The sequence below is a fragment of the Anoplolepis gracilipes genome, unplaced genomic scaffold (genome assembly GCF_047496725.1).
Source record: "Anoplolepis gracilipes unplaced genomic scaffold, ASM4749672v1 Contig19, whole genome shotgun sequence".
Lineage (NCBI taxonomy): Eukaryota > Metazoa > Arthropoda > Insecta > Hymenoptera > Formicidae > Anoplolepis > Anoplolepis gracilipes.
In genome coordinates, this window is record NW_027328667.1 from 998,383 (window position 1) to 1,257,529 (window position 259,147).

The window sequence follows — 259,147 nt, forward strand, 5'->3', positions numbered from 1 at the left end:
CACAATCTCGACAAGTAGAATGAGACATTGCTTGAAATCAGTTAAAGTTCGTGGAATGTTATTAGATGATTGAAAAAAGTATGTTATTTAGTCAAAAATACTATATAGTGACCTGATTTGAAGTACGCATGAATCCAAAATATGTAATTCCTTCTGGACATAACGGAAGACTTTCAGTAGATCACTACACATGAATGCTGAAGAATATATAGGTGAAAATTTTAAAGGAAATAAAACTTAATACCAGATTAATATATTTCGAAAAATATTATGATCATACAAAATAACAATGCACACTTCAAGATTGGTTGAAGTTTGAAGCAAACCCCGATTTGAACTAGTATAACAATAACTTCGTAAAATCATCTGATCTAATTGTCAGTTCAATCGAGAACATTATTTAAAGAAGGAAAAAAAGGATCTAAAAAAAGATTTTTCTGAAAAAAAAAAGATTTGTGATTATTTCTTTTGATTATCGTGATCTTTTTCAAGTTGTTAAATTTATACTTACCAATATGGAATCCAGAAGTCATCATTTTCAATTATTAATTGCAATCGTCTTGATATTGAAATAACTAAATTATGGTTATAATCTGGTCTCAATGCCAATTCGTTCCATATTTGATGAATGTAATTTCTTAGTGCTTCTTTAGTTCTTAATTCATCAGATATCCATGATTTTTTCATTTGGGCCCAAACGTTCTCAATTGGATTAAGATCAGGTCATTTTGCAGGCCACGGTAATAGTTTAAAATCGGGATTTGTTTCAAACCATGCTTGAACCATTCTTAAAGTGTGTACGGCATTGTTATCTTGTGCGATTATAATAGTCGGGTATTGGTCTTCGGGGAATATTTGCATGGCATTAGGTTTCAAGACTTCCTCTAAAATTCCTACATATTCTTCAGCATTCATGTGTAGCGTGATTTCTATTATATCCATTAATCCTAAGGCTGACATGCTCCCCCAAAATCCTAATGAAATTCTTCCACTATGTCCAGAGGGAATGACATATTTTGGATTCAAACGTTCTCCATCTGGTCGCCACAATTTGAATCTTCCATCTTCAGCTGAAGAAAATACTTTTTCGTCCAACCATATAATAGCATTCCATTCTTCTGTGGTATATTTAAATGCTATAATGCAAATTGCACTCTTTGATTTCGATGATTTTCTGTGAGTGCAATTTTTTTTACAGGTGGATGCGATCGAACTTTAGCTGATTTCAAGCGGCGTCTCACCGTACTTGCTGAGATTGGATAATTATTCTGTAGAACTAATTCTGCAGAATTAAAAGGATTGGCGTCAACTAATTGAACAATTTCTTCATCTTTTTGCACTATAGTTTTTTGGGGTTTTTTGTTGGTTTTTCTATGATCCTTTAAAAAAGCGAGACCTCCTTTTTTATATTTTCTAATCCATAATGATACTGTTCTCACACTGTGCATCCTATTATTTGTGTGATAATTGTTCTATTTATACCCGATTCATATAATCCAATAATACGCCCTCTGTCTCGTTCTAAAAGATTTGCAAAAATAATGCGTTGCATGGCCATGTTTATTAGCTATAAGTGCGACTAAACAAATGAATAACAATGTCCCCAAAGACCAATACCCGACTATTATAATCGCACAAGATAACAATGCCGTACACACTTTAAGAATGGTTCAAGCATGGTTTGAAACAAATCTCGATTTTAAACTATTACCGTGGCCTGCAAAATCACCTGATCTTAATCCAATTGAGAACATTTGGGCCCAAATGAAAAAATCATGGATATCTGATGAATTAAGAACTAAAGAAGCACTAAGAAATTACGTTCATCAAATATGGAACGAATTGGCATTGAGACCAGATTATAACCATAATTTAGTTATTTCAATATCAAGACGATTGCAATTAATAATTGAAAATGATGACTTCTGGATTCCATATTGGTAAGTATAAATTTAACAACTTGAAAAAGATCACGATAATCAAAAGAAATAATCACAAATCTTTTTTTTTTCAGAAAAATCTTTTTTTAGATCCTTTTTTTCCTTCTTTAAATAATGTTCTCGATTGAACTGACAATTAGATCAGATGATTTTACGAAGTTATTGTTATACTAGTTCAAATCGGGGTTTGCTTCAAACTTCAACCAATCTTGAAGTGTGCATTGTTATTTTGTATGATCATAATATTTTTCGAAATATATTAATCTGGTATTAAGTTTTATTTCCTTTAAAATTTTCACCTATATATTCTTCAGCATTCATGTGTAGTGATCTACTGAAAGTCTTCCGTTATGTCCAGAAGGAATTACATATTTTGGATTCATGCGTACTTCAAATCAGGTCACTATATAGTATTTTTGACTAAATAACATACTTTTTTCAATCATCTAATAACATTCCACGAACTTTAACTGATTTCAAGCAATGTCTCATTCTACTTGTCGAGATTGTGTAATCATTTTCTGTTGAAGAACAATTGCAACAGAATTAAAAAAATCCACTTCAATTAATTGAAAAATTTTCTCACCTTGCACTATAGTTTTTGATCTTGCGTTCGTTTTTCTAATTCACAATGATATTGTCTTCATACTACATCCGATTTTTCACGATATTTGTTTCTTATTCATATATCCAATATTTTCGCTAAATGATCTTTATTTTATATATTAATTGGTAATAAATATAAGTATTATATAAAAAATACATGTTTCTTTGTTATCAATAATAAATGTATATTATATCAATAAATGTAATTCTTCTAAATGCTTTATATATAAAATTTATTATTCTCTTTTTATTATTAATATTAATGGAAATGTAAATTAATCAAAATAAAAAATGTATAAAAATGATTAAATATCAAAATAATATATAAAAATATGTAAAATAATATATATAAAGTAATATATAATAAAAATATAAATTATAATTTAAATAATATGATTCTAAGACTCTCGATAATGTTATAAAACTATTTATTAATATATCACTTATACATTTTAATGTATTATATATTATTGTATCCTCACCATAATTAACTATATATTTATATTAATCAAAAAATAATACCCTCTGTAAAAAGTGTATTTGAATTGTTTTCACTCTGTAATAACTGTTGTAATTTGTTTCCTTCTGTATGTCCTCCAAGTTTTCTTTTTATATGTGTTGAAAATAGTTCCTGCATCGATAACTGTAATAAATATACTCTTTAACAATAATGTAGAAAACTATCAATGAGTATAACATATATAAATATATACTGATCTTTTGAATGGTAGGTGGAATAATTCGTTCTTGAAACTTGAAAAATTCTTCCGGGGCGTAGATTCACCTGAAATTATATATCTAATAAATTTATCTCGTAATAACTATTTATCACTCTCATAATTATTATTATAATATATTCTTCTATTTGTTACCTTTTATTTCCAGATGACTTTTCGTAATTTAACCTCTCTCCGGAGTTTATTGACACGACTCTGAACTCTGAATACAACGTTGCCGGTTTTTCCATGAATCAACAGTCACAGATCACAAATAATTAGATGCGATGCGCATAGCTGTTATTGGCACCGGAAACGGTCAACTTCAGACGTGAAGGACGCCTAATGTATATAAGCCTAAAAGAACTAGACGAAGATTAGATACTACTAAAGGCTGATTTATGCAGGCCGTAACCGTATGCCGGTAATTTATATTCCGTTAACTTATGCCGTAAATTTTGATGTCTGATTTATGTTTGATGTATATCGAGAACTATAATATATATATATATATATATATATATATATATATATATATATATATAGAATGGATGAGTTATCTGAGTGATTAGACTGATTTGAGTAATATTTTTTTTTAATAAAATGGATAAAGCAATTGTGTGTGCGACATTTATAACAATTCTTGGCTTGACTTATACTATGAAATCAACATAAAGCATACAGAAGAAAACGTCGTTAGGCTGTACGCCCAGTAAATAGAAAAAAAAATAACTAAAGGACATTTTCATAATTTATTTTATGATATGAAAAGAGTTGATAAAGCGTATTTTGTAAAATATACGAGGATGTCACCCGAATGTTTTTACGCATTGTTAAATCTTAAACGCAAATTAGTATATATATTAGTATATTGACGTTACACACAACCATAGATTATATAAAGATTGAGATTGTAACCAATCTCCACATTTTCTTTCAAGATAGCTTGCCATATTCTCCAAAATTTAAAATTGAGTTAACTTTACAATTACGGCATAAATCACCGGCATTCGAAAATTCATCATAAACGAAAGCATTGAAATCCCAGTGTTGAACTTTACCAGTTCCAGCATAAGTTACGGTTACGGCCTGCATAAATCAGCCTTAAAGGTATAATTTAAAAAATCTTTTTTGTCAGTTTAACTTCTGATATAATCCCAATAAGGGATACCAATAAAAATACAAAACATGAAATATAATATATAAGAATAACCTATAATTAAGAAAAAGACATTAGAAATGACTAAAAAGATATCCTTAGAAAATTTTTTAGAAACTAAAAAAATGTCTTAAAGACTACCGAAAATGTCTAGTAGTAGTAGTAGACGTTTATTTGGGTCCCCTTGGGGTTTCCAACTCATACAACTTTACATGTGTTTTCTGGGGAATACCAACCTCTTACAACCTCCTTCTTATTCTTCCTTCTATACATTTCTTCGTCCTATTTACATCTCTCGTAACTTAACCTATGTATTTTCACTTTCTCATAAATCCCCCTCACACCTCATCCCCTCTTACTATATATCCTCCCTCTCCTTACCTTCTCTCTCATACCTTCTTATGTCTAGCCGCCACTCTCTCTCATAACCCTCTCCGTTCCGCTCTCTCTCTCTCTCTCACTCCTATACTCTTCTTTCTCTCATTCCACACTCGTTCTCCTCCATCCCCCTGCCCTCGATACCACGTCCCTCTCTGATCCCTTGCTCTCCCCTCAGTTCACTTTTCCTCTCACCAACCCCTTACAAAAAACTCCTTACAAACTCCCTCTTTCTTTCTCATTCCCATACCTATTTACCAATATTTACAATTGCACATCCAAAAAATAATCCTTGTCCCTCTCTCCGTAACCCCTTTACTTTCTCATTTCCTCTTATTACCTATCCTCCTCCCCTTCTCCGCGAACCTGGCCATATACCTGGCCTTACAAAATTTTTCCCCTTCCCTCCCTTACGATCCATCCTTCTCGAACTGTCACTCCTGTATATATACATACGTTTAAAATCTCCCCACGCGGTCCTGGTCTTGAGCGACCTCACATTTTGAAAACTCCTCTCCCTACCCCACGCTCCGTCCTGTTCCTCTCGCTCTTCCGGCCCTCTCTCCTCTCCCTCCCCCTGCATTACCCGCTTCTCTACCAGAAAACCTCTCTCTCATATCCCATCTTCCTCCTCTCTCTCCCTCTCTCTCTCTCTTTCTCACCCTCTCTCACTCCTTTTCCTCTCTCTCCTTCTCTTCCACATTCTCTCACTTTCTTTCCCTCTTACCCTAGCTCATCCTCACGTTCACCTATCTTGCCCATTATAAACCATAATTACGCCCCTTTCCTCTCCGTACCTGGCCCTTTTTCGACCTTACATACTGATCCCCTCTCCCTCCCTTCGGCCCACCCTTTATCTCTCGTTTTCTCTATCCCTTCCTTCTCCCCTCCCTTCTCTCCTCTTTCCCTCTCACCCTTTTTCTCACACTACCGCTCCTCATAACCTTTTATCACATGCATCTCCTGCTTGCGCCTGTCAGGTCGCATCGATACGATATCTCGACGATCTCTCTTATCAAAAACCATCTGTCCCCTTCTTTGCTCGCTTTGAAACACTCTTCTCTCTTCTTTATCCTGTTCTTCCGCTTATCCCTCTCTTCACTCTGTCTTATCCCCTTTCCTTCTCCTAACCTTTCACTACATGCATCTCCTACATTGCACCTGTCAGCTCTTTGTAACATTCTTCTTCCCCTTCCTTCCATTCCGTTCACTCCTTACTCTCCTCACTCTTCTTGTTATTTCTCTCCATCTTTCACCTCTCCTCGTTTTTCTGTTCCTTTTCATGAATCCCTCTTCTATCCTCGCCTCTCTGCCATACATCTCTCTTTTCGCTTGCATTCTTCCACTCTCACTCTCTCTCCCTCACACACACACTGTCTCTCTCTCTTTCTTTTCCCCTTTCTCTCCTCTCTCTTTCTCTCTCTCTCCTCCCTTTCTCTCTCCCCTCTCTTTCTTCTTCTCCTGCTCCTCTTCTTCATTCTCCATTTCTCCATCTCTTCCCCTTCCTCTCCTTCTTTCCTCTTCTTCCTCCGTCACTCTCTTCTCTCTTCTTTCTTCTCTCCACGTTCCTCCTTCCTTGTCTTCCTTTTCTCTGCCCTCTCATCACCCGCCCTTAACCTCCACCTGTTATCGCCCACTCTTCTCTCCGTCCTAACCTCTCTCACCTCCTATCTTTCTATCTTCCATCTTTCTCCCCCTGCTCTTCTTCCTACTCTCCCGCTCACCGTGGATCTTCCTTATTATCCTCAGTTATTCCGTCATGCAATCTTTCACTGCGGGTCTTCTTCACTGCCCTCTGCACTTTCATCCTGTAATCCCTCTCTCTCCCATCTCCTTCCTTCTCCCCCTTTGCCACTTCACCATCCTTCTTTCTTCTTCTTCCTTCATTACCCCTCTTCCATTCCATCTTTCCTCTGCGCTCCTCTTCACTTGATTTCCCTTCTCTCTTCCTATCCGCTACCCGCCTCTAACCTCCAACTGTCACCGCGTACCTCCCTCTCCACCTGCACTCCGACATCCCCTTCACTTCGCTCCTCATCTGCCCTGATTCCTTCACCACTGTCCGCACGTCCACCATGCCCTCCTTCCGCTCCTTAATTTCGCTGCCTCTACGCCTCAGCTCCTCCAACTCTCCCTGCCTTTTCCTCTTCAACCCCATTTCTCTTCACCCTCCTTCACCCAGTTCACTCTCTTCCTGTCTTTCCAGCCAGTCCTCCACCTTCACTCTTCTCGCTTACTTTCCCTTCTCCTTCCTTCGCTCTGTCCACTCGCTCCACTGTCTCCTTTACTTTTTCCCCAACTCTCCTTTAACCTCTCAACACTCAACACACGTGCCTTAGTCCGTTCATTCGCCCTTATCTTAATCGATATTCCTGCTCGCCGCCTTCCTCGATATATCGGGATCATTTTCACTACACCTTCTAACCGTCTCCTGCCGCCATCTGCCGTCTGCCGTCGGTACTCCGCCTCCTCTCTCTCTACCGCACCGTTCCTTCCTTCTGCTCTCTCCTTACCGACCCATGCCCGCCATCCTCTCCCCGTTCCTCTCCGCTCCCTACTTCCACTCGTTATCCCCGTACTTCTTTTCTTCCCTTTCTTTTTTCCTTCTCTTCTGTTCCTTCACTCCTCTCCGTACAGGCTCCTCACTATCTTCCCTCTTCCTTTGTTACTCCCTCGCTCTTTTCCACGTTCCACTCGTTTTCTTGACTTTCTCCTGCTGTCCATGACACTTCACGTCATCCTTCTCATCTCGTTCCAACTTTCTCATGCTCATATTTCCTTATTCCATTTGCCCTTCACCTCCACTCCATTTCCTCCCACGGCAAGGTCCCTCCTCTTATCTCTCTATTCCTTCTTTTCACTCAATACTGTCCCTATTGTTACGTCAAGCGGGGTCGCGGCTCCTAAGAGTGGTCGGACCCTTCGCCTGACCGGTCGCATATTTCAGAAGCTAAGCTTCTGGGTATTCCCCGCGACTAGGCTTATCCGGACGATGGATGTTTTCCCTTACCAAAGGCGAAGTAATAGGGATATGGCGGTGGTGTTACCGTGTATATAATGTTGCGGCAGTATCAAACGAAAAGGGAAATGGCGATTACCGACTAAGGGAAGTCGCGTGATGTGAACTTCTCGGGAATGGTTCCGCTAACGAAGACTTTAATAGGGTCCGCTAACGAATAGTAATAGATGTTTCTATTTCTCAAACCTCTGAGGAAGTCGGCGTAAGTGTTAACGCACCGGTCGCAGTCGAACGAAAAAACTCTGCTAGATTACGAGAGCAGGCCGTGCAATACACGCCGGAATAGCGCGTGCTGTCGATCGCGAGGTGTACATTGAAGTACGCGTAATAATCTCTGTCGATGTCGTCGGAATTTACAAGGCAAGATGCGCAATACGGGGTAAGTTCTTTTTTGTGAGCGAATCCCGAGATGTAGATGCAACGGACGTTTTCTAATCGGTGACGCGCTTCGACGAGAGGAGCGGAGGGGTGCCCCTTCTGTGTGGGGCGCAGTTGTCCGTAACACATGTAGGTGTGTTGTCAATAAGTTATGGTTAAATACTATTATTATTGCTCGTATAAAGTGTTGTTATTAGTCGTGGTCAGAATAAAGAGGGAGTACAAATAATTGAATAACGAGAGATAGGTTTCTTATATTTATTCAGTTTAAATTTAAAGTTGTAAACAATTAATAATTGTTTACAACTTAATGTATAAAATAAAACGCGCGTTATACAATATTTGAAACAAGTATTAATTTGGAAGCAAGTATTATTTTCGGGAAAATCTCGACAAGAGAGAGAGTGGTCAACGCGAAACGCAGGAAATGAAAAAAAAAGGGTCGGTCGTAAACCGGCCTCGGCAGCGCGGAGCGAAAATACTATTTTGGAAGGGTTTAGCTGAAGGCGAGCTGGCCTAAGCAAAACGCAGGAAGCAAAAAAAAAGGGGGTCGGTCGTAAAAGTGTAGACACGAGAAAACTCTGGGTTTTCCAAGCTTCGTATTTTAAGTAACGCTGCTACGAGATATTGTTAAATTTCGTTCCGCGTAATATTAATCTATTATTATCGATTGTTCCGCGGAACCCCAGTGCTCGGGGGTGGAACACCCGTAATTTAGGTATAATATTTCGTCGCGTATCTGGAGGTAGCAGGTCTTCCTCGGATCTCCCGGTACGTAATTCGCGGGCGGCAGAGGGGGGAATAGTAGCTGCGTGTCCAACGGTATCAGTTTGCGCGGCCACGGAAAATATCCCACAGACTTTATGCGGATGTCCGTCCTCAGAGGTTCGACCTGCTTTGTTCGTAGCGCCGGGTTAAAGTATTCTAAGTCAAAATATAGACGATCCGTCCCGAGGAATTCACTATCCACTTCACTGACGGGGGCGTATTTGTATTCGTAATATAAGCGTCGCGCGTGGAATTTGTGTCCGCCTCTTCTTATTTTTGGCATCTTCAAAAAGATCAAATTAGTTTCGCGTGTTCGCTGGGTTCGACCATTGGTTTTGAGGTAGGGAGGTGGCATGTGCAGAATATTAGCACGATGCTATCAGGAGAAGGTATAAGTTTGGTCTTAGGGTTGGAGTGCCGTATGTGCAGAGTACTAGCACGATATCGGCTGGGTAGGGGTAGTAACGAGCGTGCAATTGTTTGCACCGCTACATCGCTGATTTGGTTAATGGTCGAAACCAGGTCTGTTGAGGGTCGGATTGAAATTTAATATGACGCCGAAAACGTAGAAAATGCGGACTGGGTTCAGGTACGTTTTGGTGTTAATGCACAATGAGATTTCGTAAATATATGTATATTTTGACTAAACTTACATTGGATGGTTACAGTGGTGACGCGTGAATATGAATCGGAGAGCTATCGGCGCGGAGAACTGACGCAGGGTACGGACGTAGTATAATGAAGTAACGATATAACAGGCGCTCGCGTGAGATAGAATGACGTTGAAATGGAACTGTATGGAATAGGATCGCGTACTGAGATGGAAACGAATGTGGATATGGAAAGCGAGAAAGTGTTGACTTGGAAATGAAATCGCGTATAGAAATAGAATTTCAAGGATGAGGAGCACTTCTAGAGAGAGAAGTACATCGCTCAGAGTCTCGAATTGATGTGTCGATTTTTGGGACTGTTCGAGGTCCCTCGGTTTGTGCGGGTCAGGGTTGAAAAGATGGGTGGACGCGTAGGAAGGGTTATCTAAGGGTTCGGAGTAGCGGGAGAGTCTTATGGTGGTGGGAGAGCAGCTATTTTATGATTAACGTTTCGTACTGTCGGCTAGAGTCGGTAACGGTTATAATGGGTAACTTGTCTTAGTGAATAACTTATCGGCTAAAATGTAGTCGGTAACTTGTCGTTTGGCTTTATATTATAAGTTTAGTGTTTCTTAAAAGTAAATGAGAAAAATTTTGATGCCAGGACGTAACACTATCTATTCAATATTCCGATCTTTCTCCGGACTCTCATTTCACACGTACACTATGTCCGCCATCTTACCCCCTCCGAAAATGTCTAGATTTAGTCATTTTTAGTCATCATATGGCTAGGCTTATTAGTGACACAAACGGGGTCATGAGCTAACTTTTAGTCATCTTTTCGTCGTCTATATCCTCTTACTAAAAAATGTCTTTGACAAAAATATGTCACGTTTTAGCCATCTTTTAGACGACTTTTGCCTTCGGGGATGTAAGCAAAACTTTTAATAATCATTTACCAGCTGTATCAACTATTAGATCATGGTATCGAGTTGTTAATGGCTCTCCCGGTTTTACGGAAGAATCATTCAAGGTACTTGAATTAAATTGTAAAAATAATGTTGGTATAGTTAATATTGTAATGGTCGAAATGTCTATAAAAGAACAGATTATTTATGATAAGAAACAATTCCATGGCTCTGTAGATTATGGTACTATACAAAACATAGAAGATGATAATCCTACTATAGCAAAAAATGCTTTGGTATTGATGGCAGTTTCATTCAGTGTTGTTCTCAGGGCCGCTTTTTTCGCGCATGCGCGAGATATCCAGTAACGTATAGATTACAGTTACAAATGGGCGCGAAAGTCTTGGCGGGATCTGGAGTGATCAGGGTAGGTCGGTGATGAAATGAGACGCGGACCGCGGACGTGTAAAGTGAAAATAAAGTTGTGATAAGTGAAAAGTTTTTTGTACAAAGCGTGGTATATAAATATTACCGTAAAAAAAAATTATTTAACTAAATGGTCTAAGAGCTACCCCTATTCTACAAGTTATGTACATTACTGAAACCATATTCGCCGTGCATGCGCGAAAAAAAACGGCCCTGAGAACAACACTGGTTTCATTGAATGAACATTAGAAAATTCCAATCGGATATTTTTTAAATCGTTCATTAAACGGAATAGAACGAACAAATTTGCTAACACTAGCACTGGAATTCTTAAACAAAGTTAATTGCAAAGTATACTCAATAACTTTCGATGGAGCTAATTCTAATATTAGTATGTGCACTACTTTAGGTACAAATTATTTAAATTATAATTCAAATTTTAAGCTATATTTCACAAATCCAACAACATCAGAAATTTATTATATTTTCTATGACATTTGTCATATGATCAAACTTATTCGAAATATGTTAGAAGATAAAAAAATAATTAAAACTACAAATGGGAAATCTATGGTCTTATTAATTTTATGGTCTTATATCGAGAAATGATACGAACTGTGTAAAGAAGGTTTAAAAGTAGCCAATAAATTAACTAAAAACATATATATTATCAAAATAATAGAATGAATAAATTAGCAATACAAACGCTTACAAGGAAACCTCGCGAACTCAGAAATTCTGATTTTAATGAAACTTTGCACACATAGAGAGGGTAAATACATGAATTTAGAAATTTTCAGTTGCTGCCCAAAAACGATTCTAAGGGATGAAACCACCCTTTATATAGGGTGTCCAATAGTTCGCGCAACACCCTTTACTTAGAACGTATAACAATGTTAATGGACTATTTTGAATTAAATAAATGAGATGTTGATGCACACCAATATGTGTATACCTTTATATTACGCATTCAAAAAAGTAAGTCTTGATGGAAAATAAATTAGTCGTTGGGAAAAACGTCAGTGTAAACTTAATTGCATCGGACGCATGTACTCAGTTAATTCAACTGAAATCGAATTATTCCATTTACTTATCCTTTTATTGAATGTTAAAGGAGCAACAAGTTATAATGATTTAAAAACAGTCAATGATCTATTGCATCGAACATTTACTTCTGCATGTTTGGCTTTGGGTTTAATTGAAAATGATGACGAATGGAAACGTGCAATAAACGAAGCTTCTATATGGATGATGCCAAGACAACTTGGTCACTTTTTGTTCAAATACTAATGCCAACCATTCCATCGAAAAGAATTATGGGATGAATTTCCAGTTGCAATGTCCGAAGATTACATACGACGATTTGAACGAGTCACAGAAATAAAAAAAGCTTATTCTCAAATCGATCAAATTACTTCGCAAAGAAAGTTGGGAACTTTCACAATTTTCAGAAATGGAACAAATAAAGATAAAATATGAAGAAGAAGATGCGGAACAATTACAAAGAGAAGCTTTATGCGGTCAGCAACAGTACAGTCAGTTAAATTATGGTCAAAAAATGTTGTTGATTATGTTTTAACTCTTTTGGAGAAAATTTATAGTCAACAAAAAAAATGGTTATACATTAACGGTCCAGGAGGTTCAGATAAAACTTTCGTTTACACAACATTATACTATTTACTCAAATCTCAAGGCAAAGTTGTTAATGCAATGGCTTTCACTGGTATCGCTGCAACATTACTTCCAAATGGAAGAACAGTACATAAAACTTTAGGTTTGCCCGTGCCTCTGTTTAATGACAACATCGAATATAAAAGTTCAATCCAAAGAAGCTGATTATTTAAAAAAAAAACAGTTTTTATTTGGGATGAAACACCAATGGCACCACGATATGCCCTTGAAGTAATGAATCATCTCTTACAGGATTTAATGCATAATGATATAACATTTGGAGGAAAAATTGTCATTCTTGGTGGAGATTTCAGACAATTATTGCCAGTAAAACAAAGAGCTACATGTTCTGAAATTGTAAATTTATCAATTAAATTCAGTTCATTATGGCAACATTTCGAAATCTTTTCATTAACGGAAAATATGCATATTTTACCACATGAACAGGAATTTACTCAATTTTTATTAGATTTGGGTAATGGTACTCTAAACGATCAATTTAATAATGTTGAAATTCCACTAAGATGAATAGCAGATTTAAATACAAATATAATAAAAGATACATATGAAGAAATAAGCAAACACAATTCCACTCGAAATGTATGGCTGCGCGAGGAGAGCCGGCCTACGCACGAGCTACGAGCGAGCAGATTTTGTTGCTACGCGACCCGCGCGACACTCGCCGCCGCCATGCCTAGAGCGTACGGCCTATAGTCTAGCCGCGCGAAACACGTGCTCATTCGCCTATCTTTTTTAATTAATATTTTGATAATTATTGCGAGAATCGCAAAAAGACCTAATACTTTTTTGTTTAGTTTACTGTACTCTACCCGCTCACGAGCGTTGGTTTGTTAGTATATACAGGATGTTTCAAAACGACCGTATCACCTCTTGGGTGCAGGTAGAGCGGGTTAAATAGAAAAGTCCTGTACTATTTTGCGACTTCCGCAATAATTATTGAGAAATTAATTTATAAAGATCGACAAATTCAGCGCGAGTATCAGTGCGCCGCGAGAAGGACGGCCCACCGCTAAATCGGTCGCCAAATAATAATCGCTCATCTATTGTTCTTATCAGCGTTTCTCGTCTATGCCCCTAGTAATCGTGAGACAATGGTACCTATTTACGCCGCGCGCGTTTAGCGACCGGCTTTGACGGTGGGCCGTTTTTTTTTTTTTTTTTTTTTTTTTGCGGCGGGCTAATACTCATGCCGGATTTGTCGATCATTGTAAATTAATTTCTCAATAATTATTCCGAAAATCGCAAAATGGTACAGGACTTTTCTATTCCATTTAACCCGCTCTACCTACACCTGAGAGGTGACACGGTCATTTTGAGACATCCTGCATATATATACATGTGTGTGTGTGTGTGTGTGTGTGCGTGCGCGTGCGTGCGTGCGCGTGCGTGCGTGCGTGCGTGCGTGGGTGTGTGTGTGTGTGTGTGGGTGCGTGTGTGTGTGTGTGTGTGTGTGTGTGTGTGTGTGTGTGTGTGTGTGTGTGTGTGTGTGTGTGTGTGTGTGTACAGGGTATCCGGTAATTACCGCCTCACCTCTCTAGAGCAGATAGAGCAGGTCAAACTGAACATAAAAGTCCTGCACTATTTTGCAATTTGCGCAATAATTATTAATTAAATAATTATTAATTAAAAACGCTCAGCAAATGATATTATATATACAGGATGTCCCATAACTCGCGAACCACCCGTCAGGTGCAGGTAGAGTAGGTTAAATTGAGTAAAAAAGTTATCTATCATTTTGCAATTTTCGCAATAGTTAATGAGATATTAATTATAAGAGATTAGCCAATCGGCGCCCGGCAACAGCGCGCGGCACGAAGAAGCCTACCATTGTTACTTGATACTAGGCGCGCCGAAGTGGTGGGAGGAACGCTCTGTATTGACAACCTGAAGAGTCATTCCTCAAGAGTCGTTCCTCCCACCGCTTCGTCGGCACGTCTAGTATCAAGTAACAGTAGAAGGCTTCTTTGTGCCGCGCGTTCGTGCCGGACGCCGATTGGTTGATCTCTTATAATTAATATCTCATTAACTATTGCGAAAATTGCAAAATAGTAGATAACTTTTTTACTCAATTTAATCTACTCTACCTGCACCTGACGGGTGGTTTGCGAGTATGGGACACCCTGTATATATATACATATATATGTATATATATATATATATATATATATATATATATATATATATAGAAATGACATTTTATATAGGTATACTTACAGTATTATATGACTATACAGTCATTCTTAAAACGAAAGTGCTAATAATAAATAAAAATATCGCGATAGTTTTAAAATGAGAAAATTATATTTTATGAATGACAGGGCTGAGGTTGAACGTGCTCAGGCACGACGAAATGACAAGTAGGTAGTAGCATATATAATAATAACCATTTTCATGATAATATTGATTTAATTACAGCTGAAATCAACATATCGCAAATTGCTTGTAGAATCATTTTTTATGTGTTTATACATACATTATTTGTAAAAAAATGTACTATTTCATACAATTCGAAACGTGGAAAAACATATAATGACAATGCTATTATAAAAGAAACATATTATAAAATGAGCACTATTCATAAATTTTATTACTTGTCATTTCGTTATATCTAAACACACGAAATTTCAATCTTGTCATTTGTGAAATATGATCATTTCTATTTAAAAACTATGTAGCTTTATTTTTGTATTAGAATTTTTGTTTAAAAATATTCTAAAGAATTTGCCGTAAAAAAAAAATGACAGCACTTTAAGATATATCCTGTAAATGAGATGAAGAAAAAAATTAGTCCTTTTAATGTATCAATGTAATTATAAATAAATTATTTAATTATTTTAATTAATAAATAATGAACAATTCAACGAATCGATTTAATTAGAAATTATGATCGATATATGATCGAGATGGATATTGTAAATAAATTTGAATAGATGTAAAATAAATGTTCCTAATAGATTTGAATATATAGATTTGAAAAGAACAGTTGAAAGCGGGAATTAACTTCCAAACAGAAGAAACACGCATTTGCGTGTTGTTTCATTTATCGCTTGCTTTCGCTCAACCGCTCGACGCTCATACACGTTCTCGAGTGATCATATCGAGTGTCTTATTGTTAGAAGTGTATTGTGCTACTGAGCTTTAATTTAGTGATTTTCAGTATCTTACAATTTTTTTATTGTAGTTACTGAAAAGTTACTGAAAATTATTCTTGTGATTTTTCTAAGTGTGGTGAAAAAATCACGAGATTAATTCGCCTAAATTTCTTTTTTGGTGTTTTCCTGTTCGCGGCCGGAGAGGTGTTTTTTTTTCAGATTATTTCCGGTATTTTTCGTGAATCAAAATGGATAGTGATAGTGTGAAAAAGATTACGGTATTTGACAGATATGCATATAAAAACTGTAATAATGTCAAATCAGAGAATTGTAAACTATTTCGTTTTCCACAAAGGACTGATATCAGATTTGACATTTGGATAAAAAACTGCGGTAAGTAAAAAATCAATACCAAAAATATTTAACAATAAATAAATAAGACTGAATTTTATTTTTAAAAAATAAAGAAATGACTGATAAGTCTAAAAAATTTCAAGCAATTTTATGTAATAATTTAAACTTTTTAAATACATTTTAATAAAATAACAAACAATATAATTTTGTTAAAAATGTTCTTATTTCGGATTTCTGTGGTAGTATCGTGTAGGATTTAAATATAATTGCGTTATACTAATCTTTAATTGTACTAAATTTGTTCATGTTGTACATACTGAGGAGATGTCGCGAAATATGAAATTGAATAAGCTGTAGTACATTCGATAGGGGTAGTCGAGGGTATAAAAAGTTGGAAAGGATTTAGGTGCATAGGCCTTAGCTTCTAAGAAATTTGCACATAAAGTTAAGCATTCGCCAAGCTCTGTTTCAATACTTTTGACAGCGTCGTTAAAACGTAAAGCGCGTGACCGACTAGTCTAAGCCGCGCGATCATAATTTTATTCTTTGCAGCGAGTGAATTCAAGACTACGCGGTATCAACTTTTTTTTTAACAACTATTTTTCTATATTCCTTATTTTTCTATTTTCCTATGTGACTTGATAGCACTCAACGTAAAGGTGATGTGGTTCGGATATTTGGGTCCGTATCTATCACGCTGCGAACTGGATTTCCGTCGCTGCAATTTTTTTTCTCGTTTTTTTATTTTTTGTATGTAATTTTACTACAAATATTTATTTATCTAAAAACAAATTAATTTGTTTTTAGATAAATAAACATTTGTGGTAAGATGTTGTAAGATTATGGGAAATACTACAATTTTCGTATAATATGTCATCTTATTGTAAAAAATAAAATTTTTTTATTGCGCATTTTATCGGTTTGGAAATAATTTTAATGAAATTTTTGTGATTAAAATGATACCAAATATAAATCGGATATTTAATTAGAAAGATATTCATAATTATGACTATTGATTAATTAAAAATTATCCGATGTATGTCGTGTTTGGTGTCATTTTAATCGCAAAAATCTCATTAATCCATTAAAATTATTTTCAAATCGATAAAAGGCGAAATAAAAAAAGTTTTATTTTCTGTAGTGAGATATATGATACGGAAAACAATGGATAAAGGAAAGCGAACAAGACTTCGAAACCCTTCGATGTCGTTCATCTCGCTTACTCCTTATTTGTTCTCTCTCTCGCTTTCGACGACTCACCAGTCTCGTGGAGATCTTATCTTATCTATAATATAAATATCTTATAAAATAAAAATTCAAACTTTTGTTTCGTATTTTATCGGTTTGAAAATAAACTTAATGGATTAATGAAATTTTTGTGATTAAAATGACACCAAATACGATATAAATCGAATAATATTTAATTAGAAAGATAATCGTAATTATGACACTTGATTAATTAAAAACCATCCATCATATTTCTTTTAAATAAATTTTCTTGAAAATGGCTGAAGGTTACGCCTTTACTCAAATACTGTCCTAATAGAGTACTATACTAGAAAAAATCCCCGATCAAAATCAGTGACTTTAATTTCGCGCCTTCTCCTTATCAGCCACGGCAATCCATGCTTTAACGACGCTGTCAAAAGTACTTGAGCAGAGCTCGGCGAATGCTTAACTTTATATACAAATTTCTCATAAATTAAGACCAACCATATATGGTTGGATGCAATAAATTGCACCCAAACCATCTTAGACTTTTTATATACCCTAGACCCCCGCTCTCTTCCTATCAAATGCACTGTAATTCATTCAATTTTGTATTTTGAAGTTCGCGGCATTTTCTTGAAATTCTATTTAAATCTAAATCTCTTTATGGAAAATACAAAAATAATAATTTGTTTCAGACATTACATATTTATTTATATATTACAATACAATAACAGAGTGTATGCACATATTAAAAAACAATAAAATTTTTAATTAATTAAGTTTCAATGACATTTTTTAATAAAAATTATTTTATTAATAAAATTAAAGTCATTTACGCAATGTGATTGGAAATGTGTAATGTTGTTTCCCAGTGTATACATCGTACATAAATAATATTTAAATAAATCTGATGTATTTAAACAGGTGGAAAGTTGCTTAAGTGGTTCCCGGCATCAATTCAGAAAGCAGGATTATGTGCGGATCACTTTAATAAAGAAGATTTTATTAGCCGTACAAGATTGCATATTGGAAAAAATCCCATACCATGGGTTTTAAAGGAGACTGCAAATTTTTCTGTCATTTCTGTTGAAGACAATGATAAAAGCATTGCAGAAGAAGCTGGAATTATTTAAAAAATTATGCAGGACAATGTCGTTGACCGAATCTCATCACAATCAGATAATCGAGATTGCACTCCGATGGAAGTCGATTACACCGACTTTCAAATAGACACAGCAGAAAGTACTAGAGACAACACAAATGAAGAAGTCGCAATAACAATGACAACTAAAAAGTGTTACCCTTCTGGAAAGGAACTTTTATGCAATTTTGGTAGTAACTTCACAGACGACGAGGAATGGCTCAATAAGGAAAATCTATTTCTATTATTTATTGACAATTACTCTCAAGGAGAAGTGGAAATAAAAACAAATGTGCAAAAAAAGCGAAAAAAACTGCAAAAGAAGTCTGCCCATCAAAAAATGTATAATGAAGATGAAATCACTGAAATCGAAAAATTAAAGAAAGAAAATTTGAGATTAAAAAAACTTCTTGAGAAAAAAAAGAAAACAAGAAAATATCATTGCTATGTTGCAACGTCGCAATTCTGAAGTTCGAAAAAAAAGAGTGTTTGCAAACATAGTGTTAATGAATTTTTGGATGGAAAGAAGTGTCAAAAGCCACTTGCGAGAACAATGATTAAACTTCAATTACATAAAGGAACGTCAGAATATACAAAAGAAGAAAAAGATCTTGCGAAACAAATGTTTTATTATTCAGCAAGTGGATATTCACGAATAAGAAAGGCTGGATTAAATCTGCCATCAGTATCTTCTGTCAGAAATTGGATTTCTAAAACAGAAATTCGACCAGGATTCTGCGAGGAAATATTTTCCAAAATTCAAGAAAGTTTATCTAAACTACCATCTTCTCAGACAGTTTGTTGTTTGAAATTTGATGAGATGTCGATAAAAAAATTTGAAGAATATAGTCGGAAATATAATCTCATTAAAGAATTAATAGATCTCGGACCTTTGGGACGAAGCAATGAATCAGCGGGACATATTCTACTGTTTTGTCTTGATAGCATTAATACAGAAAATCTTTGGCAGCAAATAGTAGCATACTTTTTGACTAAAAGTTCAACACATAAGGAGATTATTGAACTCACCGAGATATGTTTACAAAAATTAAAAAAAGTAGGGGCAAATGTACAGATAATCACATGTGACCAAGGTGGAGCAAATAGAAAAGCTTTTAAAAATTGGAAAATTTTTCCACATGAACCGTCTTTTTCAATGAAATTTATTTTGCTTCTTTTGATTGGCCTCATCTTATCAAACGGTTAATTAGCCAGTTGAGATCTCATAAGTATATTTATATAAATAGCGAAATCATTATGTCTTTTTACGATTTATTTGCAACATAGCAATTTGACAGAAAATTAAATACTTCAAATTTATTGAATCACATTACCTACGCACACTTTTACCCAAACAATTTTGAAGTCATGAATGTGAAAAGAGCATTTCAAATGTTAAGTGCAAGATTTGCTGCAGCAATATCAACAGCAGGTCAAAGCAATACGTTAAAAAGTTCTTCATGGAAAGCATCTGCGGAATTTGTTTGCAAAATGAATAAAGTAATAGATGCTATGAATGTATATCACATAAATAATTGGAAAGGAAAAAAGGGTCCGTTATCAGATAATAATGCAATGGTTGAAGAATTATTAACGTCTTTCATTGAATGGTGTTCGAAGTGGAGTACTTCCCCCAACAAGATATCGAGACCTCCGTGTTTTGATGGAATGATTACTACTATGGAAGCAATTTTATCAACGTATCGTTTCATCAAACAGCATTATCCGGATTTCAAGCTTGCTATTGCATTATGCAACCAAGATTCTGTCGAACATACATTTGGAAAAATTAGAGGACGTGGAGGATTCAACCGTAATCCAACTGCCAGAATGATACGATTAACGTTGCGGCATATTTTATCAAGTGCATATATTTATGGAAGCGACAGAGGAAATGTAACTTGTCAAGAAACGTTTTCATTGACGGATGGTATACCGGTAGTTCATGATGAAATAGAAAACAACAATATTCCATTACAAGAAGAATTTATTTGTTTAACTGAAATGGATGACGACTCTGATAATATCATTGCGACAGCCTTTGAAGAAATTATTAAATATTCAGAACAGAATTCCGACTCTTCAGATGAAATAACAAATAAAATTAATTCGTGTAAAAGACTTAAAGAGCTAAACAATTTAGTGTAATAAAAATATTTAATTTAATATTCGAAAATCACAAAAGTAATAGATAAAAAACGGCATAGTGTGGTAATAAATAAACAAATTTTAATTAAGGTTGGGATGTGGCGGACGTTTCGACCCTTCTTTGGGTCACCTTCAGCGCTATAATAATACTAAAACATAATTGATAAAGCCGGAAAAGAATTTAACAAATATTGACCAAGATTGAATAAGTAATTAACATATACATAATCGCTCAATACGGAAAGTCACAACTTAAAAACGCAGTCAATTTGATGTGTGTAGTAAGCACAAGTTGTAAAATCAAGTTAAAGAAAGTCATCGAGAGCAAAGATGCACAACTCCAAAGCACGCATAGTGAAAGCAAGTTCTGTAAGAATGTAACAAAAAATTGTGCATAGTCAAAAATATAGATATCGCGTTATTAATTGAATAACTATGATGTCTAACGAATTTAATCAAATTATGTCAGTCGGTGACATTGGAAAAAAGTCAAGTTAAAAAGCAAATTTAAGAAAAATAAAAAACAGTTAATAAACAAGTATATGTTAAATTTAGTTTGAGCACAATTATAAATTTACGAGGTGGCGGTACAAAAGAACTTAAATAAGGAATAATATATAAAGTTAACTCACTATGTAGCAAGATGAGATAAAAAGGTCAAGCAAAAATCGGCAACACTTTTCATTAAAGCTATTATAAAAATTGACTGATCGTCTTGACGGTGTCAAAAGGAATGACAATGTTGTTATAAAAATCTTTCCACGTATGACCCCTAAACCTTAGGAAGCTTGTTTATTACTTCGTTATAAATTTCAGGTAAACAATATGTATCATTTTGAGCGTTTAAACCGTTATGTTGTCTCTTTATATATAACATCTCTGAAATCAATCTTTTGTTAAGACATGTTTCCCTATCCAACACTCTAACGTCGTCCCACTTGAAACCATGATTATAGTGTAATCTATGTTCAGTAATGACGGATTTATTAGTTGTACTGCTTGTTATATTTTTCTTGTGTTCGTTTATCCTGGTACTAAGCTTTCTACTTGTTTGTCCTACGTAGGATGCATCACAATTGGCACAGTCTATTTTGTAGACAACATGTGTATTAGAACCTGTCTGTAACGAATCTTTATGAACTTTAATGATAGAGTTCAGTTTATTGATATTACGATAAGCCAACTTAGTATCAACGTCCCTCAATACGTTTTTTAATTTGTATGTAAAGGAAAGTATGAAGGGAACAGTGAAAAATGACGAAGTAGATTTCTCTTTAATAGTTGAACAAATTTCCCCATTGCAAGGACGGTGCAACAAATATTTAAGTCTAGAGTTAATGTTCTTAAAAATGAAATCAAGAGGGTATCCATTCGAAAGCAAAATTTCTATAATTGTCATAATGTTTTTTTGGTGAAAAGAAGGATGGTACAGTAAGAAGGCCCTGTCAATAAGATTAAAAATTGTTCCTCTTTTTTGGCATTCAGGATGCCAAAAAGTGTGAATAATAATTCAAATATCTACCCGAAAAAGTAGGTTTATGGTAACAGTCAAAATATGTATTGAGTTGAAAACATCTAAAACGTCATTAATTAAATTGCAAGGAGACGCAGTGATAATGTCATCGACATATCTACAGTAAAATGGTGGAGTAAAGGTCAACGTATCTAAGGCTCTCTTTTCAATGTCTTGCATGACCACGTCAGCTATGATCGGGGAGAGTGGCGAACCCATCGGTGTGCCAAAAACTTGTTTATAAAAAACGTTGTTAAAAGTAAAATATGTACTGTCAAGAATAAACTTGATACAGGTCATAAATTCAAGTTGTGGGATGTCAGTATATTCTTTAATAAAATTCCACCTATTGCAGACATTGAAATAACAAAGACCAACAAGGAGAACAACTTAAATTCAGAAGCATATGAAAGAAATGCAATTTCATATTTCACAGGATATATTGCTCGTTACAGTTACAAGAATACAAAGTGCGACAGCTGCCGTGAAAAAAATTTGAAAACACCGATGGAAGAATTAAACGACAATGAAATCTATATTCAGCTACGTGAATATGAACATCAAGACGAAGATGATCCTGAAATAGAATGGCTATCAAGGCTAACAGATTCATTTTTGAAGATTATTACTCTACAACTTGAAGCAATACATTTAAGTTACAAGACGTATTTTAAAGATGTAAAGAAAAAGCTCTTTGAGATTTGTGTAAAGCACGTCCAGCATGCTGATGAAGATTAGTTTAACCAGAATAACGAGTGTTATCCACATAGAATTCAAATGTTAGACTTTATATTAAGAGTCAAGATATATGCAATTACAAAAAAGAATAACAATGGAGAAAGAGAAGAAATAAATATAACATCTAAAAGATCAAAAGGAATAAAGACAAAATGTCAAAAACTGAAGAACATAAAACATTTGTAAAATCATTATTACATATATAAATAGATCGCGGCTCTTCGAGCGGTACGATTCGACTTATTTTACATTTACTCGCGGCATTTAATGCGGAACGAGTAAAACGATCGCGGCTCTTCGAGTGGTACGATCCGACTTATTTTACATTTACTCGCGACATTTAATGCAGAACGAGTAAAAAATATGTAAAAATTCGCGGCCTTATGGCAGATCGAATAAAATGGGAGACAGTTAACTCGGAATTTTTTAAAATTAAAACATAATTTTTTACTTCTTTTATATATTAATTGTAGGTGCAAAATATTTACATTTTTACATTTTTTTATCTTAGTAACTATTATGTTCATATTTTAAAGAATTCCGAGTTATGTGTCAATTGGCCTCCATGTGGCATCTCCTGGAAATGCTCTATGAGCATCAGCTAACAATTGACACTTTAAGATTATTGTGTGTGTAATATTAGACATATATATATATATTATTATATTTTAGTTACTTTTTTTTATTATTTCTTTGTACTTAATATTATTATTTTATTTTAATATATAAAATGTTATTTTTATAAATAAATAAAAATGTGATTTTAGAAAATAAGGATTTGTTTTATATATTTATAAAATAAATTGTTTAATTTAAAAAATCACATTTTTATATATTTGTAAAAATAACGTTTTACAATACATATTAAAATTAAATAATAATATTAAGTGCAATAAAATAATAAAAAAAAGTAACTAAAATATAATAATATATATATATATGTCTAATATTACACACACAATAATCTTAAATTTCACGCACGTGCGTGCGTGCGTGCGTGCGTGCGTGCGTGCGTGCGTGTGTGTGTGTGTTTTTAAAAAATGAAAATATAAAATCTAACATATAAAGTAAAAAATATAAAAAAATCTAAAATATAATATAAAATATAAAAAGATACGAAATATAATATATATATATATATATATATATATATAATATAAAATATAAAGAAGAAAAAACTAAAAATTAGTCGGAGAGAGGCGGAGGGGGAACTCGCGACGGCTGCTTCTGTAACAGAAAAAATGAACATTTATATTAGTACCTTAAAAAATACACAAACTTTTGAGCGTATTATATAGATACTTACAGTACGAGAGGCTCCTGTCCGAACAACCTGCGGAGACAGAAAATGTCCACGTATAGGTAAGGGAAGAACCCGTCTAAGAGGCGAGCACGGGGGCCATTGCCCCACAAATCCTCATATTCCGCATATTCGCGGTTGAAGATCCGACGCACCTCTTTCATGTGCGTGATGTTGATATACCTCGGGATAAGGTGGTAACATAGATATTCCTGTAAAAGAAAAAACATAAATATATTATAAATAAAAAAAAGCACATAAAATAATAATGAAAATTACTTACATCACCAAGTGGGATGTGGTAGCACTGATATTGGTAACATTGTAAAAGATAAAAGTGTATAAATATAAATATAAATATAAATATAAATATATTATAAATAAAAAAGCGTATAAAAATAATAAAAACTACTTACATCCTCGAACAGTACATCCAACAACGCTCGGAATAGGTTGCGAGCCAAATTCTTAACTCAGCGAAGTGCACGGCGATGGCTTCGTCTGCCAATCCCTTCGGAAAGCCGAAGGCGACGATACCCCGTCTCGAACATCGCGTCAAGAAATGCCATAATTTGTGACATTTTAAAAATCTTTACTAAAATGAACTGCACTTCACAAATCAAATGTACTCACTGGATCACAGTCAGATACTTTATGCTAGCTCCAGCGAGAGCTAGGTAACGTCTCGGTGAAAAAATAGGTAGGGGATGTGCATGACATAAGAGTTAGCAACAAATGCTTACTCTTCACAGCTGACAAAAAAATTAAAAGCTGACGCGGACTGTCGCCCCACACAGCATTCATACAGATAATTATAATTAAATAGCGACACAATCAGATAAGCATCAGACATCTATTGAAACATTGATCAACATGGATCTAAACATTGATCAACATCGATCTAAACATGTTTAAACTTTATTATACATCAAATAAATATCTTAATATCATGACTTGAAATATAATACCAGATGCAGCTGCACCATGAAATGTAATATTCACCACAGATGTATACATGGCTAAGAGATATAATACTTGCTATAGATTGATCCAACCACTATCATACATCAAACAAACATCTATCAAATCACTATTAAACCACTATCGTACATCAAACGAACATCTATCGAACATCAAACGAACATCTATCGAACATCAAACGAACATCTATCGAACCACTATCGTACATCAAACGAACATCTATCGAACCACTATCGTACATCAAACGAACGTCGATCAACATCAAACGAACGTCGATCAACATCAAGCGAACCATGAACGACATGAATTTTACTATTTTTTCGCGTTTAAAGATGTCAAGTATTCCACGCCCATTGTCTGCTAAAATGCAGACTAATAGAAAAATGCATCACGTACTGTAATATAATACATGCTACAAGGAGAGGATAAAAAAGATAATAACAGACATGTATTGTAACAATAGTTTATTATAAATATGGATTGATCGAACCTTTATGATGATGATTCGACCACCAATTGAATAATTTAAATACATTTGTAAAGCACAATTTCATACATGTCTATCGCAACGCAGAGTAGCATCTAATTTATCTAAAGCAGGAACGTCATCATAGTCGTTATCCAATGTCTCGATAATAAGACCGATTCTCTCATCGTCTTCCAGTAAATTTGCCAACCATTCTCGTTTTTCATGTCCTTTGACATACACTCGAGAAGATGCATCTTTCAACGTCACGGCGTCAGTGATTAAACGTTTGGCTCTGTAGTACGGAATGTTTCCATCTTCCCATTGCAGATTGTGATGTTTTCCAATCAACCATGCAACTTGAGACCTCTCAGATCTCGTGAGTAAACGGAATGGTGTAAGACTCGTAAAAATATAATGAGAGAGTACAGAGTCCTTTATCAGAATCGCAATTTCTTTCACGATAAACTTTCCTCCAACGATAAATCCTTGGAGATTCACAAACGTTAGCACAACCATAATGAAATGATATTGGCGAGAACTACGACGGACAACTAATGTCAATCATCGAGTATCGCCAGTTTTATAATGTTATAATGTTATAACATTGAAGGGGATTATTCCTGATTCATGTAATTTTGCGGACATTTGTCAACGGGTTATATTCGACAATGCGATCGTGCAAGATGAGGCAATATGCGGTAGTATTTGCGGGTACATCTAGCTTACATTCAAATTCTATTCTTACGTCCACGGTAGCATTTTTGACAGACTCGTTTTGTCGCGAGCAGTCAATGATTGTGAGAGGACCGCACTCTAGAAATTTTGCCATGGTAAATAATACATTATCATTATTGCATCCGTAATAAGATTTACGAAAACGCGCATACATGTCGAATAGGATAGCGTATCTCTTTTTATCAAAATCCAAATTTAAATCATCATACGGATAAAAATCAGAGTTTAGATAGAGTTTAACGTTTGTCAATTTGCAGTCGTCAAATTTGGTAATATCTTTCGACGCGACATTTTTTCTATCAGTCTGTAGTGCAAAGATTACGTATCGCGGTTTCTCCAGCTGAGAGGCAGTTTTCACAGTCCACGAATGCTTAGTCGTACTGTGTAGCAAAGGAAATTCGTATAGATCCCACGAGCGAAAACTCATGTTCAAATATCTACCGCTCTCCAACGCTCGTAGCAAGGACAGTTTACTAATTTCGTTCAATATTACGTGAGACATACGCCATTGTATTTTGTGTAATTCAATCTCAGCTTCAGCAACCTGAGCTCCAAATAGACAATTGTTATTGTTGCGTGAACGTATTAGAATCAATGACGAGCGTTAATCACAACGCGCTTATAATCCTCGCAAAATCTAAGCAACATGTTGAGCGGCACGCAAAAATTGAAGTAACCTTCACCACCATTATTTTCAATTATATTCCACGCAGCATTGTGCAAGATTTTACTTCTCTCGTGTGTAAGAGAAATGTAGTTTTTAATCGTGCAAGTTATTCCAACGTTTCTGTTGCGATCAATTTCCACACGTTGAGTTCATATCGAAATTCATCAAACATGAATGCAACGCAATTATTTCCCAATATCATTAGTTCATCCTTTTTTCTTATCGTCAATTTTCCTTCGACGTAAAGGAAGCTTTTGCACGGTAACGTGTACAAATCCTGATGCTGTATAGGTATCCGTATCTCATCGCTATATCCAAGTGTTGTATTTGCGTATGGATTGTACGTATGAGTTTCAATCTTTACTATACGGTCGTCAAAGATCGATTCGCTTCCAATGTTCAAAATGTCAATCATTCTTTCAATTATTTCGTACGACAAATCCCAAAGACTTTAAAAATTCACGATTCAACGCGCTGAGTTTCTTTTTAGCGTAACCAGACACCTGATTATTGTCACCAGACACCGCTCGCCTCCTCGCAAAAGTATTGTCCCTCGTAAAGATATTGTCTCTCGCGTGCTTCGTTTCATTCAACACGAGCTACAACACTATTTTTGACGTCGTCGTACGTGCAATCGTACGGTAATTTCCTCTCCTCGAAAACCGAGCAATCGACCCTCCTGATCCACAACACGTATCGTTAAATCAGTAATGCTTCGCACGACGATCGGTAGATAAATGATTTGCGCGGACGTTTCCGATATCTTATATCCCGGTGGTACGCTCGGAGAAAATTCATGTATCGTGTGTACACGCACTGGCATAAGTAGTGTTATAGTGGGGATTCTAAGCCATGGGGCGCTGAGGGGGGTGCGGGGGCGGGGGTATCTGGGAGGCGCGAGGGGTCTGATGTTAGGGAAAGGGGGGTGGGGGGTGGGGGGAAGGGTCCTACACACGTTCGAAAGTAGATGTTTATCTTTGCGGTTGATTTTATAGCCGGGGGCATTTTAGAAGTCATAAAATTGTTTTTTTTCTAGTTTTATGATCATTTTATGGTCATTATATCATTAGGATTTTAAGCGCCAACGTTCGGCAGCTTTGCACCCTCGCGGAAAATCTTCCATAAAACTGGAGCAAAACATCTTCCATAATTTTTAGGGAAAGAACTGCAACTGCAAGGTGTTTATCTTTGTGGTTGATTTATAGCCGGGGGACATTTTAGAAACCATAAAAGTGTTTTTTTCTTTTTTTCTAATTTTTATGATCATTTTATGACCATTAGAATATTATGGAAAAAGAGATTTTAAGCGCCGGCGTTCGGCAGCTTTGCACCCTCGCGGAAAATCTCCCATAAAACTGGAGCGAAACATCTTCCGAATTTTTAGGAAAAGAACTGCAACTGCAAGGTGTTTATCTTTGTGGTTGATTTATAGCCGGGGGACATTTTAGAAGGGATAAAAGTCGTGGGAAAACAATAGAAATTTTGGCCGACGCTGCGACGAACATGTCGGAACGTTTTTATAGATGCAAAAGCGTTGACGTTCGGTAGGATGTGTTAAGACAGCATTAGGCGAAATATAAGAAGAATGAGAGCCCCGTCAAACCATAGTACGATTTGAAAAGGCATACAGGAAACTGTGGAAAAACAAAAAAAAATTTGAGTGGTTACTATCAGGCATTAGAATTGTTAGTGACAGTGAATAGTGAATAAATGGAAAATATTAATTTTGAAGCGATAATAGACGAGTCGTCAGACGAAGAGCATGCGTTGTCGGACGATAGTAATTATATTAGTGATTGCAGTAATACCGATTTTGACGACAACGTAGTAGAAAATGAACAACTCCGTGCGCAAAATCAACGTAAGATTTGCGCCATACACTTTTATTATTCAACGGGTGGTGCTCTAGCTCTCTGTGCTTCGTGTATGGACACCTTTCGAGATGACATCGGATTAATATACGAAATACGGAGACATAAAGTTACATCGCCCGATGAGGTGGATATGCGATGGTGCAGTAGCTGTCAAATTTTATTACATATAATAATGTCGCGTAATATGTGTTATGTTTGCACACAAAAATAGAGAGAGAAAAAATGGAAAACGTGCAGCAGAAAGAACGCGACTTGTTGGAGCGTTCCCACCAAGTCACCACATTGGGTGAATATTTTGGATGGCTGCAGCATTGCGAGGAGTTTATCGAAGAGCTTGAAGAACGCAGCCGTGTCAAGCGTCCGCGACTCTCAATCGGAAATAGACAATTTTTGGTGACAAGAATTGCGCGACTCGAGGGTGCAAAAACTCGATTGCAGAGACAGTTTATACCCAGTGGTGGTGATTATAGTAGTGAAAATAACTCGGAGAGACTCATATGGCGAGAGATTGATACGGCGTTTGAGAGCCGCATCTTGACTGGTGCGGTTATAAATTATAATCACATCGAACCTCGTCAATTTTTGGAAGATGCGAGTGACATTGTGCTCGAGCACGTGCGAGACGTTATGCAAAAACATAACAGTGTGAAAGTGAATACAGTGTTTAACGGCGAGTTTGTGGCGGGCGATAAGCATGCCAATAAATCAATCAATACGAGAAACTGTGAACTCTTACATACATCCGATTTACGCGAGTGGTATGAGCGGCGAGTCGTCGAGCCAATCCTTGCATCGCTCGAAGAATTTCAGGAACGCGATAGCGGATGGGCATTATCGCGTATACTAAATTTGACTGTAAATATAAATAAATATAATCCTATGCGCGCCGGATGTTACGTGCAATTATCGCGAAAGATAATAATGAAACGAGCAGTGGTTAACGTGCAATCTAAAGACAATGCATGTTTTGCGTGGGCGGTAGTGGCTGCTCTGTATCCAGCTGAAAGATGCACACACCGACAATCATCGTACCCGCATTATACAACAGTACTAAATCTCCAAGATATTGAGTTTCCAGTCACTCTTAATCAAATTAAAAAATTTGAAATTTATAATGACATTTCAATCAACGTGTACAGTTTTGAAAACGAAAACATTGTCCCTATTCACCTTACGGAGCAAAAAAGAGACAAGCACATCAACTTGCTGCATGTGCAAGATGCGCAAGATATCGGACATTTTGCATGAATCAAGAATCTATCTAGACTTGTTAGTATGTAACTCAGCAAACACAAGACTAAAAAATATATCTGCGATCGGTATGTATATTTAATAAAACTGTCTAAAAATATTTAAAACAAGGATATAAAAATTTTAACTTTTATTTTACAGATGCATGCACTATTTTCACTCGGTCGAGAAATTGCAATCACATACAGTAGACTGTGGAAAGATGAACGACTGCGCTATCCGATTACCGAGCGATAAGGATAAGTGGCTCGCATTAACCAACTACAACAGGAAGGAGCGACTACCTTTCGTCGTGTACGCCGACCTGGAGTGCGTTTTGGTGAAAAAAGAAGAAGAAAATTTTTATCAACATCACCAAGTATTTAGTATGGCTTATTATGTACATTGCTCGTACGATAATTCGTTATCCGCGTATCATTCTCGTCGCGAAGCCAATTGCGTTGCATGGTTCACCGACGAACTTAAAAATTTGGCGCAACATGTAGAAAATATTTTAACAACCAATGTCCCCATGGTAAATTTAACGCAAAATGAATGGAAAGAATTTCGAAGTGCGACTCAGTGTCATATATGTGAGAAACCATTCGTAGAAGATGATACGCGCGTACGCGATCATTGTCATTTGACCAGGCGGTACAGAGGTCCCGCGCATTCAAATTGCAATCTAAATTACAAAGAATCTTTTTGCATTCCAATAGTATTTCACAATTTATCTGGTTATGATTCTCACTTTATAATCGAGGAAATAGCCACAGCGTTCGAAGGGGGAATCGATTTACTTCCGATAACAAAAGAAAAATATATTTCATTTACAAAACATATTAAAGATACGAAAGACAAACCGGGAAATCACATTAAATTACGTTTCATAGATTCATATAAATTTCTCACAACAAGTCTCGACAAATTGGCGTCTTTTCTGAGCAAGGATAAACTCAAAATTTTACAATCGGAATATAAAAATTTATCCGCCGAAGATTTCAATTTATTAACAAGAAAAGGTGTCTTCCCGTACGAGTACATTGACTGCGTAGATAAATTGCAAGATGCGTGTTTACCATCACGAGAATCATTTTACAGTTCCTTGACAGGAAACACAGTATCTGAGAGCGATTACGCGCACGCTGAGATTGTGTGGAAGCGATTCTCCATTCGAACGCTAGGCGAATATAGCGATCTGTATTTAAAAATCGATGTTTTGTTATTAGCAGACATTTTTGAAAATTTCCGAGAGTTGTATCAAGAGTTATGGGCTCGACCCCGCGTATTACTATACTCTTCCCGGTTACACGTGGGACGCCATGTTAAAGTATACGAAAATTATATTTGAATTACTCACAGACATTGACATGGTTATGTTTATCGAACGAGGTATACGCGGTGGTCTGAGTCAATGTTCCAACAGGTACGCGCGTGCTAATAACAAGTACATGCAGTCGTATGACTTATCAAAACCATCAACGTACTTGATGTATTTCGATGTTAATAATTTATACGGATGCGCAATGTGTCAACCATTGCCCTACGCCGATTTTCAGTGGGTCGATAATATTTCCAATTTTGATGTATCATCGATCGCGCTCGATTCGTCTACAGGCTACATCCTCGAAGTCGATCTCGAGTATCCGCAGCATCTTCACGATTCGCACACTGACCTACCGTTTTGTCCGACACACGACAAACCACCCGGCAAGCGCGAGGGCAAGCTTCTCGCAACCGTATACGATAAGAAGCGTTACGTGATACACTATCGCAACCTGCAGCAATGTTCACGTCACGGTCTTCGTGTTACAAAAATTCATCGTATATTACAATTTACTCAATCTCCGTGGCTCCGTACTTATATAGAACTCAACACAAAATTTAGAACACTAGCAAAAAATGATTTTGAAAAAAATTTGTACAAACTAATGAATAATGCAGTGTTTGGCAAAACGATGGAAAATGTGCGCAATCGCGTAGATGTTAAACTTTTAACAAAATGGGACGGAAGATACGGCGTAGAGACATTGATTGCAAAACCAAATTTTCATAGCAGAAGCATTTCTTCGGAAAATCTAATCGCTGTAGAATTACGTAAACTCGAGGTGAAATTCTACAAACCAATTTACGTAGGTATGTGTATTCTCGATATATCTAAGACATGTTTGTACGAATTTCACCACGATTATATGGTACCAATGTATCGGGAGAGATGCAAAGTCATGTACACTGATACGGATAGTCTTATATATCACATTGAGTGCGACGATGTGTACGAGAATATGAAACGCGACATCAGCAGATTTGATACGAGCGACTATGCGATAGACAATGCGTACGGTATACCGCTCGTGAATAAAAAGGTACCGGGTCTAATGAAGGATGAAAACAACGGTACCATAATGATTGAATTTGTCGGGCTTAGAGCAAAAATGTATGCGTTGCGCGTGGATGGTAAAAAGGATACGAAAAAGGTAAAAGGCGTCAAGAGTAACGTTGTTGCGAGAACGATAACGTTTGACGATTACACGCGGTGTTTGAACGAAGAGATTGAATTAACGCGTAGTCAATCGTGTATAAGATCAAAATTACACAAGGTATACACCATTCGCGAAACAAAAATTGCTCTAAGTCCATACGACGACAAGCGGTATATCGTACCTACAACTATTGATACGTTACCGTGGGGACATTATAAGATATCTTTATAAAATATAATGTGTGTGTGTGTGTGTGTGTGTGTGTGTGTGTGTGTGTGATTTTTTTTTTCTTGTATGTATATTTCATATTTTATATATTGTAATGACTATTGGAAAGGATCTATTAATAAAGATTTTGTATATTTCAAATATTTCATATATTTTTTATATTGAATACATTGTATTTCTTATAAAATTAAATTACATGATCCTTATGTACCCAAGAATTGTGCGAGCTATCAAATCCCAACCATTTCATGTAAACCTCGTCACCCCTCCTGCGCAGTATTTTCTCCACGAGATACACATCTGGATAATTCGCGCGATGCAACTCGTGCTCGTAAAATGCTCCAGCGATAGATTTTTTGCGATAATCCTCGAGTAGATATGTTACGGGATTAGTATGTTGCACTTTAACAATCTTAAACACCTCGGTTGTCCAATTTGGTGTGTAACCCTTTTCGAAAAGTTTTTTGTATTTGCTAACGCGTACCAGGTCACCTACTTTAAACTTTGCAAGAGCAGCAATTTTTATACTGTTGTATACAGTATTTAAAAGTCTATCAGCGATCGTGGGAGTAACATCGATAGGTCTCATATTGATAGTGCGATGTTTTCGCGCGTTATATTCTGCAACGAGTCGGGATAGCGCGTCGATCCACTTGTAAGTTCCGTTCAGCGTAAACATCTTCCACATGTCGTTCTTCAGCGTGCGATTGAATTGCTCGACGACAGACGCCTTCAATACCGAATATGTGGAATAGTGATTAATGTTATGTTTCCGTATAAGCCGTTGCACATCGGTATTGTAAAATTCCTTCCCGTTATCAGTTTGTATGTTTTTCGGGCATCTCTTGCTATCTCGAATTATTTTGGCGATTGCATCAGCCGTCTCCCTTCCACCTTTACTCTTGAGTGGTGCAGCCCATGCATACTTGCTCAACACATCGATGACGGTGAGTATGTAGTGGTAACCTTTGTTGAAACGAGAATACGGACGCATCTCGACGATGTCGGCTTGCCACAGATCATCGTATCCCCGCACTATGACGTGTCTTCGGGGAAAATTTTTTCTCGCTGGCGCATGCAGTTCGTTCACCAACTGTCGTCTCTCCAAACTATGTTGATTCTTTGCTTTGTCAGTTTTTCTCGATGTCCGTTTGTTGTTCACATTTTTTTCACTCATTTTCGTTTATCGCCTTTAATAGCCTTCTTGACCTGTTCTTGACCTGTTCTTGACCTGTTCTGACCTGTTTTTAACCTGTTCTTGACCTGTTCTTGGCCTGTTCTTGGCCTGTTCTGACCTGTTCTGACCTGTTCTTGACCTGTTCTTGACCTGTTCTTGACCTGTTCTGACCTGTTCTTGACCTGTTCTGACCTGTTCATCGCCGTCCTTCACCCATTCGAAAATCGTTCTTGACCCGTTCGCAGCCTTTTTCACAGTCGTTTTTGACTCGTTCGTAGCCGCTTCTGACCCGTTCGTAGCCTCGTTCACAGACGTCTTTTGACCGATCGTAGGAGTTCTTGAGTTGTTTGTAACCTTGAGTGTAGCCGTTAAGAACGTGTTCGTAGCCTCGTTCGCAGCCCTGCTTGAGATGCTGATAGCCTCGTTCGAAGCTGTTGCAGCTGCTGCTAGGTCGTTCACTGCCACTGCCACTCATTGTAGTTTAGATAGCAGTTCGATAATTCTTCGTAGCTGTTCGATAATTGTTCGCAGCCGTTCTATAATCCTTCGTAGCTGTTCGATAACCGTTTGATAGCCGCTCCTAACCCGTTCACTGATGCTCATTTAGGTTTGATAGCTGTTTCTGAGTTAGCGTTAGCCGGGCGTTGAAGTTCGTTTAGCACAATCTGTATTGCTCGCACGTCCTTCTCAAGCGAAATCAGCTTCTCGTCTGATTCTTTCTGTTGATTCATTAATCTTTTAACGCAGGACTCCACGTACAGTTTGTTGACGGCATCGGTGTCAGCCTCTGGTTGCGCTACACGGCAAATCTTACGTGACCTTGCATCGAAGTCTGTAACGACGCGACACAAAGCGTTTTCGTGCACATAACTTTTTACCAATCTATCCCAAGAACCGTTGTTGTGCCGGTTGCATCATTTCTTGGATCGAATAATCCAAATTTGTTGATAGGCATTTTTTCTGATGCTTTGTAAAGTGTCACGCAACGCTGATCGACTGATTAGTTTTGTCGAGACACCATTTAATTTATAATAATTCCTGCTTCACGAAGTTCCTCGATGATCGACTGGATCTCGTTGTCGTGAGCGTTGTGACCAGCTTGGCGCGAAGCGTTGAGCAATCGTAGCCGATCCACTAGTTCGTTGGGATCGTCCCAGTGCACGTAATCAATCATATTGTTGGTTAGCGTCATAGCGCGAGGCATAGATATCTCCCCTCCAAATTTTGTATTTTTCGATTCGAGCGACATCAACGGTGCAATTATATGTTTGTACTTGTACCCCCTGTTACCCTTCAAATGGCCCTGCGCATCATAATCGCGTCTATGCGCGTTCGTCACCAATAATATGCTCTTGTATTTTTCCAAATCGTCCCCCCTCGTGTAAAGTTCGTCATCGGGAATTCTCTTGAAGATCAACTCGTACAATCCTGGCGTTCCAATGTACCGCACGTCGTCTATGATAATAGAGTCATCTTTGTTGATGTTGAATTGTTTGTTGCCGAGTCGCAGTTCATTCTTTCTGTCAAAATAGACTCCATACACATGATCAATCTCGTGATTTTTGTCGCCACTAAACAAAGCGCCTATGTACTTTTGCCCAAGTGGCCCAAAGTACTCCCGCAACGTTTCTTGAACTTCCGGCGTTTGTAACTTGTTTCAAACAAACGATGATTCGAGCATGTTGCCCGAGGTTTCGAAAACATCTTCGTTTACGCTTGTTGGTGCGGTTAACGGCGTAGAGGCTATCGACGGTTCATACAGTAAAACGTCCGATCGTTTCCTTTTTTTCGGTGTCGCATCTTCCTCTTCCTCTTTCTCTACCTCCTCATCTTTAGCCTCTTCCTTCTCATCCTCCTTGTATCGCTTGATTTTAATCTTTGCGCTACTCTCCGACTTATTTTTCACCGCGAACGAGTTGTCGACAATCTTTTGCAGCGGCTCGATAATAGGTTTAAAATGGGTCTTGACCGCGATATCGTCATCGATGTTACCGGTCTTCAAAGCGCGATGTTTATTGCGGATCGATTCGCTCGTTTTCGCAATCTCCTTCGCCATCTTTTCACGCTCGCGAATATTATCGCTCCCAGCCATATCGATAGAGAGTGTTGAACGCTCGCGTTTCACCCCTCACGACAGAATGTAGGCAACGACTAATCATTTTGTGGTATCGCAAACACGTTAAATCCGTTTCTGTATCGCCCGTTTGTAAGCAAGCTATCCTTGTCTATCACGAGAAATCCATACTTTTGCTGCCAACAAGTACGACATAACTTACTGAAATCCTCGTATGACATGTCGGTATTCACGTGATCGTTGTACACGTGTTTCAAGTTGGTGCCATCCTGTTTAAACAAGAGTAGCAGGTTCGCATTGTCGCGTAAAAGATGTTTCGGTATTCTCGCGTATGTCTGGCAGAGATAGAAGCAGTCGACGTTCGAATGGCGTCCCATTGAGAAATATTCTCTTATCGTATTTTGTTTGTCGCACGCCACGTCATCGAAAACGAAAATCAAGTTTGGACGTGCTTCGCTCGGTGGAATGACGTCACTGTTATTGGAGAATGTAAAATAGCCGATTTCATCGATCGACGTTAACAAATTCTCCAAATATTGATATTTTGGCTGTTGCAGTGACTTTGAATACACGTACACATTTTCAAAGCGGATGCCGTGCGGGCTTTCTATCAAACTAATCAACACGTTAGTTTTACCGCAATTCGAGGGGCCGCAAACGATTGCGCGTATAGTATTCGGCAGCATCGTACCGTGTCTACGCATCTCCGCATTGTCACCTATCGAGCGTAATCTGACGTCGTAATTTGTCACGCGTATCGCGAAAGGTTGTCGCACGAATTTCATTTTCCCACTTCCGATTCGGATCGCACGCCTGTCTATTTATAGCTGCGCGGAACTACAAAGTGTTCAGTAACGAAAAAATGTTTGTCCTGCTATCAAGTCCTTACGATATTCTCGATTTGAGTGCCGAACAGCTACAGTTTGTATCTAAAGCAGTTTTATTGCGAATGTGTGGCAATCACGTCCACTACGTGTGGAATAAACTTCCGGAATACATAAAGGCGGATTCGGAGGTTCAGACCTATCGTCGCTGTTTCGAACATTACAATCAACCGTGGCAACAAACGCACATTGACGGTCCAGCGCCAATGATAAAAGATTGTCGTGAATGTCAACGCAAATAAGCAGAGGTCTATTAAATCGTGCAATAAACGCGCTTCCTATCGAATTACATATTCCTGGATACCAGTTTTGCGGTCCGGGCACGCGGCTAGAAGAACGATTGGCTAGAGGTGATCGAGGTATCAACCCATTGGACGCAGCGTGTCGTGAACACGATATAGCGTACTTTCGGAGTAACGATCTTGCCGAAAGACACGCGGCGGATAGGATACTCGCCAAAAAGGCGCAAACTCGCATCACTGCGAAAGATTCGTCTCTCGGTGAGAGAGCCGCAGCCACAGCTGTCTGGATAGCGATGAAAACCAAAACGAAGTTCGGTATGGGTCTAAAGACGAAAACGATGAAAAAGATGGTGAAAAAACGAATACTTCCGGTAGCGAAACGCGGGGGTGTATTACCGATTCTACCAGTGTTGGGCGCTCTCGGATCTCTGATTGGTGGAGCGGCTGGTGTAGCAAAGATGGTGAACGATGGAAAAGCTACACAACGTCAGTTTCAAGAGATGCTACGTCACAATCGTGCCATGGAAGGTCGCGGATTGTATCTCGCACCATACAAATACGGACGAGGAGTCTCAATGAAAAAGAAGAAAAAAAAACGTCAAAGAGACGCTAAAAATGCCAGAGGGCGTAACTACCAATGTACAATTGCTGCAACTAGCAAAACGTATGCACATTCCATATTTTAGAGGTGTTTTTATGCGTAACTCATTACCGATCGGTGGTATATATCGAAACGAGAGCGGGATCATAAATTTGGATAACGCTAAAGGCTCGGGTACTCACTGGGTAGCGTATGCAAAGAGGGGGAATTGTGCTATATATTTTGACAGTTTTGGCAATCTTCGACCGCCGAATGAATTGGTGCGATATTTAAATGTGACAAAAATAGAATATAATCACACATCCTATCAAACTTATAATCAAAGCATCTGTGGACAATTGTACTTGCAGTTTCTCCGAACGGTCGATGCACGCGAATTTAAAGGCATACATTGCGCTATTTAACTTAGTATTCATTAAACAGTTTGGCCAACATGTCTATGACATTCACGCTGACTGGAAAGAGCAGCGTTCTCGCGGCAAACTACTTTCCCAACGTAGATTTAAGCGACGGTGAATACGAGCTTGGTCTAGCGGATTTTGAAAGTTATCACACAATATCGAACGTGAATTCCTCGAATAATAAATTTTACTTTGGCAAAGATGATGCGGAAATTACGATTCCCGAGGGATCATACGAGCTGCAAGCGATACATGAATTTTTGAAACATACAATTTTACGAAAACGTTCGCAACACACAGTTCGTGATGGTGATAAAAAACACACTGACGACGACGATAACTTTGAGCCTGGAGAATGGCCTATAGTGCTCCGCCTATAGTGCGCTAATTACAATACGATGAAGAGCGAGATCAAATGCGCCTACAGATTAAATTTTAGCAAGCCTAACAATATTGGATCGCTGCTAGGATTCTCGAACCGTATACTGCAGCCGCGAAAATGGTACGAGTCGGACGTGCCGATTAACATTATCAACGTGAACATTATCCGCGTCGAATGTAATGTGACCGCGGGTGCGTACAACAACGGCAAACTCGTTCATACGATACACGAATTTTCACCGAGGGTACCACCAGGATATAAGATATCGGAAACACCGGCGCACATCATTTACCTACCGATCATCGTGCGGTGCATTACGGATTTAACGTTACGCGTTGTCGACCAGGAAGGACAATTACTCGATTTTCGAGGAGAAGAGATCACCATTAGATTGCATGTACGGCGGCGGCGGTAAAATTAGCGTGTGATGCTCGGTGTGTTGAACGGATCGAAAGACGTGAGAGACAATATAATCTTTACGACGTCAGCGACAACAACATCGACATTTGCTAATATCCAATCATCCGGCACTAAGAAAAAGAAATTGAACGCATCAAACGTTGCGTTTTTACAATCTTTGGGATTCGTGGTGCGAAACATTTAAACGATGACTGACATTCTCGACATCGCGGATGAGCCAATCTTCGACGATCGCATCGTCAAGATTGAGACTCACTCCTATAACCCATTCGCCAACACAACGTTCGGATACAGTGATGAGATAAGAATACCCATACAACAACAGGATCTGTATACATTGCCGTACGAGAGTTTCTTATACATCGAGGGAGAATTAAAGATAAAGAAGCCAGCTGGAGAATTCAATGTAGTACTGCAAAATAATTGCGTTACATTCATGTTTGACGAGATTCGATATGAACTCGATGGTGTGGAGATTGATCGAAATAGAAACGTGGGAATAACAAGTATGCTCAAAAACTATGTAACAATATCATCCGTTAGAAGCGTGATTATGAGAAATGCTGGCTGGAGTGAGCCAACTATTGTGGATGGACACTTTAATTTTTGCGTACCGCTCTACATGTTATTGGGATTTTGCGAGGATTACAGACGCATAGTAATTAACGCTCGTCACGAATTGATCTTAATACGATCGCGCAATGACAACAATTGTCTGCTTGGAACTTCGACGCTGGAGCCTGTGATCAACATATTCAAGATACAATGGCAAATGCCACATGTGTTGTTGAGTGAAATTAAAAAGCTGTCTATGCTGCGCGCTCTGGAAAGCGGACGCTACCTCAGCATGGGTTTTCGCTCGTGGGATCTGTACGAGTTTCCGCTGTTGCAGCGTACAACCAAACATTCGTGGGCCATTAAGACCGCGACTCAGCTGGAGAAACCACGATATGTTATCTTTGCTCTGCAGACAGGCCGGAAGAATGTTATGTCCGAAGATGCGAGTAAATTCGACGACTGTAAATTAACAACGTGAAACTCTATCTGAACTCGGAATGTTATCCGTACGATGACATGAATCTGGATTTCGATAAAAACAGATGGTCGATTCTGTACGACACGTACGCGCGTTTCTGCAAAAACTATTACGGATACGAGTACCTCGAACCGAGTCTCACTGTCTCACTGTTTCTACAGTACGGTCCGTTTGTGATCATCGATTGTTCTCGACAAAACGAATCGGTCAAGAGTGCAACCGTGGATGTGCGATTGGAATTTGAGTGTAAGGAGAATGTGGCTAATAATACGACTGCGTACTGTCTCATCATACACGATCGCGTAATCCACTACAAGCCGTTGACCAACGTTGTGCGCAAAATTACCTAAGTGTTTGCGACAATAATTTAGAGAGAGGGAAAGCTGGATATAAATCCGAGTGTTACGAGATGATTGTCATTCTTCTTAACTGACGAAAAGAGATCTCATCATGTCTGTACCAACGTTTGTCGATCTGCAAGGATTTGTCGTTTCGAATAAATTCATCGCAAAGGAGGTGGCGGTGCTGAGAAGAGGAACTGTTCTCGCACACTACATTTTTCGGAGTCCTATACCATGGCATCTCCTTACAAAATCCGAAAAGTGTCAAGCTTCATGGTTGATTGCGAATCATCATGGACTACAATGGGAGGATGGAATCGTTGCGTACAGCATGGCGAAACGATTGATTACAACAGCTGTAGTTGAAGAAGAAGAAGATGATAAAATGCAGTGTATCGTATACGTTAAAGAATGCCAGAAACGAGAATGGCTTGCTAATATGCTCGGCGACGATGCGAGAGAAAATTTAATCATTGAGACCTTGGATGCTGATTACGACGATATCGAATCTCTAAATAATCTAGATGTTAAAAATACTATACGATGTGAAAAACATGTTAAGAATTGCGCATTACAAAATGTATTCGAAATATTTAACTGGTGGTCACAACGCCAGAAAGAATTGCAAGATTTGGAAAAATAAAATATTTAAACACTAATATGTTTTATTTCTTATTCCCCCTCCTCATTCCCTCCCTCCCTCCCTCCCTCACGAGTCATTTAAGAATTCTTTTTATCCGAGTATCGTCTCTCTCTCCCTTCTAAAAATTTCAGAGCACTAAAGTATTCTAGAATCTCCCACCACATTTACCACTAATCTCCCACTACTTTGAAAAACGGGATGTCACGTATATTTGATTCTTCATACGGTCAGTGTTGCGTTAACCGTTCGTGAAAGTGGTCCACTTTTGAAATCTGGAAATATGTACTACGTCGAAAGAAGCAGTGGCGGCCCCAGCAGAAGCGTGAATAATTACGTACCGAATCGTTATGAAACTCCATTGTTTGAGAACAAATGTGACAAGTAAGTTTTTGTTTAACTTCTTTCTATTTTTTCACAAATTGTTTTTAAACTAATTTTTTTTTATTTTATTTTTTCTACAGCATTTCGTTGAAGCGTCGTGCGATTCGTATACTAAGTAGACGATACGCATTGACAACCACGGAATTCAAATTCCTTGAAATTGGTATCAACGTGGGTACACCGAGTTACGTGGAAATTGTCATAGGAGATCATCAAGGAAAGGAACTGGTATTATCTCTCGAAACGTGGAAGGGACTCTACGAGCAACGTCGCAAAATTCACGATTTACTGCGAAAGGACTCTAAAGATACCTATAATTTTATAAGCGTTGGACCGCTAACAGTGCGAGTTCATACGATTAACGATACTAAACTTATAAGTCTCGAATCTTTAAACGTACGCATGATGATGATTGAACCGACGTTACACCGTATGTTTAATCTCAATCAATGCATCGATGTAACCTTTGATCGATTGGTTAGAATCACCGAGACAGTCGATACTAAGTTTACACAATTCTCCAATATCGCGTCCACTATAACGGATAATAAAAAAGTGTTAAATGTAATATGCGCCAGCGACGCCTTCAATAAACATCAACTCGTCGATTGCGAACTGGTAGCTTTAGTTTTTAGTCACAATATGTAATAAAAAAAAAATATATATAAAAGAGAAGAATAAAGTTTTTTTAAATTTAAATCATGATATAATTTACTCGCACGCATTTCCCATCCGTGCTTCCTCCCACCCGTAAACAGTCCCAGTTCTCATATGTAGCTCGTTGCGGGGAATGACGTCATGCTGGGAAGGGAGATGCGAAGCTAGGGACCGCGAGAGAGTAAGCGCTAGGAAAGAAAGAAATAGCGCGAGGCAAAGGAGAGCGAGAGAGTAAACGCTAGGAAAGAAAGAGATAGCGCGAGGCGAAGGAGAGCGAGAGAGTAAACGCTAGGAAAGAAAGAGATAGCGCGAGGTGAAGGAAAGCGAGAGAGTAAACGCTAGGAAAGAAAGAGATAGCGCGAGGCGAAGGAGAGCGAGAGAGTAAACGCTAGGAAAGAAAGAGATAGCGCGAGGTGAAGGAAAGCGAGAACGCAAACAGTAATTATTTTTCTTTTTTCTTTTTATAATTTTTTTTTTCTTTTTATTATTTTTTTTTCCTTTTTATTATTTTTTTCTTCCTTTTTATTATTTTTTTCTTTTTTTTCTTTTTATATTAAAATATTAAGTTATTATATCTAATTATATCTAGTATATGAAGGAAGAAGGATGGGATAGATGAAGGAAGTGCAAGCAAGCAATTATATGTGTTTTAACATAATTTTTTTTATTTAAAAAGTGTGTGTGTTTATTTACAGAAATCTGTGTGTGTGTGTGTGTGTGTGTGTGTGTGTGTGTGAATTTAAAAATAAAAATAAAAAGAAAAAGATATAAAAAAAAAAAAAATATATAAGAGATTGCACGCCGATGGTCGAGCGGTACGGCACGACGGCGACTGCTGCTGCGAGGCGCTGGAGGGGATGACCGGGCGGTCGTGGTGGCGTCCAGGTAGGGCTCCTGCATAACAGAAAAAAAAAATTTATTAATATTTTCATAATTTGAAAAAGAATACTTACACATCAAGGATTACTTACAATTACTGATCAGAATCAGTATCAGAATCTGGATCATTGTCGATAACATGTTATAGATACAACATGTTATCGATATGTTGACGGATTTCCCGATGGATTTCTTGTAACTGCTCAGGACATGCTTGCCGATTTCCGCCTGGTAAACAACAATTCTCGCAAGGCTTTCCCCTTAGTCTGTTGTTTTCATTCGTCCATATATAACTTTGTAGTTTAAAGATCACTGTTGAGGAATTTTTTATGTCAAGTTCGCGATTTCGTTGAAACTCCACCACCGCATTCAATAGTTTTTTGGTCACCATTTTTTTCAGCACTTAATCCTAGTAAATGTCTACAAAAGTTTATTGCTGCGCACAAAAACGGCACACACTACATGCTATTACTTGGCACAGTGAGTGTCCACAATTATTACACGAGTTCCAACCGTGATAAATATATTGTCCTGTTTCATGTTTATACACAATTTTACCTTGTGTATATGAATCTTGAACTTCGATGAAACATCCCGAACAAAATTTTTCACTATTTTCCTCGTCGTTGTCATACTTTTTTACTTCGTAATAAAATATGATGTTACACATTTCCTGCCGTTCAGTTATAATTCGTAAATCTTCACGCACTAACGGCACTACTTGTTCATTCAAATAGTCTTCCGGATCACTCTCATAATCAGAGTCATTTACTATTTCCACTTCTTCATCGCTGTCGTCGATAATAACCACATCTTCATTGTCTTCATTGTCTTCGATGACAATCACATCTTCTATATCCATTTTAGCACTAAATCGAAAGACACTCGACGACTGTTGAATACGTTTTAACGCGGAGACAGATTCTCAAATTCGAGCAGCCGAATGTTGGCGCTGGTGCGTTGCATTCTTTCCTTAAAAATTATGGAAGATGTTTCGCTCCAGTTTTATGGGAGATTTTCCGCGAGGGTGCAAAGCTGCCGAACGCCGGCGATTAAAATCTTTTTTTCCATAATGGCGCTGATGCGTTGCATTCTTTCCTTAAAATTATGGAAGATGTTTCGCTCCAGTTTTATGAGAGATTTTCCGCGAGGGTGCAAAGCTGCCGAACGCCGGCGCTTAAAATCTCTTTTTCCATAATATTCTAATGGTCATAAAATGATCATAAAAATTAGAAAAAAAGAAAAAAACACTTTTATGGTTTCTAAAATGTCCCCCGGCTATAAATCAACCACAAAGATAAACACCTTGCAGTTGCAGTTCTTTCCCTAAAAATTCGGAAGATGTTTCGCTCCAGTTTTATGGGAGATTTTCCGCGAGGGTGCAAAGCTGCCGAACGCCGGCGCTTAAAATCTCTTTTTCCATAATATTCTAATGGTCATAAAATGATCATAAAAATTAGAAAAAAAGAAAAAAACACTTTTATGGTTTCTAAAATGTCCCCCGGCTATAAATCAACCACAAAGATAAACACCTTGTAGTTGCAGTTCTTTCCCTAAAAATTATGGAAGATGTTTTGCTCCAGTTTTATGGAAGATTTTCCGCGAGGGTGCAAAGCTGCCGAACGTCGGCGCTTAAAATCCTAATGATATAATGACCATAAAATGATCATAAAACTAGAAAAAAAACAATTTTATGACTTCTAAAATGCCCCCGGCTATAAAATCAACCGCAAAGATAAACATCTACTTTCGAACGTGTGTAGGACCCTTCCCCCCCACCCCCCCGACCCCCCTTTCCCTAACATCAGACCCCTCGCGCCTCCCAGATACCCCCGCCCCCGCACCCCCCTCAGCGCCCCATGGCTTAGAATCCCCACTATAACACTACTGGCATAAATGGTATCCGTCGGTAAATGTGTATGTACGTACGTGTATGACAACCGAAAGCGTCACATACACATGCAGCGCGTACATACGTGTCACTTGAAGCGCGGCGGAATTCATGCAACGGAGAAGAAAAAAGTGGGAGGCAATCCGATGTTGCATCCTTAGCGCAAGACGCACGATCGAGAGAGAAAGCATGACAAGACGTGATGCCGATTAGTGGTGTCCTATAACTCTGTCTCACTCACTCTACGCATGAATGAGCGAGAGAGCTATAGGACACCGCGTTGTCTTTATATTCGTCTCGTTCGCTCTCGCGCTTATGTCATGTTTTTTTTTTTATTCCTTCAAGAAACGTGGCTGAGTCTTGCGGATCGAATACCGGCATTCATAAAATTTTAATTATATCATATATTAGAAATTGATCGGTTTCATATATATAGCAAAGAAACATATTCCATAAAAAATGGGTGCAAATTTACAATTACTGTTCTAGTGAATCGGTTGTCATACACGTACGTACATACACATTTACCGACGGACACCATTTATGCCGGTGCGTGTACGCGCTTACTATTGCTATATGCATCAGCGGTCACACTGCATTCTATACGAATAATGTTTACGTTAATAATATTTATCGGCACATCTGATTCGTACCATTTCCGCGGCTGCAATACACGATTCGAGAATCCCAACAACGATCTTATGTTGTTGGGCTTATTAAAATTTATTCCGTATATGCATTTAATTTCATTTTTCAACGTATTATGATTAGCGCGAATCACTATTGGATATTTCTCATCATTGTTATTAACAATGTTGTGGGAATCGTATTGTAAAATTGCATGCGTTAGATATTCATTTATACCATGCAGTTCATACGATCCTTCGGAAATCATAATTTCCTTGTCGTCGTTGTCAAAGTAAAATTTATTATTCGAGGAATTCACGTTCGGTATCGTATGATAAGTTTCAAAATCCATTAAACTAAGTTCGTAATCATCATCGTTCAAATCTATGGCTGGAAAGTAGCTTACGGCAAGAACGCTACTCTTACCAGTCAATGTAAGTGTCAGTGACATGTCGAATACTGAGTCACGACAGTAGAGTGTTAGGCTTTAAATTTAATCGTTTGAAGAAATTGTAGACACAATTCTCCGCAAATACTCTGATTATAATTTTGATAAGACGCATGATTGTATTCAATTTTTGTTACATTCTGTCCAAAATATTGCACCAATTCCTCGGGCGGTCGAAGATTTCCAAAACTGTCAAAATACGCAACATTATTTCCCCTCTTTGCGTATGCTACCCAATGAGTACGAGGACCCTCAACGTCGTCCAAATTGACAATGCAACTCTCGTTTCGTCGCACGCCGCTTATCGCAAAATTATTGCACATGAAAACGCCTCTAAAGAAAGGTATGCGCATACGTCTTGCAAGTTGTTCCAATTGTACGTTAGTTGTTACACCTGCAGGCATTTTTAACGTTTTTTTAACGTTTTTTTTTCTTAGCAGTCGTTGAGAACCCTCGTCCACGCTTGTATGGAGCGAGATAAAGTCCACGACCTCCATAGCGCGATTGTGACGTTGCATTTCTTCGAATTGGCGTTGCGCGGCCTTGCTATCGTTTAGTCTTTGCGATTCCCGCTGCTCCACCAGCCAAAGAACCGACTACTCCCAACAATGGTAAAATCGGTAAAATACCATCACGCTTCGCTACTGGAAGTATTCGTTTTTTCAACATCTTTTTCTTTTTCGGTGATTTTTTCATCTTCATTCCCATACCAAATTTCGTTTTTGCCTTCATGGCCGTCCAAACAGCCGTAGCAGCCGTTCTTTCACTAAGAGTCGAATCCCTCGCGGTAATACGTTCTCGCGCCTTCACAGCTAGTATACGATCCGCAACGTGTCGTTCGCCGAGGTCGTTGCTTCACGAGTAAGCTATATCGTGGTCGCGACACGCAGCGTCCAATGGATATCAATCCATTCGAGGTATCAACCTCGCCTCTAGCCAATCGTTCTTTTAAACGAGTTCCCGGTCCGCAAAACTGATATCCAGGAATATGTAATTCGATAGGAAGCGCGTTTATCGCACGATTCAATAGACCGCTACCTCTTATAATTCTCGCTGACATTCGTAGCAATCTTTAATAAATGGTGCTGGACCGTCGATATGTGTTTGCTGCCACGGTAAATTATAATGTCGCAAACATCTACGATACCGTTGTACTTCAGAATCAGCCTTTATATGTTCGGGAAGTTTGTCCCATAGTCGTTCCACGTAACGGCTAAATTGTCTCAATAAAATAATCTTTGGTATATATTGCAACTGTTCAGAGGTAAGCTCGAGAATATGACAGTCGTCCGACAGATGAAAAAACATTTTCAATACTGAGCGGTTTCGCTTCGATGCGCATCTATAAATAGGTCCTCCCATGACTCATTCTCAAAATGCGGTTTGTGCGGCAAGCGACGATAATCAAAGTTACAAACTTTGATAATAGACTAATGCTTGAAAAAGAAATACGCAAGCATGGAAACATGTTACCAATTACTATACGCGGTATTATTTGCGGTCCTTCGAATTGTGGTAAGACTAATGTATTGATAAGTCTAATTGAAAGTCCGTACGGTGTTCGCTTTGAGAACCTGTACGTATACTCAAAATTGCTTCAACAACCGAAATATCAATATTTGGAAAATTTATTGACACCGATAGACGAAATTGGTTATTTCACATTTTCTAATAATAGTGAAGTCATTGCTCCAAGTGAGGCGCTTCCGAATTCCATTTTTATCTTTGATGACGTGGCGTGCGATAAACAAGATACGATAAGAGAATACTTTGCAATGGGTCGACACTCGAGCGTCGACTGTTTCTATCTTTGTCAAACGTATGCCAAGATACCTAAGCATCTTATACGCGACAATGCGAATCTGTTGATTTTATTTCAACAGGATAGTACAAACCTGAAACATGTGTACAACGATCATGTAAATACTGACATGTCATACAACGATTTTCACGCATTATGCCAGAAATGCTGGCAGCACAAGTATGGATTCGTAGTTATTGATAAAGACAACTAGCTGACCAATGGACGATATAGAAAAGGATTTAATTAATTAAAGGATGAATTTGCGATACCGTAAAGATGTTAGTCGCTGTCAACACATCAGTCTAACAACGTCTACAAAATATCCATCATGATAAACAACAATGATGCTGATGATGAACGTGAAAAGATTGTGAGAGAGATTGCAAAAACGAGCGAATCAATTCGCAAAAAATATCACGCTTTAAAAACTGGTAAAATTGAGGAAGACGTCGCTTTGAAGAGACATTTTAAGCCAATCACTGAATCTCTAAAACAAATTGTTGAGAATACCATCGATGTAGAATCTGATGCATCGAAAGTGGAGTCGTTTGGTATACCTAGAGAAGAACAAGAGAGCATAAAGTAGAAACGATCAAACATTTCACTGACTTATGAAAAAATATCAAATGGGGGACGGAAACGATCAAACGATTCATTGATAACTTCTACACCAAGTCAATCAAAGCGAATGCACACAAACAATCGACTCCGATAAAAGCTGTACAACAACCTCAAATAATCTCGTCTTCTTTCGTCGAAAAAATTTTTGAGACACCCGAAGCGGTTGTGACGTCGGTTCAACGTCAATTACAAACATCCGAGGGTCAGAATATGTTGTGAGAACAACTTAGTCCGCTCGGACAAAGATATATCGGAGCAATTTTGGGCCAAGATGTAAATAACGAGATGGATTACGTATACGGTGTTAAATTTTCCGACGAAGGAATGATGCTCGGCGATAAACATTTTGAAGTGGATAAGAATGATAATATAATCATCGATGGAGTAAAATATGCGGAGATGCCGGGCCTCTACGAATTAATTTTCAAGAGAATTCCCGACGATGCTGTATATACAGAGAACAATATGCATAAATATAAAAGTATATTACTGGCGATAAACGCGCATAGACGTGATAATAATGTGCGTAATCCAGTATTAGGCAACAAAGAATACAAATATAAATATATAATCGCTTCATTATTTCCTATCAAAAGAAAAATTGGAAAAGATATAAACCTACCACGCACTATGACACTGAGTGAGAATAAAATTGAATACGTGCATTGGAACGATCCCAACGAATTGGTAGATCGTTTGCGGCTGCTGGAAACTTGGCGTCGAGCAGGTAACAATGCTCACGGCAATGAAATCATGTCAATTATCGAAGAGCTTCGCGAGGCGGGTCTTATTATAAATTAAACAACATGTTGACGATACTAATCATTCTGTCAAAACATTTCGTATTGAAATGTCAATTAATAAATTTGGAGTATCGCTCGGTATGTCGAATAATGCATACTATGAATGGAACGGATTACTAAGAACATATGTGCGAGATAACGCTCTGTGTCTGACTAGCGCCGGCTTTGACGCAAGATTGCGCAAGATACGACGTGTAGCGCAACCGGAAGATGATAACGATGCTGCTAACAAACGGTACGTTGAAACGAGTGTTGAACTTTTGAGGAATAGGCAGAAAGAAATTGAGAAAACAATTATTGCGCTCGAAACGCGCGTGCAAACGCTTCAGATAATGATGCATGAAATGCAGAAAATGCTTCAGACACGTGTGCAAACTACATCCGACTCAGGAAAAGATACATAAAGAATTATACATGAACTTTTACATTATTATGAAATATGCCACGATCAAACATGCAAGAAAAGAAAAACAACTCTGAAAAGCGACTGCTCGTGGAAGAATTGCACGCTCCGGCGAGAAGAAATTTTCCGCGTAGACGCGTCATAGTACGCGGATACGATGATCTGTGGCAGGCAGACGTGGTTGAGATGCGTCCTTATGCACGAGTCAACAAAGGTTTCAATTACATACTCACTGTTATCGATGTGCTGAGCAAGTATGCGTGGGCCGTACCGTTCAAAAGTAAGAGCGGAAACGAAATGTCTGAAACGATTGCGAAACTAATTCGAGATGGTGGAAGATGTCCGAAAAATTTTTAAACAGACAGAGGAAAGGAATTTTATAATGCAAATGTGCAAAAACTCATGAAGAAACATAACATTAATCATTATTCAACGTATTCCATCATGAAAGCCTCGATCGTGGAACGATTAAACCGCACTTTAAAGAACAATATGTGGAAATTGTTTACACTAAATGGTAATTACAAGTGGATCGACGCTTTATCCTAACTCATTGCAGAATATAACGCGCGAAAACATCGCACTATTAATATGAGACCTATCGATGTCACTCCTACAATCGCTGATAGGCTTTTAAATACAGTATACAACAATGTAAAAATTGCTGCTCCAGCGAGATTCAAAGTGAGTGATTCGATACGTGTGAGTAAATTCAAGACCATTTTTGATAAAGGTTACACACCAAATTGGTGGGCCGAAGTGTTTAAAATTGTCAAAATACAGAATACTAATCCCGCGACATATCTACTCGAAGATTCGTGCGGAAATCCAGTAGCCGGAGGATTCTACGAATACGAACTACAACGCGTTGCTAACCCCGACGTGTATCTCGTGGAAAAGATGATACGTAAAAAAAGGAGATGAAGTTTTTGTGAAATGGCTGGGACTTGATAAATCGCACTCTTGGATACATAAAAATAATTTATTATAAACATATAACATAATAAAAATATACATAAATTTACATGAATGAATATATATATATACATATATATAATTTATATTTACAATAAATAAATACAATTATTTACAATAAATACATACAATTATTTACAATGATATTTTATAATGTCCCCACGGTAACGTATCAGTAGTTGTAGGTACGATATACCGCTTGTCGTCGTACGGACTTAGAGCAATTTTTGTTTCGCGAATGGTGTATACCTTGTGCAATTTTGATCTTATACACGATTGACTACGCGTCATTTCAATCTCTTCGTTCAAACACCGCGTGTAATCGTCAAACGTTATCGTTCTCGCGACAACGTTACTCTTGACACCTTTTACCTTTTTCGTATCCTTCTTATCATCCACACGCAACGCATACATTTTTGTTCTAAGCCCGACAAATTCAGTCATTAAGGTACCATTGTTTTCATCCTTCATTAGATCCGGTACCTTTTTATTCACGAGCGGTATACCGTACGCATTGTCTATCGCATAGTCGCTCGTATCAAATCTGCTGATATCGCGTTTCATATTCTCGTACACATCGTCGCACTCAATGTGATATATAAGGTTATCTGTGTCAGTGTACATGACTTTGTATCTCTCCTGATACATTGGTACCATATAATCGTGGTGAAATTCGTACAAACATGTCTTGGATATATCGAGAATACACTACGTAAATTGGTTTGTAGAATTTCACCTCGAGTTTACGTAATTCCACAGCGATTAGATTTTCCGAAAAAACGCTCCTACTATGAAAATTTGGTTTTGCAATTAATGCCTCTGCGCCGTACCTTCCGTCCCATTTTGTTGAAAGTTTAACATCTACGCGATTGCGCACATTTTCCATCGTTTTGCCAAACACGGCATTATTTATTAGTTTGTACGAATTTTTTTCAAATTCATTTTTCGCCAGTGTTCTAAATTTTGTGTTGAGTTCTATATAAGTACGGAGCCACGGAGATTGAGTGAATTGTAATATACGATGAATTTTTGTAACACGAAGACCGTGACGTGAACATTGCTGCAGATTGCGGTAGTGTATCACGTAACGCTTCTTATCGTATAAGGTTGCGAGAAGCTTGTCCTCGCGCTTGCCAGGTGGTTTGTCGCGTGTCGGACAAAACGGTAGGTCAGTGTACAAATCCTGAAGATGTTGCGGATACTCGAGGTCGACTTCGAGGATGTAGCCTGACGAATCGAGCGCGATCGATGATACATCAAAATTGAAAACATTATCGACCCACTGAAAATCGGCATAGGGTAATGGTTGACACATTACTCATCCGTATAAATTATTAACATCGAAATACATCAAGTACGTTGATGGTTTCGATGAGTCATACGACTGCATGTACTTGTTATTAGCACGCGCGTACCTGTTGGAACATTGACTCAGACCACCGCGTATACCTCGTTCGATAAACATAACCATGTCAATGTCTGTGAGTAATTCAAATATAATTTTCGTATGCTTTAACATGGCGCCCCACGTGTAGCCGGGAAGAGTATAGTAATACGCGGGGTCGAGCCCATAACTCTTGATACAACTCTCGTGGAAATTTTCAAAAATGCCGGCTAGTAACAAGACATCAGTTTTGAGGTATAACTCACTATATTCGCCTAGCGTTCGAATTGAGAATCGCTTCCACACAATCTCAGCGTGCGCGTAATCGCTCTCGGATACTGTGTTACCTGTCAAGGAGCTGTAAAATGATTCTCGCGATGGTAAACACACATCTTGCAATTTATCTACGCAGTCAATGTACTCGTACGGGAAGACACCTTTTCTTGTCAGTAAATTGAAATCCTCGGCGGATAAATTTTTAAATTCCATTTGTAAAATTTTGAGTTTATCCTTGCTCAGAAAAGATGCCAATTTGTCGAGACTTGTTGTGAGAAATTTATATGAATCTATGAAACGTAATATAATGTGATTTCCCGGTTTGTCTTTCGTACCCTTAACATGTTTTGTAAATGAAATATATTTTTCTTTTGTTATCGGAAGTAAATCGATTCCCTCTTTGAACGCTGTGGCTATTTCCTCGATTATAAAATGAGAATCATAACCGGATAAATTGTGAAATACTATTGATATGCAAAAAGATTCTTTGTAATTTAGATTGCAATTTGAATGCGCGGGACCTCTGTACCGTCCGGTCAAATGACAATGATCGCGTACGCGCGTATCATCATCTTCCACAAATGGTTTCTCACATATATGACACTGAGTCGCGCTTCGAAATTCTTTCCATTCATCTTGCGTTAAATTTACCATGGGGACATTGGTTGTTAAAAGATTTTCTACATGTTGCGCCAAATTTTTAAGTTCGTCGGCGAACCACGCAACGCAATTGGCTTCGCGACGAGAATGATACGCGGATAACGTATTATCGTACGAGCAATGTACAATACATAATAAGCGATACTAAATACTTGGTGATGTTGATAAAAATTTTCTTCTTTTTTCACCAAAACGCATTCCAGATCGGCATACACTACGAAAGGTAGTCGCTCCTTCCTGTTATAATTGGCGAATGCGAGCCACTTATCTTTATCGCTCGGTAACCGGATAGTGCAGTCGTTCATCTTTCCACAGTCTACTGTATGCGACTGTAGTTTCTCGTCCGAGTGAAAATAGTGCATGCATCTGTAAAATAAAAGTTAAAATTTTTTTATAGCCTTGTTTTAAATATTTTTAGACAGTTTTATTAAGTATACATACCGATCGCAAATATATTTTTGACTATTGTGTTTGCTGAGTTGTGAATTCACGAGCTTGGATAAATTCTTGATCCACGTGAAATGTCCGATATCTCGCGCATCTTGCACGTAGAGCAAGTTGACGTGCTTGTCCCTCTTTTGCTCCGTAAGGCGTAACGGGATAATGTTTTCATTCTCGATGGTGTACACATTGATTGAAATGTCATTATAAATTTCAAATTTTTTAATTTGATTAAGAGTCACTGAAAACTCAATATCTTGGAGATTCAGTACTGTTGTATAATGCGGGTACGATGATTGTCGGTCTGTGTGTCTTTCAATTGGATACAGAGCAGCCACCACCGCCCACGCAAAGCATGCATTGTCTTGAGATTGCACGTTAACCACTGCTCGTTTCATTATTATCTTTCGCGGTAATTACACGCAACATCCGGCGTGCATAGGATTATATTTATTTATATTTACAGTCAAATTTAGTATACGCGATAATGCCCATCCGCTATCGCGTTCCTGAAATTCTTCGAGCGATACAAGGGTGGGCTCGACGACTCGCCGCTCATACTACTCGCGTAAATCGGATGTACAAAAGAGTTCAAAGTTTCTCGTATTGATTGATTTATTGGCGCGCTTATCGCCCGCCACAAACTCGCCGTTAAACGCTGTATTCACTTTCACACTTCTGTGTTTTTGCATAATGTCTCGCACATGCTCGAGCACAATGTCGCTCGCGTTCCACAAATTGATGAGATTCGATATGATTTACTTTATAACCGCACCAGTCATGATACGACCTTCGAACGCCGTATCGATCTCTCGCCATATCAATCCATTTTCTCGCGAACTGCATCCTGCACCCGCGTGTACGAAACGCCTGCGCAACACATTTTTCAGTCCTTCGAGTCGCGCGATTCGAGCAATCAGCGATTGTCGATTTCCGATCGATAATCGTGGTCGTTTAATTCGACTTTGTTCTTCCAACGACTCAATACATTCGTTACATTGCGCCTCCCACACAATGTACTCCTCCACTGAATTTACCCGGGTGGATTGCTCCCACACAATTTGCTCCGCCATGTTTTTCAGACCGAACAAGATGCACGAGTCGAAAATAATGGAGGTGCACCTCTTTGCAGCGATTTTATATCGCGATTCATAGACGTTTCTATCACGCATGTCGCGATTTGTCATCTAACGATGACGTTATGTCGAAAAAATTTTTTTGCTGTATTTCGAAAATTAGCAGCTGCACATCGGCGCTCGAAAGTTTTGCAGTTTCAAATTACATGCAGCTGCAGATTTGTCATATCTCGTTGGATTGTCATCTATGGGTCACGTCATCTAAAAAATTTGTCATATTTCGAATATTAGCAGCCGTATATCGACGCTCGGAAGATCCGCGGCTTCAAATTACATATAGTTGTCATTTCGCGATTTGTCACGCACACTTTAAACATTTTAGTAAGATTCATTAGCGCATGGATAATTTGTAGTTTCAAATTACATGCAGCTGCGGATTTATCATCTAACGATGACGTTATGTCGAAAAAATTTTTCTTGCTGTATTTCGAAAATTAGCAGCTGCACATCGGCGCTCGAAAGTTTTGCAGTTTCAAATTACATGCAGCTGCGGATTTGTCACACTTTAAACATTTTAGTAAGATTCGTTAGCGCATGGATAATTTGTAGTTTCAAATTACATACAGCTGCGAGTTACTTTTTGATAATTTGTCACGTACATTTAGAATATTCAGGTGTGATTTCATCAGAAAATGTTGTCGCACCTCGACGCATGGAAAATTTTAAGCGCATTCAGCTAAAATCTTTGGAATGTAATTATTAATTAGCAGCTGTATATAGGCGCTTGGAAAAAAAAAACTTGCTGTATCAACAATCACTCCCTCCACATTGCAATTTGTAGTGCTAAATTGTGAACAATAACCCCCTCCACATTGCAGTGTGTAGTGCTAAATTGTGTTTTAATACTTAAAATAATTTAGTATCGTGTCAATCGTTTGTGGTCTCCGCTAAAGGAAGCAACATGAATTATTACGTCCTGATTATGAACACTCTGCCAAAGAAAGAGTAAGTTTTATTTTTTAAATATTTTTATTATTTATATTAGTTTTAAATAATATTTTTAATATTTATATTAATATTATATTTTTAATAACATTTTTCTAAAATTTTGTAGCATTTCATCCGAGTCTCGTCGCGCGGGTCGTATCTTGGGAAAAAGATATGCTCTAACCCCGACATCATACAAATACTTGGAGATTGGAATAAGCGTCAGAGCTATGTCATATGTGGAATTACTTGTTGGTGATAACCGAGGCAATCAAATAGTATTGCCTATCGTTACCTGGCACTCATTGATGCAGAAACGTGCCGATATTGAACGACATGTACAATCGACTGAAAGTGAGCTATTATGGATCTGCGATCTATCTATCCAAATGATTACATTAACTGATTCCAAGATTGTTAAATTAACATTGTCTAATAATTCTTTGTATATGCATCCGCAAACATTGGTGCATTTATTCGATTTTGAAGACTGGTATCGATCATATGCATTTCTGGTTGTGTCAGAATAAAATATATTGTTAATGAAAAGTTTAAACAATTTGTTAGCGTTTTGCAACGCAACAATATCATTAATGTTTACGATGCGGTAAAAGTGATATGTGAGAGTGACACGTTTGACGGCAAATCACTCGTAGATTGTGAATTGTTAACATGTGCTGTAAATGATTTACTCTATGATGTTTGCAATAAATAAATTACCGTTTTTATTACTAATTTTTATTATTTTTTTCTTCGCCTATTCTTTATAAAACGTATGATGTATATAGTTGGATCTACATTCATTCTGTTAAAGATGTTGAAAATGCTGATGTAAATGAGACGTGATACTCGAGTTAGAGGGAGATGAGACGTGATACTCGAGTTAGACGGAGATGAGAGATGTGACATTAAAATATATATATATATATTTGGGAGAAGCGTGTGCTATAAAAAAGTTTGCGACCATCCTTGTGACAATCTTGTCGCATCTGATAAAGCGAGTTTGGAAGAAAATGCGAGTTTGCGGTCATCCTTGTGACATTTTTTTTATATCTGAAAAAAAAAACTTTGTGTTTATAAATGACTTGATGAACATTTCATCCGATTCGTTCGAGACGTCCGATTCTTCCGAGTCGCCTGATTCACTCTTGGTGAACATTTCATCCGATTCGTCCAATTCGTTCGAGTTTACCGAATCGTCCGATTCAATGGACTTTTCGTCCGAGCATTCTGATTCAGATCTAGAATCCTTACACGATAGTGTTCTTGACGGTAATTCTAGTGATTTTAGTGATGTTGTGGAACCTATTATTCATACGTTAGATGATGTACAAGTTCGTACATATAATGAAATGAAACGGCTGTGCATATCTTTTTATTATAAACCTGGGATTTCTGTTAAACATTGTATGTCGTGTTTCATGCTATTACCGAAGAGGTCACAGATTGGGAGTGATGTGGTGCGCACACATCAAAGTGAAATTTATCAGCAAATCCATGATTTATATGAATGCGCTAGATGTCTGAGACCGCTGTATCAATTAATACCGTGCAATTTTTGTCCGTTTTGTACAAAAAAGACTAATGCGTGAAAAATAAAAACTATTATTGTGTAAGTGTCGCGATAAGATGCAGTGGAGAGAACACTCCGACGTCCTCGGTGGCTCTGTGACTTCTGTGGTGCAGTTTTTGCGAAATCGTGAAATTGGTTTACCAAAGACTCATACGAGATCGTTAACACTGTTTTTCAAGATCTGTGACAAAATAGATTTTTTATGTGATGTGGTCAAGGAAAATACCGATATAGAACTTATGCAATTTGAAGATGTTCCGGAAATAAGGTATCTTCGAAAAGTAAGGCTGCTATTGATAAAAAGAATAAGAAGGATAGACTTTTTAGAAGAAAGAAGAAAGCGACTTGTCTCTCATGCAATTAATACACACATGTAGTAAACAAAAAAGTTCTGCATGATTTGTGTATGTATTTATCATTTTTATAAAATTTTAAAGATATTAATAATGATGTTTTTTTTTAGAAGACGCTGTGGTGTGCTCTCCCTCCCTACCCTTATTTTAATTTTTTATCTTTTATATTACCTATCTTATATTGTATATTTTATATTTGTTATGCTATTCAATTATAATTATCTATATGAATGCTGTGTGGAGCGACAGTCCGCGTCAGCTTTTATTTTTTTATCAGCTGTGAAGAGTAAACATTCGTACTAACTCTTATGTCATGCTCATCCCCTACCCATTTTTTCACCGAGACGTTACCTAGCTTCCGCTGGAGCTAGCATAAAGTATTTGACTGTGGTGCAGTAAGTTTTATTGTGTGAAGTGCAGTTCATTTTGTTTTAAAGATTTTAAAAATATCGCAAATTGTGGCTTTCATGCATGCCATGTTTGAGACAGGGTACCGCCACCTACGGGTACCCGAATGGGTGCCATATCACCGGTACTATCGCCGCGCACTCCGAAGAGCGCGAAATATGGCCCGCGCCCTATTCCAGGCGCTACTGGAGGTCCTATTTGGAAATGTAAGTAGTTTTTATTATTTTTATACGCTTTTTTATTTATAATATATTTATATGTTTTTTTTTATAGATTTTCAAAATAGGTGTTGATCCGATCCCTGGGTACATCAGCATAGCGCACATGCAGGAGGTGCGCTGGGTGCGGGCCTATCGCAAGGAGTGCGCGGAGTGGGAAAATTTGTGGGCCGATGGTCCCCACTCCCAAGAATTAGACGCGGAGTATCCGCACATGTACGCGGATATTTTCTGTCTCCGCAGATTGTTCGGAGAGGAGCCCTATCGTAAGTATACTCAAATTTTAAATATTTATTTTTTAAGGTACTAATAAAAATGTTCATTTTTCTTTTCTGTTACAGCCCCTGCTCCCGCTTTTTTAGACACGGAGACAGAAAATGTCAACGTATTTCGGATACTCCACAGATTGTTCGGAGAGGAGTCCTATTGTAAGTATCTATATATAATACGCTCAAAAGTTTGTGTATTTTTTAAGGTACCAATATAAATGTTCATTTTTTCTGTTACAGAAGCAGCCGTCGCGCGTTCCCCATCACCCTGCCGCCCGTTATTTTTAGTTTTTTATATTTTTATAATTTTATATTTTAAATTTTATATATATTATATTTCATATCTTTTTATATTTTATATTTTATATTATATTTTAGATTTTTTTATATTTTTTACTTCATATGTTAGATTTTATATTTTCATTTTTTAAAAACACACATACACATACACACACTATATGTATAAAAATACACATTTTTATAATTAAAAATTTTGTTTACGATAAATATGTGTATTGTGTTTTGCGCCTTCATTATCTATCCCATCCTTCTTCCTCCTCCATTTAGTATTGATTAGATTATATTTAATATATATAATTAGTAATAATAATAATAATATAATATATAATAATAATATAATAATATAAAAAAAAATTTAATCTGCGTTCTCGCGTATGCCTTAGCCTCCGTCTTATCGCGTTCCCGCTATTCTTTCTCCTCATCCTCATTCTTTCTCTCTCACACTATCTTCCTATTGTAATCTTCTCCTTTTCCCACCACATCATGCTCTCATTGTCCTACGCTATGTACAATGCACATAGCGCTCTCCTTATCCTATCCTATACCACGCGTCTCCGTCTACCGTGTTGCGAACGTCTATCGCGCTGTCTCTCTCTATCCATCTCCCTACTCGCGGACCTCTCTTCCCTCCCCGCAAACCCCTCGTCTACAAACCGCGTCGCGGACCTGCGTGACGTCATCCCCCGCGCCTGCGGTTCCCCCCCGCGCCCACGGTTCCCCCCTCGAGCACCTGGGTTAGAACTCTCCTTATATCACTACTCAGAAAGATGCATTTTTGTAATAATAATACATATTTGTAATAATAATTGACAGATTACATTTTGTAATAACAATAAAAAATGTTTAAATTCATAATATGTATTTATTTTGTGTGACAGATTACATTTTATTACAAAAAAAATATACTTTGAAAAAAAAAGTTTACTCATCGGGACTCGAACCAGCAACATTGTTAGTACGAGTCTGACGCGCTGCCGCTACGCCACGCGCTCTTCGAAAATACCCCCTATTCCATAGATAGATAAAACGCTCGGAATTTTTTAATTTCAATTTTCTGGCGACCGCTTGAGAACTGCATCTTATTCCTTTACCCAAAACCCCTTCACATGATGACCTATCGATACAATAAGTTTCATTGAAATCGATAAGTATCACGTCGTAAGGTCCCCATAGTAAGTGATGACAGAAGAGCGATCATCGCGGGGAGATAAGATAATATATAAGAGAATTAAGCTGAGATAGAATAAGAAAGATTTTGATTCTAATGTGTATTTTTTTATGAATTACTATATTAATTATTTGCATAAGGTTAGTTGGCTTTTTCAGAAAGTATCAATTATAATTGCTTGTGCACGAGTTGAGTGTAGAAGTTTGAAAGTGAAAACGAGATATAAAAATGGATCCGCGGATGCAATACAATTATTTATTTATAATACTATTATTTATTTATAATAAATCACAAATAAACTTAAAAATAAGTCACTTCTACAAGTAATCTATAATAAAAAATAAAAAATAAAAGATAATAAAGGTACATTTAAAAAATAATAAGGGAGAATTTTAGTTTAAAATTATTTATTATATATATATATATTAACATAATATATATATATATATATATATATATATATATATATATATACATGTATACTTTATTATATGTAAAAAAAATATTGTGTAGTGTATATGTATACAATATAAACTTAAAAATTATAAAAAATAAAATTGTTTCTTCCTCCGCCTCTTTCTCTCATTTCTTCTTCACTTCCTCTTCCCCTTCCTTTCATTCCACCATTTCCTCTTCCCTTTCCTCTCATTCCTTCATTTCCTCTTCCCCTTCCTCCTCTACCTCTTTCTCTTCCTTCTCTTCTCATCATTCGTCCTCCTCTTCTTATTATTTGTCCTCTTTCTCTTCGTTCTTCTCTTTTTCTATTCGATTCATACGCTTTTCTGCGTGCTGACCACTTATATCTATAAAAAATAACAAATATAAAAAGAGGAATATTAGTATGTGTATAAATCTAAAGCTCGTTCATATAATTATTTAAAAAATCTTGAAAGATATGTATTCAGATATATATGTATATATACATATATATACATATATATATATATATATATATATTATATATATACAATATAATTCGAAATTTAATAAACATACCTCGCATCACGTTCGGTGCGCCTTACGCCAGCCCGATGTTGGCTGTTGTTTTGCTGCTGCTGATGCTGTTTCGGTTCTTCCGATTCCTGTTCTTGTGATTGATTGTTGTAATAAATTTTAAAAAATTTAATAATAAACATAAATAATATATAAATAAATATAAATATACATATATATATATATTTATTTATTTATTTATTTATTTAAAAATAAGATAACCATTTTTGCAAAAGATATGCCCAGTTTTATAAAGCATATACCCAATTTTTTGGGAATCTCTGATCAACAGCGTTAGACATAGCTATGATTGTAGGGCATCAAAAGAAAATTAAAAAGTTCTATGAGCATAATCTTGTAAAATGAATCTCCTGAGTTCTAAAACTATCTAAAGTTCGTTATTATGACTATTTACCACTGATCTCGCTCAATTTTTCTGCATTAATTAAACAATTAAAATCTATTGTTTTGTACTTTGTAACTACGTTTCTTAATCGATTAATATATGTATAATTCATAACTATTCACTCGGGGCGAAAACAGGGCATAGTTTTATATAAATTATATTATTAATATTTTTATTTTCAAGTAAAAAATATATTCATATATATATTTTATATATATGAATATATTTTTTATAATATATGAATATAGATAAAAAATAAATAATATTTAAAATATAATTATTTTAATATTATAGCATAAATACCTTTCTTCGATATCGTCTGCCTCGTCATCGGCGCTTTATTCGTTTAATAAGGTTTCTAATTCCTTTTTTCTCTTTTTTATTTTTTCTTCTCTTTCCATCAGATCTTCTAATTTTTTTTTAATATCTTTCTTATCCATTCTGTAATTAAAAACACTTATTATATTTCTACTAGTATTTGTATAACTTATTTGTATACGTACATGTATAGTATTATGAAACGCTGATAATAGAGCAACTATTATATAAGTTTGTATAAGAATTCTTTTATGAAAAGAAGGTTTGATTGATTGGAATACGTTCTCGAGATAGAGTTAATAATCTGGTTAATGATCTGGTGTTATTAATCAATATGTAAAAATGTAGAAAAGTTGAAAAAACTAAATGTAATTCATGTAACATTATTCTACATTAAAATGTAAAATTATACACATATTTTAACTTGAGAAAACTATAATATTAGATAATATATAAAATATTAAACATCTCTGGAATATACGAAACTGAAAATGTGTTTTTCATTTTTAACCTTTGTGACGTTAAACTTCGTACATTAGATTAAAATAAAATTATAAAACTACTATATTCTGAGAAAGATGAAAAACGTTATCAAAATTTTGTTCAACTGCATATATATATTGTTTTCTTTTTACGAAAATTATTCGAGAATCATTCATGTCGTCAGACTGATATTTTATTTATAATGATCTAATCATATACAAAAATAATGTAAGACTAAAAAGATTTCATAGAACTTTTAATTAATATATTCTATGAATATATGAACAAATATGTGAGAAACAATATATGATTTGAGAATGTTAAGTGTTAATATTATCTGTTAATTGATATCTTATCAGTTTCTTAATATTCAATGTGTATTATATTTTAATTAATTTTTTCTTCTTTATAAAGAAAGAATAATTTAATTGCTTTTGAAAATGAAAAACTTGATAATTAAAAAAGTATTTGATTTGAAGACCGTTGCAACGTTATCGCTCAAAAAATATCAAAAATAAAAATGTCAACAGATATAGAGATTATTTGCATAAGTGTATGCGTGTGTGTGTGCGTGTATATATAAATATTAATAAATATATAACAAACATTATATAAGTATATAATGATGTATTACTAAATTAATAATGAATATTACTTACTCAACTTCTGTCAATTTTCTTTCTAAATTCTCGCCGTCGATACTGCTTCATGGTCTCGGACAGACTGATATAACTCGTCTCACAGGCAGAGTATTGAAAGGCAATGTATTAAAATTGTTTTGATTGTCTAAGTCGCTAGACACAAAAGAGCGACAAGTACACAGCGCAATGATCTTTCATCAAAGAGTTCCGAAATTTTGTCCGAAAGCCGATAATTCTTAGGACTGATGCTTATATCTTTCCGAGCTGCGACTCGCCGAGTATGAAAGCGAAACAGAGTAAAAAGCGGCGACAGAAAGAGAGATCATATCATATCAAAGGGTTTCGAACTTTCTTACAATAGAGTTTTCCCATCCATAACAATCCGAACATATAGAAATTTTACATAAATAAATTATACATATATAAATAAAAATAAAAGCTTTTTATTCTTTATTTTAGCTTTTTAAAAGTAATTTTAATGAATTGTTGAGATTTATGCGATTGAAATAACATATGAAACACATGACACAATTAGATAATTTTAATTAAATTTATTATGTAAAAGAATTAATTATGTGTAATCCCACATTTTACTAAACATTCTTATAAACTTCAAGAATACACACACAAACACACACACACACACGCACACGCACACGCACACGCACACACACACACACACACAATAATTAATAGAAGACAAACACGGGAAAGAATTTAAAGGAAGACAAAAAAGGAAAAGAATGAAACTTTAAAATGACTATAAATATGTTTGTTATTTAACTTATATTGATTATATTTACATACGAAGAAAAATTTATATTCAGACGTTTAATACAAAAGTGCAATATGCTACACGTAGAATCATCTTTATCATTATAAATCATTGATTTATTACAGTGGTATATATATATATATATATACATATATATACCAATGACAGTCAAGCATTTTCGAAAATTGGTCATTGGTCAATTTGCTTGCGACCTTACGTTCTACGGCCATTGTAGATGACCCATTATGCGTTATGAAAGAGTGTGTGCATGACATATAAGCCGTAGTCGAAAAATTGCTACAGATGGTTTAAAAAGTACTGTATTAACCAATCAGGCTAAAGAAACCTTTACTTAATTTATTTTGATTGATCAATCAAATGTTTTAAAACATCTGACGTTTCTCCTGGATCGCAATCATATTATCATATAAAAACATTAGAAATTCTTTACTCAACAGCCAATTGCCAACGCGAGTTTTGATTGGCTTTTGCTTTCTGTTTTTCTGCCAAAGTGTGAATCAGCCTTAAAAGAATTTGGAATTTTACCGCACATGATTTTTTTCATTTTTTTCGGATAAACTATGGACCTCTAAACGTTGTAAAGAATTTATTCGTGACCACCTAACGATTCTGCATTGAATAAACTCTTGTTTAACTAGATTAGACGAAAAATAAAAATGTTCGGCAAACTTTACATCGAAATTTTAATTATTTAATTAAAAAAAAACGATGAACCTCCAAACGTTTTAATTAGACTTCCGGTCATCTCCACACGATTTCCAAACAAATAGTTAATTTTAATTATAAAAAAATTAAAGTGGTTCGGCTAACTTTACGGAGCTCCTCAAGAGTCACGAAATAACTTAAAGATTAGGTCGGTGCCCAAGTAGCACATATTCGTTTCAAAAACGTTTCACAAATGTTTCTGCGAAACGTTTTAAACCGGCTTTTAAAAACGTTTCTGATTGGTTAAAATGTCCACTTAAAAAACGTTAAGGGAAACGTCATTTTCTAACAAAAAAAAACGTTTAAGAAACTGTCAAAATACGATTTTTTTCCTTTATTTGTAAAAAATTTGTTTATCCACAGATTCAATAAAATAATGCAAATATGGATATAATCCATCTATTTTCATGTTCTGAATCTCTTCTCGAGATTACATCAGAAGTCAAACTGACAAAAAAGACATAATTTAAATTATACTTTTAGTACCTGTTTTTTTAGGTTTTATATACATGTTATGAAAACTTGAATACGAGTTAAGTCTGAACACGCCACGTAGCGGCAAACAAAAGAATACTATATTATAAAATATTATAAAATATTATAAAATTATATTATATTAGTATATTATAAAATAGATCTTTTTTGTCTTGTCGAAAAGATGATCAAAAAGTCATCTTTTCGTCGACTTAACGTAATTATGACTTTTAGAAGACATCTTTTAGACATCTTTTAGTTTTCTGTGCTATCTGGGGATCGTTTTAATAAGTACAGTCTTAATAATGTGTATATATATAATTTTGAATTAAAACATTAATTTTTGTTCTATTTATAGAAACGTAAAATATACGTTTCTTAAACCATGATTTTAAAAATGTTTCTGTTGAAACGTTTCTTATTGGTGTTTGACGGTTAAAAAATATTGGATACGTTTAGAAAACGTTTATAAAACGAACATGTGCTACATGGGTGACGCCATGTTTCAACTAAAATATCTATAGTATGAATGTATATAGTAGTGTGTGAACGCTCACTGTGTCTCGCATAACTTTTATATGTAAAATAATAATATAATAATAATAATAATAATATAGAAATAAACATATAATAATATAGAAATAATATAAAAATAAATAATAATAATAATAATAATAATAATATATAATAATAATTTCTTAATAATCCATAGCTTGTTAAAAACCTCTCTGTTATGTAAAAACTGTATTCGTTCCGTTTGTAAAAAAAAAAAAAAAAAAAAATGAAATACTAAATTATTCGAAACTAGTACCAATATGTTGTTTTAAAGAAAACGCATTGTTTTTTGTCAATCAAGCAACATTTAATGCATTTTTACAAGTGAAACGTATATTCCGACAATGTGACAAAAAATGTACGATTCTAAACCACATCTTAACATAAGAAATAAATTACAAAAACTATTTTTAACTTATATACAGTGCAATTTCATACCCAATTGTCATAAATTAAAATTAAAAATTTTTCGAAGATTTGTTTTATTTAGATGTAAGATCGCATGTAAAAAACATAAAAAAAAAAAAATATTTTGATAGCAAAATAATGGCGATGAATTATGATATAAGAAATAAAATTTATTATTTATATAACTCGTATTTTTTAATTTAAAGCCTTACAAAGGTTAATTTCGCGGCATTAGCTGAAACATGGCGGCACCAATCAACATCGAGGACCTTATTTCGCGACTCTTATTTGAGAGTCTCTAATTTGGTTCTATCTTCATATGTAGTATTTTCGAACACAACCTTGATGTGAAAAAACCACGTGACCTTGCTGACGACCTCTGGTTTAGTATTTAATATCGTCCGTCATTTGGTCATTTGCTCTTATAATTTCACGATAAACTTAGATTATTGTCGAACAAATTATCGTCATATTTAAGATAAACTCGAAATTGGATTTGTGCGCGCACATCAAGAGTTTTAGATTGATTCGTAACATCGTTAAGAATTTTGACAGATATGATACGAATCATATCGAGCATACGGTTGGCCCGTTCTGTCTGTGGTTCTGTACGAACCAACGCTGTGAGATCTATAGTTATCCGCTATCTTCACAGAAAACATCAACAAAGGTATTTCGTTTGAGATCTATAAGTATTTTCGTATACAAAACTTAATTATAATTATTTACATTTTGCAATTCGAAACAATTTTTTTAAGGTTATTTTATTAATTCCAATATAATCTTGCACAGAAAATCGAAGCTTTTATAATGTAGTTATTTGCATATTAATTTTTTGTCAAGAGATAATAATGTCAAATACAAAAAAAAAAAAAAAAATTCATATATAACCACTATTCATTATACACAAAGAAAATTCTGCAAAAAATGTTTTTCTTTTTTAGGGTTCTTATTCAGCATCATACTGTTTTACGTTGTACATTAACACCATGGCAACAACAACTCAGGTTTTACGTGGATTATCCTGATCATATCAAAGTCCCACTTCCAGCATTGTCTCCCACTATGGAGACAGGAACAATAATCAGTTGGCAAAAAAAAGAAGGTAAAAGGAATTGTCTCTATTCATATTATAATATAACAAGTATAAGATCATGATTATAATAAAAGAGTATAGATTTATTTCTTAAGTTTAAATCTTTTATATTTAATCTCTTAGGTGATAAATTAAATGAAGGTGACTTACTAGCAGAAATTGAAACAGATAAAGCCACAATGGGATTTGAAACTCCCGAAGAAGGTTATTTGGCTAAAATTTTGATACCTGCAGGAACAAAAAATGTGCCCATAGGCAAACTAGTTTGTATTATTGTACAAGATGAATCAAGTATAATTGCATTTAAGGACTTTAAAGATGATACTCCTGTGGGTGCTCCTCCTCCTGTACCTCCTTCACCGGCAGTCTCAACACCACTGGTACCATCGACACATATACCATCACCTGCACCAGCTGTGGCAAAAGCTCCTTCTATTTCACCACCTTCTGGAGAAAAGATATATGTTAGCCCATTAGCAAGAAGATTAGCAACTGAGAAAGGACTTAGTTTACAAGTACTATAAAAATGTTAATTTATATTTGAAACTAATGAGCAAGTGTATAAGCTAATTTGTCCATTTGTCTTTCAATTTGAGTTTTAGCCTTTAATAATACTTTTTTAATTAATAATTTCAAAATTAGTTATGTAGTGCTTAAATTAATATATTATATATTTAATTTAGGCACAATAGTATTTTTACGGTTAATTTGTAAATATATGTATAAAAGATATAATATATTCTTTCTTCTTTCGTTTATAGGGTTTGAAAGGAACAGGGTTATATGGTTCTGTAACATCCAAAGATCTGGAAGGTGCTGTTGTACAACCAGGAATAACAACAGTTGGGGCACCAACTGGAATAGATATCCCTATATCAAACATACGTCTTATTATTGCTAAGCGTTTGTTAGAGAGCAAGCAGACAATTCCACATTATTATCTTTCAATGGATATAAAAATGGATGCTGCATTGGCAATGCGAGAACAATTTAATAAATTATTAGAAAAAGACAAAGTAAAATTAAGTGTGAACGACATTATCATTAAAGGAATGGCTATGGCTTGTAAAAAAGTCCCAGAAGGCAATAGTTCCTGGTTAGGAAATGTAATCAGACAGTAAGTATATTATTACATTTATTATTATAAATATAATCATATATAATTTATAAGATATTTGAATATTTTATAATAAACACAAATTTTGAATTTTTTTTTAGATACAATAATGTAGATGTTAGTGTAGCAGTTAGCACAGATAGTGGTCTTATTACTCCCATAGTGTTTGGTGCCGATACAAAAGGTATAGTTCAAATTAGTAAAGAAGTGAAGGCATTAGCTGCGAAAGCAAGAGAAGGAAAATTGCAACCACAGGAGTTTCAAGGAGGAACAATTACTGTGTCTAACTTAGGCATGTTTGGAATTAAGAACTTTGCTGCCATAATAAACCCTCCACAATCTATTATTCTTGCTGTAGGTGTTACAGAGACTAGACTGATACCTGCCAAAAATGAGAAAGGGTAAATCTTTGTAATATTTCCATCAAAAATTTATTTATTATATATAACATGCAATTATAATGTAAATATTATAAATATGTTTACAGATTCACAACTGCCCAATATATGTCTGTAACTGCTAGTTGTGATCACCGTGCCATTGATGGTGCGGTAGGTGCACAATGGTTAGTTGCCTTTAAGGATTTCATAGAGAATCCATCGACGATGCTCCTATAAAAGTTGCAATTGCTATTAATTTATCAATTGAGTAATTCGAGCGGCACAAATAACAGGTAAATATTATTTTTCAAAAATTTAATACTATTAATTTTTATATTTAACAAATAATACTTGAGTGCCCACAAAACTTCCTTTATTTATTATTTAATTTATTGATTAATTAATCAGGAAGTAAGAATTTAAGTAGTTGGTAGTTGTAAGCAATCATACTATGAGCAAACAGGATGTTTTTTATTTAACAATACAATATTTCTCATATTTTTATATAAATTTTATGTATGTATATGTGTGTGTATATATAATTGTATTTATATATAATTCTTAACCTTTTAATTCATAAGTTAAAGTACAATTTTTTTGGATATATCTTGTTTTTTGTTTCAGAAATGTTAACTTCAAAGAAGTACAATGTATTTCAAGAGATATTTAAAAGATATTTATGGATTATTGTTTCACCAAGATTATTTCAGTATCAATTAAAATTAAAATGTTATGTCAATATTATTCAAAACTGTTAAAAGAGTTATATAAAATGTTTTATGTTATAAATTACTATAAATACAAATAAGAAGACTTGTTTTAATTCAGCAAAATTAAAATTGACAAATAATTTAAGTTTGCTGCTTTTTTTTTAATAAGATTGGATAATTTTTTCAAATTAATTCTAATCTAAATTATAACATCTGCCTCTTAGTGGCCATGTGTACATATGTATATTTATAATAAATAATACAACTGCAGTATGTTGCAGAAAATATGATGACGATATTTAAGGAAACTATAAAAGTTAAGAAGAATATAGTATGTATACACATGTATATTATATTTAATAAATTATCTCACGAATTTTGCAGATCTTTTATTTACTTTGAACAAAGTTTTATTTTAGAATCCTCATTTTTTCGCGTAAAAACAAAGATTTAAAAAATAAGAATTATCGAAGATGACATTTCCAAAGGTTAGAAAATTTGTTATATCCATAGATGTATAATAAATAGATTGCGCAAGGCCTATGTTTTCAGCTTTAAGGATGTACAAACTTTAGAAAGAGAAAGATGCTGTGAGCTCCTTTTTATCATAGTATAACTAGTAGGGGCACTTCGAGCTTTTTCGGGGTTTGCGTCGATCCGTTCTGCGCATCCGCCATGTTTTTGGGAGGAACCAATCAGACAATTATTATTATTATTGTATATGTGGTAGTGTGAAATCTGTGAGAGTGCATCACAGAGGTAACAATATTATATATTTGTGAATATAAAACTATAAATTATTTTTATTTCTTTTATTTTTTACATAATTTTGTAACTTTTTCTTAATTTTTTAAAATTTATAAAATTTTTATACATTCCTTTCACGGCATAAATGTAACGCAGATTCTTTGAACGATTGATACACCACTGAATATTAGTCCAAAAACATGGCGAAATACCACGTGATCAAAGACAAAAAGATCAAAGTACCGACCAACTCTGCGTTCGAATTTCACTGCCAGTAAACTGCCAGTACTAAAAATCTATAATTTACGTTACATACACTATACATTTCTTAGTACTGGCAGTTACTGGCAGTGAAATTCGAACGCAGAGAAAGAATGCCCCTACTAGTTATACTATGTTTTTATCCTCGTTTAACAACGCGTTGATTGGTGATCATAAGTAATAGAAGGGATAAAAGGGAGACAATAGATTATAAGGAGTGGTAAATGTCAAACGAGTTGACAATTGAGATTATATTAAAAAATGTTCTCTCGGAGGAAAATTTTACTCGAAATATATAATAGCGTATACTATATACTATATTATATCAAATAAAATTTACTTTGAAGAGGACGTTTTAAGGGTCTACCGGAGCGACGAGAAAATTCCAGCGTCACTGCTACCAACATTGAAAAATGAACTCTCATTCAATGTGTTGGTGTACGTCTGTATACGTACCAACACTATTGTATTGCTCGCGTGGACGCTTGTAAGATAGAAAAAGATCGCGCAATCGCGCTGTTCTTGTTCCTCTTCAAGCATATCGGATTACCGAGATACGGCCTGAAAATGCTTTCTGCTCTCTTGTGGCAGAACGCAGTAATGTAACAAGGCTAATGGGTGCCCACTTTTTATAAAATTTATATTTACATATGTATATATATGTATATATGTATCCAAATTGTAACTAAAATTATATATACGGCAAAATATTGTACAATGATGAATAATAACAGTAAGATAATAGCTAACAAAGTGAAGTAATATACAGTATGTAGAACATGGGCGCCTATTAAGGCCAGTCTACAATGGCAGTAAGCGCTACAGAGTAAGGAGTAAGAAGTAACAACTGACGAATTAAAAGCTGGGAGTAACGAAATGGACAAATCCCATTTTATACTCCTTACTTCTTACTCCTTACTCTGTACCGCTTACTGCCATTATAGACCGGCCTTTAGACTTGGTGATGTGTTGCTTTCTTACTATCGACACTTCGTGTATCATATCAACGGAATAGAAAAATAATATGATTGTCAATTCTTACTTGATATTGCACACTGTAGACAAATGTTCGAGTATAGATATAAAAAAAATTTTTATTATTTATTTATAATATAAAAATTTCTTTTTTAGTGAATAAATTTAAGAATAACTTTAAAAATATTAAAAATATTTCTACCATTTTATTATTACACATTTATTGTACATGTATATAAATAAAACATTTATTTTATGTATGCTTTTATATGTATTTTGTAATAAATCGATGATAGCTATATGAAAAGATATATTTTCTAAGAAATATTTTTTTTTAAATTAATAGCTTTTACAACAAATATATATTTTAATATTTTTATATAAAAAAATATTTTAATATTTTATATAAATATTTATTAAATGTATTATTATTAAAAATAATATATTGATTGTGAACTATAAATTATAATTAATACATTACTTCAGCATACTTTCTAAGCACAATAATACTTTCTAATTACAAAAAATGACAAAAATATTTTAATTATTTTTTAATTAATTTACAAAAAATGAAATAATATTAATTAAATATATAATTAAATGCATTTTTAACACATATGTGTGACATATACATTATGACATACATTACTTGTTTTTTTTTTTTTTCCCGAGGGAAGTGGAAAATGCCTACCGCATCCCCGCCGGTCCCGCAGGGTATGTGGGGCTCGCACCCACTAAAAACCACTTCCCTTTCAGGTCTAAAAGAATGAGGCTTACACTACATGTCATCCAAAGTCCATTCGTGTACCTCAGTTCCCGGTCAGCATGAACGTCTATTGTTACTTGCTGCGATATAAAATGGCAGTAATTCTGCAGTATTTACCTATACGCCTCTCCATTCAATAAAAGTATAGAGTGCTTAAAATGATCCGCTCTTCAGACATCTGTTCCATTCTCAATCTGTAATAAGTAACTATATGCTGTGCACAGATTAATATCAAAGTAATTATAGAAATTGTGCTAAAATTATCGATTTTAAAATCTGAAAAACCATCAATTATATTTGTATTATATTAAATTATTAATTTGTTATAATAAAAACATGATTTTTTGCGCTTGTCGGAAACATAACAACAAAAGCGCTAAAAGATTTTATATTCTTATCCCAAAAAATGCAGTGTACAAAAAATATATATAGAATATACAAATAAAAATATAAATGTAAATAAAATTTAATAATATAATAGATATATTAATATAAATAAGAATAATAATTTAAATTTAAAAATGATACAAATAAAAATATTATTATGTACAATTTTTTCAGTGTAATTTTATTTTGACATTTAACGAGATAAGAATATGTATACACTTAACAATGGCAAGCAATGCATATATGAAAACATGTATGTGTGTGTGTGGTGCATGTGTCAAATGGTATTGTTAATTTAATAATTATTTTAAAGTTAATAACAATTCAGAGATAATAAGATTGCCATTGTTTCCGTGCATAATGTTATATACAGTACAACAAATTAATAAATTCGACTGGATCGCAATTTAAACTGAGTTAAATGATTGCATCGCAAAGTGACTTCAACCACATAGTGGGAAGTACTATAATTAATATACAGTATATTTAAAGTACTTTTAATTAATATACATGTCTCTCAACGTAATTTCTTATATATTTATAAATATTTAATATGCTTCATTTTTATCTGCTTATTACTATATATTTTCAAAAACAATGCACTTTGCGACGCAATCACACTTGTCAGTTTAAATTGCGATCTCGATTCTGCAATGCATTATTTTCATTATTTAAAAATTAAAAACAATAACATAAAATAAATTGCAACAATAAAATATATTTTAATTATTATAATATTTTAATTATTATACTAATATTTATATATTTTTTAAAATAATTTCTTTACATAATAGTAATAAGCAGAATTTTCTCATCACCTATTCCCAAGCGACTCAGGATGTCATTGATCATTATATTCAGAAAAAATTGATCATTTTTATTATATTATATATATGTATATATAAATATTTAATATAATTACATATTTTTAATAGTTCAATGACACTCTTTCTTTTTCTGAGTCGCTTTCTGTGCTTCGATGACATACTGCGGTTCCCGAATTGGCATATTTCTTTACTATCAATTATTTCAGGAACCAGGCAGTCCTCGTAAAATCGTTTAAGCAGTGGTAACATTTTTGATTCCCAAAATCTGTCATCACGCTCGACAAACGTGTACTTTAATCCAAAGGGTGTCGACACAGCAAAAATGCAATATTTTCTTTGCGTTATGTGGAGCTGCCCCTGTATTTGGAAATAGTACGTCTTTGATTCATACGAATGTCATCCGTTTTATCGAAAATTCGATGAACATCTGCAATCTTATTAAGCATTGTATCGGTAGAAGACACTTGCCGCGCCGCATAAGGACATTTAATCTCAACGACAGTATCGTTTCCGATAATGCCGTCAGGCGTTGCAGCAAGATATGGAATTTCTTCATCAATAAATATTCCACAATCATTGATTTCTATTCCCAACTCTACCTGCAATTGCTTTCGTGTCACCATCTCTTTTTCTTTACCCCACTCAACAGCCGCATTCGTCAGTCGAGGAGGATAAAGAATTACTTTTAAAAGATTTTGGCACGAAGTTGTTTCTCTTCTGCTGTAAACTTTTCCAAAGTTTGAAGCAGTGAGAAGATTTCGCCGTATGTTGTGCCACTCCGGGTTTTCATGCTGACCCCGTGTAGCACATTCCAATACAGCATGATTGCATTGTTGATCTTTTAACATTTGATAATGATTAGATCTCAGCTGTTCGTACATATGATCTTCTATATCTGGTCGTTTCGCATTTGGTCCGTAATCTTTATCGGCCGTAAAAGTTTTAGCAAAATATTTTGATGTACGAATAGAGAAACCTAATTCTTTTGCCGCACGCGCGCGTTGCTGATAGTTTTTATTTTTTTAAATATTCCGTTTTTCTATTATTTTTGTACACGCAAATGGTTCTTTACCTATTGCGTGACAAGTAGAACTTAATGCTTGCGCAGTATTAAATTGTATTACAGATGCTTTCACGCAGACTTGATAAGAACCTTTTTTTGCAAAATTAATACGTTTGCCACCAATAAATTTACTAATAATTCCATTGCAACTTTCCACGGAATTACTTGTAAATTGATACAGTAAACTATCAGCATTCTCTATTACACGTTTCATTACAATTTCAATTTTTAATAATAGCCCAGCCTTTTGTAATTGGGGCACAAGATTTTCTTCACCTTCTTTTTGTTCTCCGGTACAAAAATATTTAAGGGAAGAACAACCTTTATGCTCACCGAATACATGGCTGGGTATATTTAATAAATCTTTTATTAATCCTGCGACATTTTAACCTCGAGATCTTTTGCAATTTCGACAAAACTTTACAGCTTTTACTACAGCGTTCCGAATTTTCATTATGCTGTTCGTAACGACTTTTTTTAATTTGGAGATATTTCTACCACCACTACTACCCGCTTCGCGTATTTTATTACACATATTGCGGAGAAGATGATTCGTGCATTCAATCTTCTCCACAACAATATTTGAATACGGCGGGAAATCTCTTAATTTTTTTAATACATTGCTATCACCGTCACCAATATATTTAGCATAAATCAATCCATGCATTTCTAAACTAAGTCGGAAGTCTTCGAGGATTATATCACTTTCCATACTTGTAGAGCTTTGATCATTTCTCCAATTCTTAAAACATTTATATTTTTTCGGTTGTAAAGACAATTTTGCTACTCTTGCACAAACAATACAATATTTGTTTCTAACCCCGACAAATAAAACTTTTTGAGAATAATATCTCGTAATAATAGCTGCTCCAGACGGAGAATCATAACTACCACTATGGTAGGATCTTTTCATCCATGAGCCATCTGTTATTACGGGTATATGCGGAATTCCATCTATGACATCCCCTCTTTCAATTGCTAAACGTCTTTCCTCTTCGCCAGCTACGCACATTTCTTCTTCCGCAGCGGCGGCGAAGGCTTCCGACATTTCATTATGATAATTAATATACGTTTTGCTACTCATACATGGAACATCCACAGCAGCAAGAAATTTTTCAAGTTGCTTATGACCAGTCCCTGTCAATATAGTACCGCATACGGCATCTCTATTAACATCCAATATTTTATCGTCTATCGGTTCACTCCAGAAGTTATCTCTGAAGTGACACATTCGACATTCGACAAAAAATTGGGTTTTCAGACCCGTGACGCGTCGTTTTAGTTATTATAAGATCAGTGAAACAACATTCGCCGATCCAATGAGTAGACAGTCTCTGCAATTCAGTAAAAACATGCCCGAAATCGATGATACACATCGTCCATTAATCTCTACAAAATATAAATGATCTGCGTCGATGTTCTGATCAACATACAAAGCAATATTTTCGATATCTTCGATATTATCCATATTATTTTGCAAAGCAATATTTTTGATATCTTCAGTATTATCCATATTATTTTGCAAAGTAATATTCTCGATATCTTCAGTATCATCCATATTATTTTGCAAAGTAATATTGTCGATATCTTCGATATCATCCATATTATTTTGCAAAGCAATATTTTCGGTATCTTCGATATCATCCATATTATTGCTTTGTATTGTATTATCTAAATCTATCATCGCGCATAGATTTACAGAATTTTTCGGAAATGCATTCAATAATGACTGCGGTGTCAGCGTATCATTATCTATTATATTTCTCTCATTTGTATATGCGTTAGTCTCATTCGACAAACTTTCAGTTTCGCAAAATTGGCAAACGTCCGACTCAGATCCAACAGAATCTTCATTGAAAATGTCAATGACATTTTCTGCTTGGATTTTATGTGTCGAGTCGCATGCATCAACAGATAATTGAGAAAATGTATTTGTGAAAGATAATGATTGCGATTCCAATGTATTATTGTCTGTATTTCCTATATTATCTCGACATATATTATAAGACGTACCTGGTAATTCTGATACGCATCTCGAGGTTTCTTCTACATCTGGAGAATCCTCGATATTCTTCTCTTTATGAAAAGGATTCTTATTAAATTGTTGTATGTAACGCATTTTCTTAGTGAAAGAAATGCGTTTTAACGACGTGCATATCTTCTTTTTACCCTTTTTTTTGAAACTATTCACTCGCGTAAATTACTCGTGATGTACAAAACAATAACGCTATCAATAATACTTATGATCGACAATTGATAATCGCGTATGATCTATGGCTATTATGCACAGCTGTTATTGGTACAGACACCCAGTGAGAAAGGACCTATCGAATCGACATCGAATTATCGTCGAATTGATGTAAATTGCATCGATTCGATATCAATTTGATGTCGATTTGATGGTCATTTCTCACTGAGTGGAGTACAGTGCAGACGAGACGAAATGCCACTCAACGAACACGGTAAAATAATTATACTTTTGATATATATTACACACATATATATATATATATATATATATATATTTAATATTTTATCAACTATCAAAATATTTATCATGTAATAATATATAAATTACATACATACAGCGATATAAAAAGACTACTTATAAACATAACCTCTATTTATTTAATGTACAAACAATACATGTAACAATATCGATATATATAATATGTTTATATAAATGAATATATATATATATAATTTCATGTTATTTTTTTTCAGCAATCCCGATGCCACCTCCGGGATGGATAATTCCGCAGTCTGAGGTGCCGGGGACATCACGGGGCTCATACATTTTTATCGTGCCACAACCAGTAGTAAGTACTATAATTTTAAATATACACACACACACACATATATATATATATATATGTAATCAATTGTTTCTAAATAAAAATTAACTAAAATTAATTTTTGTTTAGAGTCCCCAGAGCGAGCGACGACGGCGTTATATATAACGTTATTATAACGTCGTCGGCGATAAACAACAACAACAGCAGCAGCTTCAACAATTATCACCGCTGCCGCCACTGCCACTACCGCTGCCGCTGCAAACACCACCACCACCACCACCACCATCGCCGCCGCCGCCGCCGCCGCTCCAGTTACAGCCACCACAGACGGCACCATTATCACCACCATTACCACAACCACAAATTTTAAAGGAATGGGGTCAAGGAGGATGGTCAGGAAGGATGGGGAGGAGGTCTGGGTGCATGGGGAGGAGGTCAGGGTACATGGGGAGGAGGTCAGGGAGGATGGGAAAGAGGTCAGCGAGGATGGGGAAGAGGTCAGGGTAGAGGAAGACGCAGCCGAGGAGGGAAAGTTCAAATATTTTATATAAATTAAAAAAATATAAATAATATAAATAATGTATAATAAAACATTTATACAATTATAATTATAAAATAAAATATATATACATATATATACAAAATATTTTTATTATTTTTCATAATTATTTATTAATTAATAATTTAATCAATTTATTACTATATTGAGTAGAAGTAAAGAGACAATAACAATGTACGATTGTCGTTTTTTAGTATTATATCTACCACAATCGCGTGTATTCAATATATTGGTGGCTGTGTCTATACGAATGCTACTATACAGGGTGTCCCAGAACAACCTTCCGTCCGTAAAATGACGTACTCCTGACACAATTCTAAGACAATTTTTCCTTTACCAAAATTTGATTTAAAGCGTAGTTTTTGAATTATAAGCGAAAATAGTTAGCAAATCGTCGAGAAGACAGGCAGGAGCGGCGCGGCGCACCGCGAGCGCGGGCGCAGCTGACCGTCCGATGAGTCAAAATCGCTAACTATTTTATCTTATAACACAAAATTATGCTTTAAATAAAATTTTGGTAAAGAAGAAAATGTCGTATAATTACGTCAGGAATAAGTGTTCCTTAAAATAACGTCAAACGCTGCGATCAGCTGATTGCTACACGCGATGTGTGTATGGCTGAGTGTGTGCGTAAAAGAAAGGGACAGAGTGAGTGAGTGAGTGAGTGAGTGAGTGAGTGAGTGAGTGAGTGAGTGAGTGAGTGAGTGAGTGAGAGAGAGAGAGAGAGAAAGAGAGAGAGATAACCGTCTCCGCGACGGCGCCGCGACGCTCCTTCGATTGTCATCGACCGCTCCTTCGATTGTCATTCACATTGTTGTCGACGATCTCAGACCGATCGATATATTGATTTTCCGGCTCAGCTGAGAGAGTCAATCAATATTTTTAAAAAACGCGTGCTACATACGTTTTTGAAACTATTGCATTTATGATGCGAGGGAAAAAATTTGGGAAAATTTATTTTTATTTTGCTCACAATAAGATGTTTCAACGTAAAAATATTTGGTCGCTCTGAAAAGAGCGGATTAATTAAAAAAAATTTTTAGAGCAGATGCTCGAAATGCCTGCTGTCTATCCTAACGCAAGCTCTCATGCGTTTTCTCCGCGACGGCGACGCTCCTTCGATTGTCATCGACATTGTCGTCGACGACTTCAGACCGATCGATATATTGATTTTCCAGCTTAGCTGACAGACACATCGCGTGTAGCAATCAGCTGATCGCAGTGTCCGACGTTATTTTAAGGAACACTTATTCCTGACGTAATTATACGACATTTTCTTCTTTACCAAAATTTTATTTAAAGCATAATTTTGTGTTATAAGATAAAATAGTTAACGATTTTGACTCATGCGGCGGTAATCACTCGTCAGACGGTCAGCTGCGCCCGCGCTCGCGGTGCGCCGCGCCGCTCCTGCCTGTCTTCTGTACTCGACGAGTGATTTGCTAACTATTTTCGCTTATAACTCAAAAACTACGCTTTAAGGGTCAACAGGACCCACGGTGGAGACCTCATGCGGAGACTTCAGAACTACAAATTCTTTTCGGCGATATTTCGGCTATAAATTAAGAAAGAATCATATTTAACAATGATATTCTTATTCAGGAGGATTGCTCGCAGCCCGCTAAGGAGCGATTTTTTGGAAAAAAGGCTTAAAATAAAATTTCATAAAATTGACACGAATAAGGTATACTGATCGTGAATGAAGTATATAGACCAGGTGCACCAATTGTAATTATTATAAATTTTTTAAAAGTCAAAATGCAAAATCCGGCTCTTTAGCGGGGTAATAAACTTTACAAGGAATATAGCAAAAAAAGTTTTATAAAGAAATATAACTTCTTTGAGGCAAAATATTACCGAATAGAATATTGTATCTGTACCTAAGGTGCAAGTGCAGCTAATTGTAAGAAATTGAGTTGGCAGCACCGCGTGATGGAGAGACAATATACGTCATCTCTGTCTCTCTTGTATTATTTATATGGCTGCGTTCGTTTGGGCGCTCGCACGCTGTAAACGTCATTTTATCTCTGTTACTCACTATATGTCAAAAAGAGATAGAATGACGCTTACAGTGTGCGAGCGGCCAAAACGATAGCAGCTTATGTAATATATTTGTATATATGCAAACACTAACAAAGTGCATGACATTAATATACTACGCACACACACACATACACGCGCGCGCACACACACATCCGCATTAAAAAAAAATTGGAAATAATTATAATAATTGAAATTTAAAAAAACAAACTAAATAAAAGTAATTAAAATAAATTATTGTAGAAAATTATGAATACAATCGCAATAAATAAAATAAAATAATAGAAAAATAAATAAAATAAATTAAGAAATAATAGGAAAAAATAAATATGTAGACATATATATATATATATATATATAAATATAAAATATTTATTAATATTATATTATATATTAATTATTAAATAATAATAATTTTTGTTTTTATTTAAAATAAAAAAAAGTTCATAATAATTCCTTCGCGAGAAGAAGGATTCATCCTCCCCTTTCTTCCCCTTGGAATCCATTTTGCTGGACCCGGAGCCGGAGCCGGTGCTACTGCCGGTGCTTGTGCCCGTGCCGATGTTCGTGCCGGTGCCGCTGCCGGTGCTCGTGCTGGTGCCGGTGTTGATATCGGTCCTGGTGCTGGTATCGGTCCTGGTGCTGGCATTGGTCCCGGTGCTGCTGCTGCTGCCGCTGCCTGACGCCGTTCGCGGCGTCTTTGGCGATAACGCCGGCGTCTTTCCGCTTGAGAAAACTAAAAATATAATTTTATAATTATTTTAATTTATAAGAAGTAATTATATAACATGAAAAAATTTCTCTCTTTTTCTGTTTTGTGAAGTTTATATTTTATTATAACTATTATAGCTGTTATATTATATTATATTATATTATAACTATTATAAATAAGGAAGCATATTATTATATAAGCTATGTAATATTACATACTCTTTTGTATTATACAGGGTGTCCCCGAATTGGCGGATCAACTCTCGTGGGTAGATAGAGCATGTTAAACTGAAGAAAAAAATCTTATATCATTTTGCTAAATTCACAATAATTAATGAGATATAAATTAATAAAGATCGGCCAATCCGTGCCAGTATAAGCGCGCGGCGCGAAGAAACCTCCCAGTTGTTACTTAATATTAGACGCGCGGCAAGACATAAACGCAGAACGCACTGTACATATCTCTTTCAGTACGCCCTTTGTACGTCCGTTGTACAGCGCTCCGCCTACTGTCTCGCTGCGCGCTTAGTATCAAGTAACAAGTAGAAGGTTTCTTCGCGCCGCGCGCTTATCCTGGCACGTATTGGCCCATCTTTATTAATTTATATCTCATTAATTATTGCAAATTTAGTAAAATGATATTAGATTTTTCTCTTCAGTTTAACACGCTCTATCTACCCACGAGAGTTGATCCGCCAATTCGGGGACACCTTGTATATAATTTCTTATTATTTTTATAAAAGAGTATAATTATATATATATACACACACAATAATTATACTCTTTTATAAAGATAATAATAAGAAATTATTTATAATAATTAAATATATATATTTTACATATATTTATATACATATATAAATATTTTATATTTATTATATATAGAACAAAGAGAGAAATATGTTGTGTAATATGAAATCACATAAAAATATCATATAAAAATCATTAAAATACTCACAGTTTGCGGTCTCTGCATTAAAAAAATGCAGGCAGGAGCCAAGGGACCAGGCATGTAGGTGGGGGGCGGCACGTAGTCGCTCGGCAGGAGGCCGGTCGGCATGTGGTCGACCGGCAGGAAGCCGGGCGGCACGTGGTTCATCGGCAGGTAGCCGGGCGGCACATGGTTGACTGGCAGGTAGCCGGGCGGCACGTGGTTGACCGGTAGGTAGCCGGGCGGCACGTGGTTGACCGGCAGGGGGCCGGCTGGCCCGTGCTCGGCCAATACGTACCCAGGTTGGAGTATTGCTGTAAAAAAATAATTATATTTATTTACATATAATTATTTATTTATATAAAACATATATGTATTTATATACATAAATGAATATACCATGTAAAAACTCATAGATTATAAAAATGTATATTAGAAAAAAATTTCTATATATATTCTTACATTATAACATCTAAAATTCCCAATTACATATTTTAATTACATATACTACATATATATATGTACAAATATAAATAAATAGAACAATAACTTACCGTGGTCACGATTTTCCATTGTTGATTTTCCACTGTATGTCAGTGATATCAGACCAGGTACGCGGCTCACGCTCTGTATGACGCACAAGCGCGAGCCGTGTATATGTGACGCCGAGTATGCGCAGAACTCACATCTACACGGCTCGCGCTTGTGTGTGCGTTATATGAGCCGTGAGCCGCGTACCCGGTCTAGCATCACTGCTATATGTTACCAACTGTATGTTACGAGTAGCGAATGCAATAATGTTTGCACAGTGTAAAGGTTATAGTTGTACCACGCAACCAATGAAAATGTATGTATCATAATTGGTTGATTTTGGAGCGTTTATAACAAATGGCAACATTATTATTTTGTGTGTGCTGCATATCTACTATATACACAGTTTAGTTTTGTTTTCAGTGTATTGTAGAGTGAAGTGTATACATAGAAAGTCCGTAAGATTTTGTTATTATTTAGTGTTATTGTTTGTAGTTTATTGAGACATACGATATATTATATATCAGTATGCCAAAATATAATAAAAGTAAACCCACGTCGATGAGACGTATGTCTACGTCAAAAAAAATGCGTCTCATAAGACATGAGTTAGATAAAAGTTGTTCTTTCTTAGAGAGCGGAAAGATCGCCGAGAAAGAACCTAAATGTGAAGTATCGGAATGCATGAAAATTCCAGGTACGTTACATTTATATGCATGCAAAAATAAGAAAAATGTAGATAAAGTCTCGTTAACATCGTTATCTTTATCAGATGCATTTCCTCAATTATCTGTCGATGCAAAAGCAGTTCAGTCAGAAAAAGTCATTGATATTTGCGATGATGATTCTGTTGGATCTGTGTCGGACATTCGCGAATTTTGTGAAAATGTAAATTTGTCGAACGAAACGCATGCATATACGAATAATAGAAATGCGATAGATAATGATCCGACACAGTTATTAAATACATTTTCTAAAAATTCTGTAGATGCATGCACAATGATGGAATCAGAAAATACAATGCAAAGCAATGATATCGAAGATATCGAAAATATTGCTTTGCATGTTGATGAGAACATCGACGCGGGTCGTTTGTGTCCTGCAGAGATTAGTGGACGACATATCGTCGATTTCGGACATGTTTTTGCTGAATTGAAGAGACTGTCCATTCATTGGATCGGCGAATGTCGTTTTACTGATCTTATAATAACTAAAACGATGCATCACTGAAAACCCAATTTTTTGTCGAATGTCGAATGTGTCACTTTAGAGATAACTTCTGGAGTGAACCGACAGACGATAGAATATTGGATGTCAATAGAGATGCCGTATGCGGTACTATATTGACAGGGACTGGTCATAAGCAGCTTGAAGAACTTCTTGCTGCTGTGGATGTTCCATGCATGAGTAGTAAAACGTATGTTAGATATCATGATGAAATGTCGGAAACCTTCGCCGCCGCCGCAGAAGAAGAAATGCACTTGGCTGGTGAAGAGGAGAGACAATTAGTAATTGAAAGAGGAGATGTCATAGATGGTATTCCACATATACCTGTAATAACAGATGGCTCATGGATGAAGAGATCCTATCACAGTGGTAGGTATGATTCTCCATCCGGAGCAGCTATTATTACAGGGTACTATTCCAAAAAAGTTTTATTTGTCGGTGTCAGAAATAAATATTGTATTATTTGCGCAAGAGCATCAAAACTTTGTTTAAAGCCTAAAGATCATAAATGTTATAAAAACTAGAGAAAGTAATCAGAGTTCTACTAGTATGGAAAGTGACATAATACTTGAAGGCTTCCGACATAGTATAGACATGCATGGGTTAATTTAAAGTAAATATATTGATGATGGAGATAGTAATGTATTGAAAAAATTGAGAGATTTTCCATCGTACCCGAATATTGTTGTGGAGAAGATTGAATGCACGAATCATCTTTTCCGCAATATGTGTAATAAAATACGCGAAGCGGGAAGTAGTGGTGGTAGAAATATCTCTAAATTAAAAAAAGTAGTTACGAACAGCGTGATGAAAATTCGGAATGCTGTAGTAAAGGCTGTAACGTTTCGTCGAAATTGCAAAGGATTCCGGGGTCGCAGAATTAATTGAAGATTTAATAAATATACCCAGCCATGTATTTGGTGAGCATAAAGGTTGTTCTTAAATATTTTTGTATTGGAGAACGAAAAGAAGGTGAGGAAAATCTTGTACCCCAATTACAAAAGCCTGGATTATTATTAAAAATTTAATTTGCGATGAAACGTGTTATAGAGAATGCTGATAGTTTGCTATATCAATTTACTAGTAATTCCGTGGAAAGTTGCAATGGAATTATTAGTAAATTCATTAGCGGCAAACGTATTCATTTTGCAAGAAGAGGTTCTTATGAAACCCGCGTGAAAGCATCCGTAGTACAATTCAATACTTGGCAAGCATTGAGTTCTACTTGTCACGTAATGGGTAAAGAATCACCTGTATGTACACTAATAATAGAAAATAGAAATATTTAAAAAAATAAAAATTATCAGCAACGCGCGCATGCGGCAAAAGAATTAGGTCTCTATATTCGTACATCAAAATATTTTGCTAAAACTTTTATGGCCGATAAAGATTACGGACCAAACGCGGAACGACCAGATATAGAAGATCATATGTACGAACAGCTGAGATCTAATCATTATCAAATGTTAAAAGATCAACAATGCAATCGTGCTGTATTGGAATGTGCTACACGGGGTCAGCATGAAAACCCGGAGTAGCACAACATACGGCGAAATCTGCTCACTGCTTCAAACTTTGGAAAAGTTTGCAGCAGGAGAGAAACAACTTCGTGCCAAAATCTTGTTAAAGCAATTCTTTATCCTCCTCGACTGACGAATGCGGCTGTTGAATGGGGTAAAGAGAAAGAAATAATGGCATGAGAGCAATTGCAGGTGGAGTTGGGAATAGAAATAAATGATTGTGGTTTATTTATTGATGAAGAAATTCCATATCTTGCTGCAACGCCTGACGGCATTATCGGAGACGATACTATCGTTGAGATTAAATGTCCTTATGCAGCGCGGCAAGTGTCCTCCATCGATGCAATGCTCAATAAGATTGAAGATGTTCATCGAATATTTGATAAAATGGATGACACTCGTATGAATCAAAGACACACGTACTACTTCCAAATACAGGGACAGCTCCACATAACGCAAAGAAAATATTGTATTTTTGCTGCGTGGACACCTTTTGGATTGAAGTATACGTTTGTCGAGCGTGATGACAGATTTTGGGAATCAAAAATGTTACCACTGCTGAAACGATTTTACGAGGACTGCCTGGTTCCTGAAATAATTGATAGTAGAGCAGAAAGAAATATGTCAATTCGGGAACCGCAGTATGTCATCGAAGCGCAGAAAGCGGCTCAGAAAAAGAAAGAGTGTCATTGAGCAATAATAAATGAAATTTATTATTGCTAAAAGGGGTTTTTAGTGGGTGCGAGTCCCACATAACCCCTCCGAAGCGGCCGATGGGGTATGCATAAGGCATTTTCCCCTCAAAAAAAAAAGGAAAAAAGGTAATGTATTGTACTCAATAATAGATTTATATATATATATTTTATTCATAAATATTTTAACGCTATTAGTAAAGTAAATATTGGCATACAATATCATTATAATCAAAAGTAAATATGAAATATAGGTATTATTCTTGTCTTTCTATCGTGCAGATAATACATAAAGTATATTGATAGCGAAAAAGTAGTAAATTGCCAAGTCTAATAGGGGCCCGTGTTTTACTTATTGTATATTAATTCATTTTGTTACTTATTATCCTACTCTTACTATTTATCATCATACAATATTTTATCGTATGTAATTTTAACTACAATTTGGACAGATATATACAGGTATTTACATATGTAAATATAAAATTTACAAAAACTGGGCGCTCGTTAGTCTTGTTGCATTACTGCTTTCTGCTACGAAAGGACAGAAAGGATTTTTAGGCCATATCTCGGTAATCCGATATGCTTGAGGAGGAACAAAAACAGCGCGATTGCGCGATCCTTTTCTATCTTATATGTGTCCGCGCGAGTAATACAGTGGTGTTTGTACGTATACGTACACACACCTATACATGAAACTCAGATTTCATTTTTAAGTGTTGGCAATCTTGAAACCAGAGTTTCGCATTGCCACCGCGCGAGGTCTCCAATATCAATTCGGAGTTTGCTCGTCGGTCCTGTCGACCCTTAAATCAAATTTTGGTAGTTTCTAGGCTCTCAAGTTTTGTTATATTTTTTCATGGGGACGGGGCGAAGCCCTGCCCCCTATGCACTCCCATCTAAACATGTACTTTGCAATGCATATACGATTCCACATGGGTTTGCAACTTACATAGCAACATAAAAAGGATTTATAAAAATTAAAAAAGATTTATTTAAAATTTTGTGTAAGTTACTAAAACGCATGCGCGCGTGACCGCAGCGCACGTCCATGTCACTATACGTCGCCCAAATGACAGGTTTCATAGTCTCAAAAGTGATCATCTTAAAAAACTTATATCTCGCTTCGCATGGCAGAGCGACGATTTTTTCTGCCAGATACTTTCGTTTCGAGCCAAAATCTATTACTAAAATAATTTTCAATAAAATCGGTGAGGAGGACCGCTTATCTTCATATTTACCTGCTTTTCTGCCACAGTGTGAATCAGCCTTAAAAGAATTTGGAATTTTATCGCACATGATTTTTTTCATTTTTCGGATAAACTATGGACCTCCAAACGTTGTAAAGAATTTATTCGTGACCACCTAACGATTCTGCATCAAATAAACTCTTTTAGTTTAACTCAATTAGATGAAAAATAAAAATGTTTAGCTAACTTTACATCAAAATTTTAATTATTTAATTTAAAAAAAACGATGAACCTCCAAACGTTTTAATTAGACTCTCAATCATCTCCGAACGATTTCCAAACGATTAGTTAATTTTAATTATAAAAAAATCAAAGTGGTTTGGCTAACTTTATGGAGCACATAAACTGCTTCAAGTTCAGGGTAGAAGCAGTTAATGCAGCAAACGTGATAATTTTAAATCTAGTGACTTTACGGCAGTAGTTAAATTTTCGTTGAAGCGGGTTTCAGTTGAAGCAGTTCTTTTGTTGTGATATTTTTTAAAGGAAAATGGATTTAGTTAATTTCGATGTGTATATAAATGAAGATGCAACTATACAATTGAAACTGATTGAGAATCTGCTGAAAAAGTTTTTACAGGTTAGTTTCTTTTTTTATACGTAATATATTATATATTTGTATATAATAATACAATATATTTTTTTATATATTTTATATATCTTTTTAGATAATGTCTATTTACAAGAATTAATACCAATAAAGAATTAAACAAACTCAATATAGAAACAGCAAATAAAATAGATGTGTCACAAGGTCAATCTAACGAGAAAGAAAATTGTTTTAAACAATATCAAAATGAAGGTACGATAGAACTTGAATATATTTATAAAAAAGCTAACTGTAGGTGCAAATGTAAAATAATAAGAGGGCTCTAGCAAAGAAAAATATAAAAAATAGAAACAGAAATAACCTTAGAAAGAGAGAAAATATTTCTCTCTTTCTTTCCAACGTTATTCTCTGTTCTTATTCCTTATATTTTTGTGTTACGGCTCTCTTATTATTACTTTCTATAACTATAAATTAATACTTTACATTTTATTAAAATTTTTTTGTTTATGTGTTTAGAAAGAAATATTTCATTTTGGGCACCAAATGACACATAACTTCTTATCACATTATATAAAGAAAAAGAAGACGACCTAAAAAAGGGACGATTAAGACAGGGACAATTTTGGGAAACTATTTCTAAGGAAATAAACAAAATTAATTCAAACAGTAAAAAAACTTCTGTTCAATGCAGCAACAAAATATCTTGTTTAAAACGTACCTACAAAAATATAAAAGACCACAACAACAAATCAGGGAACAATAGAAAAACGTGGCAATTCTACGAGGTATGTACGTGGAAAACTTATTTACTTTGTTAAATTTAAACTGAAAAAAATTAAATTATACTTTTATTTTTATAATTTGAAAATATATACGGCTCCAATATTTATAAACGTGATAAGATATACTTGGCAATGAGAGCTCATGCGCGGATGTTGATGCGTAAAGAAACTGCGTAAAGAAACTGCGTAAAGAAACTGCGTAAAGAAATTAATTCTTTTCACGAAAGAATTTTTAATTAGTGCACAGAGCACATATTTAGATTCTCATTTTTGAAAATTCTAAAAACCCCTCTATACCCCCCTAAAGAGATGTGGACGAGAAAAAATATCGGGGCGAAGTCGCTGAATCGGGAATTGAACCCGAGTCTTTCGCTTGCCGGGCGACTGCTCTTACCACTGAGCTATTCAGCCCCACGCCGATACTTCTCTCGTCTATTTGTTTATAAACCTCTTGATAGATAAACTGAAGAACGCGATTTTTCAGCCCCGCGTGAATTTTAATACTTTGAAAATATATACGGCTCCAATATTAAAATTCTATCTATGTTTCTTTATTTAAAAATTATATTTGAAAAAAGTATAGTATATTCAAGTATATTTGAAAAAAAATCCTAGACTGCACAGAAAGGTCAAAAGACATCTTAAAGATATTGAAAAGATAATAAGACGTTTTTAAGTTGTCTTTTAAGCATTTTTTAAAAGATATGTACTGTCTGAAAAGTAACGATAAAAGTAACTCTTAATTTCATTACTCGTTATCGAAAAATGTAACGAAGTTACTTTTTCCGTTACAAACAAAATTTGTTACTTTTTTCGGTAAGTGTAACAGTAACGACGTTACTTCTCAACCCTGGTTTAAAACTACCTGTTTCTGTTTTATCTAATTACCAAAAGCCTTTCTTGTACCATTTCCGATTGCCAGATCGCACAAGGTTCTGTCCTGTGTAACAGGGATTTAATTCCCTTATCAAAAAGAGACCATCGAACGAACAGGCTATTGACGTAGTTAAAAAGACCTTCGAGGTCATTGAGGTCTAAGGCTTTGCATTATTTATTCGAGTCGGAAACCAAGCGCGTTCTGACACGGGTAAGCAGTGTTCTCCTACAGACTCATTTTTCTTGAACCTGGACGTAATAATTTATTTAATGAGAACAAGAAAAAGGTATAAAAAAATTAATAAATGTTTAAGTAGACAGTATTTACTTTTTGTATAATTACATTTTCATAATACTTTTATTTACAAATTTTAGAACATAAATTATAAATTATTATAAATTATTATTGAAGGATTAGAGAAGGATCATAAAATTAATTTCCTTGACTTAACATTCATGACGGAAAATAATAATTTAATATTTGACTGGTATCACAAACCCACCTTTTCAAGGAGACACCTTAACTACTTCTCACATCACTCACTCCACCAAAAACGAGGCACAATCATAGGGCTAGTAGACAGAGTAATTTTTCTCTCAAATTCTAGATATCACAAAAAAAAATTTTGAATTGATCATCAGAATTCTGTTAGACAATAGTTACCCATTAAAACTGATTTTTAATGTCATCCGACTAAGATTAAAATCTATTATTAATAAAAAAAACCCTCACTAGTAACACATCAAATGTAGTGAAACTGGTTTATTTCACGATTCCTTATATACAAGGATTAACAGAAAAATTCAATAGTATAACTAAAAATTCGAGAGTGAAAATCGCACAGTATAGTCTTAACAAAATAAATTAATTAATTAGAGCTCACAAAGACATCATTCCCACTGAATCAAAAACTAACGTCGTTTATAAAATAAACTGTCTTCATTGTGACGCCTCATATGTTGATCAAACGTCCCGCAAGTTAAAAACTAGAATCACTGAACATAAAAGACATATACATCATAATACGAACACAAACTCGGTAATTACTAATCATAGGCGGGAGTTAAATCATGATTTTGCCTGGGATGATGTTAAGATACTTGATGAGACTCCATTTTATATTAAGAGGCTTATCTCTGAGATGCTGTTCATCAAAAGACAAAAGAACGGTCTAAATTTACAAATTGACACGGAAAATTTACCGAGTGTCTATCATGATGTTGTTAATGCTCTTCCTAAAATCTAGTGGTGAGAACACATTATATATATACGTAACTTATTGTTATTTGTCATTATCCGAGCGAACTCCATAGAACACGAGTCAACAATTTTAATACCAACCGTCACTATATATTGTTAATGAGTGAGTGAGCGCCTATCAGTTACTGATTAGTGATTATTAAGTCATAAGTTACTTTAGTTAAAACATCACTTATTTGCAGATTTCAACGACCATTGCTATTCACATACAATATTATAAGGTCAGTGATTTTTTTGTAATGGTGACTCTGTTGTCTGCCACATCTTTAAAAAACACCCATCGGAGATGGTCCTAACAATCAAGTTAATAGCTTTATTACACTTACATTTATAATTTATTATTAATATTTCTCGTTTTACTAAAACTGTACATTTATATTTTAATTATTGCGCTGAAGAAGACTTAAAAATGAGCTCGAAACATCCGCATTTGAAATATATTTAATTGTATTTTAATTTTTCTGTAAACATTTATCATTTTAATATATCTGGTTAGGTAATAATGCGAAAATGCGATACATAATTACGATATCAGTGATTTATTATTAGAGTTTTTGCGACATATGTATGATAAAGTTAAAATTTCTGATATTAATTATAACACATCTTACTTTGTTGAGTAATTATATGATTTGTTACTTATCACCTAACTTGTTTTATCAGTACACAGTTTTTGCTCTCCATTGTCGTTTGTAATTTATTGTTCTTAATTTATATTTAAGAGAGCACTGATTTCATTGATTTCATTTATTTATTTAATAAATTATTATAAAAACAAGAAAAGCAAAGATATTTTTGGCAAATGAAACATTGAATAACAGGTTTATCGCATTCACATTTTCATGTCGACATGATTTCTGCAGAAAGAAAACTTGATTTATATTTAAGAAAAACGTACATTTATTAATAAAACCTAACATAAATCGGTAATTTAGATTGATGGTGAAGCAATGAATGTATTCGAAAATGTATTTGCTGAAAATATCTTTGTTTTCTTTGTTTTTATAATAATTGTTTTTCTTATTTTTTTTGTTTCGATAATTTTTATCCTAAAATTTGTAAATAAAAGTATTATAAAATAAAATATAATTAGATAAAAACTAAATATTGTTGATTTAAAAATTTTTTATTTTTTTATCTTTTTCTTGTTGTTATTCTTTAAACATTTTCCTCTATAGAAATGTTTTATATTCTAACATTTTAAATTCTAACATTAGATACTTTAATTTATACATTACATATGAAAAATAGAAAGTAAAATTATAATTAAATAAAATTATATAGAGAAGTAGTTGAGTGATGAAATGGTTGAGGAATTCTAAATATTCTGGAACAAAATTAAAAATCAAAATTATTAACAATAAACAATAAAGAGAGAAGTGTACATACTATTGTTGTGCCTCCAGGAGGGGGGCACAGGATTTTTCAGGATCCGTTAGGGAAGGCCGGGGATACGACGGGCTGTGGCCACCTTTTGTTTTAATATTAGGTTTAATTGTTTACCTCCTCCATTTTTTTTATAATAAATAACAGTTTAAAAGAAATCAAAAGGTTTGGTATTTTATCACTACTCCCAGCGTACGTATCTACACTCGTGTGTATTGTCGGTTAAAGGGAGAGAGCGGTATCTCTCATATACTCTGTCGTACAGATAGTCTGATACGCGTCGGCTTATCTCAGGCGCGCGTATATCTCTTAGTTATTCATGTATCTCGTTCTATTTAATGACTCTCCGTGACGATTATTCCTCGTTAGGATCTAATCAACGACTGCCCGTCGCTTCATCGCAGCAGGTGCTGAGCTTCCCTCCGAACTGCATGGTTTTTCGGAGGGGGTCCCTTAGCAACATGACCAAATATGGTTATGTTGCTGAATTCGCGTTTTAGTGCAGGCGAGGAAGTTCAAAGTCGAATTTCCTCGCTTGTACTTTTAGCAATTCGGCGACACCTTTCCGGTTTCGTTTTCGCGCTCGGTCTCGGGCGCGCGTGGCTCGCTGCGTCAGCGGCTCGCGCGATTATCGCTTCGCTCGCGATGCATTCCTGCATCAATATAATTATATGTATATATATATGTATATATTCATTAAATCTGTAGCCTTTTCTGGGGCTATAACACCCCTCCCCCGTTGGAAAAGAAAACGGAGGTACAACGTTTTCTGTTTTAGGGAATTTATTTCTTTTTCTTAAGTTTTAAGTTTCCCGATATATATATATATATATATATATATATATATATATATATATACTATATGTTTTCTTTTATATTATTTTCTTATTCTAGTTTACAATTTTGTTTGTTTTCGCGTTTACAATATTTAAATATAATCGTTTTTCTTATCTAAAATCGCGTGCTTAGGCTACGTTTTAATATTGGTTTCGGGAGTCGATCGATCGGTTCGGATCGCTCTTCGTCGTATATCCTAATTAATGGTCGCTTCCTTCTTTTATTTTTGTTTCGTATGACTATGTAAAGTACAATTAATATTATTATTATTGTTATCGTGATTGTTCCGCTTGTCGCCATTGGATATACGAATTGTTTTTTCGCGAAGAAATTTTGTTCGTTACTTTTTAAATTGTTGTCTATTTCTTCTAGTTGTAATTTTAATTTTGTCAGTTCCATTCGGTGTTGACCTATGTCTTGTATCGTGTCATTATCGTGTGTTATCGTGTTGCGTTCTCGTACCAGTGTCAAGTTATATTCAGGCAGGTACGTTTCTATATCCGTTTCATAGATTGTCTGCTTTGTCTGTATAGTCATGTCTGGAGTTATTAATTTGCATTTTCCCTTTAGCGTAATTTTCCTAGTGTTTTTAATCACTGTTTTGTATTCTTGTCGTTTGTCGTATTGTATTGTTAATTGTTGTTCTGTAACGATCGAGTAGAGCCATGTTTGTGGCTGTTGTAATGCGATCCATGTGGTACGCATTGATATAATGTATTTCATCTTACAGTTACGTTGACGCTGCTGTGTATAAATTTGTATTTCGCATGGTGCATTTAAATTTACTCTATATGTCGGTGTCGCTCGCCTTCTCTGACTTCGCGGGGTTCGCGCTAATCCAGCGGGTGATACACCGGTAATATTATAATGTTGGTTTAGTCTCTCAACGACTTTTGTTTGAGGCAGATCATTAAGATGCTGCGATTCTTGCTCCAATGGAGCCTGCCGATTTGTCGCCAGTGCGATGGATATCGGGATGTTATTCATCCCGATATCTGCCGCGATTGTTTTCGGGGTCGCCTACCGGTTGTGGGTCTACCGCCGCCTGTGGACCCCGTAGTGCGGACGCGGAGCGCCGTTCTCCGAAGTTCCCCGGTCGCGGGGGGCACATTGTCCCTCCGCGTTACGTTTACAACACCCGGTGTGAGGTTTGTGCGGGCAGTGGTGCCCGCCCTAGACCCGATGCATCCCGTCCGCGTGGAGTTGATAAAGGTCCACGACCAATTTGACTTCTTCGAGCTGAGATGTCGCCGGGGGGAGGAGAAGGAGGACTAGGACACGGATCCTTGAAGAAGGTGAGTACTAGTTTTCTATATATGGCTTAAGCTTGTTTGCGTGTAAGCGGGTGCTTTTCCTTCCTTTCTTTACCGTGTAGTTGATATTCGAATGCTTTTCGATTATTATGTACGGTCCGATCCATAGAGATTCGAGTTTTTTCGATCTTCCGCGTCGTAGCGTTTCATCGTAAATGAGTACTTTATCGCCGATTTTGAACTTTGTTTCTTTTGCGGTTCGATCGTAGTGTTCCTTCGATTTTAGTTTTTTCTCTGTGAGATTATCTTTTGCAACTTGATTCGTGGCGCGTAGTCTTTCTTTTAGCTCTTGCGCGTAATCGTCATAGTTGTATGTCGGTTGTGGTGGTTTCGTTAATGCTGTCGGTATTTCGGCTTGGTGTCCGTATACTAGCTCGAAGGGCGTGTATCCTGTAGCTGTATGTGGCGTAGTGTTGTAGGTGAACATCGCGAACGGAATCCATTCGTCCCAGTCAGTCTGATCATTATTAATATAATGTCGTAGATATTCTGTTAATGTTCTGTGCGATCGTTCTAACGCGCCGTTACTTTCAGGATGATACGCGGTCGTCTGAATTTTATTTATTTTTAATAATTTACACGTATTTTTAAATATTTCGCTTAAAAAATTTGTGCCTTGATCGGTTAAAATTTTTTCCGGTATTTCGTATTCTAAAATTATTTTCGTGGTAAATTCTTTACTCACGGTGTTCGCTTCTTGATTTGGTATCGGTATTGCTTTACTAAATTTTGTCAAACTATCTTGAAAAGTTAGTAAGTATTTATTTCCAGTATTAGTTATCGTTAATGGATCGACTATATCTAATGCACATTTTTCGAACGGTTTACTCGGTGTATCGGTGATAACGAGGGGTGCTTTAAATCGTCGCGATAATTTATTTTTTTGGCAAGTGTTACATTTTTTAATGTATCGTTTGACGTCTTTCGTTAACCCGGTCCAATTGTGCGTGAGGCGAATTCTGTTTATCGTCCTCTCGATACCTTGGTGTCCTCCTGTGGGTGCATCATGATATTCATATATTTGTTTCTTTTCATCTGCGCTATAGGCACGTGTCGCATCGTTGCTATCTTTCTCGTCCTCTTCTTTATCTCTTTCTTCGCTGCTGATATCATTCATCTCTTCGTCTTCGGCGGTGAGGATCTTTTCTCTCTCTTGCTCGTCGTCGTCTCGCGTTACGTTGCGGCTTAGCGCATCGGCGTTCGCGTTCGCACGTCCGGCCTTATATATTATCTCATAATCGTACTCTTCTAATTTTATTCGCCATCGAATTAATCGTGATCCTGGATCGTTTACGTTAAATAACCATATTAGAGGTTTGTGATCTGTAATGACCTTAAATTGTGTTCCGTACACGTAGGGTCTGAAATGCTTTACAGCCCATACAATAGCTAATAGTTCCTTTTCGGTAATGCTATAGTTCTGTTCCGCGCGGTTCAGTACTCGGCTGGCATAAGTTATCGGTCGCTGCCTATCTTTCCTTGCAATAAGACCGCTCCGATCGCGTAGTCGGATGCGTCTGTAGTTATATTAAATTGTTCAGCGAAATCTGGATATTTTAATACGGTTGCCATTATTAATTTATTTTTAAGTACTTCGAAAGCATTTTGTTGCTCTGCGGTCCACACAAATTTTTCGGTTTTCTTTGTCAATTTCGTTAATGGTTTAGCTATTTTCGAGAAATCTATGAATCTTCGATAATAACCGGCTAGATGATAAAACCTATAATCTATAAATGATTGGATATCTTTCACCTTTTTTGGCGTCGGGAAATCTCTTACCGCTGTTAGTTTAGACGGGTCAGGAGATATTCCATGTTCCGATATTATATGGCCCAGGTACATTACTTCTTTGCGTAGGAATTCGCATTTATCCGGCTGTAATTTTAAATTATTAGTTCGAAGTCGTTGCAGCACTTCCTTGAGTCGCTTGTTATGATCTTCGAGGCTTGCTCCGTAAATGACGATGTCGTCTAGATAGACCAGGCATTTGAGTCCTTGTATTCCTGTCAATACAGAGTTCATTAATCTCTGAAATGTCGTCGGTGCGTTTTTCAATCCAAAGGGCATTCGGTTGAACTCGTAATGTCCATATGGAGTTGAAAAGGCAGTTTTAGGCTTGTCCTCTTCGGCCATTGGTATTTGATGATATCCAGATGCTAGATCTAATGTTGTGAAGTATTTTGCGTTTCCCAGCTGGTCCAGTATATCCGTAATATTAGGCAGAGGGAAGGAATCGCCGATCGTCAAGTCGTTGAGCTTTCGAAAGTCTATAACTATTCGAAGTTTCGGTTTACCTGATACGTCGGTCCTTTTTGGTACTACTAATAGCGGAGCATTCCATTGACTCGCGCTGGTACGAATTATTCCGTCTTCCAACATTTGTTGCACTTGTTTATTTACTTCCGTCTTATGTTTCTCCGGAAGGCGATACGGTCTTACATTTACCATTGAGGCGTCTATGCGCGTATTTATCTCGTGTGCTACCGTCGCAGTGCACGACAGTGGTTCTCCATTCAGGTGAAATATGTCGCTATATTCATCACATATCCTTGAGAGTGCCTGTCGTTCTTCAGAGTTGAGATGCTGTGTTCGCAACAATTGTCAGATGCGCTCGTTACGTGGGGTATTTTTATCGTCCGTCCCCACGGCTATTGTATAGATACCGTGCGGGTTATCTTTATCGATGTCGTCTATAGTTGCAACAGGTGTACGTATCTCAATAGTCTCGTCTGTTGTGTTGATAACGCTGATTGGGCAGAGAAAGTTTTTCGGTTCTACCAGACATCTTCCTATATATATTCCAGGGACTGTTTCTTTCGCGCGTACTATTCCCGTTTCGTTTCGATTAGTCGCGGCTTGCACGATGGTTTCACTGCGTGGTTTCAAGATAATTTTATTATATGGTTGCATCTTGAGTACATCCGTACCGATTTTTAACTCTTTATTTTTGTAATCGCAGGATACCTTTTGCTTCCTTAGGAAATCAATTCCTAGTATCCCGTCGTATTCCATGGGGAAGTCGTCTTTTACTACGTAAATTGCATGTTTAATGTCTTGTCCGGTTAGATTAATTGTTGCATCTTCCCTATTGTATATACTTTGTGTCCGGTTATTCCTATTAACGCTAATTTTTTATTGTATATCAATGTTTCGCCTTTTAAATGCTTTACTTTTATTAGTGATATGGTCGCACCGGAATCGTATAGCATGTTTATGCGCCCTGTCTTCGTTTCGCGTATGGGCATCGTTACGACGTCGAGTCCTTGTTTATCTCGCGTCTGTCGTACGTGTGTCACCTGATATTCCAGCGCGCGCTTTGCCTTGCTATCGCTTCTTTCTTCTTCGTTGTTACTACGCTCGGAGTCGGAACTCTTTCCTCGCGTCTTATAACGCGTTCCTTTTGAATTATTTTGAATATCGCTCGATTTATTCGCGTTATTCGGGTTTTTTCGATTCTGGTTTTCCTTGCGGTCGGCCGTTTAAAGACCAACACTCGTCGCGATTATGTCCGCGCTTTCTACAATACTTGCAAAATTTTTCTACCACATTGACGCGTGGTCTTTCGGGTTTTGGCAGAGCGTATCTGCTCATTCGACAATCTCGTCCATAGTGTCCTATCTTGCCGCATTTAAAACATATTGCATTAGTATCTCGAGGCGGTCGCGAGTAATTCGAGTCGAGTTTATTTTTATTTTGATAACTGTTTGTTCTCGCTCCCATCGGCTTGATAAGTTTTTCTTCCGAGCTCGCGCCGTTTATCGCCTCTTGCAATGTCGAGAAGCGTTGTGACCGTACGAGTACTTTCAAGTCGTCGCGTAGTCCGATTTGATAATTAATTAACGCTTGGTCTCTGATAGTTTGCTGAATCGTGCGTTTTTGTTCTAGAGTATGCTCTTTTCCTTCGGTCATAGAGTCATATAATTTCATAGCTACTAGATCGACTCGCTGTCCAAACGCGTAGGCGGTTTCGCTTGTTTTTTGCTTTAATGAATTAAATTCGACTTGCAAGTGTGTCGTGCTTTGTTTCGTTTGATAACAAGCTTCGAGTTGCGTCCGAAATTCATCGAAAATGCGTATATCGCGCGTTTCAAAATCTTGTCGCGCTCTTCCGCGTAACTTTGTATATAATATCGCCTGCATAAGAGATTCTTCGTCTGCCGGATTTGTATTTTGTATTGCGTATGTGCATGAATTCAAGAAATCTTGCAACTTGTGTCGCGACATTCCGTCAAATTCCGGAATCATTTGTCTCGCTTCCTTTAACGTCAGGAAATTGGGTGCCATACTACGTCGGTTTCTAACGTCGCGATCGGTCCGTTCGTAATATATGCTTTCGGAAAGTTCTTCTTGACGGCTTGTATTTTGATCGCGTTGCTGTAGTTGAGCTACTTGCTCTGTTAAGAATTGTATTGCGTAGCGCATTTCTCTTAACATTGCGGACGTAGAGTCGTTTGTCGATTCTTCTCGCGGTTGTATCGGTTGATTAATTGTTCGTCGCAATCGTGCGATCTCGTCGTCTACCGCGTCATTAGACACGTTTGCGGACGTAGACGCGCGGGGATTTTGAGCTTCTGCCATCTCGCGCGTTCGTGCGTAGATTTCTTCGGGATCAAAAATCTCGCTCTCGTAAGATGTCAATGAAAATTCTCGCCGGAGTGATACCTGGCTTGGAGTTCGACTAAGATACGGTCTCGTTCGTCTGGTTGAGTCGTGTAAATCGTCAGTGGGGTCAGTCGGATTATTTTCAACAAGACTCAAGTCGAAACTCGTAAATGGAAATTCGCGTTCTGTTATAACATTGCTCGGTAGCTCTGTGTCGCTATCACTCGAGTATCGAGTTTCGAGGTTCCGTCGGACACTATCGCGTATGTCTCGGAGCGCTTCTACGGCTACACTCGCGGGACTTAATTCGCAATATTTTATAGCTCGATTTGCTCGTTCGCTAAGCAACCACGACTTATTTGCTATCGGTTTCGGTACGTTTCTTCCTTCCGACATTCACACAAATTTAATTAAAATTAATTTGGTTCGGACTTACAGTAGTAGTATCGCTCGCATATTCGCTCGCTGTCTCGGTTCTCGCTGACGTTGCGTCCTTCGCTCGGCGGCTGATAAGGCTGGCGGTCGCGTTCCGGCGGCGATGCGTCGTCGATGGAGTTGTCGTAGGTCGGGCGGCTTGGCGGCTCGCGTCCTTGCTCCAATCCTGCGATACTCTGTTTATCTCGTAGCCCGTAGTCATCTGCTCTGCATGTAGTTTTTTCTTGGCTTCTTGATGTCCGTCAGTGTTTGCTAACTTTCTGACGTGCCTGCCTGTTTACACACTTTTTATTTTATTGCAGGTCTTGCACGACGGTCGGGGTGCCAACTCCGTGACATCCACCGGGGGTGTTCCCTGAATCCCACCGCTGCCACCAGATTGTTGTGCCTCCAGGAGGGGGGCACAGAATTTTTCGGGATCCGTTAGGGAAGGCCGGGGATACGACGGGCTGTGGCCACCTTTTGTTTTAATATTAGGTTTAATTGTTTACCTCCTCTATTTTTTTTATAATAAATAGCAGTTTAAAAGAAATCAAAAGGTTTGGTATTTTATCACTACTCCTAACGTACGTATCTACACTCGTGTGTATTGTCGGTTAAAGGGAGAGAGCGGTATCTCTCATATACTCTGTCGTACAGGTAGTCTGATACGCGTCGGCTTATCTCAGGCGCGCGTATATCTCTTAGTTATTCGTGTATCTCGTTCTATTTAATAACTCTCCGTGACGATTATTCCTCGTTAGGATCTAATCAATGACTGCCCGTCGCTTCATCGCGGCGGGTGCTGAGCTTCCCTCCGAACTGCATGGTTTTTCGGAGGGGGTCCCTTAGCAACATGATCAAATATGGTTATGTTGCTGAATTCGCGTTTTAGTGCAGGCAAGGAAGTTCAAAGTCGAATTTCCTCGCTTGTACTTTTAGCAATTCGGCGACACCTTTCCGGTTTCGTGTTCGCGCTCGGTCTCAAGCGCGCGTGGCTCGCTGCGTCAGCGGCTCGCGCGATTATCGCTTCGCTCGCGATGCATTCCTGCATCAATATAATTATATGTATATATATATGTATATGTTCATTAAATCTGTAGCCTTTTCTGGGGCTATAACACTATTATACATATAAAATTAATAAAGTAATACGTATACATATCATGTGCATATTTTTGAAAAAATAATAGAAAAAAATAATAAAAAAGTGTACAATAATATAGTTGAAATAAGTATTAGATGTATGAGTAAAAATAACATGTAGTATATATACAGTACCGGCCAAAAATATATCACCTTTAGGATTTTTGAGCATAAATTTAATTTAATTTACTTACTTATAAAATTAATTTTTTATATTATTAAAATTAAGTTTTTATATTATTTTATGAAAAATATTTTATTCGCTAAGTTATATTTACTATCGAAACATATGTTATGATATTATAAATATCCATGCACTTTGAATAAAATTATACTCAAAAATACTAAAAGGTGATATATTTTTGGCCGGTACTGTATTAATAAAAATAATTAATATTTAAATAATAAATATTTTGCTTAAACATATTTTTGTACAAAATAAAATATAATATTATTTTGGTATAATTAAAAATACACTCTATACTACAATAAATATATAAGCCTTACAAGAATACAAATATTAATAAATATAAATAAATATTAATAATTAGTATTCAATTAAAAGTACATTTATAAATAACAAAAATATTCAAATTATTTTAAAATATATTAAAATAATGTATATAATATAATTACAAATATTAATTTATTTAAACAACTAAATTAGAAAGAAGGCAATTAAGAGCTGAACGCGGATGATTGTGTGTCGGTTTTGTAGAAATTAAATTTTTTCCACGAAACTGATTGGTGTACAGAGCACGAATTTTTCTTGGTGTATTCACAAGTATAATTATATCAATTCTCATATTCGAGAATCTTAATATAATTAATTCTCATATTCCAGAATTTCTAATAAATCTCCTTTTACCCCCACCCCAAAGAAATATAGGTGAGAAAAATATTGGGGCGAAGTCGCTGAATCGGGATACAAACCCGAGTCTTCGGCCTAATATTTTTCTTACAACTATCCGCGTTCAGCTCTTAATCGCCTTCTTTCTAATTTAGTTTATATATAAAGAACTTTATTTATCTTAATTTGATTAATTTATTTATTCTTACTTAATTATTTATGTATATAATACTTTTATGTATAAAATAATGAAAGGAATTAATTAGTGTAAAGAAAACATATATTGTCTTAAAGAGAAAATATGAATTTGTAAAAAACGAGCAGTTATATGATACACATATACATATATACATATACAGAGTATCCGGTCGCGACCGCCCCATAGCTCAAGGACAGATAGAGCAGGTCAAACTGAATATAAAAGTCCTCTACTATTTTGCGATTTGCGCAATAATTATTAAACTATTAATTAAAAACGCTCAGCATATGCTGAGTGCTATATACAGCGCGCGCTCACATGCTGAGAGTTTTTAATTAATATTTTAATAATTATTGCAAAAATCGCAAAATGATAGAGGACTTTTATGTTCAGTTTGACCTGCTCTCTCTGCCCTTGAGCTATGGAGCGGTCGCGACCGGACACCCTGTATATATAAATCTAATATACACGTCCCTCATGGAAAAACACTCAAATTTTGAATGTTATATTCAATTTTCAGTGTAAACACTCAATTTTGAGAGCTTACTCTTAAATTTGAGTATATACATTTAAACTTTGAATGTTTACACTGAAAATTGAATGTTTGTACTGAAAATTGAGTGTTTATAATCAAACATTTCAGTAAAAAACCTTGGGTTTTAAGTCCCTAGCTTAACGCCAAAGAGACTTTTGTCCAACCTTTATTTTTTATTTTTCCTAAATACATTTTACCTATTACATTATTATCTTATACCTATATATTTAAAACTTAATTCGTCTGGGTGTGTTCGAGTCTGTGTTTCCGCCCTACTAGTTATCACAGATAAGCTTTGGCGGCGCAGCGTGCACAGCCACCTTACGACTAAAATTCTCTTATTCCTACTGGGTTTGGGTGGACTCGAACCTGCGTTTACGCGTACTCATCGCCTCAGGCGAGTTTCAGCGCCGCAGCGTGCACGACCACCGTCCAACCCCTCAAACATTTGAGTATTTATACTCAAAGATTGAGTGTTTATACTCAAAATTGAGTGTATACATTACAAAATTAAGTGTGTACAGCCATAGACTAAATGTTACACTTTTGAGTGTAAACACAAAAGATTATTCTTTTATTTCAATACTGGAGTATGACACTCAATAGATGAGTGTAAAGCCTAAACCACTGAGTATTAGTCTCAAGATTGAGGTAAATAATTATTTTCATAAGAACATTATTCAATTATATTTTTATTTAATGAACGCTTATAGCAATCATGGCACAGAGAGTTGCGTGTCGGTTCACTGTGCTAGATTCCGGGTTCAAATCCGATTAGAAATTTCGAATTTGTTTGATTTTTATTTGATCGCCACTTTTTGGAAAGGCAGCGGCAACCCATCGAAAATATCTTGCTATGAACTCCCTCAAATCAACCTGTACAGAATTGTCATTAAAAACTGTAGATCCCATATGGCTGCATAAAAAACATACTCTGCAGGTATATGTTGAGGGACATTATTCTCGAACAGCAGGAGGATTAAAACCATTAAAGACAATAGTGGGGATGTCGGTAATCCATAAAGCCTGGCAGTAAATGCTGTGCTCGGATTATGAGCACTCTCAATAAAGAAAGCGGGATCACAGTAGAACTTATATATAGATCTAGGTGACAATTTGCAGGGACTACACTAGTCCCCTCCCGCTCTACCCCAAACTGCTACTACTACTAATGAACGCTTTTATTTAATGTATATATATATATATATATATATATACATGATACATTTTAATATTTCTATTTAATAGTCACAATTAGTTAACAAAAATGTTCATTGATAGTGTATTATTCATTTGTGATCATTAAAGAATAGCTTAAACTAACATTTTCTTTCAGAGTACAGACTTAGTTCTACAGTTCATTCATTGAACTGCGTATTCAATTTATTATTACTCTTTTCTTGAATGTTATTCTCAACTTGAGAGTTAGTGTGAGTGTTACTCTTAACTTAAGAGTATCTTAACGTATTCTTTTGTTTGCACTATGCAGCGCGCTCAGACTTAATTAACTCATATTCAAATTTTTATAAAATGTATATAAGCCTACAAAAAACAGGTACTAAATCTGAAATTTAAAGTATATCTTTTGTATCAGTTTAATTTCTGATATAATCTCAACAAGAGATTCAAAACATGAAATAGATTATTTGCAACTGGTCGGATAAACTAGAAATAATGTCTCCACCTTGACATATTGCGAGCAGTTATTAATCCTCGTCATTATGCGTTCTTCGCGTCTCTGTTACATCAAATTGTACTTAACTTTCGGTCTTTGTATAACGTCAGTTTTTTATATAACCGTGTAGAATTTAAGTTATTTTTTGCGCTGAAAATGACCTGAATGATTGGGTCGAAACGTCCGCCGTTATTTTAATTTTTTATTTTTATTTATATTTATGTTTATTAAAAATTCTCCTATTTTGTTTGGATTATAATCTGTATACCGCCTCTATTCATATTTATTTATATTTTAAACCTTTTTACTTTTTATTATTCGTTATTCGATATTATTATGACAATGTTACTTCTTTATTCGATTATATTATTGTGACAATGTTACTCAATTATTTTGTTCTGATCTAATTATATTTACTTTATGAATAATAACTTGTTTTTAGTTAAGAATCCATTACTTTCAAGCTCCTTTATGCCTTTTATTGTAATGTTTTTTAAAAATTGTATGGAGCTATTACTTAAATTTTAGAAATAATGTGTTGAAAATAACACTCAAGTTAACTCTCAAGTTGGGAGTTACACTTAAGTTCAGAGTTATACTCAAATAACACTCAAATTGAGTTTTATTGTTAGTGTTATTTTTAGGGTGTTTTTGAGTATTTTTTTCGTAAGGGGTATAAATATATATATATATATATATCCCTTTAAATTATTTAATAAAACTGTAATTATTACCTTATTTTTGGTTTATTCGTTTCTAGTTTATTTGCCATTTTTGTAAAAATTGCGTCATCGAAATTTCACTCTCAAGCGTTATGTTATAGCCTCTAGAAAGTCAATAATATTGTATAGACAATGCAATATTAATTCAAAATATAAAATGTTTAATAATAGTGTGCAATATCAATTATTGTACAATAAAATTGATCATCTGGAGGAGCCAGTCCCGTGACGCGTTGCGCCGTCCCTGCCTGTCCGTTGTACCCGACTCGTGAGTAGCTAACTATTTTTAATTATAACTCAGAAATTAAGCTTCAGATAAAATTTTGTAAAAGGAAAAATCGTTTCAGAATTCGCTCAAGAATATGTCATTTTAAAGACATCAGAGTGTTTTGAATCACCTTGTATGTACGTATATGTATGTATATATATGCATATATATATATATATATATATATATATATATATATATATATAATTATAGAAATAAATACAGAAATATTTAGACGTATATGTATGTATCAGATGTGAATTTTAAACCGTTTTTTCTCATTTTTGTAAAATTCTGATTTTTGGCTTACGCCTATGTTATGAAATCTATAATGTATATTGAAATATAAATAAGTTTTGTAATGACAATATAAAGAGATTAAATTTTATAAAATACAAAATGTTTTATTGCTTTACAACTTTAATCTTCTATCATTTTTATATCTCCTCTATTACTTTTCATCACTTTTGTACAAGAAACACGAGAAACATTTAAAAAATAAAATATATATTAGAGTAACATTAAAACTTTTTTTTATAACAAGAAAGAAATCTACAAATTTTTAAGTTATTTTTTGATTCTAAAAATCAGGCGTTTATTTTTTTAAAGATTTTGTATTTCTCTTGTTTTTCATGAGAACGTAGTAATTATTATGCATCGAAGAAATAGGGAGACCAAGTCTTAATCATAATTATATAATTCACAAACGCTAGCGTTATCTAGAACGATAACGATATCTTTTTTTTAATTATTTCGCAAACATGCTAACTTTTGTAAATGAAGTTCTCATATAGTTCTGGACATCAGTAGAGTTATAAAGTACACATAATAATGGAAAGAGTTATATCACAAGTAAGTCAGAATTAAATTAATTATATAATTCTATTATATTATTTTAGATTTGTAATGATTTATAATTATATTTAAAGAAATATAATTATAAATAGTACACACACACACACCACACACGCGCACGCACATACATACACAACACACACACGCGCGCGCGCGCGCGCGTTACGTAACCATATTCTTAACCAGTGTTCAACTGTTTTGTTTCATGTGCGCAATCGGGACGATCCCGTAATATCGGTCTTATTCGTCTATTCAACATAAATGTCTATTTTTTTTTATTTTGATAAATATAGAATACATTATTTTTCTTAAATTTATTAAGAATAAGTGTATTATATTAATTTTTTAACGCATTGAAGTAACATTTCATTCGACTGTACAGTCTGAGCTGATATTACATTTGTCGTACGACAAATTTTTCGAGCATGTTGATTGGCTTTACGGCCCTTAGTCTCGAAACCATGAAAAAAGTATCATATACAAAAATGACTCTACGCGATTTCTGATTAGTGCATTTAAAAGTATACACCAATCAAGGATCGCAAAGAATAATTTTCACATGCGATAATTTTTTTCACGGTTTCGAGAATAAAGGCCCTGAATTTGAACATTTTACATTAAACATTATTCTATTAAAGAGAAAATAATAAAAGATATTGTTAGATAAATAATGTTTTACATTTCACTTCAATATATATTAATCACTTATTTTGCACGTAAAGATTGCATTTGTTTTGTTACCAAAATTTTTTACCGGAATATCACCAAAATCTTTAATGTAAGACATTATATTGATATTGATGTATGATATGCTTTGCGGTAAACCTTCAGAAAAGGGGACCCATCTCCTATAACCTTGACCTTGACGTATGTTATCAAGGTCACTGTCCTGAGTAACCTCCAAAAAGTTTTAACCGTCGGTCATTGTTTATTAAAAAGTTATAAACAAAAAAAGTTTTATGAATTATACGTAGAGATTTATTTATTTAAACATAATATAAACAAAACTTAATTATTGTTTATTGGATACAATTGTTTCGTAATATCAAAAAAAAATCATCAATTCTCTTATCAAAAAAATATAGTCTTTTAAACAAAAATTCAGACAAAGATTGGGTTGACCTATTTCCACTCAAAATCGGAATTTAGTTTGGATTAGGTTATTTTTTTTGGAAGTGGAGACCCCCGCAGGGAGCCGGAACCCACTGTATCCACACGTACTTTTCCACTTGCACAAGGTGGGGTCTCTACTTTTGATAAAAATAACTTAACTCAAACTATAGACATATAGATACCGAGCATATGATTGAGGGGGGGAGCTATTGCGGGACGATGCGAGGAGGTAAATTGTGTTTGAATTTGTTTGGCTAGTATATATATTATATTATATTATATTATATATTATATTATAGTATATATTATATTAATATATTATACAATATTATATTATTGTTGTTAGAAGTCGCGCGAAGGAATTATCGCCCTTCGCCCTGAGCCTTTGATTATATTAATATTAATATAATTATAATATTAATATTAATATAATAATATTAATATTATAATAATAATATTAACATATAATATTATATAATATATTAATATAATATGTAATATTAATAATATTATTATTATGTTATTATTAATATATATATATATATATATATATATGTATATACATATATATATATGTATATAATATAAGTATATAATATAACTTATATATATAAAGTTCTCGAGATAAGCTACAAGAATATGCAATAATATATAAGGTGTCCTATTTAAAAAATTAAACATGACGTTCATGTGACCTTCAAATAACTCTTTAAGGTCAAATCAATGGTACCATAAACCAGTTGTATGGTTTCGAGGGGGCCATAAGATGGTACCATTGGTTTGACCTTGAAAAGTCATTTAAAGGTCACGTGAAGGTCACTTCAAGTTTTTTAAATGGAACACCCTATATATTTTTACATATTCTTGTAGCTCATCTCGAGAGCTTTCCAAAACACTTATGACAAAGTATTTTTCATTAAGTATTTTTTGAGTTATAAGGCTTCAAAGTTGCAGTATTTTGACATAAAATACAAGATATCTCGTAAAATATTCATTTTTTGATTATCTTACTCTAATACTTTTATGCACAGAATAATGAGACGAATCAATTGGTGTAAAGAAAACACATAATTATATTAAAGTAAAAATGTGTAACTGTTAGTTGCAAATTCAAATTTTTCTTAATGATAACTGTGTTTTACACGCTATTTATCAAAAAAAGAAATTAAATCACCGGAGGAGATAATGAACTCTGCGATACAATTTCAAACTTTAATACAGTCCATTTCAAGCAATTATAATTCCGATTTTATTATTAATACGGATCAAACCAGTTGCGAATATCGAACAAATGTCGTCAGAACTTATACACATACAGGTGAAAAATTAGTCGAACTTTTCATAGGTGATTTAAATAAAATCACACACTTAATACACCGCTCAATATTCCTTAACAAAATCAGGAAAGTTATTAGAAAAAGTATTTGTGTGTTTACAAGAACCAGGGGACACATTTGGAGTGCGCGTTCAAAAAGAAGTCGATAAACTTTTAAAATTATGTAAAAACATAAATGTTGTCTGCTCAAAGTCAGGTAAATTGACCTCATATTTATGTAAACATTATTTAAAAACAATAATAAAACCTTATGTAGACAACAATCAACTTTTAATATTTGTTGACCCTTGGGGAGGTCAAAAAAACATTTACACATACAATGAAATATTTAAAGATGATGAAAATAAACCTACATGTAATTTACAAATAATACCTCCAAAGTGCACTCTAATTTGTCAACCTTGCGACGTATATTTTTACAGACAAGTAAAAATTATAATTAAACGTATTCAAAATTGCCTAGATATTCTTATTAGCGGAGAAAAGATAGAATTAAATTCGCGATATGATGCAATAAGAATTCAATCACTAACCATTATATGTTATGTGCCCGAAATTTAAAAATATGTTACAATATGCTTGGTACACATCAAAGTTGGCAAGTGAACGCGAAATTTTTCAAAATGTTAGTTAATTATGTTTTCCTGTAAATATACACAATTTAAAATGTTTGTATAAAACGCATAATAATTTTATAAAATGTTCGTGGTGCGCGTCGATTATGTTTTCAATGTTTCTATGTTAATTTTTATCCAAAAGATTGTACAGCGATGTCCGAATTGTATAATAAATAAAAATAAATACATATAAAAAAATATACCAAAATTATGGTTAATTTATATATAAATATGTAGATATATTATTAAAATAAATATATGAAAATTATGACACACACACACACACATATATATATAAAATTATTGGTATTTAAAAAGAATAACAAAATTAATAAAAAAAAAATTGTTTGCACTGCGTAGTTTTGAACTCCACGACATTCACTCGCCGCGGACGACAAAATTAGGAGCGCGTCTTAGGCTACTCAGACACCGCGCTTCACACTTTGTTGAACCTATTAAAGGTACTTAACACAGAGCTGGTCGAATTCTCAACTTTACGTGTAAATTTCTCAGAAACTAAGCCCCATGCACTCAAACCCTCTTAGGCTTTTTATACCCTCGATCCTTCGCCCCCCCCCCCCCTATCGAATGAACTATAGCTCATTCAATTTTGTATTTCGCAGTTCGAAGCATCTCCTTGTGAGTAAGGTTCTAAAGGTTTTAGTCGACACTCGTCGTTTATTAAAAAGTTATTAACAAAAAAAATTTGAAAAATGAGATGTAATTTTTCATTCTTGTCGAAAGTGAAGTAACATTTAACAATGTACATATAATGACTTTACAGTAAACGCAGGGGAGGGGGGGGAAAGTCCTCTTCCTGCAGCCCCACCCACAAAAAACTAACCCAATCCAACCTGTGTTAGAAGCAAAATCTATTATATACTTCAGACACAGGTTGGGTTGGATTTGTTTTTTTGTGGGGGGGTGCAAGGGGAGGGGCTTTGCCCTTCCCCCGCTCACGCATTCAATGTATCACATTTAAATTAATAGATCCATTGAAAGTACGATTCATTATTGTTCTCAAAAGAATTTGGTAAATATTGACGTTAGCGGACTCAGCCCCGATGACCTTGACCTCGACATATGTTGTCAAAGTCACTTTCCTGACTGACCTTCAATAGGTTTTAGCTGTCGTTATTTATTAAAAAGTTATTAACAAAAAATGTATAATGAACAATATATAATTTTCGGATACCGTATGTTCCATGTTTTCGTATTATATTGTTATATTATATCGTTGCATTTATCGTATTTATACTTTCCTGGAAAACAAAATTGACGTCTTTCGGTATTTTTCGCAAAAATTAATCGATTACAAAATAAAGACAGGGTGGAAATTTTTTAAATAAATACTCTGTATAATAGAAAAGTGGCTACCTATCGAATTGTATGAAAATGCAATATCTTGTAGTTGATGACCTCCTGATCAAAGTATCAACGAAAATAAACAGTTTTCGAGGTAGAGAGCGTTAAAACTCACTCATAGGACATTGCTCCGAAGCTTTATCTTTTAAACAGGAGAATATTTGAAGACCATGTATATATATGTGTGGGTGTGTGTCTGTGTCCGCGTTCGTGATGTGTTTATTCATAGTCATTATTTGTGTGGGAGTAACTGAATACACACACTCACGCATGCCTACAGACTCATATCAGCATACCATGATATATATATATATATATATATATATATATGTACATATACTCACACACGCGCGCACATACAATCACATCTCCATACGTACTAGACCGTACGTACAAACCAGACACATTCACATTCTTATAAACACATATTAACACACATACATACATACATACATAAATACTCACATGCGCACAAATACTAGAGACGCAGGCACACAAATAAATTATGTCCAAGTGAACAGCGCGCATTTTATTTCGTGTCCAAACAGTGTCCAAAATTTTCTGTCCAAGTGCATCGCTTCCTCCCATTATTATGATCCGGTCTTGTGGAAGTGTTGCAAGTTTGAAGTTCTTACAAGTAGAATTCCGCCGCTTCGTCTTCAGGTTTACTATTACAGAGCGTATACTGCTAAAATGTGCAGCGATTTTCCTTATATCTTAAAGATCGCTGTAGCAGTTCTATCGTTGCTGTATTCTATTCTGTTTTTTATGTTAGCTTCGTATTTTCCGTGCATGAGAAAGCTCTGGATATTGTTGCGCTTCTTATCTTTCCTACTGTACATTAGGATGTATTACCTTGTTGTGCCCTCATCCTTCTTCCTTGTTTCAGACAAAGCGCAGATATCTATACTGTAATCGTTCATTTCTTAAAAAATTATCTGCTTCTTGTTGTTGAATGTTCAAATGTTCCAGCAAGCGATGTGTAACTGATTCTTTTTCCTTGCCACAGTCGGTGTACTTATTGTCCGTTCGAGTTCCGAGACTGCGTTTCCAGTGTTGTAAGCATAATACATAGACTTCTCATAGGTTGCTAGCTTCGTCGAAGGATTTTTTATCGATCTTCTTTGGTCTAGATTTGATATGTTCTGCGTAGACAGTGGTACCTCTGATTGGATGTGGCTCTTCACCATGCACGTCAGTCTTGAATAGATGTAAACTCTGGTCCTGGCTGCAATTAGGTTTCACTATTCCTACTCCTGGGGCAATGTGCCACCTTACGATCAAATTACAATTTTTGATATCATTATTTTCGTAAGAAATTTACAAAACTTTTTTTAATATAACAGGTTTTTTAAATTAAAATATGTTTTTCATATCTAGTACGTGTACTTGGAGTTTTTAGGGATTACACGTGTACATATAAATATTAATAAATATAAATCTTACATTAACATAACATAATTTCAAATATTATTATAATTGCTTTTAAAATATAGTTATAACGTCATAAAATAGATTATTACTGTATAAAATAGATTGTAACTTTAATTTTATGTGTTTTGACTTTTTAGAAACTGTGGGGAGGTCGATTTGTGGAAGATATTGATCCTGACTTTCATAATTTTAATGCGTCAATCTATATCGATAAGCGATTGTATGTTGAGGATATAGAGGTAAATATTTTTGAAATATATATATATATATATATATATATACATACATATATGTATATACATATATTTATATATATATATATGTATGTATATATACATATATAAATTTTTATGTGCGTTAAAACATAAGCATATTAACATATTAAGTAGTAGATATTATTAATACTTCTTAATTTGGAATTTAACATTAACATTTTCGAAATAAATTGTATTTAGATACATATTTGTGATCAAAATTATGTGCAAGTTTAATATGTATATGTTAAAGTATTTGATAACTGTAAAAATTGAGGACGAATGTGCCTATGTTTGCTACGAACCGACGAAACGTGAGTTCAAGCCAACTGAGGCTCATGTGCTTCATTTGAAGTTTTTATTAGGTATAAGAATGTATTGTAAATAGGAACATGATAAATAAAGGTATTGAAATCTTTCTTGGCATGAAACTGAAGGAAAAAACGAGTGTTTTTGATAACTGTAAAAATTAAATATGAATTAAAAAAAATAATAAATTGTATAATATTAATACATAATATGAATTAAACGCATAAAGGCAACAAAGAGTCAACGCGGGTGAAGGGCGTGAAAAAAAAACTGTCTTTATGCGTTTAATTCATATTATGTATTAATATTTAGAGTTTTATTTAAGCTTATTAAGATTGTTAATTTTTGTTAGTATAATATTAAATTAAATAATAAAATATAGTTTCTCGTAATGTTTAATTAATAGTTATCATGAGTATCGAGACTCATTAATTTGTATTTTTATTATTTTTTATCTTTACATATTATATTTCAATAAGTGTTCTTTAGATGACAAAATATTTTTTTTATTCTGTGTGATCAGACATTTGTTAAACTTTTATTAAAACTTTTAGAAATCGACCATATTGACTTAGAAAATGTATCTAGAAATAATGTTAAAGATTATTTTTAATTTTCTTATAAGGGAACCTCTCAAATCTAAAAGTTCTGATTTTAATGAAACTTTACGCACATGTAGGCGAAGCAAATAGATGAATTTAAAAATTTTTAGTTGCAACTGCTCTCCCTTTTCGAGGAAACCGGTGCACGCGACGTCAAATTCTAAAACATGTCCGATATTAAACAACAAAATTAAGAACAAAATTGTCAATATAAATTATGAATAATCCTGGATTTGATCCATGCCTACGTATCTGTTACGTTAATTGCCAGTCTTTGACAGCGCACGAATTTTGTGAATTCTTTACAAATTTTAAGTATCATATTTACTTATCAGAAATCTGGCTGAAATCTAAAGTATTGGATTGTATGGTGAAGGTATTTAATTACTTCCTAACAAGATATAACAAAATTAGGCGAATAGAAAGAGGTATCGCGAGTTATTTACAAAACTCCTTCAGAGTGACTGAAAGAGTTCTAAAACTAAATCAACTGCTATCAATTATAGATGTACATTATTATAAGCTGGAATATCTTATAGTAGAAATCATTTCGATAAAGCATGTAAACTCCTTTTCGTTGCAGTCTATCGACCATCAAATTATGGATACTTACAGAAGGTTAAAAACATTTTTCTAGATCTACAAGTCACATATCGGCACTTAATAATGTTCGACGATTTTAATGCAGACACGATAATAAACATAATACGGCAATATGTAATTAAAAAACTTTGTGACGTCCTCTGGTATGTATCTGGCACCATACGGCACCATGACCTAATGTGTTTGAAAAACTTTAACACTTTTTAAATCTATGTATCATTGATGACGCTGAAAAAATCATAAAATATAGAAAAATATCTTTCGTGTTTGCACATGATCTTATTTATGTAATACGATATAAATATTAAATGGCGTTCGGATAGGCTTGTTTTATGCAAGAACTGTAAAAATTTTAGACGCAAGACTTTCTGGGTGAAATTGGAAAATGTGACTAATCTGAGTTACTGTTACTAATGTAAGGATGGTTGAGTCAGCGATCGTGAATTTTCGCGTATAATAGAAGTCGGAAAAGGAATAAAATAATGACTAGCGAGAATTTTAAATTTAATATGGTTTAATGTTAATTAGCGTTACGTTGAGGTTAACAAACAAAAAAAACTGATCTGGTGAGAACGAATCTCTCGTACATAAAAATCAAAGTCACTCGAATATCAGAGCAGTCCCTCGCTCACGACACTGCACAATTTGGGAGCAGTCCCTCGCTTACACTATAATAATTACTAACGAATAACGTTGGGAAAGACGCAGTCCCTCGCGAAATTCCACAATCAATATCGGATCAGTCCCTCGATGGCAACAGCCTTTTTACTTATTGAAATCCGCAACCGAACTCAACTCGCGCTCGCCTTTTCTCTTCTTCGAAAAATATTTACCTTCGCAAAAAGATCTACAGAGGGAGCTAATGAGATCCAGTACTGAGACGGTTCCCTGTAGCGATTGATTCTAGTTCGTTTTCTTTTCTAGGCGCTTACACTACTATACAGTATTGAGTTATGTGCTGACTGCATAGATAACAAGAATGTAAATTTTCAATAACCGACTTTTAGATACTGTTTAGATAAACATGCTCCACTGACGAGGATCTATTATAAGAACTTTCCGACTCTGGCTCACGGTTGACATCAAAAGTGTAATGCGAGAAAGAAACCGATTGAGAAGAGTGTAGTGTAAAACCAGGAACCACAAACTACAACAAATTTAAAGCAATGAGAAATAAAGTATAGAATCTAGTCCGAACATTTAAATACAAGTATTATTTGAATATATTTAGTCAAAATAACAAGCTGGCATTGGTATGAAACAAATTGAGACCTTAAATTTATAAAAACCAAGGATTCAAGCAAGAGTTTTACATATTCAGTGGAGGAATTAAATATGTTTTTTGCTAAAACTTGATCGCAGCAGACTGATATCACCAATAAGATGTTGGATGCTTTTGAACTTTTGGGAGAGGGTTTCAATAATGAAAAATTCTACTTCGTTTATGTGTAGCTATCTTAATTTGTATTGTTGACGTATTGAAATTTTGGAGCTGAATTCAAAGTGCAAAACGGCATGCAAAAAAAAATCTAAAATTTAGTCTTACTACTTGAAAGCTGATACTTTAAGTTTTAAAATGCTTTTTTTCATTCCTATACGATGATTTGTTCACCTAATATGGCCTATTAAAATTTAAAAAGAGTTAAAAATAGTAAAAGTGTAGTACCAAGGTGTAAAAGAGCCGAATATGTGTAATATAAATTAAAAATAAAAAATAAGTTATTGATACGGTTACATGAACTAAATAATATTACGAAGTTTTCCTCTTAACTAACTAATTAGAGAGGTATAACACATTTTAACACATCGTGAGATTCGGTCATTGTTGGATCAGGACGGCAGATTAGGAATTTCACAAACTCATAATAATTTTTATACCTTTGACTATAATTTTTTATATACAATAATTGGTCTGTTGCACCCCTTATTTATTGCGCCGAAGAGGGCTTGAAAAGTTAAGCCGAAATGTCCGCTATATATATAAGTTTTTTTATTGTATTTTATTATTTACTAATTAATTTGAATTTAGATGTAAGTTACTACCGCTACGATTATTTTTATTATTTAATTGCGCTTCGATATTGTAATTTTTGTGTGCGTAATTGACTTTGTAATAAATAACTTATTTTTTATTTTTAATTTATATTATACATATTCGACTCTTTTACGCTTTGGTACCACACTTTTACTATTTTTAATTTTTATGGAGCTTTTTTACTAACTATTTAAGGAGAGTTATTTTGTTTAAAACTTTGAAATAACTTTACGAAAAATAAAGCTAAAAGAATAGCTTTTCACTTGAAATTGGTTTACAGAGTCTTTTAAATAAAAACTCTACAAGATATGCTTCATAGTAATATGTACGCGTGCCGTATCGTGATATATTTGTTCTCCTTTCATGTACAGGGTGCTTCCGCAACATACAGTAAGTTGGGTAGTCTATCTGACGATAGTACTGTCAGCCTTTGTAGTTTCCACACTCTTAAGTTTTGTTATATTTATTTATGTGGGAAAGTATGGGGGAGGAGGCAAAGCCTCGTCCCTCCTTGCACTTCCACCCGCACGTTCTTTTCTAGCATGTACTTTCTATGTATAGGGTGTTTCCGTAACAGACAGATCAGTAAGTTGGGTTACCTATCTGACGATCGGCAAAGGCATGCTTTACCGACCTCGCATAATAAAAAAATAAAATCAAGAGATCGATCATGTAATTTTTTCTTTATGAAAAGTGAAAAAATTATATGATTGATACCTTAAATGCAAATCCGGTAGAAAATGAAGAAATTGAAATCGGCTTTTAATATACAGTATAAATGTAATATTTAATAATATAAATAAAATAACATAGATAACACAATTAAAATATAACACAGATAAAATAAGAAATAAAATATAAATTTAAACAAAAAACCTTTTTTTATGCTTATATAATATGTTCAATGCAGAGCATAATCTACATTGCATAAAAGAAACATTCATGACAAATGGACTGTGAATGTGTAGTTCAAAATTATAGAGGATTATATCATTTGAGTGCACCAAAAGAGACGAGGCTTTGCCCCCTCCTCCATACTTTCCCACATAAATAAATATAACAAAACTTAAAAGTGTAGAAACTGCAAAGGCTGACAGTACTAGTGGAATTTTTAATATAAAAACTTAATTCAATTCAAGTCCGAAAAATATATTGAGAAACTTTTTTTCTTTCTCAATTTTTACTTTATATAGTCACAAATAATCATTTCCCCGTATTCTGTTGGATCATTATACAATTCCACATAGGTTTTCAATGCATATAATATGCGAAAGATACGTATAATAACTGAAACTTTTTTGTCTATAACTTTCTAATAAACAACGAGCAACGGCTAAAACCTTTTGAATGTTACTTAGGGCCATAAGCTTGACAACATATGTCAAGGTCATTGGCGCTAAGTCCGTTAATGTCAATATTTACTGAAAAACGAAAAAAATTTAGTTTTCTTCTAGCAGGCAACCAAGCTATAAAATAATAATAAAATAATAATATATTTTATGTGTGATATATTAAAGTTTAGAAAAAAAATCGATGAAGAATAATCTTTTTTCGATCGCTTTCAAAACATAGTTAGTTATGTAATACATACAATACTGCCGTTTTTATTTGATTACTATATACAGGATGACTTATATGATAATATGAGTTCTCAAGCAAACATCGAAGAAGCAAATAAATTACAAAAATTTGCCTCTATTTTTACCATATAAAAGCACGATTGTGCACAGCATAGTTTATTTTAGCAGTTTGAGCTCAAAAGTCGCTTGTTTTATTTATAACTTTTAAAGTTGTTAGTTTTAGTAAAGTTTGGCTTTGCTGAACTGCAATATTAACAACTTAAAAATTTATTTAATCGGATTTAACAGAATTTAAGCGGACTATTCTGCTACTATTTTTTTATAACAACACAATTAACGCTCGCAACAAAACTCATAACATCTTTTGCAGTAACTGCAATCATTTATTGTTATAAATTTAATTGTTGGCAATTGCCCAGTGATACGATTCAGTTGCTCAGCATCTTTGTAGAAAAAACAGATTTTACTAATAAAATATACATTAAAATATTATCTTTTTATATAACAATTTTTATGTTTGACGCCTTTTTTATCTTTTTGAAAAAGTGATTTAAGAAAAGTTATCATTGTCATCATTATTAGTATAATGTAATTTGTGTAAAGTTCTAATTTATATGAAAATTATCATCCAATACATATTTGCAATTTCCCATATAAGAATACCTTAAGCTTTCTGCTGTTAATAGTATTCTATGATATAAGTGAGCTGTCATGTTGTAAACGACATTAATAATCCATCTAATTTTAGGGAAGCATAGCTTACGCACGTGTTCTTTGTAAGGCAAAACTTATTTCACAGGAAGAGATGCAAGCTATAAATACAGCTTTGAAACAGGTATGATTATTTATATTATTTACATTTTTACTCTAAAAAAAATCTAATATTGTTAATGTGTTGCGCGTGTGCGTGTGCGTGTGTGTGCGTGCATGCGTGCGTGCGTGTGTGTGTGTGTTAAGATAGTTTATGTAAGTTTTAAACATCCAAATACTGAAAAAGTACGCAAAATTAAAAAAAATGTTTTAGACAAGATTGTATACTTCAAAGCGAGTAATAATTTATTTTGACTTTGAATGGTTACACCAAGATCAAATCAAAATTACTTTAAGATTTTTAATAGAACATGTTATGTTCTGGATTTCTGTAGCTATCATCAAGATGGTTTTAAAACAACATGATTAAGCCTTTTCATTTTTAACTGAGATTTCTCTGAATTATTTTAGAGTTTTAAAAGCTTATATATCGCTGACCTTAGCGTAAACTAAAGTACACTAGTGGAATTTGTACGGTCGACTCTATCCTGCGTACGTGCGTGTGTAAAGTAGATGTGGATGTTTGTATGAGTATAGATATACATATATGTGATGGTTAAACTCTTAAGATTGCATATTTTGCAGTCTAAATCACCACATATATATACTACATGCATATGCGGACGAACTGTAGCGCGTTATTATCCAATAAAAGAATCTGTTTTATATAAAACTTGTGTGGTGATCGGTAGACCACTTCTATAATTTTGCTGATAATTTTCGAATTTTTACAAATTTTTTTAAATTTCGGTGGAGAAAAAAATATTTCTTTTCCTCTTGCAGATACTTACAAATAGTAAAAGTCAATGTGGTATCTGCAAACATTAATTGACTTTATTTTCCACTTTTTTTTCACTAAAATTAAGCAATTTCACAATTTCTTGTGCATTTTGCTCTATAAAAATATAGTAGTCACCATGAAAAAAATCTTATAGCAGTTTTTTGTCAAATTTAGTGTATTTCAAAATATAAAAAACCGTGAAGAACAAATTTTTATTGTTGTTCCATACAATTGTTTTCTGAGTTAAAATAAAAAAAAGAAAAATTGATAACTTTTACGTTATTTTTTTTTATCCATTTGTAGTATATAGTTTATGTTTATATGTTTGTTTAAAAAATTTCACAATTATTGATGGAGGAAAGTTTCTCCTTTAAGAATCTTGTTTGCTCATTGCAGTATGATGATTTTTAACGGAGTTATGAGCGATCAAAATCAAAATGTCCATTTTTCATTTAATCGATGGCAACTCAGGAACAAAAAATTGTAGATAAATTTTTAAAAAACGATTTTATAGGGAAAACTTTAAACTTTCACTTTAGACGGTTTAAATTTTCACAGATTTTTTTAGATACGTGACAGGCCCACAAAGTGAGAAAAAAATTTTGCATTTTATCCAGCTCATAGTTTTCTATATGTAAAAATTACCAAACTCACAGAAATATAAAAATAGTAGTAAGCTTTCGAAAGTAGAGATTTTAGCTTTAACATTCTTTTTTTTTAATTTAAATTTTATTCATTTTTAACGAAGTTATAGCTGATTGAATTTTGTCTATTTCTTAAGAAAATTTAGATATTCCTCTAATTGTCATGCGAAATGTATATGAAAAAAATTTTTAAGATGTTCGAGAAAGTACGTTAATTTAATATATTCTGTTATAGTATAAGATTCTCGAACGTTCTAGAGAACAAACAAACGAGATGACGAAGTTTGTTTTCTCTTCAAACGGTTGTTCGATCTCTACGTCACATTGTCAATAGCTAAAATCGAGACAAATAACTTGGTGTCAAACTATAATTCGTTGTTGAAATTAAACAGTCGAAATGTGTTTGTTATAGGTCATACTTTTCAAATGTAACGAATATTATCAGCTGATAGAGATATCACTCGGACTTTATCGAGAATTCACACGTTCGAAATCTATCTTCGTCTCTCTAATCGATTGTCGTTCGAAGTTAGTTGCCGCGTAATTTCGGTCCATACGTATACGAAATGTATTTTTAATAAATCAATTTAAATTGAACAATATTTACGAGTTTTTGTCCTCTCACGGCGAATCAAATAAATAAACTTTAATATAGCCGTATTAATCGAAGATGTGGTTGCAATGTAAGAAGTTTGATAGTTAGAGTAAATTATATTTTATTTTTGTTACATATGATAGTTAGTAACAATATTTTAAAATAAATTTTATATTATTTTGTGGTAAAGAAAGAAAATAGTAATATAAGTGATCATATTAAAAACAAAAGTGTTATATGTTTTCTATATAATCTGAAAATCTTAACGCATATCTATGTATTGTTTGTTACTGTAATGTATAACTATAATGTAATGTATATATTGTTTATTATTTTTTATTATATTATTTATTATTTTTATTTTTATTTATTATTTTTGATATTATTCATTGAAAGTTGAAATTAACTTTTTTCTTATTCTAATAAGAAAAGCGGCCCCCTTCGATTTTACTGCACTTTGAATATGTTGTAGTCTAGGTTAAAAACACAAAAAATGAAGGGGAGGAAAAGGGATTTAAAAAAATATGACATTTTAGAAAAATCTGATTATGCAGTTTTAAAGTACATTAAAAATCATAAAAATTTTATTGGAAACTTTTTTTATGTCTTTTATCGTTTCGATGGTATTTGCTCAGAAATATAAAAACCGATATTTCTCAAGAGGATATTTCACCCCCTTAATGGCTGTATAGGCATGTATAAAAAAATACGTGTCTCCTATTTTGACCTAGATTACAACATATTTAAAGCACATTAAAATCTGATACTTCCATACCTTTCCTTGTTAAGCGGATTTAAAATAACTTTTTCTGTTGATTTCAATATGTAATTTTTTTATTTAATAACGCTATTAAAATATATCTGATACTAACTGCTATCTACGTATATAACTGCAATAATTTTGCAAAAAGTAATTTTCTCATGCTTTCTCATTTAATAATTTTATACATGTAAAGTTATAAAATTAATATTATTTTCATATATATTTATGTTCATTAAAGATTTAAATTAAATTTTTTAATTTAGATCTTTATTTTGATTAAACTCTGATTAACTCAATCGTTGATTAATTTAGAGAATGATCAATAATAGTATTTTAAAATTTATATTATATTACATAAGAGATTTACATGTATAGAACATTATATATATATATATATATATATATATATATATATATTGTCTTATAAGTTAATCAACGATTGAGTTAATCGAAGCTTGATCGAAGTAATCCTATGCCTACTTATTAATTATCGTACAGTTTGACACTTAACAAACAAAAAGATACTAACACTGCCGTTCCCTGCTACCGCCGATAAATAATCGATTCCGCCACCGCGAAAAGTAACATTTTGGCAATACCGCTTGCGCTGGTATTAAATACAACGGCGCAAACGTCTATATGTATGCATGTACGAATACATGCATACTTGACACATAGACAATACGCGAAAGAGAGAGAACATAACAGCATTTTAAAGTGTATTATCTTTACCCTTCAGAATGTACCTTTTTCTACGTTCACTTACCCTCACTCTTCGAACGCTCGGTCTATACTTACTATGTCTATGGTTACACATAAACGAGGCGCGTACATTTGTGTACACATGCACGCACGCACGCACGCACACACACGCTAAATTTTTAAAAATCAAAATTTTTTAAAAATTATCGATAGCGTGTTAAAACTGAAACTTTAAGCTTCAAAATGCTTTTTTTTTCTTTCATTTTTATCAAGTATTGACAATATTTCTGAAAAACGCAGGTTTAGTTTCAAAGTCATGTAATTCAGTCAAAAAAAAATCATAAGAAAATTTAAAAAAAAAACATTTTGTAGGTAAAACATTATACTTTATAAAACTTGACTTAAATTCTAGAGAATTTTTCTTATCAAGCTACAGAGTTTCAAAACTACACAATTTTAAGGAATAAAACAATGTGTCCTTTTTAAACTATAGAATAAGGAAAACACAAAAATTTTTAAAAACTATTGATAATGCGTTAAAGTTGAAACTTCAAGCTTCAAAATGCTTTTTTGAAAACTTTTTTACGATGATTTTTCATCGAGTTGCAACAGTTTAAAAATAGTTTTTCGAGTTATAAAAACTGTTTTTTATATTTTTGTGCGTAGTATGTGTGTATATATATATATATATGTATATATATTTACACATAAAATTTATTTTATTAACAATAAGAGCTCAAAATGACAACCATCAACTTCGATACACTTCACTAAACGTTTACCAATCTTTCACTTAACATGTTCATAAGTTGACCTTATATCTTTTTATGCAGAATATTGCGAGAAATTGATTTATACAAAAATAGGATGGTTTCATTTAAAAAGAAAAACAAAGTTGACCTTGAAATCTCCGAAGCGTCTCCACCCAAAGTGAAACCAATAATACCATCTTATGACTCTTTTAGAGACAAACAACTTTTGTCTGAAATATTTTTTTTCATTTTGGTTTAATTTTTATATATTTAGGCGTCTCAATGTGAACGTTTAGTGTTCTCTCTTCACTCACCCTGTATATATATTAAAGCGAAAATAAGAAACTCAAATCTTTAGGTGCAAAGCGAATGGGAAAATAACAAGTTCATTATAAATCATGAAGATGAAGATGTACATAGCGCGAATGAACGAAGACTTTCGGTAAATTTATAATATTATATAATAGCATAATCTTCTAAATAGCAAAGTGCCAGCAATATGTCAGCAATATAACAGCAAATATAATCATGACTTTACAGTAGATTTCTATCCATTGCATCTGCAACTGTTTATTTTCTCAGCTACCGTATAAAAGTAAAATCAATAAAAATTGAGCGTTATCTGCTATTACGATATGACAACAAATATATCAGCAAATATCGAGCAATGTCTGCCATATCCAAAATCGACAAAAAAACGACATGATATGCTTGATATCATGTAGTAACGGTAAAAAAATAACAAAAATGCAGTATGATTTATTATAAAAACTAAATATTACAAGCATTATGGCAGAAATGTTACTGATAAATTGCCAGTTACTTAAAAGTTTCCATCAGTCATAAATATAATATATAATGTAATGTTATATTCTATAATTATATTCTATATAATATAAGTAATTGGCATAGTTAAATAATTTTTAAAATAATAAAATTTTAATAATTAGTTCAATATTTTGAATCTTCTGTTAAAATCTTATCAAAAATTAGAAACCTAATAGAAATATCCTACACATTTTTTCAGCCGTGCTTGCGGCATCATAATCTTTATATTTTCCCGTGAAAAAACTGAAATATGAGATAGATAGAAAAACAAAATGCATTGATATATACTGCTAAATTATGTTTTACTGTCATCCTGTTAATATATGTTATATATATATATATATATATATATATTGCTAACATTTTGTTATATGAATCAATATGTATTGCATTGCAATCTTTTACATTATTATATACTGCACACTATAAGTTTTTTATTGTAATGTTGTTATAAATATAGAAATATTGCAATAATTTTGCGCGGTATACATTTGCAATATTACAATATTGTAGCATAACAACATTAAAACACAGTACCGTAACATGTACTGTAAAATTAAATATCTTTGTTGTCTTTAAAAATACGGACTTTTTTCAATGAAATAATATGATATAATATTTACTTCAATTTAACAAACTTAAAAAATTTAAAAATTTTAAAAACAATGATTTTGAATATTTTTCTCTATTAGTTCACTATAGTTATTTCTTTAAATCACACATACACGTAGTGTTATTTTTAATATTAATTTATACAAAACAATAAAACTATAAACAACAAAGATATTTATGTAATTTCCTGAGAAAAAAGTGGTTATAATGTAGTTATATATAAATATACATAAGATATGAAAAGATTTGATAACATATGTAATTTATGATCATATATGTATAATAATATCCGAAATTTGGCACAATATGATTTTATATGAACGTATCTTTATATAATCATATTTGGTTAGATCTAATATAGGAAAATAGATCTAGTCGAATATGATCATATAAAGATCATATCACGCCAAATTTCAGATATTAGGGTAAAGTAGCCTATTATGAAAGGGATTCCTAATATGAGACCTCCAATTATTTTACAAACGCAATTATTTTTCTTTATAAATGTTACTATTTCATGTTGATAATAGATAATCATGAAATCGTATGTAAATAACAGCAGCGTAGCGCACATGTACAGAGGAGTGTATGACGATTTTATAAATGACGCTAAGGGGAGTTCTTGGATGTGCTATTTAAAAGGGATGTAAACAACATAATTTAATAGCAATAACTTGATATTCACTTTTATTATGTTATTAACGTCAAATGCAACAATTATATCTTGGTGTTTGATCATTACTTTGAATTCTTATACGTGCAACTTTATTAATGTTTTTTAGTGGTAAAACTTGAATGTACTAACTATAATACCACTTAAAGTTTTTTAGTTAAAAATTACATTTAAAGAAAATATAAGTGTTTAGAAAAAAGTATCTCATAATTGGCACTTTTATCCTATTATATATATATGGTCAGATCATATCATGTCAAATTTCAGATTTAATTATACATGGACAAATCATATTACATGTGGCTAGATTGCATTAAATTTCGAATTTAATTATATATGATCATGTATAATCACATAACTCTATTTTTCTTTGGGTACTCTTAAGGGGATTCTACAATGCGTTGTCAATGTCCAGTTGCTAGTTGCTAAGGATGGCAACTCTTGCTACAAAATGCTATTTTCGGTTGCCTAACTTTTAACTTTTTTTTAGCAACCGGAAATAGCATTTTGTAAAGAGTTGCATCCTTAGCAACTGGCAACTGGACATTGACAACGCATTATAAAACCCCTTTTAAAAATACTCCATACATTAATAAAAAAATAATTAATATTATTACAAATGTTTTAAATGTTTTAATATAGGAATTAATTGGCGATATAGCAAAGAAACTACATATTGGAAGGAGTCGCAATGATCAGACTGTGACTGATACCAAATTATGGCTTCGAAAGTCGATTGATAAGCTTTTGTTTAGACTTAAGAAATTCATCGAGGTAAATAAAATATTACTATTTATACAATTTAAGTTCTGACAAAACAAATAAATATAAACAATTATAAGCACATATTACTGAACAAACTTGAGTCGTCCATTATAAAGGACCACACACACATATAATGGGAAAGTGGCTACCCGGTGAATTGTTTGAAAATGCAATATGTTATAGTTGATGACCTCTTGATCAAAAGTCCCAATAGGCTCGAGACCCAGATAGACCAAAATAAAGTTTCCGAGATAAAAGGCATCGAAGGTCACTCACAGGGCATTGCTCCGAAGCTCCGAAGACCGTTCGTGTGTATGTATATGTACGTGTGTATGTGCGTGCGTGCGTGCGTGGGTGTATGTATGTGTGTGTGTGCATGCCTGTGTGTGCATGCGCGTGTGCGCTTGTATATGTGTGTATGTGCGTGCGTGCGTGCGTGGGTGTATGTATGTGTGTGTGTGCATGCCTGTGTGTGCATGCGCGTGTGCGCTTGTATATGTGTGTGTGTGCGTGCGTGCGTGCGTGCGTGCGTGCGTGCGTGCGTGCGTGCGTGCGTGCGTGCGTGCGTGCGTGCGTGCGTGTGTGTCCGTGTCCGTGTGCAGGTTTGTGAATACACACACTCATGCATGTCCACACATCCACACCAGCATAATACATGCACATACATATACTCACACACGCGCGCACACACAATCACATACCCATACATACGAGCCACCAGACACATCTATACTCCCACAAACACATATTAACACACATACATACATACATAAGTAAATACTCACACGCTCACAAAATACCATTTACCCATGTGCACACACATACATATTCACACACCCACACACGCACGAGCGCACACATACACATACATATAGATACACACGAGCGATCTTCAGATATTCTCCTGTTTAAAAGATAAAACTTCAGGAAAATGCCCTATGAGTGACCTGCGACGCCCTCTATCTCGAAAACTGTTTATTTTTGGGTCTCGAGCCCATTAGGACTTTTGATCAAGAGGTCATCATCTACAACATATTACATTTTCAAACAATTCGACAGGTGGCCACTTTCCCATTACATGTGTCCTTTTAGTTCTTTTATAAAATTTTTTTATAAAATATTTTTAAAAAATTAATTAAATAATACTTACTCTTCTGATATGAGTTAATATTTGTTCATGATTATTTATATTCATTTGGTTAGATTTACGGATATAATATGATCTTATCTCGGCTAAAAATATGATCATATCGCGACAAATTTCAGATATTATTATATATGATTTGTCATATCTTGTATTTTATGTCAAAATACTGCAACTTTGCACCCGAAGTGCAAAGTTGAAGCCTTATAACTCAAAAAGTATTTAATTGAAAAACATTTTATTATAGTGGTTTGGAAAGCTCTCGAGATAAGCTACAAGAATGTGTAATAAAAAATAGAAGTTTTTATTTAAAAAAACATTAATGACCTTGACCTGATTTTGACAAGGTCATTCAAGATTAAGTCCACATTTCCATCATGTGTTCCCTTCAAACCATGCAACTTCTATCTGAAACATTTTTCAATAAAATCATCCATTCGCAAGATAATCGACGATATCACTTAAAATGAAACACCTTATACACATACACATATATATATATATTTTTTTTCTTTTGTAAAAAGTGTGAAAGTTGTTAAACAAAAATTGCTCAGATGAAATACGTTCACAAAATTGCTATAGTTGTTGAGTTTATTGTTTAGAAAACTTTTATTTTAACGTTTTTGTCCAAAAGAAAATATTACTGCCTTAAAAATAAAATTAAAATTAAAAACTTAATTTATTATTACATATTTTAAAATAACATATAAATTATAATATAAGAAAGAGGATGCTAAATATTAATTTAATATTAATTTTGAAAATAGGTTCTCATTGCTCGAGCGGAAGAAGATATAGATATAGTTATGCCTGGATATACACATATGCAACGGGCACAACCTATTAGATGGAGTCAGTGGTTACTGAGGTAGAACAATTCATTTATAAATTTTCAATAGAATTAAATAATAAAAAATTAAAATAACTCTTTCAAAATATTCTATAAAACCAAACATTCTATAAAATCAAATATTTTATAAAATCAGAAGACACAGCAGTGTCTAGCGCCAAAGTTCACGCACAGCGAAGCACCCCGTGTATTTATATGCGAGTCGACTAGTTAAGAATTTTTTATTATCAATCCTTAATAATAGTTGAACTGATCGAATTCTTAATAGACTTAATTGATAGCTTGAATTTGAAATGTATAGGATGAGTCAAACCTGACTATTTTCAAAATGTTTAGACATAATTGAAGTGCACGAGAGAATGTTTTCTATGGCACTGAACTTTTACTTTATCATAATTTTTACTTTTACGACAAAAAGAGCTCTCAATCTTATGGAAATTGGTCCGCGGTTAAATTGGCTCAAATTTTGATAAAAGATAGTTTTTAACCTCTTGAACAATAGTCTAAATGGCTACAACTCACAAAAGTTTATAGATGTTTGTATACGTGCCTTTAAAGTGAAGTCTTTTGAGCACTCTGTAACTTACCAACTCGTTTATTTATATGCTATGTGTGCCTGTATATTTGTAGGCGTGTCCGTACTGTTCGTTATGTGTGTGCATATATATGTTTCTGTGCGTGTATGCGCGAGTATGTACATCTGTGTATGTTTACATACACATAGTATATCGTGTAGTAGAGTTGATGGTTTTTGCATCTCAAATTCAACCTTATGATGGAAAAGAGGTCGAAAAAATTGAGATGCAAAAACCATTAACTTTGCTACACGATATACGTGTATGTGAACACACACAAATATACATATTGGTGCATGCACGCACAGAAACATATATATGCACACACATAACGAACAGACACGGATATATATACTTATACCCACAAACATAAACAAACAGACACAAGCACGCCTACAAACATACAGGCATACACAGCATATAAATAAACGAGTTGATAAGTTACAGAGTGCTCAAAAGATTTCACTTTAAAGACATGTACACAAAAATCTATAAATTTTTGTGAGTTGTAGCCATTGAGACTTTTGTTCAAGAGGTTAAGAACTATTTTTATTATAATTTGAGCCAATTTATCCGGGGGCCAATTCCCATAAGATCTATGCGGCGTCCTTTATTTAATATCGCAATTACAAGTATACAGTAATTACTTACTAGAAAATTGCAGAATCACAATTAAATATGTCTGCGCGCTACAATCGCAAAGGACCACGCATACATATAATGGGAAAGTGGTTACCCGTTGAATTGTTTGAAAATGCAATATATGTATGTTATAGATGACCTCTTAACCAAAGTCCCATTGGGCCCAAAACCTAAAAATGAATAGTTTTCGAAATAGAGGACGTTGATCACTCATAGGGCATTGCTACGAATTTTTATTTTTAAACTTTTCAAAAAATAAAGCGGGGGAGATGGATTTTAAAAAAATATGACATTTTTGACAAATCTGATTATTTTAAAGTACATTAAAAACCATAAAACTTTTATTCGAAACTTTTTTTTATAGAAATATAAAAACCGACTTTTTTCAAGAGGGTGTTTCATCCCCTTAACGGCCGTATAGGCACGTATAAAAAATTACGTCTCCTATTTTTATCTAGACGACAACATATTCAAAGCGCATTAAAATTGGAGGGGGACACTTCCATACCTTACCTTGTCAGTTTTGTAGTAATCTCTAAACATGTTCAATTAAGAGAGTTGACAGCTCCAGTTCCTTGGACCCTTTTTTATGGCTCTTAGTTGTGAGTGAGTCATGAAGATTCTATTCGAAAGAATTGATGTTTTCTTTTTCATACGAGACTAAAAACTGATAGAACCTAGTAATAAGTCTTATAAAGAAGCTTGACGAACCGTAACTGTTCGACTAGTTTATTCTTGTCAGAGTGACAACAGCAGTGATTTCAAGGAGTTATGGAATACACATGGTAGAAGTTTTACATTAGAACAAGGTCGCCACTCGTTAAATTCTTGTTAGATTCTTTCTATTTTAATTGTTGTTAGAGATTATTCAGATAACCGTAACTCCATCGTCTCCAGAAAAGTTCCTCCTTTTGTTAAATTACTATTATCGATTTAGTATCAATCTTATTTTTGGTTTCAATTTTATTAGTTGAAATAGGACTTTCTGGAGAGTTCAAAGTCGTAAATACTGCACATAGTAGCATTACTACGTTTTTTGGATTAAACAGCATTATTCTCTAAAAAAAAGAATTTTTAAATTAAAATTTACTTTATAAATATTGTATTACAGTTATTAGCAACAAAAGTAATATTTTATTACTTATTGTTAATACAACGTATTAATACATATTTGTTACAAATATTCTCCAAGCTCCATAAAAAATAATATATTGTTTTATCACATAATTTATAATAATTTAATAAAAAAGATGAACACCTAAATTTTGAAAAAAGTTTAAGTATGTAAAGGCAAAAACAATAATAAAAATGTTTATTAATTGATACATACATAATATATGCACACGCAAGATATTAACAGAACGAAATCATATACTGCTGATTAGTTTCGAGATACTTTTATATAGAATGCGTAATAGTATGTGTTCCACTACACGCCGTTATAAATATAAATATCCTAATGCATCAATTACGGTATGCATTTATTTATGTATACTATCGAATGATCTATGATAATTGACTTTAGACCTCTCGTCAAAGAGATTTTCCTTGCTCGATCAGTTTTATTTTTAATTTATAAAAATATATTATTTTTATCCTATGAGTAAAATATTTATTGCTATAATATATAATAACATAATTGAGAGTACGGTAGCGCGCACAAGGCGAGAAAAAGATCGAGGGATCGATGTGTCAGAGATATCACGGAGAGTTCGACTGGAGACGGAATGGCGGACAAGATCGAGAGATACGGTGAAAGGAGTGAGGTTGAGGGCTAGGAACGAAGAAAAATGAAGGGAGGATTGGACCGGAAGGACAGGAGGAACGGAGCGGGGTTAAGGAAGAAGAAGGAAGTGGAAACGAAGAGGAAGGTGCAAGGAGAGATAGAGGATTTAAGATAAAAGAAGACAGATAGGAAGGAGAGGAGGAGTGTATAATGAGGAGAAATGAAGGCGGTGGCAGGTGGAGGTTAGATGCGAGATGTGAATAGATCGAGAAAGGGGAAACCAAATGAGTGGAGTGCGGAGGAAGGAGAGGGGGAGGAGGAAGAGGATTGTCAGGGAAAAGGAAACAGCGAAGGAAAGTGAGGAGGAGAAGAAGAGGGCCAAGAGAGAAAAGGGGAGACAGAGGAGAGAGAAGATTGAGGAGATGAAAGGTTGCAGGGGGTGAGAGAAAGGTACAGAAAATCGGAGAGAGACGAAGGAGAGATGTAACAAGAAGAGTGAGGGGAGTAAGAAGTGGATGGAATGGAAGGAAGGGGAAGAAGAAATGTTATAAAGAGCTGGCAGGTGCAGTTGGAGACGCATATGGCGAAAGGTTAGAAGAAGGGGAGGCGATAAGACAGGGTGAAGAGAGGAGTAAGTATGAGAACAGGCTAAAGAAGATAAGGAAGAAAGCGGAAAGAGGAGGAAGAGGACAGGCAGAGATGGATGAGCTGAGGCGGGAAAGGGGAAGAAGGATAGGCAGCAAGAGGAAGTGAGGTGTAAACGAGGAAGCATGAGAAAATGAAGAGAGAGGTAGAGAGAGAGAAAGGAAAGAACTGGATATGAGAGAGAGAGAACGGGATATGAGAGAGAGAGACTTGGCGGTAGAAGTGGAAAATGAAGGGAGAGGGGGAGGATAGAGGGATGAAGGGCGAAAAGAAAGGAAAGAGGCGTGGGGCAGGGAGCGGGGTTAAGATGTGAGGTCGCTCAAGGCCAGGATCATGTGGGGAGATTTTGAGAATAGAACTGTGTATATAGTGGAATGAGGTGCGGAGAGAGAGAGAGAAAGAGGAGAAAGGAGAAAGAGAGAGAGAGAGAGAGAGAGAAAGAGTGAGAGAGAGGATGAGAGAGAGTGAGAGAAGAGAGTGAAGGAATGTTTTTATTTTTATAGTTAGACTATGCATAGTGTGAGAATGCGAGGAGAAAGGAGAGCGAAGGAAGGTGTTATAACATAGATGAGGCTACATATAGTGTAAGAGTGCGGAGGAAGCGAAAGGGGAAGAAGAGGAAGGAAGGGAAAAGAGGAAGAGGAGAGAAAGTAGAGAAGGATAAGAGGGTCAGAGATGAGATGGAGATAAGTGGAAGAGGAAAGGAGAAGGGAGAAGGAGAAGAGTAAGGGAGGAAGAAGAAGGTTGGAAGGAGAGAGGCAAAGAGGAAGGCAAAAAGGGGGAAAGAGGAAGAAGGAGAGAGGGGAAGAGGAGAGAGGGGAAGAGAGAGGAAGAGGAGGAGAAATGGAGAGGAGGAGACGGAGAAATGGAGAGGAGAAGCAGGAGAAGAAGAGAGTGAGAGAAGAGAGAGAGAGAGAGAGAGGGGGGGAGAGAAAGGGAAGTAGAGAGAGTGAAGGTGAGAGAATGTGAGCGGAGAAGGTAAAAGAAGAAGAGCGAGGTGCATAAGAAGAGAAGATTGGATGGACTGGGGACGTAGAAAGGGGTGTGGGTTGTCAATAGAAACGAGGTTAGATTGTAAGGGCGATGGAAGCACTTAGGTAATTAGTGAGGTAAGGGAGAAAGAAAGAAAGAGAGAGAGAGAGAGAGAGAGAGAGAGAGAGAGAGAGAGAGAGAGAGAGAGAGAGAGAGAGAGAGAGAGACGAAATTCCGCCACGAACGATAGAGCGAGATACCGAGCGAACGCCGAGGGACCACGGACTCCGAAGCCGCATCCCCTGGAGGATCCTGTTGTCAGTGAGGTCGCTCTCGTCCACGAACGACCGCACGCGAACGACTCGGGCTTTTCGTCTCTGGCGACGTCGCCATTTCTTTGTATTAGATTCCGGTTTTGCCACGTGCCACCCATTCGCCCGGGAATTAGTGAATTATTAGCGGTACTGGCGACGTTCATCAAGTGGATAGAGCCATTAACGCCTTCGTAGCGACGGCCTCGCATCTGTGATTCTCGCGATCTATTGTGTTCCGACTCGATATTGCGTCTCGTCTTTCGGGAGGACTCGCGCCCCGCGTATCGCGCTCGCCCGTCGTGTACGTGTAAGACGTAGGTGCTAGTGTGTTGTCGCGCTGAAAGGGTTTGGTGCTCGACGTGTGAGTACGTGTTCGCGTGTGCGTGTGCCTTACGGGTCGCGCCTTCGTAAGTCTTGTATATTTCGCGTGTATTGTTTGTCCGCTATCATATCGCGCCCGTTGTTGTAAATTCCGCGCGTTTTTGTACGTTGTGTGTCCGAACTATCGTAGTGCGTGTGGTGCGTATGTCGGGAATCTGAAGCGACGGTAGCGTTAACGTAAAGGGAAGTGAGAGGACGTACGACCGTCCGCGTGCGAATCATGGTACCTTGCGCATATCGGTATGTCTTCGAGCAACTCGTGTCCGCTACGAGCTTAACAACTTGTCACCTCCGGGAGAAAGTTCAGTACCGTATCGCATGCTAGCTACTCATAATTTTGCGCCCTTTTCGGCGGCTTTCGTTTCGCGTTTCCTTGAATCATCGACTATTCTTTCGGGTACGTTTTCTCGACTGTATGATTTTGGATTCATTTTGTTTTCTGATCACTTTTCATGTCTCAATATTCACGGCGGCTATTAGCGCATTTTCTGTTCTAATAAACCATATTATTATACTTTCCTTTTATATTGCACGTTCTTATTTGGTGTCTGTTCATACGTGTCGAATTGTGTGTCGAATACCTCTTGTATATCGCGTCTCCAACACCGCCCTGCCCTTCTACCGTTAGGCGAGCTAGCCCGCCTGTGAAGGACGGAGAAACTTTCGGCGGTTTGCGACTTTTTCGCGTTTCGTGAACTGGCGCGTGAAAGATCCGCGTCTGACGCCCAATTTCTCGGGTTCGCATTATTTCGCCCGTCCGTCACGGTGCGCACGGACCGTTTCCTGATCTGCACGCATCATCCCATTTTGACCCCTTTTTTTGACGATAATTTAACAAGTATCTTCACGCTCCATTTTCCTGTCCCATCGTCAACCTCGGGAAAATCGTCGCAGTACTCTTACGGCCGTTAAGGGGATGAAATGCTCTCTTGAAAAAAATCGGTTTTTATATATTTCTGAACGTCAAAACGATGAGAGATATAAAAAAAAGTTTCCACTAAAAGTTTTATGGTTTTTAATGTACTTTAAAACTTCATGATCAGATTTTTCGAAAATGTCATATTTTTCGAAATCCCCTCTTTCCCCTTCTTCTTTCAATTTTTGAAAATTATTAAATTTTTTTTATAGCATATTTAACGACAAAATCACTCATATATGATAAAGTTGTATTCCGAGATTACATTTTTCAGAAATAGGTTAGCAATACCTCTATATTGCTATACGCGTGCCCCATTCGTATGCTTATGGTACTCACTATTCACTGACGCAAAATCTTTCTTTGCAATATCAGAGACAACTATGAATTGCAATAAATAATTTATATTGAAACTTTCATACAATATATTGAATAATTATGTTATTATAGATAGATAGTCAGTTTATTGCATACCAAACAGGTTAGGTTAGGATTACAAACAGGATTACAATCTATTTTCACAAAAAAAAAAAACTTAATACATTTGTACACACTAACAATACCTCCATTACATCCCCGATCCTGGCCATTTAGCGACTTCACAAACTATATCCCTCTCCCTACCCCACGTATTTTCCCTTTCCTCTCTATCCTTCATGCCCCTTTCTCTATTTTCTCTCTCTCTCCCCTCTCTCTCTCTTCCCCCCTCCCTCCCTCCCTCCCTCCCACCCTCTCTCTTCCCCCCTCCCTCCCTCCCTCCCTCCCACCCTCTCTCTTTATAGTTCCGCTAAGATCGGCCGTGTAAGTCTCCCTCAGCCGAGATTTTTCCGGCGCCGATCGATAAGCCGCTCGATGTCGCTCACGAGGGATGGTCCTTCGCACAGCCAATCACATCGCGGCACGCTATCGCGCCGCCGGGTCGCACACGCACAGGTATATCGAGGATTTTCACGCCCTTCGTTGCGATATCGCCCTCGGACCCGGGATTTCGAGACGGTCTATTTTCGTCTCCCCTGATCCAGGGTGGGAGGCTCCCTTTGGGATGTCTCGGGAGTATCCTCTGCTGCCGTGATCACACCGTGATGGGCTGATCAGTCAAAATACCAATCTCATCTTTCAAGGTCGTGAGGCGTCCTTCGATAGCCAGGTGTTCGGCGATGTTTTGCTCCTTGCCGCCGTCGATCTTCGGTGAGGTCCCTGACTTAACGCGTATCGCTCGAAAAAAAAAAATACAAAATTAATATGATAATTCTATCGCGCGCGATAATTGCCCCTCTGGAGGTCGCGGTACGTTCCTCGTCCTCAGCGGACTTATCGCAGCCGATCCGTTCTCGATCCGCGATCGTGGAAGGCGGGCGGACGCGCGAGACGGCCACGTCACAGTACATATAAAAAAATACGTGTCTCCTATTTTGACCTAGACTACAACATATTCAAAGCGCATTAAAATCCGAGGGGGACACTTCCATATCTTTCCTTGTGAGTCGTCCAGCACGTATGGAAGGAATAATATGCGTTATTTCGAAGTGCGTGGTTTCATTGTATATAATTTAATCTACTTTTAATCTCCCAATCAGTTCAATTATATTTGGATTCAAATAATTGGAAAAGTAATAAGACTTTTTCAGATTTTGATTTGTACTAACTCTAATACGATTCACATCGTTTAAATATATCTAATTTTATTATTAATTTCAAATTTCATAGCTATGCCTGGTACGCGAAGCAAGATTTGGAAAGACTACTACAAGTACGTAAGCACGTTAACATCTTACCGCTTGGTAGTGGTGCGATAGCAGGAAATCCTTTCGCCATTGATCGTCAATTTTTGGCTATGGAACTTGGTTTCGAAGAAATTACCGAAAATAGCATGCATACTGTCGGAGATCGAGATTTTGTTGGTATGGTTTATAAATGTATTTCTATGGCATATGTGCGTGTATATATATATATATATATATATATATATATATATATATATACATGTATATATATGTATACACATATATATCACTTACAGTTATATGTATATTATTTGGATATATGTGTTATCTTAATGTCTCCAATGTTGAATCGTTTTTGTATCATTGAATAAATATTTTATCGGAAGACAAAGAAAGGCAATGTAACTATGAAAGACATAGAATATTTAGGCGCGCTTTCCTTTATATTTATTTAAATTAAAGATTCTTTAATTAATAATAAGTAATTGGATTATTGAGAAGCAGACGTGATTAAACGCAATTTTTTCTTTTTCAATTTGTTTTTAATAGTTCAGTTTTGTATGTTTTAGTCTCTAATAATAAGTTAGATCATCATCACAACTATTATATAATATTAGATAAAACTTAATAATTGGATCATTCGAATATTCAATTGTAAACGCTTACATAATATGTAAGTTAAGTATCGCACACTGTGTTAAACTTACAATTAATAACGTGTGAAATTATACTGTTAGAAATTATAATATTAACGAAAACGCCTGAATGTCACACGTGTATTTCTTTATTTTCATTGTAACGAACTATGCGTTATATCACCGATGAGATAGGGTAAAATCACACGGTACGGGAATCATTGTGCGGGACAGAGGATGCGTGATTCGAGCAGCCAATCAGCGCTCTTCCGTATTTTTTATCCCGCATGTCTTTCATGCCCTGTGCACACAGTGCGTGAAAGACCTGAAAATGACACGTTTCGGGAAATAAATACATAATTAAATAAACAAAACATAACAAATATTATTGTTCTGGTGAAATAATTTTAAAAAATAATTATTTCATCAAAACAGTAATATTTGTTAATTTTATTCAAGTATACTATTTAAAATGTTGAAATAAACATTACTGCGGCAGTATTGAACAAATTTTATTTAAAATTATATTATTAAAAAAATTATTTTTGAATTTCTGACGCATTTTTGGTCATTTTTTCGTATTGTGTGCACAGGGCATGTTAAAATTATGCGTCATCATTGATCTGTCTCTAGAATTTTGAAACAAAGATTAAAAATGGATAATAAATTGTTGATGTTACAAAAAGCTATTAAAATTTTAATGAAATTGTATGTGAAAACTATATCTACAATAATTTTTTATTTAGTTTCAACCGACACTCTTTTAATTCTAACTTTTATAGGTTAGACTAACAATAAGTAAGGTCGGAAACACACAAAAAAACTTAAGCCATAAAACTGAAAGTATAAGCGAATGGACCAATCATGGTCGAGACAGCCATTTTAAAACGTCAGCAGCGCTGAAAATTCCGTATGGTTTAAATTATTACGTCTTAAGTCTTACGGCTTAAGTTTTCTTATGTGTTTCCGGCCTAACGCAAACGCATACAAGAAAGGTACAGAAAAATGCGAAAGAGCGCTGATTAACTGCTCGAATCACGCATCCTCTGTCTCGCACGATGATTCCCGTACTATGTGATTTCACCCATATTATTGAAGACCGTCGGCCTTACGGGGTTTAGTATGACAAGAAAAAACCGACAAGGCAAATATTTTCTTGCTGAAGGGGACCTTAAAACGGTTTTTTTTTACTAAACATAATTTATTTTGCCTTGAAAAATATTTTTGTTGAATACACAAATTAATAATTGAAGCATTTTCATAATTGTAGCATTCATAATAACAAAGAGCGCCTGCTATATTTCATATAAAAAACAAAAGAAAAGTTAAACACGTTATCTTCTTACATCATAACGTAACAAATATTTATAATATAAAATTTCAGCAGTTTGTCTATGCACAAAATATAGCTGGCACAATCGAGAAAACATCTAAGAATAATACTAAACTAATAAAAATAACCTCAGAAGTCCAAGAAAAAACATTTTTCCATTAAACTTTCGTACATATGTGCATATGTAAGATCGAGGTACGAGACTAAAGCAGAGCATAGATTTTAGTTGCCTCATATCACAAAAAAATAGAGCTGTAATTTGTTTGTGTGATAAGGAGAATTGCCGAACGAACAGAGAGCGAGAACGTCTTAGAAGCAAGCGAGATAACTAATATAAAAGAGTCAATTTTTATTTTATAAGATGTTTATATTATAGATAAGATAAGATCTCCGCGAGACTGGTGAGTCGTCGAAAGTGAGGGAGAGAACGAGTAAGGAGTAAGCGAAATGAACGACATCAAGGTGTTCCGAAGTCTTGCTCACGGGGATTCCTTTATTCATTGTTTTTTATATCACATATCATCTTACTATAGAAAATAAAACTTTTATTTTGCATTTTATTGGATTGAAAATAATTTTAATGAATTAATGAGATTTTTGTGATTAAAATGACACCACACACGACATAAATCGAATAATATTAATTAGAAAGATAATCATAATTATGATTATTGATTAATACGAAAAGTAATGGATAAAAGAATTCTCGCGAACGAGACTTCCGAACACCTTGATGTCGTTCATTTCGCTTACTCCTTACTCGTTCTCTCCCTCACTTTCGACGACTCACCAGTCTCGCGGAGATCTTATCTTATCTATAATATAAACATCTTATAAAATAAAAATTGAAACTTTTATTTCGCATTTTATCAGTTTGAAAATAATTTTAATGGATTAATAAGATTTTTCTAATTAAAATGACATATCAAACACGACATAAATCGGATGATTTTTAATTAACCAATAGTCATAGTTACAATTATCATTTTAACTAAATGTTATCCAATTTATATCGTGTTTGGTATCATTTTAATCACAAAAATTTCAGTAATCCATTAAAATTATTTTCAAACTTCAATAAAATCCACAATAAAAAAATTTATTTTTTATAGTAAGATGACATTATATAATACCAGCGACGAGATACTATTAAAGACCGTCAGTCTTACGGGGTTTAGGGTGACAGAAAAAAATTACCAACAATACAAAGATTTTCTTGTTGTAGAAAGAAAATCTTTGTATTGTTGGTAATAAAATAATGGGGGTCAATATTTACGTGGTCAATCGAGACCGTTGTCAATATTTACGTGGTAAATTGGGACCGTGGTCCATATTTACGTGGTCAATCGGGACCGTGGTCAATCGGATCTGTGGTCAATCGGGACATACATATATATACAGGGTGATTCAGATGACTTGTGCCAGCCGTTTTTCTCAGCAATGGAACGTCACAGGAAGTTAAGGAAAAAATTTTCATTACTAAAGGGCACCCAAAGTATTCATTGATGATAGTTCCAACTTCTGGTATAAACCGGAAGTAGGTGTTACTTGGGTTAACTTTAAAATTTCAAATGGGAACATAGGTCGAATGGGGTATCATTGGATAGAGCTTCGAAAAAAAAACAACTTTTATTAGAACTTAATTTAATTATCTCTTACAAGTTTCTCAAAAGAAACGTTTAATGTGTGAATGTCTGCAATAACTTATAAATGTTCAAAATGCCTGCCATTTTGATGTACACATTTCCGCAAACGTGATTTAACACTATCCGTAGCTCGTAAAACTTCTTTGGAGCTTAGCGACTGACAGGTGTTTCGAATTCGCTCCATCATGTCTTCTCTTGTTGTTGGACGATGTTGATAAACAATATCTTTAATCTGTCCCCAAAAAAAGGTCCAAAGGAGTCAAGTCTGGAAATCGAGGTGGCCACGCCACAGGTCCTCCTCTCCCGATCCACCGTCCAGGAAACAAGTTATTTATTGCGCGTCGTGCTAGCCTAGAGAAATGCGCTGAACAACCATCTTGTTGCATCCACATCACTACTCACTTTGCTAGTGGGACATCTTCCAAAAGCTGGCACAGGAAGTTTTCTAGGAAATTTGCATATTGGGTGCCGTTCAGAGCCTCATCGAAAAAATAGGGTCCGATGATTTGGTCTCCGATTAGCCCACACCAAGTGTTGACGGTCCACACATGCTGATTATCTACTTCTCGCAACCAATACGGGTTTACTGGTGACCAATAATGGGCATTATGGAGGTTGACCTCGCCGTTGCTTTTAAATGTGGCTTCATTTGTCCAAAGAGTTGATTGATAGAAGTGATGATTTTTTTGTCAACAACCATTGACAGAAATTCGATTTTGAAAATCGTATCCTCCAAGTTCCTGGTGCAAGTTCAAGTGATAAGAATGGTAGCGATTAGTATTCAAAATCCTCCAAACTATCATTTGACTCAGTCCAGAAACAATTGATATCCTCCTAGTTGAATCATGAGGATTCACAGCAACGGCAGCAAGGACATCGGCTTCTCTTTTATCTCTCACAGGTCGCCTAATTTCCTGGTTTCGATTGTGTTGCGGATAAAGTTTACCAGTTGTTCGAATCCGAAAGGCTAAACGCCTAAAAACTTCCCGAGACTGAGGAATACGACTGGGGGTACTTTTCTGCATACAAACGCTCGACTGCTCTGTAATTTTGGCGACATTCACCCAACACTATAAGTATATCAAAACCTTCCTGATTGGAAAATATGTTTGCTTTGTTGATGATAAACCAAAACTGAAGAATCATCATGAATTTGACTTAAATTTCTGTTTGTATCAAAGGAATGTCTCTCTTTGAACGGTGTTTTCAATAACACGTGTTTTCGTTAATTTTTCTAATTGTTGACATTGACGTCGTACAATTATGTGTAATGTAAATAATACGTGTATGTGTAATGTGTGAGCGATGTCGATTGCCCATTTTGAACATTTTGCAGACATTCACACATTAAACGTTTCTTTTGCGAAACTTGTAAGATATAATTAAATTAAGTTCTAATAAAAGTTGTTTCTTTTTCGAAGCTCTATTCAATGATACCTCATTCGACCTATGTTCCCATTTGAAATTTCAAAGTTGACCCAAGTAACACCTACTTCCGGTTTATACCGGAAGTTGGAACTATCATCAATGAATACTTTGGGTGCTCTTTAATAATGAAAATTTTTTCCCTAACTTCCTATGACGTTCCATTGCTGAGAAAAACGGCTGGCACGGGTGGTCTGAATCACACTGTGTATATATATATATATATATATATATATATATATAGACATTTTCTTCTTTACCAAAATTTTATTTAAAGCATAATTTTATGTTATAAGATAAAATAGTTAGCGACTTATGCGGCGGTAATAACTCGTCGAACGGTCAGCTGCGCCCGCGCTCGCGGTGTGCCGCGCCGTTCCTATCTGCCTTCTGTACGCGACGTGTGATTTGCTAACTATTTTTGCTTATAACTCAAAAACTAAGCTTCAATTAAATTTTGGTAAAGGAAAAATTGTCTTAAAATTGTGTCAGGAATACGTCATTTTACGGAAGGTTGTTCTGGGACACCCTGTATATATGATATTGTATTGTTTTTCTATTACAATTAATAAATTCTGTCTTTGTCTAATGCTTTGCTTATAATATATATAATATATATATATATATATATATATATATATTATTTCTCTCTCTCTCTCTTTCTTTCACTCACTCTGTTCCTTCCTTTTACGCACACACTCAGACATACACACATCGCGTGTAGCAATCAGCTGATCGCAGCGTCCGACGGCCGGCGATTCGGAACAACTTTTGGTCATTAAAGTAATGTTATTTTAAGGAACACGTATTCTTGACGTAATTATAAGACATTTTCTTCTTTACCAAAATTTTATTTAAAGCATAATTTTATGCTATAAGATAAAATAATTAGCGACTCATGTGGCGGTAATCACCCGTCGGACGGTCAGCTGCGCCCGCGCTCGCGGTGCGCCGCGCCGCTCCTGCCTGCTTTCTATACTCGACGCGTGATTTGCTAACTATTTTTGCTTATAACACAAAAACTACGCTTCAAATCAAATTTTGGTAAAGGAAAACTTGTCTTAGAATTGTGTCAGAAATACGTCATTTTACGGACGGAAGGTTGTTCTGGGACACCCTGTATATATATACAGGGTGTCCCAGACTTATCAAATCACCTGTTAATGGTGGATTCCTGAGGTCATTTAGAGACGAAAATCCTAATACCAAAATGTCGAGGCTACAATAGTTTTCAAATGGTAACAGTTTAAAGTTGACCAATTAGCATGACAAAACTTCGCGCGCTCAGGCACGTCGCATATTAAAAGTGTCACCGCACTAAATTTAATTATCAACATTGAAATATTGATAAATTATGTATTTAATTTATTGTTAAGTTATTGTTATGTAGTAATTTTTCTTGTTATTAAAATAATTTTATAAATTTATCTCCTTCATGTGCGGGTAATAAATTTCGATATTAGAATATCTCTGCAATGACAGAAAATCCTCGTAACCACCTAATTAAATTCAATGTCGATATTGCGCGTGGAATTACGAGGATTTTCTGTCATTGCGGAGATATTCTAATACCAAAATTTATTAACCGCACATGAAGGAGATAAATTTATAAAATTATTTTAATAACAATAAAAATTACTACATAACAATAACTTAACAATAAATTAAATACATAATTTATCAATATTTCAATGTTGATAATTAAATTTAGTGCGGTGACACTTTTAATATGCGACGTGCCTGAGCGCGCGAAGTTTTGTCATGCTAATTGGTCAACTTTAAACTGTTACCATTTGAAAACTATTGTAGCCTCAACATTTTGGTATTAGGATTTTCGTCTCTAAATGACCTCAGGAATCCACCATTAACAGGTGATTCGGTAAGTCTGGGACACCCTGTATATATATATATATATATATATATATATATATATATATATATATAATATTGTATTGTCTTTCTATTACAATTAATAAATTCTGTCTTTGTCTAATGCTTTGCTTATAATATGTCACTCCGTTGCTGTTTCACAAGTTCATATTTGCAATATTTTTATTCATTTCCTTGAGCAAAAATGATTGAAAAACTAATAGTAAGTTTGTGAGAAAGCAACTGGGCGATATAACGACTAGAAAAAGACCGAAGGAGCGTATTGTAAAAGAAAAAAGATACGAGAAAATGTTATAATATTAGAATGTGCATTTACTCTCCAGGCATGAAACAAACAAGGATAGTCAATAGATAATAATCTGTCCTTGTCAAATAAGCAGATTGTAGTTATACCATCTATCACGACGTTAAGTAATCAATTTTCGATACTATTTTACCCTTATGCCTCGATCTCGAACACTCGCATAGGTACGAAAATGTTTTAGTCAGAAATGTTTTTTGTTAGATTTCAAACTCATTTTTAAAAGTTGATTTATTATTCCTTCATGCATTTGTAAGGAGAGACTACATCATATTTGTACATACAAACTGCTAAACTTTTATATTTAACAAATATAGATGCAAGGAGTCGATAACATTTTTTGTTTTTTTTTTTCGTTTTTAACTGAAAATTGAGTAGTCTCTCCTTTGTTACTATATTTACTTTAATCATAGAAAAGCACATTTTTCATTCTGTGCAAAAGAACAAAATAATTTATAAAACTAAATTATTGATTTCGTCGGTAATACAGACAACTTTAGGATCCGCCTAATAGTATCTCATCGGTGTCTAAAATATTAGGTAAATATTGACAATAGCGGACCCAGCCCCGATCACCTTGACCTTGACATATGTTCTCAAGGTCACCCTCCTGAGTGACCTTCAGAAGGTTTTAGCCGTCGCTCGTTTTTTTATTAAAAAGTTATTAACAAAAAAAGTTTCAAAAATTATACTTTTTTTAAAACATAAAAGCTGCTGCTTGTTATATGTATGTAAGATCTAAAAATTCATGTAACAACATCTTGTACTTTTTAACGCTAGCAAATTTTATGACTTGACACAGTGACGAGTGAGAAATAACTGGGAAATATATCTCGTGATATCTACGTGTTTATGGTTTCATACGAATCCTCTCTGTGTTTACATTAGCAAGGATACATTGTGTCCGCATACTATATGATCGACAAGTACACTTAACTCACACTTTTTCGCTGTGAACTTAACCGTACATACACACACGTGGGCCTCCGGCCCTTCCGCTCCCGCACCCATCCTGTCCACTTCGCTTTGCGTAGAAAGTTGCAAATCCATGTGAACTTTGCTTTGTTTTGTGACGTACGTGCAATGTAAGTTTGTGTGCGTGCGTGCGTGCGTGCGTGCGTGCGTGCGTGCGTGCGTGCGTGCGTGCGTGCGTGCGTGCGTGCGTGCGTGCGTGCGTGCGTGCGTGCGTGCGTGCGTGCGTGCGTGCGTGCGTGCGTGCGTGCGTGCGTGCGTGCGTGCGTGCGTGCGTGCGTGCGTGCGTGCGTGCGTGCGTGCGTCGTGCGTCGTGCGTGCGTGCGTGCGTGCGTGCGTGCGTGCGTGCGTGCGTGCGTGCGTGCGTGCGTGCGTGCGTGCGTGCGTGCGTGCGTGCGTGCGTGCGTGCGTGCGTGCGTGCGTGCGTGCGTGCGTGCGTGCGTGCGTGCGTGCGTGCGTGCGTGCGTGCGTGCGTGCGTGCGTGCGTGCGTGCGTGCGTGCGTGCGTGCGTGCGTGCGTGCGTGCGTGCGTGCGTGCGTGCGTGCGTGCGTGCGTGCGTGCGTGCGTATAGTGTGTGTGTGTGTGTGTGTTATAAAACTAATTGTATTTAATTCTTTGTGTTTATGATTAAAGTAAAGAAAATTTTGTATTTATAATAAAAAACTTCTATATAGCAATGATTCACTGCTCTAAATTTATTTTTGTTCATATATATGTATCAGTTTTATATCAATATTACTCGTTTATGCCTCTTAATATTCAAAATAGCTGCTATATTTTCTATATTTTTTTTGTTAACAACTTTTTAATAAATAACGAGCGACGGCTAAAACCTTCTGAAGGTCACTCAGGAGGGAGACCTTGACAACATATGTCAAGGTCAAAGTCATCGGGGCTGGGTCCGCTATTGTCAATATTTATCAAATATTGGTACTGTCGATAATGAAATAATGATTAAATACAATAAAACTCTTATTTTATTATTTTGAAGACAGCGCACAGAAGATTTATACATTTATACATTTTTAATAATAAAACAATAACTATGAGTTAAAATATTCATGATTTAAATAACTCATATAATTAAGGTAAAACGGTCATAATTCTTTAATTATGTCCAGGCCCATCAGGCCTACTTGGCAGTCACAAAAATTTACGCAGGACCAGCGATCTTTAATAATATCTCGTCGGTGGTTATGTACAAGTCGATGTGCAAGAATAGCTCGAATGGTATCACATTAAACAATCGAATGACATTGAAATGTGTACACGCAACGGCAGAAATGGTGTCCGTCGGCAATTTCAGGATCACACGCATACACATGAAGTTAGTACATATGTATACGTATGATTTCTGTTGTATGTGTGTAACGCTGAAGTTGTCGACGGACACCATTTCTGCCGGTACCCGTGCATACTTACGTATATGACAACCGAAGGCGTCTCATACACTTGAAGCGCGTACGTACGTAGGTGGTCTGAAAAGTTCGTGGAGCACCATCTTTAAGTCAATAATAAAATTATATATTGTAGTGCATTTTCAAGTTTCATTTGTTATATTAACATATGAAAAGTTTCAAGTCTATCTGTCGATTCATTCTTTGTTTACAAGCCATTTGAAGTTGACGTGTCAGTATATTTTTTAAAATGAAAAAAATTAAAATAATTAGTAAATGGCTCAATAATTAAATAATAAATAATGAAATAGTAACAGAGGCGTAAAAGAGCCGAATATAACAATATAATATGAATTAACTAAATAATTAAATAATTAAATAATTTATTGTTACAACAATGAGCTACAATATATAAATTTGGTATAATAAATAAACGGGCGCAACGGAATTTTTAAAAAATCTAATATTAAACAGTATTAATGAACAATAATTGATTAAATTAATGCGAACGTTTCGGCCTAATTTTTCAGGCCCTCTTCAACGCAAAAAATAAGCGGAAAGTAGACGCAAACTTAAATAGAATACATAGTCAAAAAATTTCTTTAACGCAGTGTAGTCAGAGATATAAAAGGTTTTTAACTAATCATAAAAACTGAGAATCAAAATTCTTTGTCTTATTCTAACGATATACGCGGTGTTTAATATTGTGAAAACGTGTAGTAAGCATCTCGAGATAGTTGGTAAAGAATAAACGCCCAAATTAAATTAATTGATGTAAAAGTCTGAAAAAGTTGGATATAGGTAAAAATACGTGCTAATCTAAATCCGTGATATAAAATTTAAACAGAACAGCAACAGTCATTTACGAGTTTAACATCGAAATTCAAAAATTAGAACATTAAAATTAAAAATTAAAAAATTAATAAAATTGAAAATAATTAAAAACAAATTAATTTAAAGGCATTTGAATATAATAGTGTGATAAATTTATGAAGGGAAATATAATTAAAAATAAATTAATTTAAATAAAAATCAACTTACATGCAGAATAACTTATATAAGGCATGGGTGACAGTAGTCCTAATAGTACACCAATAATAAGAACCGGCAAACAATTAAGCATCGTGCTGTAATTGAATTCTTTGTAAAAAAAGGATTGAAAGCAATAGAAATTCATACTAAAATGATAAATGTGTTAGGGGAATGCTCCTTCTAAAACAACGGTTTGTAAGTGAGCACTTGAATTTAAACATGGTCATACAAGCATCGAAGATGATTCCCGTAGCGGACGCCCAAAAAGTGCAACAAAACCAGAAACCATCCAAAAAATTCATGATATGGTAATGGATGACCGGCGAGTGAAATTGCGTGAAATTTCTGAGGCCCTAGGCATCTCAAAAGAACGAGTAGGTCATATTTTGCATGAAGAATTAAAAATGAAAAAACTATGCGCAAGATGGATGCTGCATCTGTTAACAATTGATTACAAACGCATTCGAATGCGAGTTTCTCAAGAGTGTTCAGATTGTTTCAGCAAGAATAAAACCGATTTTATACGTCGATTTATAACTATGGACGACACTTGGCTCCACCACTAAACACCAGAGACTAAACAACAGTCAAAACAGTGGACAGAAGCCGGTTGTTCTGCACCAAAGAAGGCAAAGACGATTCCATCAGCAGGAAAGATTATGGCATCGGTTTTTTGGGATACAAAAGGAATTTTATTGGCTGATTATCTTGAGAAAGATAAAATGATAACCGTAGAATACTACGTAAACCTTTTTGATCGTTTGAATGAAGAAATTCGTAAGAGAAGACCCGGATTAGCAAAGAAAAAAATCAGTTTTCAAGACAACGCACCTACTCACAAAAGCGTTTTGGCAATAGAAAAATTAAGGAATTTGAAGTATGAAGTGCTAAAACATCCACCTTATTCACCAGATTTGGCTCTTTCTGATTTCTATCTGTTTCAAAATTTGAAAAAATTCATATCTGGAAAGCATTTTTCGTCTAATGAAGAGGCAGCCGTGGAGGAATATTTTGCTGACCTTCCAGAATCGCACTTTAGAAATGGAATAGAATTATTAGAAAAGAGATGGACCAAGTGTATTGAAGTTTTGGGAGATTATATTGAAAAATAAAGTCAATTTTAGAATTATATATTGTTTCTTTCATTTTCGTTCCGCGAACTTTTCAGACTCGTACGTGTCACTTAAAGCACAGCGAAGATCAAGCAGCGAAGGAGAAAAAAGTGGGAGACACTCCGATGTTGTATCCTTAGCGCAAGCCGCACAATCGAGAGAGAAAGCATAGCAAGACTTGATGCCGATTAGTGGTGTCCTATAGCTCTACTTACTCTACGCTTGAATGCAGGAATATAAGCAAGATAGCTGTAGGACACTACGTCTCTAATAGGTGTCTCGTTCGCTCCCACGCTTTGTATGGTTACTTTCTTATTCCTTTAAGAAACGTGGCTCAGCGTTGCGCATCGAATGCCGACATTCATAAAATGTTTAATTATATCACATTAATATAGAAATTGATAGCTTTCATATATAATAAAAGACATATACTCATTCTAATTAATTATTAATTTACTTATAATTGCGTAAATGATTTCTTTTCTATTATGTAAAAAAATTTTGTAAAAAATTACATCCTATTATTGTGAGTAATTTTAAGATTCACTATAACAGTAATATAGAGACAATGCGGTGTCCTATAGCTATCTCGCTCATATTCCTGCATTCAAGAGTAGAATAAATGAGGCAGAGCTATAGGACACTAATCAGCATCACGTTTTGCTATGTTTTCTCTCTCGATCGTACGGCTTGCGCTAAGGATGCCTCCCACTTTTTCGTTGCTTGATCTCCGCCGCGCTTCAAGTGACATTGTACGCGCTTTATGTGTATGTGACTCTTTCGATTGTCATATACGTACGTACATACACATCTAACCGACGGACATCATTTCCTGCCGGTCCGTGTATACAATCATATATTTTCAGCTGTATTATTTGTTTGAACGGCAACAATAAACATTAGAATTAAACCTTTGCTAAATTATTCACTATTACGAGATAAACTTAATGCAAATCCTTTGTATTGCTTTAAAGTTTATATTATTTACTTGTCTCTTGATGAATATCATCTCTGACATCACTGTTTCTACGAATGAACTCTTCGTCCAATTTCCGTTTTGTTTCAATATAAACTCATGATCGTTCAATCTGTGTTCGTGATAATATGCTAAGGTGTTTCTATTGATATAATAACGGTATACAGATACTCAGCTAATCTTGTTTTTAATAACTACTCGTTTGTCCGACATTTAACGTGTCGCAATCTTTGCATGGTATCTTATATGTACACAACATTGCTGCATATTCCATCAATTAAAGTGTCTTTCTGTACACATATAAACCGGTATAATTTATTAATAATCAATAGCACAATACCTTTTTGTTTAAATGATGAACCACCGGTTTCTTGAAGATTCTCAACACATATGGAATGTTATGATGAATATGACATGTGTTTTATTTCGTCATTATTAAAGTTCATGTGTTTGAGTTATGCGCTTTGTTATGTAATTTAAATAGAAACGTTTTGAGACATTTGTGTAATATTCAGAATACGAACGTCAGCAGATATTGTGTAACAATGTATTTATCACCAATGTGTTTATTATATTAAGATTTTTTGTGGATTTTCAAAGAAAACCGAAAGTTCTATCGATAACTATGCTTTTCTTTAACAAATGGGATTGAACGTAGATATTTTCTTGAATTTATGAACTTGTGAAACCAGTCAAAAGTAAACCTTAAGAAAAAAGGACCCACCTCCTATGACTAGGTTCTTCGTCCAATATTTCCATTTTATCTCGTGCGATCTCATGGTCAATTTGTATTCCGTGATAACAGAATGTTGTGTTTCTATTAATGTGGTTACGGTATTAAGCTACCTTTTTTTAGTAATCTACTCGTTTGTTCGATATATTTTACAAATATATAGATGATGTAGATCATGACCCTAAGTAACATCCAAAACGTTTTACCCGTCAGTCGTTGTTTATAAAAAAGAGCCATGACCTTGACAACATATGTCAAGATCATAGGAGGTGAGTTTCCTTTTCTTAAAGTTCACCCCGTTAACGCTATCATCTATATATTTGTAAAATATATCGAACAAACGAGTAGATTACTAAAAAAAGGTAACTTAATACTGTAACCACATTAATAGAAACACAATACAACATTCTGTTATCACGGAATACAAATTGACCATGAGATAGCACGAGATAAAATGGAAATATTGGACCAAGAACCCAGTTTAGAATTAATGAAAAAAGGTGATATTCATCAAGATACAAGTAAATAATATAATCTACAGGTATAGAGTGTAAAAGATTTGCATTAAGCTTATCTCATGATAGTGAATAATTTAGCGAAGGTTTAATCTTAACGCTCATTTCCGTCTTGCAAACAAATAATAAAGTTAAAAATTTGTAATTGTTTATATATCTTAATTTCGATTTTGTTTAATGTAATACCATTCGAGTGATTATCAGTTGCATATCGAATTGTATAACGTACAGTTGTATAACATTCATTGCAATGAAAGTATGTGTGCACTCAAGCGATTTCTCTAACACCATACAATTGCGCACACTTTAACTGTAAATACATACTACATTAAACTAAATTCGAGACGGACCACGTGCGATTCATAACTTAACTTACGTATTACATGATTGTTTACAACTGTACATTCAAATTATACATTTGATTATTAAGTTTTAAATAATATAAATAGTTTAAATTGCCAAGTAATTGAACCTATCCAGTAGTTTAAACTATCCTTGTCCGAACTTCTTACATCTAGAACGTTAGCATTTGTGGAAATGTAAAAATCGAATAACATTAAAATTAATTTATAGTATTTCCAAATTACAAAATAACTTACAAATTCATATAGTATATTACTTTTTTTACTGTACATTTTACCATACAATAAATATAAAAATATATATTAAATATTTTATAGCTAAATTTATTATGCTAATCCATTGATACAAAATATGTTTTCCCTCCTAGACGAATGTATGAATGTTTTAACGTTCTCGCTTTAAAGCAAGCAATATAGTTGACCATGAGGGTTTAGGAGTTTATAGATAATATATAGACAGATATTTTATTTTATATATATTTAAGTTAAATTGTAATTGTATTTGTTAATAATACTCCAAATTAGAGACTGAAACTGAACTATAAAAACAAAAAAAAATACGCTTTATTTATTATGTCTACTCTTAATAGCTCGATTCCCTATTACAGAGCTGCGTTTAGGAACTACGCTCGCGCGTCCACACTGTAATTCTATCTTTGTCACTTACTAAAAATTAAATAAGGATAGATATGTGTTAGTGTACACGCGAGTGATATTTTTATGAGTGACGATATATCAGAGCCTTTAATTTGAATATTTATTTAACATAAAAAAATCTGTATTTTTTTCTTATATAATCAAATTATCTTATCAAAGAAGATTAACATTTATTATAGCTCAAATTTCTAATTTTCGATATTATTTATCTTTGTAATCCAGTTTTAAAGTTTTTTTCTATTAAAGTAAAATATATTGGAATTAATTTAACTAAGAAATATAATTTTAATATTTAATTGTTTTTCTTAAAATTAATATACAAAAAAATTAACTTTTTAATCAATTAACATTTTTAAGTGATTTAATTAAATTAAATAACTTAATTAACTTAAAAGCAAGTTTTCAACATTCTTATAAAAGAAAAATAGATTTAAAGTGACTAAAAATGCAAATTTCAAGTAAAATTAATAAGATAATGATCTTTTAAGCTGAATTTCTATTTTGGTCGTCATTATCGTCGATACATCTGAGCCGCTTCTGCGAGGATTTGATCATTTATAGCACCCAAGAATTTAATTTTGTCCAATTTGCTGATAAATATTCCACTGGTAGCAGTCTGATGCCCCAGAAGCGTAATCCGGATTGCATGGAATTAATACGTGGGAAAACTGGCACTATATTCGGAAAGGTTTGTTATTTTTTAATTAAATCGCTGACCATCTCATGATAGCTATGTTGATTATGAATACAATAAACAGACAAAAAAGGTAAGTACGAGTCACGGATAACATTAATAAGGATAAATAAATTACTCTATATAGAATTAAAATACTTAATGATGTAGTAAACGGTCCTCTTCGGGCTACCTTCTGTATAAGTATAAAGTTATATGAAAAAATAATACATACAATATTAAACAGAGTAAAGAGTTATCTTAATTTTCTACATATGTCTAGAATTAAAATGTGTTCATATTCACATCTATTCTGATAAAATGATGTTTATTATTAATATCTTAATAGAAAAATAGATATTTGATTTTGTTTATATTCAATTCCATCTAACAAGGGAACATCCCCAAGTATCACTCTGACTTTGGAATGAGGTTTTGAGTTCATCTGTAGTAGTAAAATATTCATGCTTCAAGAAAAATCCTCGGTCTCAACCGTTCCTGAGATTTTCTTGTACATACACGCACCGGCAGGAATGGTGTCCGTCGGCAACTTCAGAATCACACGCATACACATGAAGTTAGTACATACGTATACGTATGATTTCTGTGTTGTGTAACGCTGAAGTTCTCGACGGAAACCATTTCTGCCGGTACCCCTACACATAACAATAAATACAACTTATATCATTTATTCTTCAAGTGAAATATTCTACTTCATATGCTATTCAGTGGCTAAAAATTTATTAAAAAATGGCTATCTGTACTCATTTAAAAAATAATCATGTCCAATAAGGATGTTGATGCTATGTGCACATGCGACTAATGTTTTTTGTTCAGCTGTACCTCCGAAATGAAAAATCATACAAAAATAAAACAAATGTATATTATATTATGCATACATAAAATGTATACATACAAAAGAGGTGTAAATCCGTATAATTTCCATGTGATCACCTTGGGTAATACTGATGTCGGCGGTACTGTAACTTTTAAACCTCATAACCCGAAAAGTACTTTATGGAAAAATACTTTATAGTGTTTTAAAAAGCTCTCGGGATATACTGTAATAATATACAATGAAAAATGGAAATTCCCATTTAAGAAGTTGAAGATGACCTCTACATGACCTTGACAACGTTATTCACAAACTAATATTATTATGTAACATGTCACTTAAAACCCTACAACTTTTGTATAAAACATTTTTTCCAAAAATATATATTTTTAAAAAATTTTACCGGTTTCGAACTTCCTCATCTTATATGTATACAAGAAAATCTCAGGAACGGTTGAGATCGAGGATTTTTCTCGAAGCATGGATATTTTACTACTACAGACGAACTCAAAACCAAAGTTTTATTTCAAAATCAGAATGACACTTGGGGATGTTCCCTTGTAAGAATAAAAATGTTAATAGTAAGATCTAAAGAGAATAAGATAAGATCTAACGTAACTTTGGAGATTAATTTGACAAATGCTATGTAAAGAAGAATGAGATATTGTTTTTTTTAATATAACTATTTATAAAAAAAATCTCTAATGTGTTAAAATGACTAAGGACGTAAATATCAACATTTCTCTCTCACAGAAATGAATTAAATCAATTTATACAAGTACACAAACTGCCGAAAAAACTACAATACAATGTAGTATATAAATTTCCTGTAATAATTGTGATGCGTCGATGCCCCTTTGGGACAAATCTGAAAATTCCTACAAACTCGCATTAAAGAACATAAAAATCACATAAATCGCACAACACCTTCCAATTATCAATCATAATGGAACATTAGACTGATCATACAGACTAACAAATTACGAATTTAATTGGAACAAAATTAAAATTCCGGATAAAACTATTTATAGTATGAAGGCACGTTGTACAAACGAGTATTGTACAGGGTGTTTCCGCAACATACAGATTAGTATGTCGGGTTGTCTATCAGACGATCGGCAGGGGCATAACTTACAGACCTCGCATATTCGAAAAATAATAAAATTAAAATATAAATTCGGTAGGAAATGAGGAAAAAGAAATCGGCTTTTATCACATAGGTACAGTGTAAATTGTAATATTTAACAATATAAATAAAATAATACAGATAACACAGATAAAATATAACAAACTTAAACAAAAAAATCTTTTTTTCTTTTAATAATTACATTCGATATAACAGCCATTTTCTTCTAAGTATAAAGAAATCCTGCTCATGAAATTTTTTCTCACTTGTGTAATTATGAGAAGAGTGATTCCGCAAACACGTTATGAATTTTATTTTATTTTTTAAAATTTTACTTATTATTATGAGAGTGACGAAAAATTGTATGCGGAGGATTGCTTTATCTTTAGAAGAAAATCGTAGTTTATTGAACATACAAGGTGGCTCAAAATGACCGTATCACCTCTCGGGTGCAGGTAGAGCGGGTTAAAATAGAATAAAAAAGTTTTCTACCATTTTGGCGATTTTCACAATAATTATTGAGAAATTAATTTATAAAGATCGGCAAATCCGGTGCGAGTATCAGCGAGAAGGACAACACACCGCTAGGCCAGTCGCTAAATTATAATCGCTAACCTATTGTTCTTATCAACGCTTCTCGTATATGCTCCTGGTAACCGCGAGGTAATGGCGCCTATTTACGCCGCGCGCGCTTAACGACCGGCCTAGCGGTGGATCATCTTTTTTGCGGCGGGCTGTAATAGACTTCACAATTCTTTCTTTTCGAAAGGAATACATAAACATTTAAAGATAGTGATTCTAAGAACGCTCTACGGCGAAATATCAAACCGTGAGAGCTGTCACTTTAGTCGCACTCCATGAATATTACGTTACGTGGATAATAAAATTTTTAACAAACCTCCGTAAGACGAGACCAACTCTAAATAAGACAACCAAAGAAGTCTTAGATATCCAATAAAGTATAAACATTTGAACTGCTCTAAAAGAATTTTAAATAAAACAGAGTCACCGTAATTCGAAGCAGTTGTTTAGAACTGCAATCATAAATTTGAAACGGCGACGAAAACTTAAGAAGTATTCGATAAGAGAGCTCGTCTGACGGACCACCTAAAGTGACAGCTGTTTATAATAAATTTCTAAATAGCGATAAGCGACTCTGACGGTACCAAACTCCTCATTGGCCAAACAAAAAAATCTCTTGAACCAATAGAGAAGAAATTTCTGAGACTCGAAGTCGAAAGAAACACCCCCTAGGCATATGAGGGCGTTAAATAAAATTCTAATTGGTCCAATTGTCCAATGGAGAGGAGGTACGAATTCTAGTATTTAATGTGAAGAAATGCGTGGTGATCACCACTAAGGTTCTATCCCTCGTCCACGGTATTACCCCTTTGACTGCTAACTGCTCTAAGTTGAAGCGCTTCGCGTGAGCGGCGTGCGGCCGGCAGTAGCGATCGCTGGGGACTGAATACTTTTTCGCGCAATATGGATCTTGTCGGCGGTGTATTAACACATTATAATATAGTACACAATCCAATTACTATTACTTTGTCCACTCCAAAACGGATCCAAACATTTTTTATTTTCAATATATATTGTTTATTCACCAATGGTAAAGTTTTAAAACGCCATAATTTGATAATTATAATGTATATATTTGGATATTGAAAATTGAAAAATTGAACGAATAACAAGTAAGTAACATAAATACTCTATATATAAACAAAAACTTTCTTTTAAGAAAGAAGAACAATAAGAAAATTAATAGTTCAATTGCATATGGTAAATCTCAAAACAAGTATCAACACATAATTCGACGTCGCATTTTGTACACTCGTATGGAGTATCCCTCCTTCTTTTATGTTTCCTGCAGACAACACATTTTCTTCTTCTCAAGTTGCTTGCTGCATTTAAAATTTTCGAAGGGAAATGTCTATCAGACGAAATGGTAGGTTTTTTTTCCCACTACCCGCTTGTTTCCTATTTTGCGGATATTTTTGCAGAATTTGTTTTATTATTGACAGGTGGAAATCGTTATATTTTAGTTTTTTACCAGTAACACTTTGATATAGAACATAGGAGTTATATAATGAGATGTCTAATAAATGGAAAAAAAACTTTTTGTACCATTTTACACATTTTCTGAATCAATTCAGTGTGCTTAAAACCATATCAACACGGTCCACAGAACCTATCTTGATGTTGTAATTTGCAACACATTCTGGTTTTAACTTCGGCAATCTTGTAAGATAATTTCTTCGACCAGTTTCTATCATTTTAAGTTCGTGAACACTCGATAACATCCACACATCTTTTTTATCTCGCCACCTCAATGCCAATAAATTATCTGTACATCGGTAGTCAAATTTTCCTTTTCTTAGATTTCTCTCAATATGGGGCATCTCTTCTATTTTTGCCTACTGTTGCAAACGCATTTGTTTTATGTTTATGTAGCAAATTATATAAATGTGGACTTGTGTACCAATTGTCTGTTATCACTGTATGACCTTTCCCAAGATATGGACGTAAAAGTGTCATGATAACATTTGCCGATTGTCCAATGGTTGTAAAATTACGCACAATATCTGTATCTTTTCAGGTATATATTATGAAATCTAGTACATAGTTAGTTGTGCAATCGCAGAGTATAAATGATTTAATACCAAATCTGCTTCTTTTGGAAGGAATAAATTGTTTGAAATAGCATCGGCCTTTGAACAACATAAGACTTTCGTCAATGCACACATCTTGGTACGGATAAAACGATTGTGCAAGAGTTCTTGAGTGCATCAATTATGGGTATTTTTATTAATGGGTCATCACTTCTTACGTTATTATTATTAAAATGTAACATTTGCAATAATACCATGTATCTGTCTCGTCTCATAATTTTTCGAAAAATGTTAGTTTTTATCATTTGATCAATCGACCAATACTCATTTAGAGTTAATTTCTTCATCCGCGGCATTAACATCACGATGGCCAAAAATCCATACTTCTCACATATTGATGTGTCTTTCCAGGAATTAATACGAGAATGCATTTTAGGTGAAGTATTTTCGTTCACAAATGTAAAATAATTGTTCGTCTCCTCTGTAATATGAGAAACTAATTCTTCTGAAAAGAAAAGTTGGAAAGCATCTAAAGGTGTGGATTCCGGAGTTAAATTTCCTTTCACTCCAGAATTTTGATCGTTAAATGCATGTATTATGGGTTTGAAATTGTTCTTCGACCATGACAACGTTGAAAGCATTTCATTCGAATCGAAATTCTCTAAATTAGAATTCGAATTTGAATTTAAATTCTCTTCGTCTGTAGAAGTATTCTTCGCCGTTTATTTTCCCTTCTACACCTAACTATCCCATTATTAATTTCTATATCTTCCGAATAAGAAGACGGTAGAATATCTTGGTGCGTTTCGTGTATTTCACCATTATAATCTTCATTCAAATCTGAGGTTTCATCCAAGTCACTGTCGTCTCTCGTAACAAATTCTTTAAAACTGCTACACATTTTTAGGGTATTAACAGCAGCAAATAATAATATAAAAATCACATGCACCACAAATGTAATATTACAATATGCTAATGCAACAATCACACCTGTCTGGCAACAGATGAAACGAATTTAAGATACAGAGAATGACTGACCAAATAAACAAGATTACATTTTTTCTCGTTGCTAAGCAACGAGGTATGTGGTTTCTGCGAGTGTTGGACATATACGATAGAAATAATTTCCGAACATACACATGAGACAGCAGTAAACAACCAAAGTCTTCGCCGAGCGCGCATTTGCGTCTATAATCTACACCGATGGCTTGCGCCGAACGTACATATGCGCCCACAGGCCACACCGATGGTTTTTGCTGGACGCATATATGCGTCCACAGCAGTCAAAGGGTTAATTATTTTCTTCGATCTCGGCTTCGAGACGCGGAATTAATTACTCTATCTTCGTTGTCAATTATTCGAGTGTTAACACTTTCGAGTATTAATATTTTCGATTCCGCGACGTGTGCTTCGGCTGATATATAACGCAGACTCTCTGTGAAGTGGCTGAAGGTGAATTAAAAATTCAAGACAGTCTTGAGTGTTAGACGTTTCAAGTGATTGTGTCATCCAACGCAAAGGGATAGACATAAGATTGCTGTCAAATTCAAACCGACGCCACGAGATCCGCTGCCGAGGTCCTCTTCAAAACAAAATCACCGACGTACGCAATAAGTAGTGAGTCTGTAGCAGACAATTTTATTTGATTATTACCTCTCTCAGACTAAAAATCATTGAAGCAGTTCTTGGCCTATCAGTAAATAATTTAAGTATCAATATTGCAATTTTTGTTCGTCTGTCCTCTCCTTTTCTCCTTATCTCACCCTCATTTTATTTCTCTCTTTACCACTGTATTTACGTGTACCGATATTCACACGTTCGGTTACTGAGTACAGTTAAAGGTAAACTTTTTATTTCTCTCTTTATCACTGTATTTACATGTATCAATATTCACACATCCGGTTACTGAGTACAATTAAAGGTAATCTTTTATTTCTCTCTTTACCACTGTATTTACGTGTACCGATATTCACACGTCCGGTTCTGAGTTAAAAGTAACCTCTTATTTCTCTCTTTATCCTTGGTTTTACCGGCATCCACATGCCAAATTTCCGACCCATTTTTTTGTGGTTCTGTGTAATTTTTGACTGGTTCCATAAACCTATCTTCTCTGGTAGATATCTTAACTACTATTCACAACATCCGCTTCACCAGAAACGAGGCATGATTATTGGATTTGTGAACAGAGCTTTCTTTCTTTCTCATTCTAAATCATCATCAAATCTCATTCTAATATCCATAACAAAAATTTTAACCTTATCGTCAGAATTCTTCTGGACAATAGTTATCCAATTAGTTTAATTTTTAATGTCGTAAATCAACGCATAAAGACTTTGACTTACAAACAACATCCGACTAACAACAGATCAGAGAGAATAATCCGGTCTATTTTACGATCCCTTATTTACCGTCTGTAACCGAAAAATTCAATAATATAATTAAAAACACGAATGTGAAACTATCTCACGTTAGTCTTAATAAAATGAATAAATTCATTAAAGTCCATAAAGATATTATTCCGAACGATTCAAAAACCAACGTAGTATATAAAATTAATTGTAATAATTGCGACGCATCATATATTGGTCAAACATCTCGAATGTTAAAAACTAGAGTTTCTGAACATAAACGACATATTAATAGAAATACCATTAATAACTCTGTAATTACGAATCATAGACTAGAATATAATCATGATTTCAATTGGACGAATGTTAAAATTCTTGATAAAGTCCCGTTTTATAACAAAAGGCTTATCTCGGAAATGTTTTTTATTAAAAGACAAAAGAACAGTTTGAATTTGCAGACGGACATGGAAAATTTACCGAACACGTATCATGACGTCATTAACACGCTCCCTAAAATATCTTAAGTAGAGACACGGTATATAAACACGTCTCTCATTATTTAGTTTGACAATAGCCGATCAACCTCTAAATTACACACTTGCTCTAGTCAAGATTTTTCGAACGCTTGTGTAAAATACTTCGACATCGTAAGTAACGATTTTGTAATTTCTACTGTAAGGATTAGTGACTTTGATTACTCTGAATTAATCTATACGAACATCTATAACGTTTCCAGGATTCAACTGGCACTGAAATCGAGTCACTATTCTCAAACCTATAACTATATCTATAAATATCATCTTGGCTTAACACCTTTTAAATATTTTTATGAAGACTGATAAACGCCGTTATTGTTTTATTTATTTATTTATTTTTCAATCATAATTATAACGACTTTATATTGCGACCGATACTGTACTCACTAGTTATATTTATTAATGTGCGCTGAAGAAGACTCAAAATGAGCTCGAAACGTTCGATTTTATGCTTTTCGAATTTACACTAATTCACAATATATGCGTAGTTTTCGTTAATTGTTAATAAACTAATTTTGTCACTACATAAAATATTTTTATTATATACACACAAGATAATAATATACTCGACAATGAGAGCCCAAACGCAAGATGTTGTCGCGAAAATTTTTTCTTTATTTAGTGCACACGGCACATATTAGATTTTCATTTTTGAAAACTCTAAACCCCTCTTTACCTCCCTTGAAAGATGGAGACGAGAAAAAATATCGGGGTGAAGTCGCTGAATTGAACCCGAGTCTTTCGCTTGCCGGGCGACTGCTCTTGCCACTGAGCTATTCAGCCCCACACCGATACTTCTCTCGTCTATTTGCTTATAAACATTTTTCGGTTATCAACCAATATGCACTAAATAAAGAAAAAATTTTTGCGACAACATCTTGCGTTTGGGCTCTCATTGCCGAATATATTATTATCTTTTCACACATGTGATCAATATACTTTTGAACAATAATTACCTTCTAGAATTCATTTTTAACACCATCAATAATCGACTCAAAACATTAATAAAAAACAAAGGACTAACTAATAGAAAAACAAAAGAGAAAGTCGATCATAAGAGCACTTTCTACTTTTTGACTCCATACATCCCTAAGATCGCAGAACAATTTACAGAGGTCATTAAAAATGTTGACGTCACTCTTGCTTATTTCAGCTTGAATAAATTAAATAGGTTTATAAAGGCTCATAAAGATCCGATACCAACACCTCTACAATCCAACATTGTTTACAAAATCAACTGTAATAATTGTACAGCCTCTTATGTGGGACAGACAGGGAGAAAACTAAAAACTAGAATAGGGGAACACAAATCGAACATAAAAAATAATAAAAATAATTCTGTTATTTCCAACCACATTTTAGAATGCAATCATAGCTTTAATTGGGAAGAGGTCAAAATTATTGACAAAGAGAGATTTTACTATAAACGCTTGATTTCTGAAATGGTTTTTATAAAAAGACAGGTAAATGGTTTAAATTTGTAAACGGATACAGAATCCTTAAATACTGCGTACATAAACATGATTGACACTCTACCCAAAATATAAACATGTCAATGTTAAAAATAGTGCTTGCCTCATCGAGCTATTAGACAGATCAAAAAATGTATTTGAACAAGAAGCATCGCAATAACTCTTCGTCCATTATTCTACAACTCTAAGGAACTAATTTGTGAGTCATTGTCACATATTTTAATCTTTACCAATATCCAACGATTAATCCATAATGAGTTGTTTCATTAATAATTAGTCGGTGTTTTTTGTTAATTTTTCATGTAGATGTCAATCGTTGTTAATAATTGACCTCGCATTCTTGTTCTCCCCTTTGGCTTAGCAACCAACGGTGAAACTCTGCAACGTCATGACAACGCGAATTGAATCCGTTTTTTCTTGTTAATGTGAAAAATCTGACACCATATTGTAATGACCTTGGTAATAATTGAGAATTGACTAACTTTGCGAAATATGAATCCGACACTCAATGTTAATAAATTGTAAACAAATATTTTCGACTACCACAGACACGGTTTAACATGAATGTAATTAACGCTGAAGAAGGTCTTAAAGTAGACCAACGTTCGTTTCCTTATATATGTAATTTAATTTTATGAATAATAAAAAATATATTTGCGCTCCAAGAACAGCGATTTGCTCCTATTAGCCATTAATTTATATCAATGTTATACCTTTTAACTTAGGAGCTTCCTTCATATCATATATTATTATCTTGTTTGTAAATACGAAAGAGTCGTTTATATACTTTCAAACTAATTTAAATTTACGCGGGCTGAAAAATCGCGTTTTTCGGTTATCAACCAATATGTTTATAAGCAAATAGACGAGAGAAGTATCGGTGTGAAGCTGAATAGCTGTGGTAAGAGCAGTCGCCCGGCAAGCGAAAGACTTGAGTTCGATTCCTGATTCAGCGACTTCACCCCGATATTTTTTCTCGTCTCCATCTTTCAAGGGGAGTAAAGAGGGATTTAGAGTTCTCAAAAATGAGAATCTAATATGTGCCGTGTGCACTACGAAAGAGCCGTTTATATACTTTCAAACTAATTTCTATTATATCTTACTGTGCTCTCTACTGTTTTTACTGTTATTAATTTATTTCCACAGAGAGCCTTGATATTAGTTATTCTGTTATTATATTTTAGTTGTGTCATCTATGTTATTTTATTTATATTATTAAATATTACATGTATACTGTATGTTAAAAGCCGATTTCATTTTCCTCATTTCCTACCGGATTTACATTTAAGGTATCAATCATGTAATTTTTTCACTTTTCACAAAGAAAAAATTACATGATCGATCCTCTGATTTTATTATTTTTCGATTATCGAGGTCGGTAAAGGATACCTCTGCCGATCGTCAGATAGGCAACCCGACTTATTGATCTATGTATGTTGCAACTATGAAGCACTCTGTACGTGTACAAAGATTTCACATTCTTTATGAGAACGTATTACGAAGGTTTTATCAAACGTAACAAATACGCCAGAAAAATTATATAAAACAAACCGGACGTGGAATTACTTTTATAATAATATTGGACTATGCCGGTATATCTTCGTTCATCTAACCAGGACGCTCCCACTACACATGGGAAGACGAGTGGGAGACCGGCCAGCCGGATATCGGGTATAAGCTGGCTTGGCCGAAGATCCAGCATCAGTCTTGTCCTGCTTCCGTCTCAAGAGAGTACTCTGAGACTCCTAGCTCCTGTTATCCCAGGCAACAAGCGTTCTCGATCGCCGAGTCCATCTCTTCGCATATCAGACAACGAGAGTTCTCGTCGACTAGGTTGAGCGTACTCGATCGCTGGTTTCTATCTCGCAAATACGTCGGGCGACGATCGTTCTTGTCGACTAGGCCGAACGTATTCAGTCACCGGTTTCCTCATGCTTCAGTACAATTCGTCCATCTCCGGACGCCACCAAATAACCGCCCGTCTTCAGGCCACCACCAAACATATCCGTCTATTTCCGGACGTTACCAAATAACCACCATTTTCCGGAAGACCACCGGATTAAATGTCCACGTATACTAAGCTGGCACAGCTACTTTAGCACAATCGAATAAAACCTACACAAAAATTTAGTGCTCTTTTGTTGCTAATTTGTTGCTCTATTGTAAATTTTGTTGCTCCAGCCATTTCGGAAAAACCGATGGCTGTGCTAGCTAAAGTATAAAGGTAGCACAGCCACTCGAAAAAATAAAAAAAAAATAATAAAAGCAGATTCTTTTCATGCTAATTTGTTGCTAATTTATTGCTCTATTCCGAATATTTTTGTTCCACCCATTTCTGAAAAACTGATAGTTGCGCAAACTTCGGTGGTTGTACTAGATACGGCGCAAGAGTAAAATACCCTAAATAAATTTGTTGCTCAACGCGTTTCTTTCCTAAAGTGTTTCTAGATTTTGTTGCTCGCAAAATACGTCGGTTAAAAATTTGTTGCTCGTTGTTTACAGTAAAATTCGGTGGTTGTGCTAGATACGGCCCAAGAGTAAAATACCCTAAATAATTTTGTTGCTCAATGCGTTTCTTTCCTAAAGTGTTTCTAGATTTTGTTGCTCGCGAAATACGTGGGTTAAAAATTTGTGGCTCGTTATTTACGGTAAAATTCGATGGTTGTGCTAGATACCGTAAACCAATAGTGCGCACGGATTAACTCGCTGCCAAGATTTGGAATAAGGGTAGGCTCCGATTTGAAAATAACTGACTGCGTTTTGAGAGAGAACAAAACTTTATTAGTGGATTAGCTACACGCAAAATGTCTTGATGTCTCGTCGTTGTAGTGCGGTAGGTAATGCCACGGGGTGCCGTTTTTTATTGCAGTGGAGACTGCCTTGACGAAGGATCGAACGTACTGTCGGCGGTGACGTTGACACATGTGCGTAATCGGATCATTCCGGTTGCGCACATGTTCGATCGCACACTACATATATCGACCGATGCCTAGGGTAATTAGTACAGTTGTCCAATCAAAGGTCCTCATTTTCAACTGGCCAATAAACATTGTGTCTGATCAATACTCACTCGTCAAACCTGGCGAACGAGGTGGCCACATTACAAAATCCTCACGTCAATCAGTGATCAGAAGAGTCAGTATTGCATTGATAGTGATGGCCATCACTTATAAAATCTTCTAGGAAATTAAATAGTAAGTTTTTATTTATTTAGTTATTGTGAATTATTTATTATGAAAAACATTTTTTATCGTTTTTTTCTCTTGGTTCTAATTTTATAAAATGATATTGTGATATGAGTTTTGAACTTGTTTTGAGTTCCTTTATCATATTATGAAAAAGAAAACATATTTGAATCCATTTAAAAAAATATAGATGACCTTGATACCTCTAAAGTGCCTCCACCTGGACAAAAATTATTACCGTCATATAATAGTCCTCTTTTTGTTGAACAATTTTGATTATACAAATTTTCCTGTAGACCTTATAGATTCGAAAATATTTTAGGTGCTAATAGTTATTGCCTCACCCTGTATATATGTGTATGTATTGCGACTATTTTCCCGAGGTTGACGGAGGGACAAGAAAAGGGAGCGTGAAAATACTTGCGAAATCGTCGTCAAAAAAGGGATCGAAAGAGGGTGATGCGCACAGACCAGAAAACGGGGATGAAGGGAGTTCCGTGCGCGCCATGACGGACGGGAGAAGTAACGCGACACCGAGAAATTGGGCGCTAGGCGCGGTCTTTCACGCGCCAGTTCGCAAAACACGAAAAAGTCACAAGTCGCCGAAAATTCTCCGTCCTTCAAAGGCGGGCTAGCTCGCCCAACGATAGAGGGGCAGGGCGGTGTTGTAGGCGCAATATACGAGAGGCGTTCGACACACAATTAGACACGTAAAGACAGACACCAAATAAGAACGCGCAATATAAAAGAAAAGTATAATAATAAGGTTTATTAGAACAGAGAACGGGCTGATAACACCCAATATTGAGACATGAACAGTGATCAGAGAACAAAATGAATCCAAAATCATACAGTCGAAAAAACGTACCCGAAAGAATAGTCGATGGTTCAAGGAAACGCGAAACGATAGCCGCCGAAAAGAACGCAAAATTGTAAGTAGCTAGCATGCGATACGGTACCGAACTTCCTCCCAGAGGTGACAGGTTGTTAAGCTTGTAGCGGACACGAGTCGCTCGAAGACATCGATATGCGCGAGGTACCATGATTCGCACGCGAACGGTCGTACGTCCTTTCACTCCCCCTTACATTAACGCTACCGTCGCTTCAGATTCCCGACATACGCACCACACGCACTACGATAGTTCGGACACACAACGTACAGAAACGCGCGGAATTTACAACAACGGGCGTTGAGACGCCTTCCGCGAGACACTCGTACTCTCTCTCTCATATTCCTTACGGGAGCGATATGATAGCGGACAAACAATACACGCGAAATATACGAGACTTACAAAGGCGCAACCCGTGAGACACACGCACACGTGAACACGTACTCACACGCGGGGTGCTAAACGTTGTCGCGACCTCTCACCGAGGTCGCGACAACGCACTTATACCTATGCCTTACACGTACACGACGAGTGAGCGCGATACGCGGAGCGCGAGTCCTCCAGAAAGACGAGACGCAATATCGAGTCGGAACACAATATATCGCGAGAATCACACACGCGAGGCCGTCGCTGCGAAGGCGTCGGTGGCCCGATCCGCTTGACGAACGTCGCCAGTATCGCGAGTAATTCACTAATCTCCGGGCGAGCCGGTGCGACGTAGCACGTGACAAAGCCGGGACACTAACACAAAGAAATAGCGACGTCGTCAGAGACGGGAAGTCTCAGTCGTTCGCGCGCGGTCGTTCGCGGACGAGGGTGATCTCATCGACAGCAGAATCCTCCGGGGAAAGCGGCTACGGAGCTCGTCCTCTGCATCGTCCGCTCGGCCTCTCGTTCTCACTCGCTTCTCTCGTTCTGGTGCTCTCTCTGTCTCTCCCACAAAGCGCTCTATCGGGATCGGCCGTGCAAGTCTCCCTTAGCCGGGATATTTCCGGCGCCGATCGATAAGCCGCTCGATGTCGCTCACGAGGGATGGCTCTTCGCGCGGCCAATTACGTTGCGGCACACTATCGCGCCGCTGCGTCGAGTCGCACGGCTGTATCGAGGGTTTTCGCGACCTTCGTGGCGATATCGCCCTCGGACCTGGGATTTCAGGACGGTCCATTTTCGTCGTCGTCTCCCCCCTCATCCGGGGTGGAAAGCCCCCTGGGGGTGCCTAAGGAGTATCCTCTGCTGTTGACGATCCGCGGATCCGGCTTCCGCCAGGACCCTCGGGGCCCCTTACCGGAGTGCGTTTTCGGTTGTCCTTGCTCTCGCGTGCGTGACTTTTCTAGCATGCGGGTTGGTGGTTCCGCGCATCCGGCATGCCGTGATCACGCCGTGATGGGCTGATCATCGACAGTCAAAATACCAATTTCATCCTTCAGGGTCATGAGGCGTCCCTCAATAGCAGGCTAGTTCTCGATGTTTGGTCCCTCGCCGTTGTTAATCTTCGGTGAGGTCCCTGTTTCAACGCGTATCGCTCGAAAAGAACAAAAAAAAAATTCAGAATTAATAAATAATTCTATCGTGCGCGATAATCGCCCCTCTAGAGGTCGCGGTACATTCTTCGCCCTCAGCGGACTTAGCACGGCCAATCCGTTCTCAATCCGCGATCATGGAAGCCGGGCGGACGCGCGGGACGGCCACGTCACAGTATATATATGTATATATCGTATTAAACATATATGAACCATACCATGAGATACAGAAGCACAATCCAAATTGAAAAGTTCTATATCATTTTTTGATCTGAGCTTTTTGTTCGTTTTTATAAAGTGTTAAAGTTAACTAATCAGCATCTGACTATTAAGTCCGACCGAAATTACGGTTTCGGTTTCGGTTACAGCCAATTTCGGCCAAAAATCTAAGTTTCGGTTTGATTTCGGTCGAAGGAAGAATGAGTAGGGGATGAAGAATATCTGAAGAGAAAGGTGAGGTAATGAAAGAATGAATGTAAGGAAAGATGAATATGTGTGAATGTGTGTAAGAAGGAAAGAAAAGAACGTGGGGAAAAATAAAAAGGAATACAGAAAGCGGGGGTTCCGAGTTAACTAGGACAAGAAGCGTATGTATGTTAGGTAAGTTAGTTTATTATAAATTATTAGTGTAAGTAAGAATTGTTAATGTAAGAGCGCTAATATGTAAATGTAGTTATAAGTTTAATTGTAAGTAGATATGTATGGATATTGTAAGATAATTGGATATAATAATTTGAAAATATATACGGCTCCAATATTTACAAACATGATAAGATATACTCGGCAATGAAAGCCCATGCGCGGATGTTGATGCGTAAAGAAACTGCGTAAAGAAACTGCGTAAAGAAATTAATTCTTTTCACGAAAGAATTTTTAATTAGTGCACAGAGCACATATTTAGATTCTCATTTTTGAGAACTCTAAAAACCCCTCTATACCCCTCTAAAGAGATGTAGACGAGAAAAAATATCGGGGCGAAGTCACTGAATCGGGAATTGAACCCGAGTCTTTCGCTTGCCGGGTGACTGCTCTTACCACTGAGCTATTCAGCCCCACACCGATACTCCTCTCGACTATTTGTTTATAAACCTCTTGATAGATAAACCGAAGAACGCGATTTTTCAGCCCCGCGTGAATTTAATAATTTGAAAATATATACGGCTCCAATATTTATAAACATGATAAGATATACTCGGCAATGAGAGCCCATGCGCGGATGTTGATGCGTAAAGAAACTGCGTAAAAAAATTATTTCTTTTCACGAAAGAATTTTTAATTAGTGCACAGAGCACATATTTAGATTCTCATTTTTGAGAACTCTAAAAACCCCTCTATACCCCCCTAAAGAGATGTAGACGAGAAAAAATATCGGGGCGAAGTCACTGAATCGGGAATTGAACCCGAGTCTTTCGCTTGCCGGGCGACTGTTCTTACCACTGAGCTATTCAGCCCTACACCGATACTCCTCTGGTCTATTTGTTTATAAACCTCTTGATAGATAAACCGAAGAACGCGATTTTTCAGCCCCGCGTGAATTTAATAATTTGAAAATATATACGGCTCCAATATTTACAAACATGATAAGATATACTCGGCAATGAGAGCCCATGCGCGGATGTTGATGCGTAAAGAAACTACGTAAAGAAACTGCGTAAAGAAATTAATTCTTTTCACGAAAGAATTTTTAATTAGTGCACAGAGCACATATTTAGATTCTCATTTTTGAGAACTCTAAAAACCCCTCTATACCCCCCTAAAGAGATGTAGACGAGAAAAAATATCGGGGCGCAGTCACTGAATCGGGAATTGAACCTGAGTCTTTCGCTTGCCGGGCGACTGCTCTTACCACTGAGCTATTCAGCCCCACACCGATACTCCTCTCGTCTATTTGTTTATAAACCTCTTGATAGATAAACCGAAGAACGCGATTTTTCAGCCCCGCGTGAATTTAATAATTTGAAAATATATACGGCTCTAATATTTACAAACATGACAAGATATACTCGGCAATGAGAGCCCATGCGCGGATGTTGATGCGTAAAGAAACTGCGCTCTCATTGCCGAGTATATCTTGTCATGTTTGTAAATATTAGAGCCGTATATATTTTCAAATTATTAAATTCACGCGGGGCTGAAAAATCGCGTTCTTCGGTTTATCTATCAAGAGGTTTATAAACAAATAGACGAGAGGAGTATCGGTGTGGGGCTGAATAGCTCAGTGGTAAGAGCAGTCGCCCGGCAAGCGAAAGACTCGGGTTCAATTCCCGATTCAGTGACTGCGCCCCGATATTTTTTCTCGTCTACATCTCTTTAGGGGGGTATAGAGGAGTTTTTAGAGTTCTCAAAAATGAGAATCTAAATATGTGCTCTGTGCACTAATTAAAAATTCTTTCGTGAAAAGAATTAATTTCTTTACGCAGTTTCTTTACGTAGTTTCTTTACGCATCAACATCCGCGCATGGGCTCTCATTGCCGAGTATATCTTATCATAATTGGATATATTGTGTTATTGTATAGTGTATTATATTGTTATTTTGGTTATTGTATTTGTAGATTTTATTTTATGTTATATTTATATAATTGTAATCTTGAGGGGACACAATAAAGATTTGTATCTATATATTTTATCCTATAAAGTAGTTACTTTAATCTGAACAAAATAGTGTTATTTTAAACGGTAAAAAACTGTTCTACAAACTATTTTGTGTAAAATGTATCCTCCAATATATATCTTACAAAAAAATTATGCTGAGTGAAAATAAAAACTTATTTAAATATTTTAACCAAAAATGTTATACAAAATAATTGTATTAATTTCATATATTATATTCCAAAATCGATAATATTAAAAAATTGTACTAATTGAAAATCTATATCTTAAAAAGTTTAATCAAAAAAAGTAAAATATAATACAAAATTTAAAAAATAAAATTAAAAATTATTTAAAAAATTAAAAATTAGAAATTAATAAAAGAAATAAAAAATATAAAATTTAAAAAATATAAATAAAAAATTTTAGTTACATTAATAAAACTTGGCGCTACCAATTTCATTAGCATATTATTTAGTTTAGTAGTGCTTAAGTTTTTAAACTAAAATTTTTTATATTTATATAAATTTTTATTTTTTTATTAATTTCTAAATTTTAATTTTTTTAATCATTTTTAATTTTATTTTTTATATTTTATATTGTATTTTTCTTTTTTTAATTTAATTAAACTTTTCAATATGCATATTTTTATGCATTTTGTATATGCATATTTTCAATTAGCACAATTTTTTAATGTCTTTATTTTTGTGGGATATAATGTAGAAAATTGAAACAACTATTTTGTATAACTTTTTTTCGTTAAAATATTTAAATAAGTTTTCATTTTCAATTAGCACAATTTTTTTGATATCATTTTTTGTAAGGTAATTTGTAAAATATATTTTACACAAAATTAAAATAATTTGTAAAAAGTTTTTTTACGGTCACATATTACTAATTATTTCGTGAGTTTATTAGTGGAAACCATCTCAGCAAAACGATTAAAATCATGATCAAAACATATCAAAAATCGGAGCAATCGACAAATTTAAAAATTCTTGATTGAGAGATGGATCTTTACCTTAAAATTGACAAACAGGATTAATTTAAATTAAAATATTTACTTTAAAGTTGCTTTAAAAATTCTTCACACAATATACAGAATTGCTTTACCTCCTTTCTCTCCTTTATTTTCCTGCTAGTTACTCTCCAGTATTCTTTTCTAATCGCTTTTCCTTGGTTTCTTCTGAATCTTTGAAGATTCCTATTCTCTCTCCTTTTTTTCTGAGTATTCAATTCTCCTCCGAGATTATCCTCTGCTTGGTCCATGATCTTTGACAATTCACTTTCCTCTGCCTTCCCAATCGGAAGCACTACGATGGTCTTAAGAATTCCTACGCTAAAATTCGTTCGTGTACTCTAATGTGAAGCTGCAAAAGTTAAATAAAAAATACTTTTAAAAATTTCTGCTTTAGTGTTACCAGAACTGCGAAGACGTACCAGAATAATGGTTCCGTTTCTTTTTTTTATTTTTTATTTTTTATATTTTTATATTTTTATATTTTATATTTTTTATATTTTAAATTTATATATATATATATATATATATATATATATATATATGTGAGATTATATTACTTCTTATATGCGTATCTGTAAATGTATGTTTGCCTGTGTGTAATTGCTTGCTAGAACTTGTCGGCGAGCTTGCAACAACGGCGATTTCATCGCGGTATGAGCGATGTTGTGCTATCGATAAGCGAAAAAAAACCCTCGAGTTCCGGCTAGCGCTTTTTATCTAATCCTTTGGTAATTTGAAGACGCCGCGCGATAAGCTCGAAAGACACAAAGGCCGAAGCCTGTACGGATAAGACAGCATTCGATTATTCAGCACCGAGGCACGAGCTGAGTCGCATTTAAGATTCTCTCTTCATATATTTTGCGTGTACTGTGCGTTTATCTTACACACACACACGCACACGCACACACACACATATTGTGACCGTAAGACTTTTATATGACGTGACCTCAAAAGTCGGAGAGATCGATGGAATGATTCTCGGCACACCTTCGGCGCGATTGTTGTTCAAACATCGAAATACCGCATGAATTATGTTGGGCGCCAGGCGCGAGGAATCGCGCCGCACGAACACACAAAAACCAGATATCGAACTCTCTAATTAATCCGAAAAAAGCAATCGCGACGGCAACAGTTCGACTAGCCAGCCTTTAATTGGTAGAGGGAGTGATTCGGCGATAAAACCGGGAGCGAGGAATCGATTAATTACGGGCACTGAAAAGACAATTGAGTGCAATTCAGTATAAATGAAGAAAAATATATTATAATAAGAAAATAAAGAATAAATGATATAAATAAACAGAGAAAATAGAGGTAACGGTGAATACAATTGTACAATAGATGAGCTGTTCAAAATATAAAGAAAAGAAAAAAGACACACACAAAATATTAATTCGGCAGCGGTACACGCGCCGGGCGCGTGAGTGCACGTGATCGCGTCCAGGCGCAAGGGTATCCGATTACCGACGCGTTTATCGATATCGTGATATTTCAATTTATTAGACGAGAAGCTCGTGACGTCATACGGTTACAGCAGCACGTAATTAGGCGGCTAATTAACTCTGTAAAAGCCGCGGGTAGAACGTATGATGCGCGAATATTCCTTGCTGCTCGCGACAACCAGATCGTTCGCAAATTTGATAACCGATCTCAACCGCTTGCAATACTCTTACGTAGACATATTTTGCTACTTCCGACTCGCGACACATAAGCGACTCGAACAACAAATTTTCCACTTGTACGGACACGGCAGCAACACGTGTTCGCAATTACGTTCTTCGCGATACGAACTCGCTCACTAAATACGGAATACGCGACATGCGAATCTTACAAACGACAATTAATGCGAAGTTACAAGTGACTGTCAGTGGCGATCATCGAGGAGAGAGCGTATGACTAATTGATTCGGACGGTTCAAAGGACTCACTAAAACGCGTGATTTCGAAGAGCGCGTATTTTACAACCGACGCCCACACGAATTTCGCACAAACACAAAACTCGAATCTACGGCAACATTAAGCAATTCAATTACTCGCCCGTCCGTCCGAATCGTACGTTACCCGATCGGCAGCCTTACACGGGTCGACACGTCATCTCGAGTCGTCTATTACGTCGCAGGTCCTCGATTGATCACTCGTTCGATATTTTCGGGTTTTTCGCTCTCACAGGTCCGCCGAACAGTGATGACCCGGAAGGCCAGCGGGAGATACGCCGGCGCGATAACGCACATTGCGGCCACCTGTGGCGCTTACACGCACAGGGTGGTTCACGGCTTTCGCGGCCTTTATACCCCGTAGGGCCGTAACTGTCGTCTTGTTCGCCCCTCCAATTTTTCCTCGGCGGTGTTCGCACAGTATCCGGTCAGCTGGACATCAGCCCTCGTCCGACATCTCGAACTTGCAGGATTCCGCGGGGTCATGAATGTCTGCTCCTCTTCGGGGCTCCCTCGCTTTTGGCGAGCGGAGTGGCCGTCCCCTATGACCTCTTCCGGTCCTTCGCGTGTGCCATAGTACTGCGGGGTATATACTTTTAGATTTCGGCAGCCTCCGCGATCCGTGCGTTATTAATGGGGTGTTAAATTTTTGGCGATACATCACCTAGAGCACTTCCCTCCAGCGGTGGGCCTCTGGTGTCGTCTCGTCACCTTCTTCTTCGTCCGTCGGCTAGGCTTCGCGGCACGTCCACAAGGCCACCAATCGTTCACACCTCTTACAGACTAATTCCGCATTGCTCTCCCCCAAAATGAGGAGAACGAAGGACCACAAAAACCGGCCGGGTCATTCAACCCTTGTGACGGTCACACGAAAGTGTCACGTCACAATATACATATATATATATATTTAAATTTTTATATATATTTTTATTTTTTATGTGTTTTATGTAATATCTAATTATAATATATTTTATGTCTTATTTTCTAATAAAATAACATATATTTTAAAGAGAAATAGAAAAAGCAATTTAAAATTTTTTTCTGCTCTTAGCATTTACGAATATTTTTATAACATCTTCGTAATCGAGATTATTAGCCAATTCACTTTCGATTGATAAGATTGCTAGATAATCGTATTTGAGTCATTGCATTTCTAAGATAAGTTTTAATTAATTTTAATTTTGAAAAAGATCCTTCACCAGTTGCCATAGATATTAACATAGTTAATATCCGAAACGCTATTATTAAATTAGGAAATATTTCGAAAAAACCATTTTCAGCTAATTTATTTATCAATTGAGGATTGCAAAGTGTTTTGTTGTTTATCTGAAAATGTTGTTTTATAAATTTAGTTTGTCAAACAGTTCAATAGCATTATATTTAATAGCATTTATGTAACGAGGCACCCCGTTACTAAAGCCCTCGTTATTCCCGACCGTCCATTCGTCGAAAATCCGCAGTCTGGCGAATACTGGCCGGGCAAGAGCGGAGGTGCGATGCGCCCATTTTTAATCTTGAAAAATATTTGCGGCCGTTACGACCGATGAATCTCGGCGAGTGAGAGAAACTTAGGTCCCGCTCGGGTACCGTCTCCATAAACACCCGAGCGCGCGACATGGTCTCGATACTCGCCGAGGCCCCGAACTCCGCCGACCGAACGCGGAAAATCCCGAGGTCGTAACGCCGTTCGAAATTTTTAACCAAACCTTTCAGAATAATTATTGTTCGACAACGATAATTGTTCTGTAAGGGGAGAGTGCGCCGCCTCCGACAAGAGTTCTTGTCGTCCGTCGGATCCATCCTAATATGTAATCAATTTCCTCGTCCAACCGACACAAACAGAATCCGACCACCGACCGCGCAACAACTACATGCTCGCCGACACATTTCGCGTTCGATATATATATATAGAAGACAGCGTCTTGGACGGCCCTTTAAATCCGCGTGACGCGTCAAAACACCGGCTGGCAAACAACACCTCGCCGCAATATTTACCTCGACGGCTCACTGATAGTCACGAGCGCGAGTCAAAACATCAACACTATACGGCGATTTAAAACCCTGCAGAATCGAACGATACGCGCCAGGAAATAATCGAAATATACGCACCGATCACTTGTACACTCTCGCATACACTTTATACACACATACACACTGCGCTGTCACACACTCTCGCATATATTTTATACAACTTATACTCACACTGCGCTTTCACACATTACATATGATTCTACACGCACACATTGTACACTACATACCCAATAAACTATTATTATTTTCTTTCAAACAAAAACTCGATTACGTTCGTTCACACACTTTCCTCGAGCCCTGATTGATGGAGTTATCCGCCCGCCGCTCAGGAAAGCAGATCCGTTACAATTAGAACAATTTGTGTTTTTGTTATAAAGTTTTGATTCTAAAGTTTTGCATTGATTTAAAGTAACATTGGTAGCATTTATATCATGCAGAAATTTGAAAGCGTGACTATGATAATCAAATTGATCAAATCGTTTTTTCAAAGAATTTAAGCGGAGTTCTATAAGTAGGCGATGTCGAACCAAAAGGGACTACCGAGAACGCTAAAAAAGACTACGTAATAACGACCTAAATGGTTATTTACTCTATTTTTTTAAATCTTACAGTTTATTCGACGCCTCTAAACGTCCGACTTCAAAATTAATTGTTACGTTCTTTCTTCAATTTATACTTTTTCGGATATCGACGAACACTTTAATAATTGCCTAAATTAAATTTTGTGTTATTATATATTAAAGTTCTGAAACACTTCTTTTCAAATTAAATAATAACTAATGTTTTACATTATTTCTTTATGTCTATGTAATTCTAATTATGTCTATGTTATTCTAACTATGTTTATATAAATGCAGATTAGTAGATCAAAATCGCTAGTATTCCAAATAGTAGATATTATAATTAAACGACCAAACTAGCCAGTAACTTCTTTATTAGTACGACATTTCAGCCATTTGGTTGTGGTCCTTTTCAAGTGTCACTATATAATCATTAACAAAATAATCACAATGTCAACAACACAATAAACCTACAAAGAGACACGGAAAACCTTAATAATATTTACAACAAAATAATAAAGATCGTTTAAATTTGTTTTTAAAAACCGACAGTTCAGTTCATAGATTTGTTTTGACAAGACGTGTTTCTTCACTAGTTGGTTTGTCTTATTAGTTTTTTAACCATATAATATATAAAAATACATTCCATGTGTAAAACACATTGTTATTCATCTTTGCCTTATTTTTATGTACGTATTAATTTATTTGTCTTCGATCGATTTTGTCGCGTTTATCTTCTGTGCGTAATTGATATTGTGATTATTTTGTTAATGATTATATAGTGACACTTGAAAAGGACCACAACCAAATGATCGAAACGTCGTACTAATAAAGAAGTTACTGGCTAGTTTGGTCATTTAATATAATATCTATTATGTCTATATAACTTAAGATATTTAAGTTAAAAAAAATTTTAATTTTCCATAATTTAAAGCAAAAATATTAATATAATTAATCTTCAAATTTTATGAGGAATATATGTATAATAACAGCATACATTATACATCATTTCTACCTATATCTTCTCATAAAATCTTTTATAAAAAAATTTCAAGAAAATATTTTGAAAGATGTATCATGTAAAATTATTTTAATTTTAGTGCATTGGCTTTATGGTAACACTAAAAGGAATTCCATCAACGTACAACAAAGATCTTCAGGAAGATAAAGAGTCGCTATTTTATACATATGATACGTTATATCAGATGTTCCATATCGCTGAGAAAGCATTGGCCACACTGAAAGTAAACAAGAAGAGTTGTAAAAGGGCTTTAACATCCGACATGCTTGCAACCGACATGGCATATTATCTTGTTAAAAAAGGCGTAAGCATTGTTTTCGTTTCTTTTATATATCTAAAAAGTTTGATTTTATTTGATAATTTTAAGTTGCTTTGCTAATTTAATTTAAAAAGCTTCGATTATTATTTCAGTAAAATTAGATGAATCTTTTCAAATAGATAAAAGTTTACATGATGCTAATCGAGAGGCACAATTGGACGAGATTTCCAATAATTAATTTAATAATTTAACTGTTACAAGCTTTTAAAACTCAAAATAAGACATTATTTCTCTAGGAATATTGAAAGAAAGTGGAAAAGAAATTACAATATATTATTAAGTATAAACAAACAATCGATCATTTTTATTTACAGATATATCTGGAAAATTATATATATATATATATGTATATGCATATTTATACAAGATATCCCATTTTAATTAACGTACTTAAATTTCTCAAAAACCAAGGCTTCCATTGAAAAATGTTTCCTACAAAAGTTTTGTGTTTAAGAACATAAAATCGTACTATTAATTTAACTTGAGATATAAGTACCAAGGTTATGATAAGGTGAAGATAAAGCTATTTTCTTTAATAAAACTATTGTGATTTAAATAAAACTATTTTATTTATTATATATATCCAGATCTCGTGGAGAAATAGGTCGTCGGAAAAGCAAATATTTTCTGAAATATATAGCCTTTAATATGTACGTTTGAATCGAAAGAACTAGCAGGTCTGAAAAACAGGTCAATGACCAGAAAAATCGCTCTTACACTATAAGTTTCAAATATTCGTTCGGCAATCCCTTTTAATAAAAAAGAATTTAATCTTTGTTACACGGGATAGGACCAAATGCGATTTCGGATTAGGGAAACAAAAGCGATACATAATATAATATTATGATGTGCGATAACACCAAAAGAAATACAAATATATTGTATTGTATTATACAATATATATATATATATATATATATATATATATGTTAAAATAAAAATGTGTAACTGTTAGTTGCAAATTCAGATTTTTATTTTAACATAATTATGTGTTTTAATTATGCCAATTGATTCGTCTCGTTATTCTGTGTATTCTCATAAAAGTATTAGAGTAAGATAATCAAAAAATGAATATTTTATGAGATATCTTGTATTTTATGTCAAAATACTGCAACTTTGAAGCCTTATAACTCAAAAAATACTTAATGAAAATCACTTTGTCATAAGTGTTTTGGAAAGCTCTCGAGATGAGCTACAAGAATATGTAAAAATATATAGGGTGTTCCATTTAAAAAACTTGAAGTGACCTTCACGTGACCTTTAAATGACTTTTCAAGGTCAAACCAATGGTACCATCTTATGGCCCCCTCGAAACCATACAACTTTTGTCTGAAACATTTTCTCTCCCGGGCTTGGTTTTCGAGATATTCGACTGTATGGATTAAAATGGTCCACCCTGTATATATATATATATATATATATATATATATACACAACTTTCAATTAATATTTTAGGGGGTGAAAGAAGATGGAATTTTGAGTAAAAAGTTTTCTTGCAATTTTGATTCAGACCATTATTTACCGAGTTATTAACAATTAAAGTTCACTAATCAGACGACGCGCGGCCGGAATACTTAAGAGCGTAGTATACCATGGAACTCTTCATGCTTACTATACATTTTCTCCATTAAAATTTTATTTTAATTTTTCTTGTTAAATAATGAATAAATAAATAAATCAGTAAATTGATAGAAAAATAAATAAATAAATAAAGGAATAAATAAATAAAGAAGAATAAATACAGTTAGAAATGTGTACGAAGGATCCCGCAAAACATAGGTAAAATGGCTTTCGGTGCATTTAGCTCTAACTTTGTTATTTTGTAGTTCAAGTGGAGCTGATCAAAAGTTATCACTATCGTGCCGATTCTATGAACCAATTTTTTTGTAGGAGAGATCAAACTTCGATAATAGTGTTCTGCGCTAGATGCAACTGTAGGATTCGCTCTTCGAATTAATTCGGGAATAAGACTATTATAATTATTCAGAATCTAAGATAACTATTTTACGTGTGTGCATGTGTATGTGTGTGCCGGAATTGTTGAAGCAATGCGCTTAAGTGAGGCCAATCCAACCAACGAAGGTAAGATTGTGACAATAAAGTAATGTAACCAAGGATGATGAGGTTAGATAAAATTAAGTTAACAAACATAAGATTTTGAGAATATTTATGAATACATGAGTTTTTATTTTATTATAATTCTACAATATACAAAGGATTTTTTTGCTGCAGCCTATTTCCAGCATCATTGATAGTATTAATGAGTTTTGTTAAGAAATATCGAATATTTTGTTCGTACCGTGCATACCCAAGAAACCATAATATACTGGCTACATGTGTATGTACATTATTTATCACATTCTTTTAGAAAATGTTGATCTTCAGACATGTATTCAAATGTGATTTATACAAAATGGGGCGCTCGCTCACAGAGCACGCGACGTCAGGAACTATTTAAATAATATATTCGGAAGACAATGGATTGGTTTAGATAGTCAAATTCAAGAGTGGCTTCCTAGATCTCCGGATTTGACGCCATTGGATTTTTTCTCTGGGAATATGTTAAAGAAAAAGTGTACGAGATTGAGCTGACAACTATTGAAAATATGCAGCAACGTATTTACAACGTGTTCAGAATCATAACATCAACTGTTCTTATAAGAGTGCGTAACAATTTTCATAAAAGATTACGTTTATGTATCCAACGAGGTAAACGTGTCTTCGACATCTTCAATAAAATATCATTTTTAAATACCCCCTTTACACATACGCACGCGCTTACACACGCACGCACGCACGCACGCACGCACAGAAAGGATTTGGAGTCATGAAATACTGCGGAAGTGACGAACCGCGGGGTCCTCATCTCTACTGCGCGCGCGCGTGCATGTGTGTGTATGTGTGTGCTACTTTTAATAGTGTATTAGTAATGAGTGTGACCTCCGCGAGTCTGGATTACCTCTTCCATACGATGAGGCATACCTCTAATCGGTGCTTTGTTTCTTCTTGACCTGTCATTCCATGTCCTTTCACAAATTTCTTTTAGTTCTCGCAGTGTTTCTGCAGCTGGTACATGATTTTGTACTTTTCTACCAAGATTGTCCCACAAATTTTCGGTTTATTGAATTTAAATCCGGACTCATTGCTGGCCACTTAAGGCGATTTATACTAACTTCATTAAAGAAATTTTTTTTTATTAAAGCAGTAAGGCTAATGAGAATTGAACCAGTCAAGTTAGACCATTTTACAATATAGTTTTCAAAGAGTTTTCACATTTTAAAGCTACCAGACATTACACTTATTGCCCTAGCAGGTTATGGAAATTCCATAAAATTAGATGGAAGAGAGATAATTATCATTCATGCATTAGATTAGTAGGTTTGGTTCTCTTCAATCGTCTCAGTCTACCCTCAGTTTGAAGCAATCGATAGGCTAATCGATTTGGGTGGCTAGCAAGACGTAAATTATATTTTCTAGCAGCTAACGTTCTTTCTTCTGCTACGGAGTTGATTTGTAGGTCGTGATGAATATCCATGTCCCGACAGTACCACAGTGCATTAACTATATCTCTAGCACCTCATTTTGGAAGATTTGGATTATTTTGATATTTAAGTCCGCGCTGCAGCCCCACAACTGAATGCCATAGGTCCAAACCGGTTTGAGAATTTGTTTATACAACAAAAGTTTATTATGAACAGACAGCTCGGAGTTTCTGCCAATCATCCACTCCATTTTTTTGACGCAATTTGTTTAGTTGTCTTCTCTTAATCTTTATGTGCTCTTTTCGCAGTATTCGAATATTAGATCACTTGCTGATTGATGGTGATCTGCAGCGGTGACTCCTTTTTTTGCGTAAAGTTGATATATTGAGTTTTATTTTTATTAACCCTTAACAGTCACACTGAGTAAAATACACCCCAGCGTTTTTTTGACTTCGAAAACGACCCAGTAAACAAATGGAAAAAAGCCTTGTGTCGCCATCTACAGGTAGTTGGGACCTTCAAATATATTGTTATTTTTGCCATAAAAATGTCTTTTTAATTTTTCCGCAAAAAATCGCACCTTCATACCTCAAAATAAATACAAAATAAACTTTTTGGAACATCCGCATAAACTGCAATAATTAGTGAAAAGTTCATCATCTGAGAATAAGAAAACCGTTTGAAAAATTGAAATATCTTAAAAATTGAAAAAGTTACATTTGTTTTTGTGAAAAAAGTCACTTTTCCGACTTTTTTTTCAACAATTTTTTTATATATGTTAAATTAATTTTTTGCAAATCAAACCTATACAGTCTTTTTAAGGAAGGCTTAAACTACAAGAGGATATTTTTTTTTTAAGGTCACCTACAATTTTTTATACACATGCAAACACGCTGGGGTGTATTTCACCCAGTGTGACCGGTACGGGATTCTCAGGAAGTGTGACTGACAAGGGTTAAGCTTAATACACCATCTTTTAGTCAAATCAACTATCCTGGCTAAGGAATGCTGAATCTTGGTTGCGGATGCGACGGAATCTTCGTCAGTGGCCAGTATGGCAGTATCGTCGGCGAATGTAGCAATTTTAACACCCTCGTTAATAGGGATGTCGACAACGTATAAGAGATACAAAATCGGACCCAAGACGCTATCCTGGGGGACCCCTGCAGCGATCTTGCGGAAACTTGAATAGACTTCCTCTAGTCTGACTCTAAAAAAGCGGTCTTGTAGATAGGATTCTAGTAATTTACTATAAGACTTAGGGAGTACGCTCCTTATCTTGTACATCAGTCCTTCATGCCAGACCTTATCAAACGCCTAAGACAAGTAGAACAGCCGAGCATACCTTTTTATTTTCTAGGGCTGACTCAATCATATCAATTATGCGATGTACTTGATCTATCGTAGAATATTTATTTCGAAAGCCAAATTGGTGGTTTGATATAAGCTGATTTTCTTCAATAATTGGTTTAAGTCTTTTAAGAGGTTTAAGCTTTCCTCTTTTCCCTAATCATTTCCTTGACACTATAGAGTAGTTTTTCCCATAGGTTGGTTTATTTACAATTGGTGTATTTATTTTGGCTGCTAATTGAAGTTGTTCTGTAAATAGTAGCTTGACTTCATTGTCAATTTGTTCGTATGTTTTAAGTGAAGTGTTAAGGAGAATTTTTTCATCAAGATAAGTAGAATATTTGTCCCAGTCTGTTTTATTATTGGTTAGTGCTATGGAAGGGTTTTTGAGGATAATTGAGTCACTAAGAGTCAATATGACTGGTGTATGATCTGAACTGAGGTCCGAAGAAGATTCAACTTTGATATAATTGATTGATAGGCCCTTGATGATAAAAAAGTCAATAACATCAGGGAGCTTGTTTGCATCAGTAGGCCAGTAACTAGGTTCACCACTCGATACGAAACTACAGCCGAGCGACCTATCGGCCTGCAATAATTCCTTGCCTTTGGTCGAAGAATATCTGCTGCACTAATAAGTATGCTTAGCATTAAAGTCCCCTCCTGCAATGAAGGAGTTGCCCACGGTATGGAGGAAATCGATATACTCCTCTTGCTTAATGTTGTATCTAAGTGGACTATAAATTGCAGAGATAGGGAAATTATATCTATTGCATTGAATACTAATAGTAGATGCTTGTATACTTTCAGTCGAGTATTTAGGTTCTTCATGATGCCTGATATTAGCACGAACTATAACTCCAGCTCCTCCACGAGCTTTATTTGTGAGGTGAATTGTGTGGTAAATTTTGAAACCTTGAATTTTCAAATATGATTCCCTAGTGAGATGAGTTTCAGATATTAGGCAGACATCTATCTTTTGCTCTTCAAGGAAGATTTCAAGTTCAGCTTTGTGTTGGCGCAAGCCGTTTGCATTCCAAGTTGCTATGCAGATAGAGCTCGCCATTATTTACCTTTAATTTTTGACAACTCACTCTCAATCTTGTTGAGTTTCCTTTGAAAAGACTTCTTGTAAATCAAGACGGCTGATTAGTTTTTCAAGTGTCTCCATTATTCTCCCGGATTCATTAGTGTGACATATTTCGCTTGACTTTGGATGACTATACGCAGTTTTCTCAGCATAGGTGGGAATGTCATTTTTGGCTTCCGAGGTAATTTACATGTCTCCAGCTGGTTCTAACTTCGTTCATTTTGTTTGATTTTGATGGATTGCTTGAATTGCATTCCAGCTTTCCTACCATTTATGGCTTCGTTTCTGCGGTTTTGTAGTTCCTTAGCGACAATACAGCCTCTGTAGTTGGCTGTATATTCTTCATTACATTTTACGCACCTGGGTTTGGTAGTTACAGGTTTGTTGCATGACTCTGTAGAGTGCTCACCAACACATTTGACGCAGCGAGTTCTTCTGTGACAGCTGCTACGTACGTGATTGTACTTTTGGCAATTTTTACATTGGACAATACGAGTTGAATTTTTTCGTAGGGCTTCAATTTTGACTGCTTGATAGGCAATGTTTTTAATTTCATATAATTTGTCTACCGACTCTGAGTTTTCAAATGCAAGCATGAAGAGCCTGAGTTTAACTTGAGACTTTATCATCTTATTAACATCGGTGGAGTCTTTCTTGAACTCAGTGTTGAAAATATTGGTTGCTGACAAGATTGTGAAACCTTTGGATTTTAGGTTTTGGATTATAGATTTAGTATCTGTTGCGGGGTCAAGACCTCTTGCCAATACTCTAAGTATTTTTATCGGCAAAAGAGTGCCATTCAGTTTGTTGACCCGATTCTTTTAGCTCTTTTAGAATTTTTGTAATTTTGCGATATTCCACACCATTTAGGCAATTTATTTTAATATCTGTTGATGGGAGGGATGAAATTTTCCCTTTAAATTCGATTTTACATAATTGATCCATAAATTCATTGATATTGTTTAATCCACTAACGTAAATTGATGGTGGGGAAATTTCCTTGAAGGGTTTTTTAATTAGAGTATGCTGTGGAAACTTAAGAGTAGAATCAGAGCTCGGGGGTGAAATTGCGCTTTCAGGTGAGTTGACAGCCTTCCTTTTTTATTCTTATTGGTATTAAGGACCCAGTCATATTGACTTCTAGTAGTTTTAGTAGTTTCATGCTTCTCTTTTTGTGAGGTAGTGAACTCATTTTCATCAATGTGGTAAGAGTCCTGGTTTTCTAATCCCGCAAAACGGGCTTCTAAAGATTTGATTCTATTCTGAAAGGATTGATTTTTTTCTATAAGTTTTAAGCACATGTTTTTGAGGTCTTCAGTCCCATCAAGCGGATTCATTCTAAGATTATTTTAAGTAAACAATGGTTGGCCTCCCGCAGAATCCTTGAGGCCAGCCTCCGTAGAGGGTGGATTTACCTGGTTAATGCCAGGATTGCCACTTGGGGTAGTCTTTCCTGAATAAGTTTTATCCATTGTTCATCAGTTGCTAATTTTGGTCCACCCCGGGTATTTTATTTCCCCGGTGCCCTCTATTAAGTTAGCGAGTATTCCCCTATCCGCCACCTGGGGAGGTACCCGATGGGGGACTAACAACCCCACACGGGATTAAAGAAATTGAGCACTTTGATCGCAACATGCGGTCGAGCGTTGTTTTGCATAAACAAGAAATTTTTTCGAATGTAGACGTAAGGTACAACATACGGTATCAGTACATCTTCCACATATACATCTGCATTTATGGTATCTTCAAAGAAATGAAGATCTATGTGAGCATTTGCAGAAATCCCAAATCATAACAGATCCTCCGTTGTAGCTGTACTTTCACTGACAGTACAATCTGCAAAGCGTTCTCCAACGCGTCGATAAACACGTTCTTGTCCATCAGGTGAATGAAGGCAAAAACGAGATTCATCGCTAAAAAGAAACACGACTCCAATCTGTGTCCAATTATATTATTTAGTCCTATGTTCATTTGCAAAATTAAGTCAAACTACACGATGGTGATGAGTTTAGTGAAGGTACACTTGCTGGTCTGTATGAAAAAAGATTTTTTTTTTAATCTATTTCTCACAGTTTGAACAGAAACATTTTTTCTACAAGTAGCTCTCAAATTGTTACGAATTTCTACAGCTGTTCGAAATCGATTTCTTAATGAATTTAAAACGATAAATCAATCTTCATTTTCATTCGTGCAACGAGAGCGGTCCGATCCAGGTCTTCTTTTAAAAGAATTGGTCTCCAAGTATCTTACATATGCACGTTGCACAGTAGATACAGATAAATGAAGTATCTCAGCAACATATCTTCGACTTCTTCCATCTTCAATAAATGCTACAATTTGAGCAGCTTTTTCGGGACTTATTGTAGAGATAATTAAACAAAGATGTTATTAGTGAATAGTGGATGACTGTTCAGTTATAGCTACAACAATGGTTAGTATCAATTGTTTTTTCTATTAAAAAAAAGTAACAATCTTTGCTAGAGTACACACATCCACTAAGACGCTTTACAAAGTTCTATACGTGTATGTATATTTAGAACTTGGGGAAAGGTCTTGGCAAATGTATGCACAATTCCGTCTAGTTCCGTAATGACGTAGCCTATTGTCTTTCTTTTATTATTTGAGTTCTTAACAATTAACTGTGAATGTAGATGTTTATGTGGAAGATGTACTAATACCGTATGCTGTACCTTACGCCCAGTAAATTTGATTGTTACTTTGTTACTCTAGTGAAGTTGGTATAAATCGCCTTAAGTGGCCAGCAATGAGTCCGGATTTAAACCCAATTGAAAATCTGTGGGACAATCTTGAAAAGTACGAAATCATGTACCAGTTGCAGAAACACTGCGAGAACTAAAAAAAAATCTTGAAAAGGCATGGAATGAGATAGGTCAAGAAAAAATAAAAACACTGATTAGAAGTATGCCTCATCGTATAGAAGAGGTAATTCAGGCTCGCGAAGGTCACACTCATTACTAATACACTATTAAAAGTAGCACACACATACACATACATGCACGCGCGCGCGCACACACACACACATACCCAGCAGAGAGGGCTTGGAGTCATAAAATACTGCGGGAGTGACGAACCGCGGGGTTTTCATTTCTGCTGTGACACACACGCGCGCACATACGCACACACGCCCACCCACACATACACATGCGCGCATACCAACATAAACACGTACACATACACTTCGATTTATCTTGAACAGAATGCAATAATTCAAATTGATAAAAATAACAGTTTAAAACATAATATATTTTGTTATTTGATAAAGCCCATATTTTCTTCAAAGTGACGTAACTCAGCCAAAAATTATCGTATGAAGTTCTACCTTAGCGCATTTTGAAGGGGAGAATTTACACTTTCATGTGTTTTTTTATCCCATTAAGCTACGTCAATTTGTTTACGCCATGCAACTCATTAAACTAGACTTTATGTTAATCGATTTTGCAGGTTTTTATTTTGTTATGCGCCATTGGAAGAAAAATTATCTAACGCAATCGGCATTAAAAGTTTCTCAAAGTACAGACTTCATGCTTTATTTTCGTTTTTGAACCCTCTCGATACGATAATTATTAACTGTGTTACATATATTTGAAATTTCATAATTTTTTTCTATTTTTCAAGTGTACCGCTTTTTTTTACGGAGTGTATATAATACTAAAAAAATCAATTCTTTCCGTGATTTCTAATCCCTCTATTGATTGAAAGATCGCACTTAATCCTATCCCGTGTAATAGGGATTAATTTCCTTTACCAAAAAGAACCGTTCGAATGAATGTTCGAAATAACAAGTATTATAGCGATATTCATTATCGTTGACTTGTTTTTGAACCTGATAATTCGTTTGACTCAAGACTTACATCCTGATTTGTACGGTTTCGAGAGTTGGCTGTTACGCCCTTTCTTCTAATTCATTCTTTTCCGAGTCTGGATGTAACACTATTAATGGACTAACTCTCACACACAAGGAAATCTGGCGAACCCGGAAATACTAATTTTGATGAAACTTTACTCACATATCAGGGTGCTAAATAGAAACATTTAGAAATTTTCAGTTGTCGCTCAAAAATGATTTTAAAAGCGAGAAGCCATCTCTTATATGTAGAGCGGCTATCTGCTTTTCTTGATATATCTCGAAAATTATTGGAGATATCAAAAATGTTTTATGCAAAAGTTTTTTTATGGTAAAAATACTTCTATTTAATCATATTAATAACAAATAACAAATTTTTTTTTTAAAGTTTCGAAAAAATATTTTTTAAATTTTATTAACATGATTAAATAGAAGTGATTGTACCATAAAACTTTTTGTATAAAACATTTTTTGATATCACCAATAATTTTCAAGATATATCGAGAAAAGCAAAAAACCGCTTTATATATAAAGGATAATTTCACTTCTTAAAAACGTTTTTCCGCCACAACTGAAATTTCTAAAGTCATCTATTTATCTCTCTTACATGTGTGCAAAGCTTCATTAAAATCAGAATTTCTAGGTTTGCGAGATTCCTTTGTAAGTCAGCTAGTAGGCCTGTAAATGTTTGTTAATTCGTCAGTTCGTTCTTACGTTCCACATGGTTTCAGTTTCTAACATCAGCTATTCTCGCGACTTGATTATAGTCTCCGAAAAGTTTGTCTCGCCTGTCAAATATTCGTTAATAATTAACATTTTTACGAAAGAAAAAAATCATGAAATTCACTGGATGTAACACTATCATAATTTTTTTATATAAATTAATTCCTTGCACTATCCTGCTTAAAAAGTTACAAGGGTATAATAACAAAAAGTTGAACAATTTCTAAAAAATTTTATATTTTAATTTGATATAATTTTACATAAACTATAAAATATCTTATAAACTATTCAACTTTTGATCATCAACTATAACTTTTTCCACAAAATATGTGAGGAATAGATTTATATAAAAAAATAAGATAGTTTTATCTTAAAAATAACTAAGTTGACTTTCACATAATCTTGGCACCTTCACGTAAAGTCAAATCAATAGCACTGTTATAGCCCGAGATTATAACTAATTAATATTATAGAGATACAAATAATTAATATTATATATCGATAAAGCATAATCGTTAAGAAAGACAGCGATTGCGAAATGCTAACGAAATAAGCATTGCGATATCCGCATACCGCGAGTAGGCGCATTGACCGCGCGTGTCGCTGACATAGCGAGCCACGCGCGAAACCGGAGACGAAGCCGAAACACCGCGGTGAGCATTTGCGAAAGAGTGCAAGCAAGGAAGTCCGACCCTTCGACCCGCTGCGCTTGCACTCAGCGCAAGTTGAGCAACCCGACAGAATTTTAGGACGGTCGCTCAACGGTATAAAAAACCCACCCGCGCTCAGACGCGCGGGCAGTCATAAAGAATAATCGAAGTGCGCGTAACTGCAGCAGGCAGCCTCGTACGATTACATTACGTATAATCGCAACCGCCGTGCGCGAGTGAGAACAAGTGCAAACCGCCAACCTCCACGACGACCGACGCGAAGGGCCCATCTCCGCCTACGCCGCAACGCCAGGAAAGGAACCGCCCTCGCCATCATAGGCAATAACACCACTCTACACCTCTGTATTTGAGTAAAAATATACTGTATTTCGATAACTACTACAGAAGTCACCTTATTGAAACCAACGAAGCCTCCCTGCGCCCTGAATCCTGCTATCCTCCGCGGATCCCAAACCCAGTGCTGTACCACGGCACAACAACATCATCTTATATTTCTCTCGAAGTCACAAAATTTTTGTAGAAAACATTTTTTGGTGGAATTTTTGATCTTCAAAAAATTCAAGTGAATTGATTAAAACAGAAATATGCATGTATATTTTTTCCATGTTAATACATATCTGTATTAATAAAAAGGATCGAATATGTGGTTATATTCAATAACACATTGTAACTTCTGTTTCACTTTCCATCAATAGTACTAAAATAATGTCTTATTTTTATTTTTGAACGCTTACAATTAGCAGCAAAATGGTTGATTATTGGGAATCGCGCTCATTGTAACATTCGATTAGCATTACATATATTATTTGCAAAATTTCAGCTAATTTTACCAAAATCCTATTTTCAGAGAACTGTGTGGTGTTTTTAATTGAATATTAATTGAAATATTATTTTAATATATCTATATATAATTTAAATTGACCATTTCGAAGCTGACATATTTATAATTACATTATTAATATAAAATTTTTGGTAAAACTCTCGTTTAAGGGAGGATGCTCCAATGACCTTGACCTTGACATATGTCAAGATCATCATCCTGAGTAACCTTCAAAAAGTTGTAGCCATTGCTCGTTATTTGTTAGAAAGTTATAAACACAAAAATTTCATAAATAGGACATACTTTTTTTCATATCATGTATGTTTGATGAAGTGTACTTTTAATGGATCTATTTATTTAAATGTGATACTTTGAATGCGTGGGCTCCGCCCCTCCCCCTGCACCCCGCCCCCCAAAAAACTAACCCAATCCAACCTAAATTACAAAGCAAAATCTATGTTATGCCTACGGACTAAGGAAGAAGGAGACGGAGCACAAGCTCTAGCGGAGCAACACGTCCGCGGCAGGCGGGGAGCGCCATATTGGTACTTCAATTATACGTGTGAGCGCATGTACATATACAGATTTCGCTCGTGTGCGTTATCCCCTCCACTATGATTACATATCGTTCATATAGTAAGAATATCACAAACGTGTCTAAGTGTGAGATAAAAGGCATTTAATATGGCGGAAAAGCAGTTCCCCTGCATGTTTGAAGACAACGACCCCGCTTGCCCAAACTAAGACCTTAAACTAGGTCCCTCTCTTTCTTAGCCCGTAATTATGCCTTAGACACAGATTGGTTTGAGTTAGTTTTTTTTATTTAGGTCGAGGGTGTAGGGGGAGAGGCTCCGACCCTCCTCCGCCCACGCATTCAATATATATTTAAATAAATAGATTCACGAATGATTTTTTTCTCACATAAAAAATTCCATAAGGAATCAAAATTACGTGTCATATTAAGAAATTCGTGTAAACACATGTTAAAAATTCAGAAAATCGATAATCTTCCAACTGTCTGAGATAGAAATGTATGGCACACTGATTCTTCCAGTCACATCATATTTGACACAGAAATCAAAACAAAATAGCGAGCTTTTTTATATATTAGATATATATTATATTTCTATATAGCAGATTATATATTTACTTCTCAAATGTACATAGTGTCAAAAGACTATAATCTTTTGAAATGAAACTTTTTTTTATAACTTTTTAACAAATAACGAGCGACGGCTAAAACTTTTTGAAGGTTTACTTTACAAAGTGATGACCTTAACAACATATGTCAATGTCACGGTTATTAGAGCAACCTCCCCTAAATAGGAATTTTACCAAACTTTTATCAAAAACAATTAATTGTGAATAGGTAGAAGATGACATGCAAGAAATAGTATATATCTATATTTTCAGATACAGAATTGCTCAAAGTTAATATACATACATATCAATAAAATATATCAATAAAAACAACATAATTATAGTAATTAATTAATAGTAATTCAGAATAGAAAAAACTTTAATGCATAAATTTGGCGCTACTAATAATTTACATGTTATTATATTTTTTAATGGTGTTTCGTTATTTTGAAAATCATTACGCTCATATAATTTCGCGATTCGCGCAGAATTATAACGCGAAAACAGGCGATAACGTGAAAACAGATCGATATCAGATTAATGGCGTCATCCGTCTGTGACTCTTCGAATCTTTACCAATTAGTAGACCGCCGCACGTAATAAGGATATGTCGCGCCGTGATAATAGAATCACGCATGCTCTCGCGATCAGCCTATCCTCACGGAGCGCTTATCGCTATCAATCATCGATTGGACGCAATCAATGATTAACGAGCTTCCGCTTTCTTCTTGGTGCGAGTGCTTTTGCCCCGCAGAACCGTGAGCACCGTGAAAACAATAGACACGTATCGCGAAGTCTTGTCGATACCGAATTCTGCCTCAATGTAGAATTCTTGTGAATTATCTGCGTTGTCAAATGATATATTTGATTAACGTGTTAACGTCGGAATAACGTCGCGTACGTTATCAAGGATTCACCGGCCAATCACGTTATCGTTACTTCCGCCACGTAAAAGCTCTCCTAGCGCCCGGCATTCACTCCCGCTAGCGAGATACTATAACGAGTCGAAGAACACTTTTATGAAAAAGACTATGTGCGAGTGTACCTTAAAGATATTATACATTGGTGTATGACAGGTGCTTAAAGTACCAAGTATTTAAAGAATCTTAAGTTTGAGATATATTTTAAATATTATTTGTACCTTCTAAAATAAGTGTAGGCTAGAAAAAGTTTCAAAAAAAAATAATGTAATAAATTTGAAATTTACATTCAACTGTTAATTGTCCAAACAATTTAAATTTAATAAGATTTTGTTTTATGCACGCATTTGCACGCACGCCCGCCCGCCCGCACGCACGCCCGCACGCACGCCCGCACGCACGCCCGCACGCACGCACGCCCACCCGCCCGCACGCACGCATCGCGTATAGCAAACAACTCATTGCAACGTTCCACGTTGACGTGATCAATTTTAACGTGGTCTATCGGGACCGTGGTCAATTGGGACCGTGGTCAATCGGAACAATGGTCAATCGGGACCGTGGTCAATCGTAACGTGGTTAATATCAACGTGATCAATTGAGCAATATAGTTAATATTAATGTGACCATACTCCCATCCCATAATTTGCCAACTTTTTCGTCTTATAATTTAAAAATTAAGCTTCGAACAAAACTTTGATAAAGGAAAAATCTTACAAGGGAACGGTCGGAAATGTCCCTCACCGATTTTAATGAGCTTTGGATATGTTGTAGAACATAAAAAAATATTAAACCCATATTTTTTTTGGTAAATATCCTGTTTATGGGAAGGATGCTCCGATGTCTTTGACCTTGACATATGTTGTCAAGGTCATCACCCTCAGTAACGCTTAAAAGGTTTTAGCCGTCGCTCGTTGTTTACTAAAAAGTTACATACAAAAATTATTAAAAATTGACGTTTTTTGCAATTATTTTATCAAATACTGGAAATTTAAAAAAATGTTTCAAAGAAAAGTTGTAAGTCTCATTAAAATACACGTTTTATATCCTATCCATTTTTATTATACGAGTGATAGAGTTTGAGAAAAACAACGATAAAAACTATAAACCTCATACAATATTAATTATAGTATCATATAATATAGTCTCACTGTATCCACGCATAGACTTTCCTACCCACACAACAAATGGGTGGGGTTAGGTTATTTTTTTTGGAAGTGGAGCCCTGCTTTTCACGCATAGAAAGTCTACGCGCGGGCATAATGGGTTCCGCCCCCCTTCGGGAGGCTTCACTTTCAAAAAAAATAACCTAACCCATTTGTTGTGTGGGTAGGAAAGTATATGTGTAGAAAGTGTATGCGCGGATACAGTGGGTTCCGCTCCCCTACGGGGAACTCCACTTCCAAAAAAAATAACCTAACCCAAACCATTTGTTGTATGGGTAGAAAAGTGTATGCGCAGATACAGTGGGACTATATTATATATTATGTTATAATTAATATTTTATAAGGTTTAGAGTCTTTATCGTTGTTTTTCTCGAAAACTATCACTCGTATAATAAAAATCGATAGGATATAAAATGTGTATTTTGAAGAGACCTACAACTTTTATTTGAAACATTTTTTTAAATTTTCAGTATTTGATAAAATAATTGCAAAAAACGTCAATTTAAAAATTTTTTGTAATTTTTTAGTAAACAACGACCGACGGCTAAAACCTTTTAAGCGTTACTCAGAGATGACAACATATGTCAAGATCAAGGACATCGGAGCATCCTCCCCTAAACATGATATTTACCTTTTTTTTAGGTGCGTATCTCAACGTTTAGGGGTTGAATCAACCCCTCGAAGAATAACAAATTTTTCGTTTTTAGCGAATATCTTTGAAAATATAGGACATATGAAAAAGTGTTTTATACAAAAGTTTTATGGTATTTTGTACTCTTTACAATAGTATAATTTTATTTTTCAAAAATGTCATTTTTTAATTTACCCCACCCCTATATTATTTTGCAAAATTAAAAAAATTTTTTAAGAACAAAAAATTAAAGAATATCGAAAGACGTATCCATCCATGTATAATAATATATGGGTTCCACGAATCAATTTTGAGAAAACAAGATGATAACTTTGTGCTATAGGCGCTGCGCTATAAGTTGTGTTGCGTTATTTCTTTAGTTGTGACACATTCAATAACTGCCTCTTGTGCATATATTGAAACATAAAAATATATTAATCTTAATGACATAATACGCAATGTATTACACGAAATAAAGCATAATGTATATAATGTATATATATTTGCATATTTTGCACATGACACGAACGAATAAAATGTAAAAACCATATATTGATATAATCATATATTCATATAATCAATCTATTTTTCTTAGGTCTAAATAAAGACCGAAACGTTTGTATAAATAAAATTTCTTAATTTGAAATTTTTGTTTTTTTTTTTGCGCACCTATACCCGGCGCTCGGCTTCTAAAGCCCTTTCATTTTATTTTTAATCTTTGATTGAACAGCCTTTAATTTTCATTCCATAAATGTATATGTAACAAAAGTAACATATGTAAGTATGTTTACGTATTGCAAAAATTAAAATAGTACTGTAATGCAAAATAAAAATAGAGATTATTTTGCCTGTGTAGGCAGCGTGTATACAGGGTGTCCGATAATAACCGCCTCACCGCTCATATACAGGTAGAGTAGGTCAAACTGAGTAGAAAAGTCCTCTACCATTTTTTGATTTTCAAAATAATTATCGAGAAATTAATTAACAAAGATTGACAAATCTGGGCGAGTACAAGCGCGCGGCGAGAAGGCCCATCCTACTGCTACGCGGTTACTAGGCGCTGATTGAATGAGGAGGAGCGGTCTACGACTGGAAATGGATGCGTATGAGTAGCGCGCCTAGTAACCGCGTAGCGGTGGGACGGCCTTCTCGCCGCGCGCGCTTTACTCGCGCAAATTCACCGATCTTTTTTAATTAATTTCTCGATAATTATTTCGAAAATCGAAAAATGGTAGAGGACTTTTCTACTCAGTTTAACCTGCTTTACCTGTATATGAGCGGTGAGGCGATTATTACCGGACACCCTGTATACTGTTTTTAAGCAGTAAAACTACAAAGTCATATCATTCGAGATAACATTTGCGAAAATCAACTCCATTAGTGTTAAAGATAGTGCAAAGAAAAATACATTGATTATATGAATATATAATTTCTACATAATAAATTTATTTGTTTGTATCGTGTGCAAAATATGCAAATATATAAACTAGGGCTCACTATTATACGTTTAAACGAAAAAACGTTTAAACGTGTAATTAGCATATCCGTTTATTGGAAACGATTTTTTCCGAATACATGTTTTCAAATACTATACGTTTAAACGAAAACACGTTTACCCGTTTAAATGGAAACGTTTACACGTATTAATAATATCCGTTTATTAAATGAAGTATACGCGACATTAAATATAAGACAAACACAAATTTTATTTTGTTTTTCTCATACTTCACGTCGTAAAGAGTCTGAATCTGGACTTTATGTCACGTAACGCGTAACCGTAATTTCAATTTTGATATATGCAAGGAAAGAAAAATGGCAAAAAGTTGGGTTTGGCAATACGCTAAAAAGATCGATAATAAAGTATATTGTAATATATATAGTGACAATGTGAACAACGAATTAAATTGTGTTGGTGGTTCAACTGGCGCAGTTAGCAATCATTTACAGAAGATCCATGGCTTACATCCTCAATTCAAGAAAACAAAGTAAGTTAATAAATAAATACAAAAAAAAAAATATATATATATATGTATTTATTTTTTATTTATTTATTCTGTAAGTTTTTTTGATTTATTTAGTCTGTAAGAATGAAAAAAATGATGAACTCTATATATATATATATGTATATACAGGGTGTCCCAGAACAACCTTCCGTCCGTAAAATGACGTATTCCTGACACAATTTTAAGACAATTTTTCCTTTACCAAAATTTGATTTGAAGCTTAGTTTTTGAGTTATAAGCAAAAATAGTTAGCAAATCACACGTCGAGTACAGAAGGCAGATAGGAACGGCGCGGCACACCGCGAGCGCGGGCGCAGCTGACCGTTCGACGAATGATTACCGCCGCATGAGTCGCTAACTATTTTATCTTATAGCATAAAATTATGCTTTAAATAAAATTTTGGTAAAGAAGAAAATGTCTTATAATTACGTCAGGAATAAGTGTTCCTTAAAATAACGTTGGACGCTGCGATCAGCTGATTGGTACACGCGATGTGTCTCTCAGCTGAGCCGGAAAATCAATATATCGATAAGTCTGAAGTCGTTGACGACAATGTCGATGACAATCGAAGGAGCATCGCCGTCGCGGAGGCGGTTATTTCTGTCTCTCTCTTTCTTTCACTCACTCTGTTCCTTCCTTTTACGTACACACTCAGACATACACACATCGCGTGGAGCAATCAGCTGATCGCAGCGTCCGACGGCCGGCGATTCGGAACAACTTTTAGTCATTAAAGTAACATTATTTTAAAGAACACTTATTCTTGACGTAATTATAAGACATTTTCTTTTTTACCAAAATTTTATTTAAAGTATAATTTTATGCTATAAGATAAAATAGCTAGCGACTTATGCGGCGGTAATCACCCATCGGACGGTTAGCTGCGCCCGCGCCCGCGCTCGCGGTGCGCCGCGCCGCTCCTGCCTGCCTTCTATACTCGACGCGTGATTTGCTAACTATTTTTGCTTATAACACAAAAACTACGCTTCAAATCAAATTTTGGTAGAGGAAAAATTGTCTTAGAATTGTGTCAGAAATACGTCATTTTACGGACGGAAGGTTGTTCTGGGACACCCTGTATATAAATGATGAGCTCTATATATATATATATATAGAGCTCATCATTTTTCTCATTTTTACAGACTAACTCACGATACAGATGTGAACAAGGAGAATATAGATTCTGATGAAGACCGACACTCAGAAGAGAATCTTATAGTATCCAACTCTTCTATATTTTCAACCACTTCAGGTTCATCCTTGTCAAATGAATTACCAAACAAAGCATCAAATTCAATACAAAATCGTAGGAAACACCATCGACGTTCTATGAGCATCAACAAAAATGGACGTTTATGTATTGCCGAAAGGTCGGAAATCATTGATCAAAGTTTAACCAAGATGATTGCTATGACATAACTTTCTCTATCATTCGTTTCATGTCCTGATTTTGTTCAGTTTATGTCTGTAATTGAACCTAACTATAAAATTTGCAAAGAAATTACTTTAAAGAAAAGATTAAATAATTGGTATACTGAAGTTAAGGACAAAATTTGTGAAGATTTGAGAGCTGTACCTGCTGTAGCGTGTACTTCTGATTGCTGGACATCATTAGCGCAAGACTCCTATCTTACCATGACAGTACATTTAATAGATGGTGAGTGGAAACCCAAATCGTACACCCTTTTGACTCAGCTGATGATAGAACGACACACAGCAGCTAATCTTTCTGATCTTATCAGTAAACTTTTTAAGAAATGGGAAATATCTGAAAAAATAATAGCAATAGTGACTGACAATGCGGCTAATGTTGTGAATGCAGTGCGTGATATGACTGAAATTCGAAAGCAAGACGGTCTTACTTGTATAGCTCATACTTTGCAGCTCGTTGTGAATGAAGTTTTAAGTTATCCAGAAATACAAGAGATTTGTCAGAAAGCTGGAAAATTAGTGGGACATTTTCGCAATTCAAATACAGCTGCCACAGCTTTACAATCAAAGCAAACACAATTAAACATCAAGTCATTAAAATTAATTCAGAGTGTCAAGACAAGATGGAATTCTACATTTGAGATGCTGGACAGACTTATTACAAACCGTTTGCCCATATCAAACGTTTTGGCTGATAGGAATGTAACTACTTCCGCTATGGCTAAAAAACTTGAAATTACGGAGGTGCAATGGGCACAGATGGAAGAATTGGTAATTTTGTTGAGACCATTGCAAATGACCACGACTGTTTTTTTGTGGAAACAACTCTCCTGCTTCCATAGTACGCCCATTAATTTGGAAAATAATTCGTCATCATATGCAGTCAATTCCTGAAGATTCAGATCTAACAAGTACATTTAAAAAATTTGTCTCCACAAAATTGCAAAAATGCTTTAAGCTTATTGAATGGCAAAAATTTTGTAACGTAAGTGCACGCCTTACTGCCTCATTTCTCGATCCTCGGTCTAAAAAATTAGAAGACGAATCGGCTGAAACAAGACAAAAAATAGAAAAACATATCCGTAATCTCTTGACTGCCAGAACCAATAAGCCCAATAACTAATGCAGAAGATAATCCAGAAAAAACTGCATCTCAAACTGCTTTAGAATTTTTATTTTATCAGCCAGTAAATTGTCTTAACGATGCAGAATCTCAACTTTAAGCTTATCTTGCGGAGCCACAACTGAGATTTGATTTGAATCATTTAGAATGGTGGGAAACACGAGCTGATAAATTTTCAACATTGGCCATTTTAGCTAGAAAATATTTATGTATTCTTGCAACATCAGCTAGTTCCGAGCGTACTTTCTCTACAGCGGGAAATATTGTTACTTTAAAACGAAATTGCTTATCTCCTGAAAATGTTAATATGCTTGTATTTCTTTACCAGAACAAATCTGTGTATATATGTCAAAAGTGATAATAAATGATAAATAATTAATTAAATAATTAATAATAAATAAATAGTTTATTTATAGTTTGTTTATGTTTATAGTTTATTGTGATTGTGTATGATGTATACTGATATTATACTTTATTTATTTATAATAATATGCTTTATTATCGATCTTTTTAGCGTATTGCCAAACCCAACTTTTTGCCCTTTTTCTTTCTTAGCACATATCAAAATTGAAATTACGGTTACGCGTTACTTGACATAAAGTCCAGATTCAGATTCTTCGCGACATAAAATATAAGAGAAACAAAATAAAATTTGTGTTTGTCTTATATTATAATGTCGCGTATACTTCATACCGTTTAATAAACGGATAAACGAACATGTTAATTAAACGGATATTATAAATACGTGTAAACGTTTCCATTAAACGCGTAAACTTGTTTTCATTTAAATGATAAACGTATAGTAAACGTATAATAAACGTATAATAGTAAACTTTTTTTTTTTAAGTAAATATAGATGAATAAACGTTTGACGATTACGCGAATATTCGAAAAACGGTACAAAATCTGAGCCCTAATATAAACATATATATATATATATATATATATATATATATATATATACAGGGTCTCCCATTTTAATTCCTCCAGTGAAATATCTCGAAAAGTAAGCGTTGCCGGAAAAAAAGTTTCGAACAAAAGTTGTAGGGTTTCGAGGGGGCCATAAAATGATACCATTGGTTTGACCTTGAATTTTCATTTAAAGGTCATGTGAAGGTCACGTCGATTTTTTTTAATGGAACACCCTATATATTATTGCACATTTTTGTAGCTTATCTCGATAGCTTTCCAAAACAATATAATCAAATGTTTTATCGTAAAGTACTTTCAGAGTTATAAGGCTTCAAAGTTGCAATATTTTGACATAAAATGCAACATATCTCGTAAAATATTCATTTTTCGATTATGCTACCCTAATACTTTTATGCACAGAATAATGAGACAAATCAAGTGATGTAATTAAAACACATAGTTATCTTTAAGAAAAAATCTGAATTTGCAACTAGCAGTTACACATTTTTACTTTAACATAATTATGTGTTTTAATATATATCATTAATAAAGATTAATATCAGGTGGTTTATTCAACAGAGAATCGCATGTTAAATAAATAAATTTGCAGTAATACGTTGAACTTTGATAATATATGTGTCGTATACATTACTAGGACATAAACAAACCTCACTGTTGGTTTTATCAGTTTATAAAACCGAGGGAACAGCATGAAAAATATGAAATTTCATTTTTTATATCTCCTAAACCAATGCCGTCTCCCATTTAATTCTTGCGGGGAATTACTCAGAACAACTCTCCGAACAATATATATAAGTAGCAAGAAAATCGGAGAGGTGTTACCTTTTATGCACTTTTACCCATTGTTATTATTACTAATAATAATAATAATAATAACAATCACTACATGCAAGCCAAATACAAACCCTACGCCAATACTTTCAAAGTAAAGAAAACATGTTACACAAAGCAATAATCCAAGCAGACAGAAACTATATTTTACTAAACTTATCCATGTAAAATCACGAAATGGACACACACAACAAGAACGAACACATGCAGAAGAAAATAGAAACGTGGTCTAGTAGTAGTAGTAGTAGTAGTAGTAGTAGTAGTAGTAGTAGTAGTAGTAGTAGTAAAGTAATAAAGTAATAATAATAATAATAATAGTAATAATAATAATAAATTGAGATCAAATACAGATATCGTTTAGAGAAAGTCATCATCTGGTTGGGAAAGCTGTTGCTCTTGCCGAATCAGAAGGAATACCATTATTAAAGCTATCTGTGCAACAATTGAAAACAATAAGGTATAACCAATATTTATATTTATAATCAAACCTTATATAGGTGAAATAGTTACATTTAAAAAAGATTTATAAAAAAAATTAACTGTTTTAGCGAGGTGTTTGAAGAAAGTGTATCATGCATTTGGGATTTCAATTCTAGCGTAGAACAATACAAAGTTGTCGGTGGAACTAGTTTCGAAGCAGTACAGCAACAAATTAATAACTTACGATGTTGGCTGCATAATTATTCATTTAAAAAATAATTATATCTGAGATTAACTATATGCTATATCTTCAAGCTATACATATATTTCTTAATATTAATTACTGCTAATAAAATGTATTTTTTTTATGTAATCATATTGTAATCATACTATTTTTCTTTAATAACTCCAAATAATAAAATGTTAGAAGCATGTCGGCAGTATGATTGTAGATCCAATCTTGGCTTTACAGCAGATTTATACTGTATTCGCAATTATTTTTTTCAGCATAAGTTACATATAATGTAAAAGCAAAAATGCAACAAAAATCGAGTGTTGTTTGTTTTAATGGCTGTGACAGCAAATATCGAGCAGTCTACGTATCCAAAATCAATGATAGAGAGAGACGACAAAAATCAAGCATAATGTGCTATCACAGAACAGTAAAAAGCGTGACAAAAATACAACTGTAACTCCTTTTCTCTTTTCTTCCTTCTCTCTTTCTCCTTTCCTCTTTTCTACTCTCTCTTTTTTTCTTTCTCTTCCTTTCTTTCTCTTTCTCTCTCTTTCTTTCCTTCCCTCCCCTTTCTCTCTTTTAGTGACTCTAGTAAAACAGTAACATTACCTCCACGTCGAATCGAATTAATTTATTTCCGAGTAATTTATATGGGCTGGATGCAGATTTACCCATGAATAATCTACATGAATACTATGTTCTTTTTTCATCATTATATCGAAGTATATCTATAAAGTATATTTATCTACAAAACGAATGTCGATTTCATGTGGATATTTCTACTGAAATTTATAATTGATAAATGAACACGTTTATCGCAATGTAACTTTTAATGGATAATCAATTATGAATATCAGTTATGAACATTTTAATCTTTGTATATTATGCAGGTAAAATAAATTTATATTAGCAATATATTGCTGTATAAGAAATAAAAATATATTGATAAAGATTAAAACAATTATATAGAATCATTAAAATAATTTTATTCTAATCGATATTATCAGAAATAATTAAAATTTTTTCTCGTATAATGATATGTTACAATGGTATAGTAATATATGGATAAGTATAGCCCGTCAAAACAAATTCCTATCACTGGTGCCGAGGACGTGGTGCTGCTTCCCCCACCGTTCCGTCTAACTGGGAAAAAAGATGGTGTCTGGAAAGAGAAGGGTCAGTAGCGCGATCATGTATAAGAAATTTATTTCTTCCCCCACTATCGTCGGGCTTAATTGGGAAAAAAAGGAGTCTAGAGAGGGAAGGTTCAGACGCGCAGTCAGGTGTGAGAAATTTATTTCATAGAAAAATTTTCTGGTTTTTCGAGGTGAACCTGGATCCTCCGTATTTCCGATCATAGTCTTAGCATGCTGGGCTAAATGGAATCTTACTAGACTACAGATTAGATGAAACATTTATGCAGAGCCAAGTCCATAACATGGGCGGATATGACCGTTAACGATATTGATTTGTTGAAGCTGGGAATAAAAAAGTATTTTGATGTTCTACACGCTGTCTGAAGATAGTCCGCCAAAACGACATATATCTGACCACTGGCGTCTATAAAGGCAATGCTTGATGATGAAGAGAGAGTAATAAAACAGGAGCGTAGTCTCCGGCAAACGTGATGGTATATCGCAACGAAAGAAATAATATTATTGCTAGCATCATCGTAGATTACGATGCATGTCTATTGTTGTAAAAAGTTACGAAATATCCTCTTTCAACAATAAAAGTAATGGGAATATTTATGTATAAAATAGAAAAGAGGAAAGGATAAAAAATTAGATGACTTAAAATAAAAAAGCTCATATTCATTAATACAGGTTTTACAAAAATTAATATTCTTATTACATATGTAACGGTGTCGCTTTCCTGAGCGACGGTCGGATAACTCTGTCGGAATCAGGGATCGAGGAAAGTGTCGAAAAACATAATGTATTTATTTTAGGTGTAGTTTTTATTTAAAGTAGAATGTAAAGTAGAATGTACATATATGAGTGTGTACATGTGCGTGCGTGCATGCGTATATCGTGTTGCTTGTGTATGTGCAATTAAGGCAGTGAATTTTGATAAAGGGTATGAGCGGATAAGGTACGCAAATCTGCCCCGCACGTATTAAGTCCAACCTGGTGTCATAAGTTGACACCAATGTAATATAAAATTATGTCAAACGTTTACTTCAAAATAGCATTTTGTGGGAGTTATGGAGGGGGGAAAAAAATAAAAAAGTAATTTTTCTTGAAAACGACTGAACCAATTGTCATGAAAAAATATATGTTGTGGAGATCAATAAAACAATTATTCAAAAAAATTAAAAAGTTTTTCTGACAAAAGAAAATTGGTAAAAAAAATTTTTGAATCTTTTTTTAGAGGAATTTTTTTTGAATGACACCTACTAAATTTTTGCAAAAACATTTTTGAATTATCTATTTTTATATATTTTTTTGCCAAATAAATCAGAGTGGTGCAACATAGTTAAAAATAAAATTCGTGAACGCAACGCCGCGCTATACCGTGCCGCACACACAGATTTCTATCTATAACTAGACTGCTAATCTTGATTCCCTAGACGTACCAGTACATAATGTATATCTTGTACATAACTGAGTAACCGATTGAAATGTGTCATCTGCTATGTACACGCACCGGCATAAATGGTGTCCGTCGGTAAATGTGTATGTACGTACGTGTATGACAACCGAGAGCGTCACATACACATGCAGCGCGTACGTACGTGTCACTTGAAGCGCGGCGGAGTTCATGCAGCGGAGGAGAAAAAAGTGGGAGGCAATCCGATTGCATCCTTAGCGCAAGCCGCACGATCGAGAGAGAAAGCATGACAAGACGTGATGCCGATTAGTGGTGTCCTTGTAGCACTGCCTCACTCACTCTACGCATGAATGAGCGAGAGAGCTATAGGACACCGCGTTGTCTCTATATGCGTCTCGTTCGCTCTCGCGCTTATGTCATGCTTTCTTTCTTATTCCTTCAAGAAACGTGGCTGAACTCTGCGCATCGAATGCCGGCATTCGTAAAATTATAATTATATTATATTAATATTAGAAGTTCGGTTTCATATATAGCAAAAAAACATGATTATTCTAATTAAATATTAATTTATTTATGATTGCGTAATTTTTTTTCTATTTATGTAAAAAAATTTGGTAAAAAATATATATACATGTATCATTATGAGTAATTTTAAGATTCACTAGAACAGTAATTGTAAACTTGCACCCGTTTGTAATTAAATTTATAATTACATATAAATAAATGTGTAGAAATGATAATTCGTGATATAAAATATTTTTCGTAATTGTATTATTACAAAACTCAAATTTTAAATTCCCGATAAAAAACTTCTTATGTATAGTTATGCAGAATTGAATATTATTATACCAGGATTCAACACAATTGTGTAAAAATATGTATAATTATTATAGATGACACCGTATAAAACGTTACGTATATTTATATATAAATGGATTGATAGCTACAATTAGAATTATGTATATGTAAGCTTATACATACTTATACACAGTGCCTGCAACATTTTATGTATAATTATTAATAATTATATATAATTATATATAAAATGGACAAATTTCGTATATAAATTTGTATAATTAGATACGACTATTTTTGTCTGATTATATATAAAAATTTTTTACCGGGTTTATAACACAATATCGATATCTGATCGAATTCATGGTTTGTCACAAATGAACTAACGAGCATTTAACTGTAAATTTACAATACTTATATAAAAATGTAACTAATTTAGGGAAGATAACGTTATGCTGCGTAATATTACAAAAATTTAGATATCTTCATAAAATTTTTTTAAATATTAATGATTAAATTATACATATATTAATATTAAATATTAAGTTAAAGTAAATTAAAAACTCTTTATTTTCTCTCTTTTTTTATTTATTTTCATAAATACATATATATATTTTTATATATAATTATATATAAAATATAAAATATAAAAAAAAATATATATATATATGTTGGGTGAAGTCCAGCGCCGTATTCGGACGTCCCACGTTGAAAGGAAGGCCCGTGGCAGTCGTGTCCGTTTCATTGGCGGTAGATCGATGGGGATTAATCTCCACGGCAGCAATGAGAACTCCACTCGTGGCCGTTCCTCTGGCTCCTGTTGCTGGATAGCTGGCCCTGATGATCGGGGCGGGTATACCGGCCGAGGGATCCTAGAAGGATTCGGCTTGCGCAGCGTAGACGTTTTGTACTCTCGATCAAAAATGACGGTTCTACTTTCGCGTGACGCTAGTCGCAGAATGGTCGGTCGCTCTTTCACTTGCCGCGCTTATATACCGCGCGGACCGTTTTCTATTCTCCCTGGCTTGCGCCGCGTACTAGACGCGCGAGCTGCACTCGGCGGTTTGCGCGCGCGAAGGTGCTCGTGCGCATGTTGCGAGGTTTGCTTGCGCGAAGGCGCTTGTGGCGTTTGCCATAACCGCCACAAATACTAATAAATATCATTAATATTAGTTTATTTTATATAAAAATGCACTTGAAATGCGGTTATATCATTTATTATTTTTTCCTTAGTTTTATTTTTCATAAAAAAAATTGTTACATGTTTTTAAAAATATTATAAATTAATATTTTCAAGATTTACATTAAAAAATATCACATTGTATGTTTCAGGAATTAATTATAATTAATAAATAAATAAGATCAAAGCTCTCTTTTATAAAATAAACTAAACGGTTGATAATGGCAATAGAGAGCAAAATAATGTAGTGTATAACAATTGATATATCAGGTAATACAGATCCAAATAAAAATTAAAAATTAAAAAATTATATGTATGAAAATAAAATTAATATAATTGTCGATGTAAAAGTCTCATTAATACAAAACTCCAGCACCACGTCCATGAACCTCTGGAAGGTTTGGGCGGCGTTGCGTAGTCCAAAAAGCATTGAATTAAATTCAAAGAGTCCGAATGGTGTAATTAGCGCGGTTTTTTCTGTCTGTCTCCGCTACAGAGATCTGATGATACGCTCATGCCAAATCCAAGGTGCTGAATATGGCGCATCCATATAATCGCTGGGCAAAGTCTTGTATATGCGGTATCGGGTACTTGTCCGGCACGATGGCCCTGTTCAGCTGCCGGTTAGGTTAGGTTAGGTTAGGACTATCGGTGCCGGTAGTCTCCACAGATTCGCCATTCTCCCGATTTCTTCTTAACTAAGTGCATGACACTTACCCATTGGCCTCTTCCTGGGCGATATGTGCCTACTTTGATCCAGTTTTTCTTCATGCGAATTTTAACCTTTCGAGTGAGAGTCTTCTTGCACGTTCTGCCACCGGAGGTTCTCTGGTAAGTATTACGTGCTCCACCTGATGTTGTGCTGCCTTGTTGGTGATTGGGCGCGTAACTTCGACGAATTCTCTTAGTATCTGTTGGCAGTGCATCGTGTGATTGATGGTAAGTATCGACTGCGTTGCGTTGCAACTCAGCTTGCCTTGTGACTTCAAATCCGTGATGCCGTCTACTAGTCTTCTGTTTCGTAGGTCTACCAGTAGGTTGAAGTGCAGGAAGTCGGCTCCTAGGATCGAATAGTCGACGTCGGTAATGACGAACGTCCAGGCGAGGCTGCGCCAAAGTTTTAAATGGAGATCGATTGTGCGAGTTCCGTATGTCCTGATTTTCGAACCGTTTGCGTACAAAGTTACGTTGCTGGTATTGCCTGATCTTGGTGCCCAACCACAGGAGAGAACTGACACGTCGACTAATCCTGTATCGACGAGGAATGTCGCTCTTGCGATCGTTTATCCGGAAACGTAGTGGCTTACCCCCTCCAAGCGCACTGGCCTCCGCACACGCTGGGGTATATACATAGTTATACCATTTATAATTGGGGGATTTGGAAACTTTTTAGTTTTCCGCATCGGTTACGGCTAGTTTCCAAGAACATGGTCAGTACATTTGATCGCACGGTCTATAAATTTGTTATGGTAATAATAAATATTATTGTTGATTTCTCTAATCATCGATCTTCGACGGCGTGAGTGTGGATGTTCTCGGGATCGAGACCTACGTCTCTCGTGAGGTCGTCCTCAGCGACCTCGAACCGTTAGCTTCTCCACCATGGCCTTGAGTTCTTAGACTTGCGTTATCAGCCTCACAACTTGATGCTCCATAGTCGTCGGCTCTACTAGTTGCATGGCGGCGACCTGTGGCTTCACTATCTCCACGACCTTGTCCGCTAATGCCGCTAGACTATCAAGGTCGGCAGTTGGACTTGCGGCAAGAACACCGCATACTGCGTCGGGTAGCTGGTTCAGAAAAAGGGTATCACTGTGTTCTTGCACTGGCCTGCTGATAATGTCCTAAGCCGCTGGAGAAAATGTAACGGCCTCTCATCTGCTATTTCTGGTCGGCGTAGCAGCTTGCGTAATTTTGACTCCTGCGTCTCTTCGAAGGAGTTGATAATTCGTACTTTCAGGGTGTCGTACTTCTGCATCCCCGGCGGAGTTGGTAATCAGGTCCGCTACGAACGGAATGATCGAAGGATCTAAGTTGGTTATTACGTAGCGATACCGGGTCTCATCGCTCGTAATTTTGTGTAAGGCAAACGTGGCCTCGGCTACTTGAAACGAGTGAGCCAGCATGTCTTTCCAAAAGGGCTGCGATAGCTTGATATGCTTCATAGCCGTCACGGGGCCCCTGCGGTGGATCAGCTACACTGGCTGGCTCGTAGAATAGTCCGGGTGGTAATAGAGATTCGCCGAAGTTCTTGGGCACAGCCTGCAGTCTGGGATTTCCGTCGCTGATTCCTTCCTGCTTCCTATCATCCTTGTCAGAGCGTTGAAGAGTTATCAGTCGAATTGGATTCCTCGATTAGTGGTGATATCTGAAGGCGCTCGAAACGTGCTATCCAGGTTTTGAAGAAGGTGTCCACGATGATGTCGGCCGTGATATCACTATCGGAACTGCTTCCGGTCAGCGTGTGTATCGGTCAATCATCGTGAGGCAATATCTGTAGCCCCGCAACATTGGGAGTGGTCCAACGCTGTCAAGGTGTACGTGTGATTTCTGATACGGTAAGCAAGTTCGAGCCCACTGTGTGATATCTTTATTCATGAATGGCCACACGAATTTGGCTCTTATTGTTTTCTGTGTCGTCCTTCCGCTGGTATGAGTCGTGTTGTGGACAACGTCAAAAATCTTCTTCCCCAAAGATCTTGGGATGTATGGTCTGATATTGTTTGTGGATACGTCACAATAGACCGTTATTTCGGTGTCGTCCAGTCGTAGCGGTTTTAGTTTCAGCGCTCTCGGGTCCTGCAACAGTTCTTTTAATTCGTTGTCTACTTGCTGTGTCGCTGCGATGTCGTCAGTTGTGACGACAAGTGGTAGTGTGAAGTCGTCGACCCGCGATAAAACATCCGCTACATTGTTTTTTAGTCTCGTGACGTGTCGGATATCCGTCGTAAATTGACTTATGAAATCCAAATGCCGCTGCTGCCTCGGTGAAGCCCTTGTCGAATATTGGTTGAAAGCGTAAATTAACGGCTTGTGATCCGTATAGATCACCGTGGGCTTGCCCTCAATCATATAATGAAAATAGCGTACGGCTGAATATATTGCCAGCAGTTCCCGATCGTACGTGCTGTATCTGGCTTGCGTTTGCATGAGCTTACTCGAGAGGAATCCTAATGGCTGTCGTTCTCCTTCGTTGACCTGCTCCAATACTGCCCCCATCGCCGTGTCGGAGGCGTCTGTTACGAGTACTAGCCGTACTCCTGCTGCCGGGTGTGCCAGGATCGCAGTCTGCGCGAGCTGCCGTTTGCTTTTGTCAAAGGCTTCTTCCATCTCCTGTGTCCATTGTATCGGCCTTTTGTTCTTTTTCTTTGCGCCGGCACAGAGTGCACGAAGTGGTGCTTGTACCTCTGCAGCCTTTTGAATGGATGACCTGTAAAAATTAATCATTCCCAGAAATCTACGTAGCTCTGTAACGTCTTTTGGTCTTGGGAAATCCAGTATGGCGCCGACTTGATGTTCTAGTGGTTTGATATCCGCCGTCGTGACGAAGTAACCTAGGTACTCCACTTCCTAGGTTTTCCAAAAACACACTTTTCAGTCTTGATCGTGAGGCCGTGCATCTGTAGCTGCATCAAGGCTTGTTCTAAATGCGCCTTGTGTTTCTTCGGGGTCTTTGAAGCGATGAGGATGTCATCTATATAACAGAAACGAAAGTCTAACCCTCCCAAAATGTTGTCCATGAATCGCTGAAATGATTGTGCGACGTTCGTTAGACTGAAAGGCATCACGTTAAATTCGAAAAAGCCGAATGGAGTGATCAATGCAGTCTTTTTCGATCCTCTGCCACCATCGGAATATTGAAATATGCTCGTTCCAAGTCGAGTGTTGTGAACACGGTACATCCATGGAGTTTGTGCGCAAAGTCCCGAAGGTGTGGAACCGGCTATTTATCCGGCAGGGTCATGCGGTTGAATCATCGATAATCTCCGCAGACCCTCCATGATCCAACTTTCTTTCGAGTCATCACCATCGGACTTGAGTATGGGCTATCCGACGGCCTCATAACACCCTCGGTGATCCAGTTCTCTACCTCATATTTGCGTAGGCGTATTTCTCAGATGTGAGGCGTACTCGGTCTGTACATGGTCCTTTCGTGACGATGTGATGTCGTACTGGATATCGAGGCTCCTCGTACCTTGAGGAGTGGCAGCGTTAGCTGCTAGGCCCAGATCAACCGGGCCACAGAGTCGCTGAGGCAATCGGGCCCTGTCTAACGGAATGGGTAGACAGGGCACATGGAGGCACGTTCTTCCACTTGACGCAGATAATCGTCGGGCATGGCTGCTTCGGCGAATATTTGTGTTGGATAGGCCGCGAACCCACTGCCAAGTGTTGGCACTGTGGAGTAGGATCGGATTCCGCTGATGCCAACTTCCTCGGCGTCAGCGGGATAGTGACGGGGGTGGTGGACTCGGTGTAGCACACGCTCGAGCACTGCTCACATAGGTGAGGATCTCTCGCTGCCATCATCGTCAAGGCGATAGCAAGAAAAACTGGAAGACCGTGTTCTCCTTCTGCCAGGAGATTCTCTTGGAGAAGGAGGACGTGGAATTTATCAGAAGAGGAGAGAGACCCCGACGAGTCTTCTCCCTACTCCCATATTTGGGCTCGGCCCAGAGGAGAGAGGCGGGGGGGGAGGGCAGATGACGTTCTCGAGGAGGAGAGGATTAATTCCTTCTCTCCCTTTGACACTCCGTTCTCTCCCCTCCCTTCCCACAAGGGCCGTGAATACGGGGCTGGCGAGCGCAACGTCTCGCCAGCCCCTTGCTCCATAAGCCGCCGGGGAGGAGTCAGGGGAATAAGGGGAGTTTTTCCCTTTCTCATCGACCCTCACCACCCATTATCCCCGGCGGCAAAAGCGAGGAATGAGGAGTCAGAGAGATACGTGGCACCAAACGTCGCGCACATACCTCCTGACTCCTCAAGGAGTGACGAGGGAACACGGGCGGGAATCCCGTGTCTCTCCTCCGATGTCTCTTTGCATCCACAACCAACGCGGAGATGTGCGGCATTGTGCCCCTGCGACGGCGGGTGTCCCCGTTCCGTCGCAGGGGCACAATGTTGCCCCACAATGGGAGCCCGCCAGTTGCTCCACACATAGTGGCAACTGGCGGGCTCCCGCTACAGCCCGCCAGAAACGGGAGTCCCCCCACCCATAAGAGGGGACTCGGGCGGCCTCTACTACGACTCCGACTTCGAAGAGTACGGTCAAGTTTTTGCGTGAACGCCTCAATAGCTTGACGTAATTCGCATATTTTGTTACCTTTGCCCGGGTTAGTCGCGACCGTTTTTGCACTCACTTTCGCGGTAGATTTTTCCGGCAATGCGAGAACACCCGTCGGCTCTTGGCCCACTCCCACGATCTGCGGACGTAATACTTCCGCGATTCGATCGACTTGCGCGGCAAGTTGTACGAGATCATCTAACTGGCTGATCGCTAAAATACCGCTCATGTTCTCGGGCAATTGTTCCATGAACAAGCTCCGTAAGATGCTATCGTTGCACCGTCCTGCTATAAGGTTTTGTAGCCGCTGCAGAAACTCCGATGATTTCTCGTCACCCATCGCTTGCCTCCTGAGAAGGCGTCTCAATTTCGTCTCTTGTGAATCCGACAAGCTATTTATTATGCGCAGGTGGTGAGTCAATAATATCGCCGACGATGCCCAAAAAGTCAGAGTCAAGGTGTATTATGATATACCTGTATTTGGATTCGTCAGACGTGACCTTTTTTTTACATGGGGAAATGCTTTACGCATCCCCCGAGGAGCGGGAACTCCCTGGGGGTATGTGAAACTCCCTCTATTTAGCGAGGTATACTCACTAAAATCCCATGGTGGTCCTGCCCAGCGGTTTAAAGTGGGTGGGCCCTAGGATCGCTTTTAGCATTCAACCAGGACCCACCTCCGCCAATTCCCCCCAGATGTTCAGGGGTGGGGAATTTCCTTCCGTGGTACGCCGCTGAGAAGGAACTCAGACGCACCCTTGACGGCGTTGCGGGACCACCTCGCAACATCGCCACCTTCCCTGGGGTCAAAGTGCAATGGGGAGTGAGTGTTCCCGCACTCACTCCTCCTTGACCCCCGGAGAGATAGAGAATAATATATCCCTGACTCCCCAAGTTGTCCACCGGTGTTGGTGGACATGTTTGGGGCGAGGAAGGTCTGAGATCCCTCGTGTTCACTGCCCCGTAAGGGAGAGGGGAAGACCCGACTGTGTCGTTTCCCGTCCTGCTCCCTCACAACACCGTCATCCCCCACTTATGGGAGATGACTGGGAGGGTGACTTGCGCCACCTCTCCCTGTCCTCCGCTCTGGGGGGAGAGAACAAAATTCCCCCCGTCCCAGGGTATGTCCATCTAGGACGCCCAGGTCTTCGCATAGCGGACACCTGGGCGCCGTTCTACATCCTATTCTGAAGTGGCCGGGGACTTCACATCGGTAACACCGACTTCCTTGGTTCACCCTAGAGCGACATGAGGTGCTAAGGTGGCCCACTACCAGGCACCTGTAACACCTCGGCAGTCGGGGTTTATTAGGGCTCTGAACCCCACCGACTGCTCCTCCGTCTTTTCTATTGTCGGTTGCTGTTATTGGCCGACCCTTCCCTTTCCTCTTTCGTCCAACCACCTCTCTCCATTCAGACTCCTTCTGTTCCCTTTCCTCCTTCCTCTCTCCTGAGACACCACCCCGTCCACCTCGCTTCGCATGTACGTTGCAAGACAAAGCAAAGTTTATAGGGGTTTGCAACTTTTTACGTGAAGCGAGGTGAACAGGGCGAGTGCGGGAGGAGGGGGCGAAGGCCCTCTTTGCACCCCCCCCCCGTGTGTGTGTGTGTGTGTGTATATATATATATATGTTATGAAAATATTCCCTCGTTCATATTTATATAATATGCAAATAAAAATCAAATTTAGTACTTGAAATTCGCATATCTCGAAATTGAATATTAGTATTCTCCATCGTCATAACTTCTTCAGAAAGACTTGCGCCTTCGTAAAAACACTTGTACATACTATCTTTGTAACTAGTTTTGTTGATTACAATAAAAAAGTTTGAGTTTTCTTTGGAGTAGTACTTATGCATATTTACAAATAATTAAATTTTTTTACTTAATCATATTATCAATTAACTTAATAATAATAACTAACAAAAAGTATGGCCATGTTTTTGTTCCAGCTCCAAATTGTTTATTATTATCTTTAATAGATTTAGAAGTTCGCTTTAAACCAGAAAATTTTGATAAATATTGCGGCCCATTAACATTATGGCCATGTTTTGTAACGGAGTACCTTTCTCGACGCCACGGATCGGCTCGCCGGTACTAAGGTTTTGGAGAAGGGAGACTCGAATTCTCTTAAAATAACGTCGGATGCTGTGATCAGCTGATTGCTACACGCGATGTGTCTCTCAGCTGAGCCGGAAAATCAATATATCGATCGGTCTGAAGTCGTTGACGACAATGTCGATGACAATCGAAGAAGCGTCGCCGTCGCGGAGACGGTTATTTCTCTTTCTCTTTCTCTCATTCACTCTGTTCCTTTCTTTTACGCACACACTTAGACATACACACATCGCGTGTAGCAATCAGTTGATCGCAGCGTCCGACGGCCGGTGATCCGGAACAACTTTTAGTCATTAAAGTAACATTATTTTAAAGAACACTTATTCTTGACGTAATTATAAGACATTTTCTTTTTTACCAAAATTTTATTTAAAGCATAATTTTATGCTATAAGATAAAATAGTTAGCGACTCATGCGGCGGTAATCACCTGTCGGACGGTCAGCTGTGTCCGCGCTCGCGGTGCGTCGCGCCGCTCCTGCCTGCCTTCTATACTCGACGCATGATTTGCTAACTATTTTTGCTTATAACACAAAAACTACGCTTCAAATCAAATTTTGGTAAAGGAAAAATTGTCTTAGAATTGTGTCAGAAATACGTCATTTTATGGACGGAAGGTTATTCTGGGACACCTTGTATATATATATAAAATACATATAAAATACATATATATAAAATACATATAAAATAAATATATAAACATTTGTGTAAATTGCATATAGAAATATGTATTATTTTCTATCATACACAGGTGCATTTTTCTGAAGATATGTGGCAACAAAGGCACAATGGGAAACGAAAATTAAAATCAAGAGCGATTCCTACAATATTCAGATTTTTTCTAAAAGGTACAAACGAAAATGAGGTATCACAGACATTAAAGGAACATGACATACATGCTAAAGAAGGGCAAGTGAGTATTAATAAGTATTAATAGATATATGAAAATTATGAAAAGAGGCAAAATATATATTCCTTTTCAACTTCTTACAGGAAATCAATAATATATTAGAGCTAAACATTGAAGAATATAATACATTAAATAACATAGGAGAGTGCGTTATAGTCAATAACATTCCAAAATGTGATAAAGGAAGTGACATAGACACAGTAGATACTAATACTGTAGGAAATAACACAGCGGAATATATAATCGTGTCAACGGAATGTATTTCTAATATATCTGAAGCTAAAAAAAGAAAGAAAAATGAAAAAAATGAAGAAATAATTAAGAAACAAAAATTGCACATGGTAAGAATGCGAAAAAAGCGATAAAAGCGATGAGATTTACAATACAATCACTACGACAAAAAATAAGTAATAATAAATATAAGAAGGCTTTAGAAATATTTAACGAAGATCAAATAGAAGCATTATGTACAAAAAGTCGAAGAGGTAAAAATTGGTTGAATGAAACGGTACAGCGTGTTTTTCAATTAAAGTTTGTTTGTGGAAGTAATGGTTACGAAGAAGTCCTTTGTCAAGGTTTGCCATTCCCTTCCATACGGACTTTACAAAGACGTTTAGAAAATTTGAAATTTGAACCTGGCATTTCAGAAAAAATGTTTGATTTCTTAAAATATAAAAAATCTTACTTCCATAAATGTGGCCTAGTATTTGATGAAATGACGATTACACTACGGAAATGTTATGATCCATCCACTGGAGAAATAATAGGAGATATAACATTTCCGAATAGCACAGGTAATGCTACACATGCGTTAGTTTTTATGCTTGTCGGTACTATTAGTCGTTGGAAGCATATTGTAGGCTATTATTTTACAGGTAATAGTTTTAATAGTAATACAGCAAAAAATATAATATTTCAGATCATAAATAAAGCAGAAGCAATAGGCTTTCATGTTAATTATATTACATCAGATATGGGGTCAGGAAACACAGGGTTATGGAAACTTTTATATATACAGGTATATTTACAGGATGACATAGTGAAATAGTTAATTCCGTCATACATCCTTTCGATGAAAGTAGATTCTTATATGTTATTGCTGATGCATGTCATCTTTTAAAAAATTTAAAACAAGCTTTAATTAATAAAATAATAATCATTCCGGATGACATTGTTCAGAAGTATAAGTTACCAACAAACACAGTACACCTAAGTCACTTTGATGAACTTTTAACTATACAAAAAAATTCGGAACTATTGTTAACGCCTAGATTTAAAGTTACTGACATCAAATGTACAGACAATTTTAGTAAAATGCGAGTAAATAAAGCTAAAAACGTCTTTTCAAATGATGTTAGCAGTTCATTGCAATTATTAGCACATGAAAACAATCATCAAGAATTTTATACCACTGCGTAGTTTGTAAAACTTATACATCAATGGTTTAGCCTCGTTACATCAAGATGTTGTAAATTAGCGCTCGGCAGTAAAGAAGAACATGAATATAATAAAAATATTGCGTTTTTACATGAAGTAATTGATATTTTCACACGTTTAAAAATAGGTATAAATGGTGATTTTAAACCTGTTCAGAGAGGCATTATTATTACCACTACATCCATAATTCAATTAACTGATTATCTTCTTAAACACAGAAACAAACAATTGTTTTAACTTCTAGATTCACACAAAATTGCATAGAAAATCTTTTTTCACAAATAAGGCTGAAACATGTGATACCAAACCCATTACAATTTAAACAAGATTTAAAAATTATTTCTATAGCCATGTATCTGAAAAATATTAAGAATAGTAGTTATGATTCCGATAATAGAAATTATTTAACAGGATTTCTGAATTACTTATCTGATAAAGAACAAAAAGACAAACTTATTTTAGATAATAATAATAATAATAATTATAATAATAATGTATTAAATACAAAAACAATCCCTTTACATCCTTTTTCACTGAAACAACTGTCAAATCTTAAGTTAAATTCGTTATATAATATTGTTAGATATATTAATATTAAATCAATTAGTAAAAACTGCAAAATTTGTACCGAGTGTTTATTTTCTGTGGGATCTAAACGTGCATTTTCTTCTACCTTTTCAAAATTAGTAGAATTGAAATGTTATACTAAAAATTCATTGTATTTTGTTAACAGACCTACATTCAGGATTTTTATAAAATTAGAACCAATGTTTATATGTTACTCTAAATACTTTTTAAATATAGAAAATACAAATATTAAAGCATTTCTAAATTTAACGAAGTTCCTGCGGATCATATCTTAGATTGTCACAATTTATATTCCAAAATTATCAGAAGATTCATAATTTTACGGTTACACATTCATCAAAGAAAATATACGTTTAATAAAGGTAGATACGATAGTAAATCTATGGCTATGCATACTATATTCTCCTAATGTGCCAATTAATTATATTATTAATTTAAAAAGTTTATAATATTATTAAAAGTTATATAGTTATATTATGTTCATTCTATGGATAATTATAAAGCTTTATTATAAAGTTATAAAAATATATATTTTTTTGTTATATGGATAAAGCTAATTATATATATATATACATAAATATAATTATATATATATATAAGTAATATAAAAATGATATATGTGATAAATGTATCTGAATATGTGATATGATATGTGATAATGTATCTGAATATGTGATATGGTATGTGAATGATATATGTGATAATGTATCTGATAATCATACAATATGTTTTAATACAATAATTATTGTGGCAATATTTTTATTATTTCTTTTTCACCTCCTTTTATTTTCTTATACTCATGTACATTTGCAAACAATCATACAAACAATATATACAAACTATTAGTTTTTTTCACATTTTTTATACAAAAGAATATTCTTATGTGTTCTTATGAATTGTCTTTAAAACGAATTTTCAATTTTCATTGCGATAAATTATTCTTACTGTCATTTCCATAATTCGAATATCAGCGAGAATTGCTCAAAACTGACGGACCAATCAAAAGTGGCTGTCGTTTGGCGCAATTCTTATTATAGGAACTCTACTTATAACTATATCAAAGACTTAAAGTTACAGAGTTACAAAGTTTAAAGACTTATAAACAAGTTTATTTTATTATTTAGTTTATTATTTACAATTTATAATTATTTACAATTAACAAATTGAATTTGATAACATGTGATAATATGTATGTATACTGCGCGACAATGATTTGTTTCGCGACCCCTCCTTCGGGGCAAGAGGAATGTAGAGAAATATTAATATTTACTTAAAATACTAAGGGCAATTCTCTTGCTAATTGATGAATACAATCTGCGACAAGTAAATATTAACATTTCTCTACATTTCTCTTGCTCCGCGGGAGGGGTCGCGGAACAAATCGTTGTCGCGCAGTGTACTTGTAATAAAACGTGCGATAAGAGTACAAGAAATAATAATAGAACATAATGTAATATTCTATTATTACTTTTTTTGCATGAATGTGATATTAGCATAGTAATAATGTGATACAATAAATAAATGTAACGTACATACAAAAAGTAATCATAGAATACTACGTTTCTATTTGAGACACTATATTATAACACTAAAAATACATTATAAAAAAAAAACTAATACGTTATGAACATGTGATAATTATTTAAAAGAAAAATGTTTGTATTGTTGTAGTGTTTTTATTCATTTCGCATAAGTAAATTATCACAAATTGCATCACGTTTTGTGTTACCTGTATTTCCTCTCTCTCTTTGTAGGTTTCTTATTAATATGTTATCGTTTTCTATTAAGTCTGTTTCTATAGGAAAATCTTTATGATGCAATAAACAAATATTATGCAATATATAACATGCAATAATAAATTCAGGAATCAAGTCCACACGTTCCATATCGAGTACTATTAATAAGCTTCTAAATCTTCCTTTTAGTAAACCAAAGGCACGTTCAATAACAATTCGAGCAGATGAATGACAAAAATTGTAGTTCTTTTGTTTGTTTGTTAGATGCCTATTATCCCGATATGGTATCATTAAGTGTTCATGAAGAGAGTAAGCTGAATCGCCTACTAAATGGCTTTGTTGGGAAATTTTTCTACATCTTCTAAATAATTATAAACTTCAAATAAACGAAATATACGTTGATCATGGACAGAACCAATGTGTCCAGCAAGACAGTGGATAAACCGTCGTTCATGGTCACAAATGGCCTGTAAATAATTTAAAAAATTATCATATAATGATAGCTCACGAGCTCGATAACTATATTACAATTTAAATTACTTGTAATTGTATACTATAATGCCCTTTTCTATTAATATAAGATTCGGGATAGATATGTGGCGCTCTTATATTAATGTGCGTGCCATCAATTGATCCAATTTTCCCAGGAAAAGCACTAGCTACAGTGAAGCCTCTGATAATTTCTTCTGCTTCATTGCCCTCTGGCCATTTAATATATAGAGGAGATAATTTGGCAATTGCTCTTGGTACTCTCCTCACAGCTCTTAATGTACTAGCTCTTCCGACATTAAATTTCTCACAAATAGATCTATAAATCAATAAACTATCAAATAAGTATAATTAAAAAAAGCAGTATAATTTAGAAATGAAAAATTTGATATCTCATACCGATATGAATCTGATGTAGCCATTTTCCACATGGCAATAAGAAATTATTTTTCTGGTGATAATATTTTGCGTCCACTCTTATTAGATCTTGATAATGAAGGTTTTATAATATTTAAAATATAATTAAATGTGGTCCGCTTCATTCTAACATAATTAAAAATTTAATTAAACAAAATTAGCTTTAAAAAATAATTGTTTTTTCCACTTATATAAATATATTTAATAAATATATTTATTATACATATATATTATATAATTTATTAAATAAAAAATAATATTACCCTTACTTGAAATATGATTTAAACTGTATAAAAAATTATATAATAAATAAAAATAATAAGTAACAAACATATAAAATAATAATTTATAATAATAATATAATAATAATAATAAAATATTATAATTACCTGAAATGTGATTTAAACTGTATATCAGTATATGAAAATATTTTCAGTAAAATATTTTCTACATAACCCTTTAGTCGTAATATACGATTTTTAAGCGATGTTTATTAAGAATTATAAAAATATTCTAATAATTCTGTATTGCTTGGAGAATCTTCATCTTCAAACAATATTTCAAAAAATATTGCAATTAATGAGCATAAAATGACAATTTCTTTTTGTCCATTTTTAAACATTCGTACTACTCACACTGCTCATGCATCCAAAAGAAACGATCTTTTGTTTGCAATTTTAAGCGCTTAAGCAGCAAATGAAACGGTTGAAAATAGCGCTTATAAGCGTGAGCGTTCAAATGGAACGCACCCCAAAGCGTTGATGAACTTGATGGGTTACTTTCTTAGGTTAGGTGTCAAGCTATACCAGAAATTTAACGGAAAATGACGGAGCCAATCATAATGAGGAAGCGGTATTAGCACAACTCTGCTTATAAGAACTTTACGCGGACGTAGAATACCTCTAGTAAGAGTATGGACACCGTTAGTCGATTTTTGATTGGCTTTTCGATCCGCCATATGTCACAGGGAAATAGAAGAAGGAAAATTAAATTTATTGTTATGTATACTGATAAATATGAATACAGTTGGACCTCTTATCCTACGACCCTCTTATGCTACGAAACTTCTTATCCTACGACAAAAAATCCTCATGCTACGACCGCGAAAGGGGAATTATACCCCCACTCTCAAATTTTTGTCGTAGGATCAAAGGTTTAAGGAGAAAATTCCGGACCGAAAATGTAGGATAAGAGGTCCGGACTGTATTTGCGTACTTTTATATATAAAAGTTAATATACAATTTTATATGTTAGTATATTTTCGATTTAAGTTGAATTCTATATTAAGACTAATTATTATATTTTGTTATTTCTTTATATGGCAAACATAGTACAAGTTGTCAAGTTAACAGTCATGTGTTTAATGTGTACGTACATTGCATCTCTGTGATATTTCGTAAGTTCTATTTAATGTTATATTTAATATTATATAATGCTATTTGTTATAGCCCGATAGGCTATAACCAATATGCTAGTAATTAAGAACCACATGATTGCGAAGTAACGTGAAAAGATCCGCATACTACCGCCACTGGAGCGTTGACCGCGTGTACCGCTGACGCAGCGACTTTCGCGCGGAACTCGATTGCGAAAAGCCGGAACACCGCGACAAAAGCGAAAGGGTGCAAGCAAGGAATTCCGACTTTTGGACTCTCTACGCTTGCACTCGAAGCAGATTAAACGACCCGACCGAATTTTGCGCAAGTACGCAGCGTTATAAAAACCCGCCCGCGTTCGGAAAAACATACATAGAGCAAACGAGGCAATCATACACGAAAAAGTGAAGAGTTAATAACCGCACCTACGGGCAGTCGTGAAATCAAATGATTTAAGTACATCGGTATCGCGAGCGACCTATCATCCGAGAACCCGAGCGTGGAGGAAGGAGAGAACATTGTAAGGCAAGAGCAAATAATTGCAGTAAAGAACATATATTTTGATATCCAAGACTACAAGTCATTGACTCCTCTGGCCCGTTCCTCTCGGCGAATCCCGAACCCCGTGCCGTTCTAACCGCGGCACAACTGGTGGCAGCGGTGGGATTCCCGCAGCTACAGGAATTGCCCAGAAAATACGGAAGCCCTGTAACAATTTTAAGAAAATTAAAACAGGCACGTCGGTATAATTGACTAAAGTCGACAGACAAAAACCAAGCGTGACAAGAAGCAATAGCGTGTAAAATACGCAACGTCCAACAATCACATACCAACATATTACAAGGCAACTAGTGGGTGTATCGTGAAATTGGAGCAAAGACGTGAGCCGCCAAGACGCCCCGATCTACGACAACTCCACGGACAACGCATCACCGCCGGACAGCGACCGCCAGCCGTATCAGCCGCCGGGAGCGTCTCATTTGACCACGTTGCATTTGACCACGTGGCTTTTACCACGTTGCATTTGACCACGTTACAATTGACCACGCATTGCATTTGACCACGTTGCGATTGACCACGCGTCGCAATTGACTACGCGTCGCAATTGACCACGTTGCGATTAACCACGTCGCGATTGACCACGTGGGTTTGCAACTTTCTACGCGCAACGAGGTGGACGAAGTGGGTGCGGGAGGGGGAGAGCCGGAGCCCCCCCCGCGCGCGAGCGTGTGCGTGTGCGTGTGCGTGTGCGTGTGCGTGTGCGTGTGCGTGTGCGTGTGTGTGTGTGTGTGTGTGTGTGTGTGTAGTCAATATTTACGTGGTCAATCGTAACGTGGTCAAAAGCTACATGGTCAAATGCAACGTGGTCAATAGTAACATGATCAATCGCAACGTGGTCAATTGCAACGCGTGGTCAATCACAACGTGGTCAAATGCAATGCGTGGTCAATCGTAACGTGGTCAAATGCAACGTGGTCAAAAGTAACGTGGTCAAAAATATCTGTGGTCAATAACAACGTGGTCAAATGACTCCCACTCCAACCGCCGAGCGAAGGACGCAGTGTCAGCAGAACCGAGCGAGAGAGCGAGCAAACATGCGATCGATATTAATACTGTAAGTTGAAAATTTATAGTAAATAAATAATTCGCGTGAATGTCGGAAAGAAGCAACGTACCAAAACCAATCGCGAATAAGTCATGGTTGCTTAGCGAGCGAGTGGAGCGACCGATTAGCTACAGCGTATTAAGTCTCGCGAGAGTAGCCGTAGAAGCACTACAGGACATACGCGACAGTGTACGAAAAATTTAGAAACTCAGTATTCAAGCGATAGCGATACTGAATTACCGGAGAACATCATTGATAAATGCGAATTCACTTTTACACATCTTGACGCGAGCTTAATTTCCGTAAAACTGACTGACCCCACGGACGAAATTCAAAACGCGACTAGACGGACAAGACCGTACATTAGCCGAACGCCTAGTCAAGTGTCATATCGACGGGAGTTCTTGCTAACTTCCTACGAGAGTGAACTATTCGACCTCGAAGAAAGGACTCCGCACGATCCTTACGGAAAAACTACCCCGGTCAAATTAGTTGAATTTTTAGTATGATGTAGTTCTTGACGTCCTGATCAAAAATCCCAATGGGCCCAAGGTCGATAAGTGGACGGTTTCGGAGATACGGGGGAGTCAAAAGTCAATAATAGTGCCTATTCGAAAATACTATCATTTAAGCATATTCGTGTTTAAGGAATGCTGTTGTGCGCTTTCCATCTACGTAACTCCCTAAAATACAATGGTACTCTCCTAAATATCACCCTCTGCCCCCGACCCCCTCCCCCTATCAAGGCAAAACGTAAAATCGTTTAAAAAGTATATTTTTCATCGATATTGACTAGGGAATCACTTTAGGTCACGTGACCCCTCCCCCTTGGGGGTTAAACCGGACCCCCCCCCAGATTTTAAATTAGCATCAATCGACTCTCATCGATTCACATAAATTACTTCGAATTTGCATCGTTTTTTGCCTGTGAATTACTTTTGATTATTGTTATGAATAACTTTTGATCCTTGCTCTCAAGATGAGACCATGAAACTTATTTTAGACATTAAAACATGGTTTGACCTCCAGGAGGTTGGAGAAAATCGTTCATGGTAATGATAAAAAATGTCGCCTCTCACGTCGAAGTGCTTGTTTTACGTGAGTCCCTTCGCCTCTTATGTCGGGGTGCTCACTTACTTTGAGTCCCTTTTATGTGATTCACATTTATTCGATTAAATCATCAGGTATATCATCTTGTTCTTGATCATTTCTTTCAGTGGCATCTATAATTCGATTCAAGACAGCTCTGCTTGGATATTTTACATTAAATTGATGCCGTGCATAGCTTAAATATCATATGATACTTGTTACATGAGCGCAACATCCTAATGTTCTGGCACCAGTCTTACATGCGCAATGATATCCAAGAATCAATTCATCATTATTATCATCCAATTGATAAACAATCCACACTTGATATTTAACTTGATTATGAAATCGTGAATATAGTTTTATCCATATAAAACCGGGTTCTTCTGTTCATCGAATTGGAAGACATCAGTTTCTATATCGAGTTTATCTTGGATATAAGATGGTGCCAGTTTTATTTGATAAATACCAAACGTTAATTACTTTAAATAATTTAAATTATATATTTTTTCTTGTCTACATCTCTTGAGGGGGGTAAAGAGGGGTTTCTCAAAAATGAGAATCTAAATATGTGCTCTGTACACTAAGTAAAAATTTCGCGAAAAGAATTAATTTCTATACGCATTTCTTTACGCATCAACATCTTGCGCATGGCTCTCATTGCCAAGTATATTATTGTGTCTGTAAATACTCGGAACCGTATATATTTCAAATCATTAAATTCATGCGGGCTGAAAAATCGCGTTTTTCGGTTATCAATCAATAGGTTTATAAACAAATAGACGAGAGAAGTATCGCTATAGGGCTGAATAGCTCAGTGGTAAGAGCAGTCGCCCGGCAACCGAAAGACTCGGGTTCGATTCCCGATTCAGCGACTTCGCCCCGATATTTTTTCTCGTCTACATTTCTTGAGGGGGGTAAGGAGGGGTTTAGAATTCTCAAAAATGAGAATCTAAATATGTGCCCTGTGCACTAAATAAAAATTTCGCGAAAATAATTAATTTCTATACGCATTTCTTTACGCCTCAACATCTTGCGCATGGTTCTCATTGCCAAGTATATTATTGAATTTAAATTACATCTTGGAAAATCCTGAGCGTGATTCTCATTTAACTTATTCCATATAGCATTTTTTCTAAACAGATTTTCTTGCTCTACTCTTGCTTGCACAACATTCGGAGTGTTGGCTCTTTCAAGCATTCAATGAGCAAGATCTACAGTAGCTGTTTCCATTAATATTAGGTCTCGATAGCGATTTATTATTGCATCAGCTATGAGATAGAAGTCTCGTTGGTTCAAAATATGTGCCATAGGAATAATATCATCGAGAAACTTAAATATTGTCTTAATATGTCCATTTCGAGACTCAACTACCCATCTAGATTTCGTTATTAACCGAGATTTATTAATTGCCTTTGTAGTATGCTGAGATTAACCTCTTTGAAGAACAAGTGGAATCTTACAATAAATTCCTTCTTCTTCCAAAAAAGGTACAACATCGCGGTATCCTCCAAAGTAAAGTCTATGTATGTCAAGAATAAATCCATTAGGAGCAACTACAAGTACAGGTTTAACTAGATGACGCTCCTTGTGCATAGAGAACGATTGCCTTAAAGTTTTGAAGTTAGATGATTTTTCTATATAACTGTACCATACGTCAACAATTAAAATTGCCTTTGGCTCATTCAAGTTGAGATTGTATAATACATTAGAAAATGGAGTAACGTGATTTCTAGTATAGTCTTCTCGAGTAATAGAATTGAGACCAATATTGTGTGGCACAATTGTAGCATTAAGGATTTTTTTACAAGGCTTATAGTATAATTAACAGCTTGTCTACTGGAATATTTGAAAATTATTCTCAAGAATTAATCAGAAAGATTATGGCACATTTTTGTTAGAAATAATAATAAGTCCTTTTTAGAAATATACCTAAATGTATCATTGACTGAAATAGAAACGCAAAATGTAAATATTTCTTCAAATTGTACTTTTGTTATGAGACTTATTATAGAAAACTCATCATCACTATAAGCATTAATATCATCAAAAGCAGTTCGACTTTTATCATTTATTCGTTCACGAAGTTTCTGAAAAAAATTGTTCATCTCGGTACCACATAGCCTGTAGGGTCGGTTGTTGAATTGTGAACCTTGATATAGAATTGTCAAAACGTTACCCTTATCATCTAAATGATGTTTACAACATTGAGCTGGACAAGGAACATAAATATTTGTATCAATAAATATCTGAATCCTGCTGTTTAAAGATAAATAACGTATTTGTGGCATGATTGCAAATTATACAAGAATTATTTCTATGTTTTCTTAGAATATTAAGTCTTAAACAATTGGAGTCGTGTTCTAGATCTTCTATTTCTCTATTTAAAATGTCATCACAGTTAATGCAAATACGAAAATTGTTGTTTATTTCGTTACAATGAATCCTATTACGATTGTTCACTTTGCTTTCTCTCTCTCCCTCTCCCCCCTCTCTCCCTCTTTCTCCTCCCTCCCTTTTTCTCCCCTCCCCTTCTCTCTCTTTCCCTCTCTCCCCCTCCCACCCTCCCTTCTCCCTCTCCCTCTCTCCCTCCCTCCCTCCCTCTCTCCCTCCCTCTCCCTCCCTCTCTCTCTCTTTCTCTCTCTCTCTCTATATATATATATATATATATATTTATATATATATACATACATATATATATATATTATATATATAATTATATATAATTATATATAAAAATATATATATATATGTATTTATGAAAATAAATAAAAAAAGAGAAAAAATAGAGTTTTTAACTATATTAAATAGAGTTTTACTTTAAATTAATATATAGTAGCGTGTTAACAGGGGTTCTAACTTAGGAGCTCGAGGGGGGTGCGGGGGCAGGGGGGATGACGTCACGCAGGTCCGCGGCGCAGTTGGTAGGCGAGGAGTACGCGGAGAGGGAGAGAGGTCCGCGACACAGCCGTAGGTCCGCGACGCGGTTGGTAGGCGAGGGGTTTGCGGAGAAGGGGAAGAGGTCCGCGACGCAGCCGGTAGACGAGGGAACAGCAGAGAGGAGAGAGAAGTCTGACGCAGCCGGTGGATGAGTCCGATGGGTCCGCGAGTAGGGAGAGGGATAGAGAGAGATGGCGCGATAGGCGTTTGCAACGCGGTAGAAAGAGACGGTGCGATAGACGTGTAGGATAGGATAAGGAGAGCGCTATGTGCATTGTACATAGCGTAGGACAAGGAAAGCGCGCGTGGTGGGAAAAAGACAAGATTACAATAGAATATAATTAGTGTGAGAGAGAAAGAAGTAGGGTGAGCAGAAAGGATAGCGGAAGCGCGATAAGACGAAGGCTAAAGCGTACGCGAGAAAATATATTTATTTTTATGGTAAGTTTTTATATATTAAATATTAATTTATTACACCTAATTATATAATTATATCTTATTGTATAAATCAAATATTAATTTATTATATATAATATATGGAGGAAGAAGGATGGGACTGATGAAAAAGGCGCAAATAAGGAATATATATGTGTTTACCGCGAAAGATAATAATGAAACGAGCAGTGGTTAACGTGCAATCTCAAGACAATGCATGTTTTGCGTGCGCGGTGGTGGCTGCTCTGTATCCAGTTGAAAGACACACAGACCGACAATCATCGTACCCGCTTATACAACAGTACTGAATCTCCAAGATTTTGAGTTTCCAGTCACTCTTAATCAAATTAAAAAATTTGAAATTTATAATGACATTTGAATCAATGTGTATATCATCAAGAATGAAAACATTATCCCGTTACACCTTACGGAGCAAAAGAGGGACAAGCACGTCAACTTGCTCTACGTGCAAGATGCGCGAGATATCGGACATTTCGCGTGGATTAAGAATTTATCCAGGCTCGTGAGTTCGCAACTCAGCAAATACAAGGTTAAAAAATATATCTGCAATCGGTATGTATATTTAATAAAACTGTCTAAAAATATTTAAAACAAGGATATAAAAATTTTAACTTTTATTTTACAGATGCATGCACTATTTCACTCGGACGAGAAACTACAGTCGCATACAGTAGACTGTGGAAAGATGAACGACTGCGCTATCCGGTTACCGAGCGATAAGGACAGGTGGCTTGCATTCGCCAACTACAACAGGAAGGAGCGACTACCTTTCGTCGTGTGCTATCGGGACAGAAACGCATCTTTTCTCGATAGCGCACCATCTCAATGACACACGATGATGTGCGCTATCGAGACAGAAACGCATCTTTTCTCGATAGCGCACCATCCAAGTGACACACGACGATGTGCGCTATCGGGACAGAAACGCATCTTTTCTCGATAGCACACTATCCAAGTGACACTCGACGATGTGCGCTATTGGGACAGAAACGCATCTTTTTTCGATAGCGCACCATCCAAGTGACACACGACGATATACGCTATCGGGAAAATACCCAATTTACTTTGTGTGTTACCGGAATGTGTGCTAAAGAGTTGTAGACTATCGGGAATAACGGTTTTGCCGTGTGCTATCGGGCTGTGCGCTATCGGGACAATATGCATTTTTATTGTGCGCTATCGAGATGATACACTTTTTATTTCGTGCGCTATGGGGAAAATATTCGATTTATTTGGTGTGCTATCGGGATGTGTGCTAAAGAGTTGTGGGCTATCGGGAATAACGTTAAATTTGTCGTGTGCTATCGGGTAGTGCGCTATCGCATCGTGCGCTAACGGGACACTTCCCGTTTTTTTCCCGATTGCGTATGTCGTCGCGTGCAACTAGCATGGTGCGCTATCGGGAAAATACCCGATTTACTTTGTATGCTAACGGGACAATGTGCATTTTTATTGTGCGCTATCGGGAAAATACTCGACTTACTTTGTGTGCTATCGGGACAATGTGCGTTTTTATTGTGCGCTATCGGGAAAATACTCGACTTACTTTGTGTGCTATCGGGACAATATGCATTTTTGTTGTGCGCTATCGGGATGATACACTTTATATTTTGTGCGCTATAGGAAAAATATTCGATTTACTTAGTGTGCTATCAAGATGTGTGCTGAAGAGTTGTGGGCTATCGGGAATAACGTTAAATTTGCCGTGTGCTATCGGGTAGTGCGCTATCGAGACAATGTGCATTTTTATTGTGCGCTATCGAGATGATGCATTTTTTATTTCGTGCGCTATCGGGAAAATACTCGATTTACTTGGTTTGCTATCGGGATGTGTGCTAAAGAGTTGTGGGTTATCGGGAATAACGTTAAATTTGCCGTGTGCTATCGGGTATTGCGCTATCGAGACAATGTGCATTTTATTGTGCGCTATCAGGATGATGCATTTTTTATCTTGTACGCTATCGGGAAAATACTCGATCTACTTGGTGTGCTATCGGGATGTGTGCTAAAGAGTTGTGGGCTATCGGGAATAACGTTAAATTTGTCGTGTGCTATCGGGTAGTGGGCTATCGCACCGTGCGCTAACGGATCCCACTCTAAATTTCTCACAACAAGTCTCGACAAATTGACATCTTTTCTGAGCAAGGATAAACTCAAAATTTTACAAATGGAATTTAAAAATTTATCCGCCGAAGATTTCAATTTACTGACAAGAAAAGGTGTCTTCCCGTACGAGTACATTGACTGCGTAGATAAATTGCAAGATGCGTGTCTACCATCGCGAGAATCATTTTACAGCTCCTTGACAGGTAACACAGTATCCGAGAACGATTACGCGCACGCTGAGATTGTGTGGAAGCGATTCTCAATTCGAACGCTAGGCAAATATAGCGATTTATACCTCAAAACTGATGTCTTGTTACTAGCCGACATTTTTGAAAATTTCCGCGAGAGTTGTATCAAGAGTTATGGACTCGACCCCGCGTATTACTATACTCTTCTCGGCCACACGTGGGACGCCATGTTAAATCATACGAAAATTATATTTGAATTACTCACAGACATTGACATGGTTATGTTTATCGAACGAGGTATACGCGGTGGTCTGAATCAATGTTCCAACAGGTACGCGCGTGCTAATAACAAGTACATGCAGTCATATGACTCATCGAAACCATCAACGTACTTGATGTATTTCGATGTTAATAATTTATACGGATGGGCAATGTGTCAACCATTGCCCTATGCTGATTTTCAATAGGTCGATAATGTTTCCAATTTTGATTTATCATCGATATCGATCGCGCTCGATTTGTTTACAGGCTACAGCCTCGAAGTCGACCTCGAGTATCCGCAGCATCTTCACAATTCGCACACTGACCTACCGTTTTGTCCGACACGCGACAAACCACCTGACAAGCGCGAGGACAAGCTTCTCGCAACCTTATACGATAAGAAGCGTTATGTGATACACTACCGCAATCTGCAGCAATGTTCCCGTCACGGTCTTCGTGTTGCAAAAATTCATCGTATATTACAATTCACTCAATCTCCGTGGCTCCGTACTTATATAGAACTCAACACAAAATTTAGAACACTGACGAAAAATGAATTTGAAAAAAATTTGTACAAACTAATGAATAATGCCGTGTTTGGCAAAACAATGGAAAATGTGCGCAATCGCGTAGATGTTAAACTTTTAACAAAATGAGACGGAAGGTACGACGCAGAGGCATTAATTGCAAAACCAAATTTTCAAAGCAGGAGCGTTTTTTCGGAAAATCTAATAGCTGTGGAATTACGTAAACTCGAGGTGAAATTCTACAAACCAATTTACGTGGGTATGTGTATTCTCGATATATCCAAGACATGTTTGTACGTATTTCACCATGATTATATGATACCAATGTATCGGGAGAGATGCAAAGTCATGTACACTGACACGGATAGTCTTATATATCACATTGAGTGCGACGATGTGTACGAGAATATGAAACGCGACATCAGCAGATTTGATACGAGTGACTATGCAATAGACAATGCCTACGGTATACCGCTCGTAAATAAAAAGGTACCGGATCTAATGAAGGATGAAAACAACGGCACCATAATGACCGAATTTGTCGGGCTTAGAGCAAAAATGTATGCGTTGCGCGTGGATGGTAAGAAGGATACGAAAAAGGTAAAAAGCGTCAAGAGTAACGTTGTCGCGAGAACGATAACGACTCTGACAACGTTTGACGATTACACGCGGTGTTTGAACGAAGAGATTGAAATGACGCGTAGTCAATCATGTATAAGATCAAAATTGCACGAGATATACACCATTCGCGAAACAAAAATTGCTCTAAGTCTGTACGACGACAAGCGGTATCTTATTATATCGTACCTACAACTATTGATACGTTACCGTGGGGACATTATGAAGTACTATTGTAAATAATTGTATTTATTTATTGTAAATAATTATATTTATTTATTGTAAATATAAATTATATATATATATATTCATTCATGTAAATTTATGTATATTTTTATTATGTTATATGTTTATTATAAATTATTTTTATGTATCCAAGAGTTGTGCGATTTATCAAGTCCCAGCCATTTCACAAAATCTTCATCTCTTTTTTTACGTATCACCTTTTCCACGAGATACACGTCGGGGTTAGCAACGTTATGTAGCTCGTATTCGTAGAATCCTCCGGCTACTGGATTTCCGCGCGAATCTTCGAGTAGATATGTCACGGGATTAGTATTCTGTATTTTGACAATTTTAAACACTTCGGCTGACCAATTTGGTGTGTAACCTTTATCAAAAATGGTCTTGAATTTACTCACACGTATCGAATCACCGACTTTGAATTTCGCTGGAGCAGCAATTTTTACATTGTTGTATATTGTATTTAAAAGTCTATCAGCGATTGTAGGAGTGACATCGATAGGTCTCATATTAATAGTGCGATGTTTCCGCGCGTTATATTCTGCAACGAGTCGGGATAAAGCGTCGATCCACTTGTAATTACCATTTAGCGTAAACAATTTCCATATATTGTTCTTTAAAGTGCAGTTGAATCGTTTCACGATCGAGGCTTTCATGATGGAATACGTTGAATAATGATTAATATTATGTTTCTTCATAAGTTTTTGCACATTTGCATTGTAAAATTCCTTTCCTCTGTCTGTTTGAAAATTTTTCGGACATCTTCCACCATCTCGAATTAGTTTCGCAATCGTTTCAGACATTTCGTTTCTACTCTTACTTTTAAGCGGTATGGCCCACGCATACTTGCTCAGCACATCGATAACAGTGAGTATGTAATTGAAACCTTTGTTGACTCGTGCATAAAGACGCATCGTATCCGCGTACTATGACGCGTGTAATACGCGAAAAATTTCTTCTCGCCGGAGCGTGCAATTCTTCCACGCTGTCGCTTTTCAGAGTTGTTTTTCTTTTCTTGCATGTTTGATCGTGGCATATTTCATAATAATGTAAAAGTTCATGTATAATTTTTTATGTATCTTTTCCTGAGTTGGATATAGTTTGCACACGTGTCTGAAGCATTTTCTGCATTTCATGCATCATTATTTGAAGCGTTTGCACGTGCGTTTCGAGCGCAATAATTGTTTCCTCAATTTCTTTCTGTCTATTCCTCAAAAGTTCAACACTCATTTCAACCATTTGTTAGCAGCATCGTTATCATCTTCCGGTTGCGCTACACGTCGTATCTTGCGCAACCTTGCGTCAAAGCCGGCACAAGTCAGACACGTTATCTCGCACATAATTTCTTAGTAATCCGTTCCATTTATAGTATGTATTATTCGACGTACCGAGCGATACTCCAAATTTATTAATTGGCATTTCAATACCAAATGTTTTGACAGAATGACTAGTATCATCAACATGTTGTTTAATTTATAATAAGACCCACCTCGTGAAGCTCTTCGATAATTGACATGATTTCATATGCCATGGGCATTGTTACCTGCTCGACGCGAAGCTTCCAGCAACCGCAAACGATCTACCAATTCGTTGGGATCGTTCCAATGCACGTATTCAATTTTATTCTCACTCAGTGTCATAGTGCTTGGTAGGTTTATACCTTTTCCATTTTTCTTTTGATAGGAAATAATGAAGCGATTATATATTTATATTTGTATCCTTTGTTACCTAATACTGAATTACGCACATTGCTATCACGTCTATGCGCGTTTGTCGCCAGTAATATACTTTTATATTTATGCATATCGTTCTCTGTATATACAGCATCGTCGAGAATTCTCTTGAAAATTAATTCGTAGAGATCCGGCGTCCCCGCATATTTTATTCCATTGATGATTATATTATCATTCTTATCCACTTCGAAATGTTTATCGCCGAGCATCATTCCTTCGTCGGAAAATTTAACACCGTATACGTAATCCATCTCGTTATTTTCATCTTGGCTCAAAATTGCTCCGATATATCTTTATCGGAGCACCAAGATGTTCTCGCAACATATTCTGACCCTCGGATGTTTGTAATTGACGTTGAACCGACGTCACAACCGCTTCGGGTGTGGTCTCAAAAATTTTTTCGACCAAAGGAAACGATATTATTTTAGGTTGTTGTACAGCTTTTATCGGAGTCAATTGTTTCATTCGCTTTGATTGATTTGGTGTAGAAGTTATCAATGAATCGTTTGATTGTTTTTGTCTCCCATTTGATTTTTTTTCATAAGTCAGTGAAATGTTTGATTGTTTCTGCTTTATGCTCTCTTGTTCTTCTCTGGGTATACCAAACGACTCCACTTTCGATGAATCAGATTCCACATCGATGGTATTTTGAATAATTTGTTTTAGAGATTCAGTGATTGGCTTAAAATGTCTCTCCAAAGCGACGTCTTCCTCAATTTTACCAGTTTTTAAAGCGTAATATTTTTTGCGAATTAATTCGCTCGTTTTTGCAATCTCTCTCACAATCTTTTCACGTTCATCATCATCATTGTTGTTTATCATGATGGATATTTTGTAGACGTTGTTAGACTGATGTGTCAACAGCGACTAACCTCTCTACAGTATCGCAAATTCATTAAATCCTTTTCTATATCGTCCATTGGTCAGCGAGCTATCTTTATCAATAACTTCGAATCCATATTTGTACTGCCAGCATTTCTGGCATAATGCGTGAAAATCGTCATATGACATGTCAGTATTTACATGATCATTATACACATGTTTCAGATTTGTACTATCCTGTTTAAGTAAAATCAACAGATTCGCATTGTCGCGTATAAGATACTTGGGTATCTTGGCATACGTTTAACAAAGATAGAAACAGTCGATGCTTGAGTATCGAGCCATTGCAAAGTACTCTCTTATCGTATCTTATTTATCGCACGCCACGTCATCAAAGATAAAAATGGAATTCGGAAGCGCCTCGCTTGGAGCAACGACTTCACTATTATTAGAGAATGTGAAATAACCAATTCATCTATCGGTGTCAATAAATTTTCCAAATATTGATATTTCGGTTGTTGAAGCGATTTTGAGTATACGTACAGGTTCTCAATGCGAACACCGTACGGACTTTCAATTAGACTTATCAATACATTAGTCTTACCACAATTCGAAGGACCGCAAATAATACTGTATAGTAATTGGTAACATGTTTCCATGCTTGCAAATTTCTTTTTCAAGCATTAGTCTATTGTCAAAGTTTATAACTTTGATTATCATCGCTTGCCGCACAAACCGCATTTTGAGAATGAATCATGGTAGGTCCTATTTATAAATGTGCACCAAATCGAAACCGCTCAGTATTGAAAATGTTTTTTCATCTATCGGACGACAGTCATATTCTCGAGCTTACCTCTAAACAGTTGCAATATATACCAAAGATTATTTTATTGAGACAGTTTAGCCGCTACGTGGAACGACTGTGGGACAAATTTCCCGAACATATAAAAGCTGATTCTGAAGTACAACGGTATCGTAGATGTTTGCGACATTATAATTTACCGTGGCAGCAAACATATTGACGGTCCAGCACCATTTATAAAAGATTGCTACGAATGTCAGCGAGAATTATAAGAAGTAGCAGGCTATTGAATCGTGCAATAAACGCGCTTCCTATCGAATTGCATGTTCCTGGATATCAGTTTTGTAGACCGGGAACTCGTTTAAAAGTACGATTAGCTAGAGGCGATCGAGGTATCAATCCATTGGACACTGCGTTCGCGAGCACGATATAGCTTACTCGCGAAGCAACAACCTCGGCGAACGACACGTTGCGGATCGTATACTAGCTGTGAAGGCGCGGGAATGTATTACCGCGAGGGATTCGACTCTTGGTTAAAGAGCGGCTGCTGCGGCTGTTTGGAACGGGCATGAAGGCAAAAGCGAAATTTGGTATAGGAATGAAGATGAAAAAATCACCGAAAAAAAAAAGATGTTGAAAAAATGAATACTTCCAGTAGCAAAGCGTGGTGATATTTTATCGATTTTACCATTGTTGAGAGTAGTCGGTTCTTTGGCTGGTGGAGCAGCAAGAATCGCAAAGGCTGTAAACGATAGCAAGGCCGCGCAACGCCAATTCGAAGAAATGCAACGTCACAATCGCTATGGAAGGTCGTGGACTTTATTTCGCTCCGTACAAGCGTGGACGGAGGTTCTCAACGACTGCTAAGATAAAAAAAAGTTAAAAATGTCTACGGGTGTAACAACTAACATACAATTGGAACAACTTGCAAGACGTATGCGCATACCTTTCTTTAGAGGCGTTTTCATGCGCAATAATTTACCGATAAGCGGCGTGCGACGAAACGAGAGCTGCATTGTCAATTTGGACGACGTTGAGGGTCCTGGTACTCATTAGGTAGCATACACAAAGAGGGGAGATAATGTTGTATATTTTGACAGTTTTGGAAATCTTCGACCGCCCGAGGAATTGGTGCAATATTTTGGACAGAATGTAACAAAAATTGAATACAATCATGCGTCTTATCAAAATTATAATCAGAGTATTTGCGGACAATTGTGTCTACAATTTCTTCAAACGATTAAATTTAAAGTCTAACACTCTACTGTCGTGACTCAGTATTCGACATGTCACTGACACTTACATTGACTGATAAGAGTAGCGTTCTTGTCGTAAGCTACTTTCCAATCATAGATTTGAACAATGATGATTACGAACTTGGGTTATCGGATTTTGAAACTTATCATACGATACGTGAATTCCTCGAATAATAAATTTTACTTTGACAACGACAAGGAAATTATGATTCCCGAAGGATCGTACGAATTGCATGATATAAATGAATATCTAACGCATGTAATTTTACAATACGATTCCCACAACATATGTTAATAACAATGATGAGAAATATCCAATAGTGATTTGTGTTAATCATAATATGTTGGAAAGTGAAATTAAATGCACATACAGAATAAATTTTAATAAGCCCAACCACATAGGATCGTTGTTGGGATTCTTGAATCGTGTATTGCAGCCGCGGAAATGGTACGAATTGGATGTACCGATAAATATTATTAACATAAACATTATTCGTATAGAATGCAGTGTGACCGCTGGTGCATATAGCAATAGCAAACGCATTCACACGATACATGAATTTTCTCCGAGCGTACCACCGGGATATAAGATATCGGAAACACCCGCGCAAATCATTTATCTATCGATCGTCGTGCGAAGCATTACTGATTTAACGATACATATTGTGGATCAGGAGGGTCGATTGCTCGATTTTCGAGGAGAGGAAATTACCGTACGATTGCACGTACGACGATGTCAAAAATAGTATGCTCGTCTTGAACGAAACAGAGCACGCGAGAGGCAATATCTTTACGAGGGACAATACTTTTGCGAGGAGGCGAGCGGTGTCTGGTGACAATAATCAGGTGTCTGGTTAAAAAGAAGCTCAGCGCGTTGAATCGTGAATTTTTAAAGTTTTTGGGATTTGTCGTGCGAAATAATTGAAAGAATGATTGACATTTTGAACATTGGAAGCGAACCGATCTTTGACGACCATATAGTAAAGATTGAAACTTATACGTACAATCCATACACAAATACAACACTTGGAGCGATGAGATACGGATACCTATACAGCATCAGGATTTGTACATGTTGCCGTGCGAAAGCTTCCTTTACGTCGAAGAAAAATTGACGATAAGGAAAAAGGATGAATTAATGATGTTGGGAAAAAATTGCGTTACATTCATGTTTGATAAACTTCGATATGAACTCAATGGTGTGGAAATTGATCGCAATAGAAACGTTGGAATAACTTGCACGATTAAAAACTACATTTCCCTTACATACGAGAGAAGTAAAATCTTACACAATGCTGCGTGGAATATAGTTGCAAATAATGGTGGCGAAGGTTACTTCAATTTTTGCGTGCCGCTCAACATGTTGCTTGGATTTTGCGAGGATTATAAGCGCGTTGTGATTAACGCTCGTCATGAATTGATTCTAATACGTTCACGCAACGACAACAATTGTCTATTTGGAGCTCAGGCGGCTGAAGCTGAGATTGAATTACACAAAATACAATGGCGTATGCCTCACGTAATATTGAACGAAATTAATAAACTGTCCTTGCTACGAGTGTTGGAGAGCGGTAGATACTTAAACATGAGTTTTGTTACGTACCGCGACTTTTCTCATGCAAATTCACGAAGAGATATCTTGTTAAGAGACAGCAATTTCTCACGCTAGATGTGCATAAGCCACAAGACACTCTTAATATTTCTTCGCGAGATATCTTTTTCGGTTAAGCGATAAACGCACCACTTCGAGATGCCACACGACTTTATTTGCATGTGGGGACCTCCGAGAATGAAGGTCCAGCGATATAAAAGTAGTCAGTTCTAAGTCGTCACTTTCAGAGAAAACACCTTCGACTTGTAACATTGCGCCAAATAAAGTCTTGTAACTAGATAACTGTATCTTTTTATTCATTACGTCGCGTTCAGCACGTAACAATTGGTGGCAGCGGTACCCAGTTATCCAGAAGACAAATCGTTACCAACATTTCACTTTGTTATTTACGTAAAGTACGAAGTCGAAATAAAGCACGAAAGAAGAATACGAGCGGAGAAGTCTGAATTCGAGAAAACCTTACAAGCCGTACAGTGCAACATTGAGGTAGAAGACCGAAGACTAACGCTAACTGTTCGTGTTTAACAAGTACAGCAATAGGTGCAATAATTTCGTGGTCTACACCGATAAAACTTTGGCAAATCACTGCTTAATATACAAGGTAAAAAGTCAGGCAGACGCTGCGGAAATACAACGAACGAAGAAGAAGACGAAGCATCCCGGAACCTTTCCGAGCAAACGACAACAACGAAACTCCGTGGACAGCCGACACGTAAAAGGGCTACTTCATCGGACGAGTCAACAGCATCTTGGAACAGCGTCAAACATTCCGCAGCCCCAGCAATGATGTTATACGCCGTATTACTGTAAGCTAATGAACTACAGAAATCCTAAAACGCATTATAATACAGATAGTTCCGAAGAAGATAGTTTAGAAAATAGTAGTTTAAGAAACAGCAGCTTAGAATTTAAATTTACATTAAGGTAAAATCGATAATCATGAACGATCAAGCGCCAGATTTTACGCAAAACCAAGACGAGACGAGCCACAGTCGTAGATCCTCTGTTTCGTCAAATAATAGTTATTTTTCTGTTCGGAATAGTTTAACACTTTTACCAGTTTTTAACGGCAAAAATATCCCAATATATCAATTTATATCCGACTGTAAAAGAATTCTCAAATTAGTCGAACCGGTCGAAAGAACATTCTTTTTCAAAGCAATCCTCCAAACAAAATAAACAGGCGAAGCCGCACTAGTTAGATCTTTATATACAATAACGAATTTCGACAAATTATGTAGCACGTTGGAAAAAGAATTTAGCAATAGCAAAACTTTTGATCATTGGGAACTCGAAATAAATTATCTCAGGCAAAATAAAGATGAATCCATTAAAAATTATATTACCAAAGTAAGGAAATTAAATTCTGAAATAATTATTGCAATTTCTAATTATCCTGATCCAGCAGCAAGAACAGAATTAAGAGTTTTTGCTACTAATAAATTAATAGATAACTTTTTGGGCGGATTACACAAACATATCGGACATCTCTTAGCACAAAAATTTAATACATTAGAAGAAGCAATAGAAAGTGCAGTCAGATTTATACGAAAATCAAAATATCACGCAGAAAGATTTAAAGTTAATAAATCTAATGTTCAAACTATAACTTGTAATTATTGTTAAAAAATCGGGCATTCTGAAAATGAATACAGGAGAAAAATTTTTCATACACAGAACCGAAACGGAAATTCAAATCCAAATTTTCAACATAATTATAATAGACGTGAATTTAATCCTGTGCAAAATTTCGACAATAATTCTGGACATAGATTTAATGTACAAACCAATAGACACCAAATAAATAACGGGCAAAATAACGATAATCGGTATAGATCAAGTAATTCAAATAATTATCGCCATAATAATAGTAATAATCAACCTAACAATAATTTAAACTATCAAGGTCAAGCGACAGGCGTGCAACACCAGGGCCAATCATCGAGCCGTGCAAATCCGATCCACCTGATCAAAACAGAGTTCGAACACAATCCGAACAAATTCCCGAAACGTCATCTCAATCCCTTTCGGCGAGCTCAGAAATCCAACGGACAAATTCTTATTAGATACGGGTGCTGACATAAACATTATTAAAGCGAATGCCTTGTTCCGAGACACATTAGTATATCAAGATAGAAAAATCGAAATACAGGGCATAACAGAAAAAAACAGCAAACTGTATATCTAAATTTAGAAAACGACAATCATGAATTTCACGTAGTACCGAGTAAATTTCCATTGAGAGAATAAGGAATTATCGGATCAACCTTTTTACATCTCGAAAATGCAAAAATAGACTTTGAAAAATAAACGGTTACTATACGAAATAATAAAGTATATTTATTAGAATATAGTAATATGTCAACATTACCAGCTAGAAGCATATGCTCATGTATAATTAAAGCTAAACAAAATAATATTAATGACGGATTAATAAATCGACAAGAAATATCAAACAGCGTATTTCTTATAGATAGCATCGTCAAAGTAATTAACGGTAATATACGTACATATGTAATTAACACGACAGAAAAAGAATTGAATATCGAGACACCCATAATCGACGTAGAGCCAATGTTAATTAACACGAGCCCGAGGGACAGCCCTGCGTGCGTAATTAATTCAGTGATCTCAAATAATCTAACAGATAGATTAAGACTATTGAAAGAAAATCTAAGATTAAATCACTTAAATGAAGAAGAACAACTTTCTATATTACCTACGATAAAAAATTATAACGACATATTTCATTTACCTGGAGACAAATTAAAAGGAACAAATCGAATCGCACATTCTATCCCTACTACAGATAACGCTCCTATAACCGTTAAACAATATAGATATTCACCTATCCACAAGGAGGAGATTAAACAACAAATTAACAAATTACTTGAACAAGATATTATTCAACCGTCTCTTTCACCATTTAATTCACCATTATGGGTGGTACCAAAAAAAGCGGATGCTAATAGTAACAAAAGATGGAGATTAGTGATAGATTTTTGTAAATTAAATGATAAAACTATCGGCGATGCTTATCCCTTGCCTAATATAACAGACATTTTAGATCAATTGGGAAAAGCCAGATATTTTTCATGTTTCGATCTTCGCGTTGTGTTTTCACCAAATTCCGATGAGTCCGCAAGATTTAATAAAAACAGCTTTTAGCACACTTAACGGTCATTTTGAATATAAAAAGATGTCCTTCGGATTAAAGAATGCCCCTGCAACATTCCAACGTTTAATGGATAATGTTTTAGCAGGTTTACAAGGAAATGTTTGTTTTGTTTATTTAGACGATATTGTCATTTATACAGAATCTTTAGAAGAACATAAACAAAAATTTAATCAACTTTTTGAATGATTAAGAGAAGCCGGTCTTAGCTTGCAACCAGATAAATGCGAATTTTTAAAAAAAGAATTGATTTAGGCCATATAATTTCAGATAAAGGAGTAAAACCTAAACCAGAAAAAATGCAAGCAGTAAAACAATATCCCGTTCCAAGAAATCATAAAGAACTTAGACAATTCTTAGGCCTCGTTGGTTATTATTGATGTTTTATCAAAGATTTTAGCTCGCTTACTCATCCATTTACGTCACTTCTTAGGAAAAATATACCATTTAAATGGGAAATGCGACAGCAAATAAATTTTGAAAAAATTAAACAATTATTGTCAAGTGAGCCTATTTTGCAATATCCAGATCTTAATAAAGAATTTATATTAACTACGGATGCTAGCGATGAAGAAATCGATGTAATTTTATCACAAGGAAAGATAGGAAATGATCTCCCAACCGCCTATGCTTCTAGAACGCTCAATAAAGCAGAACGTAATTACGACACTACGGAAAAAGAACTCTTAGCCATCGTATGGGCAACAAAGCATTTTCGACCATACTTATATGGTAAAAGATTTAAAATAATTACTGACCATAAACCATTAGGTTGGCTTTTTAATGTTAAAGATCCATCATCTTGTTTAATGCGTTAGCGATAAAAATTGGAAAAATACTGTGACGGTTGCTCCGCAGAGTCCCGCCTTCATGTTCGCTTGTTTGGTATTCGCAGAGGAGGAGGCGTAGTAGAGGTGTACGAGACGCAGTTTGTGGTTTTCTTTGATGATGGTTTATTCAGTATGGATATTTACACTGCGCTGAGTATGGCTATGTACAATGTTAAGTGTGGTGTGACTGTTTTTGTGGCCCTGAAAAGGGCCGTTTGCGTGCTTATCGGCGTAACGGACGCCAGGTGATTGGAAGCTGCGCTCTCGTGGTCTTTACCGGTCCCCAACGATCTATGAGGTTGTTGTTCTCGTCCGCCTTGGAACCTTGACGTTTCAGGGTTCGTCGTCTGCCTTCCCTGGCCCTTCGTGGTCTCGCAGGCTCCGTCTGTGCCCGTGGTCTTTGGTGGTAACCTCCCAGTCGCTGCCGCTCTCGTACTGGCAAGCCTTGTCACTTGTCGATGGGGAGTGTTGTACGGCCTGCTCCGTACTGGCCGCTTGGCACTACGTCCCCTTACTTATAGTCCTCGCGCTGTTGGTCTGCGTGGCCCGTTCCTGGGTGGTAGACCGTTACGGCGATGGAGGCAGTGAAGAGAGGCGCTCTAGAAGCTCCCACGCTTACGATGGTGAGGTATACCTTCTCACCCGCAGATCCCACGGATGCAGCAAACTCCTCGGCGGTCGAATTTGTCGTAGAGGCGGCAGGTCTATTGGCGTCAGCTTCCACGGTATGAGGGTAAAGCTGACCCTCCGTGGTGGCGAGACTGGCGAATCCTTGGGCGCCCGGAGTTCTCTGATTGGCCCTGGTGAGCGGGGCGTGAGAAGCGACCTTGGGATTCGGCTCCTTCTTGACGATATGTCTGTTCAAAATGCGTGCCTTCTGCGTAGTATAATGCTTCGCAGAGCGAGACGTGCTACTGAGATGCGTGGGTGTCGGCTCTTATATGCCGCGCGTTGGATTCCGCTCGCGGTTTTGCGCCGCGTAGCGACGTTCCGCGTAACGGGTTTTGCGCGCGGGCGTTCGCGCGTAGTCCGGCGAGCGCTTTTGCAGGCGCTTGTGGTGGCCTGTGGCCGCCACAAATACGTTTATGAAGTTCTATATAAAGAAGGGAAACGAAATACTAATGCGGATGCTCTTTCTAGAATACCTCAAATATCAGTTTTATAAGCTAAAGCTTCGAGCAGTAATAACGAAAATCCTACTTATAGTTTAGTCTTACAACACGCATTAAATAATTCACTATAAAAAACAGATAATATCACCCCACAAACTTCGGGTAAAATAAAAGGATTATTAGTAACGCAAGCAATCCCTTCTCCTAAAAAAAAATTACGTTGTCTAAAACCAATGATAATAAAGCCGAGGACTTAACAACACTTACACCAGGAAACATCGATATAATAAAAAAGAAACATTCAATCGAAATAAATCTAATTACGCGGGAAAATAAACAAGCATCCACAAATCTAGAAACTATTTTCAATTGTTTAGTCAAATTAAAAGAATATATTATAGAAAACAATCAAAAAATAATATCAATAGCACCCATAGGAGACACTACTAATAGAATAAGAATAACTCAAATGATTAAATACTTATTCAAAGACACACCAATACAAGTATTTTTACTCGAATCTTTAACTGAAGAGATTACGGATCCACACTTAAAACAAGACATACTCAAAGAACTACACAACTCAAAAATCGGCGGCCATAAAGGTGTCACCAAAACTTTAAAACGAATATATATCATGTTAATATTATTCATGGGATGGTATGAAACAAGATGTTAAAAACTATATAAAAGCATGTCAAGTTTGCTAAAAACGAAAATTGGTCCGTGTAAAAGAAGAGCTCCTATGTTAATTACTGATACGCCACATGAGGCATTTCAAAAAGTCGCAATAGATATTGTAGGGCCCTTACCAGAAACAGAAAATGATAATAAATATATATTAACTACACAAGATCAATTGACGAAATTCTGCACAGCGTATCCGTTACCTAACATAAACAGCACAACCATAGCTAATATAATTGTTAATAAATATATCTACACTTTTGGCTCGCCAGAGGAATTATTGTCTGATCAAGGTAGTAATATCTCAGGTGAAATAATGAAGGAAATTGCAAGAATCTTTAAAATGAAACAGGTTAAAACTAGCGTTTATCATCCGCAATCAAACGGATCGTTAGAACGGTCACACCATGTATTAGCCAAATATTTAAAGCCTTATATTAACCAACAACAAAATAACTGGGATTCATCTCTAGATGCTGCGATGTTTTCATATAACACCTCGTATCATTAAGAGACAAAGATATCTCCTTATGAATTAATTTTTGGTCGTAAACCACGATTACCCTCTAAATTCAGCAAACCGCGACAGGGAATTATACATAGAGAATTTATTGCAGATTTGGTTGATAGATTATCCTATTTAAAAAAGTGCGCGGAGAAAAATCTCTAGAAAGCAAAAGAATCCGCGAAACAATATTATGATAGACGCGTGAAACCTTTAATATTAGATCCGGGAGAATACGTTTATGTACTTCACGAAAACAATCAGAACTGGTAGTAGAAAATTGACAGATCAATATGATGGACTATTTCAAGTTATACGCAAAATAAATGACGTTAATTATGAAATTAAAAGAGGCAACAGAAATCAAATTTTACATGTTAATAAACTGAAACGCGCATATTTCCCATTACAGAATGATATAGCCAATTAGTTTGAACTCTTTCGAGGCCTTTACCAATCAACCTTATATATATTCATAAAATGTTCACTAATAAGTAAATGCGTTAACATTTTTAGACTATGTTGTATACCTAGAGAAGGCTGTACTCATTATTTCAATAACTGTTTTAATAATAATGTAACCAACAGTAACACACAACTACGTGTAACAACCGCACCACAGGAAATTACTCTTGCATCGATACCCGTCAAAGATAATGAAACACTTCAGCGTAGCGAGAACAATGATCATGGTGCGGGAAGACAGCGTCCTCGCTCTCGAAATTACCGATTATCAAATCTAAATTAATACATAAAAATGTCATCTTGACCTGAAACTTATACCACCGATCGCTATTTTTGTAACCAACTTATGTGAAGACGACAAGCCACGCTAAATATAGCATTAGTCGCTTTGTATATAATCGTAAAAGAACAAAATGACACACGACACGTAGTTACCTTAACTTCAGTACCGAACCACGAAATAGAAATTAAGGAGATTATTAATTAGAAATAATCGACTTGTAAATATGATATAAGTACATTTGCGAAAATATGCGATTATAAGATCTTTTAAAATGTAACCGCTTTTTCTTATTTTCTTTATATATGTATTCTACATTATAACATTAAGTTAAGTTACTATATCGTCACTTGCAATTTTGTTAAACTTATAGCTATAAAAATATTCGAATTAATCTCAGATCCAGGAGGATCTGTAATTTAAGGGGGAAGGTATTACGTACCGCAACTTTTCTCACGCAAATATTTCACGAATAGATATCTTGTTAAGAGACAGCAGTTTCTCACACTAGATGTGCATAAGCCACAGGACACTTAATATCTCTTCGCGAGATATCTCTTTTGGTTAAGCGATAACTTCGCACACCACTTCCAGATGCCACACGACTTTATCTGCATGTGAGGACCTCCGAGAATGAAGGTCCAGCGATATAAAAGGGGAGCGTCCCGTTTGACCACGTCACGATTGACCACAGCCACTTATATCGACCGATGCCTAGGGTCATCAGCAACGATTAATCAATCAGAGAGCCTCATTTTAAACTGGCCAATCGGCGACGTGGTCAATAGACTCCCACCCATATAAAAGTAGTCAGTCCTAAGTCGTCACTCTCAGAGAAAACACTTTCGACTTGTAACATTGCGCCAAATAAAGTCTTGTAACTAAAGTCTAGATAACTGAACTTTTTTATTCATTACGTCGCGTTCAGCACGTAACAGTTTCCGCTCATAGGATCTACGAATTTCCTTTGCTACACAGTACAACCAAGCATTCGTGGACTGTGAAAACTGCCTCTCAGCTGGAGAATATATAATCTTTGCACTACAAACTGATAGAAAAAATGTAGCGTCGAAAGATATTACCAAATTCGACGACTGCAAATGGATAAACGTTAAACTCTATCTAAACTTTGAATTTTATCCGTATGATGATTTAAATTTGAATTTTGATAAAAAGAGATACGCTATCCTATTCGATATGTACGCATTTTCATAAATCTTATTACGGATGCAATAATGATAATGTATTATTTACCATGACAAAATTTCTAGAGTGCGGTCCTCTCACGATCATTGACTGCTCGTGACAAAACGAATCTGTCAAAAATGCCGCCGTGGACGTAAGGATAGAATTTGAATGTAAGCAAGACGTACCCGCAAATACTACCGCATATTGTCTCATTTTGCACGATCGTATTATCGAATATAACCCGTTGACAAATATTGTCCGTAAAATTACATGAATCAGGAATAATCCCCTCCAATGTTATAACATTATAAAACTTGCGATACTCGATGATCGACATCAGTCGTCTGTTGTAGTTCTCGCCAATATCATTTCATTATGGTTGTGCCAACGTTTATGGATCTGCAAGGATTTATCGTTGGAGGAAAATTTATCGTGAAAGAAATTGTAATTCTGACAAAGGGATCTGTACTCTCTCATTATATTTTTACGAGTTATACACCATTCCGTTTGCTCACGAGATCTGAGAGATCTTAAGTTGCATGGCTGATTGAAAACATCACAATCTGCAATGGGAAGATGGAAATATACTACAGGGTCAAATTTAATCACCGATGCCGTGATGTTGAAAGATGTAACTTCTCGAGTGTATGTCAAAGGACATGAAAAACGAGAATGGTTGGCGAATTTACTGGAAGATGATGCAAGAATCGGTCTTATTATCGAGACATTGGATGACGACTATGATGACGTTCCTGCTTTAGATAAATTAGATGCTACTCTACGTTGCGATAGACATGTACGAAATTGTGCTTTACAAAATGTATTTAAAATATTCAATTGGTCGAATCATCATCATAAAGGTTCGACCAATCCATATTTATAATAAACTATTGTTACAATACATGTCTGTTATTATCTTTTTTATCCTCTCCTTGTAGCATGTATTATATTACAGTACGTGATGCATTTTTCTATTAGTCTGCATTTTAGCAGACAATGGGCGTGGAATATTTGACATCTTTAAACGCGAAAAAATATTAAAATTCATGTCGTTCATGGTTCGCTTGATGTTGATCGACGTTCGTTTGATGTACGATAGTGGTTCAAACATGGTTCGATAGATGTTCATCGCGGTTCGATAGATGTTTGTTTGATGTATGATAGTGGTTGGATCGATCTGTAGCAAGTATTATATCTCTTAGCTATGTCTTAGCCATGTATACATCTGTATAGTGAATATTACATTTTAGTACGTGATGCAGCTGAATCTGGTATTTTAAGTTTATCATTGTATTTCAAGTCATGATATTAAGATATTTATTTGATGTATGATAGGGTTCAAACATGTTTAGATCGATGTTGATCAATGTTTAGATCGATGTTGATCAATGTTTCAATACATGTCAGATGCTTATTTGATTGTGTCGCTATTTAATTATAATTATCTGTATGAATGCTGTGTAGAGCGACAGTTCGCGTCAGCTTTTAATTTTATCAGCTGTGAAGAGTAAGCATTTATTGCTAACTCTTATGTCATGCACATCCCCTACTCTTTTTTTACCGAGACGTTACCTAGCCCCCGCTGGAGCTATCATAAAGTGTCAGACTGTGATCCAGTGAAGTGACGTGATTCGATAAAAGATAAAAAATGTCGAAAATAACGTCTTTTCTCGACGCTGTTTTCGAAACGGACTATCGCCGCGTGGAACTTCGCTGGGTAAGGAATTTGGCCCGCGCTCTGTTCCGAGCATTGCTGGATGTACTATTCGAGGATGTAAGTAGTTTTTATTATTTTATACGCTTTATCTTTCATTTATAATATATTTATATTTATGCGCTTTTATCTTTTACAGCTGTTACGTCAAACGGAGTCGCGGCTCCTAAGAGTGGTCGGACCTTCCGCCTGACCGGTCGCGTATTTCAGAAGCTAAGCTTCTGGGGATTCCTCGCGACTAGGCTTATCCGGACGATGGATGTTCTTCCTTACCAACGGCGAAGTAATAGGGATATGGCGATTACTGACTAAGGGAAGTCGCATGATGTGAACTCCTCGGGGATGGTTCCGCTAACGAAGACTTTAATAGGGTCCGCTAACGAGTAGTAATAGATGTTTCTATTTCTCAAATCTCTGAGGAAGTCGGCGTAGGTGTTAACGCACCGGTCGCAGTCGAACGGGAAAAACTCTGCTAGATTACGAGAGCAGACCGTGCAATACACGCCGGAATAGCGCGTGCTGTCGAGCGCGAGGTGTACGTTGAAGTACGCACAAGAATCTCTATCAATGTCGTCGGAATTTACAAAGCAAGATGCGCAATACGGGGTAAGTTCTAATTTATGAGCGAAACCCGAGATGTAGGTGCAACGGACGTTTCCTAATCGGTGACGCGCTTCGACGGCGGGAGGGGAGGGGTGGCCCTCCCGTATGGGGCGCAGTTGTCCGTAACACATGTAGGTGTGTTGTCAATAGGTCATGGTTAACTACTATTATTGTTATCGCTTGCATAAAGCGTTGTTATTAGTCGTGGTCAGAATAAGGAAGGAGTAAAAAAATAATTGAATAACGAAAAATAGGTTTCCTATATTTATTCGGTTTAAATATTAATTGTTTAAAAATTAATGAATAAAATAACACGCGCGTTATACAATATTTGAAACGAGTATTAACTTGGAAACAAGTATTGTCTTCGAGAAAATCTCGACAAGAGAGAGAATGGTCAACGCGAAATGCAGGAAATAAAAAAAAAGGGTCGGTCGTAAACCGGCCTCTGCAGCGCGGAGCGAAAATACTATTTTGGAAGGGTTTAGCGGAGGGCGAGCTGGCCCAAGCGAAACGCAGGAAGCAAAAAAAAAAAAGGGTCGGTCGTAAAAGTGTAGGCACGAGAAAACTCTAGGTTTTCCAAGCTTCGTATTTTGAGTGACGCTGCTACGAGATATCGTTATATTTCGTTCCGTGTAATATTAATCTATTACTATCGGTTGTTCCGCGGAACCCCAGTGCTCGGGGGTGGAACACCCGTAATTTAGGTATAATATTTCGTCGCGTATCTGGAGGTAGCGGGTCTTCCTCGGGTCTCCCGGTACGTAATTCGCGGGCGGCAGAGGGGGGAACAGTAGCTGTGTGTCCAACTGTATCAGTTTGCGCGGCCACGGAAAATAACCCATAGATTTTATGCGGATGTCCGTCCTCAGAGGTTTGACCTGCTTTGTTCGTAGCGTCGGGTTAAAGTACGCCTCGTACTCTAAGTCAAAATATAGACGATCCGTCCCGAGGAATTCACTATCCGCTTCACTGACGGGGGCGTATTTGTATTCGTAATATAAACATCGCGCATGGAATTTGTGTCCGCCTCTTCTTATTTTTGGCATCTACAAAAAGATCAAATTAATTTCGCGTGTTTGCTGGGTTTGACCATTGGTTTTGAAGTAGGGAGGTGGCATGTGCAGAATATTAGCACGATGCTTCCAGGAGAAGGTATAAGTTTGGTTTTAGGGTAGGAGTACCGTATGTGCAGAGTATTAGCACAATATCGGCTGGGAAGGGGTAGTAACGAGCGTGCAATTGTTTGCACCGCTACGTCGCTGGTTTGGTTAATGGTCGAAACCAGGTCTGTTAAGGGTCGGATAGAAATTTAATATGACGCCGAACGTAGAAAATGCGGACTGGGTTCAGGTACATTTTGGTATTAATGCACAATGAGGTTTTGTAAATACGTGTATTTTGACTAACCTTACATTGGATGGTTACAGTGGTGACGCGTGACTATGAATCGGAGAGCTATCGGCGGGGAGAACTGACGCAGGGTGTACAGACGTAGTATAATAAAGTAACGATATAACAGGCGCTCGCATGAAGTAGAATGACGTTGCAGAGGAACTGTATGGAATAGGATCGCGTACCGAAATGGAAACGAATGTGGATATGGAAAGCGTGCTGATTTGGAACAGTGTTTGGAAATGGAATCGCGTATAGAAATAGAATCGCAAGGATGAGGAGCACTTCTAGAGAGAGAAGTGCATTGCTCAGAGTCTCGAATTGATGTGCCGATTTTTGGGACTGTTTCGAGGTCCCTCGGTTTGTGCAGGTCGGGGTTGGAAAGTGTCGGGGGTATATAGGAAGGGTTATCTAAGGGTTCGGAGTAGCGGGAGAGTCTTATGGTGATGGGAGAGCAGCTATTTTATGATTAACGTTTCGTACTATCAGCTAGAGTCGGTAACGGTTATAATGGGTAACTTGTCTTAGTGAATAACTTATCGGCTAAAATGTAGTCGGTAACTTGTCGTTTGGCTTTATATTATAAGTTTAGTGTTTCTTAGAAGTAAATGAGAAAAATTTTGGTGCCGGGACGTAACACAGCATTACCAATATCGTTACTACCACATCCTATTCGGTGATGTAAGTAGTTTTTATTTTTATACGCTTTATCTTTTATTTATAATATATTTATATGCTTTTTTTTACAAAAATATAAATGTTATCACAATCTCATCCCGGGGTACATTAACATCACGCACATGAAGGAGGTGCGTCAGGTGCGGACCTTTCGCCGCGAATATGCAGAATTCGAGGATTTGTGGGGTGATGGCCCCCGTGTCCGCCTCTTAGACGAGTTTTCCCCACATTACTACACGGATATCTTCTACCTCCGCAGGTTATTCGGAAAGGAGCCCCTTGTATTGTAAGTATCTCAATATAATATGCTCAAATTTAAATATATTTAAAATACTAATAAAGATGTGTATTTTTCTGTTACAGAAGCAGCCGTCGCGCGTTCCCCCACTCTCTCTCTTCCCACTAATTTTTAGTTTTTATTAGATATTTTTAGACATTTTATATCTTTTTAGACTTTTTTATTAGATTTTAGATTTTATATTACTTTAAATTTTAGATTTTTTATTATATTTTATATTTTTATTAGATTTTATATTATATTTTATATTTTATACTACATTATATTACATTATTTACATTATATTTTATATTTTTATATTTTTAAAAACACACACACACACACATTATATGTATAAATACACACATAGATTTTGAATAAAAATTATGTTAAACGTACATTTGCTTGCGCCTCCTTTAGCTACCCTATCCTTCTTCCTCTATATATTATATAATTAGATATAATTAGATATAATAAGTTAATATTTAATATATAAAAAATTTAATATAAAAAATTTATTTTCTGGCGTACGCCTTAGCCTCCATCAGAGAGAAGCCTGAGAGTGGTCATCCCCCCGATTTAGATGTGACCGCAATTCAAGACGCCTCTATGTCCATAAAAAATGGATATTGGAACTACATAGCTATGTCCACGAAATTTCTCAGAGGATAACACGCTATGTCCACAGATTATGGTTCTGTTCCGTGCTATGTTCACAGATTATGGTTCTGTTCCGTGCTATGTTCACAGATTATGGTTCTGTTCCGTGCTATGTCCACAATGTGTCGATATTAGTCGGAGTTGTAACAGTTATATACACATATATACACATATATAGAATAAACTAATATTTATTAAGCATAATATTTATTAAACATTTCGCTTATTTACTATTTTACTTTCACCCAAAAATAATTTCTCACTCTGGCAATTATTCACTTTTAATATCAAGTAACTATAAAGTAAATATTGTCAACATATATTGTAACTTCGCCAATAAAAATAATCGAACTCAAAGTTGATCAAAGTGAATAAGCACTTAATTTTCTGTAAATCTTTTTCTTTTGTTAAACTCTATTTTTACATTCTACATTTTACGAATTAAAACTGCGATTTTATATAAAAAAATTTTCTTCCTTTCAGCAATTTAATAATTTATAGTATTATATTTTATTCCTACGAATACAATAAATTTTAGATATCGATAGATTCAATTAAATAGAATAAAGATCATATATATATATATATATATATATATATACATAATTTTTTTAAGTAGAGAAAAATGTTAATTTTTGCTTATTTAAGTAAAAATTATCTAAATTATATCGTGTTCAATGTCATAATCGTAAAAATCTCATTAATTCTCATTACATATTATTTTAAAAAAGATAAAATAAAAAATAAAAGTTTTAATTTTTAATTGACAAGCATTCTAATTTATATAGCTAAAGCATTACAGCTAAAAAAATTTTCTAATTTTTAATTAGAAAGATAATCGTAATTATGATTATTAATTAATTAAAAATAATCCGATTTATGTCGTGTTTGGTTTCATTTTAATCACTAAAATCTCATTAATCCATTTAAAATATTTTCAAATTGATAAAATGCGAAATAAAAAAAGTTTATTTTCTGCGGAAAGATGAAATATGATACGAAAGACTGGAGATAAAGAAAGGCTCGCGAACGAGACCTCGGAACTCCCTTTGATGTTGACCATCTCACTTGCTCCTTACTCGTTCTCTCTCTCGCTTTCGACGACTCACCAGTCTCGCGGAGATCTTATCTTATCTATAATGTAAACATCTTATAAAATAAAAATTGAAACTTTTATTTCGCATTTCATCGGATTGAAAATTTTTGTAATGGATTAGTGAGATTCTTACGATTAAAATGAGACCAAACACGACATAAATCGGATTATTTTTAATTAATATGTAATCAAAATTTATTCGTTTTTGACGCGCTCTCGCTTTTGACGATACCGGAGACCTTCTTTTAGCTCTAATGCTTTAGACTTTAGTTATTTAAATTAAAATGCTTGTCAAGTCAAAATTAAAACTTTTATTTATTCTATTTTTTTCAAAATAATTGTAATGACATCCTGCCGGATATACTGTATAATTTTTTTTTTTTTTTTTTATAGAGGGGAAAATGCTTTCATGCATACCCCGCCAGTATTATGTTCCGGCGGGGTTATGTGGAACTCACCGGTGGAAGTAAGCATCCACCGAAATATCCACTAAAAACCCCTCTTTTAATCGCCTTCGATTGTACACCGGAATTTTTTAAGCCGCATTAAAATATAAACAATTAATAATTGATTATTCACAGAATCACATAAATTTCATATAAAATATGTAAAAAATAATTCATTTTTACAGATTTTTTTGTAATTTGCATATTAAACACTACAATTACAATTATATATTTATATGATTTTTTTATTAAATTTAATATTATTTTAAATTTCTTTTCATTAGTTTTTTTTCTAATTAAAAAATAAACATATAATTTTTAAAATTATCTTTCTTATTTCAAAATGGATTCAATATTCATATTAACAAATTAATATTCAAAATTGCTATATGTAGAAATTTATTCATTATACCATTATGTCATTTGAAAATAAGTTTTGTTAATAGGCTATATTGATAGATAATATATTTAGGCCCGATTGCACCAACATTATTTTGGATTTAAGTGAGACAAACATGTGTCTATCTTTATCTTTCTTTCTAAATGAATAAGGATAGACATATATTTAAATTTGGCTTAAAGTCAAAATAATGTTGATGCAATCGGGCCTTATACTAGGTGCGCAACTAAGTTTCCGGGTTTCACGCATGGGTGGCGCTAACGACACATGTAGTCGACATACATGTTTGAAGTTGTGTTTTTTTATAGCTTGGACATGTTAACAATAACCAGTCGTAATACCAACACATATCGCAACGCAAAAATACTTTTTCTAATAACGAAGATGTCGAGTTTTGTGCCAAATAAACAGCATTTACGGGAAGCTTTGCTTTTCTGCTTTAACTTGAAAAAAAATGCAGCTGAAGCACGTCGTTTGCTTGAGGAGGCCTACGGCGAACATGCACCATCGAAAACTACCTGTGAAGATTGATTTAAACGCTTCAGAAGTGGCGATTTCGACACTGAGGACAAGGAGCGCTCCGGAAGACCAAAAGCAATTGAGGACGCCATATGCGAGCGTTATTGGATAAAGATGATACACAAACACAGGATCAACTTGCGGAGGCATTAAACATGACTCGCTAAGGTATTTCCAAACGTTTACATGCCATGGGAAAAATTCAAAAAAAAGGAATGAGTGACTGAGAGACAGATGGAAAATCGAAGAGCCACTTCCGAAATTTTGCTTTTGCGGCATGAAAGAAAGGGTTTCCTGCATCGAATTGTTACTGGCGATGAGAAGTGGATATATTTCGAGAATCCCAAACGCAAAAAATCGTGGCTTTCACTTGGCGAAGCATCAACATCGACGACACGGCCAAATCGCTTCGGAAAGAAGACAATGCTCTGCGTTTGGTAGGACCAGAAAGGAATCGTGTACTATGAGCTGCTGAAACCGGGCGAAACTGTTAATGGGCATCGCTACCGACAACGACTAATCAATCTGAACCACGCATTGCTCGAAAAACGGCCGGAATGGGACACGAGACACGAACGAGTGATATTGCAGCACGACAACGCTCCGTGCCATCGCACTTCCATCATCCAAGACACCATCAAAACGCTAAAATGGGATCTACTACCGCACCCGCCATATTCGCCAGACCTGGCCCCTTCCGATTATCACTTGTTCCGGTCGATGTGGCGCATGGCTTGGCTGGGCTACACTTGGCCAATTTCGAACAAGTGCAAAATTGGTTGGATAAATGGTTTCGATCCAAAGACGCGTTGTTTTATCGTCGCAGTATTCATGTATTGCCAGACAGATGGTAAAAATGTGTAGCTAGCGAGGGACGATACTTTGAATAAACCATTTTTTGTATTTCTCTTGAAATTTTTCATCTTTCATTGATAAAAAAAATCCAGAAACTTAGTTGCGCACCTAATAGTTTAATATTATTTTTCATGTAAAACATATATTTTTTTTATATGAAAGTTTAATAATAAAAGTGTGTATATAATTTGTACGTATGTACACACACATATGTATACACATTTTTATCATAAAATTTTTATTTTTGTGTACACGCACGCACGCACGCACGCACATGTAGAAAGACAGAGGAAAGGATAAATAAGGAACAGAAAAAAAGAATGAATTGTCTTGTAATAAAAAATTGTTTATATATTTTTAACTATTTATTTAAATACTTTTATATATGTATATATGTATATGTGTTTGTGTAAAATTGTGTATATATGTATGTTTGTGTAAAATTGTGTATATTATATTAATATTCAATTTTTTAATTATAACTGTTATAAAAAATGTTAATTCCACTGCCACTGCCTCTGCCTCTGCCTCTGCCTCTGCCTCTCTGCCTCTGCCTCTGCCTCTGCCTCTGCCTCTCTGCCTCTGCCTCTGCCTCTGCCTCTGCCTCTCTGCCTCTGCCTCTGCCTCCGCCTCTGCCTCTCTGCCTCTGCTTCTACCTCTGCCTCTGCCTCCGCCTCCGCCTCTGCCTCTCTGCCTCTGCCTCTGCCTCTGCCTCTCTGCCTCTGCCTCTGCCTCTGCCTCTGCCTCCGCCTCTGCCTCTGCCTCTGCCCCTCTGCCTCTGCCTCTGCCTCTGCCTCTGCCTCTCTGCCTCTGCCTCTGCCTCTGCCTCTGCGTCTGCCTCTCTGCCTCTGCCTCTGCCTCTGCCTTTGTCTCTCTGCCTCTGCCTCTGCCTCTGCCTCTGCCTCTGCCTCTGCCTCTGCCTCTGCCTCTGCCTCTGCCTCTGCCTCTCTGCCTTTGCCTCTCTGCCTCTGCCTCTGCCTCTCTGCCTCTGCCTCTGCCTTTGCCTCTCTGCCTCTGCCTCTGCCTCTCTGCCTCTGCCTCTGTCTCTGCCTCCGCCTCTGCCTCTCTGCCTCTGTCTCTGCCTCTGCCTCTGCCTCTCTGCCTCTGTGCCTCTGCCTCTCTGCCTCTGCCTCTGTCTCTGCCTCTGCCTCTCTGCCTCTGCCTCTGCCTCTGCCTCTGCCTCTCTGCCTCTGCCTCTGCCTCTGCCTCTCTGCCTCTGCCTCTGCCTCTGCCTTTGCCTCTCTGCCTCTGCCTCTGCCTCTCTGCCTCTGCCTCTGTCTCTGCCTCCGCCTCTGCCTCTCTGCCTCTGCCTCTGCCTCTGCCTCTGCCTCTCTGCCTCTGTGCCTCTGCCTCTCTGCCTCTGCCTCTGCCTCTCTGCCTCTGCCTCTGTCTCTGCCTCTGCCTCTCTGCCTCTGCCTTTGTCTCTCTGCCTTAGCCTCTGCCTCTGCCTCTGCCTCTGCCTCTCTGCCTCTGCCTCTGCCTCTGCCTCTCTGCCTCTGTGCCTCTGCCTCTGCATCTCTGCCTCTGCCTCTGCCTCTCTGCCTCTGCCTCTGTCTCTGCCTCCGCCTCTGCCTCTCTGCCTCTGCCTCTGCCTCTGCCTCTGCCTCTGCCTCTGCCTCTGCCTCTGCCTCTGCCTCTCTGCCTCTGCCTCTGCCTCTGCCTCTCTGCCTCTGCCTCTGCCTCTGCCTCTCTGCCTCTGCCTCTGCCTCCGCCTCTGCCTCTCTGCCTCTGCTTCTACCTCTGCCTCTGCCTCCGCCTCTGCCTCTCTGCCTCTGCCTCTGCCTCTCTGCCTCTGCTTCTGCCTCTGCCTCTGACTCTGCCTCCGCCTCTGCTTCTGCCTCTGCCTCTGCCTCTCTGCCTCTGCCTCTGCCTCTTCCTCCGCCTCTGCCTCTCTGCCTCTGCCTCTGCCTCTCTGCCTCTGCCTCTGCCTCTGTCTCTGCCTTTGCCTCTCTGCCTCTGCCTCTGCCTCTGCCTCTGCCTCTCTGCCTCTGCCTCTCTGCCTCTGTCTCTGCCTCTGCCTCTGCCTCTGCTTCTGCCTCTCTGCCTCTGCCTTTGCCTCTGCCTCTGCCTTCGCCTCTTCTGCTTCCTCTTCCTCCTCCATACATTACTTTTTTTATTAGTTTTTTAATTTTTGTTTCTGAAACAAAAAATTAGAAAAATGTATATATAAGATTTGTATATATACATATATTTTTTATAACTACATTTTTTTAAAATATTGAAAAATTTTTACAACTTATTATCTAGAATTTTAATGTAGTTTTAATTTAAAAAATCAACACATAAACTTTTGCACTTATAAATATAAAGAGACATATAAAGTTATTTAAACTTTATTTATTATATTATTTTATTATATACTATATATTATTTATTTATTATATATTAACTGAACAATTTACAATATACTAAAATGTTATTTTCAAAATGAAAGTTTTAATCTGCTTACTAATTTATTAAAATAAATTTATTAATTTAAAATTTGGAACATTATACAATAAAATTCTACTTACATTTAAAAATATATTTAGTGTTGCTGCGGTGCTCGCCATCGACATCGACATGGTCTCCGTCAGCATCTCCATCGGCATGGTCTCCGTCGGCATCTCCACCGACGGCACCGGTGCCGACATCGTTGGCATGGTCATCACTGTTGTCGATGTCGGCATCACCACTGGCATCATCGGCACCGGTGCCGACGACGTCGTTGTTATCACCGCAGTGTCCCAGGTACCCATCGTCGACATCGGCACTGACGCCGACGTTGTTGATGGTGATTTTAAAATATCTACATACTGAAAAATAAAAAGTTATTAAACATATTTTATTTATTAATTCATACACGCACATAATCACAAGTAATCAAAAGTACTTCAAACTTTTTTTATACTTATTGTACGATCCATCGTCCGCTGCGGTTTGAAAACAACTGAAATTTTTGTCAAGCTAGGCTAGCCGATTGGCCGAGTTCTCTGAGTATAGAAGAGGGGTGGGCGGGAAGATACAATATCACTATAACATTGTTTACGTTCACTGCCGCGGTTATCTGATACTCGCGTGCGGAAAAAGTACCTTAAGTTTTTATTGCATTTTTCGTATTCCGATAAGACGCAGATATTTAATAAAAATTATTATTATTGTTATAGCCCGAGACTATAACTAATTATACAAATATTATACAAATAAATATTATATACCGATAAAGCATTAAGCTTAGCGATTGCGAAAGGCTAACGCAATAAGCATGCGATATCCGCATACCGTGATTAGGCGCATTGACCGCGCGTACCGCTGACAGCGAAACCGGAGACGAAGCTGGAACATCGCGGCGAACGTTAACGAAAGAATGCAAACCAGGAAGTCCGACCTTTAGACCCACTGCGCTTGCACTCAGCGCGAGTTGGGCAACCCGATCAAAATTTAGGACGCTCGCCCAACAGTATAAAAAACCCGCGCTCGGATGCGCGAGCAGTCAAATAGAGTGTTAGTAATAGCCATAACTGCAACGGGCAGTCAAAAAGTAAGTTAGCCATACCTGCGACGAGCAGTCATAAAGAATAATTGAAGTGCGCGTACGATTACATTACGTATAATCGCAACCGCCGTGCGCGAGTGAGACCAAGTGCGAACCGCCAACCCTCACGACGACCGACGCGAGGGGCCCATCTCCGCCTACGCCGCAACGCCAGGAAAGGAACCGACCTCGCCATTATAGGCAATAACACTGCGCACACCTCTGTAGTTGAGTAAATATATTATATTTCGATAACTATACAGAAGTCGCATTATTGAAACGACAAATCTTCCCTGCGCCCTGAATCCTGCTATGCTCCGCGGATCTCGAACCCAGTGCCGTCCCGCGGCACAACAAATTGGTGGCAGCGGTGGGATCCGCATACAGCAGCAACAGGAGCCGTCCAGAGGCAATTGAAGTCCTGTAACAATTTTAAGAAAATTAAAACAGGCACGTCGGTCTAATAAATTTAAAGCCGACGGACAAAACCCAAGCAAGGCGATAGAAGAGAGAGTGTAAAAGTCGTAAAGTCCGAAAATCGCGCACCATCATACTTCAAGACAGTGAGTGGGCGATCGTGAAATTGGAGCAAGGGCGCGAGCCAAGCAGCCCGTCCTACGGCAACTCCACGGACAATGCATCGCCGCCGGACAGCGACCGCCAGACGTACCAGCCGCCGAGCACAAACGCCGAGTCAGCGAAATCCGAGCGGAAGAGCGAGCAACCATGCGAGCGATAGTATTAATGTAAGTCAAAACATTGTACTAAATATATAATTCGCGTGAATGTCGGAAGGACGCAACGCGCCGAAACCGATAGCGAATAAGTCGTGGTTACTTAGCGAACCGGCAAAACGAGCGATAAGCTATAGCAAAGTAAGCCCCGCAAGAGTAGCCATAGAAGCGCTCGAAAACATACGCGATAGTGTCCGCCGGAATCTCGAAATACAATACTCAAGCGATAGCGACACCGAGTTACCGAGTAACATAATAACAGAACGCGAATTTCCGTTCACGAGTTTCGATGCGAGTCTCTTCCAAAATAATCTGACTGACCCCACCGACGAACTACATAACGTAACGAGACGAACGAGACCGTATATCAGTCGAACTCCTAGCCAAGTATCACTTAGGCGAGAATTTTCTCTAACATCGTACGAGAGCGATACCTTCGATCCCGAAGAAATTTACCGGCACACAAATGAGATGACCGAATCCACAAACTCCTCGCGCATCTACCTCCGCGAACATAGGCAACGACGCGGTGCAATTACTGCAAAAAATCTGGACACAACCGAGATGAATGCTGGTGCCTAAAGGAACGACCAGGAACGACGACTAGTAAAATAAAAGAAAATAATAACAAAACACGCGGTGAAAGGACGCGCGAAAATAAGAATCCGCATCGTCAGCGAAAGAAAAGCACTGCCTCAACAAATAGCGATAGTGACGACGGACAAGAAGAAGCCAGAATCAAACAGCCGCGACCTGCATCAACCTATCGGATAGCACATTTAAAAAATACCCCGCGTTCACAAAACCCAACCGAATTACTAATAGCGAACCTGCTGATGCGCGAAGCAAAACGCGATAGAGTAAAAATGCTCTACGATTCGGGATCAACAATTTCCTTGGTAAAACTCAAACATTTGAAAGATGAAACTCCCATATATGAAAAGCGAATTACGCTTACAGGGGTAACAGGACACCAAATACATACATTAGGAAAAATGTACGCTACGATTATATTAGATAAAATCAAAATAAAGCATACCTTCTATGTCGTGAAAGACGACGTTCCGATTGAACACGACGAAATTTTGGGGATTGACTTCCTACGAAAACACTCCGTGTCTTGTGACTACCAACGCGCGGTACTAAAAATAAGAGATTCCGCCATAAAACTCTACCCATTCAATAAAATCATTTTAAAACCACGTAGCGAAACTATAATAACCGTTAATACGGAAGGGAATAGAGTCGGTCTCGTGCAAGCCGAAGAAACCGCACCAAGCGTATACATAGGAAACTATATGGTAAAAGCCGAAAAACATACATGCCCAATCAGCATTATTAACACTACGGAAATAGAAGTCGAGATATGCACACCCATTGTCACCCTCGAAGAAATCGCATATGATACCGAAGGGGAAGTCAATACGATACAAACACGAGGAAACCAGAATCTTAGTACAACGCGGCCCGCACACATTTGACAATTACTGCGGACAGACCATTTAAATGCAGAAGAAAAACAGGGCCTTGAAAATATATGCGAACAATATGCGGACGTATTCCATGTGGAGGAAGAACCCCTGACAAGTACAACAACAGTAAAACACGAAATCAAGACGCAAACCGACTCTTCGCCGGTTAACGTAAGACGCCGGTTAAGTATATCGCCTCCCGGAAAAACATAAAGCAGAGGTAGATAGACAAGTGAGAAAAATGTTAGAAGACGACATAATTCAAACAAGCGCTAGTCAATGGAACGCACCGTTATTAGTGGTCCCAAAAAAGGCAGACGCATCCAGGAAACCAAAGCTCCGAATAGTAGTAGATTTTCGGAAGCTCAATGCTTTAACAATAGGAGATTCGTTTCCACTACCTAATATAATTGACATATTAGATCAGTTAGGAAACGCAAAATACTTTACCACACTGGACTTGGCATCAGGGTATCACCAGATACCGATGGCCGAGCAAGATAAACAAAAAACAGCATTTTCAACACCCTACGGACATTATGAGTTTAACCGAATGCCATTCGGATAAAAAAATGCGCCAGCAACCTTTCAGCGACTAATGAATTCCGTCCTAACAAGATTGCAAGAGCTCAAATGCCTAGTTTACCTGGATGACATTGTTATATACGGAACAAGCCTGGGGAACCACAACAAGCGACTCAAGAAAGTACTGAAGAGACTCCGAGAAAATAACCTAAAACTACAACCAGATAAATGCGAATTTCTACAAAAAGAAGTAATTTATTTAGGGCATATAATTTCAGAAAAGGGAATCTCACCGGATCCATCAAAACTAACGGCCATAAAGGATTTTCCAACGCCAAAAAGAGTGAAGGACATACAATCCTTCATAGGACTGGCAGGATACTACCGACGATTTATTGAAAATTTTTCGAAGATAGCTAGACCACTAAGCTAACGAAAAAAACAGAAAAATTTGCGTGGACCACAGAGCAACAGCACGCATTCGATGCCCTCAAGGAAAAATTAATGACGGCACCAGTACTAAAATACCCTGATTTCACAGAAGAATTCAATGTGACCACCGATGCATCTGACCATGCAATCGGAGCGATACTATCACAGGGAAAGATAGGCAGCGACAGGCCTATCGCTTACGCAAGCAGAGTGCTGAACAACGCTGAACGAAATTATAGCACCACCGAAAAGGAGCTACTAGCCATTGTATGGGCTGTTAAACATTTCAGACCGTACGTGTACGGAACAAAATTTAAAATTATTACGGACCACAAACCTTTGACATAGTTACTCCGTGTAAATGACCCCGGATCAAGACTAATCCGATGGCGACTAATATTAGAAGAATACGAGTACGAAATTATACATAAAGCCGGACGAGCAAACGCGAACGCCGACGCGCTAAGTCGCCACGTAACGAGAAACGCCGACGAGCGAGACAACGACGAACGAGAGAGAAAGAAGATCCTCACCGTCGATAGTAACAAGACACATGATATCAACAGCGAAGAGGATATCGAGCAGAGAGAAAGAGAAAGAGAACAATGGCGCAAAAGAGACAACATACATCGAAGAAGAAAAACGGCAAATATTATATAAATACCATGATGCACCTACGGGGAGGTATCAAGGAACAGACTGGACGATAAAGAGAATACGTCTGAACCACAACTGAACTGGTCTAACAAAAGATGTCAAGAATTACATAAAAAAATGCGCGACATGCCAGCGAAATAAATTATTGCGGCGAACAAAAGCACCTCTCATGATAACCGACACGCCGAGCAAGCCCTTCGAAAAATGCGCATTGGATATAGTAGGACCATTAACCATAACGAATAATGACAATAAATACCTACTAACATTTCAAGACAGTTTAACAAAATTCAGCAAAGCAATACCGATTCCGAATCAGGAAGCTAACACCGTGAGTAAAGAATTCGTAACGAAGATCATACTCGAACACGAAGTACCAGAAGCGGTATTGACCGATCAAGGTACGAACTTCCTAAACGACATATTTAAAAATACATGCAAATTGCTCAAGATAAATAAATTACAAACGACCGCGTAGTACATCCGGAAAGTAACGGCGCATTAGAAAGATCGCACCGAACCTTAGCGGAATATTTGCGACATTACATTAATGCGGACCAGACGGACTGGGATGAATGGATACCGTACGCAATGTTTACGTACAATACCACCCCACACACAGCCACGGGATACACGCCGTTTGAATTAGTTTACGGACATCGAGCCGAAATGCCGACAGCCCTGACGAAACCGCCGAAACCGACGTACAATTACGACGATTACGCGCAAGAATTAAAGGAACGATTACGGGCAACAAACGGAATAGCGAGAGAAAATATCAAAGACGAAAAAGTAAAATCAAAGGAAAATTACGACAAAAAGACGAAAGAAATAAAATTTCAAATAGGCGACAAGGTTTTAATTTTTGACGAGACCCTACGCCGAGGACGATCAAAAAAGCTCGAATCACTATGGACAGGACCGTACGTAATTACCGAAAAACACTCCGACGTAAATTACACGGTAAAGAGGGGAAGAAAAACGACCCGCATGCATGTAAATAGGCTCAAGCCGTTCATAGACGCGTAGGAAAAGAAGAAAAGGACACCACGCGCAGCGAAAAAAAAGAGAGAGAGAGAGAGAAAGAGAGAGAGAGAAATACATAAACAACTCCCGTAGCCACTTACCTTAGGCACCCGGGCCAGTAATACGCCAGTAATGCAACCTGAAGTCGTCCTGGTTAGGATCCACGAAGGCATCCTCCCCGCGAAGGGCCAGAAGCAGCTCCTCTTCCTCCTCTCGCCGGGCATCAATAATATCCATTAACCGATACCATTGCGGAAATACGGCACCACCTCCTGCACCGACTGCGTGCCGGAGGCAACGTCCACTGTCACCCGGAGCGAGTACGGCTCCGCACTCCGAAAAATTGCATCCTTCGCGCGAGCCAAAGGCCCAACGGGAAGATCTGGCCCCACGACCGGATCATAAAAGCACCGCCGACAGTAAATGGGGTGCAGGTGGCAGGAAAACAATTTCCCGCACCGCAGGCAATCGACGGACCAATGACGACCCATAACGACAAAAAATTTTTTTTTCTACAAGATGAATGCTAATGGCACGACGCGAACGAAACCGAAAACAGTCTGACGCGCAAGGAAGAATGAAAATATAACGGACCCGCCTCAGACCCCGCGAAAGAAATAAAAACGCCCGCAACGATAAAAAAAGCGCAACATAAGGATTAAACGACGTTCGCGAACTGAAAATAAAAATGAAATATAATATAACATTACAGATACCTCACCTATTGGATGATGCGATGCTCACAGAAGCAGAAAAGGCAAGCGACACCTATGAAATACAAGAATTCGAATATAATCCCGGATTGTATTTCGAGAAGATAGGCCGCCTGCACCAAGTAAAGAAGACATGGAAGCTAGTAATCAAACTAGACTTCGACCAAATCAACGAAAAATTTCGGCAAGTAAAAATATACATAGAACAGACGAACGCAATGTGCACAGAGATGATACTCGAAAACACTAACCGGAAAACTTGCCACAATTTAACGAAATAGTCAAAAGAGACACGGACCAGCTTACGCGACTGATAACAATCATAAATACACTATACGCACCACAAACAAATAAACGTAGAGGACTGTTCGACGGAATCGGAACGGTAGCCAAAACTCTATTCGAAACCATGGACGCGAACGATAAAAAATTAATAGACGAACAGATACATTTACTACAGAACACACAACACACGGTACAACACGTGATGAAAAATCAGCTACAAGTTCTAAATTCAACAATCACACACTTAGACAAACTCGAAAATATGCTAGACTATAACGGTAGACTCAAAACCCACCAGATTAGGGAATACAGTACTCGCGAGGAGATCGACGAACACTTCACTGTAATATTAGCAATGATAGCCGACCTCACGAGCAACGCGAAAGATGTAATCGAATACTTAACGTACATACGAAAGGGCACAATGCATCCGATATTAACGCCAATTGAGAATATAATCACGCAACTCCAAAAAGCCGCCGCACAGGGAACGCAAGGGCTATACTTTCCTTTTAAACTAAGTAGCGAAGAATGGCTCAATATCGAAGAATACGTAAAGATAAGCGCGTATCGAGACGGACCGAAAATATTCACCGTACTACAATTCCCGCTAATCTCACAACCAGCGTATGACGTAGTTAGGGTAATCCCCCTGCCAACACATGACCGAGAAAATATATTCACGCACGCGGATGTAAAAAATCAGGTAATAGTACTAAATTGAGAGGGACACACATACCTACAGATAAGCGAAGACGAACTTAACGAATGTTACAAGAAAAATAACGAATACACCTGCGAAAAAATCTATCCGATACGCCGCATAAACGTAGATAGCCCGTGCGAAGTGCAAATGTACTTACAAAGACACCAGTACCGCAATCACTGTAACGCGAAACACACTATCACGAGCAATGCTATATGAATCCCGTTATACGATTCACACGCCTGGCTATACTCAATCGTAAGCAACACGCAAATCGTAATAACGTGCGAAGAAAGACAAGAAAAAAGAATAATAATAAAACATACTGGCAAACTAACTATACGCGACAACTGTAAAGTAATAACGCCGGACATGACTATAAAAAATAAAGACACGATCCTTGGCGGCAACCTAGAAACGTTCCTACCCGAAACAAACCTGACGTTCATACGGGACGACACGGAAACACGAGATGAGACACAATGCCAAGCGAAAGACGTGCTACAACATCGCGCAGAGCTAGCAGAACTAAAAAATAGAATACAGAACATAGACAATGACCTACGTCACAGCAACGAAACGTTTTACACACACAAACAGTTTATCATCCCGATATCTGTAAGTGGCATAATAACCATAGCGCTAGCAATTACGACAATACTCTTAATTAAACTACACATAAGAAGGAAGCAAAACAGACGACCGTCCGTGCGAATATCCGACGACGACCTATCCTACGGATTCCCGAAACCTATACTTAAGCGTAGTCTAAGTACACGATTTTAATGTTAAGAAACAACAATTGTACATTTATACATATATAAAGTAAGCAAGTAATGTAAATAAAAGTAAGAAAAGCGTCGTCCCTCCGTTTTCTTTTTACAACGGGGGAGGGATGTTATAGCCCGAGACTATAACTAATTATACAAACATTATACAAATAAATATTATATATCGATAAAGCATTAAGACAGCGATTGCGAAATGCTAACGCAATAAGCATTGCGATATCCGCATACCGCGATTAGGCGCATTGACCGCGCGTGCCGCTGACATAGCGAGCCAGCGCGAAACCGGAGACGAAGCCGGAACACCGCGGCGAGCGTTGCGAAAGAGCGCAAATCAGGAAGTCCGACCTTTGAACCCGCTGCGCTTGCACTCAGCGCGAGTTGGGCAACCCGACCAAAATTTAGGATGCTCGCCCAACGGTATAAAAAACCCACCCGCGCTCGGACGCGCAGGCAGTCAAAAAAGTAAGTTAGTAATAGTCATAACTGCGACGAGCAGTCATAAAGAATAATCGAAGTGCGCGAGTGAGACCAAGTG

General features: G+C 36.0%; 6 protein-coding genes, 3 long non-coding RNA genes, 1 other non-coding gene and 1 pseudogene across 20 annotated transcripts; 8 read left to right on the plus strand and 3 right to left on the minus strand.

Moving 5' to 3' along the window:
• The first annotated feature begins 28,141 nt into the window (after window positions 1-28,141).
• Window positions 28,142-30,300, plus strand: LOC140675552 (uncharacterized). Its single transcript, XM_072910143.1, has one exon. The coding sequence runs from the start codon at window positions 29,027-29,029 to the stop codon at window positions 30,050-30,052; it is 1,026 nt and encodes a 341-aa protein (XP_072766244.1). The 5' UTR covers window positions 28,142-29,026; the 3' UTR covers window positions 30,053-30,300.
• A 4,605-nt stretch (window positions 30,301-34,905) lies between these two features.
• LOC140675587 (uncharacterized) lies at window positions 34,906-36,014 on the minus strand. The gene is made up of 2 exons (XM_072910171.1): window positions 35,745-36,014; window positions 34,906-35,573 (listed from the first exon to the last, which is right to left on the minus strand). Exons 1-2 carry the CDS (start codon window positions 36,012-36,014, stop codon window positions 34,944-34,946), a joined length of 900 nt encoding a protein of 299 aa, XP_072766272.1. The 3' UTR covers window positions 34,906-34,943.
• Window positions 36,015-40,699: 4,685 nt separating this feature from the next.
• Window positions 40,700-42,209, plus strand: LOC140675532 (uncharacterized). Its single transcript, XM_072910128.1, has 2 exons — window positions 40,700-41,327; window positions 41,408-42,209. The coding sequence occupies exons 1-2, from the start codon at window positions 41,227-41,229 to the stop codon at window positions 41,973-41,975; spliced, it is 669 nt and encodes a 222-aa protein (XP_072766229.1). The 5' UTR covers window positions 40,700-41,226; the 3' UTR covers window positions 41,976-42,209.
• A 7,302-nt stretch (window positions 42,210-49,511) lies between these two features.
• LOC140675588 (uncharacterized) lies at window positions 49,512-50,384 on the plus strand. Its single transcript, XM_072910172.1, has 2 exons — window positions 49,512-49,740; window positions 50,194-50,384. Exons 1-2 carry the CDS (start codon window positions 49,512-49,514, stop codon window positions 50,382-50,384), a joined length of 420 nt encoding a protein of 139 aa, XP_072766273.1.
• A 2,775-nt stretch (window positions 50,385-53,159) lies between these two features.
• Window positions 53,160-53,888, minus strand: LOC140675589 (uncharacterized; annotated as a pseudogene).
• Window positions 53,889-57,940: 4,052 nt separating this feature from the next.
• LOC140675546 (uncharacterized) lies at window positions 57,941-58,358 on the plus strand. The gene is made up of 3 exons (XR_012048408.1): window positions 57,941-58,077; window positions 58,153-58,239; window positions 58,321-58,358. It is a non-coding gene; the product is annotated as an uncharacterized lncRNA (long non-coding RNA).
• A 7,329-nt stretch (window positions 58,359-65,687) lies between these two features.
• Window positions 65,688-69,006, plus strand: Muc (dihydrolipoamide S-acetyltransferase muc). The gene is made up of 7 exons (XM_072910135.1): window positions 65,688-65,997; window positions 66,272-66,432; window positions 66,547-66,938; window positions 67,185-67,540; window positions 67,642-67,941; window positions 68,028-68,213; window positions 68,545-69,006. The coding sequence occupies exons 1-6, from the start codon at window positions 65,885-65,887 to the stop codon at window positions 68,155-68,157; spliced, it is 1,452 nt and encodes a 483-aa protein (XP_072766236.1). The 5' UTR covers window positions 65,688-65,884; the 3' UTR covers window positions 68,158-68,213; window positions 68,545-69,006.
• A 6,952-nt stretch (window positions 69,007-75,958) lies between these two features.
• LOC140675559 (uncharacterized) lies at window positions 75,959-76,825 on the plus strand. The gene is made up of 3 exons (XR_012048410.1): window positions 75,959-76,118; window positions 76,381-76,475; window positions 76,581-76,825. It is a non-coding gene; the product is annotated as an uncharacterized lncRNA (long non-coding RNA).
• A 9,583-nt stretch (window positions 76,826-86,408) lies between these two features.
• On the plus strand, window positions 86,409-87,077 carry LOC140675607 (uncharacterized). Its single transcript, XR_012048411.1, has 3 exons — window positions 86,409-86,489; window positions 86,578-86,711; window positions 86,976-87,077. It is a non-coding gene; the product is annotated as an uncharacterized lncRNA (long non-coding RNA).
• A 503-nt stretch (window positions 87,078-87,580) lies between these two features.
• Window positions 87,581-87,652, minus strand: Trnaa-ggc (transfer RNA alanine (anticodon GGC)). Its single transcript has one exon. It is a non-coding gene; the product is annotated as a tRNA-Ala (tRNA).
• Window positions 87,653-104,103: 16,451 nt separating this feature from the next.
• Argl (Argininosuccinate lyase) lies at window positions 104,104-209,048 on the plus strand. 11 transcript variants are annotated; one of them, XM_072910099.1, is made up of 12 exons: window positions 104,138-104,177; window positions 107,607-107,707; window positions 110,183-110,284; window positions 116,177-116,263; window positions 120,834-120,917; window positions 123,231-123,362; window positions 125,265-125,365; window positions 133,226-133,419; window positions 148,717-148,916; window positions 172,658-172,882; window positions 208,412-208,573; window positions 208,654-209,047. In XM_072910099.1, the coding sequence occupies exons 4-12, from the start codon at window positions 116,234-116,236 to the stop codon at window positions 208,933-208,935; spliced, it is 1,410 nt and encodes a 469-aa protein (XP_072766200.1). In that variant the 5' UTR covers window positions 104,138-104,177; window positions 107,607-107,707; window positions 110,183-110,284; window positions 116,177-116,233; the 3' UTR covers window positions 208,936-209,047. The 11 variants fall into 11 exon arrangements, 10 of the variants coding, with proteins under 10 accessions (XP_072766197.1, XP_072766201.1, XP_072766198.1 ...); XM_072910098.1 differs by lacking the exons at window positions 104,138-104,177; window positions 107,607-107,707 and adding exons at window positions 107,884-109,922; window positions 111,794-111,956; XR_012048399.1 differs by lacking the exons at window positions 107,607-107,707; window positions 208,654-209,047 and adding an exon at window positions 207,496-207,645 and having other exon boundaries at window positions 104,104-104,177; window positions 208,412-208,543.
• The last annotated feature ends 50,099 nt before the right edge of the window (window positions 209,049-259,147 follow it).

Excerpts from the sequence above, each read along its gene's own strand:
- Argl (XM_072910096.1), top strand. The coding sequence starts at position 104,157 with ATGGAAAGAGTTATATCACAA. Across the intron at positions 110,285-116,176 it reads TGTATGTTGAGGATATAGAG|GGAAGCATAGCTTACGCACG; the intron begins GTAAATATTTTT and ends ATCTAATTTTAG. Across the intron at positions 148,917-172,657 it reads CTGGCACTATATTCGGAAAG|TGCATTGGCTTTATGGTAAC; the intron begins GTTTGTTATTTT and ends TTTTAATTTTAG.
- Muc (XM_072910135.1), top strand. The coding sequence starts at position 65,885 with ATGATACGAATCATATCGAGCATACGGTTGGCCCGTTCTGTCTGTGGT. Across the intron at positions 66,433-66,546 it reads CAGTTGGCAAAAAAAAGAAG|GTGATAAATTAAATGAAGGT; the intron begins GTAAAAGGAATT and ends TTAATCTCTTAG. Across the intron at positions 67,942-68,027 it reads CCTGCCAAAAATGAGAAAGG|ATTCACAACTGCCCAATATA; the intron begins GTAAATCTTTGT and ends ATATGTTTACAG.
- LOC140675552 (XM_072910143.1), top strand. The coding sequence starts at position 29,027 with ATGGAAAACGTGCAGCAGAAAGAACGCGACTTGTTGGAGCGTTCCCAC.
- LOC140675532 (XM_072910128.1), top strand. The coding sequence starts at position 41,227 with ATGTACTACGTCGAAAGAAGCAGTGGCGGCCCCAGCAGAAGCGTGAAT. Across the intron at positions 41,328-41,407 it reads TTTGAGAACAAATGTGACAA|CATTTCGTTGAAGCGTCGTG; the intron begins GTAAGTTTTTGT and ends TTTTTTCTACAG.
- LOC140675588 (XM_072910172.1), top strand. The coding sequence starts at position 49,512 with ATGCAAGAAAAGAAAAACAACTCTGAAAAGCGACTGCTCGTGGAAGAA. Across the intron at positions 49,741-50,193 it reads GTGGGCCGTACCGTTCAAAA|GTTACACACCAAATTGGTGG; the intron begins GTAAGAGCGGAA and ends TTTTTGATAAAG.
- LOC140675587 (XM_072910171.1), bottom strand. The coding sequence starts at position 36,014 with ATGGCTGGGAGCGATAATATTCGCGAGCGTGAAAAGATGGCGAAGGAG. Across the intron at positions 35,574-35,744 it reads AAGAGGCTAAAGATGAGGAG|TTACAAACGCCGGAAGTTCA; the intron begins GTAGAGAAAGAG and ends GTTTGAAACAAG.